Source organism: Oenanthe melanoleuca, chromosome 2 (assembly GCF_029582105.1).
Source record: "Oenanthe melanoleuca isolate GR-GAL-2019-014 chromosome 2, OMel1.0, whole genome shotgun sequence".
NCBI classification, from domain to species: Eukaryota; Metazoa; Chordata; class Aves; order Passeriformes; family Muscicapidae; genus Oenanthe; species Oenanthe melanoleuca.
Genome location: NC_079335.1, coordinates 8389194 through 8604817, shown reverse-complemented (window position 1 = coordinate 8604817; position 215624 = coordinate 8389194). Strand labels below are relative to the sequence as shown.

Below are 215624 nucleotides of genomic sequence, written 5' to 3'. Positions count from 1 at the left end.
TCCTGCTGGGTGATGGGTGTTTGTGCCAGCACAGCAGCAGATCTCATATCACAAAAGGCAAGAAAGTGCCTAGGAAATGTTCCCCCTTACCCAAACCTACAGGAAAATACAGATTTTTGTTTCTCAGCTACATCGATGGCTATACTGCTCCCTACAAGAGAATAATTTTGCTGTAGGCAAATCACACTTTTTATCTTAATATGTTTTATTTCTGTTGATGTTGCTTATTTGTTTTTCCCAAGTCGAAATTTTCAAAGATATTTTTTGCTCCCCTCCCACAAAGTCATGCTGGAGCAGAGCAGCTGAATGTCTGTGTGAGGGAGGAAGGTGTGTGAGCATGACAGAGAGAGGAAGAACAGAGCAGGACAGAAAAAGAAGCACTAAAAGCTGAGATGAGAACAAAATTGAATTTGGAGAGAAATGCAATTTTCCTGTGACATCAATATTATTTATAACCAATTTGGAGCCAAGCTGCACCCCAGGGCTGAAAGCAGTTCTTGTCCATAGAACAGAAGAGAGAAAAGGAAAAACAAAAGGGAATGAAGAGCTGGGAAGGAGAGAAAGGAAAAAGAGGAGAGTAGATTTTGGGAAGGACTGTTGTTAACCTGGCCAGGGGCTGGGTGGAGTGGGATGGCCTTGCAGCAGGGGTGGGCTGGGGCTCACAGACCCTGCAGGAGCCACCCCCATGCCCAGCACAGCATCTCCCTCTCCCATTAACACCAACCCCGGGCTCCTGGTGTGCTGCCTCTCACCTGCAGTAGCCAGCACTGCCACTTGCTTCTCTTTCTTATTTTCTTTTCTTATGCACGAAGCTGAAAAGTCAAGAAAGAGACTGAGAAACAGTTTTGCCTGTTGAGTTTGCCCCTCAATAATCAAAATAAAAATATAATAGTAAGTATTTGTAGAGATCTTCACTAGGCTTGCATACAGATTTTGCTGCAAGGTGCAGAGTAAAATAAGGCCAAATCCAAACAATTCTCCCTTCTCAGTGCATGTTTGTTATTCAGAGCAGTTCTGCATTGAGGACTGTCCTCAGGAGCTGTGTGCAGGGGGAATGGGCTGAAACTGGGCTCAGGAGCTTGGGCTGGGTTTCTGGGACTTGCTCAGTGACCAGCTGAGGTGCACAGCAGTAAATGAGAGGTTGCAGGACAAGTTGGAGATATGTTTTTGAGGTTTTCCTGTCCCATCAGAGGAGAGCTGAGTGCCTGCCAAGAGTAACCCAAAATGCTCTCCAAGGGAGTCAGTGCCAGAAATTGCCAATCTGCCATGTTCCTATGAAGCTTCAGCTTCTCAGCCCATCCAAGTTCCCCTTTATATGTGTTTATAAAGGAGAGATACCCAGTAGACAGTGTATAATCCAGGGCTTATAAATTGTGCTGCAGTGTTAATCAGCTGCATTAACAACCCTCAATTAGTCAGAGCTAAATTTGGATCAACGATCTAGGTGCTGGGAGCTCTTCTCTCTTTCCTTATAAACCTTTCTGATTCCAGATTCCTGGCATGGGACCCAGGAATAGACATCACCTGGGAATGCTGCATGTCACCTGGAGCTCCAGTGGGAATGGGGCTATGGGAGCAGCTGGGAAAGAGCTGGGAAAGGGTTATTCCCTGGGGGACACCAGACCATTGTCCTTACCTGTGCTGAAAACCAGAAAGAGACATAGAAACCCCAGGCTCATCTTCACTGCCACATGCCAGCAGAGCCCCTGCATTATGGATGCTGACTTCCAGGTTTGGCTGGTCTAGGAGAGAGAAATGCTCCTTTGGTGGGGTTAAAATTTTAGTATTGAGCAATTTTGTCCAGCCCTTGTCCCAGAATGATTTGACCACAGGAGAGATATCAGATTTCTGTGGTGCAGAGAAAGATTGGTGTTGGAAATGACAAAGGAACAGAGATCCCACAATCAGTATTTCCTCTGTGCCTCTCAACTTTTGAATCCTACCTACCTGGCTTTTCTAGGGACTTGGTAAGGTTGTCAACACAACCCTCTGCTCTGGCAGGATGAGCTCTGCCTAAAAGGCACCTGGCACATCAGGGGCCTAAAGCCTTTCTGTTAAAACAAGATAAAATTTGCTTATGTTTAGTTTCAAACCAGAAATGTCAGCTGAGGTTCTCTTTCACAGAAATGTTGCTTTTCTGATCATTCCTGATCTTGTGTTTCTGTAGTTACTGTCACCTGTGCTGCCTTCCCTACCTGCTTGGTAAGGATTAAGTGTTCTGCCTTTCAGACCATGAGCTGCTTTCCAGGTTTCAAAGATTTAATTAAGCATGGTTAGGGAAAAAAAAAAAAAAAGGTTTATTTTCATGTTTCCCATTTTTCATTATCAGAACATGTCAAATAAATCTGTAGTTGTCAAAAATGAGGGATGATATGAAAATCAGCAAAAAAAAAGTCCAAAATTTTTTAATATCCTCCTGGAGCAGCTAATCTTGCAAGTATGAAGCAAATCATTATCTTGAAGACAATACTGTTTGCTTAGAAAACTATTATTGTCATATTTGAAATATTTTTTCATATTAAAGCCACTAGAGAATTAATACATTCAAAAAATGGCTTATTTGTATTTAGTGGCTCTAAAGAGACTCTTCCTTGGGATGGTGAAACAATAGTAAATATTTCTGCATTGGAAATGTCTGTGTTTGCTGGTCTGATGAGTGAAAGGTGTATAAGTGCCAGCTCTGCTAATCCAAGCAAAGCTCTGGGAGCTTTCAAGCAGATCATCCCACCTATCCAGTCCATCTGCCCAGTCCTTGTTACTGGACTCATCCAGTGTCTGCACAGCATGGGCAGAGGAAAAGAACTAAGGCAGAAAGTGTTGGCCAAATCTGATTCCCAGACTTCATTCTCCATCACCTTTCTGAGGAGTAATTATGCATGGACAGAGTCCAGTGTCCCACAGATTAGTCTAGCACCAAAAATCCTAAACCTGGCTTTTCTTGCAACAAGATTTGGGATCTGGCACACTGTTAGACTACAGACTGTGAAGATGTTGCTGTCATGAAAACCACAGGGCCTGTCTCCCTCTTCCACTGTCTGCTGTTATGAAGCCTCCTGAGACTTGCAAGAGCTTTTTTTTTTTAATGGATCTGTGGACTCTGCAGTTAGGAGACCAGAGTGACATCTCAAGCCTGCTCACAGGCTGATGTGGTGGCAGCAGTGGAGGTGCAGTCTGCTTGGAGATAGGTATAAAACCAATTCACATCTCTGGATTCTGATCATATTTTTGTCATCTTTGGTTTGGTTCAATGAAATAGAGAGGAGTTAGTGAGAGATGCTCCTCAGTGGAGCTGAGTATGAGGAGCTGGTGCTTGGCAGAGCTGTAGGGAGGTGGCTGAAGTGGAGAGTTGGGTAATCTTGTAAAGGGAAGTTTGTAACCATGTGTGATTTGGGGCAGGGGTCTGTGGTGACAGGTGCATCTAGATAATCAAGTCCCCTATTAAAGAGGAACTATTGGGTTGTGTCTTTGTTTGAGGTGAGAAATGGGGTGATTTGCTGCTTTTTTAATAGAACTTTATGAATGTTGATTGTACTATGAGAAGTATCACCTTAGCTCTGCAAAATCTGCCCTAGGATGAGTTGTGCTTTGTGATGATGGTGCAGGGTTCGTGGGCACGTTCCCCATGAGCTGTCCATGCACATGGAGTGACCAGGCAGCTCAGCCAGCCCTGTCCCTGTGCACACCAACCCCAGGGCATCAGCAGGAAACACAGACAGCAGGAAACACAGACAGCAGGAGTGCTGCCACTGAGCTGCCCCTGAGGTGCAGGGCTGGTCAGCTGGAGGGTCTCTGCAGCCCTGGCTGGTGACAGACCCCATACCTGTGCCCTTCACAAGGATTTTGGCTTGTGGTGAAAGACCCAGAGCTAGGAGGTGGGAGAGGAAGGCATGCCCTGCCCCGCCCCATTTTCCTGCTTTGAGGAATCTGGGCTGTCCTGGGTCACCAGTGAATCACACTAACACTGAAATCCTTGGTCAGAGCGTTTCACAGACTGATGTGAAAGCACAACTTACAAAGGCTCCTAAGGAAAAGGGTAGATAGCAGACAGTTTCCTGTCAGAGATCTAACTTAGTACTGATTTATTTAACCTGGCCAGAGTTGTTCATGGCAGCAGGGCAGGGGAAAATCATCTGACAGAGGACTTGGTGTAGCAAGTAAGGGCAGGGTTCTAGAGAGACCCCATTCCTAAAAGACAGAGAAGAGGCAAGAGGATTGACACATGAAGGGATCATCTATTTTAGAAGAGAGAGAAAAGCTGTCAATGTACAAAACAAAGTAGAGCAAGATAAATTGTGCTTGGAAGCATTCTCCACACACTGGGTGAAGTTTTCTTGCTCACCTGAATTGTCAGTTCTCTGCTGTCCTCCCCACTGAGCTGCTCCCCTCTGCTAATAAACACACTCTTTTCTCCACACACAGATTTCCAGCCTGATTTCCAGCAGGAATTCAGAGGAGGCATTAACCTGGCCATATCACACTACAGACTTAACCAAGCAAAACATCTAATGATAGGGACAACAGACAAACATAACCTGGAAGGATGGATCACAGTAAGACAAATCCTCTTCTACTTCTAGCAAAGAAATAATGAGAATTGTGGTATAAAATGATGGAAAATCCTCCATTCATGAAAGTGCTTGTTTTTCCTGAATGCCAGATTTAGCACAGGTGTGTTCCCTGACCAGCACAAAATGCTTAAAAAGAAAATGCAGATAAATCTTAATACTAGGGATATCACTTCAAAATGGACTACTCTTGCTCCTTATTAGGTAGAGACTTTGATTTAAATTTGAAGCATTAGCTTTTAGCTGCTTCCCAAAATTTTTTCCCAGCATTAGCTCTCTGAAATCTATGCTAACTAAATTTCAAACCCATGTGTGACAACTATTCCTAGAACTGTCCCTTGAAATATCTTATCTCTCAGCAATGTGGATATTAGTAATATTAACTCTTGCAATACACGTCACATTTGTGTTATTCTGGTTATTTAATATCAAGATTTTATTTATCAGGAGCAAGTCATTATTACTTTGCAGCTGTATCTCTCTTGAAGTGACTCCACTGTGATGACTGAAATACGTGTCCAGATTGCAAATATGAAACCCTCATTGTCCTCCAGGTCAAAATCACCATTTTCAGCCCAGGCTATGCTGAGATTCACAGGCACTGAAGGTACAGGTGCCCTACACCCCTGAGCAGACAGACAAAATCCAAAAACTGACTCAGAGAAGGTTTTCCTTCCAAACATTTCTCTGATAAAGGCTAAGGGTCAAGCCTTTAGTTACAAATTCTCCTTCACCTGTGCTGGATATAAAAATCCTCTTCTGTTTATTTTAAGTTGGATTAGTAGAATCTATTTTATTTAGAACTGTTGATCCAGAGTTCCCTGAACTGCTGCATTGGAGATTTTAATCCAGCTCAAATTACTTTCATACACGCATGAAGACCTCTTATTAAATCCCTCTCTGTTACCCTGGGTTAACAGCAATCTTAAACCAATGTGTTTAGCTGTGCTTCAGTAGAACTCCTTTTAATGTGGCAGGTAACCATGAAGTTTGAATTGTTTTCATTTTTCCTGCACAAACGTGGTGCTCTCCAATATCAGCAGTTTTCTCGTGTCTTCATGCTTAGCAGTGCAGAACAGAAATTAAGAGAACAAAGAAATAAAAGAGGAAAGTCCTTGAGTATGAATTTCCTTACCTTCATTCAGCTGCAACATCTAAAGGTTATGTCTCATTTTAAGCACACCATCATCCACCAAGTCTAAAAAAATATTTCAAATGTGAAAATATGCCCGTGTTACAACTGCACGCTTCATTACACTGATACAATTACTTTTTAAGTTAGTATTTATTTGTGTGAGAATGCAATAAAATGCAATAAATATAAATTTAATAAAAGATAATTTGATTAGCTACATTTCCACTGAGCACTAATAGCACAGCTGAAATGGTTTCCTCCAAGTACAAGCAAAACCACCAAGATCTGGAATAGTTAATATCAACTTACCTGATTTCTCATGACAAAAATTCTCTTCAGAGCCTATATAAAACTGGAAGTTACTGTCAGGTCTTAATAAACACTTTGTGAAAAACTTTGAGTAGACAGATTTGATAATCTTCCCTTAAAATCCTGTGAAAATTGTTATCCTAATCCCTGAAGGACTGACTAGAGGTAACACAATCGTAAGCACACAAAGTGCCTGTTGAGTCCTGCATGGAAAGGCTCTGTGGCAGGTCAGGTGGGGATTGGAAGCTCCTTTTGGCAGTAGAAATGAATTGTGGAGGATTTTTTTTCCCTTTTAAAGGAACAGCTCTGCTTACTGCAATCAGACCAATGCCACCTTTGATGGTGAGAAGTAGGCAAGGGTGAGCCCCTCTGGTAAAGCTTTGCCATCCTTCAGCTCAAACCAGGGGCATTGTTAAGAGGGCAGAGATGGCACCTGAAGTGTATCTTAAGTGGAACCTCAAAAGGAATAAAATGTCAGTTAAAACAGGAAAAAGTGCCTGGAATCATGGTTAAGTGGTGAGGAAGGGAGAGAGGTCTGGCCAGAGCAATGACATAAGGCAATTTCAGTGATGCTGGGTGATGTTTAGTAGTATCCAAGGGAAGATCACTGTTGGAAACAGTCAGCAAAATTCTGCTCCCATTTACTCCAGTGGGCTGGAAATAATTCCTCTGAAATCAGTGAGTTTAGATGCAGCACAGTTAAAAGCCAATGATCATCCATTCAGTAATTCTATCACAATACACCCAACATTTCCACTTGTGAAATCACTCCAAATGTTGTAGCAATTAATAAAGAAAATCTAAGTGGATTCTCAGTTGGTTCATGAAACCAAAAGTGCTTTAGTGACCATTTTATGTGTGTGCTTGAGCTGTGTCTCTGTCTGTCTAACAATCCTGACTTCAGCAGGAACTTCAGATGCTGCAAGGCAACTGCAGCCACGTGTAACAGAGCTGTAGCTGGTCAATAAGATGCCCACACATCTGTGGACTTGGATGCACAATTTTGCCTTGTTTTCATTCTCTCCCTCTCACTAAAACCCATGTGGTGAGGTGTTGGTGCACCTAATATAATTTAATTCTGTATGGAATTTACTGTTTTGAAAAAAGGAAAATTTTTGAGCCTCATGACTGAATGCTGCAGCTGGAGGAATATGGAAGCACCTTTTCTTTGACAAGACTTACTTTTACTGACTTAATTACCAGTTGCTCAATATCACATCAAGAAGGCTGGGATGAAAGTCCTCTCTGTAACAGCTGACAAAACCAGGTATAGCCAGGAAAATGTGTGCTGGGATCAGTTCCAGCCGTTTGATGTTTCCTGTGAGGATAATTAGACTTTCAGCAGGTTTTGCCTCATGCTGTGTTTTACCCTGGGACTCTGTAATTTTAACTTTCCTCAGCTGCTGAGCAGTGCTCAGGTGACCTGGGAGGGGGCTTTTGTTCAGCCCCCACTTTGACTCTTGGGGACAATGCAGTGCTCTCACTCAGAACATCCCTCTGAGCAAGTAGCTTTCTCAGGAGTATAGTCTTTACATGCCTCCTTTTCCCAGCATCCCTTTGTGAGGCAGCACTGTGTCCATAACTAGCATCCCAAAATCCAAAACAGGAAAAGAAGTAATTTTTAGTGTCTCTTTGTAACAGAATATTGACACACAATTCATATAAATTACCTTGTGAATGCATCCATTTGCTGAAGGTTGCACAGGGTAAGGCCCTGCTAATGCAATTTAAATAAACACAAATTTAAGGAAATGCCTGTAAGAAATTATCTGTGAAACACAGTGTGGTGTGACATTCTGGTAAAGAGGGAGACAATGAAGTCTGGCTGTTGGAGCTCTATCCCTGTGTGGGCTGAGAACACAGGGTGGAAGCAATGCACTACTTCCTCCTTCTGGCTTTTTCTCAGGCCTTTAGGCATGATTAAAAGCACACATTTCTCTATAGAAGCTGCAATATGTGTGAGTGACTGCAGGAGCTCCAGCCATACATTCCTGTGACCTCAGCCAGTGGCACAAAGCAGCTGTGACCAGATGTGTCAGGTGCTCTGTGCAGGTGTGACCAGATGTGTCAGGTGCTCTGTCCTGCTCTGACCAGATGTGCCAGGTGCTCTGTGCAGCTGTGACCAGATGTGTCAGGTGCTCTGTCCTGCTCTGACCAGGTGTGTCAGGTGCTCTGTGCTGCTGTCACCAGATGTGTCAGGTGCTCTGTGCAGCTGTGCCCAATGTGTCAGGTGCTCTGTGCAGGTGTGACCAGACGTGTCAGGTGCTCTGTGCAGCTGTGACCAGATGTGTCAGGTGCTCTGTGCTGCTGTCACCAGATGTGTCAGGTGCTTTGTGCAGCTGTGACCAGATGTGTCAGGTGCTCTGTGCTGCTGTCACCAGATGTGTCAGGTGCTCTGTGCAGCTGTGACCAGATGTGTCAGGTGCTCTGTGCAGCTGTGCCCAATGTGTCAGGTGCTTTGTGCAGCTGTGACCAGATGTGTCAAGTGCTCTGTCCTGCTCTGACCAGACGTGTCAGGTGCTCTGTGCTGCTGTGACAGTGTCCCCAGGCATGACCACCCTGCTCCCTGCCCTAAAAGATGAGCTGTGGCACCTGGAGCCCTGTGGTGCCTAAAGCTACTCACAAACCTCTCTGATTCACCTTGTTAGTAACACAAATCCAGCTGTGCCTCTCTCTCACCAGATGCTGACATGCAGAGAGAAGGAAATGCTGCTTTTAAATAGAGTACAAAGAAGCAAACTTAACCCAAGTTTACTCCAGAGCATTGAAGTTTTATTTTCAGTTACACTTCATTTTACTGTGGCAAATGTTTCCACGAAAGCATCTTTGAGTAGTTGTTTAAGAAGTTTTGTTTAGAAAAGTATCAGTAATTTCATTTATTCTGAAAAAACCTGATTGCACTTCACCACTTCTTTTTTAGTCCTCTACCCTTACAATTTTACAAGATATTTAGTTTATTTTATTAAGAAATGTACTAGCCCTATAAAGTTTTAATTTGAGATTTTACCAATATCCTTCTATTATACTTATTTTTGAAACAAGTTTTATTAAGGGCGATTCTCTAAATGTATTACTGTTTCTTTGTAATTTTTTTTTTTTTTTCAGAAGAATAATGTTTCATCTCCTAAAAGAAAAATTATATAAAGAAATACAGAATTATTACATTTGGAAAAAACTTCTAAGATCATTGAGTCCAACCATTGAACCAGCACTTTGAGTCCACCCCTAAACCACATCCCAAGTGCCACATTTACACATTTTTACATCCTCTAGGGATGATGATTCCCTGGACCCTTCCTGGACAGCTTGTCCCAGTGCTTGACAACCCTTCCATTGAAGAAATTTTCATAATAACCAATCTAAACCTCCCCTGGCACAACTTGAGGCCATTTCCTCTTGTCCTGTCTCTTGTTACCTGGGAGAAGAGCCTGACCCCCACCTGAGTGCAGCCTCCTCTCAGGAGCTGTAGAGTGATGAGGTTCTCCCTGAGCCTCCTTTTCTCCAGGCTGAGCACCCCCAGCTCCCTCTGCTGCTCCTCATCTTGTGCTCCAGACCCTTCCCCAGCTCCACTGCCCTTCTCTGGACATCCCCCAGCCCCTCCATGTCCTTCTTGTAGTGAGGGGCCAAAAACTGGGCACAGGATTTGAGGTGTGGCCCCACCATTGCCTAGCACAGAGAGACACCCTGGCCCTGCTGGCCACACTACTGCTGACACAGCCCAGGTGCCCTTGGCTCCTTGCCCACCTGGGCACACCCTGATTCAGCTCAGCTGCTCTCAACCCACCCCAGGGCCTTTCCCACTGGGAGCTTTTCAGCCACTCAAACCCCTGGAGCTCTGCAGGGGGTTTTGGCTCAAGTGCAGAACCCAGCACTATGCTTTGGAGAACCCCAAATATATAGTTATACATATAAACATGTATTTATTCCCATTCATAAAATTCCTTTCCCTTTTCAGAACATGTATTTAGAACTGCAAATAGTTCTGTCCTTTATATAATTTTCTCTTTAATTTCTCTTATCAATGCTTTGCTAAGATTGGTACTAACACCACAAAACTTCCTGAACAGAATGTGCATTAAACTCTACAATTTGTTTTCAATAAGAAAGCTTCATATATTTACTAGTCTAAAGTAGAGAACACTTTCTTTTGAAGTGTCTGATGTTGTGAAACTCTTTTTGAATTCATGTACACTCTTGAGGGAGTAAAAGGAGAGAAAGCAAAAAAAAGGAGCCCTAGAGATCATGAAAATGTGTAGTGGTGAGAGGCATGAAGTCCTAGTGGTTTTCTTATCTGTGTGGGAGTTACAATTCATGATGTTTTTTATACAATACTATGCACTTCTCCTTAGGGGTTTCCAAATATGTTAGTTTATGATAAAGCACTTGGCATTTTTAAACACAGATCCTCATAAAGCCTTGCTTAGATACCAAGAAATTTTAGCTGTCCAAAACTTACTTAGAAAAATATTTAATTACTTATCCGGTTATTTTATTTCTGATAGGATATGTGTCACAGATGTAACTGATCCCATCAAATCTGCCCAACACTCATAGCACATATGAACCTTTTTTCAACATCTCTGGTCTGTATTCTACTGTCCATCTGCACCTGACACAAAGGAGCAGGACAAGGAGCAGCTGTGGTGCTGTCCCAAACCCACTGGGCTGCCAGCCATTATCTTAGAGAGCAATTTCTTTAAATAATGTCCAGTTTTTCTGCTGCTCTCTGCCATGGGACTTGGCTTTCCTGATTCCACCCCTTCTGTGTAGCCCAAGAGGATGCTCTGTGTTCCAAAAGGATGCTCTGTGTTAATCAAGCAACCATTTTACCCCAGTGAGTCTTAAAAATCAAAGCATCCTGCAAAGAAACAGAAGGATACACTGAGAAAATTCCACTCCTAACACTGTTGCTTGAGCCATTCTGGTCTCAATTTTTACCCTTTCTAAACTGTTGACCCTAAATGTTATTCTGCTAGGGTGGGAGACAATTGTATAGGATCCCCAAAGTCCCATAGAGAGGTGAGCAGAGGCTGCACCCCTGGATATAAGCAGGGCTTTGCCTGGGAACAGGAATCACACCTTCTTCCCACTTTAGAGTCCATTTTTTACAAGATCAGACCTAATTCCTTACTGAAATCCAGTGATTTGTCATGCCCCAGTATTTGTGTGTCAGAAAAGGGGAAATTTTAATGCAATTCCTTTCAGTGCAGGTGAACAAAAGCCCAGTGCTTCCCCTGTTGTGTCTGTGAAATCCTCAGGAAAATGTCACTGCTGTGCCTGGCAGCTGCAGGGCTCAGCTCAAGCCCTTCAGGTCAGGCTGGGACATTCCCTGCTAAGGCAGCAATGATAAATGCAGGGCAAAGCTGTCTGTAAAAGTGAAGACACTTGAAAAACCTCTGAACCCCAAAAGGTTCAGAATTTCACACCCTGATGCATTAATTTTAAAAAACACAAACTGTCAATGTTTGGGAAAAAAAAAGAATTTGGCTGTAAGAGCCTGATATCCACCCTATTTCTTATTTAGTTATTACTTTTATTTAAATTGTCTCATTTAAAACAAACAGACTCAAAAGCAGTATAACTTAATATTGCAGTACTACAGGAGCTTTAATTATTCCCACTTTACAGTGATTTAGAAGTGGGATAAGACATGGTATAAATGTTGAATATTTTTTTTTACCTACCACAAAAAATTAAAATCCTTTTTTAAGGTTGTATTTCAAGTCCTCAGCAGAGCTGATTCCTTGGTGGCAGCCATGAAAGTGAGGCCACAGAGAATACCTTAAAAATACCTCTCTGTGTCCAGCTAAATTTTTGGGAAGAGTTGATATTTCATGTGTTTCTTTTCCTGTCTCGTTCAGACACAGGACCACACAGAAATGCAGCAACAGAATCAGGAGCAGAATTCAAACAAATTCCCTGCAGGGGATATTCTGATCCTGCTTGTGCCATTACTGTGTTCTCTCTAGATTTTGTTTGCAATTCCATAATATTTTAGCACATGAATATCTCCAGTATGAATGCATTCCTCCCACTTTTCATTTTCACCCAAACCTCTGCTCAAAGCCATATGAATTACATGGCCACTAAATCAAAAGATGCCTCTAATAATGGGATCTACTGTGTATTGACAGGGCTGGCTGTGGAAGCCACATAAAACCTACTTGTAGCTGAGTTTATTCCTGCCTAGATGAAGTCAAAAGGGTCTTTGCCAATGTCTCTGCTGGGGGTACATTTGACAATATATTCTTTGAATATGTGTGAGGATATCAAGACTTAAATTAAAATAAATGCATCCATATCATAATTGAAATTTCTATTTATTAATAAGTGGTGAAGTTTTTAAAGACAGAACATAAAAAAATCAGTTAAGAAGTATTGTTTGCATAAGATATATTGAAATAAACATATTAAATTTGTTCAAATATTGGACAGTGCCAGAATAGAAATTACACATACAGTTTAAAAATTACAATAAATAATATTATAAAGAGCACTAAAGGCCACTTGTATAAAAGTTGTGTTCCCTTGTCAGCCAGAATCTGAAAAGCATCTTTGTAGCATGGAGAAGATTTCAGTGAGCAAGGCACAAATACTAGTAATAATAAGATGCTATAACTAGAAAACAAAATGCAGTTGGCTATGTAACCTTCAGTCTCAGCATGTTCTTCATGATGGAAATAGGATCCCATTTTCAGTATTTTGCTTCAGTTAACTTCAGAGGGCAGCTACTCAAAGCTGAATTGGGAAGGATCAAATCTTACAGCCTAAAAAACCAGAAGGAAAAGTGATACCCAAGATCTTCATTCCTGGAGTGCCCAGCTAACAAAACCTTGAAAATGCCCCTTTTTCCTCTGCACCTCTTAAAAATAGCCTTCAGATTGGACACTCACATCCAGCTGGGCTCCTGAAAAAGTGACATCCCACCAAATTCATGAGGTGCTGTAGGAAATTTAGATTTGCTGTTCTTAGGCACCTAGAGCTTAGAGGTGGGGGCTGTGGGGTGCAGGAATCAGATCCAGCTCTTGCTTCATGCTCTGCAGTGGGCAGGATGGATTTAGTTCTCACCTAAGCAGATGTGACACCTGTGCAGCAGCTGGGCTCCCAGCAGGGATGAGGATGCTCCTTACTCTGCATTTTCTGGTTCCTTAGGCTGTGATCCTGCAAGCTGCTGGACCATGGTGCTCCCCTGGGGGCCAAAGGCACTGCCCTCTGCCCTGGGATCAGCTGGGCTTTGGTCTGCAGCACTCATGGGCCACCATTTGAAGCAGAAAATTTTAACTATTTCCACTCTGGACTGTAATAATGCAGCAATGTTACAGATAAAAACAGAGCAAATATAGCCAAATTCAATTTAGGGACTTTTTAACCAATCTCTCCATGGGTTGAATTCCCTTTTATTTTAATAGGAGCCAGATTGATAAATTCAGGGCAGGGAAAAGCCAAGGCAAGGACAACAGATATTACCTGACTAGATTTTTTTTTAAGTGCCAACTCCTGAAGTAGAGCATAAACCACATTTATCATACCTTCATACTTCAACTAAGTATTCACTTTTGCCTTAATCAAATAGTCCCAGTTTGCATTTAAAATGAAGAAACTTCATTGATAATAATGCTGCAAAGAGAGACACACAATGTAAACACAGACTGACCTTTTTGAAAACTTCCAGACATGTGGCATTTGTTAGGGACTGAAAATCACACTCAAAATGTAGCCAAGAAAAATGTCTCCAGAGCAGTGCTGTCCTTCACAAGGAAATTTATAAAAAAAGGCAGATTAGAACTCAGCCCTGCTCCCAGTACATCACTGTGAGAGGGTTTCTAACTTACATCAAGGAGAGCAAAGCTCCACAGTTTGAAATTATGAAAAATATCTCAAAGCCTGAAATGAGAGTCATCAAAGTCATTAATACTTTTTAATGTTAAGTACATGCAAACAAAGTGCTAGTGTCAGTCAAGATGCAGGAAAGATCTGACCCATAGAGAACTGATAACTTTCAAACTGAAACATCATGAAGAAGAAGGTATAAATCTAATTAATTCCTTTTATGAAGATTATTATTGACCCAAATGCCTCTCTCAAATGAAATTGTGAATAGAGATTCCTGTGTGTGGAACCAGGTCTTGACCTTCTTAATGTTGCTGGGATCCCCCATAGTTTATTTTGCTTTGTGCAGAGTCTCTGGCTGGCACATAAACCACAGTTCCAAGGTGGATGCTGTCCCTGGACCCACCCTGACTGGATCTGATGCAGTTTGTGTGCACATCCCAGAGCAGGGATGGTCTCCAGATCTCACCCTTCTGGTGACACCTTGACATGAATCTGTTGTCAGCACAGGCAGCAGAACTGGTGGATGCCCTGTTTTTAATCCTGATGATGAAAAGGGCAGAGAGCTGATAAGAACAGCACCCTTATGAACAGAGCAGTGACAGGTTTCAGTGCTAAAAAGGAAAAATAAATATTAAAATAAGCTAATCAGATCTGCCTGTCTCATTTCTTGGATCTCCTTCACAGCATCCACAGATGTCTTCTGCAGAGGATCTTGCTGAGTTTGTCACCAGTGCTTTTTAAGAAGAGGCAGATGTTATCTGGCATCATTAAATATTTCATGATGTGGCTACAAATACCTGACCTGGCACCTTTAAGATGCATATTGCAAATTGGTGGCTGCAGGCCAGAGAAAATACTGACTTCAATTCAAATCCTGCTTTCTCTGGGGCTGTACTCTGTGTGCAGCTGGATATTCATCCACGTCTCTGCCCTTGCTTGGATTTTCTCTTAGAAAGAACATATCTTTATAAGGAGGCTGTTTATGGATTTTCAACTGGGTTTAATACTGGTAAAATATTCCTTTTAGATGACCTGTGATGAAAGAGAACAGAAACTGAAGAATTGCAGTGGGAATTGAACAGGGAACTGCATGGCATAGCCACTGTCAAAGACAGTCAGACTGCACCTGCTCTTTGGCTGCCTTGATTTTTGATTGCTTAGGCCTAGAAAGCATTTAAAGAAGGACCAAACTCAGATGAAATCAGTAGGAATGACAGGCCCTTGGCATACAAGAAAACTGAAGTAGGCTTGTCTAGCACATACTTACATCAACTTCAGAACTGTAGCAATGCTAAAATAATTTCTCATTATTTTCCATTCTCTTGTCATATAAGGGTTAAATCTCACAAATTGCCACAGACATCTATTACTATTTCAGAAAACCTGCAACAGGTACAACCCAGGTATTTCCAAGAATTGCAAAGGCCAAAGAATTCTTCTCAATATGCCAAATTATAACAAATTGCACTTCAGTCATTTGTTTTTATTCTTTGCAAATTTAGCCACAAAACTGTGCCAAATACAGATGATCTTTCAGATCAATGCTATTTTGGCAATTAAGTAATTACCAAAATTGTGCCTCATACCATCATAGCTAGTGGCTTTAGAACAGCTCCATGGTCTCAGCCCAGTCTTCAAAGGCTGGTGTAACTGGTCTGCAGTATTTAATCCAGTAACAACAGCAATTTGTTCTCCCTGAAGATCCATTCCAGAAGGATGAATCATGATTTAGCTGAAGAATCAGATGAAGTAAGATCCTAATCCTTTAGATGTCTCTTCCAATAGAGAACAAGCAATGAGGATAAAGGCAATGCCCACATCTGGGAAGGAAAAGAAGTTCCCTGGATGGAATGATTGTTATGAGATGTCAACAACACTGAAGAATTAAACCAAAGGTTTACTCTGGTTGAAAAAACCCAACAAAATATTGTCCATTGGAGCACTTTCTACGCAGGGCTGCGCAATACCCAGTAAACCCTGGATAGATCCTGGGAAGACCAGCAAAGTGTTCTTGGCTCTGGCTGGATTGCCAAGGATGCTCAGATGTGCAGCTGCAGTGTAACACAAGCAGTCTCTACAGAAATTCCCTTTTCTAACATCTTCTTTGGGCCAAATCCTTGCATCTTTTTGGTCAGTGACCTGGCCACAGAGAGGAAGCTGTGTGGAGTGACAGGGGCTGCTCTGGGCATGAGGTGGGGATGAGCCATGGCAGAGAGGCTGCACGCTGATCAGTGGGGAGAGGTGAGAGCTTTAACAGGGATGGTCTCTGATCATCTGAGTCACTTTCTGCTCTCTTTGAAGTTAGTAGACATTTGGTCATAACTAAGTTAAAGTGAGATTTATCTCATCCTGAAGTTGATGTGTTGATGCCTTGGCTCCTGTCCCCTGTGCTCACTGGCTGTGCTCCTTCATTTCCCACCAGATGCAGAGAGTGTACAGCCATCAGGCTGGACATCACATGGATGCTATCTCATGGGCACATTGACTGACACCAGCCAAGACCTGTGCAGGATATTTGGATATGCTAGTTTCACTAGCTTCATAGGTACTACATTCCCACTGTAGTGGTGAGATCTTTGATTTATTTCTTTCCAGTGGTCCAGTGATTTTCCTGGTCTCCTCCTTCTCAGTAATTTCCAACTTCCATTAAAAAATATTTGGCTGAGGCTTAGGGAGCATACTTATCTCTCTGTTGCTCAGGGACACATGACAAAAATGATGATTATTTATTCATATATTAATCTTAAATATAGCATACATTCATGGATTTGAAGCATCCGATTTCCAAGAGAAAGGCAAACAGAGAAAAACAGATCCTGGCAGCATGTCACACTGTAGGACTTGCAGGGAAGAGAATAGCAACTTTCTGCACATCTGAGGAGCTCAAAGCACTTGGCAAGTATTAGAGAATTAAGCCTTTCAACCTGTGAGCATGTGTGGAAGTGTATCTCCCAATTAACAGATTGAGAAACTGAGGCTGAGTTACATTATGTATCTTACTTAGCAGCACCTAAGTCAATAGAAGAGTGGAAGGTATAAATCTGGAGTTCCCTACAACCTTATTTTTATAACAAAGAAAATTTGGCCCTGTAAGTAGCAAAGAGACTTAGCAAAAGATTTTCTAAAAAAAAAAAAAAACCATTATAATCCTACTTACACTAGTGTAGATTTTCAAAATAGTTTGAGGGATTTTTATTTACATTTTACGATAAATAAACACCTATGATCAATCCCAGGAGGTGGCTTTGATGATTTAAAATCCTACCCTTAATTTCATTTCAACATCATAGTTGAGGGGTAATTATATGAGAGATTACAAGAAAAACATTTAGTTCACAAAGGCATTTCAATAAGGTCATACTTTAGCTCATGCTTTTCCCTGCTTTCGATACTGGAAATTCTTGGCTTGGTTGATTAGAGATTGATTTGCTTATATTGGAAAATGATTCAGACATTATGTTTCCACAAAGGGATATTGTTCCTTTTTTTTTTTTTTTTTTTTTATTTTGCTGCTCTGTTTACAAAACATAGCAAGGACCACTGTATCTCATCTGTTATCAATTCACCATTTTTGTATCGAAGAGTACCAGATAGATATGTATCATGGAAGAAATCAGCTGTACCATTTATATAGGGCAAAGTCATGCAAACCATGCTCAAAACTAAGCTCCTTAGTTTTGGCAGCATGAAAAAAACTGCATCAGTAACTTGTATGGAATGGCGCAGAATGACTACCACTAATATCACATGCATCTTATGCAGCCATTGGTGTTCGGAGCTAGTAAGCTTTGGGTGTAGAGTAAGTGGGATATACAAAGTACGCTTACATTACGGGAGAGGCCAGGCTTCCAGCGCGGCCCGTCAGCCCGGCTTGCCGGCCGGGGCCCAGAGCGAGTCGGAAATGCCGTCCCCCGTGGAGGACAGTGGCATGGAGCCGCTGGGGGTGAAGGGGTCCGTGTCCGTGTCCGTCTCCCCCTCGGCCAGGTAGCGCTTCTCCCTCATCCAGGCCGAGCCCCCGCCGGGCCCGAAGGGGAAATCGTCTCTGTCCTGGGAGATGCTGAAGCCGCTGGGGGAGCGCTCCAGCTCCTCGTGGTTGACGGAGAGCAGCGACAGCGGAGTGTCGCTGTCCCTCGTCAGGCTCCGCCGCTGCCTCGGCGACACCCAGTCGGAGCAGGGGCTCTGCCGGTCCCCGTGGCCGTGGTGGCTGGCCCGGGAGTCCATTGTCAGTATGGGCAGGACCGTGGGCCGCTCCGCGTGTGAAGCCGGGCACGGCGCGGCCTGCGGCCTGCCGGAGCTGAGCCCGCCCGGGGCTGCGGGCTGCGAGGGACCCCGCGCCGAGAAGCCGTAGGGGCTGACTTTGTTCACTGGAACCTGCTGGAAGTTGTAAGGAGTTTCACGAGAACACTGCTCAGTGTACTTGTATATGATTGTTTTTAATTCAGAATATTTGTTTTCTTCTCTCTTCTCCCTTGCAGGAGAAGCGGTTTCTTTCAATGGACTTATCTCAGCAACTTGTATCTGCAGCTGTTCCATGTGATGCATATGCATATCAACAAGAAAATCCAGTTTCTTCCCCATGTCATTTACCTGAAAAATACCAATGTCGTGATATTGCCTCAAGTCATTTGATCAGAAAGAGTTCATGATTCCATACGTGCACTGCCCCAGCAGTGGTGTGCTGCTGTGTTTATTGGTAAGGTAGGTGCACACCATAGCCATGACCTTCCCTCAGAAGCTGGGCTGAAATGGATGACAGCTTATCCTCTCATCCCTCAGAATAAGAAGATCCATCCCTATGTGCTGTGCCAAAAATATACTAGTCTTGCTGGATATTTAATGGTACAGTACCCAGCAGGACTCTGTAATGTCATGACAAACCCTTGATACCTGTGGTAAAGAGCTATTACCAAAAGACAATATATGGAATTACCTTTGCATACAGACCTGTTCTCTAACTGTTAATCACAGAATCACCTAGGTTGGAAAAGACTTTGAGATCATTGAGTTCCACCTAACCCCACCTAATAGTCCCACAACACCAGGGTTACATATCAGGACTAGTTTCCTTTCTCTTTTGCATAGGGCCCAAGAGCAGAGAATAATTTTGAGTCCAGACCCTGCAGGAAAAGGTCTTGCTCACAGCAAACACCAGATTTGTGTACTGAAGTTACAGAAATGAAAAGGTCCCACTTCAACATCATGGTTAGGATCTTCTGCCATACACAGTGACATTGATTCACCAAGTTTCAAAAGGCACACCTCCCAGGTAAGCAAATTCTTTCATGAAAAAACTTGCAGCATAGTTTTGTGATCATTAGAACAAGATCTCTGTGAGACTTCACCACCAGCAGCACAATTCTCCCTGGGTCAGCCAGAGTCATGCAGAATTTATGTCAGCTCTATCATTTCTGAACAAGCACCTCAGCCTCTCCATTGTCATGAAATCACTTACCTGCCTCTCAACTTTAACAAATTTTCCCATCATACTTTGGTCTTCAGTATCAGCTGTAGATGCTTTGGCTACATATGGTTCATTTCTATAAAGAATTAATAACTCTATTAGACTTCAGTATTTCTTTGCATCACAATAAGCAATTTATATCAGAAAACAGAATTATCATCTTGTTGATTTATTCATATAGATCCTTGGAGCCCTATTAGCTGTTTATACAAATAGGAGTGAAAGTTATTTTATGTGATGCTAATGCATTCCTAAAAAATAGAATCTCAATTTTTAATTTTTTTTTGTTTTGTTTTTCAAGTTTAAGATAAAGATTTAAAAGCCCCAGAAGTTCAAAATAAAATTTAAATTAATCTCCAGCTTGTTGGAGTAATTTCAAGTTTGTGAAAATTATTGAGATAGTGCAGTTAGTGGATCTACAGATGGCCATGTGTTTTTAAATCTAATTCTTTATAATTAGTGTCTTTGGAGACTGAATCTGAGTTTCAAGGATGAGTGTGTTTTTTTCCTCAATTTCATTATATCAAATAGTAAGTGTCAGAGACTGGAAATGCTGAAAAGAAACAGTCTGGTCTGGAGATTTAAAGCTGATTCCAGAATAGGTTTTCATCTATGAAATTTCCTCCTGCCTGTCCATCAGGTAATTCACTAGGTAAGAAGTGGTTTCCAAACTGATGTCAAAGGAATCAGTATCTTCCCATAATCTATGCCAAAGTCTAGAAAAACAATTTCTGAGTGCTTGCTCTTTAACATGATATGGAACAAATATACTCTAAAACTTTTAACATGGCCAGTTCTTCTCTTTCCTGACAAAATCCAAAATATAGCTATGAATAAATCCTACTAGAGCAAAATCTGTACCTAAAACATGTCAGATTTTCCACATTGGGTTACTGGTGATATGAAACTGCTCAAGCAGTTTTTGCAATCTGCTTTCCTCCCCAAATGATCACTGCCTCTTCCATGTACTTAGGTCTCTGTCTTTACTTTTATGTGGTTGCAGATTTTTCCCTGTGTGGGATAATTTATTTTCTGTAAGATTGCTTTTGTTCTCAGTAACCACGACAGCTTTGGGGACAGATTGTTGATGGTCCTGGTGGTTCTTGATGGATATTTATTGACAGATTGATAGTTGTAAACAACAGAAGAAATGTCATTTATTATTGATTTTTTTTCTATGTGGAATACAGCAATACAATAATACAGTGCAACTTTCACACCCAGAAATCTGTTATTACAATTTATTTTGAGCATCTCTCACCAATCACTGGTTTAAAATCAGCAGCATTAAAAATCTTTGCTTGCCATTTGGTGGACACTTCAGGAAGATAAGTAATTTACTTTTAAACTGTTAATGACTTTTATTGAGCTTTTAAGTGGGTTTACAAGTTAAATGTTAGGAAATTAGCATGTCAGCAATCAAATGCATGTACTTAATTTAAAACCATCTTTTCAAGCTGTGGAAAAGCTGAGCTGGACAATTAAGAAGCCATTGCTTAGATTTCCACCACACAGTGCTCTTAGGGAAGCCAGTGACTTTCTGTCTCAATGTTTATCCACGTGTATCTCATAGCAACACATCCTCTCAGTGTCATTACTATAACATGAACAGAGATCATGATTATTGGAGTGAATTAACTTTTTATTTCTGTGTTGGGCTATGCTAAATACTAGGTATAAAAGAATTCACCTGGGAGACTGTTGTGAAGGGTAAGAAAAAGCTCCTCCCTTTTGGGATTTCTTATGCTTGGGAGTAGATGGAGGTCCAGGTGTAAAAATCATATCTACTCTGAAAAAAAGAAAAGTGCAACTGTGTAAGTCCATCTCCAAATGCTAACACATGACAGAATATGCTGTGCATCTCTGAGGCAAAGATTCAAAAAGGAAGCACATGTTGATTTGGTAATAAATTGAGGGAGGTGTGTCTGCTCTCTTTAGGGTCACAATCAGTGCACTGAATTGCAATTACCTGGTAATTAAAGCTAACCATTTCCAAACTTCAGCTTTTGAAATTCAACTTTTTTTCCTTCAAAGGAATCAAACAACATGATTCTCAAAAAATATACAATAGCAGCTGCTCTTAAAAATGCCAGGAGATTCATCAGATTTTGTGCAGGGTAATGAAAACCAGAACTTGGCAAAAAGTAGAATTTCTGACATTCCTAGTAAACCAGTAACATTCTGTCAGTTGTTGTTTCTAATTGTCAGCAATATTTTACTCTTTACTAATTATTCTTTTGGCTTGAAAAACTTAACTTTAAATGAAGTTGCATAAGGAAGTCTACTCGAATTTTTATTTGGCCCAAAAGCAGAAAGATTGTTTCTACAACACGTGTAATTGTACTCTTTTATTATATCAAATATTCTTTCATTTGTCATATCCAACTGCTCAGGTGCAAGTAAGTCTCTGTTTATTCAGCCCAACCCCAAACTAGCACTAATCCACAGACCAGTTATCTGTGTTATTGGACAGTCCATGCAGATCCCTTGCATGGTTTCACAGTGCCTCTTGGAGTTTGAAAATGGAACTGGAAAAAGCTCCAGGCAAGGCTCACAAAGCTAGCCAGGTACTGGCTTGATACCCAGGCACTGCTGACAGACATGTTACATACTTGAAAAGAGGTAGCCCAGTGCAAGGGAAATCACTTTGAAATAAGAAATTACCAAGTTCAGCAGAAAGATCACAGCAGCCTTTCAAAGCCAGGGTAAGTCCAGACAAGGCCCAAATGTGCAGCAAGAGATGCACTCCCTCAGCCCATTCTGGAGAGAATGAAGGTGTTTGTGTGGCATTTTGCTGCTGAGAGTCACTGAGCACACACAGCTCCACACATCTGCACACACATCTGCACAGATGTGCAGTCAGACCCACACAAGCTTACAGCCCCAAGCTCTGCCCTGGGCTCATGGTCAGCAGCAGGTTTTGTAGATGTGCCTCAAAGCACATCTGTGAGGATACAGCTGCAGATGCAGATTGCACCTGAACCATCACAGAGGCCTGAAATTCCAACTTTTTTTCAGATTGGTCAATTGCACCTGAGTGAAACCTGTGCTGATGTATTCTTGCACTTTTATGGGATGTTTCTCTAGGTATAGGTCATCAGAGAATACAGCTAAAAGAAAAGTTCATGGAGAGAAACTATTCTTTAATTTATCATCTGTAAAATGGGGAGAAAGAGAGAAATTTGATCCTGATCAAATAAAGAAACAGTCAAGGAAATTCACAGGATTTTTAAACTCTTGTGTCCTTATTCTAAATCTAAGCCAGTGGTCTCTCCCTGCAGTTATTCCTGCTAGCTACTCACTTTTATTTTTGGGAAAAGGTTTTCTCATGGACCACCTACATTGTGCAAAGGCATAGTTTCTGAGTGGCCTTGTACACAAATAGGCCAAAGTTCTTATTTTGCCAGCAAAGTTATACATTTCCCCTATTTACCAGAAGATTCTTACCTTGCCTGAAGGTATTTTATTCTGGAAAGCATATCAAGGTGCCCTGCTGAGTATTGCTCTATCACATCCTTTACATCATAAGGCCTCAAAGTCTCCTTGAATTTTTTTTTATAGAGACGAAACTGTAGTATTCTGCATAAAAAACAGAAAAAAATATTAATTTATTATATAAATTCCATGATGAAAGTTTCCAGTTTTATCAAAATATGGATGAATTCTCTGGGTGTTCATAAATTGAGTGTGGTATTTCTAAACAAGGCAATAAAATATAAACAAAGAATCTATAACATCATAGCATATTTGAAAATTTATAATAGTTGGCTTTGCATAATTAATAGGCTAAAACAAATGGTTTAAAGCTTCAGAATCACAATTGTTCAAATCACTTTGAACAACACAAGTGACAGGAGATTTTGAAGCTGTGAAGTTGAAGCTGCTTCTTTTGTGCTTCAGCCTATTATAAAACTAATTTATAGTATATGAAATGCTGAATCATTTTCATCTTGGTTTTAATTTTGAACCTGGGAAAGTTTTGGATAGGAAATGCTAATTAGATATAAATGTGGAAGTTAAGAAGTGAGCAGCAGTTCAGGTTGTGAAGATGTGAAGACTTTTTAGAACTGCCTGAGGTGTCCTTGAGGAAAACAGCAGTATCACATTATTCTTATTGTTGTTGTAATTATAATAATATGATTGCCGTTACTATTGCTATGATTATAAAATGACTTATTAATTAGTAACAGAATTCTTACAACAAGGAACCCTGCTGGCCAGGGCACTTGAAAAATGTTTGGCATTCTTTTTTTCCTCCTTTTCTGTTTATACATTACTTTAAATGTTTATATCTTGGTAGATTAAACAAATAGAAGAAATATACTTAAATAATGAAATCTCTGGCTTCATCTGGTTTGGACTTGGGTTCTGGATGTTTACTTCTCAGTAGAGAAATTATATATGATAACAGCAAAACTACACATTCAAATACATAAATGAAAAATAGGGATCACAATGTTAGCAATTCTAATTTAAAATCTCCTTGATCATGACCCTGAAATCCATTAAGTGGTTTTGTCTGAAAGAATTACTCCCAATGAATGTTCAGAATATGGGTACACTACACACACACAAAAAAAAAAAAAAAAAAAAAAAAAAAAAATCTTGGCTCCTGATTGAGTTTAAATGGAAATTGCATTAATCAATTAGATTTGGACAGGATGTAGGGAAGAAGTTTTTCAAAAGTAACGGTGACGTGTTTGGAAGCAAGCAGGTATCAGAGAAAGAAAGGGAAAGCTGTGGAGGACAGGGATGAAGAAATTTCCAGTGGGAGGGAAGAAGTCATGGGTAACATGAGCAAAGCCTGTGTCACTTGGCTTTCAGCAGACCTAAGAAAACCTGGAATTTTCAGAAACTTATTCTCAATTAGAAAAGAACCAGGAAGATACATACCATGGTTATATACATATAAATATATGATTATATTTTTATTACCATCTTCCCTGATAGATAAATGTGAGATACTCCAGACTTGCAGTATTTCACCTGGAAGGTGGTAAGTCCCTGGCCCAAAAATTAACAACTTCTAGAATAAACAGCAATTGCAAGGAAAGTGGAGTATTTTCCCATGGGAGCATTTTTCAAGGGAGAAGAATAAAAAGTACTGCATCAATATGTAACAAAGCATCAGTGAATCAATTATCTTTGCTTGATGTGCTAAACACATGACCAAGGCTTACTATGAGTTTTCTAACCTAGGGAATTTCTCTTGTGACGTGAAAATAGAGGTGACATGTGCCACAAGCCAAAAACTGCTGAAATGGAGACCTCAGCACCTGTTAAAATATGACAGGTGAAAAGCAGGTTGCACACCCATACAATTGGGAATAAAAGTTGAGTCAGCTCAGAATTTTTTGTTCAGCAAAAGTTCCAGTTTCATATAAATATTAGTAACTAAACTGAGAAAAATATATTTATATAACATTTTAACAAGGAACAGTACACAATATTATTTTATAATAAAAAACACTGTGGGTATCTTGCAAAATGACATGGTCAATGTTACTAAAAAGCTTTCTCCCTTCTGCATACTTCCAACAGACTGAATAGGGTCTGTCTCATGTTTTTGAAAACATTAGAATTATCTCATCTATTGCATCTAAAAAATAGCAAGAACAGAAACAGTGACTCAACATGTAACAACATGACAATGCTATTTCCTGAAGCATAATCCTTCTAAAAGACTTTTACCTGACAGCTCGGATGGCTGTCTTGAACGTGGGGATCATATCTTCCATGGGGAAATCACTACTGTCACCTCTGTCTTCTGCCATGGGCTCCCCTGTTCCTGCATCTGCAAAGCAGGTCAAAAACCAGATGTGTGAACATCTCACCACACATTATTTAGAGGGATGTCTGGCTGAATAAAGTACTACATAAAGTAAGTGCGATTTAATAAAGAAATATCTTTTACAGCTTCTTTTGCTGGTCAGGTCTTGAAAGGGATTTAATTATTTTGGGACAGCTGTAAGATACATTATTGAAGGATCTCCTCTCAGATTCCAGCATTTCTGAAACACTGGGAGTTTTTCTTCCTTTCCAATGGGTCTTTGCCCAAATTATTTTACATAAAGGCTAAAGCAGGTTGTAGAAGCCACAGGCCATTCTCCTCTCACTGGTACTGCCTGGAGCTCATGTACCTTCATGAAGGAAAAAATCAAGTTCCTGGTGTGGATACCCAGGCTACATCCATGGTAACATGTCCAGCATGCACTAGCACAAGAAAGGGGAAACTAATTTAAAGGCCATTTAGATGTCATGGACAAAAAGAGGAAAATGTGTGCTCAGGGCAGCTGAGAGGAAAAATACCCTGTAATGCTGCATGGAGACCCAGTGGAAACCTCTGGGGGCAGGCAGGTTTGGGGAGAGAGGGGAGGGAAGAAGACCTTGACTCTACAGACAAGGTTTGGGGTGGCAGTGAGGGTGTGTTTGAGATGCCAGGACACAGGCTGTTGCAGGGCTGGATGCAGGTAGGAGGGAGCTACCTTGGCATAGCATCCTTGCTCATAAACCAAGCCATGATGGCATGTGCTTTTTGGGGGGATAGAGATTGACTGCCCAGTGTGTGCCATCCAGCACTGGCCTTATCCCATATCAGCTCCTGTTTTTGAGAAGGGATGTTGTTTGATTTCAAGCACCGTGTTGCCTGGACTCCAGGGCTCTTTTTCTTGGGCTTCCCCAAACATACTACCTAAAACCAGGTACCAGACATGCTTATCCCAGAAAGTCACAAACCTTCAACAGAATATGCAGAACAAAGGAAAATGGGGAGAAGAGGGGATGCACAGAAAGAAATCCACACAGATATGCTACCTTCTGAGCTTTGCCAAAAAGCGTACGCTTTCATTCGGAACGCAGTGCGAAAACGCTCCTTGTTATTCAAGACAACATTCTTAGGCTCTTTTGAAGGACTTTCTTCAATGGCATCTACATTCAGAGGGGTAAATAGCTTTCCTTTAGTATTGGTACCACGAACCCGATCCAAGAGACCCAGCTTTTGGCTACAAAATAAGCAAAAGTAATCATTTTCCTCCTTTGTACACTGTTAACTTGTTTTCATGATGCTTTAAGTATATAATGGGCTAAAAAATTGGTTTGTACAAAAGGACACTGCTGGGGCTACCATAATTAGTCAATGTCTTTGTAAGCAATGTTTAAGCTACACAGATAATTAACTGCCTTTTATGAGCATTTTTTGGCACCAATGTTGGAAATGTTACCAGAGGGTCATGCTATCCTCTCCATGAAAGGTATCACAGTGCTTCAGCTCAAGCAGCACACCTGAAGCAGTAGTTTTGTTATTAAGACATGAAACAACACTACTGCCATGGGCAGGGATGTCATTCACTAGACTAATCTGCTCAGAGCTCCATTCAGCTTGGCCTTAAAACACTTCCAAGGAAGGAGCATCCACAACATCTCTAGGCAACCTGTTCCAGTGGTTCCAGGGAGGAATTTCTTCCTAATGTCTAACCTAGACCTGCACTCTTTCAGTTTGAGGCCAGTCCTCCTCATCCTGTCACTCCACACCTTTGTTAAAAGTACCTCTCCCGTTTTCTTGCAGTCTCCCTTTAGGTACTAGAATGTTCTCTAAAATCTTCTCAGAGCCTTCTCTTACCCAAACATAACAACCTCAGCTCTCTCAGCCAGGAATCAAATAAAGTCAGATGTGCTGTGAAGCAAATAAGTCATCAGCAAAACTCTAACAAGGCTTTGCTAAGCACTGATTAGGGACATGGTAGGACAGGATACCCTGTTTTCTCTCCACCATGACCTACAGGAGTTGTAGTGAAGTGACAAATTTAATTCCTCTGATGATTCCTTGCACTACCTGTCCTCCTCTTAGAGATTTACTGTCCAAATATATTTGTCCTTCAGTGACAACACAGAGATATAATTTCATTTACCTGCCATTCTACCAGCATCACTAACCCTCCTGACAGCCTGGTGACTGATCTTAAAGGTAATCACTAATACCACTACAACTGCAACAGGAATAGGAATTTTCTAGTCAGTTTATCAGGTTATACATGTTCTGAACACTTTGTAGGTGATTTGCTCAAATATTTGCTAATTGCACATTTGTTAAAAAATTAATAAAGCAAAGCAGGAGTAAGCCATGGGAAGAAAGCCTGCTTCTTAATACATTCCTGGGACAGCTCTAGGGAGAGGTTAATTGTGCACACATGAACAAGAGGCAGTTCTGTGTGGGACATCAGATCAAGAAAGTTGAGTATGGGGAGGGAAGAAGCTGTTATAGCTCTAACAGGCAGGTTTCTGAGAGCCACAGACGAGAGCAGAGCTGAAGGATGAACAGCCATGGTACCAGCAGAAAGAGTTAACAGGTGCTCAGTGAGGTATCATTGCAGAAGGCTCAGCTGCAGCCTTTTTTTGGTTGTTTTTTTTTTTTTTTTTTTTTTTTTTTTGGTTTTTTTTTTTGTTGTTTTTGTTGTTTTTGTTTTTGTTTTTGTTTTTTACATGAATTACTGGGGTTCTCATCTCTAGTGTCTGTTTCTGATCAATACATCTTTGACCCAGGGAGTAATGAAATATGGGCTTCCCTTCTCTATCAGAAAAGTCACATTCACTAACCTTTGGGTGTAGGAAGCTATTCCAAACCTTCTGATTTTTTTTTTTTGGTATGAAAATAGTTCTGAATACTTTTGATATGAAATATTTCTAGGCAGTCCAGACACTTGCCCTGTCATTGCATATATGAAGTGCACGTGTGTGTGAGTACTGAAGTGGCAGCTAAGGAGGAGTTTGGTATGGAGACACAGATTTAGTACTGATATATCAGCATTTCCAGGAGATAAAAGCATGGATTTGAGTGAAGAATTAGAGCAGTCTAAATGAATGATATCTATATTGCTCAGACTTTGCCCTAATGTAATTTCCTGAAGAATTTGCAGTGTGGGGAAAAGATGCACAAGGTGCAGACAAATGGATGGAGTGAAAATTGGGGATTGCCTCCTTCGTTGTAGAAAATATGAGATGTTGCTTGTTGACATCTGTGGCAAAATATGTTTTGGGCAGTCTCACATTTGGGCTTAAGAAGTCATTTTAAAAATTATTTCCATATTTCTTGCTTTTGGGGTGGAATCTTGATCTGCTTTGCCCACCAAGGTTCTGTAAACACTGATGGTGGGTGCAGAGTCCAGAAAGTGATTTGTGTTCCACTAACTTAGGGAGATCCTGCACCCTCTTTTCTGCATCACTTTCACTTCTCTGTTTGACCACATCTCAGAGCAGAACTGCTTTACAAGACAGATGTTTCAATTCTCTTTGAAATTTGGATTCTTCAAGCACTCAGCTGCCATACATAGGGCAAATATATATATATAGGAGAAGATAACTAATAAGCAAGTTTGAAAAGGGCACGAAATATAAAGGTAAGGAAGTAAAAGTCAATTGAATGATTTGCATTTTGGATTTTTTGGGCAGGTAAAGTAAGGAAAATAAATTCTCATGTCTCATTAATAATAAAATCAAAATATGAAGGAGGAATTTATTTTGAGAAGTACAGTCAAGAAGAGTCTAGAGTCATGGCACATCACTGAAAAAAATTTAATGCAAAGAAATGCACCAAAAATCTAGTTAAGTGATAAGAGAGTCAGCCAGGCAATTTAAACTGATGGGCCTGAAGGTATTAGAGAGACTGAACTTGTGAGAGTGAGAATTTCTTTAATATAAAGAAAAAAGAGCAATGAGATATGGACACCCTGGTGGTGATATTTGCAGGCTGAAGGAGACTGTGGAATAAGATACAAGAAGGGAGAAACCAAATGAGTTTTAGAATGAGGAGATCTGTTCTGTGATAATAAAATGATAAAGTTTGCTTCTGGGTCTGAAAAAACTGTGCAACAGGCTTGTTGTGGAGATCAGCTTTCTCCAGGTGGGGGGATTACAGGTCCCTGACAATAGATGATTGATAGATGAATCTCAAATGAAAGGAAGAGCCAAGTGGTCACATACTACACTGGCTTTGAGCAACATATTAAATGTCACAAGATCTGAGTTAGCAACACTACAGAGAAGCTCTCAAGAGAAAAATATCTTTAAGGAACAGAAACTGAAAGGCAAAGAAGCAGAAAAATAGGTGAGGCAAAAGACTGCTGTTCTTTATAAAAAGACATTTAGTACAACATTAAAATAATTGTTATTGCATCTCTGATTCTCTCTCCAGAAACTGCTTTGTTACTCAAAATACATATACAGTTGTCCCAAAGTTTGCCCCTTAGAACTCCTATGATAACTGCCTTGCATACCAGAAAAAAAGGAGGCATAAAGTGAGGTGAGGATCTGTAGGGATCAGACCAGAAGGAAGAGGGTCAGTAGATGATGCAAAGTATCCATAATGATAATCAAGTGATTTTTTTTTTTTTTTTTTAAGTATAGGACAGCAATATAGACAAGATATACAGAAATCTATCATAGAGCTATGCAAGACTGGGACTGAACAAGATCTGATATCCTCCTCACAGATAAAATCAGAACAAAATATTCCTTGGCATTCATCACAAAAACCTACTTATTTGCAGTGACACTTTCCACTGCATATGTTGGCACTCTCATTTGTGGGGTGGATTTTTTTTTGTGTCTTATTTAGTGGGTTGGGACTTCAGGTAGATAATACAAACTGAAAGCATTCCCAGATCTTCTTTTCAGGGAGTTTTGCAGCTATCCCTGCTGATAAGTGACAGTTTAGGAAGAAACTATTCTCCAGAGACTGTTGCTTGAGCATCTTAGGTTTATGAGCTCGAACTCATCTGATCTGTTTTAAGCTGTTAAAAAAGTTAAACCTCCTAAGACTAGTCTTAGACCCATTTCTATATTCAGTGGGAAGTCAGCAACTCTAACCAGAGTGGGGAGAGTATGGTTCAGTTTAGGATTACCTTACACTTGGGGAACTTGGCTCTTGTTATTGATTATGGAAACATCTAGATGAGAAGTCATCTAAAATGCAGGTCTCTAGTCTAAGTTAAAGTTACCTGAGCTGAAGCCTTCCTCATTAATTGAGTCCTGAAGATTAACCCTTGAAGTAACATTCAGATTCACAACAGTATGTTTATGCCACAAACATACACAATTGTGTTCATATCCGGCAGCCAGAGCAGTAAAATCATCAGAAAATAATTCATCAGCTTCACATCAAAATATACAACCATGTGTTGCATACAAAAGAACCCAAAACAAAACCCAAGCTTCTTTCCAGATAACAACTATCTGTCATCAGGAAAAAAAATGGACTTTGTTGTCATTTCCACGGAATGAAATCTGGATCTGCTGGGGTTTTAGTTTCCATTGATCTCTGTAAAAGCACAGAGATGTTTGCTCTCATGACCTCCCTGGGTACAGCAGCATGCACAGGGCTCAGTCCCAGGGCACGAAGCATGTGCAGGTCAGCCTTGATGAGAGGGCTAGGACAGTGGTTCCCACCACAGGGTCAGGCACTGCTCATGGTCCTTCAGTCCCTTCTGGTGCTAGCTACTCTTCCTGCCCTGGGAACAGTGGTCCCGCTTCATTTGGTTTCCTTTCATTCAGTAAAAAATTTATTCTCAGCCTCCAGCACAGTTCCAGAAACTGGGGAGATACAAATCCATCCCAAACATGCTGACAAAAAGGAGGATAGTTTCTCTGACTAGCTTGGATAAATCACCACTTCTTGTCTTGCATGCTATTGCATCCTCTCTCTCATGGTTTCCACACCCTGTGTCTTTGAAATGGGACCCAGGATGAGAATTCCTTTACTCTGTGCTAGACACAGATCACCGGAAGGGGAGGAAGGTGAAAGCAGTGCAGTTTCTTTCTACCTAAAGAAAAATTCAGCTCTTAAATTTTTGTTTCCCAACAGCGGTGGGAATTATTTTGGACCACCTGAGAGATAATTTTGGTGGCTTGATATACAAGAGATGGCTGACTTCTGCAGCACATATTTTACCCTTGCTCAGAACAAAGAGTGGGAACCACTGAACTAGCAGTATTTTCCATAAACAGTCATGCAAAGAAATAATGCATTTACATCCCATCATGCAAGCCAGATACTCTCCTCTCTATCCTTTGGATATTGGAATTTCATAAACAAATGGTACATATATGAGGAGAAAAACAGTGAATTCATTCTAAGAGTGAATCAATCAGCCCTCTGCCATGGATTTACCATTTTCACCTAACAAGGACAAATGATAGTCAAGAAATCTTTCCATATTTTCACAGTTTAGAATCACTAGATGCAATTAGTCTCAGGTAACTGGAAGCAGAAGGAAATCGTGTTTACTCCAGCATTTTTGTACTTTACCAGCTGAACTTATATGGGTGAACTCAGCTTTGGAAAATCAAACATCCTGAATGAGGTTTCCAGAAGTATTCTGTATTCTGCTTTGAACCCTTCCTAATAGAAATTAACACCAAACTAACGTTATGACAGACATGAATTCTACAGTGAACCTGTTCAACTGATCTCAGACAGTCCATGAGATTTTTTTAAGATTAAAAAAAGACCATTCCACACTAGCAAGGTAGTTCTAACTTTAGCCAATCAACTTTCCCTTTTATTGAGTAGCATTCTTTCCTTCTGAGAGGATCTCACAAAAATGTTCTGTCTCAAAATAGTTGACTGCAGCTTCCTGAAAACTGAAGACTTCACTTTGCACCCTGAATCTTGAAGTCTAAATTTGCAAGTTTCTAATGTGTGAGGAGGAAACATCCCTTCTAAGTCAATAAATTTCCACACTTCTTGGTGGTGTATATCCTCACTGGTATTTAAGGGTGGTGACTCAAAATCCAGACTCACTTACCATCCAGATTATCTGCCCATAAACATGAGCAAAAGTCAAAATTTCAACTCAGTTTTGATGCCCTTCAGAAAAACAGCCTTTGCATACAATAAAGGCCTTTGCTTAGCCCCTTCTCTCATCCACACTTTCTAAAGGGATTGGAGATGGATGAAAATAAACAATGTCACATAAATCTATGGGAAGAATAATCCAAATCCAATTCATTGTGGAAACAGGATGGATATTTTCCACCAATGGATGCAGCCATTGTAGGTAGAAACCATATGGATGCTGACCCATGCTTTGCTTCAAAGTGAACATATCATGGATCAAGCACTAGAAAGCAAATCAAGCTGCAAAATCAAAGTCTCTTGACTATTTTGCATGGGCCAGTCATCAAATGAAAAAAAATGGAGGGCTTTACTTGCTGTTCTCCACAAGCTGAAGAGCTCCAGCTAGAAAAGCTGAGTTGCATGTTGATGAATTCATGTTTGTGGAATGAAGTTGGAATGAGAACAACCAGCTAAAGTTGAATGACAGCAAGGTATGGGATAGAGTAAAATACATGGAAATTCAGTCAAAATATTATTTCTAGTGATGTGCCTTCATATTCCTGAAATGCCACATACTATTTCTATGTCTCTTTGCAGGAAGGTGAAGTTCTTGCCCCACATCTTAGGTCACAGTTCAGCAAGTATTTAAGTATGTCACTAACTTTATTCAGATGGTCAAAAGCATCCACTTGTTTTCCATTTGCTGAACCAGAACCTGAAAATACACATGCAAAGATGTTGTTCCACTGAACTCAAATTCAAAGAAACTTGTATGAATTGTGTTGGCAGGGTTGGGACTACATAAGGGAGAGTGTTTAGGTCTTATAGTATATTTTTCTCACAGTAAATTTTAAAATTATTTGCAGACTAGGCTAGTTGCATTTCCATTCTATGGAAACAGAGAAAAGCACCTGTTTCTAAGCAGATGATTGGGAGAGCCAGGGTAATATCCCATGTTTTCTGAACAGCAGAGCAGTTAACTATTTGCAAAGTCATGCAACTTTCTTTTTATGCTTGATGACTATTCATTCTTATTGTCCCTTAATTTTGATGGTGGTTAGGTGAATTACTGTAGTAAAAACAGAAAGTGCAGGCAGAGAATGGCATGCAAGAAATATGAAAATAATAAGGCTCAACTGTTATTTGAACATATACCTAAGTTTTCTTGTGAGGCTTGATCCAAAGAATGACTCCCTACTAAACATGACATTACTGTAAAGTGAAGAAAAGTTATTAAGATGAGACATTAATGATTACCCATGAAAAGCTCTATGAAGAAAATGGGAGCCTTTCATTTGTAGTTAATGTAGTGTGAAGATCAGAGTGGCTTTTTTCTCCTTCCTGTTTTGGGCAGATGTATTAGGATCAAATGCTTACAGTGACATTTTACACCTTGCAAAGTAGGGGTTTATTTTCATTTTGTTGTCAGCATTGGCAATACAAAAATGCACCACATTTCATGAATTCTTTCATACTCATGTAATAGGAAGGATGGGTACTGATTATGCCACTTTAAAAAATCAAATCAACTTTCCAAAGGCACAGAAATATTATTTATCTTGTAGAGATAAGGAAACAGGAAAAAAATGAATTTTCTGCAATCACAATAATAATAGGTCTAGGAATGAACATGGTCTCTTGATGTCTAGTTCTAAAGCTGGACAATGAGGATCAGAAACAAGACCCTAGGAGAAAGTTCAAAATTCTTCACTAAAGTGTCTGTACATGCAAGTTTCAATGCTGGTCAAACTCAGTGGAACAGCTGCTAATGACAGCACTGAAAAATCAGGCCCAGAATTCATTCCCAAAACATAGACATAAAAGTTGGCTCAGAATAAAAATATGTTGGGCAAGCAAACACCCATCCTAAATGTAGGTCAGGCTCACAAATGCTTGCTGAATAATTCACTGCACACTAGCAGAAATGAGCATTAGTATCTCCTCCTCATAAATCTCCATTCTTGAGAGCTGAACAGATGAAAAGGCTCTGCAGTACAGGAAGAAAAGCAATTGCTGTCTGAGATTTCATGGAGCTGAGAGGTTTAGGCAGTGATTAAGGAAAAAAGAAATCTAGCGGCACCTCTGGCATGAAATCAGTAAACTCCCCACCAGTGAGCCACAGAGAGCACAGCCCCAGCTCCTCCTGGGCTGGGGGACTACACAGGGCCTTTAGGGAAGAGGCTGTTCCCAAAGAGCAGCATCGGAGCTCCCACTTCCCTGTACAGGACAGAGTTCAGCTCCAGCCCAATGTCCTCTTCACCATATCTCCAGTTTTATTTTAAAGGGAGCTTCAATAAAGCCTTGAATTGCTAACGAAATTTACTTGGTTTTCCAATATAAAAATTCCTTCCCTGCAGCCTTGCCTTGGAATCCAACTTCTGAAATGGACTTTTGCACTCATTTGTGACCCCTGTGTAGTTCCCAAATGGTCTAAAAACAAGGTTCTCTATCTTTCTTGTGACTTCATCATGATGCCAGCTCCTGCTTCTCTCCTGATCTAGGAGAGATCCTAGAAGGATCTGTCACAGAGTTCAACTCTAGAACTGTGGAGTCCCTAAAGAGCTTTCACACTACTCAGTCGAAGCTCTGCCACTTAAAGTGGCAAATTTCCCATCCTCAAATTTTGATACAGCCAGGTCTCATTTCTAGTTTATTTAAAGCTTCTGTGAAAACCTTGGACAAATTCTTCTCTCTGCTTTGTCAACCATGGATTAGACAATGCAATTGATTATTACAGAAGCTTCACTATTTACTTATTTTCTCATTAAGTACTTAACTGATGGAAGAACCTGGAGACTGAGGACAGTTATGAGCTGCTCTCCCCATTAGGACCACATTCACTTATTTCTCATTTATTTCAATACAGTCAAAGCACAAACTTCAGTAGAGTATGAGTTACAATTTCTATACTAAATCACTGCAGGAGGAGGAAGATTTTTTTAATTATCTGGGTCATAAATAAGAGTTTTATGAGAGATGGGATGTGGTACTGTCAAAATAATCAGATTTTATAGCTCATTTCCATTTCTACTAAAGTCAGTGGATGTTCCCACAAGCACCATCATATGCCTGTTTACCTGGAGGGTTTCCAATCCCTTTAATTGAATACTTCATTCCATAAACACATTTCTGCTAGCAGAAAGGCTCCCATGCAGGCGTACTGATGATTTTGCTGAGGGTTATTATATAGATAATAAAATAAACCCAAATTATATCCAGTTAGAATGAGGAGCCTTGGGATTATAGTTTTAAAGATTTTGAGCTGTGAGTCATACTTTTCCATTTTTAACTCAGTGTTCCAACATAAAATGATTTCTACTGTCCTGAAAGCTCCAACAACTCAGAACTGCTGCAGGTGCAGGAGCTTCTCTAGGGGGGCTGTGACCAAGAGGGAAATGCAGCAGTCATTTTCTTACCTAATTTTAATCTGCTGCTGCATCTCAGCCAGAACATTCTGACTCAAGGTATGGAATTACATACTCAAAAGGATTTAATCTCCTAAATTCTTCCCAACATATTAAATACCAAAATTCAGCTGTTACCAGCACTGGAGATGGCAAAAAGCTCCAGACATCTGCATTAATGCAACTGAGCTTGCTCATGCCTGCTTAGCCTGGGGAGTGCCATGGTTGTAAAGCACTTAAGGTTCCTGGGGGTTCACAAACTGGGTACCTCCCACCCAGTCATCTGCAAGGAGGGGCAGGTGATCCATGATTTTGGTGGCAAGAGGAAGGAAACATCCTTTCCCAATAATTTGTCACTAGACCACTTGTCTGTATTGTAGGAAAACTTGAGATAAGTTTTTCTTCTCTGCTAAATGAAGCTTGAACCCCAAAAATTTCTAGGAGAACAGCAAGTGTTAATTTTTTTTTTTTTTTTTTTTTTTGGGCCAGCTTCCTTTATTGAAGTTGTCATGTGTTGCACGAAATGTTCAAAAAAAAGTAAACCATAATTTTTCATCAGGCCAAGGACTGGAACTCAGACCTGATTACTGGCTTACAGTCTTCAAATATAGCTGCAATTCTTGTTCCTTTTCTCTGTGCTGTAAATGGGGATACAAACTGAAGCAGCTTCAGCACAAGCCTGTGGAATTATTTATCCTTTAATTGCTATTGAATTTCCTTGTGGGTGACCCACTGATAGTGGTTTAACATGAAGTTTTGACTTTAGATTATTGTATATGCATTTGACTCTTCTACTTATCTGAAGAGGTTTATAAATATGTAATTTCCATTTATAAGTATGTTGTTTCCATTTGAGACTTTGCAGGCTGACTGACTGGCTGCTCTGCTGCAGTCTTCAGTGTCTGACCAGTGCTGGGATTGATGATTCCTTCATTCTTTGCTTGTAACCACCCTGGTGTGGTGGGGAGCTCTCCTGGTTTTTTCAGCACCAGGCTCTCAAACCCAATGTAGCTTTTACAGTACTGCCAGAGAGACTGACTATCTGCTGTTCCATCCTAGACACCATCCCTGTATTTATTGCCAACAAATCTTTGCACATGGTGAACTGTCACTGGCTCACACCACAACATTGCTGTGCAAGACTGTGGAGCAACAACAGCAAACAGAGCCTTAAATTCCCCCCAGAACAGCCTGGATGCTGGACCCTGGCTCTGCAGCATGGACCAGGAGAAATCTAGACCATGATTAGTCATAACAAACAATAAAGCTCTTTACAGACAATCAGCAAGCAACACTGCCTTTGTACAATTAGCATTTTAGCTGTGTTGTTAAACTAGGAAAAAAGCAAGCAGTTAGGAAATGGATTTGTTAACAATTTTTAATGATTACCTGTAGTGTTAGTAGCATGATTTAGTTAACAGCTCATGAATCCACAAAGAACTATTTAGCTTGCATCCTCCAACAGCTGTATTAAAACATATATATATAATAATGACAGCTACATACCTGGCAGTACCATCCAATTGCTCTTTCCTTTTATAGAAGAGAGGATGCATTACAAAAAAGCAAGGAGAGAAAAATCACATCATAAATTCAAAAATATTAATTGCTAATCTACTGCTTATACTTTTTTTGTTCTGTGACCATAACTGACAGAAAAAGTAGAATAAAAACTACATTTTCAACTAGCCATAAAGCTAAAGGAAAAGTGATATAGATTCCTGAAACCAATCTATGCTGCTTAGATTGACAATTCATTCTTTGCTGAGAAGTGATCTCCCCTGCCCTCTCCCAGCATCTGTTTGCAAAACATCTATTAAATTTCAGGTTACATTTCAATCACAGAAGAACCTACACACAATGAGCAAGCTTGAAGTCACAGTAATGAGTCCAGACTCCTTATGAGTCTGAGAATTATTCTCTGAAAAACCCCAGTCAGGAAATCCTGGAGAAATTACTCTGTAATGGAAAATGTGGGAATAGACAGAGAGTGAGAAGAGATAAAGAAAAGGGAAGAAATGTACTGAGCTTTAATTAAACATTTTTGGTGTTAGGATGTTTTTTTGTTAGAGGTTTCCTTTTTGAAGCACATGAAGTTGATTCTGAAAATGTGTTGTGAGTAAAACAAAGAAAGGCTGATTGTTTGTAATTTGCTGTGAAAGCAGGAGTTTGGAGCATTTCAAGTCTTGAGTGACAGCTGGAGCTTCAGTACCAGTGCAGGGAGCACAACTACTCGTGGGGACCTCTGAGCTGAACAGCAGCTAAGGGCACTTTTTTCAGAATGAGGCACAACAGCAAGACCAGGAAGAAAGTCTAAAGCACTAACTTGGTTACATAATGCCCATTATCAGCAGCTGGTAATCTGCAGCTAAAAGTCTTGGCTTTTCATATGGCTATATAGGTTTTTAAAAAAAAACATTTTAAGAAGTTAAGTTCTAAAAGTGAGAAAGATGCCTGTTTGACAGGCAAAGAGAGTCAGGATCAATCTAATAGCCATAAATACATAAGCATACATTTTATTTGTCTTTATGTATAGAATACTTTCACTGAACTCAGAAGTAGTGACTGAAATTAAACTACTACCTCAGAAAAAAGTCCTCTTCTTCAGAAGAGTTTTCTGGAAACCATCTGTTACCTAAAAAAGCCTCATTGAGATAGATAGATAGATAGATAGATAGATAGATAGATAGATAGATAGATAGATAGATAGATAGATATGTATATGAAGTCTGTGTTCCCTGTCCTGACTGATGCTTCACAAAAAATTATGATGAAGAGGTGGACAATGCACTTACCTGAAAAATGGAAATGATACAATTGATTCATAAAACCTCCAGGTAGCAACTAAATCAATCCTGTTGGGGTTAGTAGCATAGTATCTCCAGGCAGCCTAAATTACAAGGGAGAGAAAATAATTGCTGTTAGGCGAAGTTATTTCCCAGCTACTACAGCCAGGCTCTTTCAAAGAATATAACAACACACCTGAGTGACTATCTGGAAATTAATTACTAATCAACCATACCAAATGAGTGTCACCATATGGAAAAGATATTGACACTGAATTTTGATCTGTGAGAGTTGTTAAAGGAGACAGGACATGGAGAGAGCCACTAACAGAACATGACTTTACATTAGACTAAACTCATTTTCTTGTCCTGTCTGATACATCTAAAAAAGCTTCAAGCACTGCCAGACTTGTCCAGCAATTCTGGAAGTACTTAAGATAGTTTGTCTTCTAATGTATCATCAGAAGAAATTTTGCTGAGAAATTTTCTACTTCAGCATTTAGGGCAAATTAAAATTCTCAAAAAATTCTCCAACCTAAAACCCAGTAGCTAAAAAAGTTACATGACCAGTGGATATGTTTTAATTCAAAATTAAATCCTATTAAATTCCATTCACAATTCATGTCTGCAGCTCCTTCTGTTTGCTAAAGCATGTTTTTAATGAGAACAGCCATGAATTTTAATGCCTGTTTCTCCTGAGGACTGGTTTGATCCTGAGCACCAATGCTTCAATTTGTTATCACAGAAACTTTCTCTGTCCCTCTGTGAAAATGCTGTCATTTACTTAACTACTATCAGGATGTGCTCCATACCTAGTAAGAATAAATAATTTCAAATTCAGCACACAGACTAATGATTTTAAGCTTAATATCCTGAATTCATAACAAAGGCCATGAATGATAACCAAGTGAGGCAAGGGCTCTCTTCCCAGTGAATTTTTGGATCATCCAGCAACTTAACAGAGAATACAGGGTGTGTTTTAGTTTTTAAAACCCATATATACTAATTTTGTTATTTGTCTTGATTGAAATTGTCACTGTCATTGTGTTACTTCTATTGTTTTTTTCACATCAATTAAAACATAACTGTTTGCACAGAAAAGCATTTTCTCAAGGGAACTGAAAAAAATCTGTATTTTGTAAAGAATGTGTTTTCAGCAGCTTGTTTTCTGTGATTTTGTGGCAGTGATGCAGAAGGCAGCTGGTTTACAGGAGCTAGCAGATGAAATCCTTTCTTTGAAAGACACTGTTCTTCTGGAAGATACTCTGGGAGTTGAAAGATTCCTCAAAACTGTGAGGGCCTCTGGATTATCTACCTCAATGTGAAAAACTGACACAAATTCTCACCTCCTGCAGTGGGAAGTGAGAATTTGGGCAGGGGAGGAGAGGTGGCCCTTGTTAATATGATGCAGCAGTCTTCATGCACAACACTTTTTGAAGGAAGAGGAAAGTGGCTGCAAACCTGAATGAGCTCAGCTGCAGGTTTCCTTCTTTTCTCAAAATGTTTTTGACGATGCTGCTCCTGGACCTTCAGTGCCAGCCCTGACCCCAAAATGCCCTGAAAGCATGGAGTGATGCAAGATTTTAGACATTTCTAACTCAGAACAAAAGGGATAAATGATGAGGGGATGCAGGTGTGTGGGTGGAGATGGCTGCATGGAACCTTTGTGCCATTCCCATGCCTTTCCTGCTGCTCCACTCACGGGACAGGAGGATGTCATGATCCTCCCAAGGACCACAGACCACACCAAATCGTTTCAAGGTCCTCAACAGGCTTCTTGATGCCTACTGCCTTTCCAAGCTGGAGGTGCCCTGGTGCTGTGCTACTTTCCATTTCCACTGAAACCCTGTTTGTATGATACAAGGGCTGTGCTAAACCACACTTTGGATCTGGGACTGCAGGACTTGTCACCCTCTGTGAAATTCTTTCCAAGTCTGGATCTAGAGGGAAAATATCCTAAAATCTGGGCTTGGGACAGTTTCTGTTGCTATTCAGCACAGCTCAGTCAGATTTTGTCTCATTCTTATCTGAGCATGTTGCAGACAAAGGAAGTAAAGGGTTGGGTAAGATGGGTCAAATTCTAATTATTATAATAGTGGACCCCAAATCCTTTGAAAACATGTCTTGTGGGGATAAGTAAATTACCACATGCCAGTGTACAGTCTCATGAGCTGCCTCAATTCCCAAATTGGTAATTTCCTGGATTAATTTTGTCCTGTGTCAACTAGCACTGTCATACAATGCCCACATAAGGATTTGAGGAGTATTGGTGTGATCTATTATTCCCAATAGACTCTGTGCAAAACTGGGAAGAAGTAAGTTCCACTTACTGATACTGACCCACTCAAGTCTCTGGAGTACTTCTTTAAAAGGGATTTGGCACCACTGATTTTACTGATTTTGCCTTCTCTTTGCAAGTGCACAGCTCTGGGCTGTGTCTAACAGAGGAGGGGAAGGTACTTACTGCAGGAAGAGCAAAGAAAGACACTCCAATGAGAGAGAAGGTGGCTGCAATCAGCCGTCCCTCCCATGTCTTGGGGGTCTTGTCGCCGTATCCAATCGTGGCAAGGGTGATCTGTGGGCACAAGGACCAGCACTTGATGTAAGAAAAGCAAAGCCAACAGCTCTGTGTAAATGCCACCATGAAAGCTGTGTACCTCACTTAGCCCTATGGGTGCTCATGCACAGCTTTGTGAAATAGCATCTTGAGGATGGGCCAACCAATTTTTCAGTGGCATCACAGTCCCAAGGCACTGCATGGAGAATGGCTTTAGTCTCAAAGCAGCTGCCTCTTCCAGATGCATCTGCTGCAAGTGAACTCTACATGAATCTTCTCCCCACCATCAGTACACAGTCAGCAATGGGATTTGCCAGTTAACATCTTGCAGACCCTTAACCTAATAGGACTTAGATCTACCTGAAGTCCTAGTCTTTGTAAAACAGGAATGTCTTTGTGAAAACTTTCTGCTTTCTGGCACAAATGTTAATTTTCAGCTGTGTACATTTACTCACCCCTGAGACTCTAAATGTCCTGGATATTAAAGGAGAGGGAAACATCCAGGCATTCTGTGTAACATTTGGAATCTTTTGCCTAATAATGGGGGGAGGGGAGTATCTTATGTTTACAAGTGAACTACATTAAATAAAAAATATGTTGCTGAATTTAAGTCACAGCATGACACAGACTTCCTTGACTAACAGTAACAAAGCAACATGAGCTCTGGAATGGCAGGAATATCTGTGATTGAATGAGTAGTGGTGCAAACCAGTGCTCCTCTCTTAATCAGAAGAGACAAGAATATATGTGTCAAAGGTCCCTCTTGTTCAGCATCCTACCCTCAATGGCATTCCCTGATCTTTGGTGAATGCATGTAAGAGACAAGAATTGCTAAGTTAACCTTTCCAGAAATATTTTTTTACTTCATCAATCCAAACCCAGAGACATCTTCAGTCACTGGCTCCATAAGAACCAAACTTCCTATGAGTGTCTTCCTCAACTGCCCAAACATTTGATGCTCTTTGACAGCCCAGCATCCACTGGCCAGCTCTGGTTCTGCCATTTTCTGAGGAGCAAGGTCTCACAAGCAGGACATTGCTGGCATGGGAGCTCAGTCTCCCATAGTGCAGTTACATCTAAAGAGATGCTCCTCTAAAAGAGAGGATTCCCAGACACCAGGAACACAGACTGATTTCTGAAGGAGGTTTAAGCACCTAAGGGCCTTTGTCTGAAAATCAAGCTGAAAATCAACAGGGTTGTAGGTTCAGTAAATTGGTTGTAGAGGCACCCCTACTTTGGTAATGTTACACTGTAATGAGCCTTTCACCCAAATATCACAGCACCTGCACTGAAATCCCTAAAACATTCTCTTCTTGGGTATGAAGTTTTGAAGAAGGGTATCAGGTATTTTTGGAGTCACTTACCAGCCCCCACCACAGTGCATCTGCATAGGTTTCAAACTCCTCTTTCATCTCCACCCCATTAGCATCTTTCTCAGGAACATCTTTTTCAACCAGATAAACAAGAAATGAGGATAAGATGAGCGTCAGGAACCCAATGTACCAAGCAGTGATGAGCTCCTGCAAAAGAAACAGAAGAAGATGGAGGGGCTGAAAAGAGCCTCAACATCCACAGTGGCAGAGCAAACATCAGGAGGAGAGAAGCACAGAGGGTAACAGCAGAGCTGAAACTGCTGGCTTTGGTCACATCCATGACCAGCCCAGCTCAGCACTTAGTGGGAAATAATGCAGAGATTTTGCCCTTACACAGAATCTTCCTTAGGAGCAGCCTGGAGGAATCTGCAGTTGTGGTTCTGCATTAAGCTGGGTGAAGGGCTTAGCTGCACCCAGGGCACAGGGGCTGCAGGGCTCTGACCCTGACCTTGACTCCTCCCTTTCCTTCTGCCCCTGGGCTTGGTCAGTCCTGACAAGCAAATCCACAGCTCTGCCCTCTCCCTACCTCCAGAGAGCCAAGGCTGCAGGATTCACTTCCACCTCTTCAGCCAAGTCAAGGCAGATCCCATCATGAATTATGCTTTCAAAATGAATTAATGCAGTAAGAACAGACCTTGAAAATATTCTGTGCACAAAAACACTCCCAAACTTTGCTGTTTTAGAGAGAATGACTAAAGTGGAGTGTGTGTCTAATCCCACTGAGGTGGGGCATGCAGCCAAGTTAAAATCCCAGAATCCTAGCAATGTCTGAAACAAGGCAGAAACATTTTTTTTTGGAAGGTCTTCAGAGGTAGGTAAAAAAAAAAATCAATATTCCAATTCATTTTTATCATTTGTATTATTCATTCAATTCAATTCACTGTATTGGGTTAAAAAAAGAAAAAAATTGTAGCTGAGAACTTTGTAATTGACTCTTGAGACAAGTGAAAACTTTCTTAGCTAATTTCTGGTGTGCAGTCACAGAAGGAAATTGTTAGCAAAATTGTTTCATCATTGTCTCCAGTAAAGCAAAGTTCTCACAACCCCTTCTAAGCTCCCTCAGCCAGCTGAGGTCTAAAAGTGCATGGTGGGGAACCAAACAAGTAATATTTGAATGAAATCCCACACAATGAAGCCTTTAACAAATGTTAAAAGCCTTAAACAATGTTTTTGATACATAGACTTCTTTCATAGACTTCTTCACTTCTTTCCTGAGAAACATTTTTGACATAAGTGTTTATCTGCCACCTGTCTTGTAGCAAGTTTATATGAGGAAAAAGCAGAAGTTCATAAGAAATGAAGCATGCTGGGCATCCCCATTAGTCCCTACACAGAAGCAAAGTCTCAACATGCTGTGTCAGCTGATATTTTAACTTTCAAAACCCCTAAAATGTCATTCATGGGTAAGAAAAAGCAGTATGTAGTAGAGTATATGTAACTTGTCTACCTCCTGTGCAGATGAGAAATTTCATCTAGAGGGCTTTAAGCAGATAATTTTTAACTTGCAATAACGTTTTGTGAAAATGCAAGAACACAAGTACCTGTCTGGTGCAAGACAGGGTGTGTCTGATTACAGCATCAAATTAGACCAAGCAAAGATGACTTTAGAAATTTTTGCTGTCTGAGTTCCCACTGTGTCCATCTCTGCATTGTCTGACCTAAGCTTTCAAAGAGAAATTTTACCAGTAGCTCTCTTGGAAGCCACATTTCTGTTCACATTTCTCAGGCTAATCAGCCTCTTTCCATCCCTTCAGAGTCCTGCTCCATCTGTTGATCAGACAAGTCTGAGAAGCCACTATAAACATGTTGCTCCCAGGCATCTTTGTCAAGGATTTCAGCATCCTTCACTATAAAAGGGATGTCTTTGCTTCCACTCACAGTAAAGGCAAAATTCTTGTTGTAAAGAGTGGGGATGAACATTCTCTCACTTCCCAGCACCACTATTGAGCACAGAAAGATAAAACAAGGGGCAGAAATAGTTCAGAGAATGAAAAAGGGAATAAAGCTGAAAGAAAAAAAACTGCTAAACATAACCCCAAGACACTGCTGTATGTGTGCATCCCCTCTTTCCTCTCAATCTTTCTCCCCAGCCCCAGCTGAGCCCTGGCTGCTCACTCACTTTGCTGTGGGCACAAATAGCTGATCCCAGAAGTTTCCAGGTGCCGCCCCGCCGGTCCATGCGCAGCATCCGCAGGATCTGCAGGAAGCGGAGGCTCCTCAGAGACGTTGCCAGAACATTGCCCTGGTTCCCAACTGCAACCACTGGCACTGAAGCAATCAGCACAAAGATATCTGCAAGGAGAGAAGAACAAAGCCTGCCAACAGAAGTGGCCCCATCACCTGCTCCTTAATCCCATCTGGTTGTGCTGCAGATTTCCCTGGGTGAGTTTCGAAGCTGCCTGGAAATGCCTTTTCTTGCCAATTAATCAGATATCTGCACCTGCCACACAGCCAGCATCAGGCACAGAACCTCCTGGAAAGCCTTGGGATCTATTTACACATCAATGCACTGGGCTTGAGACACTGAGCTTGCTTAGGGATGCACAGAAACAGTGTCCTAATGCTGACAGAAAATCAGCCTTATCTTCATCTGTGCCACTGGAACACCACAGGTCAGCAGAAGAGAAATTCAGGTTTGATGGTACATTTACCATTTTATTCTTTTGGCTGAGTATTCCCACTAAAATCTTGAACTTGGTACTACTGGTTTTTTATAAGTGCTCACAGGACCAATTTGCTGATAACTGAAGAGCTTTGAAATGTGAATAAATTATTTTTTTTCTTTCTTTTCCTTGTTTTCCCCTGCTTTGTGATCTTATGTACACATACAAGAAGAAAGTAGTAGCAAACAACTTCAAATATTCTCTGGGCACTCAGTCTTTGAGTTGTCTTTGTATTCTCTTTTCAGCCAAAAAGAGTGGATTTCAGATTTATTCACTTCCAAGCATTCTCAAAACAAACTTGTACCAGTGACAAATGAGATAAGATTTTAATAAATGCAGGATATCTTCTGTTCTTTGCCCAGATATCAATGAAGATTCATACTCAGAAGTGAGATGACACTTCTGCTAAGAAGGAATGAGACAGTATCAACCCCACTTGCTCACACTCTGCTGCCTTCACAAACCTCCTAGAAATATAAGAAATATCTGTACAACAGTAGCACTCAAAGGAGCCTTACTAAATTAAGGATAGCACAAATGCACAAAGAAAATTTGTCACAATTTTGTCTACCATTTAGACCCATGAGAAAAACAAAAGGAGGGAGAGGAAAGAGAGGCTTGTATTCATGCAGCACCATGGCTCCTAGAGTGTTTTGTGTTGTACAAATAAAGAAAAAAACCACAGTGCTTGGCCTGAAGAGAAGTGAAACAAGTGAGGGTGTCCTAAAACCAGTGAATGAATGGGGATGACAGGTGCTGAGGGCAGAGTGAGCTCCTAAATGTCAGCTGGTTGGTTTGTGGGTATAATCAGTAGTTGCAGGAAGGTATTCAAACATGAATAATGAGTAATTTTATGGATAATTATAGGCAGTGCCTTCCAAGCCTGAAAGACAGCATGGGTGAGATCACAAAGATACTTGTTTGCAAATAGAGATCAACAATACAATTGTAAAACAAAACACAAACATGAAAGGGAGCTGGGGAAGAGTTGGGTTCTCAAGTGGTTTGAAACTGAAGGCAGAGAGAGTTTTCCAGAGGATGAGCTTAAGAAAAGTGCAGTGGGGCTCAGAACAAGGAAAATATATTTCAAAAGTAGAAAATTTCATTTTTTTTCCTCACTGATTAGGTAGCCAAGTGTCTTAATTATAACTTATTGCTGGCTACTTCAAAGAATTACTCCAAGCAGGTTCTGGCATAAAGGGCAGATCTGATGTCAGGGTTCTTTGCACTGTCAATCACCAGTTCTTTGACAATCCCCAAAGTGGCTTAAAAGGTAAAAGGACATTATTGAGAAAAAGAGTAGTAGAGAGCATGTGCCTACCCAGCATGCACAAAGGCTTCCTGGCAAATTTGAGTCTCCCCCTCCATCCTTTGTAGCGACAGCAGCAGCCAGCAGCCCAGATTCTTAAGGCAAACTCTGCTCCAAAGATGAAAATGGCAAAAGTTTCCTGTGTCAAGACACAAGTGACATTGTTAGTCCCACAACAAGTTTTGAGGCAATTCTGGACACAGGGATACAGCTGAAGGAAACAGATGAGGTGCAAGTGTTAGGATATGTGTAAGAGAGAGGGAAAAAGTGGAGGAGAATCAAGATTGATGACAGAGGCAGAGTGGGACAGGTTTCCAGCCTGCTAAGTACCCTGCAGGAAGGATTTGCCCCTGCTGCTGGGTAAATGTGAAGGTGAATGTCCTGCCTTAGTGGAAGGACAATTAGTTCACAGAAGGACCTCCTGCTCCACACGAGATGAGCAGACACATGTGAGGGGTGACTGCAAAGTCCCCAGGACACCTGTACCCCCCAGGGCCACCCAGAGCATCTTGTTCATGCAGCCACATCTGTCCAGGCTGGGGCAGAACACAGGATACTCACACAGTCATGAGCTTAGAGCAGTGACAAAGACATAAACATTTAAATTACATACGAATTTAAGGCATATATTGTTCCCTTAAATTGCTGGTGGACGAAAGAATGGGATTTTCCACCTTTCTAAGCATGGGGAGGGAATGGGGAGCAAAGGGCTCCTCTGAGGTGCTCAGCAGAGATAGCCAAGGGCATCCTCGGGCATGTGGTTACTTTTCCTCTCTGTGAATTGCTGGCAAGAGGGAAAAGGGGACTTTTCCTCATGCTCATTGCCCACAGCTTTTAAAAACTGCTGAGAGCCACACAAAAACGAGCACAGGAGAAGGAAAGATAACCTCAGGATCTTTAAAATGTGAAAGATGGGCCTGAGCAGGACAACAGCAACCAAAGACAAGTTTCACATTCCCTGAGAGATGAAGGTTTTTTCATACAGGCACTTCCTGAGAAAGAACATGCAAGGGGAATTCACCTTTCATTTATTTTGGCATTTAGCTCTTGCTTGGATCTATATGTCTCTGGAGGTACAAGGGGAAATAGAAATTGAGATCCTGGACCTAATTTTGCTATGCAGTTTCCCTAGGGATACTTTAAAGACCAGGTTAAGCGAGACATTGTGCCCTGTATTTTATGACAGCTATGGGAGCAAAGAAAGTTCACTTTTAGGGTCATTTTCATAAAATGTTGAATTTGCCATTTTCTATTTAGTGAGGGGTTTTTCTATTTTTTAATTCTTCTGCTGAATGGGAGGCCTTACTGAAATAAAGTCTTGAGCATGAACTTCAGCATTTATAGAACTATCAATCTGGAATGTATCTGCTGTGAATATATTTTCTCTCAAAGGCACTGCCTGCAGCAATTTCAGCTATTGGATACAAGCATGAGTCCAACCCTGATGAACTCCCTTGAAAGAAATACTAGGATTAGTAGAATACTATAGAATGAATCAAAACTGTTGAAAGATTCCCCCAAAAATACTTTTCAAGTGTGCTTAGGTCTGGCATGGTCAATAGGAAGTCTGCTGATAATCTGATGGAAGGACTGTTAGACAAATGCTGAAAAAATATAATTTAAAAGCCTCAGGCTAAGGACTTTCATTTCCTTTTTGCTCAGGAACCTCACTTACTTTTTACTCAATGGGTGTTGACAATGGACTGGGAACTCTCCAGTATGTGAATGTGCAGCCACTGCTCCAGGAGCAAGAGCAGAAACCTCAGTGCATGCAGGCTGGGAGAAGTTTCAGTCCCTGCTGAGGGGCTGATCTCAGTTCCAGGGCATTACCAGGGCAATGCAGCCACAGTTTACTTACCAGCAAGAGGAGCCAGTCTCCAGAAACTGTTTCATACTCCTTGAAAGTTGTCAGGACAGCTAAGATCAAACACCCCAAGACAATCAGAAACCTGGAATGAAAGAAAAGGTAAAAAAAAAGCACAGCATTTTTAATCCTCTCTGTATTTGCACTGGAAATATTTTCTGTAAAATCATGAGTAGAGACCTCCATGGGATGGCTGCTCCCTGTTGGTGAGAATGAGGTGGTTTTTATGAAGATCAGAAGTTTTCAAGCAGGTTGGAGCAGTCATGGCAAGATGCAGAGTCAGAATGTTCCTGGGACAGACATGCTTTAATCAGCTCACATTCTCCAGGAATGAAATGGGTGATAGTGCATTTTCAGAAGGAACTGTTTGATATGGCAGAGGATTGTGTTGCTGAGGAGGTCTGTTCCAAGCTGTGTGCTGCCCAGAATGGCACTGCAGGTCAGTGCAATGATCTCCCTGGCACATCCTGGGCCTGGGAAACACTAAATGCTTCAAGGCAGCACCAGGACAAACCCTCCCTTGAAAACTGCATTGAATTTCTTTTTATTTCTTCTCTTTTTGCACTCATTTCTATGCAGATGAAAAGATGAAAAGGTTTGAAAGAGTAACAAGAGAGGGTAAATTTCTGCCCTCCAGTAAACAAAGTATGTGATAAATCATTGCCCCTGTGTTATTTTCTGTCTGTGAGGCTGCAGAACACAGAGATTCAACTAAAAATTTAACTCCCACTGCTGGCAAATCCAATTCAGTCTAATTGATCTGCTATGCAAAACTATTCCCAGGTTCCAGCTATTCAAAATCTTTTATGGAAATTATTACTGTGAAGCAAAGAGGGGCAAGCTCATATTCTGGTACTTCATGTATCCAGATCATGGGCATTTTAATGTGTTTCCAAAACTTGATTCACAGGAACAGAGGGGCAGGTGGCCACGGAAATATTTAGAGTTTAATGAATAAATTAGAAAGATGTCTTTGTAAAAGCTCTGGATCCCCTGCTTTCATAGCTAGGGTACATCAAAGAAATGATAAGCATTAGGTACAGAAATCATCCAGGGAAAAAAAGCTTGTGAAGAATCAAGCTGTGTTTATGTGTTCTACCTGTTTTGAATTTCAATCTGGTTCCTGTAGTGTGATTTCATCTCTTGCTGAGTAAAACTCCACTTTGTGTCACTGGGTGAAATGAGCAGAGCCAGAGCCTGCAGAGGAGGCAGTGACAAGGGACTCAGTTCAGACACATGTGTCTTCTAACCTGCACTGGGTTTTCATTTCCTTCACATCTGAGAAAACCAGGGGCTAAAGAATGGAATTCTGAGAATGTGAAATTATTTGCAGCCAGAGTGAAAGGACAGAGGTGAGCTCCAGATATCTCCTCATGGCTTTTGGGGGGAATTTCCTCCAAGCAGAGTCCACCAGCACCCTACATGCCAGGAAAATACAGCAGTGTCTCAAACCTCATAGCAAACCCTGAAGGATTGCTTTGCTGTGGCTTTTCTGAAATTCACTGTTCTTATTCCAGGAGAATTTCAGATCAGCCTTTTCGAGCAAGGCTAGGACAGAAGTAAATGTGTTTGCTCATGGTAAATAATTTTGGATTTCTTTGGCAAGATTCCCCTTTTCCCACTCCCCAGCCCTGCTCTAGAGCATGAGTTATGCAGCTGGTAGGAAACAGACCAAAATGTGTCTTTTGCCTTCTACCTAGAACCACACTCCTGCTACTCAAGACATTTGGCAGCTCACTCAGTAATTCTGTGATGCTCCTGCCATGCCCTTGAGCTTTGTCACACCATGTCTTGCTGTCCCCACCTTGCAGTTATGAAGTGACTGCCGGCTTCCCAAGACCCAAAATCCAGCTGTCCTGAACCTCCAAGAGCAAACTGATGAAAACTAAACAAAGACAACATTATTCCTTTGATTAACTAACAGCCACCTCTGCTCTGCCTTTAGAGTGGTGCCATCAGCAACACCCCATTTAAAGCTTTGAGCAGCTTCTGCTTGGCACTTTCCATTAAAGCACTTCTTTATATGAAAATAAAGATATATACTTCTTTATGTGAAAATTTGGTCACCCATCAGCTCACAAGTATCATTTTAATGATATAATGGAAGGTGAAACACACTGAAAGCAGTCCAAGGAAATTACATCATCTCATTACATCACAGGCTACTTAAACTAAAGGCATGAATTTAAGATATCATTTAAAAAACTGCCACTGTCAATTAAAGATGATGCACAGATTTTTGTCCAAAAGGAAGACAGAAGTTAGTAGTGAAATCATCTTTTCTGCCTAAAAATGACTTCAGTTTTACCACTAGAGGGTAGCTGTGCTCCACAGAGAGAGGGTTACAGACAGCATCCCCTCAAAGCAGGGGATGCTCAGGGGATCACAACCAGGATTTGATAAAAGGAAAGGGGTCTTACAGTGATGAAGGAGCTTGGTCAATAGAAATCCCAGATGCTGACACCAAGGGACACCTGCTCAGTGCTGTTGGGGTGCCCCCAGAGGCACAACCTTATTGTCCTTCCTGCAGGACTCTGGGGTATGAAGGGATGAAAAGCCTGTGTTAGCACCCCCATAACCACAACCCATCTTAGAAGGGATGGCTTTCCTCCTGCTGCATCATACCTGAAGGATAAATCCCAACTGCAAGCACCCACAATTAATCAGCTCACATCTCAGCAGTCTCCTCAGCATCTGCAATAATTATCACTGCAGCTCAGAGCACACCATCAATTTTAATCTGCATTGATGCAATGCAACCCAGCCTATTCTGATCTGGATCTTGGTGGTTTTGAAGGCTGCAAGTCTTCTTGTGTGCTCTTTCTATGGAAGGTGTCACTCAGATTCCACCCTTCTTACATCAGTCCTGTTGCCCAGCAAAGATGAAGAAGGTTCATCCTCCCCTTGCTGCTGCTGCCTGTGTCGTGGGCACACCTCTGCCCATGCAGACATACAGACAGCTGGCAACAGGACAATGCCTGAGTCTACTCTGCCTAATTTCATTTTGCAGAGGCAGCAGTGTGGGCTGAGTGGCTCAGTCTGGCTGAGAAATCATAACAGGAAAATCACAGGGTAAGAAACTGCTGAAATCACAGAGGATGAGCAGGAGGAAGGCTGCCACTGACCTGGGGAATCAAGGGACAGAAGGGGAGGAAATCTGACATTTACTCGCAGTTATAATGATTTATAGGATATAGAGCACTAAGGATTAGAAGAAATAGGGTGAAAATCAAGGTTTAAAATGAAAACTGAGTCCTATTAAGTCAAAACTTCTTATTAAATTGTGTTTCAGCAGGTGGCAGTCCAGACTTTGAGAATGTATATCACATATGCCAAATGAGGATCTGAAGGTGTTCTTCAGCTTTTCAGAATCATCCTGCCATTATTTTACATAATTTTTCACAGCACATTACATCGTTCCTATTTGCAGCATTATGCCTTAAAAATCTGATTAGTTTGTTGTTTGCATAATTTCTGGACCACCAAATGGCAGTGCTTGTTTGTCACTGTCACAATATATTATTCAGGTCAATATATTTTCTTAGTTTTAGAAATTACATGTTTAATACTCATATTTTCCAAATGCACTATTTTGATGTGTTATAAAGAGTACTAAAAAAAAAAAAATTCTTTCCCAGAAAAGAAGTAATTTATGACTATGCATGATCATGAATCTAATGTCTCTTTTATGAACATCACAGACTGTGTTTGGTAAATTTTTACGTATTTTAATATTCCCAATTCTTTGAGTTTTTCTTCTACATCTTTTCATTTTAAGCCAATAGAATGCAGATCTAGCTGAGAACATTTATGTACTTTATATATACATCTGCTCACCCTGCTTTCTGTTCACCATCCCTTCCTCCAAAATTGTAGGAGCAGATCCTGTAGGAATTTGCCTGTAATCTATTCCAAAACAGCTTCCCTGTGAAGCTGCTTTGAGCACTAGATCTGCCATAACCAGGCCAAACTACATTTTGCACAAATTTTTGTGCTGTGGGACAAAATGTTATGTCTCAGTGAGGTTTAGTTAATGGAGAGGAATGTGTGCCTCCAGTGAAAAACTCAGGTTGATTTAAAGCAAATAGCTCAGGCTGGTCAGGAGCACATACAGAGGATATTTCTTCTCTTTAACTGTGAGGACAGACTGATGATGAGCTCCTATGGAGAGGTTTACTGTGTAAATTAGCTGAATGCCACCCCTTATGTTTACCCCTGGTTTGGATATAATTATAAACATCACCTCTTCATAATGCTTATGTATTTTATTTTTGTATTTTTGCTACAGCCAGCCCCAGCAGTCCCACATGACCAGGTTTTTCTGAAATCCCTTGCTGTAAATTTAAGTATCACATCTACATGTGGTCAAGGATCCTGGTTATAAAATTATAATCCAGACTTTGGGTAAGAAAGCCTCTAGCCTCTAACTGAGCAGTTATAGTAAGAAATCCCCCCAGCCCAACAGTGCACAGATTTCTTTCTGCTCTCTTATCTTCAATACCACTTCTTGCAAGACATTGGGACTTTTCTGTCTCCAAATTTTCTTCTGAATCTTAGATTTTTCTGCTTTGCTTCATTTGGTATTTTATTTTCTTCCCTTAAAGCTTGTGCTCTGGTTTCATTATGCTCTGCCACCTGGTAAATGCTAATGGAATTCTCTAAGATTGTGATATGTAAGGAAAATCTGACAGTGTTCTGCTAAATTTCTGGTTTAGGGTATCCAAAGCAATATGGTTCTAAACCATGATTCCCACACAGTTTCCCAAATTTCATATTGGAAAAACCTTATTTTCTTCAGCTGTTGGCTTTTACCCATAAGGATTAAAAATGCATCTTTTCTCACAGTTCTTTCAGTTGCTCTATATTCCTACCCACCATCTTTTTCTCTTCTTCCAAACTTCATTTTTCACAGAACATCTGCAGCATCTTGCAGTGATCACTTTATGGTTGCTAATGAGAAACTTGAGTCAGGGTTTTTAACGCTAAAAAAATTACATTACCAAATATTTGAGAACAGCTTTTCAGAGAGAAGGGAATGCATGCCTGATTTCCACAGACTCAGGAATACTCACTGTTTAATATTTAGATTCTTGAATCCCTGCACTTCCAAGCAACAGGCCAGAGATCAGTGCTGAGATAAGGGTGACAGGAAAATTCCAAACATATTTTGAGGCTACAAAAGTGTAGGAGTGCAGGGAAAAGCACTGAGAAATTTAGGGAGGAGGTCCTGGAAGAGAAAAAGCAACAAGTCCTGCAGAAGGGATGCTCTAAGGTTCCTCTCTTTGCACCCACAGATTTCCCTGAGTGCACACACAGCTCCATGCAGAAATCCCTGTCCCAGTGCCATCAGACAGCAAGGACAGGGTAGAAATGCCACACTCAGTAAGATGTATTGCACTCTTGCTCTGCTGCAAAGGCAGAAAAATGTCCTCCACATGATGCTGAGGGAGACCCTGGGAAGTGAGGAGAGATCCCCAGAAGAGCCCCAGCTGGGCTGAGCTGGCAGGTGATGAGGTGGAAGCCCAGAATGACACTTGTCCACTGGTGACAGAAGTGACAGACATTGTCCCTGGCACAGGAAGCTGAGGCAGAAAAGCCCAAACCCTTATTCACACCAGGTTTTTGATGACCTTGGGCTCTCATTGGCAGGAGTGTCTCTGAGTGAGATTCACTGCTGTTTCCATGAGTTTGGAAAGCTTTTAAAATCAAGACCTGGGAGAGGAAAGCTGTGTTTCACAGCAGGGCATTTAGGGTGGAAAAGAACAGCTTTTATATCAGATTTCTCTCCCCTCTCCTCCATGTACTAACCAGGTTAAAGCTCCCTTGTCTTGCTTTTTTTTCAGGCCCAGTCCTGAAAACCTTTTTCTTCTGAGCCCTGTTGACCACCATTGCCATCTTTCTCAGGGATTCTGTCATGCTGGTACATTTTGGGTCAGCAATGTCAGACACCATCAATCTGTATTTCCTGCTTAGGGGGACCTTTCAGAAGAATGGCCTGACACATTTTCCTAGTATCAGACTGCAAAACAGCCCAGGGCACTGGCTGTGTTTTCTCAGCCTAGAAGACAAGAGTCATATACCAAATCCTATTTCCCTGCTGGGACAAGTGCTAAAGGTGCTCTGAAATTCCTGGCACATGTAAGTCACTGGGAGAGCCCAAGGCATCTTCTCACATGGGTGATGGGTGGGGACAGAGGACAGCAGCAAAGGAGAGGCAATGACAGCATTAGCTACCAAGGGGTTAGATGTCTCCTGTTCCCCTGCAGCTTGAATAAGGATGGAAAAGCTTCTGACTTGCAATTAAATATCCTGAATAGCTTCATTGGTGGTTTTAAATTCTATTTTTATATTAGGTGAAGGACATCGGACTGAGCTATTGTTTGGGGCTTTTATCTGCCATGACCAGAGTGCCTGTCCATGGGCTTATCTCTGGCTGGCAGCAAGCTGCTAATTGAGTTGAGACACACAGACTGAGCCATGCAGTGCAGCAGGGCAGGGAGAGCACAGAGCCAAACCACATCACCCAGCAGCTCCAGCTGCAAAAACACAAATCAAATAAATTGCAGAAATGCTTCTGACAGGACATTCTCCAAAAGACATTAAAAAACTTGTGTCAAACCATTTGAAGGTAAACCTTAAGATTCTTACATTGGATTTTGCTAAAGTTTGCAAAATAAAAGTGCTGGAGCTTTGAAAGCCAGTCTTTAATTGAGTAGTCAAGTGCCCAGACTTCAGCAAACTCTGTAAAGAAGTGAATTTAAATTGTAGAAAGAGCCTAAGGTAAGACTAGCAATCATCCATATCAATGCTTAAACATCTGGAGAAAAATTTCTTGGAAGATATCTTTTATAAATGTCACCAAGACTGCTGTGTCCAGAGGGACAAAAGATCTAGGAGTCTACTTCCACACATGACAAAATCTCAGGGGTACACAAGATTCAGGATGTCTTACAGGGACACACACTGATCTCCCCACAAAATCTTCCTTCTTTCTTTAGAAAGGAGAGGAATGAGTTATACCCTCTGAATAAAGTTTTAGAAATCTCAAAAAATGCAAATGAGAGTAACTTCTGAGCCCACAGTGGTGACTTCTGCCTTGATTGAACACAGTGTTGTGGTATTTTCTACCTTCCCACTTGAAATCAATGAAGATCAAAAGACTGTAGCAGACAGAGAAAACTAACAGAAAAAACAAAAGAGCCCACCCACCCTTTCTTCCACCAAACTCCCTTTTCTTGCAGTCACACACATCAAATATATTAGATCCTCCAAATGTGGCATAGCTGAAAGTGAATTTCTAATATGAAAGCAGCACTGTCCAGAAAAAGCTTCTTTAGTCTCTAACAGAGTTACTAGGTAGGAAACTGATAATAATAATTTGGTGGTGAGAGAGATTCTTAGAATGAACTGAAAAGAGAATCTTTGCTCTCTATGCAAGCCATCAACCCATTTGGAAGTACTGATAGTTGGGTTTTTTCCTATTTTTGACCATACATTGCAAACCCCATACCTTCAAAAATGCGAATAATTCCAGTCCAATGTAGCACTTCAGCCATGTGGGATTGCCAATTGAAAAAACAATTTTAAGTTGGGACTGGATCTTCTTTGCCTGTGCCTTCTCACACTCACCACACAGACACCTTTATGTGAGAACATGAGCACTTTCTGCAAGGATCTCAGCTCTCACCTGGAGTGGGACATTGAGAAAAAAGCTGCATGGTGCCTTTCCTGATGGAGTTTTTAGCCTGGCCAAAGATTTGCAGGAAGAGGTGCATGGCTGCACATGACCTGCACCCCACAACAACACTGCCAGTGCACTCCAGGTCCAGGTGTCCTGCTGCTCAGTGGCTTTTCCAGCATGGGCAATGAGGGGTGTCCTGGTCATGCAGCTTCTGTGGAGCCAGACATAGCCACTGCTCTCAGGTTAAGCAGGCTCTCTGGATTTCCTGGCATTAACTCCAAGTCAGCTCTATCATTTTGCACCTGAGGTGGTCACATTGTGCTTGTGACACAGGGCACATGGCTCAGGGCTTTTCCAGCTAAAACATGAAGTATTGCAGCTAGAATGGAAGACAGATCTTTTCCACATAGTGTTTAGTCACTGCCTGACCTGGAGAAAATTAGACAAAGGTCTTTGAACCATCCAGTTCTTGGGATTTTTTAAATCCAGAAAAACTTTCTGTATTTTTTTTATAAGTGAAGAGTTCAGAGTCATTATTGCAACTTAGATTATTTGACAATACTGCACATCAGCTTTTCTTAACAATCTAGTGTGTAGACTAGGACCCATTCACAGATCCAGTGGGGCTGCAAAACAAACTCACATCAGTCAGTCAGGGAAGGATTTCTTATTGTGCAGAATGCAAAGAGGATGAGCTGCCTCACTTTATCCACAGGGAGAGAAGAGAAGAGAAGGGATCTGTGCTAAAAGATGCAGGGGCTAAACTTCATGTTACAGGAGCTGTGGATAACAGTGGTGGTGTAGAGGAATGCTTTTTCTTGGAATACACAAATTGACACAGGCAAAATACTCTATTAACAGACCAAAAATCACTGGAAATTAAACCAGGTTTTTAAGCCAGTTTGGTTTGATGCTGTTCCTATAAACCTTTTCTTACAGCAGACTCTTCACCTTTGCTTTGTGCTCCATAGCAGCAGCTTGGTATTGGTGATCAGTCAGACAAGGATTCACAGCTCTGGCTCATTTCCAGAACAATATCCCAGAGAATGGCATTAGCTGGAAGCCAGGGGAAAGCAACTGAGTGCAGAATATTCTTAAGTATCTCCCTAGAACAGAACTGGGAATGTCTCAGAAGCTCTAGATGATCTCAGATAAAATAGCCATTTTTAACCATATCAGTGTAGGAGCCTTATCTCAGACTAATCCAAGGGATGGGATTTTATCCAGTAATGATGGACACACAATGCAAATCCACTCTCATGCTGTTGCTCCATGGGGAAACAGATTCTCTCCCCTAGGTTCACTTGGTGCACGTGACCCAAGCCCAAATTTTTTGTGTTTTTGAAGGAGGTGGCTCCACTGTACCAACCAAGAGTGGTGTCAGAGTCCTGGCCCTGAGCACAGTGTCACATGGATGAAAATCTCTTTTGGATGGGAACTTGAGCATGGTCTCCCAATCACACCTTCCCCAGATGGCCAAATGCTTGATGCCAGGCCCTTTCTCTCAGTGCAGAAATGAAACCACTCCCTGTAACTCAGCCTCACACCAATCAAACCACTGCCACAGGTCTTCTGTCTTTTAATACCTGCCTTTCAAAATGCATCTGAAGGCTTCTATTTGATAGTTCTATATGAACACTAGGAATTCTTTTTTATATCTGTTTGTTGTGAAGATAAAAGAGGGACAAAAAGTGGATTTTGACCCTAAAATGTCAGCTACTGCCTTGATGGTTTAACACATGATGATAGACGTGGTCTGGATGGAAATGTGAGGGGGATGATCAGTTGTTTAAAGATAAAACCCCTTTATAATAGTGGTTTTTTTTCAACATCTTGCCTTTAAACTGATGAGAATATATCTATAACTTTTAAGTGTTTCAGCAAAGGTGCTTACAGTGTTATGTGGAATTTCTGTAAGATCTACATCTCCATAGGACAGAGCATTGAAGGGTCTCAGTTGCAGACCCATGGTGCTGATGGAGCATTGAGGCCACCACAGCATCAGCTGAAGTGTGGGGTGCAGATAAGTTATTTGTGCTCCTTTCCCATCCCCAGTTCACATTCATTAGCAAATGATGAGTTGTGTTAGTGTGGCAAATGATTCACCACCTCACTGGAGGTGAACTTTGGATAAGCTCTTTGGAGTCATTGTGTTGTCAGGACTTGGATTTATGCAATGGAACAGTGTTTGTACCTATGTAAATCTGATGCTGTTTTAAAGTATTTCTGCTGGTTTGCATTATCATAAACGATTAGTCAACATTCAAAACTCAGAATGATCATCTGTAAGCATGTAACATCTCATTTGATGTCTGAAGTTGAGGGCCTTGGAGAAGGTTATCAGTCTTTTCCAGACCTGTCCAATTTTATTCCTGAAATGTTTCACCAGCATCTGCAACAATGCTTCTCAACACAATATATGATGGCCCTTTTGCTCAACTGGCTTGTTAATGTCATTGCATTACTCCTGTTTTACCTGACAGGTTCAGACAATGACAGTTCTATCAAACCCTCAGGGAAAAATGCCAATATGGAAGGAGATATTTTTGTTTTTATTTGAAGAAAAACAGAGATTTTAGCATATGTAAAGTACATTTAGAAAAACAGAAAAAAATGCAGTAATGAGAAGTCCTGTATGCAGAACACAATCTAGCAAAAGAGTTAAATCTGTGCTAAGAAATCCTGTTAGGACTAACATGTTTGTATCCTCAAACCCATGAATCTTTGGGTGTTTCCTATATGGAACAGCTAGTTTTACAGAAGGTAAGTTTTTTGTAACAGGGGAATAGTGGGCACAGTGAGACACAGTCTTGACATAACTTTCCTATTCCTATTTGACATCCATGGGAACAGGAATTCATATTTTTAATTCAAGCTTTGCCACTTCTGTTGTGGAATCAGCGCAAAGAGTAGCTGGAATTTCAGCATAATAAAGAACCAATAAGGGTTGAGGGTTAAATCCATTTTCAGGTGTAGAATGACAGACCTGACCAGCCAGTAAAGCTCACTCTGAGCTGAACAGCCCTCAGCTCCACAGGCACTGCCAGCTACATTAGTGGGACAGAAGACACTTAAATCATCTGTACACACAGATATTTGGGTGCCTGATTTGAATATCCAAGTCATGCCTTGAATCTCACCTCATGCAGGGAAACAGAAACAGAAAGTTTGGAGCAGAAAGTAACAATTCTGGTGCTCTGCTCACAGCTTGCAGTGCCTCTGCCATTGCTGGGGTGATGGGGATTGCATCAGACACGCAGAGCTTTTCCCTTCATCTGTAAAATTAAGATTGTTGCAGAGGGATGAATTTTAGGCCTAGGTTTTTATTGACCTCCCAGACAACCATGATGGTTGACATCTAAAGGGTGTGAAAAGTCAGGATTTTTTTCCCTTTATGTCCCACTAGAACATGTCCAGGGATAGGGAGCTACACTTGCCATGTGGCTACAGAAAACACAAGTAAGTGAGCACCAGGCTGTGACTTTTTCCTGGGTGAAACACCTACTGACTCAGAGGATCCCTCCAGCACCTCAGTTCTGTGATTAAATAGGGATCTTAGCCCTGGCTATCTACAGCACTGGCTATACATTTCTATTTGCTGTAATGTGGCTTGAAGTTGTTCTCAACACTGATTATTTATCTCATGGGCTGTAACTGTTTCAGGGGTTTTTCTGAGTAGTCTTGATCAAGATGCTCATGACTGATTGTACATGTATTGTTCTATTGCTTACCAGCAGCAGTAGTACCAAACAGTTCCAGAATTCTGGAACTTCCATTCTTTTTTAATAGGAAATTAAGGAGCCAGTTCCAGGCAGTTCATCTGGGGAGCCAAAATTAATAATGATCTGTTCTTAGAAATACCTCCCTGTACCATTTTTACACTCAAGTGTGGATGACTTCTATTATTTTTTCACAGACAAGACAACTATAAGAGTTTCCAAAGGAAAAAAGCTTAGTTTCTTCTGTGAAGGAGAGTTATAGCTAGAAAACAAAAACAAACCCAAGTACTGAAATGCCAGTAAAATGATAAGACCTGGTAACTACTAGTTATCAAGTCATCTGAATTCTAGAGATGCTGTGGTAAGTTTAATGACAAAGCTAATTACTCACAAGAACAAAATTTGAAAGGGTTTTATGGTGAATGCTTCACATTAAATTACTGGCACTATTTTGGTCACTGTGACACTTTAAAAACAAGCACATGGTTGTGCTCAGCTTGCTTGTAGGGCTATTAGATACATCTCAAGGTGCTCACTTTAGGTGTACACTAAACAGATGTGATGTGGCTGTGGATGCTGTTTATCTAACACAAGTGATTCAACATGCCCACAATAGAAAGCATGTAATTAAGTTTTGCACACACCATTACTGGAGTTATGGGGCAGGCTAAGAAATATTTCACTCTTCAGAGTCTTGAGGGAATTTGTGCTCCTTCTTCCAGCATGGATCATTGTGTTCTTTCCTTCACAGGACAGAAGAATACAAAAGTGTGTGAAATGTTTCAAACACAAATATTGTTTTGCCAGGAATTTTGAGTCACTGTCTTTATGCAAGAAATGTCACACTGTGCACAAAAGCAGGAGCAGCTTTTCCCTTGAGCCTGCACAGTGGAAATTAATAATGCAATTGTCATTTTATGCATTCTGTTGCATCTTTCAACCTTGCTCCACTGCTTAAACTCACATCAGTTTTGTTCTTTCTATAATTATTTAATATGTGAAAGTTCTTTATGTTAGACGACAGAGTCATAAAAATGTTTTCTCACATCCAGAAGTAGTTTCATTTTTCTGTTCTATCTATTTATTTATTTATCTATTTCAATCTGTTTATTTATTTCCTGCACAGTTTTTTATTAGTGCCCTAGTTTACAGAGCAGAGAATAAATTGCACGTGTCTGTCTCTTCGTCCTTTATTACAGCATTAACCTTTCCATTATCTGCTCAAAGGCAGGGTTTAAATGGCAACCATTAGATCCAGCAGTGACTTCATCGGCTAATTTAGCAGCAATCCCAATCAGTCACTTGATGGCCCACAGATCCAAACTTCATGAGTCAGATCATAAAAGAAGAAACAAGAAAAAACAGCTAAAACCAGATTGAATTCAGGGGTTGTTGGCTCCTTTCCACTTGCTTTTATGGTACAGCAAGTTAGCTAGATTGGAGTCAGAAAATGCTCCTAATTGATAAGGTAGCAGTGCATCAGATCAGACATTTTTGCGTGCATGAATTTCCATAACTACCTCCATTCAGCTGGGAATAAATAAAGTATAGATTGATTTTCTAGGATTCACACATAAAAATCCACATTTATTTCTTAGGTATATACAAAACCTTTCACTATGCTTCTGGGAGCTACCAGTTCCTGTTTTGGATTCAGCATGCATTGGTGTGGTTTATGTGCTTCTGCCTGCCCCTCAGGTTCTCATCTCCCCTTCATCCACTCCACCTGCAAGATGACAAATTCTTCTCTGTCACTGTTTGGTGCCCAGTGGGAACCGAGAAAACCTGAAATATTAAACTGGAAAGATTCAGGAAACCTTAACTCTACCCTCCCCTCAGCCTTGTGGGCTGGATGTCATCAGCTTGGCAATACTGGGTTTGGAGGAGTTCAGGCCAGGTGAATCACTGAACCAGTTGTCACTAAGCTGTGAAATTTACACTGACATCCCTCTAGTTACTCTGCTATGGGATTTCAATCCCAGTGAGTAAAAAATAAATTAACTGTGGTCCCTGGGAACAAGTTTGTGTACACACACCCTTAAAACCTTACCTTAAAGCTGAAGAACTAGATCTGGGAAAACAGCAAGCCACCTATTACAGGAGCTTGTTAGTACTTCTAACTTAATTGTACAGTGTTTTAGTATGAGAGTGTCAGAAATGATGAGTCTATCAAGGGCATTAAGACAAATGTAGCTGAAGTGGAATGGGTTAATTCTTCATACTAAGAAGCAATTAATTTATATGATGGCACAAAATCCTGTGTTTTCACAGTTAATCTGCTCCCATTATCATTGCAGCCTGGTTAAAGAAGGCTCAGGTATTTCTCCATCCCACTGAAACCTGTTCCATACTTGTATTTTTTGTTTCTTAGAAGCAGTACATATACAAAGGCCACCATTGAAGGCAAATAGTGAGAGCTTGGGAAGATGTGCAATAAAATCAGGAAGTCTTTGATGCACAGGGTGACACACTTCTTAAATCTTACTTCCACAGTCTGATTTAAGACAGGCACCAGATTTGGCATCAGGGAGGGATATTTCTGCATTTCACTCTGGCATCAAGCATTGGCTTAGGCCTGGATATTTTCTTTTCTTTTTCCTAGAACATAAGGCATCGTCTCTTTCTTAGGCTAATCTGGGAATTATTTTATTATAGCAGGAAGTAATTAGTGTCTCACTCTTGAAACACTTGGTCTTCAGTACCTTTTTCTTTTTTCAATGCTTCAGGCTCATTGTAGAGGTAACTATCATGGTTCTGGGGAATGCAGTGCATAAGAAGATTGTCTCTGATATCATCTGCAGGAAATATTTAATTTTATGTAACTGCATGTGACTGAAGCTGCTGGTCCTTTGCAATGAATCAGAAGACCCATCTTCATATCTTGGAGCCTGACTATGAAGGGTCAGAGGTGCAAAAGGGGTTGTAACTCCTGCACATGCAGTGGAAGACAATTGAAATAAATCCAGAAAGATCAGAAAATCATTGAACATGCTGAGTTGGAAGGGACCCATGAGCATCATTAAATCCAGCTGCTGGCCTTGCACAGGGCACCATGAGAAACACACCTGGGACCTGAGGGAATTGTCCAAGTGCTTCTTGAGCTCTGTCAGGCTGGGTGCTGTTATCACTTCCCTGGGGAGCTGTTCCAGTGCCCAAGCACCCTCTGGGTGAAGAATCTTTTCCTGATATCCAACCTAAACCTCCCCAGGCACAGCTTGAGGCCATTCCCTTGGGTCTTGTCACTGCTCACCAGAGAGGAGATCAGTGCCTGCCTCTGCTTTTCCCTTCCTGAGGCAGCTGTAACTGCAATGAGGTCTCCCCTCAGCCTCTTCTTCTCCAGGCTGAAAAGTCCAAGTGACCTCAGCTACATTTTATGGCTTCACCTCAAGGCTCTTCACCACCTCATGGTCTCCTCTGGATGCTCTCTAATAGCTTAATCTATTTCTTTTTTTTTTAATTGTGTCACCCCAAACTGCACACAGGGCTGCAGGTGAGCAGCCCAGCCCAGAGCAGAGCAGGACAATCCCTCCCTTGCTGGCTGCTGATGCTGTCCCTGATGTCCCCAAGAACAGGGATGTCTCTCCTGGCTGCCAGGGCACTGCTGGCTCATGTTCAGCTTTCTGTAAGCCAGGACCCCCAGGTCCCTTCCCACAGCTCTGCTCTCAGCCTCTCATTCCCCAGTTTGTCCACACAGCCAGGGGTGCCTTGTCCCAGGGGCACAATCCAGAACCTGCCTTGCTGACCTTCATGTCTGGTGATTGCCCAAGTCTCTGATCTGCTGAGGTCTCTCTGCCCTCAAGGGAGTCAAGAGCTCCTTCCAATTTATTATCATCACCAAAATTACTCAGTATAATTCCAGGTCCAAGATGCACATCTGTCTCCCTGTTCTATCTTCCCACACTTCCCACAATTTTACTGACCAGCACTTCTCCCTGGTTCCTGGAACCGATGTAAGAAACTGACGTGAGAGCACAGGATGTAAGTCAAAAGTACTAAATAAAGGAAGCAGACATCAGTAACTTCATTTTCCTCCTGTCAGTTTTAAAATAATTTTTGATGAATAGGGAGAACATCTTTTCATGTGAGCTAAAAATATTACAGGAAATTAAATGGGGTTGTGAAGATGTTAAATCTGGAAAGCATATTCAATCATTATAACATCAGTTTTAGCTCTGATTTGAGCTCAAAACCTCAAACTAAACTTAACTTTGGAGCCCTCACAACATCTCTGGAGAGTATTCTGGTTGCTATATTTATAGACAGTGTTATATGAATGTTCTCTCTTTATGTGCAGCTATTCAGGATATATCAAAGCAGTACTCCAGAACACATCTGCTTGATGTACCAGCATTATGGAGTCAGGAAGGTTTAATTTAGCAGCTTTAACTGCATACATTGTTCACAGGGCTTAGATGCGAGCAACCAGAAATTATTTAATTATTTTTAAACATGAATACCAAATTACTTTTGGGAAAGTCTGTATGTGGGAGTGAGCATGTGCATGTGTATTCTGAATTTATTTTCTGGCAACTAAACATCCTACAGACATTGGCTTGCTATTTCAAGGAGAGATGAAATCTAAACTACCTTGATCCTTACCCCTATCCTAAAGAGCATTTCCCAGAATGCTTGAGGAAATCTGGCAAATAAAATTATTAATTGATTTTTTGAAGTGTTTTTAGCCAAAAAAAAAAAAAAAAAAAAAAAAAAGGAAAAAAAAAGAAAGAGAGACAGACTGAACACCTGTGCTTTGGGGAATGAAGCCTAGAAAGAAACATTTGGGAAACTTAAGAAAGAATATGAAAGCAAATTAAGAGCTTGATCTTATCCTTATAGAAATTACTGGCCAAACTCTTGGTGACTTTAATTGTTAAAAGACCAGAGCTCAAAGCATGAGCCCAGGAAGGGAAGAAAAGAACAGGGCAATGATGAAAGACAGGAGGCACAGAGAAATGGTGACAGTCAGAGAGCAAAACCCAAAGCCGAATTCTTTCATGTGAAAATCTCCACACTTCAATGACCTAAGCACTTCTGATGTCTGGTAATTTCCCTCTTTGGGGAAAATGGCCCCAAACCTACTGTCACTGTGCACTGAACTCAACATTTTCAAAGTTGTTGATTATTCTTCTTTGAAGTTTTCTTTTTTTTTTAATTTTTTTTTCCCAGCCTATCTGCTGTCAGCGCAGGAATTTTTACCCCACCAGTTCTGATATCTATGTCTCTGGTGACTGGGGGAAGTCTTAAATATAGATCTTACAACTGTAAAAAAATCCTTTTCTTGGTAATGGCTTGGAATACATGTGATAAATTGAGGTGCCCTTAGCAAATGCTGTAGTTTGATGTGTTTTCCAACAGAACAGAAGAAACCTACTAGAGCAATTAAAGGCTCAGGGAAGGGAAGCAGACAGGATTTAGCTAAGGTTTTATTAGAAGAATTAGTTTTAAATTTTACAGTGTCAGTTCTGAAGGCCTGGGGCTTTAATCCTGCAAAGACTTTACCATGCAATTTGTGCTGGATGTTGCACCATGATACATCATTCCCTGTTTGCAGCAGAAATTATTTTCCGATTGAGATTTCTGAAAACTTCAAAAAAAAAATAAAGCATATGATTCAGCTCCCATTGATCAGCTGAATTACACCAAGCTGCAGAGCTTGTGAGGATGTAATCTTCTGGGGGAGTTAAAATTTAACAGACTGCTGGGGATATTTTTGGTTTGTCATGTGCAATCTGGCTGGAATCTCATTGGTATCCACTGAGAAGTCAGAGAGGATGATGTCTGTGCTAGAGCTGCTGGTGAAAGGTTATTCTTAATTTTGATCTGGCAAGCGAGCTATCAGCCATCATGAATGACAAGATTCCTTCTCCCACACAGCCAGTGATGAGCAGACTTTAAAACCTACTGTCTTAAGAAGGCATAATTACAAAGCCATTTCAAAGTCAAGGTTAAAAACCTGAGATGCTTCATTGCCCCTTCGTAGGAGAAAATGAAATAACATTGTATGCTTTCCTCCCCACCTCCATTAACTAATTCTCTAAAAAATCAGCAGTTGCTGTTCCAGGAGGCAACTGACAGTTAAAGACTAGAAAGAATATTTTACCTTAAACTTGAGAGAGAAGAAAAATAAGAGGTTTCAGGCTATTTTTGGTAAAATCAAGCTCTGGAATAATGTCTGGCAACACAGTGGAGTTACCATAAAGTAACAATGAAGGTGGCCACTAGCTGCTGAAAAGAGCTACTTGTAGGTGGATGAAGCTTTATGTTAATTTAAAATGTGGTGATTCAATAAACAATTAATTTAAAATGCAGTGATTCAATGAACAATGGGAATAATCATTTCATGGGTTTGTGGGATGGCATCCCACCACAAACTAACAGAGTAAAGTTTTCCATCATTATCAGTGCTGATATGAAATTGTGTCTGTTTTCAAAACTAGAGCAAACTAAGGGAAAAATAAACAATAAAATTATTTCTTAAGTAAAACCTTCCATTCACCATCAAGGAAATGTTAAAGAGAGGATCATTTGATCTAATCATATAACATGAGCAAATCTCTGAAAAGCAGCTGCAGCGTGAAGAGAGCATCAGTGCTCTCTCCAGCAGGGGCATTGATGTCTGATGATTAGCACTCATGAAAAGCACTTTGTTGCACATGCAAAACCCAGTTGCTAAGGGGACCTGAAAACTATTTAAAGCCAGAAAGTGGCAGGAATCCTTATGCAATCTCAGTGTTATGCTGTCTCTGCAATCCTCTTCAATGCAAATATTTGTGGAGAGAAGTCTCAAGCTGAGTGAAATCTCTACTGACTTGCAGGTAATGATGGAAGAAAGGAAGAACAGGACAGAAGGGTGGTGTACAGATGGGTCCACATCCAGAGTGAGCCCCTGGCTTCTACAGAACCTGGTACCAAAATGAAACAGCTACATTTATTCAACGTGTCCAAAACATCTAAACCCTACTGCTGATGAGGACAAAGCTAAACTCTGTGTGCTGCATGCCCTGCTGCTTTCCACAGACTGGCAGAAGGTTACTTCACCTCCCTGATGTTTGCTCATTGATGACAAGGAGGCGACCTCAAGCAGGAATTGAAATTGTCATCCCACACAAATGCAGGCCAGAAGCTTTACAGCTACACTTTTCTGTCTTATGAGGTATTGTCCACACAATGATTATAAAATAATTCACAGAAGTGCTTGACTCTAATAACATATCTTAAAATTATGATTTTTTAATTTTTTTTTATTTCTGGTATCAGTCTGATATCTGACTGCAAGCATACTTAAAGCACTGTGCCTCAGTAATTTATTCTAGCAGACAGAGAGCTGAGGGGTAACTTCATGTACAGCCTCAGTGCAGTCTGGCAGGGTCTTGTGATTCCCATAATTCTGAAATACTCCACAGAGGCAGGATCCAAAACAAGGGAGGTAACATTTCTATTATGAGGTTCCTACTGGAGCTGTGTTAACAATAACCCAGTTAATTAACTGTGCTATCTTCACAGTTCTCCTGGGGGATGTCACACCACACCTAGAGCTGCCTTCCCCTGAGTTACACAGGTATCCACAGCATGCAGCACAAACTCAGAGCTTGGCTGAAGGAGACTTTGGGAAGTACAAATTTACCAAGGTTACAGGCCAATATTTTCTGGAAATTTCAAAGACCCCTTGTGCCAACAAAACTTTAATTAAGGGAGGCTTGTTGAGACAGTGCTGAACTGTGAGGCTAGTACTAAATATTCATTAAGAAAATAAATGCCTGATCAGTGTTATTAAGAAACAATGTCTTGGTAATTTCCTTTGCAGAGCATATTATTGAATATGGAGCAGTTTTACAATCTTGGAATATTAATTACCTTGCACTAATGCTGTCAATACCAAACACAGACTGGTGGGTTTTCACCCATGGTCTCTTCATGCAACTGGTCTCTTTATGCAACCTAAACTGAAGCCACCCATTGCTTTCCCATGTTTCCACCTTAGTGTCTGATTTCAGCCACAGTCTGACAGCCAAAAGCAGGAATTGAGTAGGAAATCAATGTTATTTGGTGACAGCCATGGTGGATTTTCTAAAGATGCAGATAATAGCTCATTAATCACAAATGAAACCCTGCCATAAAGCAGTCACTGGCTCACAGCACAAGGAGGAAGTGTATGCACAGTAAGGGAAATCACCCTCTCCCCTCCCTGCTTCCTCCCCAAATGGTGTTCACCAACACAGCCCATTTTGGTGACCACAGCTCCTCTCCTACTTCCAGGAGCACTTATCCTCCCAAGAAATGGGGCAAAAATCATCCCTGGGACATGTAACATGGCCTGTCAGACAAAGCAGAAGGATCTCCTTGGGGAGAAGTTCATTTCTCCAACACTGCAGACTCCCAGGCTGTGAGTCTGTACAGGGGGACACTGGCAACAACATCACAGGTAACTTCATCACAAGGAAGGCTGAGTTACTTTTGGTTATGTAGGGCCACATCAAAGACAGCCACCCTTGGGTGCCACTGTGTTCTGAGATTGACCTTTCTCCACCCCACCAGAGTGATTTTGGCACTGTGAGCGCAGAGGTAAAACAACATCTAGTGTACAGTGGCTGCTGTGGCCTTGCTGAAGGAATGAGACCAGCTTCTGCCTTCCTGAGAGGGAGTCTGCAACCCACTCCTGTCAGTCCCCAAGTCCCCATGAGCTCCAGTCCATAGCCAAGGTTCTAACACAGCAAGGCAGGATGAACTTCCCAAGGTGACAACCTTGTTCCTCTGGATATTTTCCCTTCCTTGGCAATTCCTCATTACTTGCAGTGTGTTTCTCTAGCAGTCTCCTAGCCTGAATCTCTTGGTCTGTTCCTCTAAATCCCTTTAGCCTTGGCTTTGTCCAGAAGCTGCAGAGCATAAAACATTACATTCCATCACAACCACAACTCAGAAGTGAGGACAGCTCTAGAGAGCATCTCAGCCTTAAACCTATATCTGGCATTTAGAATTCATTTTATGTTATCTTTACACTGCAGACCAAGCAGCAATTTTAATACATGAGTAAACACAGATTCAACACACCAAAGGAGAAAAAATTCTCCTGGGATGTACACAAAAGACAGTTTAATGTCTTTTTTTTCGCCTCTAAGGCTTTTCAGTGCCAAAAGACCTTGAAATTTGTCTTGTAACTGCCCACTGCTTTTTTTTTTTTTAAATCTCTTGCTTGTGTCATCCCACCCTGAGGACACACTGTACACTACAAAGAGGCACAGAGTTTGTCCCAGAAAAAACAAACAAACAAACAAAAACCAAAAAACAACAAACCAAAATAAAACATTTTGCTGGGGAAAAAGAACCCAAACCAACAAGATATCTCTCCAGCAACTCCTTTCTCATCTTAGCAAAATATTCCTACCACTTTCAAAGCATCTAAATGAATCCTTCCAAGTCTTCTTTAAATATTTATCTATTTACCTTTCATTTTAATATACAGCCTCCTGGCTCTGAGAGATTAAACACTTAAAAGGATGAATTCTGCCCTCACCTACCAGTTCTCTTGGGATAATCACCATTCCAACCCCACTGGGAAAGATACACCACTGTGGTTTCAGGTGGACTGATTCAGATCTTTGAATGTGCAGCTTCTCTCTCTCCTTAGGTTGCAGGATTTTATTGACTTTTGGTGGTTAGCTGAACAGGCTGAATATCTGTGCATCTCACTGAAAGCTAAATCCAAGAATATATAGCGACTGAAGGTCTAATACATTAATAAATAATAGCTGTGCAGAGGAAGGTGGGAATTCAACACCTTCTGCAAGTGCTGCCAAGGGTAAAAGCAGTGCCAGGCAGCCCAGGGTGAGCCACTCAGTCTGGCAGGCTGCAGAGCCAAGGGCACGCTGCAGGCACGGAGAAGGGACCAGAGCTGTCTGGTGATCAAACCCATCCTTAGCCAATGAAGTTTTATGGCTGAAACAGGTTCTTAAAGGCATTTTTGCTGCCCTGTGTATCTCTCAAGGAGGCTCCAGAAGTGTGTTAATGGTAAGAGCATGAGCCAAGTAAATGTCAAAGTGAAATACTTGGAAGTTGTCACTTGCATGGTGGATTGGCTCCAAGAGATGATACAGCTGGACCTGCCTTGGCTCCTGCAGACACTGCCTGGTGCTATGTGAGGTTGGCAAAACCAAGAGTCCCCAAACCAGACAACCAAAAATAGAATTGCAGCTATCCTCCAAATCCATTCCTAGCACTGAGAAGGCCAAAGGCTTTGGAATGATGAAATTCCTTTCCAGTCTCAGCTCTATTTTCTGTGTCAGCCATCTGTTGCTCTCCTGCTTATCCCAGGGAGCTGTGCCAGCTGCCTGTGCTGCACAGCTCCCCACTGGAGGGCTGCAGCCCAGGGACTGGGCTGTGCTGGGGCAGGAGAAGGGACAGGCAGGAGGAGCAGCCCAGAGGGGACCAAGCACAGACCCATCCTCAACGTGGGGGGAAATGCTTCCAGCTCACATTTCCCTTTAGAAAGTTTGGGGCAGCCACCACTGGTAAACCAATTTATACATTCTGGATGCCTTACTATTTTCTTTGTTGCTTAATCCAAACTTTAAAAAAAGATAAAAAAGGAAAATAAAAAGAAAAAATATTATTTAGACACCCATTCTAGAATATTTGTTTTTGTTGTTTTTAGTATTTTACTGGAGTAAACTTCTTGACTGTAATGACCAGTGGCTGAGTGTTTGGAAAGCCAGTTAGAGTCAGGGGCACCCCTGGCTGTGTGGGCAGAGCTGTGGAAGGCACCTGGGGGCCCTGGTCAGGGGTGAGCTGAACATGAGCCAGCAGTGCCCTGGCAGCCAGGAGGGACCTCCCTGCCCTGGGGACATCAGGGACAGCATCAGAGCCAGGCAAGAGAGGGATTGTCCTGCTCTGCTCTGGGCTGGGCTGCTCACCTTGAGTGTTGGGCAGCACAATATGGATATACTGAGCTATTGGAGAGCACCCAAAGGGGAGCTCTGGAGATGATGGAGGGACCACATGAAATACATGGAGGGGAAGCTGTATGAGGAGCAGCTGAGGTCACTTGGAGGCCTTATTGCAGTCACAACTTCCCCATGAGGGGAAGAGAGGCAGGCAGTGATCCCTCCTCTCTGGTGACCAGTGACAGGGCCAAAGGGAATGGCCTGAAGCTGTGTCAGAAGAGGTTTAGCTTGGATATCAGGAAAAGGTTCTTCACCAGAGGGTGGTTGGGCACTGGAACTGGTTCCCCAGGAAAAGCCTGAGAGAGTTCAAGAAGTGTTTGGACAATGCTCTCAGGCACATGATGTGACCCTTGGGGTGTCCTGTGCAGGGCCAGGAGCTGGATTCTGTGATGCTGATGGTCCCTTCCAACTAAGCATATTCAATGATTCTGTGATTCTGTCTGATTCTTCATGAACAATTTCTGCTGTTCACATGATACTGACCACTGCCAGAAGTGCTTCTGTGCTCTTCACCTTAAAAAAAAGGATTATTTCAGTGTTGTCACTGTAACCCAATTACACCCCATGTCAGAGCAGAACAAAAGCAAATGTGATTTTGGCTTCAAGCCTGCCAGCATCATTCAGTGCTTCAGTGATTTTATTTCCCCTAAGTCAGCAGTATTTAAATTTGTCTGTACATAATTCCTTGTCGTTTATTCATATCTCAACAGCTGGATTGTGGCACTCTGCCCTCCATTGTGAGCACAGAGCCCCTGTGCCTCAGAGACCAGCTACTGATTTATAGCTCACTCAGGCAGAATTTATTTTGGGATGCCACAGAGTGGAAGATCCATTGCCAGTGGCCATCTGACAGGAGCAGGAAAGCAGCCAGTGCCTAGTGCTTATGTGGGACAGGAAAAACTCCATTTACACTGAGAAAAGCCTGGGAGATGAAGGTTGTTTTAATGTAGCCAAAATGCAGAGCAGAGGTTTAAAAAACTGCTTAAGCCAAAGCATCATTGAATAAGAGGTATCAGCTGGGTATGGTGAGTGGCCATGCATCCTTAGCCCTCTGCAGCTGTGAAATAAAATATTCTAGCTTAGAGCAGGAACTTCTGAACCATGGTACCATTAGTGATTTCAGCCATAGCTTTGGCTTTGGTAATAGCTTTGCCTAGCTGGAAATTATGGTAATGATTTTTATTGTTCTCTGGGTTAGACAGTCTACAGGGTAATATCTCAGCAGATTAATCTAAATTTTTAACATGTATGTATATAAAACTTTCCTGTAGCCATCAAAGGAAAGCTGTCCAGTGTTAGTAATGGTTTTCTGGTTCTTAATTTTACTACAGTTGCACTTCCTTAGCCTCCATTTACTGATCTCTGAAATGGAAATTCTATGATTTAACTGCATTTCAGACCAGTTAAATGACTGCAATTTCAGCAACCTGAAATCAAGAAACATAACAATATTATTGTTGTTAGCAATGCAGGATAAAACAAAACAACAAAACAAACAAAAAATCCTTACACCTTTTCCCTAACTGGAGGACTATGGCAACACAAATTAAGAAATTGCTGAAAAAAGGAGTCCTGCCTATTCCCCTTCCATACTGAACTCACACACTGCTTAAAATCATTCTCTGCATTCATCAGCCCAGAGGAATCCTCTTCACAACACCTGTAGGAGCCCTCTGGGGTATTCCCAGCATCTAAGCATATGGGCTGAGAGTGTTTGTGCTTCATCTCCTGAGGGCACATGCTCAGGGACAAGGGGAGGTGAGACTCAGCACCAGCTGTAGCAAACACTGTTCAGGCAACTCCCCAGTTCCTCTTCTCATGTATTGTGAGCAGCAGCAGCAGCAGAGCAGTAAGCCCTGGGTACCACTTTCCAGCTCCCATTCTGACTCACTGCCTGACCCCAGACAAGCCAGTTAACCTCACTTTGCCATTTTATGCCTGAGTGTTCAAGGAATGCAGCAGTTACCCTCCTCTTCTGGGTGTTGCAAAGCTTTGGTAATTTGTACTTGTCCACTGCTTTGGGATCCTTGGACAAAAGGAGCTAATGGACCAATATGAATATTTATGAGAAAGCCAAGCCTATAATATAATGCATGCAGGTTGAATGCAGCTGCATGCACTTTGCTGGACAGCACTGGGCCACTGGGCTTATTTATCTTTTTACAGCAGCGTGATTACAACAGCATCCTTGAGTGGTTATGTCATTTAACAAGGACTATGCTTGGCACTGGCTGCATTTTCCACAAAAAGAAATGATTACCTTGATATTCATGGTACCCCAAATGTTGCCCAAATTGTTGCATGCAACATTTTGCAGAGGCACCTGGACAGCTTGACATCCCTGCAATGTATAATTCCTAATCTTCTTTCCCATCCTCTACAGTAAGTCATTCCTTCTTTGATCTGAAACACCATTAGTCAAATTTTTATTGTGTTAGGACAAGTTCTATTTCATAAGACTTTGTGCAGTGTTCAGTCCTGCTTAATGACTGACTGCAAGATATGGACAATTATCTAGAGGGATAATTATGTACATCATGATTCCAGCTTTATAGGGCAAATTTCTGCATGACTGCAAGAGAACCATGTCTTCTTGAAAGTCTCTTTTGGTAACAGAAGCCAACAGGAATGTATGAGAGATTTTTTTCAATAAATCAATCGATAAAGAGAGATCTGTGAGAGTTGTTTGCCTGAGTCACAGGGCAGACAGAGCTGTGCTCCTGTTGGCTTCAGGGAGCATGATGTGCTTCAGAGAATTGTCTCTCTGCCTCCACCATGGGTGCAGTACTACAGCTGCTAGGTACATAGACCAGGCTGTTTGCCTTTGTAGCTTTCCTTTATTCCCAACCAACCTAACTTAAACAGACTAGGAGCAAAGAAGGTGACAAACATGAAAAATAGGCTTTTATAAGTAGGAAAAGAACCTGTGAACTCATCAGAATGAGAGATGTCTCCATGTACTTTTTACAGTCTGGTCACGTTCTCCAATTGCTCTGGTGATTTGTACTTAATCACAGCCATTCTCCTTTGCTTCCCATCCCACTCCCCTCTCTGGCTTGGGGATGAAGTCACAGGCTAAGCCTGTGATGATGACAGTCAATGACATAGTTACAGGCAGTATTTTGGTCTGACTAATGATGGCAGATCTGCATTTGTGCTGCAGGATCAAATAGGAGGAACTGAGCAGGGTACAGGAGGGAAAACCTTCATGTATTCTAAGGCAACCAGCTCCTTTATATCGTGTTAGATGATAAATGTTGAAAATACTGAAAAATTAGAAGGGAACACTAGGGAGAAAGACATTTGTGCATGTGGGGTATAATGTGCTTTAGGGATTTATGGGAAGCTAGAGCCCATTCCCCCATTCCTCCAGGCACTGTTTTTCAATCTAATTCAGCATAAAGAAAAGTACATGCAACTTCAGGATGATGTAATGCATCTGAGTAACTGAGCACTGCATTGTGAAAGAGCATTCAGTGCAATGTTATGGATATTCAATGGAACCATTTCCACTATTAATATTCACTAAGGATTCCTAGAATTAACTGTAATTACTGAGGGAAAGGGCCTAGATATGGCTGAGCACAGCTCAAAGAAAACATCTGCTCAGTGCTCTGTGCTGGGCAGCCACAAGCACGGTGTTAGGCTGCATTAGGAGAGGACAAAGCAACAAAATATGAAAAGAGGCAATTGAAAGAGAGCTGAAATAATGAATGGCTTCAAATTAAAACCCAGTTATAAATTCTACTGCTGACCCTTAGAGAGAGGAAACCTGCAGAGCATTCACCCAGAGTTACCTCACTCTGTATTATTCTAGAGGATCTTGTAAAGGAAGACAAATCTCTATTTTTATTCCAGAAAAATTCCCAGAATTTATGTTGATAAGGAGGAAATGTATCTTGTGAACAAACTGATATGTCACCATTTAGCTATTTTACAAATCAGACCCCTAAAACCAAACACCCCACACGAGGAGGAGTGTGAGGGACTGCAAAATATTCTTTTATTTATTACAATGAAAGAACAATGTGGGGAGCCCCACAACAACACTTATTAATTCATTAACAGATTAGGTCACAACATGGCAAATAAGTTTGTTGTTTGTCTCCTGAAAGCTTGTAAAATTCTTTCTGATTTTCCCTAAAGTTTCAAAATTTGACAACCCTAATGAATTAATTTCTCAAGTGAAGAGATGCTGAAGAGATCTTAAAAGCACATATTCAACTAAGTTGTATGTTCTGTCATTGTTCTTTCTAGCATTAATTTTTCCCACTGTATTAATGAACATTTGATTGAATATTATGATTCTGCTGCATCCATGACAAAGGATCTTTCATGTTGTCAGCAATATTAAAAAAATGCAGGGAGGGAGACTGGTGAACTGTCCATTCTCTAATCTGCTGTTTATCCTAGCCCTGCATCAAACATAATTCCTTTTCTAGGACAGAAAGCAAGTCTGGGGTTCTGGCTGAATAATTACACCTTTTTAGGATTTCTGGTGGCTTGAATGTATACCAGGTCTAGCAGTCTTGGGAGGCCTTACCTACAGAATCTGTGACCCCCACCAATATCCCAGGCATTCTGGAGTGACACTGTTTAGCCCTGTCTTCCTTCTTCTAAACTGATTAGGAAATTTCTTAACCTTGATGGCAATGGGATTTTTCAGTCTGACAGGTTATGGGATTAGAAGACCAGTGAGCAGTGAGGCAAATTACAGAAAAATAAAACAACTGAGGGAAATAAATCCTTTGGGTCATTCCATCCCTCCTACCATAGGATGTCACACAATCCTGTGCAAAAGCAGGTCAGACTGCATCTCCACTGTGATCATCTCTCCTCTGTGCTTCTGATACAGGAGCATCACATCATCTTACTCCTCAATTAGTCATAACCCTTCTTGTTTTCAGCCTAAAATAATCATGAGCAATATATTCATATTTGGTTCTGCCAGCACTGCCCTGTCTGCTAACAATTGTGTTTGCCTCCCCAGTGATCACACACTGATGTATTGACAGACAACATATATTTCTGCAGCCTTGCTGAAGTTAAACAAGCTGACTCAGTGTGTCTCTCCTCATAAGAAAATATCTCTCAGTTTTGTCATTATCCCATGGTCCACCTCTGCACCTGATCAAGTTTGAACTTCTCTGCTCTGAATATGGCCAGATTCTTACATAGATATGGACTGCAGCTTTCCCAGTCTCTATCTTTCTGGAAATTTTTTAATGAAGTTGGACATCTTTTCCAAATGCCTGCAGACCTCTGGAAAGCAAAACTGATTTTCTGACCTGCCTTTTGTTCAATTTCTACAAGTTCTCCATGGACCTCAAATAAAAAAAATACACATTTGCATTGTTTTAGGTCTTAGTATCTTAGCAATACTTCCCCTCTCCTGGACAAAAACTTCTGATGTATCCTACAAGTGTATTTACCCTTTCATAGTCACATTACATTTTCTGTTTACCTCTGTCTTTTAAAAGAAAAAACTCTTACAGCTCTGTCTGCTCCTGAGGCAGGGGTGCCAGCTGGTATCTGCACAGACCATTTGACCATTTCTCACCATTTGACTACAGGGAACATGCTGGCTCCTCCTCTGTCAGTTTGATAGATTTACTGAAAACACTCATATGACAATCAATATGCCAGTTTTTCAGGATTCTGGGACAAAGAGTATGATGTTCTCCCAGATGTCTCTCAGCATTCTTTGAATTTTTGTTTCCATCTTGGATCTGATAGCTTCCTCTATTTATGTATTGTGTCATGTAATTATTATGGCTTTTTGTGGCTCTGTGTTTACTAATTAAGTAAGAAATTGGAATTTGGTGCAAAGAGATACTTGCAGAGAAACGGGATTAGAACCTGGTGTTCTCAGCCAATAATAATATGTGAAAAGAGAATTTTCTTGTAGTACCTCAAAGCTGATGGGTTATTTCAAGACTTGTTAGGAAGCATAATTGTCATCTTGTCTCTGTTCCAAATTGGAATAGATCATCAGTAATAATCCAGTGATGAAGAGAGCTATAGAACTGTGGCCTTTGGAGTGCATTTGAAATTAATTTTAATTTAACTTTTCCTCAGGGACAGTTCTGGTTTCCTTGGATCTAAGATGGGGTTAAGAGTCAGGACTTGTGGTCCCTGTTTCAGTTTCTGATAGTGAATCAAGCATTCTCAGAAAACTTAGTGAGCCCAAAGTATCAATTTAGAAGCAAAATCAATTATCTAAGGTGTTCAAATTATTAAATGCATTTTGGTTATAAAGGACAAGACAGATTTATTTCCTGCTTGCTTCTTTTATACTGAGAGTACTATGCTGGATATCCCTTCACAGAATTTAGGGAAAAATAAAATATGATTCTTTCTAAAAAGGATACTCTGTAAAAACCAAAATTCACAGAATTCTTCCATGGATACAGAATGACATTTTGAGTCTTCTTGTCATTTAGGAGTTGATTATACTACTGGTCTGAAGGATCCTCTCTTCACTTAAAAATGAAGGAATTAAAGTATGAGAACATGTGAGTTTCCATTTGAAGGGTGAACCAGAAATGGGATATACTGCTCCCTATTTGCACATTCAGTGCCATTCTGTGAAACCTCTTTAGGAGTGTTCAAAAAGAGCAAAAACCTAAAAGTTGATTTTCACACATCTTCCCCACTACATAAAGGAGACCAGCTCTGTTCTAGTTTAAGAATGAAATGACCCTGTTAAACCAAAATGTTTTATATTTCTTGACATACATTCAAAATGCAGTGTACACACCTTCCACAGGTAGGAGCATTTCACTGGGAGACTCTCCCATTTCACCTTCTGTGCTGGTTTCAGCTGGGGTGGAGTTAATTTTCATTTTCAGTGGCTGGTATGGGGCTGTGTTTTGGATTTGTGTTGACAATACAGAGATGTTTTTGTTATTGCTGAGCAGGGCAAAGGCCTTTTTTGTTTTTTGTACAGCCATGCTGCGGAGGAAATTGGGGGAGCAGGGGAGGTTGGGAAGAGAAACAGCCACAACAGGTGACCCAAACTGACCAAAGGGATATTCCAGAGACATCATGCTCAGTGTATAAAGGGAGGGCAGGAAGGAGGAAGGGGGGACATTTGCAGTGAGGGTGTTTGTCTTCCCAAATCACCATTCCATGTGATGGGGCCCTGCTCTCCTGGAGATGGCAGAACACCCGTGGGAAGGAGAGAATTCATTCCTTGGGGTTTTTTTTTGCTTGTATGCTTGGCTTTTGCTTCCCCTTTTAGACTGTCTTTATCAAACCCACGGGTTTTCCAGCTTTTACCACTCTGACTCTCTCCCCAGTCCTGCTGGTGGGGGAGTGAGAGTGGCTGCCTGGGGCTGGGCTGTTGGCTGGGGTTAAACCACAACAACTTCTGTCTTCTGCCCACCTCTTTCCTTAATGGGAACAGACTTCTGTGCAGACTTGAGGATCAAACCACACTTGTGAACCTGCCCACAGCATTCTCAATCCCTGCTGTGATTTATCCAATTGATAATATCTGCTTTCATTTTGGGAAAGAAAGCTGAAAGGTGTTAGATTGCTCAGGATAACTGGAATGTCTTTTCTAGTCTGGGTCATTTTGACAGAAACAGGACAGGAGTTTATCCCACATCTTCTCCACCAGCCCTGCAAGCATGGTAATTTCCAGGTCAAGGAGGGAAGTAGGAATTCAGTTGTGATGGAGGAAAAGCCATTAACCTCTTTATCTGCTACATCTGCTTACAATGCATGCTGTCCACAACTTGAGAAGCCAGAAACTTCTTCCTCATTTTCAGGTAAGCTGCATGACCTATCTGAACACACAATAGTCTGGAAAAGAGATATCACAGAAGTGTCCTGCTAGCTCAAACTAGTGACCTATCCAGGTGTTCTTTTTCCAGAAATACAGTAGGAGCTGTTAGGAGCAATACTAAGAGTGTATGTAACATGTTTTCCAGTCTGCTGTCTGCACTCTTCCAACATACACAACTGCTGTATTAGCAGTGTTGGATCCCTCCACTCTGGGGAGTAAAACACAATCCAAGCATGAAAACTGGAGAGTTGATCAAAGTGAGATTGGGAAGGAAAGAAAGTAGCACATCCAAATGTTTTCTGAGAAGAGAAAAAGGCCAGTAGATAACAGGGGTGGTGTTGTAATGTCCATGGAGATAGGAGGTGACCTACAGCAGAGAATCATGTTTTGGGCCATGGTCCCAATGAAGTCTGATGGAGAAACAAGGGTTTACAATCCCAGCTGCTACAGGCACAACAGGGATGAGTGGTTTGGGCTGCATAAACTGTGGCATAGAGATTGCATAGTAGACTGCATGCTTTTCCTGGCCTTCTTGTTTCTCCTGAAACAGGAACAAGATGCAGCCTGTGGTGGTGGAGGTGGCTCTCCACTTTGCCTCTGGAGAGAGGCCAAGCTTTGCACATGTTTCAATCCAGTCTAAATGCCAGTGGATAAAGCTGTCAAGTGTTTGGGGGTTGGCCTCCACAGTTGGAGAGATTGTCTAGGATGTTGTACAGAAGCTAAAATAGGAAAATTGAACAGTTGCACAATGTTCAAGCATGGTCACAGCACACCTCTCCTGTGTCATGACAGCACTAACACAGAACTGGCAGTGAGGAGGAGCCCAGGAAAGTCACTCAGCACTATTCACCTGTTCACAGTAGTAACCCAGCTGTTATGAGAGTTGTGAGTATGAAAATGATCAGTCTTTGAAATAATAATCCCAAACAAAATACAAACATCAAGGCAGGGTTACCTCTGAGACTTAACACAGGTTGTGCTCATGTGTATGCACCTGTGTGTAGGCAAGGTGCCACATCTCCCCTTATCACTACTGGAGATCTAGGGCTTGGTTTATTTGCACAGACATGGAGCTGTAATGAGAGATTTTCTCTGTGTCCTACTTAGCAGCCCATACTGATACTTTGGGTTATCTCAAATGTCACCAGCTGTTTACACATAGATGATAAATTGAAATAAAATTCTTTCTCCCAACCCCCAAACTCCTGTGTCCCCCTGCCCCACTCCAGTCCTCCCAAAAATGAAAGAAAAACAAAACCAAAAAGTCCTTGAGCTATGCATTCCCTCATTCATAAAATGAAGACACTATTTTGTCATCTTTTGCCCATTTTTTTATGTCCAGTTCAGGCAAACTCAGTCTCCTGAAGGCTGGGAAATCATGAGTTTAGTAGTTGCTCACACAACCTAAAGTGATGGATGCCTTAAAAATGTAGATGGTCTCATTGTAAGATCTGCACAAACACAAGGTATTATTATATGTGTGTGATGTGTATGTGCAATGTGTAATCAACTTCTGGAGATGACATTTCTCTATTCTTGCTTTCTCATCCAGTGTTTGGGCTCTAATTTCTGTTTATAAAGGATGCTCCAGACTCAAGTTTCTTTTCAAGAAAGCTTAAAAATATCATCTACCCAGAAGTGCTAGTTTTCTTTCTGTAAACAATAATTTAATTACATTATTTCTTGAGCAGGCCATAGCATGCCATTCTGAACCCCTCTCATGTTATTGTCCTGATATAAATACATCTGCAGCCCATTTGCTCCAATCTGACTGTTTACAATGCCAGCAGGAGCTGGAAAAGAATGAGTTTGATCACACAGAAAGGTAAGGAGGCTAGCCTGGCTTACATTCTAAGTACAATGCTTCCATTAACCCCCTAATGACACCCTCAATTGAACGTTTTTAAGCCAGAGCATAAATATGACAGCAGCAGGCCTGTGCTTGCTGGAAATAGGGTTTGCTCACAATATTCAGTTAACTTCCCATGTGATGCAGGTTAGGATTCTGTTTCCTGCCCATGGGGCTGCAAAGAGAAGAGTTAACACTCAGAGAGAGCTCATCAGAGTCAGTGAAATGCCTAAGCTTGTTAGCTGAGCTGGCTTTGGAGAGAAGCAGGTGCCTCCACAGGAAGAGTCAGCGGATCTGAGATGTTCCTCACAGGGTGAAATGAATTGCTGTACTGCAGAAATTTTAATTTAGAAGCCTCAAATTAATTCAAACTCACAACAGCCCCCTGGTGTGCAGCTGAGAAGTGGTTTCTTTGAAAACAGAAACAGAGGAAAAAGAAAGTTAAGCTGCTTGTCTTGGACATCTCGTGAGTCACCCGCAGCCAGCGGCGGATTTGACGAGTCTTGGCTCCCCACTGCAGGGATGTGAGCACTCTTTGGATATAAATCCTCCCCTTTGGAAACACAAAGGTCCTGGCAGGCAATTAAATGAGTGTCTGCAGGTTGGTGAGGCTCCCCATGAGCTTTAGGGACTCACTGGGCTCTCTCTGTCTGATCAGTGGGATCTGGGTGGGCCAGGTCTGCAGCTGTGCAGCTGGAGACAGTGCTGGGAGTGCACAGAAAGAGGCTGATTTTCCATTGCAGGAAGGGTTTTCTGCTGCTCTGACAGGTTAAAAGATGGTTAACACAGAGTGAAAGTGGCCCTGTGTGATGTTCCCTGGCACTGCAGTGTCAGAGGTTTGGCTTCAATACACCCCTCTGACACTGGCTCCCCAGTTCCAAATTAGGCTCTGCCTAACACGGATATTGAGGGTATAGATAAAAGCCAAAGGTGTTCACTCTGTACAGCTACTGAGCCTGTGCTTCAGAAAACACAGCATTTATTTCATTGCACACATTTCCACTGCTGCAGGCACCTGTGCACCCACAACCCCTGTGAAACCCTGGGGAGAATCTCTGTACAGAAATTAGCTGATTGCTGTGTAGGGCTGAGTGAGGCTGCATGCAGGGCCAAGGGCAAAGAAAGGGAAATCCTACTTTAAGGTTGTCCCAAAACACTAATCATGGAGCTATTCTTTTGGATTGTCAGTCAAGGGACAATTTATTCTGGGTAATCCAAACTGAACCTTGTAGATCTCAATAGCTTGAGAAGTGAAAAGCAATTCTTCTGACAAATTGCAACAGCATAACATAATATTCAGCATTTTTCTAAAGCCTCAGCTCCTTGAGTTATATGATTACACAAGAATCTCTGCTTTGGGCAAAATAAAGAAAAAAAAAAGATCTGTTAATGTGACAGCTATACAGAAAAGTCTGAGAGAATCAGACACAAAGGCTCCAACTTCAGAAAGACAACTTTGCTTGGGTTTAGTTTCCAAATCCAAAAGGATTTAGAATCTGTAGCCCCAAAGCAAGCCAGCATTTTACCCACTCCTAGGGGTAAGGGTAGGAAGGAAGTAAGCAATGATTCTGCCATCCCCTGGTGTGGCAAACATCTGCAGTGAAATGATCTGGGGTTTTGTGCTGGAATAATTCTTTGTTTCTTTTTTGGGGAGGTGGTGTTCCTTTAAACCTGCCTATGCAAAGAGCCTGAGACCTTTTCTCAAGAGCAAATACTATCAATTAGCAGGGTTTTAGACAAACAGTTGGGACTCTGGTGGCCTCATCCAAGAAGTGCTGGACAGTTCTGCATGCACAGGCATACCAAAATTCCCCTGACTAAAACCTGTGTGCTTTCATTATATAATTCTTCTGTGTTTGAATTGCAAATAATTTTTATTCTGCATCCTTGTGCCTTTACCTGATGAAGAATTTGTCACTTTCAGACCTGGCATATTCATACAGTTTTTCTGTGTTTTGTAAACAAATCACTTGTTTGTAAAGCTCTTAAAAAAATTCAGCATAAATATTTTTGCTAAATTATTTATGGCTGCACCAGATACAGCTGTGTGAAATGTGGCTTCTGATGCCACCTGTGCCCTGTGAAATGCATGTCCATAAATCATTTTAAGCTCCACTGGAATTAAAGTTCCTACATAAGCAAAACCATGGTATTTCAGAACTTTAATATTTGAATTCAAATTCATTAATGAACTTCTGTCAATTTACTGCAGAGAAGGAACTAGAACTTTTTTTTTTTTTTTTTTTTTTTTTTTTTTACTGGCTATATAAAATGACAGGAAAATCTTAGAGAGGTTCAAAAGTTTAATTCCACTAACTGTCTGCAGCTCAGGTACTATGTTATTCCTTTGATCTAAAATTGTTTTAATGCTGAACAGATTTTCTCTGAATTCTACCTACACTATATATTTGACCATAATGACCTTCCAAACCTCCTGATGTTTTTTCTTGTAATAATTCTTTCTTTTTTGGTAGCTTCCAACTATTTTATTTTTTGAAGGTCCAATTTTATTTCCAGGAGCATAGCTATCATACAGGGATTTAGTACCTCAATTTGCTTTTCCTAGTTCCTTTTCATACTTTCTCCTTCTTACAAGTAACCCTGGGGGTCTGCAAACCCCAGGTTGGAAACTGCAGTTCTGCATTCCAAATAAAACGATTTTTCTTTCTGCACAGGCTGCTGAGAGACACCAAGGGAGGGAAAGACATGGGGGATGAGAAACAGGAGGAAAGGGATGAAGAAGGAAGGAGGGAAGGAGGGAAGGAGGGAAGGAAGGAAGGAAGGAAGGAAGGAAGGAAGGAAGGAAGGAAGGAAGGAAGGAAGGAAGGAAGGAAGTCCCAGACTAATATATTTTACATGGTAGTGGAACACTATACTGCCAAATAATGTTCTTTTAATTAGACCTTTAATGATTAAGCCTGAAGAAATTTTGCAGTAATTTAATTCCATAGTATTTCTGAGGTTCATTTGCTTCATTTGAGATAGATCCTCAAATTAATTTGCTCTGGGTAAATTCTTACTGTGGCTTTTTAACCCCCTGTGCCACCCTTGTGAGTTTGGTTCTGCTTTGAATCAATTCTGAATTGTCTTTACTAAAAAAAAAAAGAATAAAAAAAAACAGGAAAAAATCAAAAAGGGAGAATAGGCCTGCAGCACAGATTTCTGCAAGACAGACATTCTTTCTCATGTAACAATCACATCCCCAGCTGGGAGGAGAGGCAGGAAAGACAGGAGTATATTGAGAGAGCTTTTCTTGCCATGAGCCTCACTACAGTTCAAGGAGAGAAACCCCCAGAGATTATCACCAGAGTGTTCCATTGTGTTAGATCTGCACAAAGGTGCCAACACATGCAGCCCCATGCTGTCACCTATGAAAACCAGAGTTACAAACATTTTCTGGTCATGCCAGCTGATTAGAACCTATTTCAAAATTAAACTCACTCCTGCCACATGGATCTCAGGAGCAGTGCAGTGGTGCCTTTTGTCTTCTGAGCAGATTGTCTCATTCATTAAATAAAATCATTTGGGAAACATCCTGGGCTTAAAACCCTCTTGTTAAAGCATCTCACCTCAGATGGCTTGGCTGGGCAAGTAAAGCTGTGACAATTATTTACTGATTTGCTACAAAGACTCTGAGAATTAGGCTGCAGTCATTTCCCTGTCCCACTCAAAGGGCTGTACTGTTCCAAAATGTGTAAGGAATTCCCTTGCACAACACATAATGGAGTGCAGTGGAAGCAATACTACACAGTGCCAGAATGACATCCCCAGCCAGAAATGAAGGTTGAGCTGCACTGGCTGAGTTTAAGCAAGGATGCTCAAAGGGACTTCTGAAAATAACTCTGATTCTTTGCTTGTAGGGTGGGTATGTAGGTACACTGGGAACACAGGATGGATGAGATCAGCTGCACCTCTCCTCAGTCTTTGCAATTGCAGGTAATTCTGGAAACATTTCATCTGGAAGAGCCCACAAAACCTCAGTTCAAGTCATCTCTGCAGACAACAGCAATGTAAATGTACAAAGGATCAAAAATGACCAGACTAGACAATGGAGGGGAAGAGAACAGGAGAGGTCAAGGAGATCATTCCTTCCATTGCAAAAGCACTCAAGTGAAAATGCCCTCTCCTTCCAGGGTGTGGGTTACACTCTAAGCTGCAGAAACAACAAAAGAGGAAAAACAAACAACACCCCAGGTTTTAATAATCCAAAATGGAAAAAGAAATCCTCTAAACCATATATGTGATAATAATTTTTAACCCATGTTGAATGAACAGAACTCTGAAACAAGACATTTAACACCTGTAGGAACAGCAGTGAGGTTCTGGCCATCGTCCCATCTCTTGCCATAGCCAATCTCTGCAGCTTCACATAAAGGTGACAATTAATTTTTTTTATGAAGGCAGATGACATGTCAGGTTTTGGAGAAAAAGGGTGGAGGATATCTGTAGTACTTGTCACAGGCAACCAGCCAGATTATGGGTGTGGAACAAAATAAATGTCATAAATGAAATAAAAACTGACTGAGGCTCAGGTGTCTGAGGACTATTCACAGCACTGGGCTGCATCCTGACTGTGATTTGTATAAGTGGATACTGGTGATGGCAGGACCTTTGCCAGTACAAGGTGAAGACCATGCCCACACTGGGCAATGGGCAGAGCAAAAGAAAAAGGAATAGATCTCCCAGTTTCCTGCAAATTCTCAATGTATACCAAAACAAGCAAGATGCAGGATAACCCCAATCCTTACTCTCTTATCAAATAACACAGCCTTGTTTTCACTAACAAATCTGCTTAGTGGTAATTAGTCTGATTTGACCTTGGTAAGAAAGCTGTTCATTACCACAGAACTCGTGTATTCAAGCAGACAAAATAGGTTTTTAAAACCTCTTCAGCTGAAGTGTTTTGCTGTACCAAGAGACACAGAGCAAGGCTACTGCCATCCATCAGAACACCAGACAATACTGAGCAATTTTCACTATTAACACTTTGTGTTCTCTCCTGCTGAAATTCAGGAACTCTCAGGTGGAAAAAGCCAATGCTAGTGACCTCCCAACCATGGAAAAGTGAAGTCCAGAAGCCTGGGAAAAAGTCAGTTGTTCTCAGACTGGAACACAAGGCTGTCAAGTTCAATATAGAGCAGTGAAAAGAAACAGATTCTCAAAGATATTTCAAACATATGTATTTCAAAACATTCTTGAGCACACAACACTCAGACAGTGCTCCAGTATTAGGAAGATGGAGAAAACTCACATCCATACAGTGGAAGAGTGAAAGGTGGTGAAGTTTCAGGAAGTATTTAGTAATGGTAATTTTGTGATTAGAGAATGAAGAAGAAATTTTGCTGCTGCAGGTTCAGCTGTGGGTTTTACCAAAGATATCATGTACCTTTGGCCATTTACAAGCTATGCTACTGAAACACTGGCTCAACTTACCTGCTTTCCCTCAGGCATACTCAGCAGTTTGGGTATGTGCCTGAGTCGACTTCAAGGATATGCTTAGGATTCTACAAAAATTTAAGATCTCTGCTAATTAGGGATAGGCTGAGACATGCAATTAAGTGCTTTGCTGAATCATCCTTAACAAGTTCAAATGACCTTGCCAGAAAAGAGTTTTAACAAAATTTTTCATGCTCATGAGGAAAAGGCACATCTGATGGGTCAGGGTTGGAGGTACAGTGGTGCTGGGTCATACCAGTAAACTGGCCCTAATCTGGTAGGGTTGTCACAAAATGACAAATTTTCCAAGGCTCTTCTAACAGTGAATGAAGAGAAAAGAAATGTTATGTGGGGTATATTCTGCCCATTTACTGGGGAACCTGCCCACTTTTTGCTCATTCTTGCAGACTCTAGAGGTGTCTTTATCTCTCCTGTGTCTAATATAAGGAGCTCAAAGCAAAACAGTTGTTGCCATACCCACCTTCTGTGCTTCTATTTAGAGAGAATAAATTCTGGCTGAACAGGCAAGGAGATAAACAAAATTATTCACTATCTCTGATTTTGTCAGATATTATCTGCTTGTGATGAGCAGACTTTCTATTGCTTCTTTTGTTGAACTACTCTGGTATAATCAACAGTCAGTTTAAATTCCTTATTTCTCAGTGGCACTTGATTACTCCCTAATTTCCCCCCTCTCCCACCCACCAAATCACTCCCTTTCTTCAGGCTTTCCATACGTGTGTGCATTTTTATAGCTTTCTCCTCATTTACCCATAATTTCACAAGTGAGTAAAACAGGAACTCTTTTTCAGATCAACTTCTGTAATACACAAAAGCAATTCCAACACAAGTAATTTACTCCAAAGACAAAACCCCACTAAAATAACTTAGGAAAGAATGGATCTGTAGGATGAACATGGAGTCTGGTACAGGAACAATCAGTGTGCATTTCAATTGAGATGTGACTGGGATGGGGGGATAAAAACAAGAAGAGAAAACTTCTACTTGAGAAAAAGCTTTGTAAGGTCTGTGGAGAGCATTTGAGAAGAAAAGGAGTTGGCAGGAGGAATAATTGTCACCTGTAAGCCATGAGCAAAGAAACTTCTGTCATATCTGGTGATCCAACAACAGGAACAGTTCTACATTAGGCTTACCTGGTGTGTGTCCAGGAATACAATAAGTCCCAAAGATATATCTCTTTGATGTTTCACAAAATGGGTCAGGTTGGAAGGGACCACAGTGGGGCCATCTGGTCCAACCTCCCTGCTCAGAGCACACGGCACAGGATTGTGTCCAGACAGTTCTGGAATATCTCCAGTGAGGGGAACTCCACACCCTCTCTGGACAATCTGTGCATGGTCATCCACACAGTAAACATGTTCTTACATTCAAGTGAAGTTTTCTGTGCATCAGTTTCTGCCCATCCCTCTTGTCTGATTGCTTGGCACCACCAAGAGCAGCGAATGCTGAAGAGCTGTTACTGATTAATAATCCTGTAAATAAAGGATACTGCTGTTCTCTTTGAAACTAATTAGTGTTATTCTTAGTGGTCAGAGCACAAAGGCCATTGGCCTGATCCCCAAAAGAGTAATTTCTTGCCTACATAACCCAAAAAATTATTTTGGTAGAGATATGTGGATGGTGTTATGACAGAGAGAATGACATTAAACAACATCTGCCCCTCAGCAGAGGTGTCCAATACTAGGAGTATACTGGCACCAATCTGTTTCACAGCCAGTGACCATCTCCAGCACTTGAAGCCTGCTAAGGACAAGTCAAAAATAGTTTCTGTGATGCTAAGCTTTCCTTAAGACATCACACTGCCAAGGCAACATCTCTGCATCCCCCCTGGGCTGATCTTACACCTGTTTTTGGAACAGGAGGATGCAAGCCAGAGCTCTGACAGCCAGCTCTTTTCACAAGCCTATAAAAAACTTAGTAAAGCAACTGCAATGGGTTCTGTAAAAGAAGCATTTTGAAACTGAAGTAGACAATGCCCAGATGCAGAGAGCCTATATAAATCTGTCAAAAGCCCCTAAAGTACTAATTTTGTGAACATTCATTTCACTTCCTTTCACATAGATGCCTGATCTTTCTCTCTGCTTCTAACTGAATCAACTTTTGTAGCAATCACCTAGAAAGAAAAAAAATGCAAACTTCTGGCTAGAGGGAAAGAGGAAGCATCTCTGCCTTGTTGCATCTTCTCAGCTATCACCACTGATCATGATAATTCACTAGGGAAATGAAAACTATCTGAAAACTTGGAGTGGGGAGAAGTGATGAAGCACCAAGCAGGACGTCAGCTCCATTAAGGGAAAGGTCTGTAAAATAAGCCTTTCCTAGAAAGGGACTATAAAGAACTGATTTGATAAAGAATGATTTGACCATGTGAAATATTTCTCCCAGAATGAAATTTGATAACTGAACACTCCCTTAGAAAATATCACCTTACTAAATAAGAAAAAAATGCTGATACTCTCCCCTCTGTCTCACAGCTCTCCAAAAATCTGAGCAGTTCATATTCAGTAATGCTTTTTGACTCCTCTGCTAAGGTAGTTAAAAGGTACTAGCCTTATTTCACAGAGGAACCAAACCATAAAGTGGATTAAGTGAGCTACCAGAAAGTGCACAGAACATTGCCTGATAGATTCATTTGATAGATATCCAGCAAAACCTGAACTGAGAATTAATCCCAGATGTCTTGAATCCAATTTATCAGATTAAATTTTATCAAAACTTCTTCTGGGACTTCAAGACTGAGGGTGAGTCACATTCCATTTATCTATCTGTGAGGCAGATGCAAGTCCAGGGCAATGCCTTGGCAGTAGAAAAATGAGTACTGCCATCAGTGGTTGAATGTAGATCTGATCAACCTGGCCCTGCTTTAAATTCCTTTTAGAAAATGCTATTAATCACTAAAGGAATATAAGCTACTCTCTATGGCATTAAAGACCTCTGCTTGTTTAAGTGAAAACTGCTTTGGGTATGACTAGAACAACTGGATAAAACATTAGAGCAACATCTGTTGCTGTTGGGCTAGGAGAGTGGCAACAATACTTCCTTCATGCAAAAGAGAAGCAAAAAGCCCATTTATTAAAGGAACAAACTCCACTTCTATAGAGTAGATTGTGGTAGCAAGGACAGAAGCAATTTCATTGGTGCAAGGCAGGTAACACCCCTGGCAAACACACTTTCATGAAAATATCACGTCTCTCATGCCTCCAGCAGGTGCTTAATCATTGTTATAATTCTTTCTGTTATGTTTTCCTTGAGCAGCCTGAGTAAATCCAAGATGCTTCTTTCCCTGGCTTTCACTGGTATCCACAAAAATCAGCCATAACTCCGAGAGAAACTCAGGCAGAGCAATCGGTCCTTGTTATGTGACACCAGTGTTTGCACCTGGGTGCTGACCTGTGGCAGCTGCTCTCAGGAGAAGAAATCCCAGTCTTCATCCTGAGGAGTTAAATCCACAAGGAAAATCCTCCCTGTGCCCTGGGGGTCCCTGCTGCAGCCTGGCTCTTACCAAGGTGAGAGGTGTGAGAGCTATGCAGACCTTTGCCAGGGCACAGCAACCAGGTATCCTCCTGCATATCCACAAGGAGCAGCCAGGGCTCACCACCCAGGCTTGGGATAATCCATCTCTAAATCCCACAGTTTAGTGCTGTAAACAGGTAGATCATCTAGCCTGGAGCAAAAACAGCCTTAGCAATTGCCTAGCAACACCACTGCAGAGCAAGGCAGGAGCTGCAGGTTATCTGGATGCAGAAACTCACAAGGCAGAGCCAGCCCCAGCCAGAGCTCAGCAGCTCTAGAGCACAACCTGAGTCTCAGCCTTGTCTCTCTCTGCCCTAGAAAGGCAGGAACTTTCTGCCAATAAAGCAATGATAACCCAAAATATGTTAAAACCTTTCCTTAAAGATCTGCTTGTCTTAGTCTTCAGCTTCAGCAGGGTGATAAACTTGCCAGGTAGACAAATGAGCAGTAACTCAAAGGCTCCTGCTCGCTCCAAAGACTGAGAAGTTTTTTTAATCTTCAGAACATATCATCATGACTTTGATTTTTTTTTCCTGTTTACAGAAATGACTGATGGATTGTGGAACTGATCTCAAATTCCTCACTGAAACATTGCACAGTTATAACTTTCCCCCCCATTGCAGTTTATAACTTCCACAGTTGCTTCATTAACACTGCTGCAAGAGAGAAATATGACTTGGGCAGTATATTGGTGCCCATTAGTATTGCAGACTCAGTGTTGTGTGTCACATTCTAATGCCACTGATACCACAGCCAAAATGGTTACAGGGTGAATGAGGCTATTAACTCCAGGGACTGTGAGCAATTTAAATTCAAATGCTGCTCCTCCTTAAAAAAAACAGTCTTTTCTGCAGGTTTGGAGCTTGCAAACCTTAAGTCAGCACCTTCCAGGTGGAAAGCCATTCATATGAAAAGCAGCTGAAAGAAGAAGCAAACTTAGAAATTTAAGGAAAGTGTTCACTTTGGCTGTGAGGTCTTTTTGTGTAGTTGAAATCCTTTGTGACAGGATGGAATGGAATGGAATGGAATGGAATGGAATGGAATGGAATGGAATGGAATGGGGTAGAATAGAATGGTTCAGTTGAAAGGGGGTTTACAATAATCATTTAGTCTGACTGCCTGAGCACTGCAGGGCTGACCAAAAGTTAAAGCATGTCATTAACTCTATTGTCTAAATTTCTCCTAGAGCATGATGGGCTTGAGGTATTGACCACCTCTCTAGGAAGAGAGACCACCCTCTCAGTAAAGAAATGCTTTCCAGTATCAACACTGAGCCTCTGTTGATGCAGCCTTGGATCATTCCCACATGTCCCATCACTGAACACCAGAGAGGAGCCCCAGCATCTCCCATTCCCTGTAGAGAACCACGAGGTCACCCCTCAGCCTCCTCTCCAAACCAGACAAGCCCAGAGCCCTCAGCTGCTCCTCACAGGACACGACTTCCAGCTCTCACTGGCTTTATTACCCCCCTTGGGACACATTCAAGGACCTTCACATCCTTCTGAACTGCTGGGGCCCAGCCCTGCACACAGGGTCCAAGGCTGAGCACAGCGAGGGGATCACCTCTGCTGTCTGCTCGTGCTGGGTCTGAGCCCAGGATGGGATCTGCCCCTTTGCCTGCCATATTTTGGAAAGCTGAGTTCAGCTATAAATAAATCCATGACGTAATGACTAATAGCTCATCTTCTTTAGTCAACATTGCTTTTGAAATTTTAGTTTTAGATCTAAATTGGCAGGATGCCAATGTGACAGTAAGGTCATTTGAATTACAGATGCAAGACTGTAATATTTTACCTTTAGATTACTACCTATTGAAATATACTGATGCAATTCCATACCATCTCTGCCTTCTCTTCTTTGCCTAGTTTTTTTTCTTTTCCATAATAAATATGTTTTGAAAGGACATGCTTTTAATTCTAGGTTAGCTCATGCCGATGGGTTTTTAAAGTACAAATCTGTTGCCATTTAAATGGTGAACTCCAGAAACACTTGTCAAGAATCAGAATCATGACATCTGTCTTAGAAAGCTCTTCACGTGAACAGCTGGGTTTTACATCATATCATGGTAAAGGACTCCATTGGCTTCTCTAAGAGCCTTGATTCCCACTGGGATGATTTTTGGAGCATGGGTAGATTTTTGCAGCTATCACTGTGGGGGTTTTTTTGTGCATTTGTTTGTGTGCTCATTTCCAGACTGAATCTCCTTCAAATCCCCATAAAATGGCAAATTTAAATTGACACTTTGGTTTAATTGATCAGTTCATTTAATCAGTGTAAAACAAGTCGGAGCAGATCCTGTATCCCTGATAAAATCCACTGTAATCGACTTCCAATCTTTTTCTCAACTGATGTAGGATCTGAGCACCCACTGGTCTGCATGGAAGGCACAATATCCATCAGGGTGTTCAGTTCCCACAGCAACATACAACCATGTAGCAGAAATGAAACACAAACCCTGCCCTTTCTGTCATCCTGAAATGTAACTCCCACAGCCTGTACAGGACTTGCTTTTGGATGGCAGCATCACAACCTTATTTCATTTACCAGTTTAATGTAGATATTTCTAGTTTCAATTGCTTTCTGTATAAATTATTTCTTCCAAACCTCACCATATGCAAAGGCACGAGTGACTTTTCACTGTACATCCGAGTTCTGGAATGAATCTGTCAAACATTTCTCTTTTAATCTAAACTACATTACATTGGAACATAAGCTGTCAAAAGCTGAAAGTGGTGAAACCTATTTAAGAGAGTTGAATGCAAAATGTTTTTCCTACTTTATAGAAAATGAAGAACATAACACTGATATTTGCAATTTTTAGATCATCCCTTACTCTTTCCACATTTGAACACGAAATGCTTTTCACTTTGTTAAAACTTCACAGATACTAATTCTCAGTATTTCTGATCCCCACCAGGATCTCTGTTTTGCTTTGTCTTGGTAACCCCATTCTGATGAAGGGATGAGGCAATATCCATCTACTCATAACTAGAATAATTCCTTGTCTGAGTCTGCCCTGAATAGAGCAAAGCAATGGAAGATTTAATAATTGCTGGCAGCAGAGTTTGCAATTTCTACAATCACCAAGCTTTCCTTATAAAATCTCTCATTTAAATACAATTCTTGCAGACTTTTGTATATATTTAATTCTTTAATTTCTTTTCCTAAATACCAAAATGCCAGGTAGTTTTCACTGGAGCCTTACTGGGAAGCAACGATACAGATTAACAAAGCTGAGCCTGTATTATGGGTGTGAAAAGGGCTGTGGATCTAGCAATGTGTGAGGAGGAAGATAAAGTGTTTATCTAAAAATCACAACTGTAAATGCTGCAATCTCAGTCTTTTAAAAACTGCTGTACCAAATTATTCTTTCAGAAGCATAGGTAGTTCACTGATAGTATTTCCCTTTAACATCTAAATCAGAAATTATGATTATTCTTTATGCTATTTAAGGACTCTGCACTACTTTTTTCACCCCTTCTTATAGAAAGGAGACAAGTTGTACCACAACCGAAGACCTCAAGATCTGTCTCTTCTGTTAGGCTCAGCATGAACTATGTCTTAAACCAAGGAAATTACTAAAACAGCTGAAAAACTGAAATGATCACCTTCAGCACTGATTGCAGAGAAGCAGACAGGACTGAGGCAGTCCCGTGAGTTTGTAGGGATGAAAGAGGCTGCACCATCCTCTCACTGGGGAAATCAGTCTGCAGTTGTTGGATAAGCACAAACTAAGAGAAGAGGAGGATCAGAACTCACTGTTAAAACACACTTGTTTACTGTCTTGCTCTAGTGTGATAGGGACTCAGTGGGAAAAAGTATTAAATCCTTGAGTAGGTCAGAATCTCAGTCCTGCTCCTGGCTTGTGCTGACAAAATCCAGTGTAAATCTAGACTGGATTTATATAATGTATATAAAATATAAAGCTGCACCTTATAAAAGTGCATCAGAGAAAACAAACAGCATGGTGAGTGAAGGAAAAGCCAAAGAAGACAATACATATAAGACAAAAAATATGGAATGAAAATCAGGAAAACAAAGATCTGCTGGGCTGTGAATCAGACTCATATTTAACCAGTGCACTCAGAACAGGTAGTTAGTCTGGACCAGATAAAATATGGTAAGGAATAAATCTGAGAAGAGCACAGAAATGGCTAAAGGACAGATAATTCTGAGGTCAGCAAGCTGTTGATTTATGTCCCTATGAACAGCTACCAGACATACTGACTCCAGATCTTGCTGCTTCCAGAGCTGCAGAGGCAACAAATGTCATCACAGGCTTCTCTGCATAATGGAAAAGAAATATCTTTTTTTAAGTCATAGGTGATTGTTGATACTTCTGTCTTAAAAAGGTTCAATCTTAAATTCTTCTTATTAAAATTAGAACAAATGCCTTCTAAAATAATCCAGAAATTTTGTTTCCAGTTTATTTTTTAATATGAGTGCATTTTTCAGGGCACATTAAGTTAACATGCTGATGCATTAGTTTTGCACCTGAAACTGCAATCATTCTGTTCTTCATTCTGACTCTAGAATATGTAGCAAAAATAGCATATGATTGTAATTTTAAGTCTCCCATAGAGATATATGTTTGTGTCTTTTACTAATACATTCTTCATTAATGAACTAATGAACTAATGAACACTAATGAAATAATATTTTTAAATATTGCCCTATTTTAAAATCTATGTTGCAACATTAAGGGAGAACATTGGATTCATCATGACAGAAACTACACACACACACACACACAAAAACTTAATAATAAAACTGCCAGTTTCTTTAGTAAATAAATACCTGAATGTGGGCTCAAAAGACCAGACATTGTTCTACCAGCATCCTTACAGTATATAAGGAAATATATTCAACCAACAGTGCAGTTATCTGTGCCCTTTTTATCAATGAACTCTCATTGATAAGCTTTCTCTAAATGGAGGTTTCCAAAGGCTCTGGGATAAATTAATTAGCTGCCTTTGTCTTAATCTAAAACTCACTTAAATATATGGTAAGCGTTCCATTTATTCTGGATAGTTTGAATTTTAAATGACCTTATGTCATTTAAAAATTGGCTTTTCTGCAGAGTGCTCCAAACATGAGCCAACCACAGCCCTAGGTGGTGGCAGGGCATGTTGCCAATGCAAAGAGGTTGTCCTGGTTTTCTCACTGGGCTGATAAAATCCAGGGAAATATTGTTCCTGCTGTGGTGGTTAAAAAGGATTTCCCTGTGATCTGCTTTCCAGACTATGAAGTGCTGGAGCCATGGCTTTATGTTTTTGTTCTTTCACCTTTGATTGTGTCATTCTCATGTGGTTTGTCCCCACTGCAAGGCAGAAGTCATGTCATGCTCTATTTCAGGCTCAGGCCATGTATTGCCATGAATAATGTTCACCTGTTTGGAAACTCAAAGTGATTTTTAGATTTTGGCACTAAATCAAGGACTATTTTTTATTCCCAGAACCTCTGTGCTCACTAGGAAATAGCCAGTAAAAACTGGGAATCCTACAGCATTAAAGCACAGTGTCACTGAGAGAAGTAACAAAGCAGAACAAAAGGATGGGAAGGCTTTTAACTTCACCCCTAGTCACAACAATCTCACAGATAATTTTTCTGTCCTGCCCTGTTGCTTCTGCCCTGAAATCAGACTCTCCCCTTTGCCAGTGGTCAGCCTGCTGCTCTTGCTGTCTTCAGCAAATATTGCAATTACACTTATTTTCTTCTGAAACCAAATCTGTCTTCCAGCTGCACAGTACAATGTGCAGTACTGGCTCTGCCTGTGCAGCTCCTCAGATCCTTCCTTGATAAAAGACACCTACACATTTCCAGCCCCCTGACTCCACTGCTGAGCAAGTCTGTCACACAGCCACACATCTCACTCTCCATGCTCTGACCTCACACCTCTTTTCTTCCCCCCTGTGCAGCATTGTGTTTGTTCAACACTTCCATTCTTCCCTGTCTGCTATGGAGATTCCCTAAAAGCATCAAGTTAGTTTGGCTTTTTTGGGTGTTTGTTTTGACTGACCTACTTATGGTACCTGTATTAGCTGCCTTTAATCACTCCATCTTACCCAAATTAATAGCAACACTAAAGGCCAGTAGCAGTCACTAATTTCTGGTGCCTCCATTCCCTGGCATTTAAAATAAAATCTCCTAGACTTTCTATACTGCAGAGGGATGCACCCAGCCCCAAATTAGCACAGACATGGCTACAAACAGTCACAGAACCACTAAGATTAGGAAAGACCTCCAGGATCTCTCCATCCAACCTTTGACCACCAACCCAATATTGCCAAGTGCCATGTGTGCTCATTCTTAGGGCACTTCCATGATGGTGACTCAGCCACTGGGCAGCCTGTTCCAATGCTTAACCACTCTTACAGTGAAGAAATTCTTCCTAATATCCAGCCTGAACCTCTCCTGGTGCAATTTGAGGCCATTTCCCTTTATCCTATTCCCAGTAGCCTGAGAGGAGTGGCTGAACCCCCACCTTACCACAAACTCCTTAGGAAAACAAGACTCAGAGGCAAAGCTTACACAGCTCAGGCCAAGTGCTTGCATACCATACAGGGCCACTGGCAGCAGAACAGAAATTATTTTAAAGCAGAAAGAGTCACAGCTTTTTGTCCTTTCCCACAGGGACTTGAACTCAGTGGGTAGAATGGGGATGTAGTGTAACATTCCCCAGCAGAGGAAAGGAAATAAGGAGGAATATTGATAATGTAAAGTTTATTTCAACCATCAAGGGGAGAAGTTATTGCAGAGATAGCACTGAAGAATCAAAGACTCCCTCTCCTGTAGCTTGCCTTTCTGTCTGGCCTTGCAACAGCAATTCTTGTACTCTGTATAAAAGATTATCTAGGCCTATTAAATAATTAATATTCAATTCTCCTTAACATCATAATTCTGGTCATTTCAATGTCAAGACTTATTGTTTTCTGGCAGATATTTGATCTGGAACATCCAGATAATGCTTATCTACCACAAATGGATTTTTTTTAAAGAATAAGAAAGTTTTCAACATGCATATAGGTGAGAGGCCAGTCACATTAAGTAGATGCTCTTGTCTGTGTATCTAAATGTTCCTGTCCTTTTTCTGTCTGTTCTTTCTGCCAGGTGTGGGGACAGAAAGCTTTCTGCCTGAAGAAGAAATATATGTGAGAAAAGAGACCTGTGATGTTTCGAAAATCCTTTGGCAGTGAATGTGAGTAAGCCTAAAAAAGGTCGGGTTGAGATGTATTTATAAAGATAAAATTGGCTGAAATCAGCTCCACTGGCTCCACTTCAAGCTCTTCAGGCAAATTTCTCATTGCATGAAGGCCCTTAGAGAGCCCTGGAATTCTGCTTAGTGACTTTTTGGATGTCTCTATTTTCAGATTCTAAATGTTGTGATCAGCTTGGGTAGGGCTGGTCCATCCACTGCAGGGCACTGTAGTGATTTTTGTTGTGTTTAAAAGTTGCTACTTAGCTGTGTCTTCCACCAGCCTACCAGGAAGCAGAGTGCCAATATCCCAGGTAATTCAGAGGCAGCTCAGGTATTTCCAGTGTTATGCTGTAGTATTTTCTATCACTTAGTGTGCACTTCCCTTGGTGTTCCTGTGTTTAGTAAAGCCCATGCTGGACATCATGGAAAAACAAGCAACCTTATGTCTCTAGAGGTTCTGGTATTGTGAAAACTCATTTCTGATGCTAGAATTCCTAGAGAGCTTTCAAAAGCTTGAGGAATGTTTCATTTGTAGGGATTCAGATTCTAAATCACGTGTGCTGCTGTAAAAGTGATACATGTTTAAGCTCCATAGTGTTCATGCATTTTTTAAATATTTCTATTTAATTATTTGCTTGCTTGCCTGGACCAATTTCTTTTCTCTTAATAAGAACAAAATGAAGTTAAAGTGTATGCATTATTAAATTTAATAGGAAGCTACAATTGCATTACAAAACAGTAGATATTTCTCTTATTTATTATGAGTACTGGTCTCTCTCTTTCACTCACAGTGTATCTTCTTTTTCTGCTTGTAAGATATGGGGGAAATGGCCTAATAAGCTGTCTTTTACAGCTGAGATTTTCAGAGCAAACTTCAGATGTCTGAATGCCCTCATCCCATTCAATTTAATGAGGACTGAGAATCAAATCCCTAAAGTGACTATGAAAACTTCAGAAGGGAGGGAGGATATTCCCAGCCTTGTGTGCTGGGGCTGCCTGGGGAACTCCCTCTGTGACTCCAGAATTCACCTTCTTTTCCACTGCAGAGTGGACAATGCACTCAGTCACCTCTTGGGACAGAAGGGCTGAAATCATTAAAGACAATGTGTTTTTTTTTGACTGAACAGAGGCAGGGGTGTGTACCTAAAACATGAAACCACCATATTTCAGAATTATTTCCTTGCATTGACACTGCAGTCCTGGCATTTCATAAATGCCAACATGATGGAACCTGCTCTGTTTGATGAAAGAAACCATCAACCTCCCTGAAGAGCCGAGATGAAAACAAGGATTCAGGTAGAAATAATGATAAGAAAAAGAAGCTGTTTGGGGTAAGAGATCACCCTCTCCAAATGACTGCGAAAAAAAAATAAAGTAAATTTTGGCCATGAAAATTTTAGGCTACAGAATAGCTAACAATGATATGGCAGCATCTCTCACACATTCTTACAAAAGGGGTGATGGAGACAAAAAAAGGGGCATGCCTATGATTTGGAGTTCAAAAAGTGCAGCATCAAATTATTTGATATAAAAAACAAGGTCTCCCAGTCCCATTGTATTGAAATTCCTTCTTTCAGAGTAAAGGACATTTTATAACCATAGTTACATCTCTTATGTAACTGCAATGTGATTGAGAGGAGTGAAGGGGAGTAAGTGTGCATTGGTTTCCAAGGCTTAGTGGAACTAACTGAGGGCCATAAGAAAGAAAGAAAAAAAGAAACAGGAAATGTTAGCAATCAGAAAAATGCAAAAGGGGTTCTAAAGCTGAGCAGAAAGTTTTGATTGAAAATAATATAATATACAAGCATCTTAACATGAAAAAGTGGCACAGATCACTAACACAGATGGACTGGATTTCCCTCTGCAGAAAGATAAATCTCTTTCTCCCTCTGTAGTAGGTTTCTAAGTGATGCTAGATTAATGGACATTAGTTAAAAATGTCTCATAAATTAAAAAAAAAATTAAAAAATAGAAGAGATAAAAATGTAACTGCTATGAATCTGGAATGAAATTGTTTTTCCACTAAGCTTGAGAAAAGAGGAGAAGGCAAAAAGGAGGAGGGGATGGGAAGGATCATGGCTCGGTTACCTGATCCATAAGGGCAGATGAAGCAAGTAGATGTGACCAGAAACCAAAATTAGCTTGTGAACTTGGGCAGATTCAAGCCTTCACTGAGATATAAATGGCAAAGATCAACTTTGATACAGCAGTGCATAGTTCTGACTTTGTGTGCCTGAAAATCCTGAGATTTGGATCTTACAGAGCTCTATAGCATCCTGAATTTACCTGGCACTGATATGCTACTCTTCCCAAAAGCCCTGACTCTGTTCCCTGATTCTTCTCAGAGAAACCTCACAATCTTCAACAAGTATTAGCCCTGTCACAAAGCTCTGCTTCTCTGCATTTATTTCCAGGATTAAGGACTGTAAATCCACTGCAGTAGGGAATGCTTGGCTCATGCTCAGCTATAGACACAGATGTTTTCCCATGTAGGTCATCGAGCTGGATCTGCTCCAGGTCAGTAGTGGCCAAAGGTAAATGTTGTTTCATTACAAAAATCTAAAGTGGACCCAATAAAACTTTAAATGAGCAATTACTATTTCACCTAAAAGTCTAAAATGTCTTGAAAATGCCATGACACAGAGGTTATTATCTTAAAGACCAGCCCTCATTTATCCAGGGTGGTGGTGTGTTTGGATAATTGCATTAACAGAAGGAACTGGTGGTATGGATGCAAGGGATCCATCTGGCTTTGTACAGTCAGTCTGGGTCCTGCAGGACTCATTAGCTCCCAGCTGCAGCTCTGCAGGATTTGGATTATTCCTTGCAGAGCCTCTGGTCACTCCAGCCCCTTGCAGTCACAAAGATGGTGAAGGGGGTATGTACCACTGTACAAATGCACAGAGCCTGATCCTTTGCAGTGTCATGCTGCTTTCCCAGAGGAAGAAGCCCTGGGAAGGCAGTGGAGAAGGACCAGTGCTGCTCAGCATTCGACCTGCCTCTGTACAAACCCAGCCTGGATCGAGCACTGCAGATTGTCTTGGTCTCACAAACTCATTTGCAGTGGATGAACCACCACTACCATCACCCTTAGCAGCAGTTATCTCCTTAGCTGGCCCACAGAAGTTGTTTTTATGACAAAAGGGCACCTGGTTTTCACCAACAGTTTTTATCATATTTCCAAAAGTGGACAAGCATCCCATCTTAAGAGGTGGACAGCATGGGACAAGGACGGGAGTCTATGTGGTTCAGTATTCTGCTACTTTAATCCACAGCCCCTGGCTGCTGACAAGATAGGTTATTACAGCTCCTTTAGAGCTCTTCAGTGTGCTCATACCAGCTCCTTTTCCATGGGTCATTGATATGATGGAGCATAATGGCAGCCTCAGAGCCCCTTGTATTTTCAGTTGTCAGATTGAATACAGGGAGATGCTCAGCAGCAGAACACTCACTGTAGTGTTCCTTTTATGCATGTTCATGGAGCCTTTATACTCCTTCATGACAGAAAGGTACAAAATACACTACTCCAGATTCTTCTAATTGCAAAGGCCAAATTACCATGTATAATGGGGCAAAATGATTTTGTTTTTGTCTCATTTCTGAGCTAAAATGTTACAATTACAAGACCATCAGAGATTCAGAATACTATTTTTGTTCCTTCTCTTAATATCTCATTAGAAAATACATTTTTTAAAGAGTGCTTACCATTGCTATGCACCATTACTACTTTTCTGACAGATCTCACTTCTAAGCACATTATCCTTTAGAGATGAAGAGCTACAAAACAGAATACAGAAGGGCATTTGAACAGGGCATCCTGTCCAAGACACAGCTTAAAAGGGCAGTAGCCAGAGCAATAAATTAAATTATGCTTACATGCTTACTAATCCACATTAAAAATTTCAGCAGTAAATTTCAGATCTCTACACTGCTCTTCACATGTGCAATAGAGGAATGGGTAAAAGTTGTCAGCTCTGTGATGAAATGAGTGCCAAGCTGAAATTTGATTTATGACCTGGCGGGTAACAACAAAAAAATTCTAAGTGGGGTTTTATTGTCAAAGCACTGATGGACTTGTCTTGTTTTGGGTTAAAAGAAAAATGAGTCTTCTCTACTTTTCCTCCATTTAAGAAAGTTCAGAAGGGGAAGGCTGTAGCTTTTTCCTCAGCAGACAGAAATTGAAATGGAGAACTTTTATAGAGGTCAAGATGACTGCACAAGCTCATTGAAATGAACTCAGCCACCACCATTGTCTGATTCACTTTAGCTTATTTCTCTTGTGTCTGAGCCTGTCCCTTAAGATGACAGCCTTGATGACAACATCTTGAGAGCCACTCCAAAGTAATTTAGAGCAATATATAATTACTGTGGGGCTGAAAGCTCCCAGTTTCCAAAGCAATAGCAGCTGTGTGAGTTCTGGCTCATCTAACAGGATGGTAGCTCTGCAAGCTCCTCCAGCCTCTTTTGCAAGCTCTCCCACTGATCACAAAACAATTCATTTGGGCTCTGTAGGATCTGGGGCCCAGCTGTGACTGCAGAACTGAATTTCTCCAAGGACAAGGAGCTGGCAAAACAAACACTGGAAGGCACAGGAAGGGCACTAGCAGGGTGTGTAGGGAGTAGTTAGAAAGCACAGCACAGGCTCTTCACACTAGGAAAAACCTGGAGGTAAATGATCAGCTCTAATGGGAGCTTGCTCAGTCCCTCACTTTGCTGAGGGCATTGCCAGCTTCCAGAGAGCTTTGCCAGACATCCACAATTGTTCAGGCCAACATCCAGATCCAAAAATCCTTCTTTATGTGCATCTGGATTTATGGTTCACCACAACAACACCTTGTGCTTAGTACCAGCATTTTGGATCCAGCTCAGTGTGTGCCACACAGTCCATTAGAAAACAAGAACCTCTGGCCACCACATCCTTAATCAGGCCTCTGTTCCCTGCTGGAGTTTGGAGTTCTTCCCTGGATTCTTTTCTTTGTGGTCATGGGAGAAGCATGAGTTACTGGAGGTGTGCTTTGCAGTGATGCTGATAAATAGTGATTGCTTTTGTGGCCCCTACCTAATTAACTTTGAAAATTATTTTATTATTACTTGACTTTATCTATTTTCTCCCTCTCATCCAATATATATTTATCTAATATATATTTAACAAATCTTCTTCCATGTATTACATTACTTAAATAAGTTTTAAAGAATACTCAATATTGGTAAGTTAAGAGGTGACTATTGATTAATAACAGATGGCTTTTCTCCAGAATTTAGATCCAGAATTAAATAACTTTGGAACAGAAGCAGATTTAATGATCAAGTAAATTACTAGAACTGGAAAAACCATTCACCATAACATCCAACTCATTTGTAAAACATTTCAGAAAACTCAACATGAAGTCTTGTTTCTGTTTCTGTACTCTGACTAAGCTGATTTTCATGTTTTGCTAATGTTCATCTGTGGCATCTCTGAGCTGTGAAGCAGAACACCTCCAAGCTCAGGAAGCCATACATGCTGCACTTGCTAAATCTGATTCTCTGTACAGTCACTGGCCAAAACAATGGGGGTCCAACCACTGCCTTCAGCAGGAACAAAGCCATCCTGGTTGGATTTGTCTTACATGAAAATCAAACCCAAACTACAAAGTCAGCCTCACAATGCAAGAAATTCTTGTCTGTAAATACAGTTACACATTTCCAATCTTAAAACACTCTAAGATAAAAACAGTAAGAACTTTTTTTCATCTGTTTGGTTATTTTGATACACAGAATTGCAGTCCAAGGCAGGTGCCTCACAACCACAGAGCTCAGTGTGGTCTGTCTGGGCTGTGCCTGCATGGATGGAAAGGATTGAGCAAAATGATCTTGTGCAAAAAATGCCTGTGCCTATGGCACCATAGCTGACAAAACAACACAGTTCCCACCTGTGCTCTGAGATTCCAGGGAGAAGCTCCCTATTATGCTGGTGAGACCTCACAATGATGGGGAAAATGTCAGGGTAAAATAACAGTGAAGCTCTTTGATGCTCTTCAATGAGCTATAATTACCACATTGTCTAGAAAAGCAGATCAATTAACAGAGATACATGCATGGGGGATTATTGTGGTAAAGAACACTCTCCTTCTAATGACTTTCTACTGAAATTTTTACTCTGAGGGGATTTAAACATATTAAATGCTGGGCAAAGAGAGCACTGCAGGTAAGGTTCAGCTGCATTACTGTATTTTGAAAGAAAAATTTATATTACTGAAACATTTAGAAACAATTCAAGCAGAGATAATAAATGCTTAATGACTGTCAATAAATGGTTGGTCAGTGGTTATGACAGTTAAGAATCTAAGAGGTCCACAGGTTTGTTAATGTAATAGGATTGTACTATATATAAAACATAGCTCCTTCTGTTACTAATATGCTTTTAGCATCTTTTGATTTTTATTTAACCTTTTCCAATTATTTGTAGAGATGGACAGAATATTAATTAAGAAAAAAATAATTAACTATGGGATCCTGTTGGATCTGCTGTAAAGGTACAGTGTTTTTGAACTCCTGCCATTCACTTCTAGACAAAGGCCAGAGTCACACCAGTGATGTGCTGGTCTGGTGTGTCAGGAAGAAGGGCAGCTGAAGCAGCCACTGGTTATTCATTCTCTCATGAACTTTTCCATTTCCTTTGCCTGTTTACATCTGTGGTCCCTGAAGGGTAGTCCAAGACATATTTCTGCTGTCCCTGCAGCATTGTGGTCCTTTCTACATCCCACTTTCTCCTCCCTGCACATTCCACCTTCCTTCCTTGCAAGCCAAGTCACAGCCACCCTGCACAATTGCAAGGATGAATTCACAATCAATCCCCACCAAAGCAATACATCCAGGGCCACCACACTCCTTCATGGCTGGGAAGCACCATCCCATGGCCATGTCAGCCTTTATTTAGCTATAAAAGTGATTCACTCTCTCTGCTATGCTGCTGACCTTTTCAGAATTACACCCACAGCTCACCCTGAAGCCAATAAACTCTCAGTGCAAAGGGAAATAAACCTGCCTTAGCCCATTGCAGGACTTTCTAATTATTTCTGAAATGTCTTTGCTCTTACAGCAGATTTGGGAGGGGTTACTGTGCAATGCAGCTGACACAGAGGAGTTCCTCCTCACATCTGTGAGAGCTACAGGCTGCTCTGGAGCAGGCTGACAATGTCAGGTTTATTCCTGAGGTCAGGCAAATGCAGGTGCTATCTCTCCACCTATGTTCAAAATTCCTACTGCCCCAGTGCTGGGAAATACAAGCACAGCAAATACAGACACAGATCTCCCAGCTTTGCTACACATGAGCTATTGGCAGATCTTCAGCACTGAACCAGAACCCAAGCCCATGGAGCCACAGGGACCAAGTGTGGGAGGCTTAGGACAAGGCAAAGTGCATCCTACACTCTGCTGATGTCACTGATGTCACTGACCAGCTTCTTCCCTGGATAGAATGGGGAGCAGAGACATTTGCTCAGGTATAGCTGTTGTAGATAACCACCTTACTAAAGTGAATTTCACTCTTGTTTATTTGTTTGGTTGGTTTGTTTGGGGTTTTTTGTTTGATTTTTTTTTTTTTTGGCAGCAGGACCGCTTGTTGTAACAAAAGCTAATTGAGAAAATAAAATATATTGTTAGGAAGATTCCATTTTTAACAGAGCAGGGAACATGCTGATTAACAAAAGTCAGTCAAAAAATCATGCAGTTGCTAACCCTTTTCCTTAGCTGCCTACCAAGATAGGTGTTTATTCCCTCTGCTCTAGTCACTGATGTAGCAGCATAAACTGCCTGGCATGACTCCAAATTTACCCAGTAAACACAGGGACAGCCCTACAAGACTAGGACAGAAGTAAATTTTGTTTAGCTCCTGTCTGAATGACAAACTATGTGAATTTTAAAACACATCATCTGTTGGTTTTTTTTTACTCTTTCAAGTCACAGGCAGGACCTGACAGTTTCCAAACTATTTTCTGACAAATTGAGGCATGTTACCTATCTTCCTTTGTTAAAGACTCTGTGTTATTTTGTTGGAACAAAAAATTGCACAAATGACTGACCATAAGTCAGGAAAAGTAATAATTTCATGTTCTAGTACATGATTCCCTTACGTGGTGCTCAAGAAATGCATTGTCTGGTGTCATCTGCTGTGTACAGGAAAAACAAAAATGAAAGCTGAGACTGAGAGAAAACCAGCCATGCCTCCAGTGCCTGTCCTGCTCATGGGCAGGAGACAGGGATCAGTCCTGCAGCAATCCAGGCTCCAACAACCCTCTGCATGGATGTCAGAGGCAGTTTTCTACCCACAGAAGAAAGTCTCCCTTTGAGGTGAAATATTTTCCTTCTCCTGGGTTATTGTTGAGAAGATCAGATATTCACTGCTTCTGACTCCATCTCCCTGTTGTCCTCAGGGCACCCTGATGTCCTCAGCTCCTCCTCAAGGACTTGATTTCCCTTAGGACCATTCCCACTTGGAATGACTTGGGATTCCACTCGATCTGTCTTGAGATCCAGCAGCCTGAGTGCATTCCCAGCAGTGTCTGACATCTGGGTGTGGGTGGCCCTGCAGGACTCAGTCACCCTGGGGAGGGAAAGGCTCAAACCAGCACAGCAGGAAGGGAACAGATCTGGGCCAGGACTCAACCTGGGCAGCTTTAAGCACCCCCTACATAATGTGAAATAAGCATCTGGTGTCTATAGGCTCTCTTATCAACCTGTACCCTCCATTTGGCTTGGTTTTAGCTCCAAGGGCACCCTTCATGCTCTGGCAAAGACCACAAAGGAGACATAGATGGACTGACAGCTCTCAAGTGCTTCAGTTGGGGCGATTTAGGCTTGAGACACACGGCAGGAGCTCATAAACACCTGCCCAAGTTCAGTTCCTGACCCATGAGAGCCTTACCCACCCTGTGTTTTCTAAATGAGAGCTGAATGTGGCGCAGGCAAGGACCCCTGAAAAGTAATGCAAACAGCTGGAAATCAATTCACCAAAGCTTTATTACTGAAAGGCACTATTACTGGCCTGAGCTCAAGATTATAGGTGTATTATACTTGGCAGTCAGAGATTATTCAACACAGTCAAAACTGAAGATAAAGCAGATCTGGGGAAATTATTAAGCTTTAGATATATATATATATACACTTATTTGGTTTTTCAGCCTGTCTCTTCCCATTAGGAGGTAAGAGGCAGATTCACATACACAGCTCTAAAGAAACTGCAGAAGTAACAAGAGACAGCAAGATAATTAAATTCCATGGAACTAGAATCTGTTCCTCAGGTGGTTAATTTGGCCAATACTCAAAGTTGTGTTAGTTCAGGTACATTAAATTAAATGTAGTAAAAGCCTGGCTGGGAGTGGGTGCCTGGCTCGTTCTGTCAGCCATCCCATGGCAATGCCCAGCACAGCCAGTGTTGGGTGAGACACCAAAAACTTCAGCACAGGCTGGTTCCCTACACAGCCTCATTCGGTGCTGCCCCCCTGATAACAAGGTTTTCCTCAGCCAAGGCAGAGGCCAGCAACACCTGCAGCTGTCTGCCCTCAGATCTCTTGGAAAGGACAAACTTGGCAGCCACAAGAACCCAAAGGGTGAATAACCAGTGGGAAACCAGCCTGTGGACACAACAGAATTGCACCTCATGGAGCATCCTGCTCACAAATAAACTGAAATGAAATTTAAAGGGAAACAAATGCACATTCCTTAAGCTATTTTCAGAATTATGCACTGAATTTCCCATATACAGGCAAATCCTGGGGCTGCCTGTGATACTGTGCCACATTCCTGGGCTGTCATGTTCTACTGATGAACAAGCATCAGGTTGTTCTGCCATCCCTGTGTTACAGCACTGGGGAATCACAGTGAAATGAGGCTGGAGGGGGCACACAGCTGGAATCTATTCTGGATAGACAGCTGCCAAATGCTACACCTCCTGGAAGAGGCAGTTCCTTGCCTCCCACATTCTTTTTGCTTATTTAGCTAGATCCACTGCTAAAAACATTCTTCTAAATTTCCAAATTCAGTAAGTTTTCTCTTTGAGATATTCCTACATGGAATGAACATGGAGAAGAGATGAGTTTTGCAGCAATCTGTTGTATATTGACCCCTGTTTCTTGACACCTGTCACTCTTCCCCAGACTGAGTAGCTCCAGTTCTGTCATTAGCACAAAGTCTCTAACTGACACATAACTCTCCCCTGGGCTTTCCCCAGCTAGCCCAAATTCTGTTTCCACATGGTGCTCACAAAATCTGACTGAGGTCTTACTCACAGTGATGATTATTGTCCTCCTGTGTCTGCTTTTGGTGCAGGAGCACGAATTTGGTTACTTAGTCAAGGCCAGCTTCTCACCCACTGCAATTTCCAGAACTTCTCCTGCAGAGGAGTCTTCTCCCACTTTTATTTGTATAATTGAGACTCTCTACCTAAGGGCTGTGTCTGAAATCTTTGCTGCACTGTAATTTCTCTGTTTTCTTAAAAAGTTCTAAGGTAACTTCTATTGAATGACTCCCAGCCATGAGCATGTTTAATCAGACCCCACTTGGTGGTACCTGCAAACTGCCTAAGTAGGTTTCCTATTCCATCCTCTAGTGAAAATAATAATAGGCCAGACAGGCTAGTGCAGACTTCCATTCATAATAAATCTTTTTTGTAGGTTTCTCCAGGCTGTTATGCAGAGGTGTTCAAGCAGCTTTCCTCAAATCAATTATCTCGAGATCTTGCATTATTTTGTTATACCAATAGCCTGAGAGAGGTGTCATACCATGTTTTGAAAATCAAAACTTTTATTTCCCTCCAGGTTCATCTAAGGCTCTCTTGTCAATCTATACTTTGCCTAGATCCTACCTAAAAGTAGTTTAGTTTAGCCTTTAGTTTCCCATTTTGCCAGACTGACTTCCCAACACCATCTTTCCTTTCCTTCTGTTGCTTGTTTTTGATGTGGGCTGTTAAGTCTTTTGAGTGCATCTTTGGGTTGTTGTTACTGTCTCACCTAGCTAACAAGAAAGTCCTTATTTCTTGACTTAACACTTCCAAAGGAGGAATTATGCTCCCAAATAAGGTGCTTGCACTAAAATCAAATCAGAATCCAGTACAAAAATGTGTTGATTGAGAGAACTATTGTTCTTTTTTATATTATAGGTGGGATAAAGCAGTATAAATACCTGTCTATACAGAAAACTAAGTTCTTGGAATGGATTTTTTTTTTTTTCACTTCGAGCCCATAGTTGAAATTTTGCCCATAATTTGAACTCAACCATTTACCCTGGAAAAAAGCCTATGTTGTCTTGGTTGGAAGACAGTTCAAGAGTAAAGAAACACATTTGTCCTTATAGGTACCTGTCTAAATGCTGGCTATTTTAAACTCTATTTGCAGCAAAGACCTTTAGTCAGTGCAGCTGATGGGGCCTGAGGAGTGACCCAGCAGACACTCAGGGTGAGCTGAATTACTGTCTGGGCTGCATCAGCTCCACTGCCTGCACATCCAGGGACTACAGAGGGATCCTGAGGCACAATGGGCTCATCTCAGTAGTCCATGTGGTGGACATAAAGGGGATAAAGTCCACTTTATCCAGTGTCATTTGGGATGATCCAGGGTATCTTTCCTTTGCTTCTCCTTGGGGTGTCTCACAGAGCAGTAAGCCACTGCATCATTTCTCTTCATGCTGCCCTATATTGGTAAAAGCTCTCCACTCCTCCTTTAGTCTGAAGGACCTAAGCTGGCCCAGCTGAACCACAAAGAGAAAATCCTATTTCTGGCAGCCCTTCTCTAGGATTTATGTGACATTTCTACACTGACTCAGGGACAGAAACCTGGGCAGAGCTGATGCAGAGATGAACATGGGATCTCTACCCTGTTACCACCTGTGCCTGTTAAAGTGGCTGTAACAAGGCTGGAAAAAGCCCTGGGTTACTGCCAGGTCCCAGACTCCTTGCTCAGAAGTTTACCCAGTTGCTTCCTTCTTTGATGTATCCCTTAAGATATCCCTGCTCTGTACTGGTCTTGATTCACTACACAGTGAGGAAGACTGCACAGGGAAACCTTCTGTATGTGTCATACTTCAGCAATTTAACAGGAAGAAGTGTCTGAGGAATATGTCAATCATAGGGACCCTTCTCTCCCACTCTAAGGCAAGCTGCACTCAGTGAGGGCCACCAGCCTTGGGAGCATAAGGGTAAATAATGCTGCTGTGTAGGAATTTGAGGAGTCCTGGGTTTCAGCCTCACTCTGCTGATCAGTTCACCTAAATGACTTACCAGAAGCTCAAAAAGAAAGGGAAACCTATAAAAAAATAAAGCAGCTTCCAGAAGAACATGTAGTGTTAGAGTTTATGACCAGGTCTCCTGGCAGCACAGCTCTTCTTCACCTGTTACCTTGCCTTGCTTTGACCTTCTGCTTCTGAGACCTGACCTATATTTTATTTCAAAAGCCACGTTCTGTGCTGTTATCAGGAGAGGCAGCAATGGTATCTAAAGACCCCTGACACCAGGAAGAAGGCATGTTCCCATTAATCCCATTAATTCATGCATTAGCTGTGTGAAGGAATGATTTGCTTTGACAAACAAATAGAATGACCCACAGTCTCTGAGGACAGTGTGTGCTAAATAAGCTTCCTCAAATTTTCAAATTTCTTAGAATGAGGGCCCAGATTCATAAAGTCATTTCACTGCCTGAATCCCATTGAAATTCATAGGAAACCAGAGCAATTGTGTTTTGTGAATCTTGGCCAATGTGCCTGAACTCCAGTCCAGCAGCCAAGGACTAGAGGCAATGGCAAACTTCCCACAAAGATCAGTGGAACAGGCTTCAAGGGACTGTTAATATCTAATGTTAAGGTAACTCCTCAGCTGAATTTAATTGTTCCAGGCTCGTGGAAGTCAGTGGGTCTTGTACATCTGAAACTAGCAGGGTCCATCCCATTTCTCTCATGATTTTATGAGTTGCCTCTCATGTTTTTTTAACAGGAGTTTGCTGGCACAGCAGTGCTCTGTTGGACTGTTCCTGGGAAGAGTGAGATTGATGGAGTACTCTTTGTGCATTTTCCTCATCACAACACATTCCCATGAAAATGGAAATGGAAATGCCACTAGGTGATCTTTAAGGTCCCTTCCAATAGAAGCAGAAGGACAGAGAGCTAGAGAGGTCTGAGAAACCCTCACATTTGCTGAAGTCTCCAGGATATTAAATATTGTACCCACAGATATTTTGTAAAAGTGGATCACTAAGTAAGAAGCTAAAAATTCAGCTAAACATGGGGCCAGGTTGTAGCATGCCTCCCCATCAATCTCCCTGCACAAGATTAGGTAATCAGCTTTTAAATATTTTATTTGCTGTGAATTTCAAGCATTTCCTCAGCGTGCTGAAATGTGCCAAGGATTGTGGCTTTTGATATTTAAGCCAAAACCCAATAATCTGTTGACCTGTCAAATATTATATTCCTAGTGTTTAATAATAATTTTTTAAATCCTGTAAAAGTCAGTTCAGAAAATATTCCTGTTAAACAGACACTGGTGACTGCTTTAAATCCTTCACTTAATGCCTGTGTGGAAGAGAGTAAGAGATAAGACCAAAGCCAACATATCCTTTGAGCACTGTGATCAAAGTACATAAAATATACTTCAATAGAAGAATTTTGCTGTCAAAATGCAGCTTATACCCTAAAGCTCTCACAGTGCACACTGGAGAAATTACTGAAGCACTTGTTTCTTTCAAACAGCAGTCTCTTGTGAAGAAACACACCCCAGAACCCCACAAACACTGGTAGGAGTCTGACCAGCTGGTATCAGGGGACTGTGGATCAGTCCTGATTTGACCTTTCATGTAAAATTTTTATAAGGAAGGAATGTGTCACTAGTCCCATCAATAAGAACAGATCTGTCCTGGCATAGTGATGTGCCTGCCCTCACTGTGAGAGCAGTCAGGCTGTGTCACCAATCAATGGTGTTGAGCTGTACCAGCACTCCCAGGGTTTCACTGCAGTTTTCAGACCTGAGTTGCAGGACAGATGAACTTCAAAAGACTTCTAAATTGCTGCTTCCATCACTGAGTGTATCTGTGGATATATGCCCAAAGTGATGGTAACAAATCTTCTCATCTCCCCGGCTAAACTGGGTTCTTTTGGGGATGGTTTGTTTTTTTTTAATCTGAACGCATTGCAGCTGAACTCAGGACTAAAGAAATTGGGGTCTTTTAAAAGCCTACACTGATATGCAGAATAATAATTTCAGTTTAATGGATCCTCTAGAAATGACAATAGACCTTAGGTAACAGTCCCCATCATTGCTGAAAGCATGAACACAACCATATGATACTATTGAAGAGGTAATCAGGAAGGCAAAATCATATACAATATGAGCTTGATTAATAGAGGGACATTGGTCAAATTTTGTACTTCAAACCCAGTTAACAAACAAATTTGAATGACCTATCTGGAAGCAGATGGCATCTTAAATTATTTCCACTTTGATTAATCAAGGTAGCAATTAGTAAAACTGGTGTCTTGTTGATTAACAGGGATTTGGAATGAGTTACAGTTGTGCTGGGAAAGTCCTTGTGATTTGTGTTTTGAATAAATAGGAAAAGAAGCTCCTGAGGGATCCAGTGAGGGCTAAAATTTAATGCCTGAGTACTAGAAAAGCAAATCAAGCCCTAAGCCAAGAACATGGACCAGTGTGCTTCTGTCTTCTGCCAAATGCAATAAAACAGAAAAACATCCTAAACCTTTCCCCATTCTGTAATGTGGTTTCTTCTGAGATCTGCAATGCCCACAGGTGTGCCCAGAATAGCCTGAATTGAGGAAGGAAGGCAAGTTAAGGAAGATGTTTGAAGTGTGTTCTTTGTTTTGTTTGGTTCCCTTATCGTCACTGTGTGCTGTTCAGTCCTGGCTGGGCACTGATTCTGAGGTTCAGCCTCTGTGCAGGGGGTGTGTGACATCCCAGCTCCCCAGAGAGGAGCCTTGCCTTGGCTCAGACAGAACCACACTGCTGTCCAAGGAGAAACCTGGCTCAGAGCACACAGGGAAGGACACTCAGTGCCTTCCCCTAGAGCCAGGGCTCTGTCCTGGGGCATAGCAGAGCTGCTGGTAACAAGATGGAAAACAAAGACACAATATAAGGGAACAATAAGGCTAATACTCCTTATAATGTCTAGCTGAGGGGGGAATATCATTCATGTCAGAGGATCAGGTTCCCAGCATACACTAGCAAAAAAATGATGAAGACAATGAATATGTAAAATAAGTAATAAAAATATGAGAGTAAGCAATAGGAAAGAGGTTCTTTCTAACTTAACCAGGGGAGATGCTCCATCCTTATCTCTGATGTCAGATCAGGTTTTTATTCCCACATTGAGTTGGAGCAGAGCAGTCAGACAGGTACATCTGTCCCACACTGCTCCTCAAGAACCACCATAACTCACTGCTCAGGAACAGCCCAGCATGCTGTGCCTCAGATTTATGCACTAGGTAAAGCTACAAGGTAAAAACAACACCATGAAATCTCTTTACATCTAGACATATTTGTGCCCCTTCCCAGGTTTGTGTTTTATGGCTGTAGATTTTGATCTTCCCAAAGGACATCAGCCAGATGGGGCTGTGGATGTTTGCAGTGTCACAAACCATTTACACCTGACCCACTCAGACCCTGGTGAAAAGTGCAGTGAAGCCAGTGACAGACTTTTATTTCTTTCCTGTGGCACTGGATCAGGTTTTTGAAACTCAGACTTTCCATGGGAGAGAAGATCCTGTACAGGTGGCTACCCCAGAATGGAAAACACATGGCTTTTACTTTTCTGAATGTAGAGGTAGTTGAGCAAGTTTTTTCAATCTAAAATGAAATGCTTTCACCTCAGAAAGTGGGAAACAGAGACACCCTTATGTACAGTCTGAGTAGGACAGGCCAGCCTTGGGCGATGTTGCACTAGTCACAAGTATTAACATCTCCATCAGCACAAAAAGCAGGGGGATGGCTCAGGAAGTCTGAAATCTTGTTACCTCTAAGTCAGCAGCAGATTTCACATTGTGAATCATTCTTATTTATTCATGTGGTTGGATTCTGCCTGCAGCTTGTTTCCTTGTGAAATCTGGTGATTGAAGGACAATCTCAGGTTTGGGAAGACTGAAGATGGAAGTGCCAAGGCACATCAGTACTACTCGTTAATTCCAGAGGTGCATTTAGAACCGACTGCAATCACCAGATTATCAAAATTTACAGGACTGATAGTTTGGTTCAGAGTTATGTTGGCCCTAAGAAGAATGAGGAAAGAGAGAATAAAGGGGAGGGGGAAAGCAGTGCAAATATTTCATAGTAAAATATTGCTAGATTTTGAAATTTCCTCTCTGGAAAAACAGCATTCCTCGTTTTTTCTCCTGGAGGTAATAGCTAGAAAGAGCCTTTGACCTCAAATACAACTGCCTTTAGGGAAGTAAAAATAAGAGAAGATAAGAATTATCTCTGTTGCTCTTATTTGAGTTGTAAGCAGTTTCCTTGGACAGAGTAAGAACAGGATGCACATAGGGAGGAGAAAAGAACAGCAAAGATAAAACCTGCCATTTCTGATTTTGCTGCGAGCTCTTGTAAACATGCTCACTGTAGGAGACAGACAGACACAACATACTTTCAGGCCACCTGGAGACCTGGCAAACTTATGTCATTGTGGTGCTCTTTAGAACATTGCTATTTAGCTGCCTTTTTGGTGATGAGTTCACAGCCAAATGTTCTCTGAGCATGATCCATTTTTAAGCACATGGCAAGAAAAAATGGGGAAGAGAAAAAGTAAGTGTAGAAAGGGAAAGAAAAGATAGATATTGTATAACCTTAAATAGTTTAAGCTTTAGCAAAAGCCAATTGACAAAGAAGGAAAAAAAGCTAAACACATTTTTTCACATCAAATTTGCCCAGTCATCTCTCAAAGTGAATATATGAAAGTTCAGCAACATCAAAGATTTTTGGAGTTCAGCAGACAGAAGGAATGACACTAATGCTTTCCACCTCTTCTTCACTCATACAATGTCAAACAAATTAGTCCAAAAAACCTTGTTAGGTGAGGCACTGGAGCAGGTTACCCAGGAATGCTGTGAATGTCCCACCTGAGAAGTGTTCAAGGCCAGGTTGGATGGGGCTCTGGGCAACCTGATCTCACGGGGGGCATCCTTGTTCATCATGGGGGGGCTGGAACTAAATGATCTTAAAGGCTCCTTTCAACCCCAAGTATTCTATGATTCCATGATTCTGTGAGAACATGTTGTGTAAGTCACATTGACTCATTTTCTTCTTTGTTAATTAGGCCTACTTGCCAATACACCAATTTAATCTTAAACACTTCTCTTGTTTACAAAGCAGGGTTTCAGCACTGTCTTTGACAGGTATCCACAGACCCTTTATCTGGATATAGATGACCCGTCTTTAGCTCTTGCTGACATTTGAACAATCTCTGATATCAATCTGAATCAGTCTTTATTTACTTTGGGTGATGTTAAGTCTAGATCTCTACAGAAGCATTCTGTTCTATCTTCCTCCATGGTCTAAAATCATCTGAACCCTGTGGTACTATTTTCTATCTGAAAATCTGGGATGTATACAGAAGTCCTATCTGCTCTAGGAATTATGTTAGGGAGCAGAAAAGGACAGCAAGAGCATGCTGAAATCTCTTCAGAAGAATCTGTTCCCATCAGGAAGCAGACAGTTTACAATCTGGCTGTAGTCCTGAGGATCAGCTTGAGTAAGGAGTTTTTGGTATCTAATTTATGACACCATGGTGCTATCCCTGAATAATTCCACTGGCAAAACCCATTTGGACCAGCCAGCTTTGGATTCCTCTTGTTTCTTGCTGTTCTGAGATGATCATCATATGAAACAGTTTGCACACTTTAACAATGAGTGAAGACTCTTAGACCCAGCTCATAGCTCAAACCCAAGCTGAGTCCAGGGATCAACTTTTAAATATCTTTTTGTTTAATAAATCTCACAGAAACTTGCCTTTCCCAAGAATCCTCAGATGCAAGGGTAGTGAGGTGATCTGGATCTTCTGAGACAAGAAAAAAACCAGGATTTTGGTTTGGAAGCTGCTCCTAAGCTGCCCCAAGAATTTAACCACCAAGTGACCCCAGCCATGAGCCATTTATCATCATATTGCTTCAGTCTTAAAGCATTTCACCAACGTCAGGGAGAAATACTATATTTCTTATAAAAAAACTCACAATAGTTTAGGGGCTTTTTTATTCATTTTAGTAATTTATTCATTTTAGTAATGTTTTAAGAAAAGAATTTAAATTTCAGGGAAGGGATTCACCATTCTAATTTTGGGATATAATTTTTAACATAAAATTTTCTTTTATGTTCTGTCACTGCACATTTTTCTGAAATATTTCTATTTTAAACAGCCATATTATTTCATTGATGTTATGATGTTAAGAAATCAATTTTCTTTACTTTTCAGGTATGAAGTGAGGAACAAGTAGATAATGATAGCAAAGTTTATTGAAGGTAGAAGTGCCAAGGCACATTGGTATTACTGTTTAATTCTATGCATGCACTGGTAAGAGATCATACACCTCAGATTACTGAAATTTCCCTGAGTGTCATCAAAAAGGGTTTATATCTGTTTATTTTTTCCCCTTATAAGGATGGAGTCTTGCTCTAGAAGCTGTTTCAATATATTATATTAGGTATTACCAATTTTGTTGTGGTTGCAAACTGGTGTGTAACTGGTATAGTTGCCTCTGAAACATTAAATCTAGGTGGGGTCACTGGTGTTCAAGAGAAAGCAGCCCATGCTAAAGTGAGTCACAGACCAAAGGCATGGAGAACAGAATGGAGGCTCATCTAAGAAGAGAGAAGTAGGTAAAAATCTGGTCAGTTTTGCTAGATTAGGGTTTTTGAATTCATCAGGAAAGTAAATAGTAGAGAGCAAGATGAAGCATTCAAGCCATAAACCAACACTGATAAAAGCTAGGGGGAATAAAAGCATATAGCCAAAGGTTATTAAATATCAGGTACTTCCATAACTAACATTAATTTTGGACTTGTGAGAGTGAAATATTTACAATATTTTCAGACTGAGCTTGATATCTTCAAGTAAGTGGTTGTATGAAATGACAGCACTGGATTGGCCTTGGGTAACTCCTTTTGGCCCCTCCAATCCATAAATGTCATCCTTGTTCTGGGAATTTCTGGATGAGATGGACAAGAAGATGTAAGAAAGAGGCAGACAGAAGGAGAATCCATCAATAAATGTGCTGGATTTGCAAGTGAAATGATCCCCACACACATGCACCAAATGCCAGCCTTTCAGATGTAACTGGGGATCTGAAAGTCAAATTGTGACCTTTCTGCCTAGTTCCTGTTCACCAGGAATAAAGATATTTGTGATCAGAATTTAGCTGTTTTGAAGGGTATTTTTGGTAGTAATGCATGAGGCTGAATATCCTTTATAGAGAGACAAGTTCACTCTGTGAAACTCAGACTCAGAATGTGGCAGACAAGAAATGTGCCTGAATCACACAGAAAATCCAGATCTAATGACTCACAGAATACTATATTCACCCAGATCCCTGGGCTCTTCTTTTATTTCTACAGCCACTTATTGTGTGATTTGTGTTCAAATCTACTACAAGGTAGCTCAGAAAGCCAATATGGGTCAAATCAGAGGCTCAGATGAATTTTCACTCTGTGGCTGATTCAAGGCAGAGGCACCTAGCAAAGAGTAGGGGATGGAAGCAGTCTGGTTAACTCTGCCCTGTGATGAGAATTCACTGCCAAACACTCTGACACATCCTTGCTACAGAAATGCCTGTGATGATGCCTCCATGTGTTATCTGCACAGCAGTTTTAGTAATGACAAAAGTTGTCCTGGATGACCTAATACATATTTTTCAAATGCAGACTCCACGAACCTAAGTTGAAACTACTAATCAGAGACAGACAAAAAAAAAAAAACCTACTGAAATAGAAGGAGGGCAGAATGGGTCACAAGAAGTAAATTAAAAGAATGATCTCAGTGCTGCCTATAATGTGTTCTAGTAATAAATTAATCAACTGCATGATAAAAATCTCTAGGGAATTCTGTTAACATAAACTAGGCAAAATCTGACTTTGAATGTCTTTCACAGAACAATTTCCCAGGTTAGTATGTAGGTCAAATGACACACTGAAGCTCAGTGTTCACAAGAATGGCAAAATGAATCATACAGCAACTCCAGGCTCTTTTAGTCAATAATCCATTAATGTGGAGAAGCTATGTTTGATTCACAGCCACAGACATCTGGGGGCATGATTCTGCTGCCACTGGAAGCAAGACACATAACTCACAGAAAGTTAAAGGAAAATACAGCCACTGACACCTCTGTGAGAGAATGTCTGCAAGGAAGGTGGAAAGCTGTAATTCTTCCTAAAATTGTCAATCACAGACCAATTAAAAAAAAAAATTAAAAAATTGTTTCTGGCACTTCCTAAGGACAGAATTCTGAGAGCCATCAAATATTTGGCCTTTCAGTATGGTTTGACAATTACTTCACTTCCAGAACAAAACATGGACCATTTCTCAAAATCAATAAACCTCAGGGTTTGGATGAGGTGTAGGGAAAGATGGACAGGTTGGTTATCATTAACAGGATTATAAGATAAATGGCACCAACTCATCTCACCTATTTCAACTAAAGAAAAAAAAATCACCAAAGAAAACAACAGTCAAACAAACCCAACAACAAAAAATAACCTAAACCAAAGGTTTATTCTCATGCTGAATATTATGAAATAATGGTACCCATTATTGCTTTTTAGTTCTCATGGAATTGTAGGAAATTTTTATTTTCAAGTTTTAGAAGGATAATGTAGGGTGGATACTTGATGACTTTTATAGTTGTGGAAAACAGGCATTGGAATTTAGGTAGCTCAACTGGTTTATATTCATCCTATCTCAATCCCAGATTCTGGGAAATCTGTTTTTCAGTGTGGTCCAAATTTATATGCAAGGATAAGAAAATGACCTTCAGAAAGTTTGGGGGTTTATGAAAGTCTTCAGTCAAATTCCATGCATACTTTCCAATTTCTACAGTGGGAATCACAGAAAATAGGACAGCAAAGTTCTTTAAAGGGTCAGGCTGTGTACACTCATGCACCAAAATCCACTCTTATCCAAACTTCTTCCAATTACAGCATTCAAAAATAAAGTATATAATTTTGATGTGTCAGCTGCTCATTCTAGGCTACTTTACTTTTCCAAAGCAATCTTCCCAAGGTCCTCACCTTCAATTGAACTTTAAAATATAAAATCAACACCCTTACTGAATTTAAAATGCCTTACTGAAATGTTTTTACATGTTGAATTCTCCCCCTTTCAGAACAGAGGACATGAATCTCAGGCACTTTTAGACAGACTCTAAAAACTCTCAACAACAGCAAACTTGGAAAGGACCTGTGAGAAACCAAAGCAGCATTATTGACACTACTCAGAACTTAAGCAAAATAGGGAAATGTGCACCAGGGTTTTGTATATTAGTCCTTTTATCACTATCTTTACTTTCTCACTGCAGAGACCGATATTTGCAGAAGAATTCTCATTTGGACCTCGCAGATGAGACAAAAAAAAACTCTCCAGGCAACAAAACAATGAGTTTACTTTCATAGATTTGCAACTAAATGATATTTTCAACCTGAAATAGGCACCAATACACACAAAACAGAAAGCTTAAAGACTTCTTCAAATCCCAGCAAACAAAAAAGAAGTAATAAAGGTAAAAAAAAACAAAAAAAAAAAAACCACTTTTAAAATTAATCTCTATCTTTCAATGCAGATTTCCATGGTCTCCCTGTCCTGCATTGCTGTTTGGGTTGACATCAGTTTTCCTCTCAAACAAGGTGGCTGTTGATAGGTCACACAGCCCCCCACAGTAGGAGTGCCCTATTTTCTGACTACAGAATCTGCTGCTATTCACCTGTCCCAGGGCAGCCAAAATCCACTGCTCAGTAGTCCTGGTCCCTGCTGTGCCTGCCCTACTTTGTGCTATCAGGGTCTGCTCTTACCAATCTAATCTACTGTGATTCAAAGAAATAATGTCAGCACCTTTCCTCTCTAACCACAATGCCAGTGGCACCTCTGCAATCTGACTGAGATTCCCTTGACAGCTCCTGGACCATACTTGAATCCTCACCGTGTCAAAGGTTTTCTTTCAGTACCAGGTCCTGATCCTTTGTTATTGAAAGGGATTCTTTTTTATCTCTGCATTTCCAGACCCCTGAATGAAATTAAACTTCCCAGGCAAAATTAGACAACCACCAGTAGTCTTAAAATCAAGGGGTAATGAATTTGTGATCTAAAAATGAAAAAATCATGGGTTTGTGTTCTCAGGTCTTGATGACTGTATGCACTATGAAAACCATTCTATCTCTCAATGGGAAAATAGCAATCCAAACTTTTTCACTACTCAGTGATCAACATTTTTCTTGGTAAGAAACTTTAGATCAGTTGTGAGATAACATTTCTCTTATTTCACAAGATTTATAATTGAGAATGTCTGTATCTCAGCAAGTCACCAAAAGTTTCCTTGTAGTCAACAGAGACTACAGGGTGTTCAATGGAATTCAGGATGAGATTCAACAAATGGTTATATTATGGTATATAATGGTATATTATTCATACAAACTATGAGTTATAGGAATAATCTTCATACAGGCTGAGATGATCTCAAGAGCTCAGATGATTGTCACACCCTACTCACCTTAGCTATAACAAAAGCATCTTCAAAGCAGATCATAAATACCTAAAGATTTTGTCAGGCAAGTTTACCCTGGATATCTAAGAGTCTCCTTGTACACCATTAATTGCAGCTTATGGAGAAAGGCATCTCCAGAAGAGAATGTTTTGTTAGATACCTGTCCTGAGACCACAGCCCTCTAAAAGCACTGGCTTTTTTCCATGCTTATTCCACAGGCCTAAATGAGCTGTGCACATTGGGGACCTACCCATCAACAGTGCCAAAGACAGGGGAGATGAGATCTGAGCTGATGTTCTGTGACTTAACAGACAGAGACACAAATGGGGTAAAAATAATGCTTTTAACAAATAGTTATGCACAGTGAATCAGCCACAGTGTGGTATCATCTCCAAGATATGCTGGTTCCTCAATAAATAAGCTGTGCCAAGTTTTTTTCATTCTCATTCCTATTTTCTATATCATTCTGGTGGTCACTCTATTTTCAAATGATCATTGAAGTGAGCAGCTTCTAGTGTCAACACTGTGATTTGATGTCTGCCTTAACAGAATGAGAGGGGCATGGACAGCTAGAAAATCTGGAAATAGACTCACTTGGCTCATCTCTTTGCAGAAAAAGACTTCACACCTCTCTCTCCTTGCCCAGTATATATGCAAACCCCTCTTCAGGCCTCTTAACATTGCTGTCTGCTCTGGCAGTTCAGTCTGTCTGCCATTCTGCTCTGAATTTAAAACAGGAGACAACCATTGCAAATCATAACAACCTCAGTCCTACCAAAGGCAGAAGAATTAGTACACAGCAAGACTGCATTTCTAAGAGCTGTGTTTTCACAGGTCAAGAACTAAAAAGATTATGCAATGGTATCCTGTTATTTTGTATGAAGAACTAAAACAGGAATATCAGGCTTTGTTTTAGGTTTGATCATATTTAGTTCCAAAATCCATATTCTGTTATTGCTGCTTTTCTGAAGTGAATGAGTAAGTGTCTCTAATGTTTCACATTGTAAATGCACAATACTTCCATCTAATTATTCTATAAAGTTTGCACAATAAAGTTCATAGAATCAAAGAATCTTTTGGGTTGGAAGGGACCTTAAAATTCACCCAGTTCCAAACCCCTGCCATGGGCAGGGACACCTTCCACTAGACCAGCTTGATGAAAGCCCCATCCAGCCTGGCCTTGAACTCTGCCAGGGATGAGGCAAAAGATTCTGTTATGGAAACTGAGGATGTCAAACAACATGGAAGAAACAAGGGCCCTGCTTGGCATGGTGCTGAAAGGTGCTGGATGTGGTTTCCTGATTCTGTGTTCCAAGCTCGGATCAGAGCAGGCAGCTCTGCACACCCACGGACAGAGCCAGGGAGCAGCACAGCTTCTCCCTGCCACAGCCTGACAGCACAGCAGCAGGAGCAGCAGCCAGGCTGGCACAGCAGCTACTGGGGAGCTTGGCAGGCTGCTCTGGAGAGCAGACTGTGTGGGAGCATCTGTCCCTGAAAGCAGAGAGAAGAAACAAGAATGAGGATAATGCAGACACGCTCTTGGACAGAGCAGAGAATCCTACTGATGCAAGCACAGGCATGAACAAAGGGTCATTCTGCTCCATCCCCTGTAATCCAATCAGCTAATATCCCTTTTTAATTAGCTACAATCAAGTTAGCATAATGAGTGCCTTGTCTGTTTACAAGCTTCATCTGTCCTCTTCCATTCTTGCATCCAAATCTGCAGTGCCGTTGCGGCTGGGTTTCGATGATATTTGCTAAACAGCTTGACCGAGGGCTGTCCCAAACTTCCCATTAACCTCAGGGCCACTGAAATGCATCATTCTTAACCATTAGCAATTAACAGAGGATATCCTGCTATGCTCATTCCTAGTCAATGTTTTGCCCTCCAAAGAACACTCCCCTCTTTTCTGGAGGAATATTTTTGTATCGTCAATAATCTGATCTAATGCATCAGGGTTAAGAGAACCTGTGCACAAGGACAAGTATGAAGGACATAAAGGAGCATTGAGGGGACAGGCAAGAAGAGAAGCTGTCCTTGAAACCTAAGGTGCCACCTATGTTTATTTGTACATAAAAGGCATTAAAATATACAAGACATTTACAAGACTTTGTAGCAATAGTCTAGGACAAAGTCTGCTTTGTAAGAATTTGCTATGGTTTCTCACATTAATGCAACAAAATAATTCTTTCATTTCACAGCTCGTGATTCTCTGTCAGATTATTGCACAGACTGCTTTTTTTCACTGCTCAGTGGTTTTTAATTGGTGTACATTGTAGGAAAGGAAATATCAATTCAAGAATGACTTAGAAATGCAAAATAACTAGGTTATTATCCTATTTTACAGTAAGCCTTCTTTTAATAGCCACTCATTTCTGCTGTTCAAGCAGACTCTGTGAAAAGGGATTTTGTCCTTCAGCCAGAATAAAAGACATCTTGATGCTAAAAATAAAAGAAATGGGAATCACTTTCCGGAGCTGGAATCCTCCCCTGCAAGAAGCCTCTGACAGCACTGAGGCTGGCAGAGGAGCACTGTGATGGAACAAAGGCAACAACAGCCCTAAGACATCTCCCCTGCACAGCAGGAGAAAAAATTGATAAGGGTCTGTATTTCTTAGAAAACATCCACTGATGCTGTGCCTACTCTCAGACTCACTAAAATGAGGCAAACCTTTCCATCAGCTTCACCAAGGTATTTTGCAATGACTGTCTGTAAGCTATCACAGTCTAGCTAAATGGGGCCAAAATAATGTTCTGGGGGTTGAAAAGTGAAGTTAATTAAAACAACAAACTGTGAGAATTTGTCTTTTACCTTTCACTTTCCCTGTTCTCTCTTTTGTTTTATTTTCCCCCTGTTTTCCTGAGGAGGTGGTACCTGCTGCTGAAATAAATCAGAACAACTCCTGGCTTCAACAGCACAGCATTGGTGTGCAGTATCTCAAAATCTTCACATACAAAATTTAACATTCTTGTTGTAAGAAATATTTACCTACAGAGAGTCTGCACCTGCCCAAAGAAAATTAATGAGAAATTCCTCCCTGTAAAGTATCTTTTCAAAGCTTTTTAAAATCCAGCTAAAAAAGCTGCTTTATGTCACTGCTCAACCACCAAGTGCACAGCAGCTAATTAAAATGCACAGCTCCAGCTAGGAAGCTTATTCTGACTCCTGGCTATAAGTGGAAGGCTTCAGCCTGCCTAGATGAAGGGTGATGGGAACATGCAATGTCAGACAGCTCCCACTCCTCTCCTTTGCTCCTTCTCTTGCACTCATCAGGGGCCAACCTGCAAAGGAGGGCTGAAAGGCTGTAGCTACCCAGCTGTGCCCTTTTCACATAGGGCACAGTCCTCCTGATACTTGGCACTTGTCCTAACCAGCCAACCTAGTTCAGATCAGGGAAAACCAGTTTAATCAGGTGATGCAAGAAATCCAGGGAAGGATTCTTTACAAGGGAATGCAGTGACAAGACAAGGGACAATGGCTTCAAACCGAAAAAGAACAGTTTCAGATTAGATGTTAGGAAGAAATTCTTTCCTGTGAGGGTGGTGAGGTGCTAAAAGAGGTTGCCCAGGGAAGCTGTGGATGGCCCATCCCTGGAAATGTTCAAGACCAGCCTGGATGAGGGTTTGATCAATCTGGTCTAGTGGAAGGTGTCCCTGCCATGGCAGGAGGCTGGAATTGGGTGATCTTTGAAGTCCCTTCCAACCCAAACCATTCTCTGATTCTGTGATTGATATCTGCAGAGGAAAGAACCAGGAAAGAACCTGAGGACAAGGGACTTGTCTGTGTTGGCTGGCATTTCAGCATGAATGGAGAAGGAGAAAACTCCATCAAGCCAATGACATGAAGCTCTAACAGGAGGGCCTCTGGAAGCCAGTATGAGCACACATGCAATGCACCCAGCTGCTGATCAGGACTGCTGCCCAGCAAGGCTCACTCCCATTTTGGGATTGATGATGGCACAGAACATCACCAGTCTCAGAGGCATCTTGTACAGGGACACATCACTTACATGTCTGGTCTTTAATGTCTCTGTAATCTTCTCTGGGATAAACACAGTTGGAAAAGCCAGAAGCACAGAAGTGTCTCTCTCTGAGATGTTCTTCACTTGTGCTATGGCAGAAGTGCTGAATGTGTTGCATGTTGCATGGTCCCCTGAAGTGCAGATGAAAGGCAGGGTCACTGCTGTGTTTCACAAGCACACACTGCACCACAAGAAGTGCTCAGCTGCCACTGTAGAGTTTAATGAAAGAACTCTGTAACATAATTACACAGCAAGGACAATACATCCCTTCCTGTCTTTCTGGATTAACTGTAAAACACAGGCAAGCTGTAACTCATGACTAACACAGCATTACCTACAAGTATCTCATTGTTAATCCTGAACTCTGCAATTACAAGATGCTCATTAATATCTGGGAAGTTTCTACTTTTTCACACAGTAACAGTAACTTACTATGGACTGCTTTATGCCTGCTGGAGGTGGGTATGTCCACTTGATTCTTAAATCAAACTTGACACTAGCACCACTTTGTGGTTTGGGTTTTTGTAAGGGATTTTTGATGGTTTGTTGATTTTTAATTTTTTTTTAATGTAGCTGTTGCAGAGATATCAGCTCAGATAAAATGTTGCCAAAGTAAATCTAAAAGCATGGGGTAGCTCAGACAGAAATACAGCAATACATCAACACACTCTGAGTCACACTGAATGGAGGAAGATAGAAATGAGCTCAGAGAAAAGAATTATCTGCATCCACAAGAAAACCCAATCTACATTTTAGTGAGGTCTGTCTGCCCTGGTTCCTCTCTAAGGAACTCTGAAGTTCCCTAATCCCTTTCTTGGCAATTTTTCCATATGCTGGTATGCTGTTAGCACACAGCAGGTTCACAGATTTCCATGATGCAATTTGCTTGTTTTTCCTTAGTCCTTCACTTTGTTTAACTTTGCCTATATGCTTCCCATGGAAATCTCAGCTTCTTTGACAGAATTATTAACAGTGGTGAGGGCTGATGGGGAGTCTCAAGCAGAGTAAACACAAACACATCCTGGTGTAGCACAGTGTTTGTTATTGCATGTGTCATGGCAAAACTTTATGAAAAGAAAAAGAAATGTTCCACTTCTTATAAAGCCAGTCTCATGGCACACAAACTATTCCATCCAGAAGTTCTAAGGCAATATGGTAAATGAGCTTTTTGGCCCTAATGAACTGAAATTTATTACCACTTATGTCCAGAAATGTGTGTGACACAATAGCAAGATTTATAATCAAAGCATTCAGCAGTCAAGAAAATACCAAAAATGGAACAGCCATGTAACTTTCCATTCCTTTTTATTAATTCTTCGTGGGTACTCTGAAAGTCTTTAATGACTTAATCACAGATGAGTTTTTCCACTGGGCCCATACCCCATTCACTGCACATAAGACACAATGGGCACTGACCAGGTGTGCATTCAAAACTCCAACTCAATGCCCCTGTTCAATGGCACCTCTACACCATTTTTGTCATGACTTATTCAAATTCTGCAGTTTGAATTCATTATTGACTTTTTTCTGAGTGCATCATTATTATCCTTATGTGCTTCAAGAGGGACCTGTTTTCATTGGAATTCAAGAATATTAATATCCCCATTTTAAATATAAGGAACTGGGCTTGAGGGAGGTATTGTTAAACACACCATCAGCTTTGAGAGCCCAGTGTGTTATGCCCATGAATTGATCTTTCTGGATACTTAACATTTTTGTAGCACCTTTGTCCACAGTTTGGTATAGAGACACCCATGGACAGAGTTTGTTGAAGAGCAGAACAGTTTCTAGGGATCTTGGCCCAGGACAGCAGACAGCACCTGTGAGGAGCCAAATCTCTCAGATTGAGTTTGTTGTTGCCACTGGTGGTGGGAATCTGTTGTGAATATCCTTGCAATGACATCTTCATCTGGGTTGGGTAAGGCTCTTCTGCTCAGTTCCTGTATTCCACCCGGCCTGTAGTTCCATGTGAACACCCCAGCAAACATAATTTATCACTACTGATATATCACAACCTTATATAAGGCATTCTCCAAATAAATGCACTAAAGGGACTGGCCCATATAATCAATTCTGCACTTGCAAGAATAATTTCTGTTTATTATTTACAAGTGCCTTATCTAAGCACCATTTGATCACCTCCAGGAATCTCCTGCCTTATCGTTGCACCCAGGATCATTGAATCACAGCCAATTATAACTAACTAAAAAAACTTGATTGTCATACATTTAATTCACCAGCAACTTCAGGTCCATAAATCTTGTCACCAGTTCCCACAGATTTCAGCTGAAGATCCCAGTACTTGACCTTTTTTCTTCTGAGTCCCAAGCCCCAAGTGTTGCACACCTCATGAAAGAAGATCACTTTGGTCAAATTACAACTTGCCACTCTTAAATAAAAATATGATTCAAGGCTCTGTGAGAATCAGGTTTGTGCAGGTGACCCTCTTGTTAACTAGGTAATCTCATTATACAACTTCACTGTTTTACAGCTTTCCCTAACACCCAGCCCTCCCAGGGTGAGACAGAGAGATGATCTGGGAACACTAACAATTGTCATTCTGCTTTTGAGCATTTGCAAACAAATAGCAGTGTCAAAGATCAGGAACCAAGGGGACTCTGCTCTGGCACTTACTCAGTAGCAGGGAACTGGCTGGATGCAAATCACTGCAACACAGCAGGAAGGACAAAGTTTAACATAATTAGAACCTGTGGGAGAATTCATCTCCTCAGTCTCCAGGAGGGCCACAGAAATTAAGATCTCAGATCTTTGACAGATTCAGGCAATTTTTCAGAGATGAAACACCCCAACAGGAGCTAAGAACCACAGCTGACACCTGCCTTTCAAGGCAGGAAAGACTCTTTCTGTGATCTGCCTCTTAGAAAACTTCTCAGGGTGACATATAACAAAGTACCCTCATTCTGTGGGCTTAATCTTCTTCACATTTGCAGCTGACAAGGGCAAAGCTTCTCAGAAACTCACTCAGGAGAAAAGAATATTTAGCACTTGAATAGCTACTCACCTTTCCCTATGCATAATTGCATATAGTGAAGTCTGGATCAGACAAAGTGTTTGTTTAAGCACACAGAACCTTGGGCTCAGCTCCCTGCTTTTCCACAGCCTCCCTTGCATGACACTGAGAAGTTTCATAGGTCCAAAACTTGCAAGTTAGTTAAGAATCTCACAGGCTGCTTTCCTCTGGATCCCATTTCACTGTACACCTTTGAGGATCAAGGCTTTACCCACTCTGCTTCAGCCTCCCCTCTCCAAGATAAAGGCAGTTTCCCTGACCTTAATGCAGATTAGGGAAAATAAATGCACCATGACTGGTAGCATGTTTGGCAACTTTAGAGGCAGCCAGGAGACTGAGGGGGTTCTACATATTATTTTTAACATAATTTTATTTTACATGTATGCATTACTGCCCAATGTGGCTGGGTAAATTAAAAAAAAATAAAATAATTAACAACTATCAATTCCCAGGAAAACAAGAGGGTGGTGTAGTTCATGGAAGGTGCTTGCTGTCCTCCACATTCTGCTCTTCCCAAGCTTACAGCAGGGATCTAGGGAATGTTTTACCACAGCTGCCCTGTGGTGAAAAGACTTTAGTGTTGGTGGATGCTCTGCAGGCACATGGACCCCATGGGACATGTAAAAGAGGGAAGAGTATGTCACTACAAACTCTCATGCATTGAGATGGAGTTTCCTTGACTGACTGGGATTTATGGGAATTCATTAGGACATTTATGGTTGGCATTAGCCAAATATACACACAGCTGTGTGCTCCTTGCCTTGTATTCAAACTGTATTCAAACTGTATTCAGTTTGCCATGGGTGAAAAGGAAATTATTTGTATTGAAGAGGTTGTCACAGGATAAAAAGGACTTTTAGTCACCAAGTGAAGACAGATCATGGCTGAAAAGTGCAGCCCTTCCTAGGCAGTGTCTGAGATGGAGGGACACTGTGATGGAGCACAAACCTCATGAACCCAGACCTGAGGTCTTCAGGCTGCAAGAGAGGGAGTGCAAGGTGAGCTGCTCTTAGACAAGGGCAGTATGACCGCACCACATCAAATGAAAATTAAAATGAGACTAATGTGGCATTTAGCATTTCTCCATGCTAAATCTTTTCTCCTACAGGTCTAGGCTGTGCTCAGCTTTTCATGATAGGAGCTGTTGTGAGTTGTAGGAGTGTACTGTTCTCATGGCATGGGGTCCTGCCCTCCAGCATGGAGTCAGGTACTGCTTCAATTAACAGCAATGGTCACTGTGACTGCCAAAGGAGGAGAGGGCCAGCTCAGAGCACCATTTAACAGAAAAATGCACTAGACCTCAGGAAATGGGACCACAAGTACATAATACTTTATGGACAGATGCTGCTAAGCAGAGAGCTCCCCTGACCAGAGGAGATTAATTTAATGCATGCATATGACACTTCCCTTTTAAAGCATCACACATATGAGCACAGTACTCTTCTCTATTCTTTTGACTTTGTGCCAGGGGAGAGGACAGCCAAGTTGCCCAGCTTTAAGAAAAATAGACCTTCAAACACACTATCACCAGATTTCTGCACTAACATATTTTGTAGCAGGGCTGGTAAACCCTAAACCCATGGGCCAATTTGTGTTTTAATTCATTCAGCAAATTGCCTTGTGACAAACTCAGTATTAACTCATTTATCATCTCTTTTTTCTGCTCAGCTCACCAGCTACAGCTTTATTTGCTGCCTAAATGCTGAACTATAGATAGCCTGAGAGGCAGAATTTGAAATGAAAAATGAATGCACCTTACAAACTTAGCACCTCAAGCAGTGATCTTGTCAAGCTTTACAAACTAAGCAGAATTGGGTTAGCCCTGCACTGAAAGGAGAGCTATGGAGAGGAGAGGCAAGGGAAAGCAGAAGGTGACATTCAGCTTTACTTTCACCAGGACAGCAGGGAGAAGGTCTCCTTGAGTAGCCTTGGTGGGTGTTGAAGAAAAGCCATCAGCTGGAGCATGTTAATGTTATTAACTTTGGTTTGAAGGCATTAGAGGAGAGTTTTGCATTGATGCTTTTTATGATTGCAGGGTGGTTTGTTTGTTGTTTTGGTTTTTTTCCCCACCAGATCATGCATTCACATTGCATCCTCCTTGTGCAGTATTTGCAGTCAGACTTGTAGCTTCTGACAAAGGAGACAGAGGTACTCATGTCTATGGCAAAGCCCAGTGCTGTCCAGCTGAAGCATCTTAGAGAATTATTTGGCTTGGAAGGGACATTTAAATCCCCAGTTTAAAAAGTCCAAACCCCCCTGAAAAGTGCAGGGACACCTTCCAATGTCAGACTGCTCAGAGCCCCATCCAACCTGACCTTGAACATTTTCAGGAATGGGGCATCCATCACCTCTCTGGGCAACCTCTTCCAGGGTTTCATCATCCTCATTGTAAAAACATCTTCCTTTTATCTAAGCTAAGTCCACCCTCCTTCAGTTTTAACCCCTTGACCTTTTGCAGCAGGCAATAAAAAGTTTGTTCCCATCTCTGCAGTTGTGTGTCCATTTTCTAATAAAATAAAGGAACAATGCATCTGCTGCAAAGCTGAGACACCAGGAACCTGCTAGGCTTAAAAAGTAAATGGGCTAGAGGCAAGGAACAAAGCAAAAAGAAAGAAAAGTAAGTATAAAAATGCTGTGATGTCTGCAAGTATATACAAGACTGAAAAGAGAAATATACTATTGCTTGGTCAACTTATCTTTTTAATATTTAGATTTTTTACATTGAAATCAGCCTCTTTGTTGTCATTATCACATTCCCACATCTTAGTCTGATTCCCTCTGCCCTTGCTCCTACTGCATTTCAACCTTCTTCCAACATATGAGATGGGAGAGAAAACCTTAAACACAGAAATTCTCACAAGACTCCTGATTGCTGGTGTCCAGAAAGAGGAATGAGAACTGAATGAGTCTCTCCAGTGAGTAAAACCTGTGATGGGATTTCACCTGCTGAAATTGTACTGCAGAATTCCAAAATTCTCAAAGCTGTCAGTGCCCAGCCATCAGACAGGTTGCAGGTGCCAAAAGCCCCAGGCAGTTCAGATCTCAAACTCTGACCATCAGACTCCTGTTCTCTTGTGAGAATAACCCCAAAACTTTTACATGGCAGGCATTTCTGAGACTATCTGGGTCCTCTCCACTGACCAGAGGGCTCTCTCCAATTTCTTTTAAGTTTTGTTACTGTTAGAAATTCAACTTCACCCTCTAGGGATTTATCACTCGATGCAATGAACCTTCATGCCTTTTAATGCTATGCCATAAAAGCAGGCTTTCCCATAATTTCCTGCTCTTCTTTATGATTAATTTCCTCTGCTAATCAGCAGAAAAACAACAAAACATATTTACAAGGAAAGAGCTCTGAAAGGCTAAAATCTCAAAAGTCCCCATCTTTCACTTGAAGCTCTATGCCATCCCAAAAGTCTGGTTTGTATTTCCAAAAAATTCAAGAGGTCTTTAAATCCCCTGTTGTAGTCTACATCAAACTGACCTCCTTGGCATGCAAACTTTTATATAACAAGAAAATGCTGCTGCACACAAAATTAAAAAGGATGGATGGTCTCAGTAATAGACATGACTCCAATTCTTACCAGCTTCCTCAGCAAATCAAGTTATGTCACTGAGGTAACTTTTCAGCATTTGCCACAAACAGGAACAGCAAAGTCCTCAGAGAGTTATCTGGCAAAGTAGCTGACACAAAACACATGGGACAATTCATCACAATAAAAACTGCACACAGGCAAATTGCTTTCTCAAATGTCTTGAGACAGTCCTCAGAATAACAGAGAAGTCAAGAGAGAAAAAAAATGCTGAAATACAGACTTTGAATTATTGCCTCTCCCAACACAGAAATTTATAATGGAGCAAACAAGGGAATCCCTCAGTGCACCTCACCCCAGTGAAGGAATCTATGAAAGTTTCCAAATGCTGAGCTTTTTGGCTGAAGATTGAACCTCAGCAAAAAGAAGGACACACATTTTTGCAGGTGCAGTGAGTTACATGGGACACAGAGGTGAAAGAGGTGCTGGGAAGCAGCAAGAGCAGATTTCTGGGTGGCAAAGGCAGGAGGGAGCCTGTAGGGGAATGGGACCTCAGCAATCCCAGCTGCCTGCCTGAATAGTTTTCCCCACAGCAGCAAATTCAGGCATTTCACTCCACAGCTGCTGCTGAAGCAGTGCATGGTGGGGAGAGCCCAGACAGTGCTGTGAACTTCTTTAGAACACAACAGTGCTGCTAAAATACCACATATTTTATCTTGACAGAACTGCTCCCCTGTGTAAGAGATGCTGACACCATCATGGGAGGCACAGAAAAGTATCTGATGGCACAAGGAGCCCAGAGAGATAAAGAGAGAGAATGCAGTAACCACTTTGTAATGCTATTAAATGCAGACTTTGCAGAGTATAAGGTTTTCCTGGGTGAATACATGTCATTTCTCTGTTTTTACCTTCCAAACACTGGGAAAAAAATATAAATATATTAAAAAATTTAATCATTTTGACTTGACAAAACATGGAGTGCAACTGTTTCAAGTTCTCCTCAGGTATGCTTTGTCCCTATTATTTGATTTTGCAAATAATTACAAACCAAGCCCTCTTGCCTACAGATTTGCATCTTAATGGTGAACTTCTGTAGAGCTTTTTGCCTTTTTTTATTATTATCTTTCAAAGAAATCTCAAGGAATCAGATACTTGTCCACTGAATACAATATATATCTAAAATCTGATTCCACTTTGGAGATCTCAGCCTTTTTTCATTATCAACATTTTTGCCAGGAATGTGGTATTTCACAGGTTTAAGTCTGTAATTTTCTTCTGGAAAAAAAAAAAAAAAATCCCATTTTCCTATAACTGTGGTTATCTCCTTAGTACACAAGATATACTGAGAGATGTCTGTATTTTTAAAAGAAAAACAATTGGTTTGGGAGCAGTTTGGTTTGGGTTTACCAATGGAAAACCTAAAAGAATGATGTGGAGTGACAAATTTGGTTTGGTTTTACCTATGAAATATCTAAAAGAATGATGTGGAGTGACAGATTTGGCTTATGGGATATGGCTTGAGGTACAGAGAAAAGGGAGGGGAAATTTAAGTTAAGTCCAGGTAATATCCCAGTTCATAGACTTGTAGAATTGTTAAGAATGGGAAAGATCTCTCAGATCATGGGGTCCAACCACTGACCCTCCACTCCCACCCTGCCAGCCCACCCTGTCCCCAAGCACCACACCCACAGGTTTTTGAACACTTCAGGGGCTGTGATTGCACCACTGTCCTGGACAGCCTGCTCCAGTGTGTGACCACCCTTCAGTGAAGAAATTCTTCCTAATATCAAATCTAAATATCCACTGGGACAATTTGAGGCCTTTTCCTCAGGTCCTGTCACTGTTACCTGGGGAAGGGACTGAGCCCCAGCTGGCTGCACCTCCTGTCAGGGAGTTGCAGAGAGTGATGATGTCCTCCCAAGCCTCCTTTATTCACATGCATTAAAAACAGTTTCTGAAAGCTACATTGAAAGCTCTGTCTGGATATTGTTGGCATGTCCAGGTGCACCCTGGCAGAGGTGCTGTCCCAGCAATGTCTCCTGGCTGTGTGTTGAGGAACAGGAACCTTGACATGTTTGCTGTGAGCAGCTTTGTTCAAAACTTCATCCATCACTGCTGATGAAACAAAACAGAACAAAATAAAAACCCCAACAGATGCAGGGTGACTTGTTCAAAACCATCACTGGACATGGTATGTTAAAAAATCCCTGAGAAAGCCTCGTCTGAGCCAAGCATGGATTGGAACCAGGTCACTCCTGCTGTCAGTGAACAGGGGCTTGGATAAAAGCTGTTGGCAGCAAAAGGTCAGATCCTCACTGAGCAACAGTATGCCCTGCAAATATCAGGCATTTTGTACATCTATTCAGAAAGGCAATCAGTGGAATTCATAGAGGAAAAAGCTTTTGAGATATGGAGTTTCTTGGCAGTGGTCACATGGTACCATCAGTCAGTAGTTCTCTGCTGTATCATGACTGGTTTTCTGAACCCTTTGGAAGCAGAAATTGTGGAGATTCATGCTCCCACCCTACCAGGTTTCCCCTCCAATGAAGATTTCCAGGCAAACTCTGGGAGGCACACATGGCCTTGCATTCAATGCACACATTCACTGCACACATGGCCTTGCATTCACTGCACACCCATCACAACACAAATTCTGCCTCTGCAGTCCTGTGGGGGTCCCCAGCATCTCCAGAAGAGGGGACACAGCCTTCACTGCTGCACTGCTCCCAGAACCACAGAATACTCTGAGGTGGAAGGAACCCACAAGGACCATCAAGCTCAGCTCACAACCATGGCATTATTTACACCATGCTCTAACCAACTGCTAATCTTACAGAAGCCATTTAATTTAATCTCCTAATCAATACATCAGAAATACAAAATACCAGTTAACTAACCAACATAGGAAATATTTACAGCAGCACTGGGTTCTGAAGATGAATATTACACAACCAGACTCTTCCTTGAATCAGCATTTAGACCCCAGTCCCTCAAAAGATGAAATATGTTGTTTGTCCACTCGCTTACTGGAACTGAAGTGTCCTGTTGAATAATTAATAAATCAGGATGAATTTAACTATATTTCTGTCAGTTTTGTTTTGAACCCAATGGATAATAATTTTGACCATACATTACTGTCAGATTATTACTCACAGCTGTTGTTTGCCATGGCATTACAGGTGACTCTTCAGTGGTGGCAGTGCTCAAAACACATTCTGCTTCTACCTGCCCCCCTGCACTCATTCACTCCCCACATCTCCCAAGTGCCTCAAGCCTGGTTGTGTGGTTAGCCCAAGATCACATGGGATTTTTGTGACCTGGGAAAAACAGGCAGCAGGGCTTCCCTGGCTGGTGACACAGTCTGGCCTTGGGATCATCCTTCATCATTTCAAAGGAAACCTGGACAAAGGCAACACTGGCAGCTGCAGTGAATATAAAACCTTACAGGGAGGTCACCAAGAGCCCCATTATTCATACTTCTCCCCTAGCTGCTGCCTCTTCCCTGTAAATCTTCAGTACCCAGATGCATCCTTAACAGTCTGAATTCAAACTGGGACCAATGCAACAGATAAGAGAATACAAATCTCTACGTATATTTGTTCAAAATATTTCATTCCCTTTCACGTCCTTGACATTGAGATAGGCTGGAAGAAAATGTGTCATTTGATGATACATTACTTTTCCCCATGTCCATCCATCTTCCCTTCCTTATTCAATAGTTACATGACTTGAATTCATCACATCAAGTGTACACTAAAATTGAATTAAAACAATTTGAGTCAGAAAGCATACAGATGCTCGTGTGTTTTCCATAGCTAAGGACATCCTGTTAGAGTTGCACAGCTGCAAATTTTGCAACGTTTAAAAAGAAAATTGCTTTACATGGGGGAAGGAAAGAGAGGAAAAATGCCTGATTTTAAACAGTTTATGTTTGGTATGCTCTTTGGTATATTTGTTAGTTTTAGAAAGGGGAATGCTGGATAGGAAAATTCCATTAGTGTCTCCAGAAAGGGTTTTAAAAATGCTCTATAAAGCATTTTAGCAATGAAAAGCATTCTTCCAGACACATTATCTGGGGACAAATTAGACACATTCTTAGTCCACTGAGAATTTATAACAGAATTAAAGAACACACGTTTACAGAGGCTTTAAGACAGGGATTTCTAATCAAATGTAGGGGAAAAAAAAAACAAACCAGCATTAGGATCAGATTATCAGCGGGTGAAAATTGGTGGTGAGACTCCAACCATGAATTTTTGATCAATTTCAGTTGTCATTTTTGCAGGTATTTGAGTGAGAGAGGGACAGATAAACTTGATCTACTGTTTATTTAATGGTATGAGAAGCTGACCAAAGGCAGAACTCAGAAGAATACACTGAGCAGAATACCAGGGAAATGGACCTGACAATAAACAATATTTGCCATCAAGTCCTCCTCCCCATAACTCCATAGCTCTATAACAGAGACACAGCAGGAGCAATCATGATGCAGGATTTGCCTCTGTGGGCTTTACTTGGAGCCTTCTCTCCTTCAGGAAAAATGGAGATCCCACTTTTTTTGCATGTTCAAGCCTTTTCCTCAGTATTGTGTCTGTGAGCAAGGGTGTCATTTACTTCTATCATTTCCAAGATGCTGACACATTATAATCATCTAAGATAGCTTCTAATTCATTTTGTATTGCATACATATAAATAGCAGAGTATCAAAGCATTCTTCTGGCATAATTTCTGATTTGTGCTGCACAGAATCACTGTCAGGAGAATGCAGGGGAAAGTCCTAGCTTTGCCAGAAACAATGGCTCTTTTGCCCTTGTTTTCAGAGGTAGCACAAGAGAAAAGGTGAAAAACTTCATTTCAGCTCTCTGCAGGAAAAGTGCTGTGGAGTTATGCTGTCTTTCATAATATTTGTCAATATGTTCCCTTTCCACAGGCTGCAAGTGAAGGGAAAGGTTGAGACCTGAACAAGGTGGGAACATGTGGGAGTCCCCAGCCTTTGCCCCTTTTTACTCTTCCAGCCATCCAAACAGCTGGCTGAATACTGTTCCACTGCCAGGAGTAAATGGGTATTCAACCAGCTGAGTCTTTTGTCCACATCTTTGTTCCTTCCAGGCAAACAGTAGCAGGGACAGATCTGTTCTTTTCACTCATCCATAGCAACAGAAAGATAAAAGTGTCCAAAACTCTGCTGTAAGCAGCTTCTCCTTTCCACCACCACAAACTGGGGCACAGTGATCTTCTCTAAGGAAATGACATCATCATATGTGTGCTTTTAAAAAGAACTTTTCTCAAGGATCTCGTTGATTTATGTGATTTATCTGTAGGGAGCAGAGTCTGGCCCCTGTGAAGGGATCTGTGGAGCACAACTGGACCAGATGGTTCTGTGCCCATTTCTGCTGGCAGAGTTCCCTTTGCCCTAGAGGATCTGGCCTTGCAGTGACAAAAGAGAGTGTGCCCCACTGACACAGGTGTGACAGCAGCTCTGGATGCCACAAGGGCTTTGGAAATGGAAGGACCATCCACCCCAAAACCTCCTCTTCTGGAAAATGCATCACAGGCTATTTAGTGAGTGTGTATCTCCAGACAAGGATGTCTGGCACCACAAGACAAGAGCAAGTGCAAGGCTCAGCAGTCTTGTACAGCTGACACATGTTAAATCATCAGCCTGACCTGCAAATTCACCCAGGATTAATCCCTGATGGCATTTTTATCCGAGTTCTAACTTGGCTTGGTATCAATTAATTGGGGACGTATAACAAGATCACAGCAGGAGATGAAATGGCTGCATCTTCACATGCCCCAATTCTTAACTATTGAATTTTCTAATTAGAAGATGCATAAATAAAGAAGACATTCAAGAGCTTCTAAGTTCTTTTAATTAGAAGACACAAAAAAAGCCACACAAGAGCATCCAGAGAAAAGACAGCAATGCCAACCAAATGTGGATTCAGTAAATGGTTGCTTACAGCAACACTCCCTGTATTCATATAAATTAGGATTAAAAAAAAAAAAAAATCATTGTTTGTAAATGAGAGTTATGGCAATAACTATCTTAATCTGAATTACCTGAAAGGGAGCACCTAATTCCTTATGTGTGTGCCTTTGTAAAGAAGGGTTTGCTTTCCTTAGTGTAGAGAAGAATCACTTGGATAAAAGGAGGCAGAATATGTCACCTGAAATGTCCTGGGTTATCTCACTGGCCTTGAGAAAGCCCAGAGCAGATTCTAGAATCTTAGGCCATCTCATTTTTCCTGCACCATTTTCTTGGATATCTCAGGACTTCCCATACTACACCTGAAGCATTTCTATTGAACAGCACTGCATGCTCAGCCAGTGCTGATAACTCCTGAGTTTTAGGGAGTCAGTACTGGATCCTGACCAAAAATATTGATTACTGCAGACTTTCCAAAGTAAACCCAATTACATATGCTTCCCAATTAGTGACAAAGGAAATCTATAACATCCCCAACAAACATGGTTCATTCCAAGATAGTGTTATACTTCTCAAAGTACACTTAGAGTCTTCTTCTGAGGAACTACTTCATTTACAATTAAACAACTGATATGAAAAAGCTCTGTGATGTCATAAATTGCATGGAGACAGTGAAGGCCTGAACTGCTTCCAGCTGCCTTTTCTGACAAAATAGAAGGAATAACATAAAACCAGCAAGTTAAAAAACAGATAAAGAAAAAATGAGATCATTCATTACATGCCATGTTTATAAGTGACTGTAGATAGAATCAATTATATAATGGGAGAGAAAACAGATGGGCTGTAAAAAAAAAAAAAAAAAAAAAAAAAAAGAATCTAGAAATTACTGAGCCCAAAATCTTAGAAAATAGGGAAAAGATCCTGGGGAAAGATCAGGATATTGTTATCCTTAATCTCTTTCTTTGTATCCATTTCAGGCAAGGATTGGGAAGAAGATCTTGAGCTTGTAAACATTTTCTGATAATGAAGATTCTTACATTAGCAATGTGCAAGTGTAATAAATGCTGCAAATGTTCTCTGGAAACAAAGAAATACTGGTGACAGTAATGACCTAAATGTGTCCTAATTTCCTTTCTCAATTATTACTTCATACTATCTACATCACAGGCTGCAAATCAGTAGAATTGTAAAAGACCTAAGACCTCCTAGTAAGGAAATACCATCCAAATAAATTTTTTTCCCTTGACAGAAGTCTCAGCTGTAGGCAAACTTCTTGATATTTTTGTGACTTCACAGGTGAGATTCTACACATTGTCTCATTTCACAGGTGGCAGTAGGAGGATAATGGGACAGGGCTGCAGCTGGGAATGAGCCTTGAGCTGTGGGGCTCCTCTGAAATGTCTTCTGCTGCCAGCCTGCTGCAGGGCTGTCCCAGAGCATTGTGCTCCCAATGCAGAGGACAGAGTGGGGAAAAGAACTGGAGTCTCCTGCCCATCACTTGGAATTAGGCTGGTCTATGGCTCATTTTTATTCAAATCCCTTTCTTTTCCAGGAGGACAAACAAATCCTGTCCCAACAAGAGGGGAAGGATTAGGAACTGGTTACATCATGAAGACATGTTGCTCGATATTTCAGTCTGTGGGACACAGAGGAAGCCACAGGAATTTTTAATTTCTAAGCTTCCCTGAAATAAGCAGCTCTTGCAATAATCCAACCTTGTCATCCAGAGATTAGGAATAGTTTAATTTATATGTCTGTGCTACCACTCTGCTTATCCAATGCAACTTCCATTTCTACCCTTTCTTGCAGATCTACATGATCCCTCTGCTAGTGCTCAACTGGTCAAACCTTTGACACACCTAATGGAAAATTAATTCCCACAAGTCAAAGTGAAAAAGCTACCTGCTCTACCTATCCTCAGAGCTGGACTCTAATCCCCACAGGAACTGGCTACAGAGAGCACTGTTTAAGCTGCAGGTGTTAAATGCTGAATTTGTGTTTATGCAGCACCCTACACCATGGGCAGTCCCATTTCCATTCATTCCATTCCATTCCATTCCATTCCATTCCATTCCATTCCATTCCATTCCATTCCATTCAGTGCCATGTGCAGCACTGTAATAGAAATAAATAATAACAATAATATTGCAGCACTGAGCTTGCTGTTCCCTGCCACTGCTTAATAAATTCTCATTATTGTATTAAGGAAATCCAAGTGTGTGTATGTTCTGTAATTAGTCATCTCTGCCATGTAGTGTAGCTAGTCCTTACACTCTCCCTAGTGATACAGATGTTAGCAGGGGAGCTTACAAATGCATCTCCTTTAAAGGCAGACCCTATATATTTCTCTTATTTTAATTATCCTCATTTTTAAATGTATTAAATAACAGTACTTTTCATATCTGATCTGCCTATAATTTTATCTAACAGCTCCCCACACCCTCAAAAGGGAAATCTTTCACTTTAATTGCATATTAGAGCTTGTTTTCAGAGAGGCAGACAGCTATTTATTAATTGAGCTATTTCCTCTCAGAGACAAAGCAGTCCAGCATGCACTGAGTTAAGTGTAGGGTAGGTGCTGCCACTGTCTGTGACACATTTAGTTTCCCAGAAATCTATATTCTTCAAATTCCCCTGAGTAAGTCTAGAGCCTCTCTACCAGCATTAGCCCAATGGAGGATGGGATTGCTGGTACAAAAAAAAGTCATGTTTGGTCTCTGATTTCTACTCTTGTAGCTCCTGCAGCTAAGCTTATCATCACTGCCAGTGAGATATATGCCTATTTATCAGTAAAGAAACAGCCTGACAACACTGGAAAATCTGGTTGTGTTATAAAATACCTGGCAATGCAAAGCATGATTATGTATGCAAGCAAGTCCTAAAAATACCATAGCTCTTAACAGAGGGTTCATTACCTAGATGGATGAAGTAGGTTTTTCCCAAGGCAACCAACATCTATATTAAAGGAAAGTAATAATTCTGTTTATTTTGACTAAAGAGAGGGGAGGGAAGAGGTAAGTGAAGAGCAGCCAGGAAAAGAGACAGTAGATAAAAGGAATGAAAGAGCCCCTGGTGAGAAAATTGCCTCATTAGGTGTCATGGGCTCATTGGTGCCTGTATGATGTCTGTATCTGAAACTCCTGCCAATGTCTGCAGTACTCAGAGTTTTGTACATTATGACATCAACCATCAGTGTCCCACGAGGCCACTCTGCCCAGGTGTGTCTCCCACAGCCTCTCCCAGAGAACTGGGGGATCAGTCAGAAGCTCCTGACTTGGAGGAGAAATGGCACAGGCTGATGTGATGGGGCTCAGCATGGCCAAAAATGTTCTTAACAAGAGGAGGTGTTGCTCTGGAACACAAGTTCATGAGTCATTTCCTAGCCAAAACCAGACACAGCTGCAGCCAAAAATCATCTCTGTCTTTAAATCTGTGCAATCCTCCCCAGAGACTTCCCCAGGCTTTTGCACTTGCTTTTGGTCAGGATTGGCCATGATAATGTATTGCCCTTGAGGAATTAATACCTGCTCTGCTACCAGAAACGAGCAGCTGCTCTTCCACAAGGAGGGATTGCCAGCAAACAAAAGGATTTTCCAGCATGTCCCACTAAAATGACTTTTGGCAGGAAAATGAGAATCTTTCACAATGAGGCCATTATTAAGGGATGTTTGTACCAATTTCAACAGAAACAAAACATTTGATTAAAATAAAAAAGGCAGAGAGAGACAGCACAAAGAGATTGGATTATAAACCCCCTCCAGCAGCCAGGATCTCTCTGGCCCCTCCAGCTTTTTGTGGGAGTTGCTCCACTTTGCATACCTGATCACTGCTAGCCTAGAGCAGAGAGGGTCTGCTGTGCATTTCCTACCATGGCCACTTTCCTTCCCCACCAACTCCACCTGTGACACAATTCCACAGTTCCCACATGTAGGTTAGGATAATTTTCACCCCCCTTTTGTGTTTTTTTTTTTTCATTTAAGAAAGTAAAGCTTCAAGGTCAGGTCCATGATTTGAACCAGACAGAGCAGGAAGGAGAATTTCAGGTCCTGTCTCCCATCATTGTCCCATCACCTGAGAAAACACCCTTTCTAAAAAGCTCCTTTAGTTGTGATAAGAGCAAGGAATTCTGGCTTCCACAGACTTTTCCAAGTGGGAAATCACTTCTGTAATAGCTTTAGTTTCTCCTAGAATTATGTTAGCAATTAGATTTCAATCCAGTCTGACTTCAGAATCACAGCGTCCTTTCCAACATTTTATAACTTTGCACGAACATAAGCAAATATACTCTAGAAATAGCCACAATTTCTCTTTATTTAACGAACTGCATGAAATTTAAACAGTTTCTTGATTTATTTTCTCCTCGTGACAGCAAACATCACAAAGAACAATAATTTTCTTTAAAAAGCTTCTGCTGTTGACAAATGTTGTTACAGTTTTTTTGTCTGGGAAGGACTGCTCATCAAGGTGCAGTGGTATGAAAGTGCTCAGAGCTACAGCTCCTCCTTCAAATAGCTTAGATCTCTGGTGTGTGGACAACACAGGGGATCTCTTCAGTAAATCTGAGGTTTCCAAGAAAAGCTGAATTTACTGGACATTCAATGCACATTGTTTGCATTTGACATGCAACAGTAGCTCTGTTTTGACCTCAGGAGCAAAAAATAATTGGTTAACCTTGCCCTTCAGAGTAATCTGGAGTGAGGCAGGGAGCAGACAGAGAAATAAAGAGTTTCAGTGGTGGTACCCAGCTCCTCACTTCCCTCTTCTCATGTTACCAGATATAAAATTATCACATGGCAGGGATGGGACCAAAAAAGCTGGCTGGATCTAGAGAACCACTCTTTAAATACAGTATTTTGCTGCTGCACAACTTTTTTTTATGGGACAGTTGCTTGCCCTTTAACCAGGTTGTCTGCTGGTGCAAGCAAACCAGAGAGCAGCCCCATCATACCAATGCTCACAGACATTTCCCTAAAACCTGCCTAAATCTCCCCTCCAGTAATTCCAGCCCAGTACAGATAATTATATCACCTTACACCATCCTCTGCAATTCCCCTTCCTTCTTGCTGTTTGCACTTCTCAGGGAAGTGTGGGCTGCCCACAGCAAGAACTTCACTCTGGCTCATTAACATTTAAAACCTCCAGCAAAATGTTTACAAGGTTAACTTTCTTTTAAGCCAACATAATGTATGAGTTTTTCTGTGTGGTTGGATATTGTGATAATTCAAAAATACAGACACTGACAGGAAAATGGAAGACTACAATGAAAGGAATAGAAGGAATTTCCAGCATTGATACAATGAAGCAAAAGTTTTCTGTATTTTTATTTCAGAATTAGCTGGAGTCATTGCTATCTTAAAACTTAGTTTACCCAGCATCAAATAAAAGGACATCAGTGCATTCTGGTCTGTGTTACAGGTTTGCTGTGGTCACATTTTATTCAGTATGAAGAATAAAGTCTCAATTGTGGCATACACTGATAATCTTATAAAAAGATACAAGATTTTCTGTCTGCTCTGTTCATCCTACTTCTCTGTGTGTTTCCTAATCTGGCACAGTCATAAACTCCTGTTGTTTTAGTTATGCAGTTTGCTAGCAAGGATATTCTGGAACAAAAGAAAAGCCCCACTGAACACTCTACAGGAGACACCCAAATTCTCTGTTTCAAGCTCTCCCATCAAAAATTTAAAAGAATTCTGAAACCAGAAGCCTTTTTCCATACAGATACTGTCCTCCTTTCCATAAATCCTTGTCTGTCTTATGCTACCCAGGTGTTCAGCTGTAACATGAGAGTGCCACAAGACACCCACACAGAGCAGACCTGTGCCAGCAGCTGCACTGGCAGATGCCCACACTCATCAGAAGCTGCTTGCTGGGGCAGTAGGAAAAGGAAGGAGAAAGTTTCCACATTTGCCAAGGAAATCAAACTGAGTGAAACAAATAAACTGGGTCAGCCAAGAAAAGAAACAAGCACATGAAGGTCAGCCAAGGTCCACAGGATGCTGAGGATGTGTTCTCTGTTCAGCCAGCCACAGCCAAAACCCTTCAACCTGGGCACCACTGGGCTGCAGCTGGGCTGCACCAGCTGCTGATCTGCTTGCCCATCAGTGGTAAAAAGGAGTCTTATTTTTGGAGACCACAATCAGCTGTTCGGCTTTGACTCTAATTTGCAGCAGGCTTTTGTAAAAATAGGATCTTTCTTAAAATATGGAAAAGAGGGTTTATTTTTTAAGTTCAAATAGACACCATAGAGGTGTGGAGGAGTACAAATAAATGGGAGCAAGGACTCAGTTCATTTACCCACATATGGGTGTCAGGTGCCACTGGAGATGTCCAAGGGAGATCATATGCTCTAGAGAGCTGCAGGACTGGCTGGTTGAAGGGCAGGATCAGGAGATCCAAAGGGGAAATTGGGGGTAGCCACCATGCCCTCAAGCACCTCACATGGTCCATATGGCTGAAATGGATGCTGAGGGAGGAGATCACCTCATCTATCTATAAATGTCTGTATCTGAGCAAATTGCCTTAACTGGTTTTTTTTAAAGACTGTGAAGAGAAGCAGGTGCATGTAGATCACAGCTTTCACAGCTTCTCTGCCCTATTTTAGAGTGAGAGAAATATTCCCCAAAAGACCTGTCTCTCTTCATTGATTAGATGGGAAGCTCAGATGTGGGGTAGCCTAGCTAAAATTGGAATTTCTCAACTGCAAGAATGTAATGCCATGCAAGCAGTATTTGCCAGGGATGGCTGTAAAGGTGAAGGCTCCTTTCTACATTCCCCTTCCAGCTGAAGAAAGGCCACACTTGTCAGAGTAGATGCCTGCCTCTGCAGAGTTGAATCCTGCCAGATGAATATTGCCTAAAGCTTGGGCTAAGCCTGGGGCAAGAAAAAAGTACCAAGAGGAATAAAGATTCACAAGGGAAAATGAGAAGTGCTGCTGGAGTGTCTGAGGTCCAGAGTTATAAATTAAAGGAGTGAGTGCTCACTCTCTGTAGTTGTAAGTGGTACATGAGCTCACCCACACTCTTTAGAGTGGGAAATCCAGAGGCAGCTTATGGGAAGGAGAAAAGGACAGGAAAAAAAAAAAAAAAAGAGGAAACTCACATGCAAAGTGAAGTTTGGCTGCTCCTGAATGTCTGTGTTCTCACCCTTCCAAAGCTCTGGGTCAAAGTTCAGAGTAAATCAGCTTTTTTAATAAATCATTTAGTACTTACAAAATAGTAAAACATCCCACAGCATTAACTAAGCACTGATTAATGCTCTATAAAAGATTTTTTTCATGTATGGATGTCTCATGCAATATTTATCACAGCCCCACGAGTTGCTGGGTCATCACTTTTATGATGAACCTCCAGAGTCTCTCATCTCAGATGGGTATAAATCAGGAATACTGTGAAAAGGAGGGTCATAATCTATTCCTCTCCTGTGTGGGAGGGTTACAATGTTATTAAAATATTAAGTGTGTAATATTTCACAGTCGGGAACTTGGAAAATTAGTCTTGAGTCTTCTTCATCAAGAATTTAGTGAAGAGATGAGGAAGTGTCAACTTTATTTCACTTACTAAGAAAGGAAATTAATTTCCTTCCATGAGGGCTCCTGGGCTGGAGTGCTCCTGCATTCTCACTATGGAGATTTAGCTGGAGAAGTTTAAACTGGAACTCAGTAATTAACTGCACACACTCTCCTGGTGCATTTCATTGTTTACTAGAGAGGAGAACCATAACACTCTTAACTTCAACAAGAGTCCTGGCAGAAGAGATCAGTGTAAAAAAACACATGTAAGGCTCACATCAGCCTTTCTAGCTGAGGGATTTCATGGAAAACTTGCAATTGTACCATGCCTCAGTTTCCCTACCTGTTGTATGAGAAAACAGAAAAAAATCATGGTCTAGGGTTCATTGCATAACTTCTCAAGGTTTTCTGTCACATGGATATACAGGTAATTTTTTTTCACCTTGTAAATATAAATTTCTGAGATACCTGTAGTTTAAACTTTCTCTATTTTTCAACTAAAAGGATTCCTGTATCTCAGAAAACTGGTCCTGAAACTATTGCCTTGATACAGTTCAAGAAGTCAGGAAAGCATCTCTACAATTTGATCATTTCTCAGTCCAGTGTTAATTCAGTTCAATTCAGAGGATGATGCAGATTTACCCACTCGTCATTTCAAAAAGTAGACTGGGAGCATGTGTCAAAAATTTCCCCTGGCCTCCCAGTTATATACAAGATGGACTGTGTTGTAAAAGGATTTTCTGTGACCTCTTCCCTTATACATCAATTTTATGAACAGTTTGCCTGCCAAATTCAGATCAGCAGGAGAAGATATTCAGAGCTAGAGGGAGTCACTTGGTCATGGCTGTTGCCAGCTCCCAGGTGAAAGGGAATAGGTTCCACCCTCTCTGAGGCATCCTGCTCTCCTCCTTGAATTCCCAAGAAGCTGTCAAAGGAGGGGACAAGGCTGTTGGACTCAGTGAGTCAGGGACCTCTAAATTCTTCAGAGAGAAATCAGAGTGCAGGGATGGAATTAAAGCCTGTGGATGGATTGAAGTATATTAGGCCAGTCACACATAAGGCAGAAGTATAAGTTTAATTTTTAGGATAAGTAAGTAAGTCAGTAAGTTTTAGTATGAGCTCTAGTGCTTTCAGTAAGTGAAAGGTTTAGATACCAAAGTAGAAGTGTGAATTCTAGTGAAGGTTGAAAAACATGCTGATGTTTTCAGCAGAGGCTCCAGGACCATGGTTATAGACAGTGTTTAGATATAATGGAGCTATAGTAAGAATATTGCTTACATTTTTCAGATAGAAAAAGATAGGTCATATGCATAGTCTACATGTAACCTGGTGTGTTAAGAAACTAGAATTCTAATAGGTTAAGGAGTGGTGGTCTGAGTTTGTGTCTTAGCTTGTTGGAAAGATTCTATATAAGAGTATGTATTGGGAAGAGTTGTGCCTTTTGCCATCACTCTTCTGCTTTTCCTGCCATTGCTTTTCTTTTTGCTTTTGCTCATTGTCATCAGTCAACACCTGAGAAGAATACAGGAGCAGCAACATCAGCTTCCCAGGACCTCTGACAAGAGCAGCTTCTGCTTCTGTTTGGGACTTTATACCAAATCTTAGCATGGACTTTGATGTCTGTGACTGTGCCTTTTGAGGCTGATGTGCCTCTGCAATAAATAACCTTTTAGCAATTACTGGCTGCTGTGCTCATTTAGGATAACCCAACGAAGTTGGTGCCTAGAGCACCGGAGGTCACAACTGGTGCCCCAGTCTGGTACCTCACTCTCAACCTCACACAAGGCTGTCCTGTCCTGGAGCTGCACTGGCACAGCCAGAGCTGCTCTGCAGAACTCCCCCATCTGCTCCTGCTGGGCAGGCTGTGGGAGCTCAGGTGCCACCAGGGCTGCCAGCTCCAGACTGAGACTCCTGCATGGAAACACCTCCAGCAGAGCTGTGTGCTGGAGCAATGTGCAGAGACCCAGCACAGCTGAGGGAGGCTGCAAGGGGCTCTGCTCACCCCTCTGGGGGCTGCCAGCCCCACAGAGATGCTCCTGGGCATTTCACAGCCCCCTAGGGGTTTGTGTGTAATTCAGACCTGGGTCTCTGTTCACTATGGGAATGTAGACACCAAGAGCACATCACAGACATCCAAATGTCTGCTTTTGAATCATAGCCCTGGGGCTCAGTTCATGTGCCCAAATATAGGCTGCTAGTGCCATCTAGATGCTCTGAAGTGTCTGAGGACCTTTGAGCACATCACATCCTTCTGGACAGGCAGCTGGAGGCTGGGCTGGACACCCCAAAGTAGCTCTGATGCTCAGAGAGATGAATGGTGCCCCCAGCACATTTGGTCAGTGGAATCAACACTAAAGCCAGTTGCAGAGCTATTCCTAAGTTTTCTGTTTGAAGGATTTGAGCCCTTTCATGCTTTAGGCACTGGAATTTAGTTACATGTATTCGCATACAAAGAAGGTAGATGAGCCTCACTTCATTTATTCTCCACAGGAGAAGTTGAAAGCACTAGTCTGCTCATGACAGGTTGGTAAAAATGAACTATTTCCTTTGGGTGTATTAAAAAAAAACCCTTCACAAGAAATCAAAAAGGTTTCTAAAAAACTGTTAAACTAATAACATCCCTTTTCCCTCATCATATCTCTTTTCTTTGAATTGCTCTTTCTTTTTCAGTGATGAAAAGGAACCAAAAAGAACAGGAAACAGATGATGGGATCACAGGAGAAAGCACAGAGCTGCTGGTAAAATGAGGGGGGAAACTGTGGGAAGCAAATGCTTCTCTAAACCCTCCAGATCAATCACAACAACAAAAGTTTCCTTCCAGAGCCCACTGAATTCACAGCAGTGGCTTCAACTGTCTGCTTGCTTTATGAAATAATTTTTTCAATAAACTTTCAGCTACTTTAAGGCTCATTTAAAACAACATTCAGAAAAACTGATCTCTACCAACCACCTAAATGTGATTTCCAGTGTCAAAGGCAGCTCTACCTTTTGCTACAGAAATCCTCTTGGTTACAACTATTATTTGTGGACATTGTGGCAAACCAGACAGGGACTGCCCATTAAATAGGCAGCTCCCAAAAAATGAGTTTCACAGCCATGGCAGCACAGATGCCATTTGTAAGTTGTCAGCCACTGGTCACAAAGCACTCATGACTTTATGGTCAAAGATTGTATGAGGCTACTTTCTCCAGCTTAGTGCCAACACTTCTTTACCTCCCTCTGGTATCTTCAAGGAAAAAATATGGCCTTGAATATATCACAAATAATCAGTAGGTGAAGCTTGCTTAAAGTACTTAATGATGATAGCAAGGAAAATGATTTAAAGCCATTAAAGCTTTCCACCAGCTAGCAAGTACCAAAACAGAATCAAGCCACTGTGCACATATCCAAAGGCAGGGTTTTCACATTTTTGTTGCAAACTTCAATTTCTTCTAGTTTGTCACAGGTAAGCTTCCACACTGCAGTGTTTTTGTGCTGTGAGTGCCCATTGCACTGCAGATTGCAGGGATGTGAGGGAGGTCAAGGACCTGCTACCACAGCCTGTGGGCTCTCAGTGATCTCTGATAACAGAACCTGGATCTCAAAATTTGGTCTCTGTTTCCAGCCTCTCTACAAAGATATCTGATCAGAGGTCCCTATGCACTTAATTAGTCACTTAAAAGGGAAAATACCTCAATATACACTGCAGCATACAAAGGACAATATGTATGAGTAATAGGGACCTAATGTAAAATGACTGTGGGAGTGCCAGCAAAAGGCAAAACAAACTCTGATGCTACATCCCATCAGCAATAAGCACAAGCCAAGAAAGAAAAGTATAAATGAAGCTGTTGGCTATTTGTTAGGTCAGAAAATGCCACATCCCCTCACAAAGGTTTCTCCTCAGAGTCATTAGTTTTCCCTCTGCAACAAAATGAATGATGAGGCAGACTGAAAAACATTGTGTTCCATTCAAGAACAAGTGGTTAGAATTTGTGATTAGGCTAGAAGGGGAGAAATGAACTTCTCTTCAGTGACAGGAGAGCTACTGCTAAGTTGAGGAGTGGAGAACACAGCCCATAGCTTCATCTTGGGGTCTAGCAAGGCCTTGGTCCAGAGAGAAAAACAAAACTGGGACAGCAAAAGAAGCAATGCATTTGCAGAAGTGTTTTTTACCGAATTCATGCTGAAGTTTCCAGAATCTGTGTCCACTTCTTTCCCCAAGCTCCATAGTCTTGATCCCACAAATAAGAATTGCCTTTTGATCTGACTGCACTTAGTACTGACTCCTAAAAGTTTAGTTCTTCTGATGTGCTTTGAAAAACGGGCATTTAGTCAGGCTTAAATTGTGTTTCATATGCACTTCTTTCAGGAATTAGTTAATTGACAGTTTATTAGTATTTACTGCTCATTATTTGGGAACTATTTACTTAATGGACTGGTTATAACATAAAGGGCTTCTATAGCAAACAATGGAACTCCTTTGACACTGGAAATCACATCTGTGATTTCTGATTTTTCTCTAACATGCAAAGAGTTTGGGACTCAGACCTCATCTTCCTCCTTCTGATTTCTCAGCATCACATAATATGGCAAATAAATCTCTATTAAACCTTTTGGTTAAAAAAAAAAAAAAAAAAAAAAAAAAAAAAGGAAAAATAACCCAAACTAAAAAAAAAAACAAGATAAAAATCATTACTCTGAGAAGTTACTGTCATATTATGAGAAAAATCCAAAGTTTCTCAGATAAAGGCACTATTACACAAAGGCAATGAATCTAAAGGAAAACACTGTGTCTGGATCTCTGCATAACAAATAATGGATTTGTTCTTTCTTCAAAAATCCTCTGTCTTGCAATGACTTTAATTCTCAGTAAGAGAGCTGAGTTTATATTACACTATATATATTATATTATAAAATCAGATGTTCCCTGATGTAATTCTAAATGTTATCTCAAATCAGGTTACAGTTGGCTGTGAATATAGCAATGTGACAAAACCTGCACTATTTTATGCCATATTAATCTCTCTGTGAGAAAATAAATATTGTGCTGCTGTTAAGGTGGATCTTATTCATGGAAATAAAAGCAACCAATAAAACATTCCCAACCATGCATATAACTTAAGAACTCCTTGCATTTACTGATGAAAAAGAGTAGAATATCATAATATAGCTAATGCTTCAATTTCATCAGATCTTTTTTTAAACTACAGAGAGTAAACTCAACCTCTGGAAGTCTGCTAGCTCAGAAGTAATATTTGTCTCTAGTCTCAGTGTACTGTACATGCCTCAGGATATTTGTGCTAGCCAGGAGGAGAAGAGCACAGGGTTGGCAGGAATTCCTTGAGACAGCACAGCACAAGAAGTCCACAGATGATTGTCTCCTGCTTACTGTTTTCTGCCACCAACATCTGCTCATAAGAACAACCTGCTTCTTCCAAAAAGACTGAGGTCCAGCTGCTAGGAAGTTTTCTGCCAAAATCTCATTTTGATGTCAAACTGGATTTCAATCTACCAAGGAGCCATTTCTTCCCCCTCCTTCCCAATTTCTGTCATTTTGGGACTGAAAACAAAAATCAGGCTTGGAGAAAAAAAAAGTTTCTTTTGGTTGGTAGAAGTCACTATCCTTGTGATAGTAACTATGTCACTATGCTTGTTTCCATACAATACACTCTGAGCCACTCAGGAGATTGTGGTGACAATGTCATCTTGTCTGCACCACAATTACTCTCATGAGTCCCCACATCCTAACTGGGGCCCAAAGAAGTGAAAGATAAGTTGTACCCAACAAATCAATGAAAGACTCAATGACAGAACCAGGTTTTTTGATTCCACTTCTTTTCCAGATCACTTTTGTCCTAATAATCTTCCAGATGATTCCCTAATAAGCAGTTTTTATGTGTGGGCATTTGAAGATTCTGCTGTCTAAACTGACATTATAATATAATCCCATGGTTGGAACACTAATACTCTTAATTAGCTCTGAAAAGTAATTCTTATCTTAGCAAGCCCCTTTGCACAGTTTAAGGTCAGGCTCTTTCTAATGAGACCACCACCTACAGTTGCAGACTGAAAACTTGCTTTTGATACTGTATTTTCTCAAAGTCCATAACCCTAATCATTCTAATAAATATAATTTGTGCCCAGATCATCAATTTGTTTTTCTGCAGGATGCTTCTTCTGCTTTTATGCTGTTCTGGTTTTATTTGTTGAAGTTATTTTGGAGCAAAAGTCCAACATAAATAAATAACATGAAATGCAGTGTTCATCTCTTATTAGATTTTTGGGCCTCTGGAACTCAAAAAATAAAATTATGTTATTATTACATTTCTTATCTTTCTAATGGTTTATTAAGCCAAGCAAAGGAATACATTGGAACAAACTTCTCTTGATGTTTAGACATGTCCTGCAACAAAGAAAAAAACAAGCATCCATCTATATAGCATAAAAACTCCTAAAATCAGCTCAAAGGAACTGCCTACCTCCATCATCTAGGACAGCTGTCAGGGAAAGGTCCTGCTTGACTTTAATTCTCATTTTCTCTTCACCTGCCTGCTTTGACTCTTGGTCTCTTTTGGCTGTGAGGTTCCCTGGGACACAGACTGTTGTATCTTGTACCGTTTTCACACTGACCAGTGGAAAAGGTCTTTATTCTTGAGAAAGGTCACTGGGCACTACTGCAATGGATCCAGGCAGCACTCTAAAGTCATTTTTCTCTCTCTGCCATAGGCTGCTCTTCCTGTCTCTAATTTGAAAATAGGAACAGAGGATAATGTGATAAAACTGCCTGTATGGAACATCTTACCTGCCTTACAAGGAAGCTGATTCCATATTTCCATATTTTTTCTTGTTGACCTTGCTCCCATATTGGGGATGGGAAGCTATCTCTGTGGTACACCTGAATTTGCCCACATGACTACCCTTTCCCAGAAGGGTTTTCTCAGGTTTCTGTCTCAGCTGATTTGGAAAAGAACTCAGCAGGTGAGTGTCAGGGATGAAAATCCTTTTGGAAAGTTACCCACAATGGAATTAATAGAATCACAGAATGGGTTGGTCTGGGAAGGATATTAAAGATAATCTAGTTCCAAGTCCCTGCCTTCCACTAAACCAGGTTGCTCAAATGCCCATCCAACCTGGCCTTAAACACTTCCAGGGATGGGGCATTGGGTTGCTGCAGCAGCAAATAAATGTTTTTGTTTGGTTACAGCATTTGCACCCAATTCACCTGCACTAAAACAGAGACTTCAGCACAGTGATTTCCTCTTGGTGCTCAAGAAAGGTCACTGCAGACAAACACAGAACTGTTTTATGCTGCCACAGCCTTGCCCAGGGCTCTCAAATGGTCCAGGAAAACAGGAGTGCTTCATCCTCCTGTTGGAGGGAGAGTCTGACTTCTCCCATGTCCAGTGCAAGCCCAGCAATGTGGTGACTGATTTTATGGTGTGCTCTGTGCAGATGGGGATTACAAAGAGCTACAGGGAGTCAAGTGCACAGCTCCCTCCACTGTAAATGCACTTTCTCAGTTTATCCTTTCAGGCATATCTCAGCCTTGTAGAGGTTTCTGTGCAAGAAAAATGGGAAGTGTGTACTGCTTTTGCATAAGAGCATCAGCTTTAGAAACCAAAGATAAATACACACAGGTGAGACTAAGAAATATCTGTATTAACCTTTCCAAGAGAATGCAGTGCAGCAAACAAAGGCCTAATGCTTACAGCTAAATGCTCTTCCCTACACTTAACTAATTCCAATTTCATTGAAAGCTGTGGAGGAATTAATTTTATATGTAGTCAAGATTTTACTTCTATTTCTTTTCTCCAACATCTTCACACAAAAATAGAAACCAAATCCAAATAGTCCTTATTTGAGGTAAAGGCATCTCAGCTTTGAGATTCTGGAAAGGTCTAGCAATCAAATTTTATACACACATCCTGAGAAAAAGTTTGTTAGAAAATTCCATAGGAAAAAAAATCCATTTAATATGGCCATTAAATGAAAGCATTACAGTAAATTAAAGTGTGGCACTCTTTAAAGCACATGAGTTTAGATATATGCCTAAACATAAAATCACACTGCAATCTGAAGCTCAAAATATTACTTCTCATGTTTCACAGGGCAGGACCAAACAGCCACCAAGGATGGTGCCTGGTGCCATGTAAAGTACAGTTGCAAAGCAACAAGTGGTCCCTGCCCTGATAAAAACCCCATAGAATTATTTTCATATTCCCTTTCCTGAATCCAGAAAATAAAAATTGAAGCAAATATACCAAGTCTTAGTAAAAAAAAAATAAATAAATAAAATCATGCTACAGGGGGTAACTCCTGCACAGACAGTATTACAGACCTTTTCCATGAATCCCCAAATTAGCTTGAACCTCTGCTGCTTTGGCCAGATGCTGCAGCTTAGAAAGTTATTCAATAATTGCACATGCACAAACCTTCATTTGCCTCCCCTGTGCTCATGCATTATGATGAAGCCTTTAATTATAAGTGAGCATATATTATTATTTTTACAGGTTTCACAACTCAATGCACAGAGAGAATGAGGCACGCTGGGCAAACCTCTGAATAAATTTCCTCCTAGCTGCACCCTGCATCTGCACTGAGTATAACCTTGCTTCATACTTCAAAACCCTGCTGGGAAATAAGACCATTGGTTTCCTCACTCTCAACATGACAAACCCCTGCACACTTCACAGACACACACAAATTCCTTTTCATAAATCTGCTGTGACATCAGAGCAGTCCTGGATTCATTTTATTGAGGGAGGAACCGAGGCTGGGAGGACTGGATCAAAAGAACAATTTAATTTTTGACATCTCACAATAAGGATACCATATTTCATTTTTCTGTTCTCAAGGTTTTTATCAGCCCACAGCACAGCTCTCTCTGGCTTTGCTGCAGCTAGAAGTGATGAGCACTTCTGACTTGCACAAGTGCTGTCCCATTTCCTCCCACACAAACACCCTCTCCTCCTCCTCCCTGGGGCATCAAGGAGGACAGCAAGGCAACTCTCCTCTTCCAGCCTCCTGACATTCCTTGGGAAGAAATATTTGGGAAAGTCCAGCCAAGAGCCTCCACCTTAAGCAGAATCAGAGCTGGGAGAATCTGGGAAGAAGTCACCTGCCAAATTTCAATGAGTTTCTTGTAACAGACTAGAATTTTCCAAAGTTCATAGTTTCTTCAGATATGGAAACTTCTACAGAAACATCAAATTAAATGTCCCAGACATAAAAGCAATACTTCTTACCAATGCTAAACCCACAGTCATAGAAATGTGATGTTTCACTGTAGCATCCCTTTTTAACATGAACAAAAAATACATCCTGATTTCACTTTCTGAAATAGCTTGTTGTTTTTGCTGAAAATTAAAAAAGGCTAGATTCAGATTTTCAGATGGGGACAATGGTCAAAATTTTGCCAGTCCTGTCTAATTATTGTTAATGACAAACATCAGAACCAGTCCTGCCTATATCCAATGCAGAAGGATCCACCTACTTACTGTCACCAAGGAATACAAAAATGCAATATTTTTTCAATTTCTTCTTTAAAAAAACACAGATTCCTTTATTCATTGAGTCTCTTGTTTCTCCTACTACCTGCCAAGAGAAAGGATAACAGCTAAGATCTGAAGTTTCAAGAAACTTAAGGAGGATTTTGCAGCAAGACTGAGAGGGCTGTGTGAGCTCTGTGTCCCACTGCCAGCTCCTGCCTCCAGCATCCCAGCTCCTGTGCACTGCTGGCTGGTGCTGCTCCTGCTGAGGCAATCACCCCAAAATACACTCTGACTTCCTCTTCAGGCAGTCAGGACTCAGCTCATTAATTAAGAGCTGTAGCATCACTTCCAGCTGCCACTTTAGTCAAAGGTGAGTCTCTCCTAAGTCTTGCAGGGAAAGCGGAGTGGGATTAGGAAGGACAGGGTGTCAACTACCTGAAAACCATTAGAAAAGGGAACTGCAAAAGAGTTAACAGTAACATACATGAAAAAAAATGTTATCTGCTTGTGGGTTTAGAAGTGTCAGGTAACCCACTGAAGTTACCTGCTCTGAGAATCGTGGAATCATTAGGGCTGGAAAAGACCTGCAAGGTCAAGTCTAAATCCACCATTTAAGCCACGTTCCTACAGTGCCACATCTACATGTCTTTGGAACCCTTCCAGGCGTGGTGATTGCACTCCTTCCCTGGGTGGCCTGTTCCCATGCTTGGCCACCTTTTCAGTAAAAGTTTAGATAAACTTGTGTGAGGTTGTTTAAAGGTTGCAGTACATCCTACTGTGCTAAGCAAAGGCAGCATTCAGAGGACTATGGCCAAAGCAGTGTGGGTTTGTGAGTACTTTCCCAGCCAGGTGTGACTGTTCTGCTCACCCTGAGTAACAGCAGCACTGCACCAACGTGAGCTGAGCATCTGCTGAGATGGGAGCATGAGCAAGGGCTGCTGCACAGCCAGCCTGGCTGAGAAAACAACTCCCACCTTCCTGCTGTGGGCCAAAGCTTCCCCTGGCCCCCACAGAGCTCTTTCCATCAGCACATCTGAAGCATTCATGAAACAAAAGCTCAATCTCCCACCAACACTGGGGCAGCCAAGACACACTCAGGGCAGGCAGGCAGGGCTCTGGCAGACTGGACACTGAAAGCTGCTCTCTCAGGCTGGAGTCAAGAGCACTGACTGTGATGTACACCTGCAGTGCTTGGCTGGCAACATTTTGTCTTGGGTTGCAAATCATGATGTGGCCAGAAAAGTGTATTCTGTCACCATCTGTTGAAGCTGGTGGGGCACTGACCCTTATCTCTGTGGCACATATTATCTGCTAATGGGCCATCTTTAAAACCAGCTGGGGCAATCATCTTTATCTTTTCCACAGCCCATCCTCCCTCCAGGAAGATATCATCTGCTACTGGGCCATTCAGTCCCACTGTGTGACTGATAAAATTACATCATCCCACTGGGAGATGCTCCAGCCAGGGGGAGGAGCCAAGCCTTCCCTAACTAGATAAAAACTGAGATTTGGAACAATAAAGGCACCCTTATTTCCACTGGATTCCAGAGGAAAACTGAACCTTTCCACATCATCCCTGGACCTTCAGAGGAAAACTGCACCTTCTCCAGGAGCACTGCTCCAGCTGAACCACATCTGCCACTGCAGGAGGATGCAGCCACCATTTAATGGGACTGCTGCCAACACCCTGACTGACTGACAGGGTGTCAGGGTGTATTCTGGCTCTGTCAGGGTTGGGATTGTTCTTTGTAATACTGTATTTCTATTTTAATTTTCCTAGTAATGAACTGTTATTCCTATTTCCCTTATCTTTGCCTGAGAGCCACACCTGTCCTTCAAACCAGGATATATTTTTGCTATGGCTTTTATTATTAAAGAGCCTGAAGACCTCTGGGTTTGCATTAAGGGCTACTCTGTATTAGTACTTAAACATCAACACTCAGTTGAACAGAATATCTCAGTAAGAATGAACCTGAGCTAAATTTGTGCAGTGCCCAGTCTTCAAAGGATGTCCTTCATCTCTCACGATTTAAATCATTATCATGTGCATCCCTTTGCACCACAACTCTCTGAATGTTAATGTTTCAGCTCCTCTCTACTTGTGCATCCATTTTTCACATGGGGAGGCAGATGGCATGCTCTAGCAAAGGATGGGAGAACATTCAGGGAAAGAACATTCCCTAGATATTAAGGGATGAATAATGCAGTGGAAGGAGACTCGTTTAAAATAGAGTTGTTAGGGTTTATTTGATGCCAGTGTGCCTCCAATGTACTCTAGTAGATATCAGCAAGAAACTTCTGTTTACTCTTATCTGTATTTTTATTTAGACTAGGACATTTTCACAGGGAGTAAAAAGTGTAGGGCACCCAAGCAGAAAGGGGGAAAAGATGCCTGTGCAACATCCCAGACTTAGTCTTGAATTTTGTAAACTGAGGTTTTCACTTCCACCATCTCAGAGCTAACAGTGAGATCTCTAAGAGTCACTTATTGGAAAGAGGTGGGAAGAAAAGTTTAATCTGTTGATTTATAAAATATGTTAATGTTTTATAGTGTAAATCTTGAACAGGGTGTGTGTGGGGCAGTTGTTTGCATCCGCTCAATGCCCAGTTGGTGACTGAATGGAGCAGGCAGGTAGGCACTGCAGGGGGAGGGTGGATGTTACTGTCACCCAACTGACATGCAAAATGCTTACATGACAAAAAATTCAATGTTCTTGTTGAATTGGTCACTTTTACTACATTTATATTGTCAGACAGCTTAGTATCACACTTCACACCCTGGTGACCACTACCTGGATCACCAGTGTGGATGTGACCCTTAAGTTTGGCTCAACTTTGATTTCTGAGGAGCTGTTAGGGATTTGCTTCTCCAAGGCAGATCTCCCTCATCCTGTCTGTGGGCTCCTTCTTCTCTCAAAAACCAATATTTAATACAATTTTCTTATCTGCAGTAAGTTGGAGATGCCAAAATAAGGTATTAGATGCTGTGTATTAGAGATTGACACAGGTAATCAATATGACAGTGTACATGGGCAAAACCAGAGAGAGATGCAATCATTCCACCCTACACATCTCTGTCAGGTTCTCTCAAACCACATGGAATTAATACAGCATCAGTAAACTGGCTCACACTGGGAAAGTTTCCCTCCTACCAGCAAAAAAATGCAGACTCGAGGTGTTTCAGTTATTTTCTGTGAATTGCTTTTTTCAGCCAAAGATCAGGTTTAGTGTTTGACCACAGCTTGAAACTCAGTAACAACGGTGATATCTCAGCTGGCAGCATCTTCAGCTGTGGTTTGGTTATCCTGGGGACATCTCAGCTGGGGACTGGTGGGATTCTGCATGATCTGCTTTTAAGCTCTTAAGAGGAAATTTGAGATACAACCCTTTGCTTTGGGAACACTGACACAAGCAAAATAAAACTGATATGGTAGCATTTTAGGTTTCCCTCAAATGTGCTTCCTCAAGTTATCCAAAGAAATTTTAATTCAAGAACATCAGTTTCAGCTAAAAGTCATCTGCAAATCAGCATCTGAAATGCTCAGTGAGGAGTCAATAATATTTTTTGGTTTGGTCCAAGAATTTGATACTTCTTGTTTTGATACGTCCCATTCAAAAGTTCTTGAGCACTTTCAAAAATTAAAACAAGAAAACCAACAGCACCAACAACAAAAACACAACCAAACAAAACCCCAAACTGTAACTAAAAAAAAACCCCAGGAACATAATTTTAACTCTAAGTACCAGTTATAGATAAATACACAAAAACATTGAAACTTGTCATAGTGAACAAGTTTTGGGTTGTTTTTTGTCTCAGCTCAGCTACTGATATCATAAGAAAAATGAGCATAATACAGGGTTTTTTGCTCAAGTAAATGAACTTCATTAATTGACCAAGGAATAGTTAATGAGCCCAGAAAAAGAATTAGCAATTGGCAGAGAAGTAGGTAATGGAGAATTTAAGAATCTCAGAACATACTTTTTATTTTTGAATTGTTTTATTTTTCTCATAGCACTACTGCTGACACTCAGTTGTGTTTCAGGATGCATTTACCCCCTCTCCCAACAAGAGTCACCTAGAAAAGACTCAACTGCCAGTCTCTGATTAGAAGCTTTCAGGCAGTGAGTGAAAAGTGGTGCAGATGTTGCAGTAAGCCTATTTTATTCCTGCACAAACTACTTCTCTGCAACCAGCTTGCAGAAAGCTGCTGTTTTCACCTACAGCTGAGAAAGGTTCAAACCAGATTTTATTTCTAGAATGACCTTCAGTATGAAATGCTCCATGAAACATTCCTTCTGCTGCATGAATATTGCTCATTTCAGGAATATCTCCACTGTGTCTACCAGTTTTACAAAATTTAACAGAAAGTATTCAGGGTCATGCTGTAAGTAAGACAAATATATGTCCAAAATGGAAAAAAATGTCTCTCTGTCTTGATATTGCAATTAAAGAGTCTGATGCTGCAGCACAGGTAGTTTCTTACCCATGCCAAAGAAACTTTAGCACCTTCCATCACGTTTTATAATTTCTGATGGCAATGAAAACATAAGGGGATGAACCTTGTGCTGAGATTAATCTGCACTGTGCTGGTTCTATCACAGCTTCTTGAAAAGCCAGAGCAGCCTGACAGCTCAGACACTGGTGAAGAACAGCCACGCATTTTGTTATCCCCTGACTTTTGGAAATCTTGTGATGTTTTTCCACTTGGAACCTGATTCCTCAAAGCCTAAGAGGTTCCTTTTCAGCCCTTATGATGGTCCTGACACAATTTACTGTGCTGGGATCCCATTTCAAGTGGCAGGAATTTTCCTGGAGCCCTTTGGATCCAGATCCTGACAAGCATCCTCAGGAGAGTCAGTGAGCCTATTGCAATAACAGTCTTCTTTCTGATAATTGAATCCATTTGAATATTTGCATTATATTTGAGAAAGGCTGAAAAGTAGACAACCTGTGTCCTCCTCTCATGGACCTTGAAAAGTCTGGGGGCTGGAGAAGAAAAATCAGAGTATTGAAATGCCCTTTTCAGCTCCAGGCTTTTTGATGATTACCCACAGCTTTAAGTGGTTGAAGTGGACACACTATGGCCCAAAAGTTATGTGATTAGCTCAGGAAAACATATAAAGTAGGAAAAGGGGAGTTTCTTTTCCCACAGATATTCTCTTGAGGGCACCACAACCAAAAATGTTGTATTGGTCTGTTTAAACACATTCTGGGAGAAACAATATTTTATCTAAGACACATGGGGCTTCTAAGCCTTGAGGGAACTTCAAGGTTGTGCAGGTTCCTCCCCAGAGACCCTGCTTAAAACATCACCTTCTATCTGGTACTGCATGTTCTTGTGGAAGAAACACATTTCAAACTGACTTTAAAACCAGTGGACAATCTACCAGTATCACATCCACTAAGTTTTTTTCAGTACAAGGTATCTTCTCTGTGTCTTTTTTTCATAGCAGTTTCCTCAGTTTCTAACCACTGTCTCACTTTTGCTTTTTCTGCCACATCAACTCCCAGCAATGTCTTTTCCACAAACTACTCTTAAATAAACTTAAAAGCTTAACAAAAATCTTACCCTAGATAAATTAAATATTTCCATCTTCTGAGTTGTATTTCTCAAAAAAAGACGTTCTGAAAACCCAAATATGTCCTGTAATACTTTACTAAAACCTTTCTTATTTTTTTAACAAGCTCTTTTAAAGTTGGATGTAGTGCAGTGTCCACCAAATTAAGCTACCTCATGAATATTCTCCCACTCCTACAGTCAGAATCCTATTCTCCCTGTTACCTATTGATTGGCTAAGAATTCCTAGCAAATGACTCTGAAAGCAATTCACTGGAAGAAATATTTCATTGCATTCTGAACATGTAATTACCACTATTGTATGACTGGGAGGGAAAGAGCTGTTTAATGAATTCAACAGTATTTATCATATTATATTCACCAAATTAATATTAAATAAGACAGTACTGCATCTAGAATTTATTATTCTCCTTTTGCTGTAAGCTTTAAACCTTCTAACACAAAATAGAAATGGGTCTGGAAAGTAAACTAACAGATATTCAAGGCTGTGTTAATTGGGCTCCCTGCCTCTCTGTCACAGCCAGAAAAAATGCTATTTACAGCCAGATGATAAAAATTAATTGTGTCTGTGGCTGAATGGAAACCAGGAAGGAGCCTGAAATGCCAACAGGAGAGCTGAGATACAGAGGTTATCCCGTTCATACGTCACATGGCAGCAGCCTGGGAAATCTTGTGCATTTCCCACAAATAATCCAATTAAAATGAGAAGAGGGAAAGACATTTGTCAAAATATGTGCTGGAATTATGCAAATAAATGAGAGAAAACAAACCTCTGTGCTTGCACTCGGGGGAACAAAAGCCCAAAAAGTTTTCTATTTATAGCCACCTCCCCTGGCCTCAGATGCTCTGTGCAAGGACTGCTGCTGCACAGCTCCCTTCACACTTTGCTCCCAGTTTACCCAAGCTTAATGTCCCTAATTGCAATGCTGTCCCTCCACCTGGAGAGGCAAATCCCATCCCTGGAAGTGTTCAAGGCCAGGAGGGACAGGTGTAGAGCAACCTGACCTGAATTTGGGTTGGCCATTGTTGAAACACTGGTAGGGAAGGAAGGGGCTGAGCAGGTAAAGGCACCTCAAACAGCAAAGGAGTGAAATCCTGGTGTAGGACAAGCAAGAGCACAAATTTGGATAGAGAGTCTTGTCCTTTGTACAGTAACTGTAAGATGCTCTGTTGTAAATACAATTTCACTGTGGGTGACACTAGCACTTACCTAAACAGGGATACCTTAACAAACCAAAGGTCTTTATCTCTGGAAAAAAGATCCCATTATCAAAAAGCTTCACTATGAAAAAGCAGACAGCATCTAGCAATCTTAGTTAGCACTTGCATGGCATTTAAAGATCACATGAAAAGGTGAAGCAGCCCTGCTTGCTTGTTTCTCAGTGTGTTTTCTCCCAACCCAGACCTACAACATCTTTTCACCACTGTGGTTAGCAATGCACAATTCAAAACATCTGCTTAGATTCTCACACAGTTCTGACTTCAGTCAGCTGGTCTGAAAAGATGGATAAGTACTGAACAAGGTCCCTTTGCAAGTGGTCATAGCCCCAAGCCTGCCAATGCTCAAAAAGCATCTGGACAACAGATTTAGATATTTGGTGTAACTTTTATGTTCACCTGGGTGGAGTCAGGAGTTAGTTTTGATGACTTTTCTGAGTCCCTTTCCCCCCATGGTATTCCACAGTGGAAGGTGTCCCTGTCTATGGCAGGAGGGTTGGAACCAGGTGATCTTTAAGGTCACTTCCAACACAAACTATTCTATGATTTTACTAAACCCTCCATGGCTGTTAAAATATTTGCTCAGGTGTCTGATCTGCAGGAAGGAAAGGCTCATTATCAAGCAAAGAGCATTCACTGGAGCACTACAGGATGGAGAAGTTTTAGCCACCTCCTTCACCATCCTGCCCCTCATACAGTAAGACAAATTAGCTGTGATTTAACAGCAAGGGAACCCCCTCCTCACCTCTCCCCTCCACACCCTGCCCCAGGCTGCAGCCTGCAGTAGAACAGCATTTGCTCAGCTGAGCAGTCTGCTATAAAATTGTTGACCAGGAAAACAGAAGAAAGTCAGCTGGGTAAGTGATTGCATAAAAGAATGATTAATGACAATATTTGAGCTATTTTTGTGCAAATGAGGTTATTGGGAAGGACACATCGAAATTAACTTTCTTCACTTACTTACTCCATCTTCAGGAATTGATTATAGCTCTGGAAAGGAGATAAAAGCTGTGAAAACTTATAGATGGTCTTAAAAGAGTGGCCACAAGCCCAAGCCACATGCTATGATTGGAGTACTGTAATAGGGTAAAAAATCAAGGTGAAGGGCAGATATTCAAAAGGCAAAGCTAGGAAGATTGCTGGGCTGTGTCTCCTGAGGCAATATTGTAGGGGATATGCTCAGGAGTGTATTTTTCTGGGCTGACAGGGCAATCTGGGAACTGTCACTGGCAGCAGGAGCTTAACTGAGAGTAGCAGAGGGAGCAACAGCAAGGAGTGCACAAGTGTGGAAGTCAAGCAAGAGCTGCATCACTCAAACTGAGCCCAGAAGGGACTGGGAGGGGTCTGTGCACCAGCAGGGCATTGCCATGATGGGACAGATCTCATGTGTGCCTCAGGTCTGAGCAGAAAATGAAACACTTCTGTCACACAGCACCCCCAGACCTCCACAGGTCAAACACAGAGCACAGGGCTCACACAGCTGCTTCCCCCTCTCCAAACAATGCCTGCACCCACACCTGACAGGACACGGGTGTGACCCCTCCTGTGTCCCCAGACACCACAGGGTAAGCAGAAGGGCTTTGCCCATCTGCCACCTGTCCCCTGCATGCAAGGGAAAGTGTGCAGGGGGCAGGAGAGCAGCAGGGCACATGATGGAATGTCCAGGAGGTGCCTCCAAGGTGCAGCCACCTCAGCCACCCACCCAGAGACATCTGAGTGCTCTGACACCTCTCCCCATCATCTGTCCACACATGGGTCTCACCCAGGGACCACTGCAGTGCCATCCCCTGAAGAAGAAAATCCATCAGAGGTCAGCCCCCCAAAATGCACAGAGGAGAGAAAAATTCAGACTTATTGTGCAGGGCCTGAGAGGGAAGTGGGACAACAGCAATAGCACAGAGATCCAGGGGCCCCAGCAATGGCCATCAGTGAACACTGATATTATCAATGCACAGCAGGACAGACACTAGTGAATGCAGGAATGACTCAGCCAGTGCCACAGCAGAGACTGTGCAGCTGATATATCCTTTGCATAGGAGATAAAAGCTTAGAAAATAACTCTACAGACCTAACAACAAAGGCAGAATTCAATGCAGACTCTGACTGCAAGAGTAGAAAGCATCCAGAAGAAATTTTGTCATTTCAAGGATGCAAAAAAAAAAAATAATCCACCCTTTTTTAAACCATGTTCAGAGAGATTTAAAGGATTTGAAAGAAGACAGTAGATAGAACACATATCTAGGATTGACCAGCTGAAAACATCAGTAAACCTGACTTACTTTGGCTCCTTGGACAAGAGACTACAAGGGATTATTTTATTCTGAAAAGGGAATTATCTGAGTATCAATAGTGATTTTAAAGTCACATAGGATCAAACCTCGAAAGCATGAGACTGCATCTTCTGTGGACAAAGGAGTAACAGGAAGTGTTAGATCAGGAAAAAACATTACTGAGATGGAAAACTGTTCATATTGGCAGATGAGACAAGAAAATAGGAGGTCCTGGAAGAAACACTCTCACTGTCACTATCAAAAATAGCATCAGAACCTGAAATCTTCCATCTAATCCCTGCCCTAAGGTCTTTAGCCCAATCCAGCTCCACCTGAAGTATGTGTTTAACCCCAGGCTGCAGAATAAAGTTCAAATGTCCAAAAGCATATCTGTAACTTACAAATTCATGTCTGACTGTTTGTGCTATTTGGATTCCATGGCTTTTTTAAGAAGCCCAAGATAGACAAAACTTACAGACATCCTCATTTCCTTTATGGACTGGATCTAGGCATGGTATATGCATTTAAGAGTTTTGCTAACCTAAATCTTTAATCTCCTTGTAATTTGCTACCTACTTCAGGACTGGAGAAGATAATGTTTTCCTTCCCTTATTTGTCTGCCTTGTTAATTGTAGTTTCTTTGGCTGTAAAGCCTTTAGCTGCAAGGACAGAAAATACCCTGGAGCAAGATTTGTATCTTTTTATCTGTTTTAATAATGCATAACAAAAGATTGATAATAACCTAATAAAAAAAGCAAGATCAAACAAACAAAAATATTCTCTAGCAAAATTAAACTGTTCTCAAATGTGCACTCCCTTTTCTTCAAAACATCAAAACAAAATGGTTTTGAAAATAACATATTCAATCTTCCCAGGGATATTTCATCTTTTGTTCTCAATAGCAAGAGAAGCACATGCATTTTGTGATTGAATAGGAAAGAAGCTCTAAGATACTAGCCATAAACTGTTTATCTTCCCAATAAATTTAGAATCTTCAAATCTCCTCCTCCTCTTTTTCTCAGTGAAGAGGCAGGAAATGTATCTCACCAGAATGTGCTATTCCTGTAAGAAGCAACAGCTCTTAAAAAACCATGAAAGCCACATGAACTCTGCAACCTCACCTGTAGGTAATGCTGACTCATGGTGCCTTGAAGCCTGTTTAATATCCAACATCCAAGGTACCAAAGCAAGCACTGAATAAAACTGAAAAACTGAAAATCTGACTGAAAGTTGAATTCATCCTTCTCAAATTGTACCCAGAATAACATCCCCTAGAAGAATTTCTGTATCTTAGTCCCAGCATGGGCAATTCAGTCTTCTTCTTTCTATTCAGCATTATATTTCTCCAGGAGATTAACCTCTGGATTAACTTTGATTCTTGTTCAGAAGGTCCTAATTCTCCTTCAGGGAGCCATCAGCTCAGGTGTCCCTCTATGGGACAGACACTGAGCCATTTCAGCAGTTCCAGTGAGGTGTGGGCCACCAGGACAGGTCCAAGCATTCCTCCTGTGCTTGTCCATATGTGCCCCCTTTCCCTTGCCTCATACCCATCTTCCCACCTACAGGGAACCCTCTTATCTTGTAACCCACATCAGCAATGTATCTGTTGGGGCATGTGAATGAAAAACTATCATGTCCCCAAATAACTTAGATTATTTATTTTTTAAAATTGAAACAAAATAGGGTGCTTTTTGGAAGCACACAATTGAGCATTTCTTGACATAATATAGGGAATTTTGCTCACTCATAATTGTAGTTTCATGGCTCCCAATGGTTTTGGGCAAAGCCCCTTTTTCAGCCTCAAGCTGTTTTCACTTAGGATCTCTGCTTTGAAGATACTTGTCTCTGGGATAAAGCTTTTATCCCTGGAATGAGGAACAGGCCTGATTCTTCCTCTGGTATTTTGCTAGTCTGCAAATATTCCTGAAATCTACTGCCCTTTCCAGTCCAGGAGCATTGGCAGGGCTAAACCCTGAGTCCTTGCACTGGTGGAGATGTAGTCTTAAAGTTTCCTGCCTAAGACTAATTTTGACTTAGATTTCATTGTTTCCCAATGAGAATACACCATTTCCTGACACTCAATGTCAAACTGAGTCAGGCATCAGAGTCATCATTGTTCTACTTAATGCCTCCCACCCAGCATGTTAATTACTGAAGCTATGGAAGAACCCATGCAAAAGGGAAGAAAACTGGGGCAGAGAGACTGAGATGTGCAGAGGCTGTTGTTCTTTTACCAAAACCTGCAGGTGAGACATCTCTAATTCTTTTCCCCAGTTTCCAACTGCAGCCTGCACAAACAGCACAAACCCTTTGTACCAGCAATTCAGACACCTCATTTCAATTTCCAGCAGTAAACTACAACAGCTGGTGTCCTCAGAGGTGGTGCCTGCCAGCATACAAAGCCTAAAAAAATCCACTTCCACTCCCACCTGCATCACATGAGCTTCAAAGGACCCAAGGAAAATAATTTTCTCTTTCTGTTAACACATTATTCTCCTCGTAAAAGCACTTCCAGAAATCTTGCAAAGGAGGGTTACACAAGAGCTAGAAATTATTATTATCATTATTATTATTACTAGTACTACTACAGTTCCTCCAGACAGGCTTCATAGCAGTGCACAATACAGCACTGAGCAGTTAAAAAGAGGTCTTGCACCAAGAAATATCTTTAAAATAAGCTTAATCGCCACATTTTGCTTTACCACTGCATGATTGCACATAGCATAAAAATATTAATTAATTCCCAGGCCAGCAGGAGGGGAGGATCTGTCAGTTCAGCTCAACCTTAGGTCTCCTCAGTTACAGCATCTCGTCTCCCACAGGAGAGTTCAGAGGAAGGTATCAGAAATCTCACAGCTACCCAGAACAGAGGAATTCAACCTAAAGGAAATTCTTGTTCTAACCTCACATTATTTGGAAGCTAAAGCAAAAATTATGAGGCACTGCTCATCACCCAAGGCAGACAGGCAGCACCTTGTCATTCTGACAGCTGCAGGAGAAGAGGATGTTTAATTGTTTGCCTAAGGCATTAGGGCCGTGTTTGCATTGAGGAAACTCCCTACAATGTGACCACATCAGGGAAAATCTATAATGCAGTCATCTGCATTGGCTCGAGGCAGGGCTTAAACTGCAGCAAACCCCTCTAGAGTCTATTTTTGGACTAAAAGACATCATCTGTACGTGCGAACTGCCTGAGGGGTGGCACAAGCAGCAGCTCCCTGTTCCAACCACACCAGACCAGCCAGAAACTCAGCAAAACCAGGTGTGAGTGTGTGACACTGGGATTCAGTGATGCTCATGTTGGCACAGCCCATGGTGAAAGCACAGCCCTGCTGTGGGGCAGCATTTCCTTCCCTGCTGCTCGCTGCGCTGTGCAGCACTGCAGCAGCAACAGGCTGGGCTGTGTCACGGGGAAACCCCTCTGCTCTCCTCACAGCCCCATGGCTGCCCATGGCAAGCAGATGTGTCTCTAGCTTTGGCTCCAAGATGCTTCTGAAGCTGTCTAAATAATTCATCTTTAAGAGCTCGTGCCTTTCCAAGGGCATGCTCCACCTGGGGCTGACAGCCACAGGTCCCCACAGTGCATCCAGCTCGTGTGGAAAACACGTATGGAGACGAAGGCAGCTCGTCCTGCTGCACTGCAAACACCAGGCAGAAGGAATAAATTCCAATGCCTGACACAGACCCTTATCTCATTTTGCTCCTGGTGTCTGCAGTGCTGCTGCTGGGTTTTATTTGCACAACAAACCCAGCCCAGGTCTGCAGGAATCGATACTGCTCTTTGGCAGGCTCTGCAGTTATGCACAGAAATGAAAGCTAAAAGGGGCTTCCCTGGAAGAGAGAAAGCTATTCTATCACCATTAGGAACACACTGATTATATGATAATAATTTCTTCACCAAGTCTGTGAACGCATCACAACACAAGAAGGCACTAAACTGCGTGCAAAGATTTCAAATGACAGAGAATCTTCCACACTCTTACTGAGCCACAGAAAATTTCTCAGCCCTTTTCATGGCATGCTACAAAGCCATTACCAGCACATCTCAAAACGAAAAACAGTTTATTTGACATCAGTTTATTTTTTTTTTCAAAGTGAAAAAAACCCAGTAATGTTGACTTGATTGATGAAGGCATTGCCTCCAAGCTGACCAAAACCTGGACGAGGTTCCCAGGAGAATAAAATCCCACCAGTAAACTTAGGGGGCTGCTCTTTAAACATTTAGCTGCAGCTCCATTTTCTTTTGTGGAGGTTTTGCCTGCCTCATCCCAGGCAGTCCATTTTCCTGCACACACTGCCTGCATGGCTGCGTGGCAGGGAAACCCCCATCTGCTCCCCTTGGATTTACACTCAGCCATGACAAATGACTTTAGCTTCAACTTTCTGCTAGGAGATGCATATAGAAAATGAGGTCAAAAAGGCTCATTTTAAATAATTCATTGTGAAAAATTCTCCCTGTCTTTTCTAAGCCTGTGCAGCCAAGAGGAACCACCAGCTCTCTGGAGCCAGAAGAGCTGATCTGTGTTTGCTCTGCTGCCTGTGGCTCTGCTCTAGCTGAGGGATGGCAAAGGCAGCACCACAGCAGGGCTGTGGGAGTGAGGAGATCTGGATTATTCTGTTCTGAGCACCAACTGTCTCCATGTGTCAGCCTAGGAGAGTGAGAAGCATCCATTTGGAGATCAGAAGGGACAGGGTTGGTGCTGGAAAATCTCCACAGTGAAATCCCCAATGCACAGGAGAGAGAGACAGGAGAGGCCAGGCTGATTGATCAAAATGGGGAGAGTGCAAGCAAATCTGTGGGGGACTATTAGATTGTCTGCTCTGATTTTGTGGTGTAACACAGAAATTGACACACAAATTTTCTGGAATCCAGTCAGTTATGTTTGGCTGAGTGAAAGAGATATTTGCAGTGAAAAGGTTTGCTGGCAGGCAGCATTTGGGCCACCTCCTTGGTTCATCTGTCCTGATAGCTAATCACTCACACTTTGCATACACAGCTTTTCCTCCTGTCCAAACTGTGTTCATATGACTTTGCTTGTCCCTGTGCTCGAGGGAATCATTCCCTACAACTATCCCAGTTTTACTGCAGCACAGTTCCTCTCCCCTGACTGGGGAAGATGGCACCTGCTGCTTAAGAGCAGAAGAAAAGTCTTCAATCAAAGATAAAAGTCCCTCCCCAAAAAAAAAAACCAAACAAAAACCAATAACAAAATAAACAAACAAAAAACCAACCAAAGAAAAACAAAGACAAACCAAACCAAAAAGCCAACAAAGCAAAAAGCAAACAAACAAAACCCCAAAAAAGCCTCCACTTTTAGTGCAACATGCTAAAAGACAGAAAATCCTCATGAAAGGATGTGCTGGGCTGGGAAAAACTAGGGCCATAAAATCAAGTGTCTGTAATGTACAGCAGAGATGCTGCTCATGCTGTCATGTATTTATCTGGTTTCTTGGCTGTTTCTGTAGGCTCACTCTCCTTCCAGCTGTGCTTCTCTTTCCAGGGGGACTGACTGACTCTCATTTTACCTCAGGCTCCACACACTCTTCTACAACAACCTAATTTCAGTTTATTTGTCCAAGCAAATGCAATGTCTGCAGTTTGGTGCTTGACAGCTCTAAACTGCAATTGTTTTGTATCAGCTAGTAAGTCACTGGTGTCCACTGGGAATATACAAATGCTCATTCCAAAGTGCCAGCAGCTGCCAGGGTCTCATTACCCTCAGAAACACTCCACATCTTTGTGTCAGTCTCTAATAATTAAGCTATTAACTGCCATTACTAATCTGCTTTTAATCAATTCTAGTATATGTATGTGCTTTTAATTCTGCCTATATCAGTTTATTTTAAGTACCAAGCCAGGTAAGTCCTAAATACTAAAAAATGGTGGGTTGCTATTAAACAGACAGGCTTCATTATTTTGGGAACCACCTCTTGATCACTTTTTGTCTAGGACAACATTTTGGAGACTCATACTTAGAACACAATGATTGCAAAGCTGTGATTAATTTTAAACCTACATGTAGGTTTGAAGATGTCCACTCATGCATCTTGAGAGAAATCCTCTGGAAAGGAACATTGTTTGGGGAGGAGCTGTTTAAAAGGGCAGGTAGTGCTAGGACAAGGGGAAATGGCCTCAAATTGAAAGAAAGTAAATTTAGATTACAGATATTAGGAAGGAATTCTTTCCTGTGAGGGTGGTGAGACACAGGTTGCCCAGAGAAGCTGGAAGTGTACCAAGCCAGGCTGGGGGGAGCTTGGAACAACCTGGTCTAGTGGAAGGTGTCCCTGCCCATGGCAGGGAGGATGGAACCAGGTGATTTTTAAGGTCTTTTCCAACCTAAATCATTCTGTGATTCCATAATCTGATGCACCTAAACTGTTAAAACTGAAAGAAGGTGATGCACACATTGAGAGTTTTACAGAGTTGGCATTCAAAACTAATAGCAACAAGCACATAGACTTCTCCTGGGGAATACAGGGGGCTCTTTTTTAATGAATTCAAAATAAACATTTCCTGTAGAAGGTTGTTTTACAAATTAATTACAAGAAAAGCAGAAAAGTTATTCCAACCATAAACATTAGAATGTGGAACCTCAACTTTTCTCAGCATTCCAAAACACTCCCCTACACAGTGTTTATGTTAATTGAGTTCTCAGATAATGAGTGGGGTCAGTACAATCCACAAGAAGAGCTCAACAGGCAAGGGTACTACCAGTCCTGCACTGAACATCATCAGTTGTGGAGGGAATGGACATTAGAAACAGTCTCTTAACTGCCTGTACTTTGGGAACTGGAGCCTGGTCCTGGAGGGCAGAGAACCTTCCCAGGGCCATTCATTTCAGCAGCAGCTCAAGAGATTTAACATCCTCTTGGAGGAATGAGACTTGCATGAGATTGAGAGCAAAGGAATGAGGGAGGTAAAATAATGTTATGATGATGGCCCCAAATAGGCTTTATTTACCCTCCTGAAACTACATAAATACCAGTCTGCAGTCAGCTAAATGCATTGCCTGCTCAAGCAGTTTTATAAGCATGAAATTTACTCAGCTGTACCCATAACCTAATAGGCCAATTATCAATAAGAACACTCTGTTTACACCAGGATTAAGAGCTAAATGTAGGTTTTCTTAAAAATGCATCAAGAAATTTAAAAGTCACATGGTTATTATTGTTAATAGCACGATGGCAATGCCTAGAGACATCAGGCAGAACAGAAACAAGCATGCCAGGGGCTGTATAAAGGGCACAAGGCAGAAAAAGCTGAGAATATCAGACGAGGCATAAAAATATGCAGAAGGAAAGCAGGTAGCAGGAGAGCTGCAAGGAGAGATGCAAGTGCCATCCAGGGTCATGAATTGTGTGTGTCTGGGTTTCTATATGGGATGGGTTAAACAGAGGGTGTGGAAGCTACTGGGAAGGCAAAGGAAAGGCCAAATGATAGGGAGGCAATGCTGAGCTAGAAAAGACTAGGAGAAAGGAAGGAGGATTACTGGCAAATAGAAAAATTGAAGCAAGCTGTTAGTGGAACAGTCAGGAGCTGAGATAAGGACAGTCCTGTCCCAGCACAGGAAGCCCTGTGGAACACACACAGCCAGCAGAGATCAGAGACCACGCTGGCAATTTCTCACCAGCCCACGGACCAGGTGTCTGGGAGCCTGAGGAGATCCACTAAACACAGCTCCACTGCTGCTCAGGTCCCCCAGGCTCTCACACTCCCAGGTGCTTCATCCCTGCTGCCTTTCTCGAGCTCTCCAAGTGTCTGAGCATGGTAACACTTCTGCTTACTTAGCAGTTGCTTTTCCTCCCTCAGCTGTCACATTCCTTTCGTGCCTTCCCAAGGGTGCTTTCCTCAGCTTTCCTGATGTCCTTTCTGTTTTCTTCAGGGAGTCTTAAATCTCCCTGGCACAGCTTCTCTTCCCATCACAGGGAGGTGGGAAGTTCATCACAAGTTACACGTTGCCTTCTGCTCCTGGCACAACTGCAGGATAAGCTGTGTCTGTGATGAAAATCACCTCTCATCAGCAGCATCTCAAACCCCAACTGGACATTGGGGAGAAAAATTATCAACCTGCCTTAAATAACTTGTTAAAGTGTGTAAGTGCTGGAGCACGAGGAGGTTTCTGCAGCTTTGCCAGGGCTGCTCTGCAGCAGGACCTTAATCTAGATTTGCTGCCTGCCCACACACTGCTGGGTGATCACCTGCTGCTCCTGGAGGATGAAATGCAAGTTCACCCTCCCCAAATGATCCACAGGAGCAGAGCTTCCTGGCTGAGGCACAAGCCTGGTGCTCAGCTGCTGTCCCAGCAGAATCACCTGTCCCATCCATCTTTACAGCATCGTCCCTGGAGTGATTTTTGGCAGAGACAAAGGCTCCCTAAATGGCTCAGAGATTTCTCTGTCATAGGGTTCTAGGATTTGCACACAGGATAAAATGAGGGTTAGCTTAGGCTGCCCAGAGAAAAAGCATCACAAGGTGCAGGCAATGAGAGCTTGGGAACAGCACCTGGACTGAGCCACTGTGTGTCTACCACCAGCAAAATGAGCCTGGATTTTCTACTGATCTTTCCCCCTTTGTCTTAACTGGCACTGAGCTGGGGGGTTTTTGGCACAAGGGTGTGTAGCTATGTGCAACACCAGCTTCAGTCTAAGGGTTTTTTCCCACCATGTTATAGGATTCTCCCCAGAACCTTCTACATCAGGGACCAACTTCCCAGACAACTCCTGGCCCATGTCATCTTTCAGCTCTCATCTGGGGACAAATATCAATCTCAAATGACCTTCAGGGAACACAAACAAGGATGACTAATTGTCATTTTAAAGGAGTCCTAAGATATAAAACACTGGGCAAATCATTACTCATGATGATCATCATGTGTTGTATGAATGCAGTTGTTTAAGTTATTCATTTGCATATGCATTAATCCACATTATGTATGGGGAATGGTACTTGCAGAGATAAAATGAGAATGTAATACAATGACTAAATAGTTTAAATAACATGAATGTGTGAAAGACTGGGCTGTTAATAATTAGTTTCCTACCTCCAAAAGAGCACACATGTTATTTAATTAATAGTTGCAAAGTACTTTGAAGTTGCAAAGCACCATAAGAAAGCTGTCCATTATTAGGTATCATAAATATAATTCTAAATTAAATAATTTGCTTATTTGAAATTACTTCCCTCCCCAAATCCCCTAGAATCCCTTATCCATAATATTCATTAGCATCTACAAATAAATGTGTGTGTTTAAACATTAATTTGGAGTTTCAGGAGCAGAACTGCTTTTCCTTGGTGTGCCAAGGATAAGGCAGAGTGGCATGAACTGTACAGACACCAATACAGTTGTGTGAGCTGTGTACCACAGTCAGGGCAAAGCAAGTGTTGTGCAGGAGCAGAGACTCCATGGTCAAATTGTGCCAATGTGGAATAACACACCCAGGTGTGCCTGGAAGCCCTGGGGTGAATTTCTGAGTGACCCTGGACATGTCTCCTGACCTGCAGGCTGGGATTCATCAGACAGCTCCCTAAGCGAGAAAGCAGAAGGGTTGCACAGCACAGCAGCTGGGACACAGCAGAGCTGGTGCTCTGACAGCATCCCCTCCCTGTGATGAGCTGCTGCTCCAAGGTGTCAGCCTCTCTCCTGACCATGCTCCTGCAGCTGCCAGCAAGAAACCAGCACTGGAGCTGCAGCTCTCCTGTTTTCCCCAAAGCCTCAAGATGTTCCAGAAAACAGGCCTGAAGCTTAATCTAATGTCACATGCCAGTTTTTATCTTTGGACTTCAGGCCTCAAAAGCTCATGGTGTTTAATCCTTCAGTGGTTTGCTCTTGCCTCACAAGAACTGTGTCATCTTCAAATGAATGAATATTCGCCTAACATGGGAGAAATTACATCAAATATGAAGAGTCACAGGCTACCAAGAGTGAAATAGCTCAGCCTGCAGTAGCTCCAATTTCCTGCTGCAGGAACATCCAGCAAAGAAAACAAGAACCACCACAATGGTGCTGTGGTGCCTGAAAGAGGTGTTTGATGTTCAGAAGGCTGAAAAAAAGACTTTCAGGTTTAAAGTTTATGGGCTTCATCCTCTCAGGATTTCCCAGGCACTGCAGACAGCTAAAGAGCCATGTGCTGCCAAGAGGAATAGGCACCTCAAACCTTTTGAAACCTGGGGTAAAGCCTTTCAGCCTGCTGAGCCTCACCTGGGGCGTGGGTGAAGGTGGTGACCCCACTGAATGCAGAAGCAGCCACAGGCACAGCTTCAGTGCTCTGGTATTCCCCAGGTGGAGCACAGTAATAGGGCAGGAGTAAACTCTCCTAAATGTGCCATCAGCTTCCTGAGTGAAAACAAACAACACACTTTGGGTCATAATTTCACTGACTCAGGAGAACTGGATACTGCCTGTTTTCAGTTTCTCTGTCTCACTGGAGAACTAAGAAACCTGATCTATAGGCTTCATATTCATTCTAGGTGACCTCATTAGAGATCTCTTTCTTGAACAAGTGCAAGCAACAAATAAACTTTCCCAAACATTCTAAAAATAACAAGTAATTTCTTGGAAGAGCAAATTTTCTACCTAGCATAGTGTTACTTAATACTAGACCTCATTTTGATGGACAAAGAAAAATCAATTATGACCTAAAAATGAGTGGTTGCTTAGGTACTGAAGATTATGGTGACAATCTGTTTACATTTATTGTGTGCAAACAGAAAACACCAGTGAGCAGCAGTATAAGAATTTTTGAAAGGGCTGATTCTGGCCAAACTAGTGAGATTGTTAGCATCACTGACAGGGACAGAAATTTAAAGGAAGAAATCCTAAAAGAGGACTTTAGTGGGAACTGTTCTCAAATTTTCTGTTGGAGGCTCCAAAAGCCAGAAATCCCCAGCCATGTCAGTGCCCTACAGTGAAAAAAAAAAATCTTCTTAAATATTGAAAGAGGATATGGAAATGGCAGTAAAGCATTAATTTTATATATTTATAGAGTCAGGAAGAAAATGGAAAGGAAATGGTAATTATGATTTACAAAACATTTGACTGATAATAAGGAAGTGAAGGGAACAATGAAATGACCAATACAGATAGAAATAATTACAGCAATTTTTCTTCAACATGAGCTACTGCTACAGGCACACAGAAAAACTCTTCTCAGGCAAGTAGAAAAAGTAAAAATGTTCAGAGGATAGATATTTTTGTCTGTATATCAAACTGAGCAGGAATTTTATACTGAGGGTGGAACAGAAAGATTGCCATCTGTGATGAAAAGGGGATGTGAGGTAGCATTTGCTAAAATTAAACATTTTTTAAAAACAACAGACACATATCTTGCACCAAGAGCCTTTAAGGGATGAGGAACTCCTGGTAAAGTTAATTTCAACAAAACTTGGAAAACAAAATTTCAAATGACTGTAGGATTATGAACATCATTTGAATAACTCAAAAGTATAGAAGGGATGAACTAGAGAATTACAAACTAACCAAGCTAATGCTGGTCCTGGCTAAATAATATAAAACTGAATTCTAGACCATATTACCAAAAAATTTGAGGGGAAAAGTGTAATTAAAACCTCCAGCATGGAGGTCACTTGAAAAAGTGGGTTTTTTAAACCATCCCTTTTTTGGGTTAAAGGACAATGGATCAATTAATTCTTGTGTTTGTGTTTAAAAAGCTGTGAAGCTGTACCCCACAGCATCTGAATGTTAAAATCTTTCAGTAACACAGTGGATGGGTTACCCCAGGACTCAGCAGACAGATGTCAATGACAGACATCTTCTAGAAGGTGTTCCCAAAAACTGCTCCTTGGTTCAGCACTGTGGTTACTGACATTGCTTTTACCAGGGAAGCCTGAAGTGATGCACAGGGCAGGAGGTAGGAAGTAAAGAGAATAAGTCACTACTACAAAATACATCATCTACCACAGCTAAAAAACCAACCATGAACCTAAAAAAGGTGATTCAGATGGAAGTTCTTCATGGATTATGGTCATGACATGAATTCTAGCTGCAGTAATAAAAAGGAGATTTATAGGTGGGATATCAAACAAAAGTGAGTAGAGAGACAATTGTGAGAAGAAATGGGTTCCAAATAGACATGGAGGAAAATTGTCCAGAAAAAAAGTAATGAAATAAAGGTAGATGGTCTAAAACATTATTCACTCAACATGATTTCTGACCTTGCATAAATGACTGAGATATGTTGGTGTGCTTTGGTTTCTATTTTAGCAGTGGACAAGATCACCAGCTAAGGTCCCACCCAATCTTACATTTTGAGGTTATACTGAATTTGGTGGTATCTGTGTATCTATTCCTGGTGTTCAGAACAACATTAAAAGAATGAGAGGAGTTCAAGAAAGTGCTTTGAAAATGTCAAAACTCAGAGGTTTCAAAAACTCTTCCTCACAGTCTTCCTCCCTTCTCCCTTACAAAGTAGAAAAATTACCCTCCAAGCTAGTTTAGTAATACTGGACTCCAGAGGAGAGAAAAGGTTGCTTTTTATAAGGTTTTTTCCCAGCCCTATATCACTACAGTGGCTTTTTAATGTTCCCAATTGCCACATGACATCTAGTGAAGCTCACTAATAACACAGGATAATCATCCACAGAACTCTAATGAAATTTTAGAAGCTATTAAAAAAAAAAAAATTTAAGTATTCTGGATGCCTAGAAGTTACTTGGGGTTTTTCCCTCCTCCTTCTCTATTAAATCATTGGCCCCAAACCTAACACAAAGGGGCCAGTCAATCACAACCATTTTTTATCTGCTGTCTTTGTCACCATTTTTCTGCACAGCTCTAGAAACAAAAGCTGCAGGAGACAGCATCAGAGGCTTCCCCTTTGTGCACTGCTCCCATCACCTGTCACACTGCTCTTGTTAAAGATTTGATGGGAGTCTTCAGCATCCCGGCAAAGCAATTTATGCATTTTCCCCACCTCTGCAACTACCTTGAACCAGAAATCAAAGAGGAGGCTGCAATAGATGCATTTCCACCATCTGAAACCAATGCTGTAAAACCAGTGCCCAGCCTTGTCACAAACATCCAGTGACATTTTCTCTACTGACAGAGCAGCTCAGCAAAACCTGGATTGCTCTGACCATGAATCAAGATTGAAGCTCAGTCACACCTGAGCACGTGCCTGCAGTTAATTTAGCAGTTTATGGTAAAGGAAGACTATAAATGTGACATCTGTGCAAAGATAATCTGTTTGACTGATCCCTTCCTAATGCTGGGGCTTAGCTTCACTGAACAATCCCATGCATTGAATCCTTCATATGTGAAGTTAAATCAAAATTTTAAAATTAATTTGTCCCATTAAGGTTATCATTTAGAGGAAATACTTATCTGTTATGAAGAATAAGGAAAAGTGGAAATCAAGGACAGACCTACCTAAGGAGGAGATCTTAAAAGAAATTGATTAAGCAAAGAGCAAACTGTCATCACCAGAATTATAGCTAGAGCTTCTTCAAACTGGAGAAATTCATATGGGGAAATTATGGGAATTCATAAGGAGCTCAAATGGAACTGATAATCAGAGAGGCAAAGTCACTGACACCACCTCAGGGGATCAGTGCTGCAGCCTGTTTTTGTAAAGCAGCTGAGCCAAGACCTGTGGGCTTTGCTGCTGATGCAGGGGAGGTTCCTGGCCACCAAGGAACTCTCTGTGCCACTGGCTCTGCTTCCCAATATCAGGGAACAGAGCTAGACTGAGATCTCAGGAGCTTCCAGCAGCTGGGCTCCAACACATGCCAGAGCCTCCTCCATAATAACAAAGATTAGCCTTGACATTTTCAATATTCTAAAATAAAAAGTTAGAAAAAAAGCAATATGTATATTTTTAGGCACTCCTCTTGTCTATATTCTTTTTCCTGTAATAAATCATAAGGGTACAAAAAGCATCCAAGTTTAAATTTAAATATTTTCAAGAAACCTTTAAGAGAAGTATATCCAGTATCAAGGTCTCTCATGCTTATAAATATTACAAAATATTATAAAATAAGGTGGCAAAAATTGTGAAGAAATTCAAAAAAATGATCACAAGGTTGTTCTTAGGATATTTTCCATCTTAGATCCACAAACATTATCTTTTCAGTAAGCTGTTAAGATAGAAGATGACTATTCCCTTTAATTATGCTGGGAAAGTGAGGAATGGGGGAAGCAGAAGAGCTGTTTGAACTGAAAACCAGCATTGGCAAAAGACAGAAATGAATATACACAGGCTGTGCATAAATATAGATATGGATTTGAAAGGTTCTGAGCCACTAAAATAGCAAAAGCCTTGAAGAGTGTTCACATAGCAGCCGTGGGAGCAGAGCAGAGCAGCGGGATCGGCACCCGGCAGATGTGCCCAGGCTCTGAGCTGCTCACTCCTGGCAGATACAGACACAGGGCCTCACTCTGGGCTGATCTGCTGCGTGTTCCAGCCTTTCTGCCTCCTTCTCAGCCTCCTTCCTGGCCCCTGTGGAGATCTGTTCTCAGCTCTGCTGACACCTGAGCTCACCATGGAAAACTAGCGCCAGTCCAGGAGGGCACTGCAGCCCTGCTCTGAGCCCAGGGAGGACAGACTCCAACCAGCCTTCACAAAGGCTTTCTTCACTTAAGGAAAAGACCACATTGTGTTCCAGCCTCAGATAGAAGAGAACAGAATTCAGTCCCTGCAAAGATTTCCTTCCTGTCCTGGATTCTTCTTATAGTTGCTCGCTTCTTTTCAGAGAAACAAATTAAAATCTCCTTCCTCCAAATACTTCTGCCATCAGCTTGCCCAGGGAGTGTGAGAGCTGCACAGTGTCTCCTGATGCCAGGCAGGGATGCCTGAGCACATGAGGGAAGGACCAATTTCACCTCAAGGCTGAGCAATGGGCACCCACTGCAGTCCCCACTGACCAGGTGCACTTGTAACACCCCACAAGTAAAGGGGATATTGTCTCACACTGTACCTACAGAACAGACTTCTCACTTTTCCCACTCCACTGCATCAGCTATTTCTTCTTATGCCTTCTTAATCTCACCCACACCATTATATTTTTTTAGACTATGAATCTGTTATGTTTCAAAAAAATGCATTTCTGCTCTTCTGGAAAGATACAATTGCAGCAGACTTTCAAGGGCAAAATCAGAACTGAGCCCTCAGGAAAAATTAGAAATTTATGATTTCTATATTATCAAAGTTTTCTTGTAAAAGCAAATTTGAGAGAGCTGTAAGTATTCAGTTCCCAGTGTTTTGGAAAGCTTATACATACACTTACATCTCTGTGATTGCCTGTAAATGTAAACCTTCCAAAGAAAAAGAAATAAATAAAGAAGATTAACATATATGTAAAAAGCTGCTATAATAGTCACAAAAGGCCCCTTGAGGTTAAGACTGCAAGAAACTCTGCAAGTATCCTGGGATTTGTACTCAAACTGAAAGCCACCACCACTAAGAGACCTTTTCTAAGAGATAGCCAGGTTACCTGTAATTCAAAATTCAATAAACAAATCTATCTAAGTTGCTTTTATAATGTTTTTGCCGAATGGTGATAAAATAGAGACAATATAGGTCTAAAGGGTTTTTTTGTTGGTTGGGTTGGGTGTTTTTTCCTAAGTAGGAGCAGATAAAAAAGAAAGATTTCTATGGAAATGGCTTTGCAATTCTTAACTTCTAAACAGATGCTAGCAACAACATCTATGAAAGTTATTTTTTTGTAGAAGGATTCCTGTGCTTTCTCCAAATGCTCAGATACAAGCAATACCAGAAGAAAAATCTTAAAGATTGTGCTTTTCTATTTTAACAAAGGCTGTTTTATAACCTGAAGGAAAATTACTATTTGACTGATTTTTTACATAATCTGCTTATTTTCAATACCTACCTTTTCAGCTTCCCTGGCTTTAAATAGCCTTGACTCACATGACACAGCAAACCCACAGATTCCTCACATCTCTGCACGCTGCAGATACCCCCAGAAGTCTGCAGGAGGGGTCTGTAAATCTTCCCTGAGCTGGCCAAATCTCATGAAGAACATGGACATGAACAAGGAGAAGCCACAGTGGAGCCATGTGCTCCAAGAGGATGGGATCTCACAGGCACAGGGCTGCCTACACCAGCCCTCCTCTCTGCTGCTCATCTCCTGCTGCGAGATGTTTCACAAAAGAATAATTAACATTTAAACCAGCAGTTAAAGTGAAGACCTCCCTAGAAAATATGCCCAAATCTGTTTTCATAAAAACATTTTTATTGCTTTAAAGGTTTTATTTAAATGCCAACAGACCAATTACACTTGATTGTTTCCAGCATCTACCTGCCTTGGTTATCACTCAGCTCACAACAGTGAAAGATGTTTGCTCCATTACAGGCTCTCCTTCTCTGGAACTACATTTTTTATTCACTACTGTTCCCCAGGTAGTCCAGAAAATTTGGAATATCAGTCTCTTCTGCTAACAATGAATTTAGGTGCTCATATTACAAAGGATTTGTGCTGTCTAAAACAATAAGGAAAGCTCCCTCTCAGACAAATACCCTCATGTCCAAAAACCAAATTGCATCCAGGAAAAAAAATCAATTTATAGAAAATGCTCTGTTTGAAAAAGCACTGACAACTTTTAGCAGAAAATGAAAATTCTGGGTAAAATATTCTTTGCACTGTAGACTAGGATTACCTAAAGTGGAAAGAGATAGCAAATCCTAAACACTCCTGTAACCACCCATTCTTCCTGCCATGGCAACAGTGCCATGAAATTCTCTGTCCTGCACACAGCAGAGGCTCATGAGGATGCTTTCCCTGGTCCATGGGCTGCAGGAGCCTCAGTGACACTCCAAGGATGTGGCACCTCTGAGGGGGAGCAGGTCCATGCCTTGGCTCAGCCATAGCATCTCCCTGCCCTGAGCCAGAGAGGTGCCTGGGAGGTGACTGAAATGCAGAAATATGAACAGCTACAACTTGGAAACACTTCTCCACTTGAGCTGTGAAGGGCTGAGCTGTTTCTTGCCTGTCTGTGAGTTTACAGGAGTGCCCCTGTTGCTATCAGTGCCATTGCCTGTGTGCATTACACACCAGGAGGTAAATATGATGGTTACTGTCCTTTCATCAGCATTGTGCTGTAATCCTGGAAAATCCTACCAACAGCACGTTTGGATTAATGGAAGATAATGGCTGCTTTAATGACATTGTCTTAAAACACCAAAATGGAGAAAAAACCAGACTTTTCTTGTTTACAATATGTGTATTATCCAGCCACATTGTTCAACATCAATAGAGTCATTTGTGAAATCAATGGCGGCATTTGAAATGGTTACACTTCCAAGTTAAAGTGTATGTAGGCACTGAGCAGCTCCTTCTGGTACCTCTTCAGTTCTCCAACTCAGAATTGTAGCATAAAAGCTGTCTGTACCTTGGAAGCCTTTTGGGGTTTTTTGAAGGAAGCTGTTTGGGTTTTTAATAGCTGCTATGAGAAATGACGGAAATCCGAAAGACATTTTATCCGTCTCATTTTTAATGTTTTCCAATTGTTGTCTCCAGAATAAGCTCATTCCTCCACAACCAGCAATTTTCTAGCCAGAGATTTAAATAAATCAGTGAGCAGTGATGTGCCATAGCGGCATTTCTAAAATTAGTTCCACACTTATAATTCTGATTTCCCACCTCTGCTCTTCCCTGGAGTATTCAGGCTACAGAGCCAAAGGACACAAAACTGAACCATGAAGATAGGCATAATGTCTTAAAGCCTTGCCAGAAACATATTTTTGGCATTTATGTACTACAGGCCAGTTTATCTTTTAGTTCACTTCATCTTCACCAGAATACTCAGCCAAGTTTCAGCTCAGCTTATGCTACAAGGAAGTCACACTGTTTCTCTGAGAGCCTCCAGCATGCTACTCAGAGCTGCTCACTCATTTTTCTTTCCTTCCCTGTTATCAGGGATAACCTCCAATGTATCTACAGATGAGAAGAGGATAATTCTGTAAAATCCTTCTGCAGCTAGATTGAGAGAGCTAATTGAGCTTATAGCTTTATTTCCTGAGATACCACAAACACTTTCCAGCAGAAAATGTCCATTTGTTGGCTATTGAAGGAAGCTCTTTGGACCCTGCAAGTTTAATCCAGGATTTATCTCCTGGTATTTCCAGCTAAGGCTGAGGAGCTGACATGGAGCACCCATCATGTTTTTTAAATCACAGCACACTGTCCTTAGTAAAGGTTTTCACTGAGGGCTGGGCTTCAGCCCTGGTGCCAGAGCACAGCCCAAGCACCACTACAAGACCACCTTGGCAGAGCAACTCAGCCCTGAGTCATGGTTCCTGCTGTGCTTTCCCTTGCTGCTGCTGGGAATAGCAGCTTCTCACAGCTCTGTGCCAGCCCTCATTGATCGTGTGTCAGATCTTTATTGCACTCACCCCAAATCTATTAGCTGCTTTGGCATAAGCTGGAAGAGGCAAAGATGCATGAAGCTGCCTTGCTGACTTTTCTAATATCTTTTCTTCAAATAAGCTGTTCCTGTAGTATATACAACATTATTAACAGTTTATACTGAGGGAAAACTGAGTACTGCTAATGCTTCTTGCTTCACCCCTCTTCTTCTGGATCCACCTGTAAATACCCCTATTGCACTAAAATTGTAAGGTCTTTGAGCAAAGACCAGTTTTTATCTGCATTTGCATGACATCATAGACCATAACAAAGTTCTTGCTGCCTCACAAATATTTTATTTGAAGTCTTACTTCCCATGAACAGACCTGCATTTTCCTTGCTTGCTGCACCTTCCTCAATAACTAAAAAATTAGCAAAGTTCAGCCACTGACCCTCCAAGCTGCAGTTATCAGTGTCATCCCACAAGTTTTGAGCACTGAATGACAAAACCTCATTTCCCTTTCCAGCCCTTCCAGCCCTTCTCTCCTCACAGTCACCTTCCTCCCTAGTTAAACTACACTGAGCAACAAAACCCATTTGCTGAGACAAAGCAGACTGGGAGAGCTGGATGGGGCAGTGGCATCCAGCACCTGTGCCAATTCTGCCCCCATTCCCTGCTTGCAGCAGCACCACATACAGGATCCAGAGATGTGAAAACAGCCTTTGCTTCCCAGAGCTGCCAGAAACAAAGCCAACCTCAGCCTGTCTGCATAAATCAACAACAAAAACAACAGGCATGAGCACTTGCCAGCTGAAGGATCACAACCCACCTCGAGGTTTGTGCATCAGATTTAGCCCATGTATCTCCAAAATGCAGCAGCAGCTGCCATGAAATGCAATAGCTCAACAGCTCAGGGTGGCCCAGAAAAGGAAGAAAACCTCAGTGTTATATGATTCTCTATTTTTGATTGCCTCACTAAATCCTCTGCATTTCCATCAGAGATGGGCCACTGCAGGAAGGGCAGAGATGAGACAGACCACAGGTGGGGGCAGAGGATGCACATGGGCTGCATTTTTAAACCCTCCAGTCTCCCAGTGTCAACAGGCCAAGGAAAATGAGACAGAACCACAGATTTCAGGTTAAGTGAATCAAATGAATCTACCTAATCTACCAGGAGCTTGTATATGAATCTGAGTGAGATGTGGCTGAAAAATATAAATGGATGGGACCTCCAGAAACACAAACCAAACAACACCCAGCAAAGAGGAGTATTAGTCCAAAATATCCCACCCCATCACAAGCTGTGTATGAGCAGCCAGCTGCATAGGAGTGCAGCTGGTAGACTGACCGTGTGTGACACACCAGCCATAGAACAATGCATCTTCTTAAATCAATGCCATCAAATTTTTACTCCTGTCTCTTCAGAACTATGAGCAGAACAGTCTCCATGTCCCAAAGCTGGTAGCTCCTTCATCTGTGGTGAGCTGAATTGATATAAAATAAGCTGAATTAGCCTGAAACATGACAGCCTTTAGTTGGTTTGTCTTCTCCCCCTGGGAGTGAAAATAGCAGGATTAACAACATTCTGTTTGTCCACAACTTGCACTCTCACTGACCCCTACCTCAGGAACAGGGACACTCTCTCAGGAACAGTGACAAAGCAGAAGTGGCTTGATAAAGTCCTTTAATCTGTGGCACAAGTGAAGATACTGCCAGTGAGGATGTCAGCCTTGCAGATGCATTTTGAGCACCATTTAAAGGCCAGTTAGAGGGGACAATCTCTCAAGTGGTCCCTGATCTTTAACTCCCAATGTCTTCCCAAAATAACCAAGAAGGGCTTAATCCCCAGTTATCAAAGAATATTTATGAATATTGAACCATTGCTGGTTCTGGAGTGACCCCACTCTCTTTTCCACCACAGACACCATCTCCTCCTGTTTACTGGCCCACTTTTTACACCCTGTCCTTTTCACTCTTTGTCCCTTGAGCAAGGAAGGAGCAGTCTGTGGGAACCAGAAAATCCAGCACTGTGCTCCTTCCAGTCTTCCCTTGCAGGAGGTTTGTCTCTGTGCTATACATGCAAAACACAAATAATAATAATACTGAAGCAGAGACCACTATCTATTACAGTAAGTACAACTGCTTTTTGTTGAATTACACTTACCCCAGCCTGTAATCACAGTCATTTTCTGTGTCTTGCAATGTACAAACTTGGCTCCAGCTTGGGACAAGGATTCTCTGCTCTGTCTGGGCAGTGCAGAGCCCAAGGATGGCTGGGTAGGGTGAACAGCATCTCTCTGAGGAGGGCAGGTGTGTCCACACTTATCAGCTTCTCAGGAGAAGGCTGGAGGTTTTATGGAAGCACTGTGGTGGGACCTAGAAGTGCTGGAAGAAGTCTGGGATACTCTGGGAGTACAAGGATGCACAGCCCAAAGGGTTTTCATCTCTGCCTGTCCCTGAAGGTGCTTCTAAGGTATGTATAAATACACTACAAATACTTTCTGGGTTAGTAAAAACAGCACTTACTACATCCAAACAGGAATAGGGCTGCAGTGCCTGTGTGGCACCACACTGTTCCAAACACACATTCATAGCTATGTCAGACATGACATCACATTCACCTCCTCCTCATTTTGACTTATCACATGACTGCACACTGCTAATAATGTCCTTATTGCCACTAACAATTATTTGGGAGCTTAAAAAGGGTGCCATGGCATGAAGATTAATCTCAGACTAAAACCCTGATTTTATGGTAGATTTGCTGACTCTTAGAGAGGCCAGTGACTTTCCCCTGCCTCATCTTAAAGTAAATTAAAAAAAAAAAAATTAAAAAACCAACCACCAATCTGCAGGGAACATCCTGTAAATTATATAAAATCAATAACAGAAAATTACAAAAGATCTTACACCTTGATACCATGTTGCAGGGTAGGGCATTTTATGAGATACAGAAGTAAAAAAACTCAAACTTCTTGAAGAGAACTGTTGTCAGGCCATGAGAACAGAGAACAGATGAAATCATCATTTTATTATGTGCTTCTCCCAGTCCTGTGAAATCTCAGGTTTGAGAATGAAGTTTAGCTTTGAGAATGAAATGGTGGAGTCACCATCCTGAAAATGTTCAAAAATACATAGACATAGCACCTAGTGACATGGTTTAGTGGGCATGGTGGTATTCAGGCAATGAATGATGACCTTGAAGGTCTTTTCCAACCTTAATGACTCTGATTCTAAGCTATTTCTTGTTTCTCTTACATTTAACATGCCTAGAAGATGGACCTTCTTTGGTGTCTCTCTTTATTATTTAGACTTTTTTCAGGTTTGGAGCTGACCCATGAGCATGTAGGGTTGAGAGGGAGGTTCAGTGTTCCAGGACACAGAGCACACTCTCCCAGGATTTCAGCTCTGAGGGCTCAGCTCTGCACTGGAATCACCAACAAAGCCTCAATCTCCTGCCCTTTGGGTGTCAGGATGTAACTCACAGCTCTGAGCTGCCAAGAGCTGGTGACAGCCATGACCTGTACAAAGACCTCAGAAATCTCCCACCTCAGAAATATATCCACCTCAGAAATCACAGCCCCTGGCTCCCTGCAGAGCAGGAACAGCTCAAGCAAGAAGCAGCTGCCTTCCCCCACCACCTGGGCAAGACTCCTCACTCCTGAGCTGGTCCTGGGCTTGTTCTCAGCACACCCAGAGCACACAGGGGCTCCCTGCAGGTTTCACACTGCAGACCCTTTGCAATTAGATGGAAACTTGCCTGAAAGAGCCACCAAAGCACCAGGTGGGTAATTAAGTCATTTTCTCTATACAAGTAGCACCTTCATTAAGTGCTTCTAACAGCTGACCTACAAGAGGAGTCTTATTTCCCCTCCTCCTTCTCTTTTACATCCCACAATGAGGTTATTCCTCTTTCCTCTCATCTCTGTAAGTTTGTTCCCAACATCTCCCTTGTCTCCTCCTGCAGCTCAGCTGCTGTTTTGTCACCATCACTGGAATTGCTTTCAAGGCTGCTGCCTTCTTCCCTGAGCTATTGCTGTCTTCTGTCTTACCTCACCCTGAAAAACATGGGCTTTATTGCTTATTTTTTCCTCTGCCTTTTTTTTTTTTTTAAACCAAGTGGGCCGAAAATCATTCTTTTTTCCCTCTGGACAAGGCAGACATCAGACAGGTCCATCTGTTCTCCTTGCAGGATCAGTGGCAAAGAGACTGCATGGACACCTAAAACTTACATCCCACTCTTCAAGAGAGCTGACAGCTGAAGAAATGACCATATTGCAATTGCTTTTTAAAATAACTGAAGAGATAAATCTAGGTGTTTGTGTTCTGACTACAATAACATTGACTTAGAGCCCTTTCCAGTTAGAAGAAAAAAAATAAATAAATAACCCAAAGGAAAAAAAAAAAAAACCCACCACATTTTGGCAATCATTATTTGGCCATCAATGTAGGGACCACATTGACCAGAAAGACAAGTAACAACTTCTAAGCCCAGTCCTTCAAACCTGTTAAATGAGATTTGCCTTCTGAATGCACAGGAAACCAGGGGGACATCAGCAGAGATCACCATAAGCTGAGCCTAAAGGGCATCACAAGAAGCCTTAGGTACAAGGCTGAATCAGAATTCAGCACTGCAGAAAGTTGGTGATCCTGGTTCATGCATTTACACGCTTTGAGAAGGTGTTTCAGACTTTAGACTGTATGAGATTTTAGCATTTGGCACAGTCATCTCGAGGCCAAAATGCTGGCTGGTTTTATCCTCTAGTCCAGAGTGTTTCACAAAGTTATTATCCCCACAAGGCCTCCAAGTGTGATTAGGATGAGAGTCACCTCAGTGTTTGTAATGTGGATTTCTGCATCTCTGCCATGTGTTGAAGCTCCTCTTACACTCAAGGGATATTTATTTATCTGGCACAACCTATTGTGATCAGGTGTGATAAATCACTGCCTCATTTACTGCAGGGTGAGCTCAAGATCAGCAATGGTCCTGTAGCTGTGGTTTATACCAGCAGCTGAGGAGATTGAAATAACACATTTAGACATTTACAGGGAAGACATCTACATTTTGTCTTAAGCATCCCAGCACAATTACTGTAACTGCTACTATTTCTGTTGTGTTACATTATGGTGTTAACAATACAGTTAAGATAAATGTAAATCTCCTTTTCCTGAATTAATTCATTGCTCATTTGCTTATCTCTTGCTAAATTAAAAAAAAAAAAAAAAAAAAAAAAAAAAAAAAAAAACCAACAACAAAATAAACAAACAAAAAACCCCGCACACAAAAAAAAAAATCAAACCAAAAAACAAGGAAACAACAAGCCCCAAACCCAACATATTCCTGGCTATATCTTGCAGTCCTGCCAAATCACCAGCCAAGAATATACAAAGTCATTAATTTAGCCCATATTTTGCAGCTAAGATACAGTCTACAGCTGACTCCTAGAAAATTCTCCAAGTTTGGCTTTAAAATGACAAGTGGAAAATTGGTAATTTCTTGTCTATTTCTTTCAGCAGATATTTCATCTGCTATTAGACCTTATGTATAGCCTGAATTTAACTTGCATCACCTTCCAATCATGCTATATCATCATTTACGCAATTAAAAAGCCCCCTAGTAAAACAGAAATTCCATCTTCACAGCCTGGAACAAACACTGATGGAAATCTCAGATTAATGCTAATAAACACATTATCTACTTCAAGTTGCTGGGAAATTAACTCATGGTAGAGTAAGTGAAAACAGGCATTGCCAATGAAGACAGATTTCCATCTGCTCAAAATCTCTTTTCTTCACTCATCCTAATAATATTTTCTTTAGAGTTACTGTTTCCAGAAAACTATAAGGCATTATTCTATAACAGCAGATTTTCCCTATAGTGTGCAACAAAATGTTGCTTTGGAGGTGATTATGTCCTTCTTTGGTCTCTGGGAGCAATGTTCTTTCTCATCCCATTTGCTGGGAATGTGGTGACTCAGGCAGTCAGCCCTATGTGCTCAATTGCTACAGAAAGTTGCTGTCCATTTATTGTCACACCAAGAGCTCCCATCTTTAATTTCTTGGTTATCAACACTGGCAGCAAATGGAGCTGCAAACAAGGACATGGTATTATCATTGTGACTCTGGGGAAAGACCTGCAGCTGTGACATAGACTTGCATGAAGTACCATGCAGGTCGTGGTTTGTGCTCTGCTCCTAAACCACTTCCTCCTACCACTGAGACCAGGGACAGATGTTGGCTCCATTTGTATCCCTTCTGGAAGAGAAATAGGTGTCCACCTCCACCTCCTATTCCCTCTTTCTTGAGAGAGCAGCTGAGTCACCACAAGGAAGCTGTTACCCCACAGGTCATCAATAAATCACTTTCTAAACTCCATCACCACCCCTGGGCAAAGAGTGATCGGGAACTGTGACTCACAGGTGTGTGGGCCTGAATCTCAACAGCTCTACCAGCTTCTCCTACAAGGATGTGTTTGTGCAGGGACTCCAAAAGCCTTGCCCAAAGTCACAGGGGTTACCCCTGGCTGCCACATTCCCTGTGCAACCAAACAAGAAACACCAATGACCTTGGAACACAAGGTGATTCAGAGATAATTCCTGCACTTAAACTACCTTGCTCCATAAGGATAAAGTAATTCTTGATGAGTCCATACTCTGGGGGAATGGAGGCACAGTTTTAATCCTGACATAGGTGAACTCAATGTCAAAATCCAGTAAATTAAAAAAAAAAAAAAAGAAAAAGGGATAGAAAAGATCAAAAAAGAAAATACAGCTATGTCTGAGTAAGAGATGACATGTCAGCTCCATCAACCTGCCAGCAGCACTTAGGACAAGGGATTTTAAGTCAGACTCAACTCTGCTGTACCAGTCATGTAATGTAGGAAAGGCAGAGCTGGACAATCCAGTGATTGGTGCTGTTCTTCAGTAATGAGGGGATGAATGCCACCAAGGAAAAGAGGGAAGATGGGGTTGAGTGAAGGACAGGGAGACAGACATGGGAAAGTAAGAAAGAGTTGTAGAGTTGAGACTGAATTATTCTTCTGAATGATGAAAAATTGGTGGAAATAGCAAATTACAGTATTTGTTAAAGAAAAAAAAAAAGTAATCGGGAAAGATTTTCTATCTTCAATGAACTTTACTGATTAATGAAAACTGTACCTAGAATTTCCCAGTGTCAGTACTCCAAACACAGACAGCACTGGGTTGAGCTAGCCTAGAGACACAACTTCCTTTGTAGCTAAATATGAACATTGCTTGCTCTGCAGTGGGCTGACCTGTCCAGCATCTCTGTCTAGATGTTACACCTCACTTCTGTCTGTGAACACTGAGGATTAAATGGACTGGGGAGGAAGAAAACTCTCCAAGACTCTGGGCACCTTATGTGAAACACATTAAACAACACATTCTGTGAAAAGCAACCAAATTTATTGTTCTTCATAATATAATGGAGTTCAAATCTTGGAGAACTCAACTGGATACAGCCCCAAGCAACTTGATTTGAGTTTGGAGTTAACCTTGCTCCCTGGACTGGACTGGAGACATCTAAAACCTAAATTAAATGGGTTTATGGTTGCAGTTGTCAACTCCCTCCTACAGCCCCAATATCAGACACTACCTACACCAAGAAGTGTGCAGAAAGCTCTTTGCTTGCTCAGCTTCCCCAGCTTATCTGTACTGAATTTGTTACCCAATTAACAAGATTTATGAATGAGGAAAAGAATTCTCTCTCATCTTTGAGGAGCAAGGAGGGAAGGAAAGTCTCCATGATTGAATAAACCAGCTCCCAACATGAAGGAAACAGGCTGTGACCACCATGGTGTGAATACTGGCAGCTCTGGGATAGGGTGGTGCTCACCTGTTATTCTGCCAGGGATCTCCATCTCTCCTATTTACCTCACTCCTCAAACTGTCTTACACTACTGGGAGGATAAGTGTGTTGTGTGCAAGACCTTGATCCTGGCCTCTGGTACTAGCAGAATATCCATAAAAATAAAAAAAATTTGTATTGGGTCCAGAACAAGCTTGTGATGCAGCAGCCAAATCTAACTGTCCTTCTGACTACAACATATTTACTCTACATTTGCACTGACATGACTAAAAGAGGTTGCTGGCTTAGTGTTCCTGCAAAAACAAGCAAAACACAAACTAGCAGCTGGTAAAGGAATACACCACCATCCAAATACACTTCTTTATGTCAGGGCACTTGCATGCATCCAGATTTCATACAGTTTTCCAATGATTTTCAGCATTAGGTTCAATTATGCTGGTTTCCTGCTTCAGCTGGTGTAAGAAAGTGAGCATGCCCTTGAAAATGCTGAGTGGTGCTTACATCTCTGCAAAGTCTCAAATTTTATACAGAAAATTGTAGCACTTTAAAAATGGTTTGGGCCCATGAATGACCTTCATGACCACCCTCATTCACACCAGGTCATTTGAATTGACCTTCCACACTTGTTACAGGCTTTAAAAGGACAATGTTCAAGCCACCATCAAAATGTTTTCTGATCCCTAAAAGACACCTAGAAAACAGTGATGCCTGTTCACTGATTTTGGGAGGTAATTTTGAGTGATGCAGTGAAGAGGAGCAATGCAAATGGACAGAAATTCAGGAATAGGAAGGAGGACTGCTGCTGGCAAACTCCCAACACAGTAGCTCCTGTGCTCAGGTAAATACAAAAGACAAAAGACAATCTCAGCCTTAGATTTGAAGCCCAGTAGAACAGGATATTATGTCTGGGTTTGAATGTGACCTCCAGATCAACTGCAATTACCATCATAAATCAAAAGAAAATTTATTTGAGGGCTCAGGGATATAAAGCCCAAGGCAAAACAGAGAATAAAAGGAAGGTGGAAAATTTAACTCAAGAATCCCAACTAGAGAAAGATCTTAAAATTACTGAAATGTCATTTTCTTAGGCATAATGTCAGGGATGACTGTAGGCTTGTCATGGCCTGGGATACTAACTAGTAACATATATAAAGCTCTTGAGGAAAGAGAATTAGAATTGAGCCTAATATTAATAACATTCTATGTAATAAGAAGAATCATATTCCTCTTGCCTTTAGAGGTACAACTTATTTGTCTGAACATGGCTTTAACTGCAGACATTTACCAAAGATCAGCTCCTGCTACAGACAAGGGAGAGTCTCTCAGTGGAGCTGAAGCTGGGATTTATCTCCATTAATGCAGACCCTCTCATCTGGTTGGATGAATTCTACCCTAAAATCTATTGATTGTATTGACTAAATCTCCACTGGCTATAAAGAGAAGCTAAACACCTACTGCACACAGAACCATACATGAACATATTTACATTTAGCTGTCCTAATGTGGCTTTGATCCTTGCCCCTCAGATCAGGCAGAAAGTTTCCCCTTTTCTCAGGTGTTTTCAGTGCAAATACCTAAATTTAAATTAGTTTAAATTAGTTCCATGAGGTCTCCTTTGTAGTCAGGGAAGAGTTTTAAGTGCTGCAAGATGTGATTAATCTCACCCATTTTAAAATTGTCTTTAGAATGAGATTAATTGCACTCCAGAAAGTTCCATTTCCTGTTTTTCTTCAGCAGCTATAAAAGAATTCCAGACAGCCACCTCAGATAATGTGCTAGATGGATGGATCCCAGTGTGGAAAGACTGACACTCAAGCCCTGAGGAGGAGCAAGGAAATGCAGTTTGTGGAAGTAATTTAACACTGAAGAGAGCAGTGTATTTGACACTGTACTATGTGATAGCACCATACTCTGAGAGCAGGAGCTGCCATGAGCCAGCCTCTGCCAGATCCCACCTCTGCACCCAGGACCTGACAAGGTAATGCAGCAGCATCTACAATAATGAGTGAGACAGCCAGGAGAAATAGCCAAATACCAGCAGCCACACAGCTAGGAATATCTCCACATTTTACACAAGAAGTTTAGTAATGAATGATCAGTGGGCTCTTCCTCCAGGATATCTATCATAAAAATGTGGTTTTTTGTTAATATGCCAGGATGTGGGGGTGAAGTGTTGAAACCTCCATGAGAGTTTGATCAGCACAAGCAGTGTTCAAACAGAAAATGGCAAAGTCCCATGAACAGGAAAGAGAAAAGATGTAGAATGTAAAACAGGTTATGGAACACACACCTAGGGTGAAACCTGTATTATTTCAGTGGGGCAGGATATCTTGGGCCTTTGTCCAAGTGAAAGGTCTTATCCCAAGGGTAATGGTTTGAAAAGAAGAGCATCAACTTAGATTAAATATAGGAAGAATTTTGTTTGAGGGTGCTAAAACACTGGAAGTTTGCCCAGAGAGGTGTGGATGCCCCATCCCCAGAAACATTCAATGCCAGGTGGGATGGGGCTTTGAGCAACCTGCTGAAGCTGAAGGTGTACCTGCCCACAGCAGCAGGGTTAGACTAGACCTTCAAAGGTCTTCTCCAACTTAAATTATTCTAAGATTCTATCCAAAAAGTGGCTTTTTGCATAGACCCAGGAGGATAACCTCCAGGTGGTGAGATCTCACATTTAAGGATTATGTCTATTAACCCAAAGATGCTCATCCCAGCTCTCTGTGCCTGAGGCAGCTGCAGGACCAGTGGCCACATCACTGACTCCTCTGCCTCCAGAGCAGGGAGCCCCACTCAGACTCCTGCTGGGAGAGCTCCCAGGTCTGTGGCAGCACTGGATCTGTGCTCATCACTCAGTCCCCTCAGAACAAAACCACCAGCCAGCAGAGCTGTGCTGTCAGTGTGTGCCACTGCCTGGGAACACCCCTGGACAGCTCTGACAATTATCCAAGCCATGGCTAATGACTGCTCTGGGCATGAGCACAGCTCTGGCAAGGCTGCTCCTGGTCTCATCTGGTGCCAGGGCACACAGGGTGTCTGAGCTGTGACCAGGCAGCCCCAGCTGTGTGCACTGAAATCCTCCCAGCACATCTCACAGGAGCAGCAGTGTTAGCAAAGCTAGAAGAGCAAATTCCAGCTCGTGTAATTACCTTCCTAAACTAATTCCCCTGCAATTTCAATCAGCTGCTCTTGACATTCCCTCCTCAGGGTGTAATCCCTCCTCACAAACACTCTGAGCCTGCTTGGAGAGGCATGAGGGGAGCAAAGATAAGCAGAGCTGATGCTGCACTGCTGAGAACTGGTGGGCAGCTCCCCACCAGGAGCTTTGGGGATTTCACTATCAGTCCCTCAACAGCTGCACTTGCTTCTCCTCCACCCCTACTGAAAGCAGAAAATTTTACACTCTGAATTTACAGTCTGTGGGTAATGTCCTGCATAGAGTCTTCTGGTTTAAGTTTAACATCTCTGTCATTGACATAAAGTTAGGTATAGCCCAACTGTAATTGCTCCTGTAAAACATAGAAGAACTAGGACCTGGATGGTTTGGGATATTTAAGCTTTCAGCATTGCTTTATCTCTACTTCAGTGGTGGATGGCAGCAGGAACAATTAATTATTTTGTCGTTTGAGATAAACACCATGTCAAAAGCATGAAAAATCTGAGATGGAGAGGTAGCAATTAAATGCACATCACAGAACTAAATAGATAAACATAGCCTGAAATTCAGGTTTGCACAAAAACAAAAGCAAATAAACAGAAAAACAAAAAAAAGGAAATATTTGCAGTTTTGACACAAGTGCAATATCATAAAACATTTGGCTTAGTATTAATTCAGATGACTGGGAGAAACTATATGACATTAAAAACTGGATCCAGAGATATAAATAAAGCCCCAACAAATTACATTGTATTAGCCAGGAAGCAGGGAAGTTGTTATTTAGTGAAATGCTGACTGGTGTTTGTTGGTTCTAGCCTCACTGTTCCCTAAATGATCTAGAAAAAGAACTAAATTCAATGTTAGCAAAATTGTGAGGTGCTAATCTAGAAGGCAATCAAAACACTAGTGAGGACAGAATAAAGTAAATATAAAAGCAGATTTAAAAAAAAATATTTAGATTAAAAAAAGCACCATTGGAGAGTCAACATGACAATCACAGGTTACCAAAGGGATGCAAAGCACACTCATGCAGCTCTCAGCCACAGCTCTGAAAACAGGGACAAGCAATCCAGGTATCCATGAAATGAAATAAAGTGTGGAAAGTCAAAGCAACCCAGAGGGGAGGAGGATTCCTCCTCTGTCACTGCCATACAGTGGATCTCTGTGGCTCCCCCACCATGCACCAGCAACTGAGAAAAATGGAAGTGGGAAAGATTTGGCAAGATTAATCACGAGGGAGAGGGGAGTGAGAGCAAAAGTCATCTCAAGAGACACCAGACACATCTCATGTCAGGGGCTCAGCATCTCTCCAGACTGAGATTTAGCAGAGTTAGAGATAGTACACCTTCACTCCTGCATGGTTTGAGCACTAAGGAGGACAAGGTGCTATCCTGGTGACTGCAGTTATTAAGCTATGGAGAGGCTGAAGATGTGTGATGGATCCTGTGAAGAACTTGAGCTTAGCAGGATCCCACCAGCCTGAGCAGAACAATGAGCTGCTTGTACAGAGGAAGGTGATGATACCTCATGCTGCTTTCCACCAAATCCCAAACACACTCTTCTGCTTTGGATTACCTCAGTATCACCTTGGATAGGTTCCTCCTGACTTCAATGGGCCCTTGCACTTTCTCCAAGTTAAACACACATTTATGTAATTTGCTCACTTCAGACTGAGGAAGGCAATTTACAGATTCCCAGACTGGAAGTTCTCCAAAAGCGCCTTTTTCCAAGTAGGTTACCAAAACCTAAATATCCCAGGGCATGTCCCTCTCTCCACAGAAAATGCTAAGTCTCCCATCCTAAGACAGAAGGCAGCATACACTTAACAGCTCTTGTGGAGCTTATTCCCTGCAAAGCTATTAATATTTAAGTTATCCCATTTAATACAGTCTCTGCCAGAAGCAAGAGCAGATGCATGGCTCCATTCTTTCTGTAAAGCTTCATGCACAAGAGAGTATGGCATTCTTAAATACAAAAAGGGAATATAATGTTATTAAATACAAGAATATTATCATTTATTTACACCATGCAAGGCTGATCATGGTAGTACCCACCCACCTGGCTGTGTCTAAGGTCACCAGTCTTCTGTGTTTGTAAACAACATATAAATTATCTTAGTGCCCACTTGATCAATTTGGATCAGAAAGTTTCTTCCAGCTATTAAATCAAATTCCTCAAGTTCAGGCTTTGTCCTTGAATAAGCATGCCATTTTCTGACCTTCCACATGCATCTCCATGCCACAAAGGACTTTTTGACAGTCAAGGGATTCAGAATTGTTCTACATACATGCACAGGTTTGTATGTTGGGTAAGCTACAAATAAAAATAATTCAATCAAGTGATATTTGAAGATGAGGACTACAAAAAAAGAGAAATATGCTGGTTGATTAGATTCTGAGATGATTTTTGGCAGAATTAGGAACAGCTTGGGAACCTTCATGTTCACCTGCACACACAAAAGCACACAGTGATCTATGACTGACATTATATCTATGTATTTTTTTAATCCAGCTGTTAAGACACATAGTCTTTAGTTACTATTTTTCCATTAAATTTGTTTTGAGTGTTCCTACATTTTACAATAAAATGGGCAAAACAAGAATAGAAAGCCTCTCCCTGCTCATTCCTGTATCATGTCCCAGATCTCCCTTTCAGACCAAAACAAGAAGTAGAGCTCAGGTGTCCTCTTCACCAGCAGCTGTCCCAGAAGTGCACAGACCCTGCTGTGCCCCATCACAATCCCCTGTCTGCAGTAAGGAACAAACAGAGGCATGTGAAGAGACTGGGATGGCTTCTATGAAAAGTGATACCTCTGACCAGAGTGCAGGCTGGAGATACTGAGATAAATCTAGTCCTGGGCTTTCCCGCTGACAGTGCCTCCAGAGCTGCTGGGGTGGCACTGAGATGCTGCTGCTCCTCACACCAAGTCTCTCAAAAAAGAGAAAAAAATGTGATTTTCTGGCTTCTGCAGTGGCTTTGCTATAGCATTGCTTGTCAAACTGATTAAATTTGGTTCAGTTTTATAGACCTAACAGAAGGGACTATGACTTCTATTTGAGGGGCTATTCCTTGGCTGAGCTGGCAGCACTGAAACTCCAACTGCTGAGTGTTTGCTGGCACTGGCAGTGCTGCTCCCTGACCACCCTGGAGGGGGCTGGTCTGAGCTGGGGACTGAACCTGCAGCAGGGTGCTCAGGGACCCTGAGACACACAGGGGGCACTGAGGCACACCCTGTGCACCATGCAGCCCTGTGCCTGCAGCTCCCACGAGCCATGAGCAGCACCAAAGCTGGGCAAGGGCAGCACAGTCGTGGCAACGTGGAATGCAGGGCAAGCCAACCCAGCCTGGGGGTCCCACTGTGGAGTGGGTCTTGCTCTCAGCACTGGTGCCCAAGCACAAAGACTTGAGGCTGCAGGTGAACACTTGCTCCCACCAAAGGGCCTGGTCCATAATTTCAAAGGAAGTTTGGATGTTTAAACAAGCATTGGGCACCTTTGAGCTGCTGAAGGGACTCCAGAGCACAGCTGGGGATCACCAGCCACTCATGACCCAGGCAGTGGCTTCCCCAGGCTGTGCTGCCCCTTCTCATTCTTCCCACCAAATCCCAGCTTTCTTCTGTTGTGCCAGCTGACCCCAGCAGCTGAGCTACAGCCTCACCCCCAAACCACACAAAACCCCAGGGCAGCTCCACAAGCCTTGGTGGAGCTGCAGGAGCAGAGGTGTGTGGTAAGGTCTCCAATGACTAAGACTTCATTAGTTTTTACAAAGTATACTGCAGAATATTTATCCATGCATTATGATGAATTAGCATAAATAATTAAAGCAGAACTCATATTGGCACACACATAAGCAGAGGGCACTCACTAATGGACCAGGCTCGCTCTGCTGCTCTACAGATTCACTTAGACTCAATCCATGCCAAACAAGCCAAGAAAGGATTCATATTTGTCCCTCTTTTTACCCCAAACCTTCTCCCATGCCCCTGCAGATGGCTCACAGAGACTGGGGGGTGAGCACGTCTTATGGAGCATCTCCTGAAGGGCAAAGAGGAAGATAAAGGAAAGCCTCCAGACCTTCAGCCTGCTCCCCAAATCCCATGGCACTCTTTCCTGCAAACAACCCACCTACAATCAGTCATGCAAGAGGTGCCTGCTGGTGCTTCCCAGAAATGCTGCTGATTTGACAGATCTCATGACTCTGCCTCCTCTTTTTATTCCAGGTATTAAGCAGTGCTGAAAGCAGATTGCATGGCAAATAGAGAAGGGTTCTCTAATGTTCCCCATGGCTTCCCCCTCACATCAGCAGGTACATCGTGGTGATCCACACCAGCAGAGTGCAGGTGATATTGCACACTTCCCCAAAAAGAAATATTTAATCCCAAACCTTTTCCTAGTCTTATTTTTTCATGAAACTAAAGGCTGTAATTGTCTCAGAAGATTATATGAAAATGAGAATATCTCCTAGTTACCTCTCTTCATTCTCTCTTTAAATCAGATTTAAAATTTTCCACAAGTTGCAATTCCAAACACTCTGTATTATGTTACCTTTCTGGACTCTGTCTTTTATCCACTGAATATTTTGTGCTTACGACCAAAAAAAACACTGGAAAAATAAAAATCTTACTTGTTTCATTTTTTCATTCTACTCATTAATGCCTCTGTGCATAAATAAAGCATTTGGATGGTTTGTGGAGGCGGACAGGTCTTGAGTCTGTCTCCCTGGCCACGGCACACATCCCATGAGGCACAGCTACAGGGGTTCCTACAACATTCTGCACTGCCTGACACAAAGAGAAATACAGAACATCATGGGAACATCAGCAGTACCTACAGTGACATGAACTCAGAAAAGAACAGGGATAGGCTGTAGCCTGACCTGCAATCCCCAAGAGACATTTCCAAAGGAAGTATCTCTAAATAGCTCAAAATCTCAGGTTATTTTATTTTATTTTACTTTATTTTATACTGAAGATATGCTAGAATTTGTCTTTACAGACACAAAATTTTTCATGGGAAAAGCAATTTTTTTCTTACCAAGTAGGCCCACTAAAATATTGCCATATTGCAAAGAACCCTGGTGACCCAGCAAAGGGGAATATCATGGATCATAGGCAAATCTTTTGTCTAGTAGAGCTACCAGACAACAAATGTTTTCAGATGGTGAAGGAAACGGAGCCAGCTTCTTTAGGGACCAAATCCCCAAGGACAGGCTTAGACAAATTCACTTGTGCAGAACAAAGAAGAAGGAAGAATCACAAAGTATCTCACGACACTTCCCCTTAATTACTGCCAGTGAAAGCTGAATGCTAAAATTGCCATCAGGAATTATTCCCTTGCTCAAGTGCATCTCTGTCCCTGGGGCTTGGCAGGACCTGATCCCATTTATGAGTTCTCCTTGCATTCCTTCGTTAGACTGAATCACTTCAGAGCACCCAAGGCCAGCTGAAGCGAGAGGCAGCGCCCCAGCCTGATTTATGTGCAGTTACAGCAGTGAGATCCACACAGGCTCCTGACCCCTCTGCAGCCATATGTGCATCTCTGTGGGATTTAACGAGATCCCATCTGTGCCACCCTTCCAAAAGTTGTGGCATCCAAAGCTTTCACAAAGCCCTTGTTAAATCCCCTTCCTGCCCCTCACACAACACCCTCAGCGTGTCTGGCAAAGTTGCAACCCTCTTCCATCAGCAGCTATCTGCCTCCCAAACCCTGGGATACACACAACACTGGAGTGCTTTGCATCATCTCTTTGTTAAACTCTTCTGAGTGCTTGGATCTATGAGGAATTCATCACATCCAGCCATCCTGAAATCCCTTTTGGCCCTCAGCTGTTTATTCTCTAGTTATTTGTATTTGATAGCAACAACCTTACTGGTCAATTTTGGGTGCGTGGCACTTACTGCAAAGTCACTCAGAAGATGAGACAAAGTGTAACATGCCATTAAAATAATATAAATGGGACTTTCCTTGAAAATTAAAATAGGATCAGATTTGTAGATTTTTATGGCAAGATCAACAATCCCTCACCTTCCCAAGGAAAAATATAAATTGTTCTAGTGTGAAAAGAAGCACTGGGGGACTGCTGGGATGGAACCACACCATGTCACAGCAGCACCTCCAAATGAGAGACTCCTTTAAAGAAGAAGAAAAGGTTAAAAGACAATTCATTTGAAGGCAAGAATAAAGACTTTGGGTATCAACTTAGATGCTGCTTCCCCACAGCTCCTGCTCTCAAGCAGGTCTTCCTTCTCCAGTGGAAGGAACAAGCTCTGAAGCTGTCAGCCAGATCTCAGCACACTCTTCCATCACTCTCAGCAGATTCCTTTTGTAGGGTTGGATCCTACAGTGAGGTAAGACTCCACAGCTTCAGCTGAGTTCAGAGGGAGCTGAGAACAGAAACTCAGTGGGACCACCTTGGAAAGCAAGATCCTCTGGATGTCCTGGGAAAGGAGGGAGTGTCTGGGCTGACAGACTTGTGTGTTTTACTTCCTTTAAGGATAAAGACTTCCAGAAGTGTTTTGTTTTGTTTAATTTTCATTAATATTGAATTTAACACTGATGGTTTTCATAAGACTGTTACTGACTTTTGTGAGTCAGACTGACATTTCAGTTCTGCAGGACTGAGTAGTCATCAAAGAGAAGTTGGCCACACAGTGTCAGGTTCACTCTTATGAAGGATCAAACCTTACAAACATCATGATTTTTCTCCCCATTCTGTGATCCATATTGCATAAGTATCTTATGGTCAAGCACACATCCAGAGAGTTATCTAAAATGAATGCTGTAACTTGGAAATTCTTATACTGCTGCAAATAATTGTGAATCTCTCAGCTCACCTGAGCCTCTCCAGACACATCCACTGTCCTGTTGTTTTTATCCAGACATGAGCCTGGACACAGGTTTGACTCAGCTGCCACAGAGGGGTGCAAACTGCTTGGAATGCTCTGCTGTGTGCTAAAGCCTCACTGACGTGTGTGGCTTGGCCAAGGATGAAAGGGGTGCCCCTCTGTCCAGTGACTCTCCCCAGCCACAAGCAGCATTATGCAATACTGAACACAACAGCAAGCTCCAGACCAAAGAGTTTTCCCAGCAAAACACACTTCAAATGCTGTCACTCCCTGTCACTAGCACGAGTTTTCCTATGAGGGGAAAGAACTGAAAAAGTGACACAGCATCCAGTTCCCACAGTTTCAGATTTTAAGCTGGAAAACAGGACCTGAGTCCCATGATGTACTTTATGAACAAACACTGAAAAAAAGGGGAGCAGCAATGAATAAGTGGTACACAAGCAGCACTCTAGTAGTGAAGGTTGCCTTTTAATTCTTGCTCAGGGCTAAATCACTTCGAACATCAATAAATATGTGCCTGAAGGTAAAATCACAGCCCCACATTCAAGCTGTTTATTTGCAGGTGCAAGGACTATGCCAATGATCAGGACTTCCTGAGATCCAGCTTCAGGCTCATAAACCATGCAGCCTAGAGAGCTTTGTTTGTCTTTGGCAAATAAAGCAATTTCAAAAATCACTGCTTAAATCCTCTGTCACATAGAGCTCTGCACACCTTACAGTGCCAAAGCAAAACAGTACCACCATCATCCCTGGGTTTTTAAACACATTCACAACACTAAAACATTTATTTTAACAGGACTCTGCCAAACTCCATTCTGTGATGTTTGCAGACTGATCTTTTTGATATTCTTTATGAAAACTTAAGGCAACAGAATTTTTAGGAATGCAAACCAGTTGTCATTCTCTTGACTTGTCACCTAGGGGTCACAAAACGAGTTTATTTCCTCTCGGTTCACTTGTGGTCAGTGTAACTTTCTGGTTGAGAGCGCTGCAGTGCTCGGGTTTCATGCACTGCGGGGTGATGCCTAGCGGACCGAACCCCGATGGTTTTCATTTGACGCTTTTAGCCACGGAAGGGACCGGTTCACTCGCGGTCTGTAACTGCGAGTTGAACCTCACGCCCCAGGCTGAGCCGAACTGGCCGCGTTCCCCTGAAGCACTTCGAGCCTTAAAACCGCTCAGAGCTTGGTCTTTCGGGCATCCCTCTTCCAGCGCCTCAGACACACGGGCTCGGGAATGCCACTCCAAGGCAACGTGGAGGTACGGGCAAGGCAGCAACACGGAGTTAAAAGCAGCCGCTCCTTTTGGAAAACCCGACGACATAAGAGAAATAAAGCCGCTCAGCAGCACAGCCCGTACCAGACCCTCGCTCCAGACACAGCCGGCGCCGGAGCGAGCCCCCGGAGCGCCGCACACCGAGAATGATAAAGCAAAACGCGGCCCCGGGGCACCCCGGGCGCGCCCCCGGCAGCTCCGCGTACTCACACGAAGGCGTGATAGAGCAGCGCCCAGCCGCGGGGTCGTTCCAGGGCGTCGTAGATCAAAGTTTGGATGCGGCGGCACCTGGCGTGGTTCCGCTTCACCGGGCGGCTCAGGGGGGTCTTCGCCAGCAGCCCCAGTCCCGGCGGGCTCCGCTTGCCGCCCTCCTCCTTCCCGCCGCCCTCCAGCAGCAGCGTCCCGTCGCGGTCGCCGCCGGTGCCCAGGGCCAGCGAGCCCTGCTCGGGGTCGCCGCCCGCCGCCGCTCGCCGCCCCGCCGCCGCCCCGCCGGCCGCGCTACCGCCGGCCGCGCCGCGCCGCGCCTTCAGCCCCATGCTCAGCGGCGGGCCCCGGGGGCGAGCTGCGGATCGGCGGCGGCAGCCCCGGGAGCCCCAGGGCCATGATCCGAGCTCCGCGCCCCTCCCCCGGAACGACTTCTCTATATATTTATATACATATATTCATCTGTGGATGTATGTATATATATATATAAGTATATGCACACGGCGGAGGGGTGCGCGGCGGCAGCGGGAGCGGTCACATCCCCGCCAGGGCACCGCCGCCGGCGGGCAGCGGGCGGGCGGGAGCGCGGCGCGCACCTGGGCCGGCGCGAGGGAGGGGAATCATCGCGGAGTTTATTTACCAGCCCGATGCCCGAGCCCCTTCCCCCCCCCCCGCCTCCTCTTCCTCCTCCTCCTCCTCCCAGCTCCTGCCTCCCCCCAGCCCTCACGTTAGGGAGTGGCCCATTGTATGCAGCCAGCAAATAGCCGGGCGCCCGCCCCCCGCTCCCCCAGCCCCGGCTGTCATCCACGGGGTGGGGGACACCGGCCCCGGCCCCCGGCCACGGCACTGTCCCCCTCCTTGTCCCCCAACCCCCGGCTGCCACCCCCCAGCAGCCTCCGCTGGGGCCGCCGGCGCCGAGCGGGGAGATCCCGGCAGCCGGCGGAAGGGGAGACCCCGCTCGGCTCCCGGGGATCCCCCTGCAGCATCACAGCCCCCCTCCCCCGCTGCGGCTGCAGGGAGGGAGAGGAGGGGAGGGCATTCCCGGCCCCCGGCGGGGGGCTGCTTCCACCGCCGAAGCAGGAAGGAGGGAGGATGGGGATGAAGGATGCCGGGAGAGGCGGCGAGTGGGCGGCTGGAGGCGCTGGCAGCGCTGCGGATCGCTGCGAGCCCAGCCCGAGCCTCTGCCCGCGGACCGGGGCTGGGGCAGCACGGCCGGGGAACCCCAGCCCCAGCGGGGATCCCCAGCCCTGCCGGGGAGCCGCAGCCTCTCCGGGCAGCCCCAGCCCTGCCAGCAGCCCCTCCGGCAGCCGCAGCCTCTCCGGGCAGCCCCGGCCCTGCCGGGGAGCCCCAGCCCTGTCGGGGAGCATCTTTTTGTGCGGGTCCCTCGTGGGAGATGCTGCTCCCGTCCCCTCCCGGTCCCGAGCCCGGTGCAGACCCGGGGGTTCCGCCCGACCCGCGGGACCCCAGAGCTCCCCTCGCTCCTCTTTGCCGTGGGAACCTGCACCCTGGTCCCGTCCTCGGACCTAAAACCTGACGGGATGTGATTAACAGTCTCGGACCCTTTTCCTTTCAGTCTCGTGGCTGTAAGGAAGAAGGGAAGAGACAAGCTTTTGTGTGCCTTACACCTTTGGTGTCCTCAGATTTCTTCCACAACGCGCTAGAAGCATCCCCTCTGAGCGCTGCTGTCGTGTAAAAACCTGCCTTCAGGGCTGAGCGTTTGCATAGCTACACCTTGGGAGGATGGAAAGGGTCTAACAATAAAATAAAATGCAATAAAATTAAATAAATTATAAAATTGACTATATATAAAAAATGAAAAAAATAAAATAAAATAAAATAAAATAAAATAAAATAAAATAAAATAAAATAAAATAAAATAAAATAAAATAAAATAAAATAAAATAAAATAAAATAAAATAAAATGCAAAGCCATACAGGTTGCTGGTTGTTTTCATGGGAGGTTCTCCTCCTCCGGATGGGGGAGTTTTCCTGGTATCTCCTGAAGAGATGCCAAAACACCCAAAACCCTTTTCAGACTCAGAAACAGATTTGCCTCCTACTCTATCTGCTCTTGTTCCATTCCTGAGGGATTTATGATCTGAGCAGTCCTTCCCCTGTTTCACTCACCAGGAAGGACAACAGATGCAAAGGGAGCTGCTGGAGGTGGTTTCTGGACCCACCACAGCTCATGCTACTTTGGACCAGACAATCCCAGGTCACTCAAAAGCCACACTTCTGTCACTGCAGAGCTGGATGGAAGAAAGGCTGTTTTCCCTCCTGTATTTCACCCTCTAAGGGTCTAAACTGAGCAAATTCCATGCCAAAGAATAAAAAAACACTTATTCTTTCAGCTCTGCGAGCTCCAGCATTAATGTGTCTCAGTCACCATGTGATTCTGAACCTTTGCAGCCCCCAGGATTGGTCTGTGAGCCGGGGAGAGCAGGCAGAGTGCATCTCATGCTCGTGCCTCCCGTGCCAGCAGCCAGTGTCGGGATGCTGAGGTCTGCTGACATTATCAGCGAGCAGGATCTGGCCCGGGCGCAGCACCGGCACCGCACGCCTTCTGCTGCCTGCTCAGCTCACATCTATCAGCATCATCTGAATGTCATTTATAGCTGTATTCCCAAGGAGGGCTGTGGGAGGCTAGGAAGTTTTGATAACTAGGCCATTTATCTCTCTCCAGCTCCTGTTCTACCTCAGTACAATAGCGATTACACTTCCCAATGCCACAGGGGAGCTATAAGCATTAGCGAGGATGTATGGGGCACTGAGAATGGAGCACTTGCTTCAGAAAACACCCTGTGCCTTAACCTTCATCCCACTGTTACATTAGGAAGAGGTGGGAGGAGAAGGGGAGAGGAAAGACAATTTATAGCTAACCAATTCATCACAGCTTTGAACCACAACAGTAAATGTTCAAACTGAAATGGGGATGGTAAATAATTTTCGTGGGGGGAGGCAGTAAATTATTTTCACTTGCAAAGGGTTGCAGTGAAAGATTGTCAGATAGCAATAGGTGATTGATAGGAAGGCACACCAGCTTGTTTGGCTTTTATAATATTTCCACCAGGGACTACACTTCAATATCAATTACATGTTGGGGTTTTTCAGTTGCAGGCTTCTGAGACATTTTCAAGCCTCAAATCACTCCCATACAAACCACCACTTGAGACCCAACAGGAAAGAGTTTCCATCACCTCTCTAAAATTAAAATCCTCCAGCTCGGTGTCAGGAATTCTCCTCCTCCATATCCCATCTGGGATAACTGCTGAGCAGGTGTAGCCATGTAGCCACACTGGCTGAGCAGTGCAAAGCAAGGGAGGTTGGCTAAAGCTTTCTAAATCAATCCAAAGACACACAACAGTTACAAGGGGATCTGAACCAGCCCCCAGCAGTGGTGACACAGAACCCTTTGGTGGAGCCACTGCTTGGGACCACAGCCCTACTGCACACCTTTTGCTGGCAAAGCTCCTGCTGGTGTCAGAGGGAGTTTGGCAGATGGAGAGCTCTGGGCTATGATTTGGCTTAATGAGCAATTACACTCCATTACTGTTATTTATGAAGTGTTGCTGGCAGCACCCAATGTGCTCAGGTTTGATATCCACCTCCTTGGCTGACACTGGAGATCTCTAATCAAAAGCAAGTGCTTCTGCCGAGCTGGAGCTGGCAGCCAGGAGGCTGTGACAGGCTCTGACAGGAACGTGCTGAGGGACCACTGATAAGCATCTCCCAGTAGGTTATGCTGGCCCTCATCAAACAGAAAACTGGTTCAGTCACAGAGGTTATAGTCTAAAATTGGAGGGAAACAGGATTGTATCTGTTGGTCAAGATAATATGGCTTTATCTTGGCTTTTTCATAGGTCATCTGGATTCTTGTGAATGACAAAGCACAGGAGTGCTTGGTAAACATCACATTAACACACAGTGTATCCTGGTAGAGACACATAAACACTCAGCTGGAACATCTAGAAGGAAACTGCAAGTAGGAAATCAGTTACTGTGCAAAAGACCTTAGGAGCAAAATGGAAAACAGCTGCTCATGGGCTCTGGTGACAGAGGAACAGAGATTTGTTGCTTGAAAAAATGCTCAGGTAATCTAGGAGCCAGGAACTGTCTATACTGTGAGTGAAGCTGTCATTAGAACTGTCCTGCTCCAGTCAGGTATGATTTGAGAAAGGTGAAGAGCAGAACCACGGGGGTCATTTCCTGGGATGAGAGATCTGAAGCTTGAGGACCTCTTGACTCGGGGGTCTTGTACATGGAGCAGGACCCAGTGCATGGAGGGTGAAGCTGTACAACCACAGAAGTAAGTGGGATCTCAGTTTCAGTGTAAGCACTGATCTTGAAAATTTTTTGCCCTTTTTTTATCCTTCTTCTGGCTCCTCTATCTTATTAAGCAAAAGTTTTGCAGTAATTCAAGGCTTCTAGTTTCTCATTTGGGGTGACAAGACCTAATCCCATTTTTAGCTGGTCTCTAACACCAATTTCCACTCAACCTTTGGTGTAAGCTTTATCAAGCATCCTTGTGCTTTTTCCTTGGAAGCTCCAAAAGCTTTAAGGAGGACTCCATTCACACTCAAACCTACCTTGTTTTTAATCATTTTATTAAAAACATTTTGTTATTGGATGCCCACAAAACCTACCAGTGTGACTGAGCATGTCTGGGAGCCCCTACTGCTGAATGCCTAGTGAGACACTGCAAGTACAGCACTGATAGCCCAAATATTTCAGGCAGCAGGAGCAGCCTGGCTTTAAAAGAGGCCTGAAGCTGCATGGGGGCTGATTTGGAGGGTTACTAACCCAGACACAGACTGTGCTGTCTCAGCTGCATTGTTCAAATACCCAGCCTGAATCTTGTACTGTGGCTTCTGTGTTCAGCAACATTTCTCCTTCCCTCTTTGTGCATCCATGTCCTCCTTCTTCCTTACAGCTACATTTCACACTTTTCTAAGGGTTTGTTTCTTAAGGATTAACATTGAAGGAATCTAAGATGTGGCTTAAACCAACACAAAGTGTGGCCTAAAAAGAACAACTTGTTGGAAACAAGACAGAATAGACTAGCCAAGCATGAAGCACTCTTGGACTTGGTCTTAAGTCAGAGTTGCAGGTTTGATCTTTATTTTTAAAAGCTATAGCTTAGTTTAACTTGGAGTTATGTTCTGTCATCAGCAAGTGGTCAAACTGATAAAAATGTCATAGTGGAATCCAAATCATTGCATGAACTTCATGAAACCATCAGTGTCTGATCCTAAATCTGATGCTGGAAGAGTGGCTGAGATGTCCATGAAATCTCAAAGCTGTGCAGGAAAAAAAAAAGATAGTTATGACAGGCAGCTCTTCCTTCCCCAGACTGCAGATGAACCTAATGAAAAGTAGCTGCTGCTCCAAGCTGTTTTCTGTTCAGGGGAAGCCAGAGCCTATATTATAGCTCTATGTTCAGAATCAAAATAACTGTAGGGCTGGTTCTGCTGGTCCCAAAGTGGACAAAATTCATTAAAAGAAAAAAGAACAACCAACAAAATAAATCAGCAACTGTGGAATACCTTCACAGTGCTCACTTGAAGGAAAGACTTGCCAGAACAGGTCCCCTGGTCCAAGAGCTAGCAGGGCAAGTGTTCCCTGGTTTGCAACTGCAGCAGCTTTGGCCCAGCAGAAAGCATCCCTGTGTGCCAGTGTGGAAATGAGGGCACAGAAATCCCCCATGTCAACTTTGCTCTCCCTAAGCATCGAGTTCCCTGGCACCCTCAGAGCACAAGAGCATCCATGGGAAGGGGACACCAACTGCCAGCTGCCATTGGCCTTGCTGCCTGCCAGCTTCATGGAAAACATAAAGTGGAGAATAAATCCCCACCGCTGCAAATTGCTGCATGGGCAAAAGAAAATCAATACATTGTGACTTCACACTGCCTTAATGCCATTAAAGGATCGTTGAAAACCAAACAAAGGAGCACCCATAATTCACTCATACTCCCCTTACTGAATCCCTGTCACAGTCACAATGTATGTGTGCATCCATGATCTTGTCCCATCATTTTGTACAGTCCTTGTTTTTGAGACACAAAGAGGGATTTCAGCCAGCAAGGTTCTTACATTGCATCAGTATCTTCAAACCTTGAGTTTCCCTCCATGCTGAGCTCTGACCATCCCAGCCCTTGACTTTCTTGGAAAAAATACTCATCTGAAACTTTTTCATTTCTCAACCCAGTGAGCTTAACTCTTTCACATGGTTGAATCTGGCTTATCATGATTCATGATTCATTTTCAGACATGGCCCTTTAGCACACAAGGCAGGCAGCACCAAATCATTAAAAGTCAAAGGGCTGTCTGAAATCAAATTCTTCAGGGAAGGAAAACAAGCAGATAAAGATGGGTCATCATGAGGCTCTCACTTTTTCTCACTCAGTCTCATGTTTCATGACTTTTTCTGAGCCTCTTGGAATTTCTCACTTCCCCTCCTGACTATGAGTGAATGAAAGTAAGGTGTAAGTCTCCCTTCCAGGTGTTGGGACATCACACAACCAGCCCCAAATCCAAACATTTGAATTCTTATCTTTACAGATGGCAGCTTGGAGGAATATGTATTGAAATCATTACTGACTCCAATGATTTCTCCATTTCATTTCAGATAATTTTTAAGGTTCCATACTGTGCCTAAGATAGTATTGTATCTTGCTGCCAGAGTGGGTGGAACAAAATAATCAGTTGGAATGTCATTAGTGGAAATCTGATTGTGCTATAGATCCAACACCAGTCACTATAGAGTTACTAGAAGGTGCAGCCTGTGACTGCTTTTACAAAAGGCTCCCATCAAATTCCTCCTTTGCCTTCAGACCTGCAAAAGTCATGCTTGTAATGTGTCTTGCAAGAAATTTACCACTGGTTTCCTTTATGCTGCCTGTTTTCATCCAAGGAAGCAGCCAGGCTCAGCAAACCAGTACCTCTCAGGTATTTTCTAGAAATATTTATCCAATGCTTCCAATTTTCTGCAGAATAGGAATGGCCATGTGGCACAATTTGAAGTAGAAAAGAGGAAGGAGTGGTGGCTACATATAGCAGAAACCTCTGAATATCAGTTTTAAATTGCTATAAATGGACCCACTGCAAATTCCTTAATCAAATCCCTTTTAGTGGAGCAAGATAGAAAAGGCCTTTGCTTAGAGTGCCTTGTGTGCCAGAATTGTGTTTCTCCATGACTTGAGCTCCATCACTGATGGTAAAATGTGAGGGGGATTGGATAACTGGTCCAGCTTCACCCCCAGCTCTGGGTGGGACTGTCAGTGGTTGTGTGAAGCATCACACACACTGTGAAATAGTGATGTTGTCTGGCAAGCCCTCATGGCACAATCTGCTTTACAACACTCAACAGTCCTACTCCAGGAGAATCCTAATAACCTCAGTGGAAGAAGTCCTCAGATATTCACAAAATCACAGAATCAAGGGCTGATTGAGGTTGGAAAGGATGCTGGAGGTCACCTGGTCCATCCCTCCTCCTGCAGGGGCACCAACAGCTCAGGATCATGTCCAGATGGACTGTGAGTATCTCCAAGGCTGGAGACTCCCCACGTAAATATTACCTCATTTCTTGCTTCTGAACACCCAGTTTCACAAAGGATTGATTGAAGTACCTGACACATATTTTAATTTCAAGGAATTTAGCCCAGAACTACACTATGATTTACAGCTAGCAGTCCTTCACACATGGAACCCAGCTCTGGTTTGTACAGGAATCCCATGCCCCTTTCAAATCCAGCCCTTGGGAGGAGAACATCCCAGTTCTGGCTGTCATTCTAAGGGCAAGTTTCTTTACACTGCCTTTGGTAACTGCAAGATTTCACTCCAGTCATTCCAAAGATGCCACTTATCACTTCCCCAAACAGAGGAAGAAATTGCCCTGTCTCAGGACAACTTCTATCTTCACAAATACAAAAGTGAAAATCTATTTCCAGCCTCCTTTTCCTTGCCCACTCATTTCCAAGATGACACTTCCCTCTCCCATCAGAAGCTGCTCTGACAAGCAGCTCCTCCAGGGCTTTCTGAACACTGCAGCTCTGAAGCATCAGCAAATCCCCAACTCCACACCACACTTATCCCAGTTTTTAGGTGACTGGTCTCAGGATGGACATTTTCCTGCACAGCTCTCCAGCCCATGCAGTCTCTGCATGCTGAAAAAAACACTGAGCTGCACAATACCAGGAGCTCACAACATTTTTTCCCCTTGGTTTGCAGCTGAACAAGCCCACCCTAATGCACAAGATCCCTTTGAATGATGCTCTCAAATCTACAGCTTCTGTCGTTCTCAAATGCTGTCTCTCTATTTCATAATTTGCACCTTCTGTCTGCTAGTGTTCAGAAAGGGAAAGGTTCATAATCAATTGTAGAAAACTGTATTTTATTGCACAAAGATGAATGCTGATCAGCCTGCACAGTACCAAAGTTGACTTCAGGCAAGAAACTACAACACCAAGGCTGTAACCTTGTTGTAGCTCCCAGGTATCACATAATTCCTGCAGCTCAGTGAGCAAGGAATGCACTGTGAATCTGCCAAATTAAATATTTTCCTACTTTTCTGAAGAACAAATGTTCTCTTACCCTGAACCTCTTACCTTGAATGATGTGGGACCCTGCACTATCAGAGCAGAGTTTTCCTACTACCATTATCTTTCCTGTTGCTCCACAGGCCTGGTTAGGAATTAACCATGGGAACACAGCCACAAGGCTCTGCTTTGGAATAACCTTCTGCCTTCCATCAAGTCAGCCTTGCTGGACCATTGCAAACGTGGGTCTGGGTGAGTCCAGGGTGCCTGAGCATGGATGTGCTCCTTAAATCACATTATTGCTTAGCTCGATTTCACAGGGAAAAATCCAAAAGAAACTGTGAACAGAGACTGTGTGTGTAGAAGACAGAGTGGGAAGGAGTAGGATTTGCTCTCATCTGTTCAGGAGGAGAGCTGAATTGGAAATTAATATGTAGGTGTAGCACTTAAAAGATCTTGCTTTCTTTCCCTACTATTCCCTGTGTGGCCATGATCAATATTACTCCATGTACCATTCAGGGAGCAGTTGTTTGTCTCAGTTCCTGAGGATTTGGTCCTGTGCTTCATTTTCTTCCAAGGCCAGTGCACACAGTTCACTGGAGCATTAGGGCTTCGAGACTACAGCTTCTGGTATGTGCAGGGCCTGGCATGATGGATGGGATCCTTGGCACAGCAAGAGCAGGCATGCTGCATTATTGATGAGCAGGTGAGCAAGGAGCTGTGTGGCAGGGCACTTCTGAAGTGTGTGGACTGAGGCACCAACAGTGAAAGCACATCTGTTAGTCCCATCTCCACCAGATGGTTCCTTTCAGTGCCCAGATTTGCTGTCATTTATTTCATCAGTAATTTAGTGCAGGGCTAACTGAGGAATGGACTCAGGTAGGGGAATAGGAGTCTGACACCTGAAAACTTTGACAGGAACATAAACCCATGGAAATTCTTCAGCAATAAGTTAAAGACACTCAGAGTTTTTCTTTTGAATGGATGACCTGATTAAAAAAAAGTGAAAACAATTTTTTATTAATATGTGCTAAGCTAAGGTCTTTCCTTTTGTTATTATTCTTTCTTGGAAACAACTTTTTGGAGAAGATTTTTGCTTGGGAAACAAGTTTTTGCTCACTAAAAACAGTTTGAAAGCTGATTCTATTCAGTTTAACAAAATAAAAGCAAAAAAATGGAATAGCTTGTCAAGAAGTTGTTAAATGGCTGAGGAAACAATTATTTGAGGTTTTAGCATCTGAGCAGCTCCTCACACTCAGAGCTTCAGGAAGGTTTAACCAGGGCAGTGCTCTCTGCTTGGGGGAGATGCTGAGGACACGTGTGGGAAGCCAGGGCAAAAGCAGGGAGCAGCTGGGACTGAACAGGCTGTTCCCAGTCAGTCAAACTTCTGTTTGCTGGTCTGTCACCCTGTAAACTGGGAAGTTTTGGTACATTTTTCACTGAGGTTCAGTAACAAGGCCACTTATTTGTCAAAATCTTCAGGCAGCCTGAGCTCACACTCAATGTTGCAAAGTTTCACCTTTTTAAAGAGGGTGTCATAACCTCCTGGTTCTCCCAATATAAACATCAGTTCTAGTCTCTCACATTTTGATGAAAAGACAAAATATTTCTCCCATGTATGGCTGAATGTTCATCCTGCTGTCCCATCCCATTTTCACAGCAGCAAATGCTGGGCTGTGACCATGGCTGGAGGCTGGATGGGGCTCTAAGCAACCTGGGTGTCCTGGGTTGAAGGACAGGTGTCTGCCAATAAAGGAAGAAGTTTCTCTTTGAAATGGAAAATGTAAACCCCCTCCCTCCAAATTATTATAAATTTGAAATTAAGAGGCTCTCAGGCAAAGATATGGGAATTAGGAATAATAGTTCTTTACTAGGAAAATTAAAATAGAAATACAGTATTACAAAGAACAATCCCAAAACACTGACAGAGTCAGAATACAACCTGACACCCATCAGTCAGTCAGGGTGTTGGCAGCAGTCCCATTCAATGGTGGCTGCATCCTCCTGCAGTGGCAGATGTGGTTCAGCTGGAGCAGTGCTCCTGTAGAAGGTGCAGTTTTCCTCTGAAGGTCCAGTGATAATGTGGGAAGGGCCCAGTTTTCCTCTGGAATCCAGTGGAAATAAGGGTGCCTTTATTGTTTAAAATCTCAGTTTTTATCTAGGTAGGAAATGTTTGGCTCCTCCCCCTGGCTGGAGCATCTCCCAGTGGGATGATGTAATTTTATCAGTCACACAGTGGGACTGAATGGGCCAGCAACAGCAGATATCTTCCTGGAGGGAGGATGGGTTGTGGAAAAGATAAAGATGATTGCCCCACCTGGTTTTAAAGATGGCCCATTAGCAGAGAATATGTGCCACAGAGATAAGGGTCACTGCCCCACCAGCTTCAACAGATGGTGACAGAATACACTTTTCTGGCCACATCCTGTATTGCAACCCAAGACACTGGGCTAGTGGAGGTGTCCCTGCCTTTGGCAGCAGGTTGGAACTGGATGATTTTAAGGTCCTTTCCAGCACAAAGCATTCTATAATTCTGTGATTGTTTTCTTGGACACTGAAATCAAACTGATTGAGGAGCACTCAATCTTAATTACAGCTGGATCTCTGTTGGGCAGAAGATCAGTTGTGATATCCAGGTACACTAGGATGTTGAAGTCTTTGGTAGATGTTTCTAGCAAGCTCTGAGAGCAAATGGTTTCAAACTCTTGAATTCTTGATGGGACTTTAAGCTGAGCTGAGGGGATTTTTTTTTTGTCAAACTCAAAATATGTTAATAGGAAAATGATAACAAAGAAAAAACTGAGTGAAGGGTTTTTTACCTATTTTGCAGAAGCTTAGACAGAGTCAAAAACTTTCTTTAGAAGATTGGTTTGAAGTGTATGTTTTACCAGTTTAAAGCTCCCTTTTAGCAGTTCAAAACAGAAGTAATAATGTTAGAAATGTGGCCAAAGCCAAAATTCAGCATTTTGAACAGCCAGAAACAGATTGCTCCCACAGTCCTTTCTGAGCCTTGAGGTTGCTCACAGTGCTGTTGAACTTGCATGAGGTCCTTTAATGCAAGTGAATTTGCAATGACTGTTTTTATGGCATTTCTCTGCATTCAGTAACCTGACAGCAGCCAGAACAGTTTTTATTCCTTCCCAGTGCTGCATCTCTTTCCCTCCATATGTTCATGTGTAGTTGTACCATTAAGAGCCTCAGACAGCCCAAACTCCACCCAGCAAGGACTGATGATGGCTGAGGGGTGTTGCACAAGCAGAGGAAGCTCAGGGTGCTGTGCCTTCCTCCCCAGGGCACAAGCAATTTAGATTGGCTTCAGAGAAATCACATTTAATTCTGCTGCAGCCATAGATTTTGGTTACCTAAGTTGGCTGTTTCTCTATTAAGGTAAAAAGACATCATTTTTCAGTTTGCAGGACATATAAGACAAGTTCACATCCTGGGGATTCTGATGGTCACTGTTTTCTGGCATGGGGATTTACCATTCCTGATGTTTGATCCTAGTGGGGACATTTTCCTGGAGCAGGCATTTTTCTGTAGTATCCTGAAGAATACTGCAAACCCACTTTTGCAATTTCATGAGGGAAAAAAGCAGGTTCAAACAAAATGCTTTCACTTTCTTTTAATGCCACAATGTGAGGTCTTAGAAATTATTTTCCCTTGTGTGGCAGAAGTTTTGAGCAGTACAAGACCCAGAGCTCATCCCAAGACTTTGCTATTGCTTGCAGAAGCTTCCAGTTCAGCAGCTTCTTGAAGTTTGAATTCCACCAATTCCAGTCATTTAAATGTATTTAAATGTCTTCCTGGGTACTTTCTTGTTCCTTTGGGTTCTGGTGGCCCTTGTGGATTTCTCAGAGTTCAGCACAGAAGCCAACAAGTGGATAAAAGAAGAGCTCAGAGGAAGAGATGCAGATGAGGATCCATTTTGCCAGATCACTATCTACTTCCAGGCTGAATTACAACTGAGCCACTCCTATCTTGGCCCAATCAGTCTGCCCTTAGAAGAATGATCTATCAAAGAAAGTCTAAATATATCCAGGCTTGGAGAAAAAGCTCCCAGCAATATATCATGGAGGCCAGAGACAGAGCAGTTTAAAGTTATTTTCAGTACTGCTCCTTCACCTGTAGCTGACCTTTCTGCTCAAAAAGTGAATTAATTCTTTCAGACTATCAAGAACTTGTTCTTTGGAGGCATCACTAAAATGGAAAGTGCCTGTACCAGAAGATATTTTTGTCCCCACCAGGAAGCTACAAGAGGATTAATTTGAATGCATTAACACAGTGTTGCAGTTTGTAGATGTTGGAGGGAAGCCCATGTTCCTCCCCACTCCCTCAGCTGCCTTTCAGCATTTCTGTCTGTGACAGGGCCAGAGCTGGGACTTGGTGCTACTGGACACTGAAAGGAAGGGCAGGAGCTGGGGGAAGATGAATTGGCTGTTTCCAGGTCTCACTGCAGCACAACAGGGAGCAAGAACACACCACAACACACCACAACACAGCACAACACACCACAGCACACCACAGCACACCACAGCACACCACACCACACCACAACACACCACAACACACCACAACACACCACAACACACCACAACACACCACAACACAGCACTACACAGCACAACACAGCACAACACAGCACAACACAGCACTACACAGCACACCACACCACACCACAACACACCACAACACACCACAACACACCACAACACACCACACCACAACACAGCACAACACAGCACTACACACCACACCACACCACAACACAGCACAACACACCACAACACACCACAACACACCACAACACAGCACACCACACCACACCACAACACAGCACAACACACCACAACACACCACAACACACCACAACACAGCACACCACACCACACCACAACACAGCACTACACAGCACAACACAGCACAACACAGCACACCACACCACACCACAACACAGCACAACACACCACAGCACACCACAACACAGCACAACAGGGAGCAAGAACACACCACAACACACCACACCACACCACACCACAACACACCACAACACACCACAACACACCACAACACACCACACAACACAGCACTACACAGCACAACAGGAGCAAGCCTTTTGGCCTCCAGTTCCTAGAATTTGCCCTTAGATCACCCAGGCACAAGCTGTATTAATCAGCAGAAGCTCTGCACTAACAGAACTGATGGAAAGCTGAAGGCAAGGACGACTTGGCCAAACCAAAAGGCTTCATTCAGATCTTCTGGATATCCTCTTTATTTCCCCAGCAGATTTCCAGCAATCTTAGAAAGAGCAAAACTGCAATTAGTTGGAAAATTTCAGTGAGGATTTCAGTGCCTAGGCTGGGATTTGTGGTGTTGGAAAGCCCCAGTGCTCACTCTTTCATGCCTCAATTTCCCTACCTTCAAATGGAGATGATGTGGCAATAATTAGTATCTGGAAAGCACTTCAGATGTTTATACAGTGCATTCCCTAGAGCCAGTTACCTACAATCAATGGGATATAATGGCCTCATACTATCACAATAATTAAATACTTCCAGCTCTTCACTTAACCAATGTTTACAGTGCACCAGTGAGATTGAGGAAATCTTAACTTTACCTGGTTGACAGAGAATGCATGTGAAAGAAAAAAACTACAATATTCAAGACCTCATATATATAAATCCCCATTTGTTTGAGAGCAATTAAATTCAAAGAACTGTTAGGCAGCTTAGATCACTTAATTTTTGGACTGCAGGAGTCCACCGTGAAGCTCAAAGAACTGCAGCCATGCACTGCAGGTCTTACTCTTAGATCCTGGTAATAAAAATTATACAGACTATGATTGGAGCAGCTGTACTTCTGCAGACCTCTCCCAGACATTTACTATCTATGGTTCTAAATATAGATCTTAATAAATTATTGCTGGGACAGAAGGAGTCATACTTGTTCTCTGAAGCATCTCTCTCTATGGCCAAAGCAAATTACTGGTATTACACTTCTGCTAACCAGCTTGTCTTTAACCCACACAATCATTCTGGAGAAAATTTTTACCTTTATCACACTTATGTGATATTCAAATGTAAAAGTCTATTTGGATTAAGAATAGGTGATAGAAACATTTTTTAAATAAAGGTATCCAGGATTTCATGAAAAAGACCAAACAAAAACTTCTAGGCTTTTATGTCTGAAGGCTGGGTTCTGTTCTTTTTCACCTTTCCTTCCTCCATCCTGAAAAAGAAAGGATGAATCTGGTGCCTAAACCTAGGCCTATGGTCTAGGTATATACACATATATTCCTTTTACTATGAGCAAACACATAGGCTAGAACCATAATCACAAATGTTGGCTCACTGAAACCTGAACTTTTACCACCTACTCCTGTGTTTTGTGCAGTTGAAAGAAAACAGAGACCAAAAAGATGTATTTGAATAATACAAGAAGTTCTGTGCACAGGATGGTGCAAAATGCACCTCCAATGTGATTACCAGGAACCAAGTGGGAGTGTGTTATTTCAAACTGATTCTGAGTTGTATAACATATCCCCCAGAGAATTTATTGCAGCATAAGTAACAGCAGACAGACCATCCCATGTCTGAAAAACATACTCCACTTGATGCATCTTCAGAGTAATACTGAATAATAGAAGATATTGTATATCATCTTAATTTTTTATGATGCAGCACCACAATACAGGTAAAATAGAAATTTTCATTAAAAAAAAAAAGCTCAAGCATGTACAACTCTAGAAATAAAGGAAGTGGAACTCTAGAAGAAAGTCTACAAAGTGGAAGATTTGTTTTGACTTCTGTGCTAAATCAGGCTGCTCATATCCTTATCTTCTCAGTCCTTCAAATATGGCATCTGATGTCATTTTTTAGACTTGGGATGAAGAAAACAGACTCTTTTAGCAGCTTATGAGCAAAAAATAGAAGAAACTTCTGTTGCCCATTTCTTTCCACTTCCTCTTACCGCTCTCATATATAAAATTGCTCCTAAACATTCACTGAGAAAATGCAATTCAACCTCAAGTAGAAATATAGAATCATAGAATGGTTCAGGTTGGAAGGAACCTTAAAGGTCATCCAGTTCCAATCCCCCTGCAGGGGCACCTTGCACTAGACCAGGTTCCTCAAGGCCACTAACAATTCCACCTTTACTGATGGACTTTTCCATCAGATGCCTGACAAAAATTAGGCTGGAACCTACAGTAAATTCAGTGTTGTGCCAACAGGAGCTCATTTCAGCAGTGTGTGGTAGATATCCTTGGCTTTCTGTTAGATACTTTTCCCCAACCCTCTGTCCCACATGCCTTCCAATCCAAAGCTCCTGCTGCTGATTAAATCCCTGCTTTTGGTTCAGGGGTTTAAATGATTCTGTCAGCACCATCATTAGGCACGGACCAAACCTTGCTTTATGTGAGCAACCACAATAGCAGAGAGGACTTCTTGTTGGCTCAAAAGGTTGTTAAAACAAAGGGAAAAGATATAAAGACCTCCACTTCAGCAACATCTACTGTGTCTGTGCACTTTGTGTGATTTGAGAAGCATTAGCGTTTTGTTTTGTTTCAGTCTTGTAATTAGAAGGATTGTGCTTCATTATCCCACAGTAGCTCCCACTGTGACACAGTCCTGGTTATCTTTGTAAAAGCAGTATTTTATACCAGCATCCAATTATGTCAACTGAGTACAAAAGCATTGGATGTTTTTTCCATTTCTTATTTCAAAACAATATTTAAAAGGAAAGGAAGCAACATTCCCCCCCCCCAACCCCCCACCTCCAGCCATTTCTTCTTATGAGGTCCTTATATTTGGGAATGATTTAAGGGAGCATTTCAGACAAGGCAGTTTATTTCCATAGAACTGAATACTTGAACTTTTGAGGGGAAAGATACATTTTGGGGCCTTGGGTTTTTTCCCTTTTTCTTTACATGACGGCTCTTATTAAAAGGGAAAAAAACAGTTCACATTAATT

The 215624-nt window shown here is 41.9% G+C and overlaps 1 protein-coding gene across 1 annotated transcript; it reads right to left on the bottom strand.

Annotated features, from left to right (window-relative positions):
• Positions 1-12317: 12317 nt before the first annotated feature.
• Positions 12318-199454, bottom strand: KCNQ3 (potassium voltage-gated channel subfamily Q member 3). Its single transcript, XM_056485641.1, has 15 exons — positions 199129-199454; positions 48083-48173; positions 46237-46363; positions 44372-44544; positions 42244-42399; positions 40787-40897; positions 39784-39879; positions 38332-38426; positions 37043-37069; positions 26117-26304; positions 24995-25097; positions 22751-22882; positions 20994-21092; positions 19295-19379; positions 12318-18429 (listed from the first exon to the last, which is right to left on the bottom strand). Exons 1-15 carry the CDS (start codon positions 199452-199454, stop codon positions 17704-17706), a joined length of 2535 nt encoding a protein of 844 aa, XP_056341616.1. The 3' UTR covers positions 12318-17703.
• Between the last annotated feature and the right edge of the window lie 16170 nt (positions 199455-215624).

Bases quoted from the DNA above. Each gene is read 5' to 3' on its own strand.
- KCNQ3 (XM_056485641.1), bottom strand. From the start codon at position 199,454: ATGGGGCTGAAGGCGCGGCGCGGCGCGGCCGGCGGTAGCGCGGCCGGC. The intron at 37,070-38,331 runs GTAAGTGCATTG...CTTCTATAAAAG, and splicing joins GTATCATTTCCATTTTTCAG to GAAAGAGCAATTGGATGGTA. The intron at 22,883-24,994 runs GTAAAAGTCTTT...TTTTTTATGCAG, and splicing joins ACAGCCATCCGAGCTGTCAG to AATACTACAGTTTCGTCTCT.